Source organism: Furipterus horrens, unplaced genomic scaffold, assembly GCF_987537825.1.
Source record: "Furipterus horrens unplaced genomic scaffold, mFurHor1.1.pri manual_scaffold_3, whole genome shotgun sequence".
Lineage (NCBI taxonomy): Eukaryota > Metazoa > Chordata > Mammalia > Chiroptera > Furipteridae > Furipterus > Furipterus horrens.
In genome coordinates, this window is record NW_028327173.1 from 24,148,048 (window position 1) to 24,436,405 (window position 288,358).

A 288,358-nucleotide genomic window follows, 5' to 3' on the forward strand; every position below is an offset into this window, starting at 1 on the left:
TCAGCCAGAAGTTGAACATTAGCCACACATATGGACATAAGGCTTGAATGGGAGGGAAGATCAGGCAGTATGTCATCCCGCTTCCATTTTGGGGCCCAAAAAATCATTTCAGTACCTTTGGGGAACTTCCCTAACTGAATTGTATCTCTGATATCCACCATTCTTCACTGCTTTGATGAAGAGTCTTCCTACTGAATGCCACTTCCTTTTCTTGCTCTCATCACAGTCTGTCTTTGTGCATAGCCTCAGAAGAACATGACATGTTCATGGAGTGTTATACATAGAAGTGCACACACACCTGTGTGTGTGTGTGCCATGAGCATGGATGTGGGCGTGCGCTAAGAAATTATATTGGATGAAGAAAGACAGTGGTTAATATCTGTGGTTGATGGGAGCAAATGGGCAAATACTTTCATTAGAATCCTGTTACTTGGAAATTGCAAAAATATGTCATATTTTCCTTCAGACAGGGCACTCTGCCTAGAGCAAAGAAGTCACCAGCCATGAGTCCCTGAAGTATTTTGCCCTCACCTGGCCAGTCTCCCTGTGCCTATGCCTAGACAATCCCAGCAAATCTTTGTGACAAAAGATCTCTCCCATGACACAAGTGCAAGCAGACCCTGGTTCCCTGCTTTCCTGATTGTCCATCTCTGCTCCTGCAGTGGGCTGGAACATACGTGTGCATTTGAACGTGTGTGTGAACATACATCACATACCCACAAACTCCAGTTCCACATGGCTTCTCACATACGGCATGCACTGACCTCACTGCATGTCTGTCTGGTTTCGACCTCACTGCATGTCTGTCTGGTTTCGTCCTCTCTCCTGCTCTCTGCTGCACACATGAGCCCCCACACACCTGTGCACATATGCTCACATGTGGACCCCTTGATGACATGGCTTCTCCTTTAAAACATATTTGGCAATGCTGCAGGTTTTATCCTGCCCTCTACGCTCTGCCATTTGGTGCACAAAAGCACATACATGCGCTCACATGCACACACTTGTGTATACACACACACACACACACACACACACATATATATATATATATATATATATATATACTCACCAGAACCCCATTGTAACATGGCTTCTCTTGTTTTTACATGTACAGGGCTCTGCTGCTAGTCCAGAGTTGTCTCCTTCATCCCTAATTCACGCACATGCCCACATGTGTACACATGCACATGGCACAACCCAAAGGATTCTCCTATTATTGCATGCCATGGACTCCATATATGTCCAAATCTGTCCTTCTCCCCCAGCCCCCCAAACTCACACATACAAGACACAGATACACACTTATGCACACACACATTACTGCACCCAGAAGCTCATGACAGCATGGCTTTTCCTATCGTTACATGTGTCGGCTACACTGCATGTCTGGCCTCCTCTCCCACCTCCAGGGCACACACCCTGGCGGAGCTGCTCTGATTCTGGAAACCAGCTGGTTTGGTCCTACAGCTCTCAATTTGTAGGAGGGATAGTACTTATCACATGAGTCCACTGTGCTCTCCTGCTTTGGAAGTCCCTGGGGGAGCTAGAGATTACCCTTCAGCCCAGCTGAGAAGGTCTTTGAGACCTAAATGTAGCTCTTCTCTAACCAGGCTCCTCAAGCAGAAACAGGAGAAGGTGGTGCTTCTGAGTTGCTGTCTAGAATTATCCGTCCTCTTTCTCTACTCAAAGACTACCCTCTGCCTTTGGCTGTGGGAGGCCCTGCTGGCCCCATCACATTCTCTTTAAGGACACTTTGCTCCTAACCCTTCCACGTCTCATTCTTTTTCCAGAATCTTAAAGTCACAGACCTCTAGAGCACCCATCACAGCTAGCTGGAATCCACAGATCATCTGGTCTACTCCTCACTGGTACCTCATCTGCTACCACTTCTCTGTTGAACCCCCAAGTCCCACAAAGTCCCAGCTGCTCTGGACAAGAGACCGGGGCCAAGATGGCTTTGTGTCTCTGTATAGGCTCTTTGGTTATTTCTCCAGGAGGCAGCTTCTCTCTTCCCACCCTTGGGGCCTCTTTCAGCCATGATATCCTGCCCCTAAAAACCTTCACTTTGGGGGAGTATCTTTAGGTTTGGCAAGTCCAGAGGGCTTGGAATTCTTTAGGGTGCCTCTAGTTTTCCCCATCTACCCCAAAGTTAGCCTGTGCAGTAGGACCTGGACCCACCCCTCTTTTGAGGAGGCATGACTTAACTTTCACTTTAATCTAGGCTATTCTTCTTCCAAGATGACTGAAGAGTCTCAAGGCTAACTGGCCAGGAATGGGGAGTTGCTGATGAGTAGATGGCAAAGATCCCAAGCTCCCTAATGCCACCAGGGTTTAAAACACAGCTTGGTAACCAGCAAAGTAAGATCCGATGACTTGAGGGGCCCGTGGGATTTCCATGGAATCCACCGTTCCTCTGGGCTTCAGATATTGGCTGAGCCCCTGGGCATCCTTTTTTGGGAGATTCAGGGGGTCTTCTTTCCTCTAGCCAGAAAGTGGAGCAGAATTTGTGCCTACTAACCCCACTCTTCTAGAGAAGCGGGGAGGCATTGGACATTGTCTGTTAAAACTCCTGCCCCTGTGCATTCTCCTCTCTTCCAGACCCCAAGCTCCTCTTTTCCCCTATGGACCTTCTGCCTCCAACTTTGCCCAAATAGGGGCTGCCACGGGTGGTGTTAAATCCAGGAGTTCTGAACCATGTGAGCAGCCCTGGGGGGTGAAGTCTTCCCTCTGCCCAGGCATATGGGATGGCCATCCTCCGTCTTCAGCTCCCACTGGCTGCCCGGCTATCGCATCCTTAAGATGCCCAGGGTTTGTGTCTCTGGACTCTTAGTCAAGCCCCAGGAGCCCTGGGATCATGGGAAAGAAGTGGCAATAAAAAGGTGGTTTCTATTTTCTTTGACCTCTGCAGGGCCATGGTAGAAACTTCTGACTGTAGAGGAAAGTTGAGGGGCAGGTGAGTTTGGCCTGAGAGAGGCATGTGCTTCCTTTGGCCTTGGCTGTCTTGGCTGGCAGCTTTAGAAACCCACAGGAGAAACAGGAGGAGAGTGAAGCCCAAGGAGCTGGCCTGGGGGCCTGCTGGTTTCCTGGGAGATAAGGGCAGAGGGCTCCTGGCCCAATGGGCAGGTAGCAGCTCTGGTCCCCAAGCCCAGTGTGGGAACAGGGGACATTCCTTCCAGTCGCCTTTGCTTTCTTCCGCCCTGCTCCCCAGGCCTGCAGTCCCCACCCTCCCAGTGCTTAGGGGAACACAGGGGCCAGTGATGTGCTGCAGGTCATGCTGTCCTTGCCCGGAAGTCGGCGATCATTGAACGTGTGCATATTGATGACGGCGTCTGTCTTGACCATCATGGGAGGCTGTGGCTTGTGCTTGACCCGACGCTGGCAGGTAAGGGAGAAACGGATCTCATCGGCCATGGTACTGCAGAAGGAACGCTGAAGTGGGGGTGAGAGGAAAAGGGGCAGATAGGTGAGGCCTGGCCCTGCGACTCCAGCCAACTCCTGCTCTTGCTCTCGAGCCTCTGCTAAGGCCACTAGGTCTCTCTTACCCCTTCACCCCACCCACCCTCTGCCCATGGCAAGGTGAGCCTACAGAGAAGCACATTCCTGTTTGGAGACTAAGGTTGTAGGGAAGGTAGTATCATCTTATCCCCATTTTGCAGATGAGCAAACCAAAGCTCTGAGTGGCATCTACATGAAAGTTTGAGGAATTGACCCGTCTAACTTTTCTCCACTAGATTGTGAGAGCAGGAACCAGCCAGTTTGCTCCCCATGAGCCCAACCCCCAGCACTAGTCCTGGCCCAGAGCCAGGGTTTAAGAAACACTTGGTGAATGTGTGGGTGACCCCTCTCCTGGGAGGGCTTGCAATGAAGGGGAGAGTCACCGTGCTCCTGAGTCTCCACTCAGGAAAGTCCAGCATGTGTTTCTCAGGGTGGGCATCTGGGAGGTAGGTCCCAGCAGGGCAGTCAGGTGGCAGTGGCTTCCTCTGGCCTAAGTCCCTGTGAGCACCTGAGAGGGGCATCAAAAGTGCAGCATTGCCTGCAGGTATCTGATGGCAGAGGCTGTCCTGCAGCTAGTCTGGGAGGCAGCGGGGACTACCAATGCCCCAGTGTACCCAGCGGGGCCAGAGCATCAGCACCCAGGCAGAGTGTGCAAAGGCTTTGTGCAGCAGGGGAGGGACTGAGCTTCAGGTTCGGGCTCTGCCTCTCACCAGCTGTGTGACCTCTCCAAGCTTCTCCTTGTGCACCCACTAAACCCAGAATGTCATCCCTCACCTCCTTTTCTTTATTCTGAAAATATTGGTTGAGCCCCTACTATGTGCCAGGCACTATTCTAGGTGTTAGGCATACAGCAGTGAAAAGGACAGATAAGGTCCCAGCCTTCAGGGAGCTTATGGTCTAGTGATGGAATAGAAACAGATAATAAACATGCAGACAAATAATTTCAGATAGTGATAACGATTATTAAGACTAAAGCAGTGAAATGGGTTAGAGAGGGGCTGGAAGTAGGAACAGGTGGGAAGGCCACTTGAGAGGTGACAGTTGAGCTGAAACTGAATGACCAGAAGATGCCAAAAATACAGCACTCTGGGAGAGAATAATTTTAGGTGGATGGAACAGCATGTGCAAGGGCCCCCAAGGCTGAAATATGTTTGGCGCATTAAGGACTAAAAGGGAGGCCAGTATGTATGGAGCAGAGAGAGGGTCAGGGAGAAAGGGAAGGAGGAAATCAGAGAGATGGGTGAAGACCAGATCCTATAGCCTTTTTGGTGGAATTTAGAGCTCATTCCAATTATAATGGAAATCCCTACAGAGTTTCTTTGTATTTTTTAATGTATCATAGTTTTTTAGCTGTTCCTGATTTTTGGACATTTAGTTTTTTTCCTATTTTGTTTTCCATGCGATAATTCATACTCCGATGAATATCTTTGTAAATAAAACAACATATATCCTTGGCCACTTCTGTTGGGTGCATTGCTGACTCAGGCTTACTGGTTATAAAGGACTCCATTTCATTTCTGATGGATGTCAGAGCTGCCTGCTTTTAACGGTCCCTGGTACACACGACTTAACTACAGTCTCTTTTCGCACTGGCCCTGTATCACTTTGAGCTTTGCGGTGAGAGGCGCTTCCGCCAGCACAGCAGCCCTCAGCTCAGGTGCTCATTGAGATCACCCTGCTCACTTTCTTAAGATGCCAGGCTCTACCATGGGCCAATTAAAACAGAGTCTCTGGGAGTGAGGCCAGGGTATTAGCACTTAAAAAACTCTCTGTGATTCTAATTTGCTCCCAGGACCCAGAACCACTGACCAACCATGCTCAGATGAATCAGACAGGTTCTCCCATCTGAACACTTGGGCTGGACCTCTTCACCCTTTTCTTTTTTAAACTTTTAATTATGGAAATTTCCAAATACATGCAGAAGTAGAGAGAACAGTATAATGAACCCCTATGTAACCATCACCCAGCTTCAGTAATTACCCTGGAGGGTTTTATGCAGGCGAATGGCATCGTTTGAATCAAGTTTTAAACAAGGCACTGGCTGTGGATGGAGAACGGGTGGCAGAGAGGAAGCGTGGAGGCAGGAAGGCCAGACTGGGGGCTGTTGTGTGGCCTGGCTAGAGAGGACGAGGCTTGGCCTAGCATGGAGCCACTGTGATTGGGGGTTGTGCTCAGAGCTGGTGTGAGGTGGGACTGGCCAGGCTTTCTGGGGGATGGGAGGCAGGGTGGGCTATGACGAGGGTGAGGTCAGACACTGCTGTGGACCTGGCACAGATGACATGTGGCACCAGCACAAGACCCGTTCGGCTGTCTCCCTCCCTCTCCCGCGCAGGCGCCAGCATGAGGGGCTCACCTGTTCTCGCTCTGCTGTTTTGCGGAGTTTGTACACAAACTCGCCCACGGCCACCAGCACTGACAGAACCAGCCCGGCGGCCAGGACGATGAAGATGCCCCCTATCTTCTGGATGCCCAGGGCGCTGGCCTCTTTGTTTTCGTCCTCGGGACACCCGCTGCCCCGCCACCACTTCTCCTTCATGATGTGCAGCTTGTCCTCCTCCTGCAGCTGCAGGATGGCAATGGTGATCTTGTCCCGGTACGGGGAGCCTGAGTTGGGAAGAGGCGACGGATGTCAGCGGCATTTGGTCCATCCAATGTGCCTCTGGTGACACCCTGGTCGGCGTTAGCCACTGTCACTGGCCCACTTGGCAAACTCATAAAAAAGGGGGACCCTATTACCTGAAGTCCTCTCTTTATATATGGCATCCGGGTGGGAGGAAGGGTCCTGCCCTGAGGTAGGGAGTCTTGCCTGTGAATCCCTGTTTTCACAGGCCCCTGGATGACACACTGTATCTGGGGGTCTCAACAGGGGTCAGGCCAAGGAGAGCAGGTGTGACCTCTGAACTGCTCCCACTTCTAGGTTTTCCCCAGTTCCCTGCTTAGGCCAGGGCTGACCTCGCAAGGTACATGGTTCCACCCCTTCATCTCTGGGCGGAGGAAATGCCACCTTTCTACGCTCAGTGGGACGAGCCAGGAGTGGGAACAGGAGACTGTGTGTGGGAGTGGATGTGGGGCCTGGTCCAGCTCTACCCCTGATGCCCCTGCCTAGAGCCCCTTACTCACCCATGGGCGTGCCGATGCCATAGCCCTTAGAGTCGATGAGGCCCCCAATCTGGGTGAGGTTGCAGTTCCTCTGGGTGACATACTCGATGGTGGTGGACTCCATGAGCAGCGCGTAGTCCGCCGTCAGCGTCCTCTGGATGCCCTCCTCATTGTTCTTCACCAGCGCCGAGGGCTTGCTGCTCATGAAGGCCCACATCTTCTCAAAGGTGGAGATCTTGGATTTCTGGGCCATGAGGGGAGGGGTGATGCACACACAGTTACCAGGGACCAAGAGCTGCTCACTCTGCCTAACAGGGTTCTGGGCAGCAGACTCCGTCTACAGTGCTCAGCGCCAGGGAGTGCCACCCATCGCTCAGATGTGGACACAGGGTCTGGGAGGGTAGGACCCAAAACACCTTGACAAGGCCAAGATTCAGACTCAGGCCCACCTACTTGGGAACGCTTGGCTCTTTGCCATGGCACAGGTGGTTCTCACACTGACTTTAAAAAATGAATTTTCTCTATTTATTTATTAAATGATATGTGCAGACACTGTTCTAAGTGCTTTGCTGCAGTTATTCATTGACTCTTTACAGCAATCATAGGAGGCAGGTACATTTTAGCCCCATTTTACAGATGGGGAGACTGAGGCGTGACTAAGTAACTTGCCTCAGGTCACTCAGATACCAAGTGGCAAAGCCAGGCTTGAAACCCAGACCTTCTGGCTCCAGGGTCTGTGCTCTTAAACATGGAACTGCACTGCCTCACAGAAACCACTGTGAGGGTAGAGAGGGAGAGGCGGATGTCAGTGAGGGAAAGCTTGGTGGGTTCTGGGCCCCCCACTTCAACCTCAGTGGGCCCCTGTCCTGTGCTATGTCTCGGGAAGATTTTATCTGAGGTGAGCGTTCCTGTTCCACTTCATTACGGTGACAGAGAAGCAGGGTGAGAACTGCAGAATGGGGAGAGGCGAGGGCCTGTCCAGCAGGCGTCTGCAGGCCCCCTATGCCTTCATCCCCAGAGCATCTTGGGCTAGATGCTGCTGCGTGAATAGAACCAGCATCCCTAAGACCAAGCCTGGTGGGTGGGCTGCTATGCTCCTGCTGCCTGACCAGGGAGACTTGAAGAGGGCACTGGGGCTGGGAGAAGGGGTTAACACTGGATGTCCCCTCTTGCCGAGGAGACCAGGCAGACCAGGGCCCACAGCCATCGTGAGATTTCTTAGGAACCGAGTGCCTGCCAGCTGCCTGCTCCCAGTAGGGATGGGCCCTGTTCCCGCTGATCCCAGAGGAGCAGGTGGCTCCACAGGCCCAATTGTACTGGCAGTTGCCAAGTCTGGCTGTGCCTATCTGTGATGTCAGCCTGTCTGACTGGCACCCAGCCCAGCTCCGGTGTGCATGATGGCATGGGTATATGCAAACTGGCTGGCACGGGGTGAGGGATGGACAGGAGATGGGGAAGACACTGTGTCTGCCAGGAGTGAGGATAGTGGGGGTGGGGAGAGGCTGGGAGGAAAGTGTACCTTCTACTCTCCAGGTGCTTCCTAGCTCTGAAACTGGCCCCTGCAGACTCAGGCATACCGGGGGAGGCGAGGCCCCCAAAGCTGCAGGCAGGACCCCACTTGGAATTCCATTTGAGCTCAGATTCTTTCAAGTACCAGTGACAGCTCCTTTGGGCACTGGGTCAGGGAGCACATTCACAGACAAGCATCCCCTCCCCCACACCCACCTGCAAATGTATCTGCCCACAAAGCCAAAGGCCTGGAAGGGCTTGGATGCCTGGACCTTCAGTGGGTCCCCGCAGAGCTGTTCCCAGCTCCTCTCAGGCCTCAGCCTGTCCTATTTTCAGCTCTTTCTGCTCTCCAGCTACTCCACCTCCATAGTTACTCTCTTACCTCTGCCACTCTTGCCTCCAAACCTTCTGTTCTCTCCAGCAAGTCCATCCTCCCAGCTATTCCTCCACCTCAGCTCCTCCTGCAGCCCAAACGCCCCTCCCCCTCCAGCTACTATCCTTAAAAACATTCCCAATATCCAGCTCTTCTGATTCACCAGACATTTCTTATTTTGTAGATAATTTCTAATATTCAGACATCTCCACCACCGCCCCGTCCCCTGCAGCTGCGTTTATCCTCCAGGTCCTTTCTCACGCTGCTACTTTTCCTGCCCAGATTCTCTGTGGCAGGAAGCTTCTCTACGGCTCCAGTGATCCCCATCGCTGGGACTCATGTCCTTGGGTGGTCCCCCACCCCTGCATGTGGGCTGGACATTGAGGCTTGCTTTTAACTCCCACTGGTAGCCATGGGATGTCACTCTGGAGATTAGGTTCACATGAGACTGAACTATCATCCTGCTTGTACTCTTGCCTGCCGCCCTGATGGAAGCTGGCAGCTGCCGTGCTGTGAGTCAACCACAGAGAGGCCCACAAGGCGAGGAACGAAGGGCTGCCTCCAGCTAATGGTCAGCAGAGAACTGATGCTCTCAGGCCAACAGCCAGGGAGGAACTTCATCCCCTCAAGAGCCACGTGGAGTTTGTAATGGGAGCCCTAAGATGACTGCAGCCAGTGAGACCCAATCAAAGGGACCCGAGCGAGTTGCACCAAATCCTGACCCACAGACTAGGAGATCACAAATGTTTTAAGGCACTAAGTTTTGGGTAATTTGTTATGCAGCCATAGATAACTGATACACTCTCTTACGTACTCACCTAAGCTATTTCTGTTCCCAATATAGTTATTTCTCAGATACAGTATTCCCTCACTTATTGCGGGTATTATGTTCCAGACGCCCCCGCAAAGTAGGAACCTTACATTTATTCTACACTCTTAAACCTACGTAACTTTAACAACATACATATACAGCACTGCAAAATCCTGCGATATAGCAAAAAAAATCCACAATAAATAATTAAATATCATAGTTTTAAAAATCCCACGATACAGTGAGGCCGCAATGAGTGAACCGCAATATAGTGAGGGACTACTGTAATCGATTTCTAACTACTCCTGTCCAAGTCTTATCATCCCTGCTTACCAGGTACACATGCTCCACAGATACTCTGCCCTTCTGGTTGGGGTAACTAAATACTAACTTCCCATCAGTGGCTCTGGCACCTCAGTTCTTTTTCCATCCCACTCTTTCCTGCTTTCCAGATTCTCCTTCTTCTACCAGAGCTGGGAACCAGGGGTTGATGAGGCCATCAGGGCTCCCTTTTCACCTCCAGTGCATGCATGCAATCCATCCATCCATCCATCCATCCATCCACCCACTGTCCTCTCATTCATCATGTTCATGCTCTTACCCATTCGCTCACACACTATCTATACATTAATTTATTCAGCTATCTGACCACCCACCTAGGCTTTTACCTATTTATCCATCCATTCATCCATCTAAGCAACCATCTGTCCATCCATCCATCCTCTTACCCCTCTGTCCAATCTCCAACCATCCATCCACCTCTCCACCTCATCCATCTTACCTACTCACGCTCCCATGCACATAGTTAGCCATTGGCAATTCTCGAGCCTGGCAAAAGTAACTTGACAATGACACACTCAGGGAACTCTGCCTCATTCCTTCTGCCTCAGAGTAAGAGCTTGTCCTCATTCTTCAAACTCCTCCCTGCCTCCTCCCCACCAACACTCCATTCCTCCTATCCACAGGCTGGCCTGACATCAAAACATATACTCTTTCCTGTGACACTACACCATAAAAAAGGGACAGAAATTGCCAGTGGGGCTGGAGGGAGTGTTGAGGCTGACAGACTTTGAGGAGAGACTCATGAAAGCCTCCAGTGGTAAAGGGACAGGAAGCTGGCTGTGACGCTGGTTTCAAGAGGTTCTTCTCTGCCAGCTCCAGGGTCCACAAATTCACTACTTCGATTACTTGTAGGTCTGAAATCTACTTGCCTAGAATGGCCACCCACTGTGCTTGTCCCATGTCTTGCCCCCTGCCGCTTCTCAAACACATCTGCTCATGGCCTCTGTCCCCTTTAAGTTCTGTCCTTCTGTGATTCTGTGATTCCAGGCGCATCCCTGAGAAGCTTCCCTCTGGCATGTATGAGACATGGAGGGATACATCTGGGGTCCCTCCCAGAATCTCAGGCCTCTCTCCCACCTCCCTGGGCCTGACTACCGGAGGCGCAAGTTCCCATCACTGGCCTGAGCTACAGTCACCACCCTAGGGAACAGAGTCACACATACCTATGGCTCCTGAGTCATCCTGCCTGTCCCAGTTTCACTGGGAACCTTAATAAGCATTGCCTCAGGGCCAGTCACCCAAATCAATTAATGGAATCATTTGGAGCAGCCAATAAAGGGAGATGTGCCAGGATGAGGAGACTTTTTTTATCAGTAAAATTGGCAAGAAAGTAAGTTTCAGACTCACGACTTTCAATTCCAGCCTCCTCAAAGAAGTAAATTGATTTTCCCCAACTGAAGATACTTAATCTTGAGAATTTAACATTTCTGTACAAGAAAATGTATGTAGGTATATATATATAAATATATATCAATTCCGAAGGGAGCTGAATCCTTGGGCGGGTGTGTAGGAAGATAGCGGCAATGTGATTCCATGCGAGACCGGGGGTATTTTCCATGTTGAAGAGGAGACCTTTCCCAAAGTAATTGGCTTTCTTATCCCTGGGCGTGGAGTCTTTGGCTTTATCAGATCCCCATACTCGAGCAGTTAATCATGTCTCTAGGCTTCTTTCCATGGGGACCAGGAGGCTTTCCTAAGTCCGCTGCTTCTGCCTGCCTGGCCAGGACAGACAGGCTGACCCTCCAGCCCAGCAGCAGCCCCTCCTGTCTGCACATGCCTGTATGGGGCTTCAGGCTGCTCCCTCCAGTGGGAGTCAGGACGTGAGGGCTACAGGGTGGGGTGGAGGCGGTGGTGGGAGGGGTCAGCTCCACCACAGGAACTCTTTTTCAATGCCAGTTCTTTCTGTAACCACAGGCAAGTGACATCACATCTCTGAGCCTCACTTTCCACTTCTGTAAAATGGGGGTTAGCTTCACTCAGAGGTTGGCCTGTGAAGTGCTCAGTGCCTGGCATCATTATTTCTCTTCGAGGCTCTTTAATTCTCTTTAAGGCTCAGTTTCCCCATCTAGAAATTGGGGATCATAATTTCCACAGTACAGAGTTGCTGTAGATTATAAGAACACAATCCTCAGTGCATGCGGACAAGAGTCAGCCAGGATACTGTCATAGTAAAGAGTGCTGAGTGGAATCTTGATAAATGGGAGGGAGCTATGTGTCTTAGCTCCCGACAATTGTTGCTTTGTGGAGGAGCTGGCTCTGTGATGCTCTGTCTTTCACATTTTCAAAAAGCTAGAAATGTGAATTTTTTAAATGCAAAAATCTTCCAATTTTAAAGTGTTGGCAACTAATTAAAAATATATATAAGCAATGTATGGCCCTCAAAATTATATTTGTGGCCCTGGTTGGTGTGGCTCAGTGGATTGAGCACCAGCCTGTGACCTAAAGAGTCGCTCGCTCGATTCCCAGTCAGGGCACATGCCTGGGTTGGAGGCCGGGTCCCCGATTAGGGGCGCATGTGAGGCAACCACACATTGATGTTTCTCTCCCTCTCTTTCTCCCTCCCTTCCCCTCTCTCTATAAATAAATAAATAAAATCTTTAAAAAAATTGTACCTGTGGGCTGAAGAGGTCTGTGTATCACTGGTTTCAACAATCAACAATAAAAACAGCATTTATGACACATGTGTGGGTGTGGTTCTAAGTGGTTTATGTGAATTATCCCATTTAGTCATCTCAATAACTTTAGGAGGTGGGTACTATTATTATACCCATTTCATAGATAAGAAGACTAAGGCACAGAGAGCTGCTCAGTAACTGAGTGGTTTTCAATAACTTCCCAGCATCACTGGCCCTCCCCCTGCACCTGTCACTGCTCCTCTGCTTGCTCTGGGTTTCTTCTGTTCTGAGGACCTCTGCGTACTTAGCTCTGTGCAGAGGCAGATGGCCATCCTATGGCAGAGGCACCAGTGACCTCAACAAAGATCCATTTCTGAAGGACCTGGAAGAATGGAGAGCCTCCACGTGTCCACTGGTTGGTCTCTTTCCAATGTACTCCTTTTTGGGACTATGGGGCAATAGGAGAAAAGGGTCCAGCCTGCTTCCCAGCCTTTTGCACCAGTCAAATGGAGTGACATCAAGAGGCGAGTCTTGGACTTCAGTGTTCCTGTGTGCCTGGCACTGAGTTAACCACTGTATATAAGCAGCTCATTGTATCCTCTTACTAACTGCTGCATGGTGGGAATCAGTATCTGTGTCATTCAGATGAGCAACTTCAGGCTCAGAGAAGTGATGTGACCTGCCCAAGGTCACCCAGCAGAGATAGCTGGGTCCTCAGTCTTGGTCTGTCTGACTTTTAACACTGATGTGACTTGGCTGTACCAGGTGCACCCCACCAAACTGTCTTGTCACTGTGTTTTGGTCTCCCAACCCCACTACTGTTTCAAGGCAGGGCTAAGGCACAATTGGAGAGGCCAGCAGACAGGTCAGGAGAAACAGGACGCTGAGATGGGGCAGTGCACTCAAGCCCGCTAGATAAGGGGAGAGTGCTGAGCACCTGGAGGGAGGTGATGGTGGACTGAATGGCCTCTCCAAGTGCCTTCCAGGCGCGGGTGCTAGGACAGGGCAAGGCTGTGCAAGGGGGAGGGCTTGGCAATGCCAGGGACACGGAGAGCCTCCAACTCTCGGCCCCCAACTCCTGTGTCTTTCCTAAGTGGCTGTCCCTTATACACAGTCCCACCCACCTGTGCTGTGCCTCCCCCACACTCAGCACCAAAGAGGGTTAAATCCTGGGAGAAGCTGTCTTCTGACATCCTCTGCCTTCAAAGCTGCCCGGCCCTCCCCACAAAGAACCCGCTTTCCCAACATTCTCCTTTACATTTTGCCTACATATTTTTACAGCCAAACAGTGCTTTCAAAGGCCTCCTTTTTCATCTCCTAATTAATTTTTATCTGCCAAGACGGAGGGAGGACAACATAGGAGACACTGTTTGTGATGTCTGCTGCTCCCTGACAACTCTTCAAATGAAGTTTCCTTTGGAATGATGGGGCTGCCTCTAGCCATAGGTCTCCTGGGCTGTAGGGTGGGGGAGTGGCGAGCGATGGGGAGCTCCCCCGGGAGAGAAAGCCCAACATCCCACTTCCTGCTGCTGTCTTTGGACAGGAACGGGTTCTCTCCTCTGGCTTCTACTCTCAGCCTGGGGGCTATTTTTTAAAGATTTTATTTATTTTTAGAGAGAGGGGAAGGGAGGGAGAAGGAAAGGAAGAGAAACATCGAGAAACATCAATCAGTTGCCTCTTGAACGCTCCCTGACTGGGCACTGAACCTGAACTTGCAACCCAGGTATATGCCTTGACCAGAAATTGAACTGGCGACCCTTCACTTTGTGAGACAACGCCCAGTCAACTGAGTCACAGGGGTCAAGATCAGCCCAGGGGCTTTTAAAAATGGTTTGCAGCCATTTTTAACCAGAAGCACAGGCTAACCACAGAATTAAAGTTCATCTGCCCTGGCTTCTGGGACATTCAGGGGTGCCACCTGCCTGGTTCCTGTCCTCAACACGGTCTCTGACATTTGCTCCACTTGGCTCCTGTCATCTTGTAGTTCCATGCTTTTTAATTCAACAATGGCGCGTGTGCATGCACACACACACACACACGCATACCTGGTTATCAGATAGATGTCTTGTTTATTATTTGAGCAACTACAATGTACCAGCACTGTTCTAGGCTAGGGATCTGGCTCAACTGACTGTGGCTTCACTCCTGGACTGGCTGGCTCCTTAGAGAGGTGATATGGATACAGTGACAAAGAACATAGGCACTAGAGCCAGATGGCTTGGGTTCAAATCCTAGCTCTGCATTTCACTAGCTTGCTGGTGGAATAGCAAGTTAATGTTACGTCAGGTTACTTTCTGAGCCTACTTTCATTGTGTGTAAAAAAAGAGATGATATAATAATAGTCTATCTTCTACCGTTGTTAAGAGAATGATATGAGTGAATATTGTAGTCCCCCCTGATCCCCAGTTTTACTTCCCATGGGTTCAGTTACCCCCAGTCAACTAGGGTCCAAATATATTAAATGGAAAATTCCAGAAATAAACAATTCATACGTTTTCAATGGTACATTGTCACGAGTAGTGTGATGAAATCTCAGGCTGTCCTGCTCCATACTGTGCAGAACATGAATCATCGCTTTGTCCAGTGTATTCACACTACATATACTCCCCATCGTTAGTCACTTAGTAGCCATCTCAGCTGATCAGATTGACTGCCACAGTGTTGCAGTGCTTAAATTCAAGTCATTCTTATTTTACTTAATAGTGGCCCCAAAGCTTAAGTGTAGTGATGCTGGCAATTCGGATATGCCAGAGAAGCTGTAAGTTGTATGTATGTCTAGGAAAAAACATAGTATATATAAGGGTTCGGTACCATCTATGGCTTCAGACATCCAGGGGGGGTCTTGCAATGTGTGCCCCACAGATAAGAGGGAACTAACTGTACAGGTAAAGTGCTTGGACCCTTGCCTGGCTCCTAGTAAGTGCTCGGTGAATGTTACCATTATTATTGACGTTGCCAATGTCTCCTAGACATCCTACGGGTAGGTGTTCCTGGAGCCAGTCTCGCCATATATACTCACAGGCAGGGGAGGGGACACCGTCTCCAGAAGAAGACCCCAGAGTGGATGGGGGAGAGGGCACTTTGTGTGCAGACTCTCTGGCCTCACACCTTGGCTCCACCACTGATCTGCTGTGTGATTGCGGGCAAATCACCCAGCCCCTCTGGGCCTCCTTTTTTCTAGGTTAAAGACAGTTTTCCTTCCAGCTCTAACTTGAAAGTGAAAATGAGGCTAGGACCTGGCTGGGAGTCGGGGAAGTATGACTATAGAGGGCAGGGAGCGGGGGAGGAGGTAGGTTTGTCCAGGGATCTTCTGGGAGGGTGCTGTGTGCTTCCAGCTCCTCGTCTGGGGCAGAGTTAATGTGTCCACATCCAGGTGCTCCCAGCCTCTGCAGCAGGTCCACTGCTGCTGCCAGTGAAAGGGGGCCTGGGCAAGGAGAGCTTCACTGGAATTGGAATTCCTTCAGGAGGAACTAATTGGTGATCAGGAGAGTAAGGAAGTGGAGTTGGTTCTGCAGGAGAACATGGAATTGCTGTTTCTGGCCAAAGACCCTTGTGAGCATGGGCCCTTGAGCCCCAGCCTCTGAGTTCCTTCCCGGCCCCCCTCACTGCGCCAGTGGCAGAGAAGGTGGGTGAGGGCAGAGCGGGCTGGAGGAGGTGCTGCTTGATGCTGAGGACAGGGGCTCAGTGGGGAGCTGGGACTAGGCTCTGGGAAGCCAATCTGAGCGTCTGAGCATGGAGGGAGGCGAGGACGTCCAATCAGTGGCAATGAGCCTGCACCGACCTTATTTATGCTGCCTTCCTTTGATCGGGAGCCCTGCTTAGAGACGCACTCATGAGTAATGCATGAGAGATGCTCTGGCATAGTCAAAGGGCTGGGCCACAGCCTGAGGATAGGCACGAACAGGCAGGCACACACGGGCCATTATACACACATGCAGACACACACATGTGTGAAGGGCCATTACACACACACAAGCCATCACACACATACATGGGCCATTACACAAACACACAAGCTGTTATGCACACACGGGCCCACCCCCACACTCACACTAATTTAGGCACAGCCATGGGGACATTTAAACAGATAGACATGCATATACTCTTCACACATATATCACATAGACACTCATAGGCACATATCCACACACCCGGATCACAGAGATGCATACTCACATGTGCTCATCAGTACATACATATGTGCAGACACTTGTATTCACATGCACATACACATGCTGCCACACAGGTAGACTCTTTGCATGGGCATGAATGTGCACACACACATACTTGAGTGCACATTGACATGCATTATATACTGCTGTATGCACACAGTCATGTAACACACACTCACATGCTGCTCACGCTCATGAACACACACACACACGGGCCCAGAAATCTCCCAGCATGCCTCCTGCAACCATACTTTTCCCTTTCCTTCCTCTAAACACATGACAGTGACCTCCTAGGAAGGCCATGTTTGCTGCCTCTCAGCAGCAGTAGCAACATCCAAGAGGGGCACCCTTTTCTTCCCTCTTTTCTCTTTACCAAGCAGGTGCTTCCATCCTCAGGGGGAGACATGGGGGAGGTAGGGGTGGGAGAGCGTCTCCGTGCGGCTCCAGTGCCTGGGAGGCAGCCCACCCAACCCTTTTCTGCTCTCCTCACTCAGGCCCCATTGGAGGTTCAATTTATCCACTCAGGGGCTTAGCCTGGAAGGAGGCAAGGGCTGGGGCTGGGGGGCCAGGACCCAGAGGAGAGGGACATACCCCAGGCTTTCAGACTGATCAAGAGCAATTGACTAATAAATAAATAAATGAACAAATGGACCTATAGCCACAGACTCCCCAGATCCTGACCACTTCTGAGAAATGGTTGAGACAGTGGTTCTCAGAGTGTGGGCCTGGACTGGTAGCGTCAGAATCACCTGGGGACGTGTTAGGAATACACATTCTTGGCCCCGCTGTAGGCCCACTGAACTAGAAACTCTGAGAAGGAGGCCCAGTGGTCTGGGTCTGCCCCAGCCTCCCAGGGGATTTGGATGCACACTCACATCTGAGAACCATGGCAGACTGTGGGCCTTGGAGGAAGGCAGACCTGAGTCAGCATTGGGCTTCTTCAGCTGTGAGTCCTTGGAAGAGCTCCTTAACTACTCTGAGCCTCAGTTTCCACATGTGTAAAGTGGGAATAGTCATAGTACCTACTCACAGGATTTATCATGAAGATTAAATGAGGCAAGTATTTAGTACAGTGCCTGGCTCACTGTGAGCTCTTGGTGGTGGTAGCTATTGTTATTACTACTTCAGTTTCCAGAAGAACATTTACAGCTATCAGTTGTCAGGGTCAGCTAGTCTCCTAAACTCTCAGCTACTCTAGGAGAAGGTGTAAAAACACTGGGGAACAGAGCTGACACCTTACAAAGCAGGAGGAGCAGCAAAGTCATGGCCAGATCCCTGTAAGAGCAGTAACCCGAGCACGTGACACTATCTGTACACGGTTATTCCAAGAGTGTAACCTGCTAAGGAATGCTTGTAAACACTTGTTCGAGTTTTAAGCCTCCTCTCTTCCTTGGAGGACGCACTGCCTGCTGCCCTCTAAGTGGTGAAGAGCTGACCCCCAAGCCCAGGCCAGCCTCGTGGAGATGGATGCTGCTGAAACCCAAAGCCAAGGGCAGGGAGCCCACTGGCCCCGGGGTCTGTTTGTGCATCGGGTCTCACTTCTCCTTCCCCCTTCTCCAGCCTCATCTCCCCACCTGTCCTCTGATGCTTTAAGGAAATACAGCACACTCACACTCCTTGCCCCAGGTGTAGAAACTCCTAGGATCTGTACTGGGGTCAACCCAGGTGACCACATCGCCACAACTCCCAAAATTTAACTGGTCCCCAATGTGAAGGGGCTAAGCCTTGAGGATTTCTGGCCCCTTGGCTCCATGTGGTGAGGGAAAGACAGTAAAGGGTCAGCTGTGGTGCTGCGGTGGGAGGGAGAGGGCCTTACCTTGAAGAAGGTCATGGTGGCCCCGTCCTTGACAGCCCCGTACTCGATTTTGGTTTGCTTGGCAAGGTCGTCAGCAGAGTCGATGGGCGATTCCATGCGCTCCACGGTCAGAAAGGCGGCCAGGTTGGCCGTGTAGGAGGAGATGATGATGAGCGTGAAAAACCACCAGATGCCACCGATGATGCGTGTGGACAGGGCTTTGGGCATCAGTTCAGACCCTGGGAGAAGGGAAGAGGCAGGTGGTCTCTGACAGTGTCCAGACCAGGGCTGCTGAAGTACTTTGGGTCATGGATTCCACTGACAATCTAACGAAAGCCGAGGCCCTTACCTTTGACCCGTGGTTCTCAAAGTGTGGGCTCTGGGCCAGTAGCATCTGCATCACCTGGGAACTTGGTAGAGATGCTCATTCTTGGGCCCCATCCTAGGACTTATGAAATCAGTAACTTCAGGGGTGGGGCCCCACAACCTGGGTTTGATAAGCCCTCCAGGTGATTCTGATGCAGGTTAGATTTAAGAACTGCTGCTCTTCTAGAACAATAGGCATGTGCATAGAATTTCCCAGCCTTGTCAGACCCTCCGATGCCTTTCCATGGACCCCTGTATGGTCCCAGGTTCTGAACACTTGGAAGTCAGAACCCCTGGGTTCTTGAGTGAATCCTGACCCTAACTCTTTGTATGGTCTTGTGCCAGACACTTCCCTCTCCAGGACTCTGCAAAGCACAAGGAATTGTCCTTCCTTCTCCCAGCCTCATGCAAATAGCGCTACCCTACGACGGTATAATTTGAGGAGAAATTGTGTTGCAAATTCAATTGGTATACAAATACAAGATTGCTATGCGGTGCTTTGCAGGAGGAGAAAACCAACATTTTTTGAAGCTCTTTGATGAAACAGATCACTCTTCCTCCCGACCTTGGGTGTGGAGCACCATTTAGGCGAAACCTTCTAACTGAAGTAATTAACTAGGTGGCTTTCAAGAGATTTAAATAGCAAGTGACTCCTGAACTTTCCAGAATATTTGGACCTGCAATCTGAAAAGCATCTTCTTTGATATGGATGATTTTTTTGTCCTCAAAGAAATCACTCAAGGGAGAGGTTTTCAAATACACAACTATTTTTCTCCCTCCTAATCAAAATCTCGCGGGGAATACACGAGGGGCCAGGGCTTTGAATAGCAGCAGGAGATTGAAGAAGAGAAGCTATTACTGCCTTGAGGGGCTTCCAGGTCTTTCCCAACTGTCACTGAACAAAGATGAGGGACAAAGAAACAAGGTGAGGCTTCGGGACACTCAATTAATAGGGGACAGAGTGAGGCCCTTCCCTTAAGGGCTGCCTGGCACTTCACACCAAGGCTACTCAGCTTCTTCACCCAGCCAGCCACCCCCAGCCTCACCTGCCTGGCTCTCCCCCAGACTGCTCCAAGCCAGGGCTAGAGCCCCCCCCCCACACCCCCAAAGGGAGAATGACTAATTTTAGTTGTTTGCTTGGTGAGTTTTGCCAGGCTCTGTTGGGCGCCCACCCAGGCCCAAGTCCCTACCCTGGGCTCTGCCATGGATGGGAAATCATCAGGTGGGGGCAGATTGATCTTATCCTTCTTTATTCAAGTGCCCAGCACAGGGCTTGGCACTCAGGATCATATTGTTCATCCTCTCATCCATCCATGCATTCAGCATTTGCTGGTAGATGTCTACTCAGGACCAGAATTTGTGCTGGGCCTTGAGGATACACACAGATGAGTGAGGGACAAGGACATTTTCTTCGTATTCTCTCCCTTCCCATGTGCCCTGGTCACCCACTGTCCCTTACTGAGGACCTAACACAGGCAGAGATTTTGGTTTCCCCATTTCCCGAGATAGGAGGCTCTGGACTGACGGGCGGAAGCAATGGGCACATGTTTTCCCTGGAGGTGTTTCCTGGCCAGGGGCCCTGTTTCCTGTGCTCACCCCCAGCCCATGGTGTCTCCTCACCACACTCCTCGAAGCCAGAGCAGATGCTCTGCTCCCTGAGATATCTGAGCAGTTGCACATATTTCCAAAGGGTGGGCCACCAGCCCAGGGTCAGGTTCAATACACTGGCTCTCCCTCAAGAGGATGGAAGAACATGGTGTCTGTCTGTGTATCCCACCTCATATGCACCCAGGCTAAGTTCCCACTTCAGACACGACCCTTCCTACTCCCAGGCTCCCCACAGCCATACAGTCACCGAGTCTGTCCCTGTGACATCCTGAAATTCTCGTAGTCCATCCCGTCCTTTACCCCCATGGCCACTACCCCAGTTCAGGTCTCATCATCTCATTCCGGCAGTGACCTCTCACCCAGCGTCCCGGCCTCCAGTCCACCCCCCACATCCTCAGCCCAACTTTGTTCAGCCAGATTCTACGGTGGTGAGGCCATCAAGGTGGGGGGTCGGCTCCAGCAAGAAGGAGGCTCTGTGTCCTCCTCAGCTGGAGCAGGAGGGACTGGGGATGAGCCCTGCATAGCATGGGTAGGGGAGGCTTCTCTGCTTTAGCCTTAGAAACTGAGCTGGCCCAGAAATGGTAATGGTGAAGGGTTGGGACCTGGGACAAGGGCACACACCTTGGTATCCGGGTATCTCCACCCTTGTGATGGTTCAGCAAGTCTGAGGCTGTCCTGGAGGGTGGGCTGACTCTGCTGCCTCCATAAAGGCTGAGCTCCCTCCCCAACCCAACCAGGGAGAAGAAGTTCCCTGGGGAAAGGAGGCCCCCCAACCCAGGGAGAGGGCAGATACCTTGCTGCATCAGGGACCCCATTCCGAACCAGAAGCTATTTAGCAGAGTGAAGTTGTTTTCCACCACCTCAGAGCCAGGGTTGCAGGGGTGAGCATCGTACCACTCGTAAGGGCTGAACCTGCAGAGAGAAGAGGGAGCAGTGAGCTGAGCTGCAGGGAGACGGGAGGGGAGGGGAGTTTATGTCTCACCAGCTGGTGGTTTAGCAAACATTGATGTGCCGACCACTTTAGCATCAATTTCCTCATTGTTTGGCTGGGGAGGCAGGGGTGGGAAATCAGGACCAGTTTGTTCTGTTCTTTATTGTTAGTGGCTTTTGCTGGTTATAAAAGTAATTCAGCAGTATCTCTTAAAATTAAAAGAGCACATACCCTTCAACCTAGCAATTCTGTGACTCATTATCCATCTTAGAAAAAACATGAATATTTGAGTGCAAAGAGAAGTGCATGGAGGTGTTTATCAAAGCATTGTTTGTAATAGCGAAAAACTGGAAGCGACGGAAATGTCCTTCAACACAGGAACGATGAAATCAACGAGGCCCCAGCCGAACTTTGAAATATCATATGGCTGACAGACGAGAATGATACTTCTGGATGTACCGACAGGAGGAGATCTTCAACACATGATGTTTGGTTAAAAAAAGGTGATAAAAATAAGAACAATAGGATCACATTTATGTAAATAGATTCCAGAAGACATAGCTCTCTACCTCTTTATGTACCTATAAAGCATCTGGAAGAATCCAATTCTAAAAAATATCAGTGTTTTCCTCTGGGGAGGGGAGTTAGAATGGCAGAAGGAATTTTAGGGAAACCTTTTGCTTTATATGCATGATATGAATGTGCTATATAATGAGAATGGACTTTTTGAGTTATTTGTATTATTTATTCACTATTAGTTATTTCTATTTTCATTATTACAGTTTCAAATCACTTGCATATTACTTAAAAACTTAACTGAAGAAAAGGGAAATACACTCTTCATAAAATAGTCAAACAGCACAGATGAATACAATGAGAAAGTGAAAGTACTCCAGGATCCCACCCCCTGGATAGAGCAATGTGCTATATAATTTTTCAGGTTTTTTTCTCTGACTATACAAATGCATGTATGACAGGGAAAAATTGTTACTTTAAGCCCCCCACTGCCTTCTAAGGAAGAGAAGTCCCAGTCACTGGAAGGGTCTTTGTGTATGGCCAGACTTCCAGGCGAGGCAATGAAGGATGGAGAAAGCTAGAGTGCTCTGGAGAGATAGAGAGACGCTGGAGGAAGTCCCTACGAGGCTGGCCTGGCCGGCGTGGCATGATGCAGAATATTCTGGTGGCAGTAAAAGGCCTCACTCAATGCTGAACCCCTAGTGCTGGGCAGGCATGAGCCAGGCCAGGACAGTTTGCAAGATGGACAAGCTCTGTGCCAAGCCAGAGCTGCCGTGGGGTGGATCTGGGAACCTGCCGCCTTCACAGACCCCATCGCTTGTGCAGCTGTGTCTAGCTCTCTAGCAGCCAGCATGGGGTGGTCCAAAGGACACAGGACACATGGAGAAGGTGACGGAGGGCCATATGCCCATACAGATGTGCTGCACTTGACCCTGACAGTGTTGCAAAAAAATTGAATTTGTCACTACATATAAAAGCCAAGAGGTGTCACATAAAAGCCTGAATCACTCTAAAGGTCACAAACTCGGCAGCTGTTGGAGCTGAGTTGTGGCTTCCCCGGGTGTGTGCCTCCAGTTTGCTTCGGTCCCTATCACTCCCTGCTGCCCACCACGCAGCTCGCTTCACTTTCTCATTCTTCCTGGCTGGAGGGGTCAGACATGCCCCCCACAGCTCATTCAAGCTTGGACAGGTCATGATTTGAAGCCTAGCTCTGCCAAAAAAAAAAAAAAAAAGCTTGGTGACTTTGGGCAATGATGTAACCTCTCTGAGCCTCAGTTTCTACTTCTGTAAAGTAGCGATAATTATTCCCAATGCACAGGAGTGTAGTAAAGATTTGACAGGATGGTGTGAATTGTGTTACATGAGTACTATGTACACAATGTGACAATTGTACTCTGGTGCTGTTTGTGCCTCTGTGGCCAAGACTCTTGTTCTTCTCCTCTGTCCTCACGTGTCCCTTGTCATTCCAGCAGCTCCAGAAGTCCTGTCTCTTCCAAAAAGTCTCCCCAGCCTAACCTTAGAAAGGGGGTTCCTACCTTCCTGGACAGAGGGACATGGTGGAAAGCAGGCTTGGCTGCCAGCAGCTGCTGAAAGGCCAGGAACAGGAGGGGGACGGGACTCACATCACATGGGCAGAACAGATGCTGAAAAAGCTCGAGCTGTTTTCCAGGGGGGTGGGGCGCTGAGAGGCCAACTGGAGCTGCTAAAATTATGGTGAGAGCTGCAGAGACTGGCTCCTGGCTTTCAAAGGCTTGTTAGACTATTAGAGACAAGAGGCCTAATGAAGGCCTCTCTGTGGCAGGCCGGGCTGCTGGCTGGGTTGAGCAGGCAGACAGCCCCAGGCCGGCAGGCAGTGAAGGGCTTCGGAGGCAGGACAATTTCATTTCTGCCGTCCTTCCCTTTGGTCTCTCTCTTTGTGGGAGGAGGGAGAGAAAAGGAGTAGGGTGGGGGAAAGGTTTTCAAAGAAGACCCAGGAGAAGAAAAGGCTGAAACACCAAGTCCTTGGATCTCAAATTGCCTCTCCAGAGAAGTCTCTCTTAGTACCTTGTTAAGATTTAGAGAAAAGAAATAACCAGGGCTGAGGCTGGGCTGGAGCCTGGAGGGAGGGGCCAGAGGGCCCAGCTCCCCCACCCCTTCCCAGCTGGGCCCAGCAGCCAACCACCTGGGGCAGAGGCAGAGGACAGATGTCCAGGTGGCCAGAAATGTGGGTTGACTCAAGTTCAAATGCTGAATTTGTCACTTATTGCTAGGATGCCCTTGGTGAGTATAGAGCCTTTCTGAGCCTCAGAGGTCTCCTCTTCATGGGAGGCTATGAGAATTAAATAATATAATGGCTGTAAAAGACAGAGCAATGTGCTTGGCAAATACTAGGTGCTCAATAAACACTGAGCTCAACATGTCCCTAGTTACCTCCTCCTACCACCCACCACAGGGATGTGCTAGCATCTTTCATTAGAACAGCCAAATGGTCAAGGGTATTACTAGCATGTCTTACAGACAGGTAGGTATGCATGTGTGCCACATTTCTGCATGAGTGCATGTGTGTGAGTCTTTGTGGGGTTGTCCTTTTTTTAAGTGTCAAGGCATCTGCTGGGCCAACCAATGCACCTGGGTCTGCAGTACTGGGTACCTGGACCAGGTGGTGCAGCTCTGGGCAATAACATAACTTCCCCAAGTCTGCTTATAGGGCCTGGGGTACAAGTGCCACTTCTCAGAGCCATATATGCAGACCAGGGTAAGGGCTAGGGGATTCAAGCTTGGGGGCCATGGAATGTTCCCTAAGGCATATAAAGGGATCTGAGCTGCAAAGAAGGAGAGGAGAGCATGCATAACTGTGGTCTGAGTGGGGACTTGGCTCCTTAAACCTCCAACCTCAGGCCAGAGCTCTAGCCATGGCATTGCTCTTACCTGGCGATGACAAAGAGGACACAGCTGACACCCAGATAGGCGAGGAGCACATACATCCAGATGTCTGGGGACAGGGGGTTGAGGAAAGAGAAGACACTGGGGTTGGTGCCATTGGGCTTGCGATAAAGGATGCTGACACCGAGCGTCATGAAGGGCTTGGAGAAATCAATGGCCTTCTCTCGGACATGGGTGATGGTCAAGGGAGCCACAGCCAGGTCTGCCTTCTGCAATGAGAGAGAGAGAGAGAGAGAGAGAGAGAGAGAGAGAGAGAGAGAGAGAGAGAGAGAGAGAGAGAGAGAGAGAGACTTTGAGCAAAGCCTCAGACTAGCAGTGAACAGAACAGTCCTTGGAATGGAGTCAGTGGCCTGAGCACTGGAGCACTTAACCACTCTTCAGTTTCAACATTTACTAACCCTTCTTCTGGGCCAGGCCATGCTCAGGGTGCTGGGGAGACAACAATGAACTTAATTCCTGTTCTCCAAGAGCTCATGACCTTGAGGAGAAGGACAGTGGCATAAACATGCAGAGAAGGGAGCCCTATTAAAGCTGTAACCATGTAGTCTATTCTCAAAATGGTGCTTTATCAAATAAATACAGTTCAGCAAACTATGAACACTTAAAGGTCACTCATGTTTTTTATTTGTAACTTTCAAACATCATGAAGAGGACATGGAATCCACAGCAATCTTTATTTAAATGTTTTCCTCTCCTATCCACTTCTTGACTGCTTCTACCCACCTTATATCCTAAAAGCCCTCCAAACCAGATAGGCACAAATAATACCTTTCTTGGGGGAAGAAGACAAAGAAGAAACTAATCAGGCAATCCAGAGACCTGTTTAATCAATGAGGGATGAGAGCAGAGGAAGAAAGGAGGTGGGGGTGGGTGGGTAGGGAAGGCTAGAATGTTCATGTGTTGGTAAATCAGAGCCCATTATAATTTTATTGAGAGGAATAATAAAAGTTCTATCTCTTGGATATGAGCTTTTCCTAATTGAAAATTTATGATCCTTTACTCCTATCTTTCCAGCCTTACCCTATTGCTCTCTTTACTAAACAAGGCCCCATTTAATTGCTTCCTGATGACCACATCCATGCTTTGCACACACTGTGTCCTGTTGAGAATGCCCTCTCCCTGTGGCATTTTACCACCTTCCATATTCCTTTGCACATGCTACCTCTTCCAAGAAGCCCTCCCTGATAGCCTCCAATTCTTAACTCCTGTGAAGTTTGCTCTGTCCCATGGTTAGATCCTAGCCTGCTCAGTGTGACTAGCAGTATGTGTGGTCATGTGAGTTTTTGCCTTACCCGCTTATTTATCTGTGAGTTTTTAAGCACAGTTGGGACTGTGACCAATTCACTGCTTCATTTCCTAATTTTTAAGCCCCATCTCAGCCTCTGTAATATTTGTTAATTAATAATATTGCCCTTTGAGATGTTACCCCTTGGGTTTCTGTGGATATTTACACGTTAGAATGTGAACCAAGTTATCACTTTTCTTCCTCAGAAGGGGGAGGACAGACAGGGAGTCTGGGTCCTAAAGACTTTTTTGCTAAGATGGAGGAGGCTATCTCTGAGACTCTCCTCCAAAGGCAATGCGTCTAGGCAGCCACCCACTGGTTTGGTACACCTCCATCCATCCATCCATTCATCCATCCATCCATCCATCCTTCTGTTATTTATGAGATCCACCATACACTAGGGAATAGTAAGTTGAGGGAAATGGACATTAATGAAATTGTTTACTAAATGGTAGCTGTTAACACTATCTCTGACTTCAATAATCCTAGAAATCAGAAACTAAGTTGAAATCAGACATTAAGGAGATTGATGTGGGTGGAACTGCATATTCTAAATGGCTTTGCAGAAGTCTCAGACTGGGGGTGTTGGGAAACACAGCCATGATGTTGCGCACCCTAATATTTCTCCTTCTGATAGCATCCCCCACAAAAGATTATTTCATACTGGGACCTTCCTTTTGTAAATTTCTGAATGTGTGAGCTGGAACTTGCTTAGCTCTTCAGGCAGAGGAAGAAAAAACAGGCAGCTGCTTCCACCCCAGGTCTCTGGAGCCCTCTCAGTTCAGGAAAGCAACAAAAGAGACAGAACTATCTGGAAAAGTGTGGAGGGATTAATGTGTATGTGCTCAAGACTTTTTTGTGCACCAGTCTGGGATGCACAGCTAAGTAAGAGACCTAGTTCCTGCTCTTATGAAGCTTCTGGTCAAGTGAGATCCTTTTGGGGGCTGAGGATAGGACTCTGAGTAGGGTGAGAGCTGGGGTTGGTCATCCTGGAAGGCCCCATTCAGTCCTGAAGTTCCAAGATCCTCTATAATGTTGGCGTGACAGGGGTGAGTGAAATGGGCTTATGATTCTAGAACTTGGCCTCCCCTGGCCTTGCCCCTTCAAAACACAATGCTTTGGGAGGCTCTGTTCTGAATCCAAAGTCATCATGATTCAGAATGCATTTGGAACTGGTATCTGAGAACAGACTCCGGGGTGTGGATGGATTCTTGGGAAGAACCTCAATCTTCCTTTGGCCTTTGGTGGCAAATTGGATGAGAGCATTAGTTACTGGGGTGGGGGGGGGGGGATCAAAGTGCTTGTAGTCAAGGCTTGTTCCATCCACTGGAAATGCTTTAGGATTGGTGAGGAAGCTAATCATAGGGCCACAGGCCCTCTTTCTTCCCCCACCCCTCCTCAGAGCCTTCAGAATCTCCCCATCAGCCTTTCTACTTTCTGCTGTAATGAGGTTACAGCGCACGGGCATCTCTGGCATTCTGTGCCTACAGCAGCAAGACAACTGGTCAACCTGACCTTCTTCATGGGGAATTTTGATGTGCACTCTCCCCTGGGCTTCAGGAAGGCTGGAGTTCACCACTTCAATTTTGTTTTAGGCAAGAAACACTACATTTCACATTGGTTATGACTTCCCTGAAAAAGGCGCTATTTTGTCCACGTTCTCTTAAACAGATGTCGAGCCTTTGCTGTTTTAGTTCATTACTCAGAACGAAAGGCCCAATCTTGACAGGTTCCTCCCACTCATACAAGTTTTCTTTGAGGATGATTCATAAAATCATAGGCTGTCAGACCTGGACAAGAGAAATTCAAGAACATCTATTCCACCCCAATTATTTTTTATGGAGGGAAACTAAGGCTTAGAGAAGGTCCAAGGTCTTTGCTCTCAATTTTACAGTAATCACATCCTTGAATAACCCCCAAACTGCTGCCTTGTCCAACATACTCATTGGTCTTACGGGTGATTGTTGACCTCTCCTCCTTCCCCGAGAAACTTTCCAACATTTCTAAACCTCTGAACCAGGCAGGATGGCCTTTCTAGGACACTACTTCATTCCTCTAAGTGCTTTCCTCTTATCAAGAATCTGTGAGGACCCACTTGTCTCCAGCCTCTCACACTCTCCTCTATCCTTGAACGAGGCCACTAGGCCTCACCTGCTCTATCAACCAGCAACCAGAACTGAAGGCAAGAGTGACTTAAACAGCCCCAGCTCCATTCCTTGGCCCTAAGCTTCCAGCCACCTTGGCTGCTGGTTGGGCCCTGGCCTTTATCCCAGACTGAAACCTGGGCAAACTCCCACCAGATTCTAAGGACGAACTTGTGGTCATGGTCTCAAATCTGACAACTTATCGCTGGTTAGCCTTCTCTTAGGACACAGGTCCTCCTCAGGGACTCAGCTCTGTTTCCTGAGCCCCAGCTTGCTATCTGTGTCTGGTGTCCCCGTCGGCAACTGCCTACTTGGATTCCCAAGTATGGTCTCCGCCAGATTCCCCTTCTCTGTGTTCTCTCTCTTGGATGGGATCCTCCAGGGTATCTTCTTGCTAAGACTGTGACCTACTATAGTAAAAAGAGTAAGTACTGCTGTTATTCATGGATGCTCCTTGTACACCAAGCATCATAAAATGTACTACATATATTGCCTTATGTGATCCTTCCAGCAGCCCCATGAGGCAGTAAATGTCATCACCACATTCCAGATGAGGATACTGTGGCTCAATCAGGCTAAGAGGTTTGTTCAAGCTGGTGAGTGGCTGAGTCAATACTTGGACTCAGTTTACCGTGACCTCAAAGCCCAACCTTTTCCTTACAAACCACATATGGTAGGTTGAATGGTGCCCACACTCCCAACAAATATTTTGAAGTTCTAACCCCTGGTATCTGTGAATGCAACCTTATTTGGAAACCGGGTCTTTGTAGAAGTAATCAAGTTAAGATGCAATCATGCTGGATTAGGGTGGGTCCTAAATCCAATGACCGGTGTTCTAATAGAAGAGGAGAGGACACACACAGAGAAGACACCACATGACAACTGAGGCAGAGACTGGAGTGATGCAGCTATAATCCAACGCATTTCAGAGATTTCTGGCCACACCAGACGCTAGGAGAGAGGCATGGAACAGATTATTCCTTAGTTTCCAAAAGGAACCAAATCTGCCGACACTTTGATTTCTGATTTCTGGCCTCCATACAGAGGCCAGAAACAACATTTCTGTTGTTTTAAGCCACCTGGTTTGTGGTCATTTGTTGTGGCAGCCCTAGGAAACTCATACACTTTACACCTGCCACTTAGACACCGGGCAGGATGCATGGAGCTCCTTCTACTGCCCACTGCCAGCCCCTCCCCAGCATCTGTGCCATTCTGATAGGCAGGCTTTATGTCTGGGCCCTTGCTGCCCTGCCCTGAGCCTAGGTTACATTCTCAGACACCTGAAAATGACTCCGGCTTCAGACCGTGACTGCCACTGGGCCTACTTAGCGTATGTTTCAAATTGTTTGGTGGGGCTTGGGAGCCCTATGGCTACAGGAACATGAGAATTCACCCTTGCTTCTTTCAAGATCCCTTTGCTTCTGCTTCTATAGCTACCCAGGAAAACCAGTCTCACTCCAGCAACACATGCAGGACTAGTTCCCAGAGCTCTGTTGGCTTTCTGCCCACATCTCAGGTATATGGTAGCCACGGGATTCAAGGTCCACTCTTTTCCCAAAGTGGTGTTTCTCCAGCTAGAATCTTTCCCCATTCCCAATGCTGCTTAATATATGTCAAGACTTCCCTCTGGCCTTAGGATAAGAAATTCTTATTATGGGATCCTTGAACCATTCATGACTTAGTGCTGTTCAATCCAATTTTCTGCAATGATGGGGACATTCCATATATGCACTGTCCAATAAATACGGTAACTAGTCACATGTGGCTATCAAGAACTTGACAGGTGGCTTGTGTAACTGAGGAAATGAATTTATACTTTAATTAAAGTTAAATAATTTTAATCAATTTAAAAAATTAATTTTAATTAATGTAAATTTAAATGGAAATACCCCCCTGTGGCTGGGGGGTACGTTAGTGTTGGAAGGTGCAGATCCAGCCCAGACTGCCTCTCCAGCCTTAAACTGCATCATGTTCTCACTTGTTCTCTTCCTACTGGCTTCTTTCAGTCCTCCAGTCCGTGCCCTCTTTCACCTCAGGACCTTTGCATGTGCGCTTTTCTCCACCTGGAACTTCTTCCTCAAACTCTTTTTCTAGTTAATGGCTACTTCTCCTTCAGATCTCAGCTCAAACATCAGTTCTACAGGCAAAATCCTCAGATAAAATCAGGTCTCTCTGGTGATTACTCTCATAGCACTAGGTATTTTCACTCCTAGCACTCATCACAGTTGTGATTTTAGAGGCATTAGATGATTCTCCAGGTCTTTCTCCTCTACTGGACCAGAAGCTCATGAGAGTAGGGCCTGAGTCTTTATCTTTTCACTGTCATATGCCCCTTGCGTAGCACAGTGCCTGGCTCATAGCAGGCCTGTGGGAGAGATGTTGGGACTGAATGAATGGGGACATTGCTGGTTTAGGTGGGACATTCCGCTAGCATGTCTGAGCACAGAGCAGATTATAAGAGGGCCAAGCAAGTCAAAGACAGTGTCTGACGATGACCCACCAGCCTCCAACCTTAAGAAAACACAGTGCCCGTTGAAAGGCCGTGGACATTAATCTGACAGCCAATAGCCTCAATAACCCACACAGCTGAGTAGAGGGGAGATGGTTGCTAGGAAATTTATGAGTGTCAGTGGATGGGTCAACTACAAACACCTGTGACTCACACGTCGGCTTCCTGAGCTGACAGCAGCCTCACATCCTCACAGTGAGAAATGATATCCATGCCTCTCTTACCTGGCCAAGTTCCTCTCTCAGAACACTTACCTTACCCTGGCTGAATAGTTGCATGTATTCATATATTCATAGATTATCACTGTGGTCCACCAGGATGACCATGGCCGAGAGGTCAGGTCTCCCACTGCTATCACATTCACACAAGTATATACTCAGACACGTATACTCCCTGCCCTTGGAGTGAATGCTGATGAGCCAGACAGCTCCCGTGTGCTGAGCATTTACTGAGCGCCAGGTACTTTGCTAACCATTTTTGTGCCTTGTCTCATTAAATCTTCCCATGAACCTTAGGCAGAAGATTTTTAAAAAATCATTCCCATTTCACAGATGTGGAAATGGAAGCCAAAGAGGCTGAAGAGCTTTCCCACTGTCAGCTAAGCTGCACTAGACCCAAAATGTGGACCCATCGCTCTTGGCTTCTAAAGTCATTAAAACACATGGAAGTAACTTAAAGGCATGGATGTGAGTAGAAGGCTTTTGAGAGAGGGGACATGAGAAAGAGCAGGCAGTAAAAATGGAGACAGTGATGATCTGAGAGAGAGATAGGGTGATAGATGGAGAAAACACTGTTCTGCCCAGTCATGTTTGTTGCTCCCATAGGTGGAGGTGACTTGGAGGAAGGTAAGTGTGTCAGCAGGACGGCGGGGACGCACCCTCCAGGTGCCCCATCTTCCTCCATAGGCTCCTTGTAAGGCCATGTGGCATGGGACAGAGATGAGCAGTAAGTGTCAGGGAAGGACGTCTTAACTCTTGCTGGTCAGAGGTTTCACCCAGGGCCTCCACATGGGCCTCGGGAGGCAGATCCTCGCAAAGTCAGCATTCATCATTTTTACATCTACGTTCAGATCCCTAATAAGAAAGTAATAATATTGCGGAGCCTTTACCATGCTTTCTATGAGCTAGTGAGAAGACTAATTATCTGACGACACTAATAAATGGTTATGATGATATTAAAATTGGCACCGAGCTAGGATTAATAGGCTCATCAATCGTAGGGACTCTGGTTTAACAAGGTCACCTGTATGCTCTGTCTGTGGCTTCAGTGGAGACTGCACTGCATGGATGAGGTCGCCTCCTTTCTCCAGCTGAGGGTCAACTTAGGAAGGTCTGGCTGCTGCTGGGTTTTCCTGATCCACCCCCTTGCCTCGCACACAGCCCTTCAAAGCTCTCTGACTGCTGGAGATGGTGTGGGGATGAGATTGGCATCTGCCCTGCTCATTCCTGCATGCGGCTTCCCCTCTCCACGGGACCCCCTCCCCCTCCCCAGCCCAGCTCACCTCTGCAAACAGTAGGCTCAGAACTACCGGGAGCCCCACACTCTGGAGTCCCACTCACAAGTGCATGGGGAGCCGATAAATGGAGATGCCTCTGGGGCCTGCATACTCATTTCCATAATAATTACAGTTATTACTAATACAGGTGACAACACCACTCCCTTCCGTTTATATTTAATTCCACAACCTAGGAGCTGCTTCCCTACCAGTTGTCTCCGAGGAGCCACACAACGAGCTGGGAAAGAACGCAGGGCAGGTGTCGTTAGTCTCACTGAGTTAGGAAATGAGCTCAGGGTGATATGGGGACTCCCTGAAGCCCCCACCCTAGCCTCAGAGGAATAACGTAATGATAAAAATAAAAATAATAAGAGCAAGTACTGACATGGTGCTGACTATGTAATGCACACATATGTGAACACAGCCCTCACAGCAGCTTTATGAGGGAGGTCCTATTATTTATTATCACCATCACTCCATACAGATGAGGAAACTGAGGCACAGAGAAGTTAAGATACTTGTTGAGGAGCACACAGCTAATAAGTGGCAGAGTGGGAACCATGCCCAACTGAGTTTATGATCTTTACCTTTAGCCTCTCTTGCCAGCCTTCCCTGGAGCCTGATTTCCTGGGGCCCAGGAAATGGCTGTAATGCTCTGCGTAAGCCTCCTTGCTCTGAGCTTCAGCCTCTTCCCCACACTAACCTCCAAGGTCCCCATGTGACAGCCCCCTCCAAACAGGGGCAGGAAGACTAATGGTAGACCCTGACGCTGCCTGCCCTCACCCAGAGGGAAAGTGAGAATAATCCCGGCAGGCACTTCTCAGGTTGCAAAGACCGGCTGCATGAGCCTTCTTCTGCCCTGGCTCTTTGCAGAGGTCAGAGTACAGGGCTTCAGAAGCAGAGAGTCTCCGAAGATGGGTTACTAGCTGGGGCCTTCACCTCTCTGTCTGCTCCAGGGGTGGTAGCAATAGCACCTACCTCACTGAGCTGTTGTCAGGATAAAGGAGAGAAGGAACATAAGGAATCCAGTACAGATCAGCTTCTTGCCTCCCTGAGAAGGTCTTTGATCAAAAATACTTCTGGGGAGTTGAGCTGGAAAGCAGGTAGCGTATACGCCAGGTGAGCCTGTACAAATGGCGCCTCATTTATTCCCGCAACAACCGTAGGAACTATGGTAGTCGCTAATTACTCAATTTTAGAAGGGAAGAAATCGAGGCTCAGGGATGCTGATGGACTCACCTGGTTGCTCATCTATTAGCCCAGATTGAACCTTGGCCCAGCGATCCACAGCCTGGGCTCCTAACCATGCTGATGCATGGGCTCACCTTGTCTTACAAGCCCCCCCTTTACTGAGAGCTGGCTGTGGGCCGGGCCCTGCACCTGGTACTTCATGCCCAGCACACAACAGTCCTACGAGGAGGGAGGAATTACACCCACTGACAGGAGGAAGCTGCTTGTAGAGATTCAGTGACATGCCCGTTTACGAAGCCAATGAATGAGGAAACGGGACACAAGCCCAGGGCCTCCTGACTCCCCCTACTGTGGTGTCCCTAGCTTGTGGAGTTTCTTCCTCTTCCTCCCAGTGTCCCACAGACCCCAGGACCCTCGCACCGCCTGCGCCATCTCTCAAAATCTCCGTTTGTTGCTTCTGCTCCTTGCTCCCCTGGGTCCTCTCCCATCTCAGACTGAGTATGAAGCTGCCTCTTCGGTACCTCCCAGCTGAGCCTTGCCCATTCCTTCATCCCAGTCCTTGGCTCCCTGGGCCACCTGTCTGCCCATTGAACCCGAAGTTACTTAAGACAGTGATGGATCTATCTTGGTGCCCCAGGGTTTGGTGAAGTATTTTGCATTGGCAGCTTGGCCACATGACTGCGGCATCCTTTAGTAGCTCTTAAAGGAGCAGAAGGCACTATTCCTACACAGCCAGCTCATCAAAGACACCAGTGGGAATGGCTCTGAGTTGGATGGGGCCCAGTGGGCATGTGCTTACATGAAGGGGAGTGTCTGGGAGTTGGGAGCATGAACAGAGGGAGGCCAGAGGGAGCTCTTTGCCCCCTCCCCTCTTCAGGTCACAGCCTTTGACTTCAACTCTCCTGCCCCAAGGGCCCTCATTTGCCAGGATGCCCACCCTGATGTGCACCCAGGACTTGGCTACGCCTTCAGTGGAGGGGGCTCCTTAGCCCCACTTACATGGTCGATGAGCTCCTTGATCATGCCATTCCACTGGCCCTTGTCGTCCTGCGCCCCATACTTGCCATCCTCAACCAGCCGGATCTCATAGGAGAAGCCCAGGATGTGGGCTAGTTCCTTGAGCAGGTCGATGCAGTAGCCCTCGAACCGGTCATTCCCAAACAAGGCCCTGTCAGACTTCCGGAACATGACGAAGGGCTCCTCCTGCAGAGGCAGACAGGAGAGGAGCTGATGAAGGCTGAGTGGGTAGGGCTGGAGAGCTTGGGCTGCAACCTCTTTTCCTGTGTTAAAAAAAATAATACTTTGGGTGGCTTAGATGGACGGCCTACTAAGTCAGGGAGGAAAAGCCATTTCCTGAGAGTTGACTTTCTGTCTCTCAGATAGCTACCTTCTGGTGTCCCTGGCAAGACATGGGGTCTCAGGAGGTATTTATTAGTTGTCCAGTGGCCACAGAGCTAGTAAACAGTGGAACATGGATTTGAACTCAAGACTGGTTCTGACTCCCATGCTCTGTTTGCAGCACACTCAACACAGGCCAGTGGTTCTCCAAGTGTGGTCCCCAGACTGGCAGCATCACCATCAGCTGGGACCTTCTCAGAATTATACATTCTCAGGTCCCACCCAGACCACTGAACCAGAAAGTCTGGGGTGGTGCCCGGAAATCTATGTTGTAAGAAGCGCTTTGGGGCTTTCTGATGTTGGCTCAAGTTTGAGCACACTGCTGCAGAAGGCCCCTCATCGAGTATCTTCCCTGACGTCTCTCCCAACTCCTATTTAAAAGATTAGATCTACACACTCCCTGATACTGCTTGCTTTCCAAGGATTTCAGTCTCCAGCATTAGGATCCACCAGGTGAGCGATTCCTGATAACCACAATAGCTTGCACTTGTATGTTGACGTGCCAGGCTCTAGTAAATGAGCAAATGAGACAGTGGGGGGCCTAGCACAGGGCCCAGCAGAGCAGGAGGGCTCAAGAGACAGTAGCTGATATTGTCTAATTTAACCTTAATTTTAACCGTCCAGGGACAGGTACTCATAATCCCATTTTATAGGCACAGAAAGCGAATTCACGAGGATAAGTGAGTTGTGTGAGCTCACTGGTCCTCTAGAGAGGGGATCTGAACTCCGGTTGGTGTAGCCCCAGAGCGTAAGCTCTTAACCCAACTCCTGGTGTCAGAGGCCCTGAGTGGCAAGGTGTCTCTGCCTGGTGGGCAGGGGTCCTCAGAAGGTAGCATAGGTGGCAGCTGTCCCATGTCAGGCTCCCTCCCTCCCAGGTGATGGGGAGTCAGTGAAGGGCTTTGAACAGGGCGCAGCTCTGAGTTCTCATTTAGAAACAAACCCCTGGCAACTCTACCAAGAAGAACTGGAAGAAGAGGCAGGAAAACCAGTGGAAAGTAGCTCTTGACTTCGTCCAGTCTGAGAGAGACGGAGTGAGGAACTGTGGGGTCTGACATGTCAGAATCCAGGCCCACAGTGTTGTCCCAGAATCCAGGTCTCCATGCAAGTCCATGTTTCTGCTGGTCCCATCCACCCAGCGTCATGTACATCTCCATCCTGAGTCTGTGGAATGAGCTGAACGCTTAGCAAACTCAATCTTCACTGGCTCCCTGCTCCACACCAGGCACCGATTTCGATGCTTTCTCACAGGCTGTTGGATTTAAGCCTCACAAGCTCGCAAGGTAGGTGACATGATCCCCATTTGATAGATAAGGGAACTGAGGCTCAGAGAAGGTCAGTAAGTTGCCCAAGGTTGCACAAGAGTTGAACTACAGTCTGACGGAGTTCAGTTCCAATCCTTCAGCCTCTTTCTGGGCCTTAATCTTCCCTGAAGCCTTCTCAGCTCCCCCACGTGTTAGAAGGCCTCACACCTTCAGCTGATGGGTGAAAACATTCACTGAAAGAATGCCTGGACATTGGAAATCTCATGAACACAAGCTCACAAGAAGGGCACACACCTGATTATGCAGGTATCTCATCATTCTCTCAACTGCTGTGGCTGTTCCTGACGCTGTGGGCCTCTGGGGCAGGGTGAGCAATGAAAGCCTCGGCAAAGGCCCTCATCAGAGGTCCTTGGGTGCAGAAACCCTCAGCAGCCTCTTGCCAGGCTCTCGCTGTTACAGGCGGGCTACATTCTCTGGCCCTGGATCCCCAGCAAAACTGCCATTCCAAATCCCATCCCACCCCATGATGGATTTACTCTAGATTTTCAACAGTCCTTTGGGATGCTTCAGAGAAAGAGCTGGGGAGTGTCTGAATCCCCAAGAGGTTTCTGTTTCTCCAAGGATTCTGAGGAAACCACTTCTCAGTCTAATTGGGTGGATAGCCAGGTCCTTTGGCTGGACTCCTTGCTTAACCTCAATGCTTCCTATCCCCACCTCCAACTGAGTGGGCAGATCAGAAGATCGTCGGCAGCCGTCCGTCTCGAGAGACGATGGTGTAGCTTTTTAAGAGTCTATCTGCACCGCCGAGAATGGCTGTGCAGTCCGACTCGGGAGTGACACGGTATCTGTCTCCTCCCGTGTTAAATCGACATCTTGCGATGACGCTGGAGTGTCCTCTCCAGTGAAGCTGAAGCTACAGAGCCTGGGCAGGGTGATATGGAGGGTCTGCTGTTGCCCATGCAGGAATTGCCGGTGTTGACTACAACGTCAAACCGCCTTAGGGACTCCGGCTCCGGATTTTCTGTCGGGGTTTACTCCCTTAGCCTTTCCCCTGAAGAGGTATGCCGCAAGGCAGCAGAGGTTTTTTGGAGTCAGAGTTTTCCTTCTCTGATGTGCCCTGACTGGAAGATCGAACCAGCGACACTTAGCTCGCAGGCCGACGCTCAATCCACTGAGCCAAACCAGCCAGGGGCAGATCAGAAGATAAGAGGACAGAATCCAGGTGGGGCTGGAGAAGTTGCTGGGGCTACCTGGAGGCAAGGGGACTTTGGCTAGTGCCCATGCTGCCCCTGTGCTAACTGGGCTCCTGGAAGGTGTTGCCTGGGATGCTGGCATGGGCCTGGTGAGCAAGGCCTGTATAGGGATAAGTCCCAACTCATCCTTTTGGTCAGACGCTCTTGTGCAGTGAACCAGCTGTTGCCACTGCACCTGGTGGTCCTAATGCTGGCTCAAGAAAATAATTGGAGAGAAGGTGCCATCTTTCCAAGGGGAATTACCAACCACACGTAGATTGCTGGGCACAATGTATCTCCTTCTGTAAAATGGGGATAGTAATAGAACCTACATTACAGAGTTGTGAGCATTCAATGAATGAGTCAAATTATGGAAAGCACTTAGAACAGTGCCTGGCAAATGTACACTGCCAATATTATAATTATTATTAATGGAATTATCTTATTTCTGTGTACTGGGTGGCCTGTTACCACAGTGACCTTTCTAGCCTAGAGACCATGGCTAATGTCACCAAAGGTTAAAAATCATATCTGGCAGCAGAAAACCATTTTGGGAAAGGCCCCGAGGTAGCTCACTTCCTGAGCCTCTCTCCTGGCCCCTCCCTGGCCCTATCCTCTAAAATTAGCACTTCATTTGTGAAGCCACCACAGCCCCCCAATCGAATCTATACATCTCCATATAAATACGCTGCCTTCGGAGCAGCTGTAAAATGCCATTAATTTCGGGAAGTGCTTTGCGGATGGCATACATATTTAACAGCCAAAGCCCAGAGCATTAAAATGGTGCTCGCCTTAGTAATGTGTCTCTAGACCTGCAACATTTCCTAGGGGGTAATTCTGAACTCCGCCAACTACTTATTCATGGACTATTTCACAATTTATTACTGGAAATGTCCAGACAGCCAATTCACAAGCTCTCTCGGCTGCTAATCGATTGCTCGGTGAAGGTGCCCTCAATTTCAAAACTTCACGCTCTCCTATTGCTCTGGGAGAACAGCTCAAGGAACAGGGGTAATATTTCTCTTCAACAAGTCACAGGAAACAGAGGTCCAGAGAAATAACCTTTTCCGACTTTTCGTTGCCAGGGCTCTTAGTCTAGTTTTTCTCCGATCACTTATACCAAGGTGAGAGCCAGGCCCCGTGCTGAGCTTCTCCCAGCGACAGGACCTGTGGAGTTGGAAGAGCTGGTCTTCGGGGGAAGGATTCAGAAGTTAGCTACCAGTTAGCCATGTTCCCACTTCCCTTTCTGACTTAGGAAATATCCACACACATGTGCACACGATATCCCTGCACACATGCACATAGCGCCACTGGCACAAATACACCAGATTCTCGAATGTTCTGTCTGCCTAGCCTTGCTTGAACAAAGAGGCCCACGACCATGGACCCAACGCCTTGACTTCTGCCAGTTAAAACCAGGAGAGTATTAGGTGTCCCACCCTTCTGGAAGATGGGGCCTGGAGTGGTCCCTGGCCTGGGATGGTTCTCCCAGCCCACATCCCAGCCTTCCTTAACTCTTCCCTGCCCGCTGCTGGATGCCACCTGCCTGGCTGTTGAGTCTATGTGGGTCACGATGTACACATGGCACAAATACACCCATTGGTGTGTATCCAGACACCTGTGCATAGTGGTCCCTCCCCCACCATGCACACACATGCACACGTGTCCATGTGCATGCTGACACCACTGCTCACTTCAATAGCCAAAAGAACATTGAACCTTCAAAAGCAGGGCCCCCAGGAATGTGTTGGGCGTGTTTTCTTGGTGTGTGAGCTGAGGTTTGGGAGGATGAATATTTCATAAGCTCATGGAAGAGCAGAACCGGAACAGTTGCAGGAGCCAGGGAGAGAGGGGGCAGGGGAGGGCAGGCTTCCAGGCTCCCACTGCAGCTGTTTTGGCCTCAGGAATGGGGAAGACTACTTATGGCAGGGAGGGGCCAGAAAGGGTGGGGTCAGGGCTCTTCATGTGTGTCCAGGATAAGGTGTTCTAGCAACTAACCCTGGGCTTCAGGATAGGGAGGACGTGGGTTGGCAGGTAGCCCAAACAGAGAGATGCTGCCCTCTGCCACATCCAGATCCCAGGGGTCTGGGGCTAGCCCTGTGCACCAGGGCCAAAGCAGTTGGGTCTTCCTGTACTCATGCTTTCTACCTGCCTGTCACTCAAAGCGTTGCCCTGACAGCATAATTCCTGAAGGGCAGCCCCCGCCCCCACCTCTCCATGGGTGGTGCTGGCCCTGCTTTCAGGCTGGTTTTCAGCCAGAGCAGCTGGAGCTGGGCTTCTGCCCACAACTGATACAGCTGTCCCAAAGAGCTCAAGCATGGGGGCACCCAGGGCTCGGGGACACGGACCACGCTGAGACTTTCTGATGTACTCTCTGGAAGGTCTGGACCAGCTCGAGGTCTTCAGGCGGCCCCAGGCCAGTCCTTGTATGGGAGTGGGCATCTCTCTCTTAGAAGACTGAGGAAGGATGTCTGCTTCAGGACGTCTGGGTCAGCAGTCATGTGAGGTGAAGGCAATGGGGCTGGGGGTAAGGGAATAATCATGATGTCAGCACCAGGAGCTCAGAAGTTGCCAAGGCAGGGGATGAGGTGGTGGTTGGGATCTGGAGTTTTACGTGTAGGTAGGAGACTAGAGTTATGAGAGCCTTCGAGGCCACAAGCCCTAATGCCTTCAGGAGCCAATCAGGAAACAATTAAATAAGAGGCATCCACATGTGGACAATAAAGAGTGGTGGGGTCTGCAGTGAGCTAGGGAATGCCCACTGGGCCTGAAAGGCATTAAAATGCAAATTCAAATGTTATAATGCACCCTGTGCTAGAGACAACCTCTGTGACCATGGTCAGGGGTCAGTCTTCTGTGAAGTTCAGGGTTTTGCTTGAACTTCAGAGGTTTTCTCTAGAACTGTCATTCCACATACTATATTAAGCCTGAGCTTCCTGGGGACTGGGTTTGTAATCAATAATATGAATTAATAACAATGACAGCTGTCACTTAGCATGCACTCTGTGCCAATTATATTTCTTAATCATTATTCCTCTCCACTCTGTAACATAGGGCTCATGTTTGCCTGGCTGAGGGGCAGTGGGGCAGTGGGGCAGATGGAGCTGTGTTCAGGCTGGTGGCCAAGAGGGGCTCCTTTCCTCCCAAGTCCCCTGAGTATCTGGGAGCCACCTGGGTACTGCAGGTGGGAGGGACCTCTGGTGAGCAACTGAATACAAGCAGGAAGCTTTGCACGAAGCTTCCACTATTGACTGAGAAACTTCGAGAAGAACAGGGGAATATCTTCTGGGTTTTTTCTCTGCTGGTGTAGAAAAATCCTCTGTGACTTTGAGGAAGGGTCTTATGCCCTTGAAATCAGGCTGCTGCCATTTTAATAAAAGTTAACCCTGTGGTCTTTCAAGGTGTATTTTGTACCATTTTGGTACATTATCTTTCTCACCTCATATTGTTAGAACATTGTCTTGTGGCTGAATCATATTTGCTCACTTAATTACCTCTCCCCTCAATCTGTTAAAGCATCCTAGTTTTACCTTTTTAAATCTTGTCTTGTGAAAAGTGCTTTATTTATTGATAGCTCATATTCTATGTAGCGCTGCTTTAAATCTTTTACTACTTTTTATTATTTTATTTTTACCCTTTTATATTTCAGCTTTGTCACACTTTTATCCTTTTGCTTTCTGACATTCTGGTTTTACATTTTTTTTTTTTAACCTGGTCTAGCCGAAGCTGTTAATTATTTATTTTAGTTTTTCATCTTTCTTGATAGCATCCCTTTTCATTATTCTCTTTATTATTTTCCTTTTAACCTTTTTATTTTGTTCTCTTTCAACTCTCCTCTTATCTTTTTCTATTTTTATCCACATCAATATTCCTTTAATTGCTCATCAGTCCTCACTCTGATCCCTTTGTTCTTTTTAATTTTTAAATTTTTTTTTTACAGTTTTTTTCCTGTTCCTAATGAGATCTTTGGACTTGCTGGTTTTAACAGTCTGATTTACATATATATATTTTAGTTAACAAAACGTCAGTCAATAAAGGCAGGCAAGATGTATGGTTGTCACGAGAAGAGACCAGTGGGGGTCTCACCCAAATTGGTGGGGTGTGGGGGTTGGGCAGGTATTTCCCCAGTCCTCTCGCTCTGGCTCGGCAGAATGTCCAGAACCCTCATTAGGTCTCTATCATCTTTAAAGTGAATTCTCTCAATCATAACCCTGGAGACTGGGGCTGAGACCCACAGTCTATAGTTGCTCCCTAGAGGCCGATGGTGGCCCTGTTGTCTGCTGTTCACTGGGGTTCCTGGAAGAATGGGGTTTCCATCCCTTCCTGCTCCATGGTATCCACCACCCATGGTGAATCACACTAGAAGGAGAACACAGGACTGTCCAATAGGGCCTGGCTGAGCTGCCTCTGGTGGGAGCCAGCCTTGTGTGAGTCCCTGGGAAGGACCCCATATGGGGTGCTCAGCCCTGCCCCCAGGTTCCATCCTGTGACTGCCTTACTTTATCCAAGCACTCCAAAGAGAGCTCTCTCTCTCTCTTTTGTTTTTATAGAGAATGATCTTACCACATGGTTTTTGTAAACATTTTGCTTTATTATAAAGGGAAACTAATTAGGGCCAGAATTGTCCTCAAAGGGTTTTTGGTCAGAAATCTACCAGGCTGTGACCAGGCTGCCTCCCCCCAGCATGGCCCAGCGTGGGCCCGCAAGAGCAGTGCTGTGTCTGAGAGGGAGGGTCCTGAGCCCCTGGTCACGCTGGCGGCTTTCCAAGAGGGGCTAGCACACATATGGAGTGGTCATAGCACACACCACTCAAAGGAGGGCAGCAGCCTGACTGTGTCCTGCCCACCCGGAGCTCCAAAGTGCAGAGACCCTAGGAGACCCCAAAAGCCATTCCTTGGATTGAAATGGTCAGCAGGAAGTGGCACTATTCTGTCCTGGGAATGGAGGCAGGAAGGCAGGCTGAGTGACTGTTGCCAAATGCTCTCAAGGTGGGACAATTTGGAACATGGCATGTGTGTGGACTCCCAGCCCCTGATGGACTCTCCAGATGTGCCCAGAGCACCCACCACAGCTGGGGGGATTAGTGGGAAGGGCCTTTCCCCTGGGGACTGAGGTGGAAGAGGCAGACTCTGAGTCCTGGTTCAGAGGTCAGGTCAACCCTCTGTTCTTCCACACCATCATGGCTCCTATTCAGACTTCACGGCTCAGGGGGTGGGTTGGGGAGAGATGCAAACACACAGGCCTCTGCGGAAGGGACTGGCCATGCAGCTCTTGGGCAGGAATGAGGACCGAGTGCTCTGGCTTTGGGAGGAGGCCTCTGGCCTGTGACCCTGAGCGGAGTTGTGTTCTAACGCTCTCTGAGGGAGGTTTTTAAAAACATTTATTATTGATTTTAGAAAGGGAGGAAGGGAGAGACAGAAAGAGAGAAACATCAATCTGTTGTTCCATTTACTGATGCATTCGTTGGCCAATTCTTGAATGTGACCTGACCGGGGACTGAACCTACAACCTTGGCATAGCGAGATGATGTTCTAACCAACTGAGCTACCTGGCTCTGAGGGCTGTTTTGAGCAGCCTCCATGTGCCCATCTTCCTGCAGCTCCACTTCCCCAATTCCAGCATCCCAGCAGCTTCATAAAAGGCACCCCGTTGATGCTGGGGAGGGCAATGGAGGGTTGCTCCCACTGTGACGGCCAGCCCACCCCCATGTCAGTCCCTCCCATGAGGCTGCAGGCTCTTACCAGCACTGTGGTGACAATGAGTGACCTATTTGTCAGAGAGTCGGTGACGTTAGGGCCTCGGCCTTTGGCAACCTCTGTGATGTTGAGCCCCTCGGCAGGACTCCACACCCCAACCTGGATGGACAGATGGACAGAGAACACGGTGCTGAGTCTCCAGGCTTTCCATCCTGTTTCCTCATCAGCAAGCCCATGGTCTGCATCCCCTTCTTCACGACCATCAGTGTCGTGGCTAACATGCTTGGAGCTGAACTTTCTGACAGCTCTGCCGCCTCCCTCCTTCCCGGAGGAGACCCTAAATTCTGTCATCCTCCAACCCCTGGTGGCACACCCTTCACAGCTGAAGGGGGAAAGCAGAGGGAGAGGTGAACATAAAGGGAGCCCAGTGGCAACCATCTTGGGGTGGAGCAAATGCCAGGAGGAAATCAGGGTCAAGGTCAGGTCCTCCCTAGGGACAGTTCTCTGAGCCTGGTGGGCCTCCCACCTCCTGAGGAAGACCTAGGCACCCAGCTGCTCACCCACCGGGTCTCAGCCCCAGTGGCAGCCCCGGGGCCAAATGCCCTCCAAAGCCCAGGACAGAGCCTGGAGCCAGGGAGGTGTTCACTAGGCATCTGTGGAATGAGCAAAGGGACAATGAGATGTGCCACACACAGGAAGGCGGGCTGGGCAGGAGGCTGGTCTTTGTAGCCATTTTGGGGATGGCAGAACAGAGTGCATGACCCTTGCTGGAGGCTTTGCATGCTGCTGGGTTTGTAGGCAGATTCCTTTGTGGTTTTGCTTCTGAAATTGGCAGATACCCTGGGTAAGGTGGCTTAATCTCTCTCCCCACCGTGCCCTTGTTGCTATCAGGCCTGAGGCTGGAGGGAGGCAAGGGAAGATCAAGTTTACAAATCATTCTAAAGCCCTGGGCCTCTTACAGGTCCTTTTGGACCCAACTCTGCCCCACCCTGCCCCAATCTCAGCTCCTCTTTCTCAAGGACGGGTTCGCATGCCCATTGTGTCCTTGGCCCAGTTGGGGGTTCCTCAGGAAACTTAATCAATTAAACAGAGAGGCTGAGTGCAAACATCCCATTAAGAGAGCTGTGCAATGCAGATAGCAGAGAGGCATGTAATTATGCTTGGGTAATTCTGCCTTAATCCCCCCAAAGCCACCGGCTGGAGCCGGCTGGATCAGCAATGACCCAGCTTAGCAAACAGAAGTGATGTGTTTGGGGGTTCAGCACCCTCTCCAGGCAGGATCTTCATCTTTGCAGACCTCCTAGGGCAAGAGAAGAGGAGGCAAGGAGACACCTTGAAAGATGCTCTTCTCTTAGGTGGGCTGAGCTCAGCACGAGGGTCCCTAGCAGCCGGCCTGGGTGCAGGAGGTGCTCAACAAACATCTGTCTAGAGGCCAAATGAACAGCAGGAACCCCTAGCCTAACAAGCGTCTGTTGAGCTCCAACTGCAAGCTCTGCTTGACTCCAGGTGCCATGGGGACGTGAGATAGTTAGAACTGAGGATAGTTAGGACCAGAATCAGGGTGGCTGAGATCAGGAGCCTCTGAAGGGGACCTCTGCAGGCCAACCTTAGTCCAGCTATAGTAGAGTGTTAGCTGTGGTCACTGGACTGGCTGCCAGGAGAAGGATGGGCTCAGTGGGAAAGGGCGCTCTGATGACCACTTACTGATGCCGGCCGCAGGCACAGGAGTGGGAAGTGGTGGCATGTGGGCCACCTAATTGCCATCCTTAGGATTTCAGGCTACCTCAGAGAGGGACAGCTGAGAGAGCAGAGAAAAGACAGCTACTGGGGTGAATACTGTATCACCATAGTACTGCCTGAGGAGGAAGGCAGCTCCCCAGCACTGGGCAGTTTAACTAGAAGCAGGAAGACTGCTTAATGAGAACTTATCTGTTGCAGATAAGGCTGCATCAACTGGCCTTGAAGATTTTAGGAGCAGAGGCCACAGTCCCTGTCCCGAAGGGACTGATGCTGTATTTGGCATCAGAGGGTTGCAGAGTTATGATGAAGTTTCCCTGGCCACTCCTCCCCAGTACAGTGGTGCTATGAATCTGTGGGAAACTCGGGAGTAAACGGAGTCACCTTGGCCATAAGGTGCAACCCAGGCAGAGTCACATCTGTGTCAGAGGGAATGAATCAAGGAGACAGAGGCCATTCCTGCAACCAGGGTGATGGATCGCATGGGTGAAGGCCCCGGGGTGCAGGAGGGAGTATGACTGGACCATAGGGAGTATTGTCGGGGACAGTAGAGACTAGGCCTGGAGAAGAAGGTTGGGGCACTTCTTGGAGAACCTTAAAGACTGGGAGCAGGGCTGAAGCTTACTGACTCAGCGCCAGGGAGCTATGGGCAGTTTCAGAGAAGGGTAGAGCTATGCGCTGGGAAGCTTCACCTGTGTGTACACGTGAATGGATGGAGGGCTCAGAGGTGGAGGCAGACAGCCAGGTGGGAGGGTCAAAGTAATCCAAGGAAGGGCCCTGAACCAGGGTGGGCAGGGAGAAGCAGAATCAAGGACTCCTGAAGGCCCACAGACACAGAGCTGGCCCCTGTACTTCCTGGCCTCCGCTCCCTACATTTCATACCCTCCCAGGGTTGGAGAGGTGTCTGGTGGCTACCAGGGACCAGCCTGCGGTGGGATGAGAGTGTGGCTGAGCCCCTGGCCGCAAGGTCCCAGGGAACACTGAGAATTGGGAGGCTAATGTTAAATCCCCCTTCTCAGTCCAGCAGCCTGATCCGCCCAGAATATACCGACGGCTCCCAGGGTCAGAATCGGCCTTATTACAGACATTCCTATGGTAACCAGATGGCAGGTCCCGGCCCCAGTGGGCCTGCTTTCCGTGTGCAAACTCCCTGCAATCCTAAAGGCCTTAGGAGCCTCGGGCAGTTCAGAAACCACATGTTTCAACCTCTCTCCAAGAGTGAGTCACCTCCAATGTGCCAGACAAGCAATTACTTTGTTCGATTTTTTGCTTAAATGCCTCCAGTGACAGTGAGCTCACTACTCCCCAGGCAGACACCCCTGGTTCTTAGAAAGTTTCTCTTACTGAAGGGTATGTCTGTCCCTCTGCCCTGGGAGAGCCCTGGAGACTTAAGGAACAATCTGTCTGCCCCATGAGCCTTCTATTACTTTTCCCCATTTAAACATCCCCAATGGCCCTTGCTCTAATGGTTTGGGTGCCTGCCATGGCCAGGTCACCTGGTTCTGCACTCCTTGTCTGACCAGGGCTTCGTGCTCTCTGAAGGGCCAAGGCGCAGGCCACATGCCAGGTCATGTCAAGCTGGCTATCCTGGGTCTCGCCCCGCTCCCACTCCTGAGCCCAAGCACCTTCTCCAGGCCATCCTCCTTCAGACTGATGATGTCCAGATCGAAATCGGTCCGTAAGCCACTGGTCTTGTTGAAAACAATCCGTCCAGTTAATCCTTCCCATTGAGCCTGCCGGAGAGGAGAGGGCAGAGCGGCAATTCCTCAGGCTCATAAATCATCATTCGGTACAATTGTACAATGCTTCATTTTAATTACTCCTTGCACTGATACTGTTCCCCCAAGACCATGATTAATTAATAATCACCTCCATCATTGCTCGGGCTGTGGTGCGAGCCAGCGATTTCCATAAATTCTATTATGCTCTTTAGCCAGCTTTACATTTGCACCTTCTCATGTACAACATCGATCTCAGATGCACTCAAACGAGCCCCCGCCTCGGAGCCATGAACAGGGGAAGCCCGTGTCAGATCCCCAGAGAGGGGCAGGGAGGCAGGCGGGTAGAGCAGGGCAGGCGAGACCTGCCAAGAGGCAGAAAAGCCAAGGGGCCAAGTCGGCCCCGGCTGGAAGACAAGACGCTTGGCGTCGTCCCCAAAAAGCCAGGGGAGACAGAGACAGTCGCCTCTGCCACTCCCAGCCCCAGCCCTGTGGCATCAGAATGCTGGGATCAACTGCAATTAGCTGTGTGACCTTGGGCCTTTTACTGCACTCTCTGCCTCAGTTTCTTCATCTATAAGATGGAACCAATAATAGTACCCATCTTACCAAAATGAGATTAGGGTGAAATGAGGTAAGTCCTGTAAAATATTCAGAATGGTGTCTGGCATAATCAGAGCCCTGAATAAAATGGTAGCTTTTCATGAACATCATTAACACAGAGAGAGGCAGACAGAGGTTCAGAGAAGGTTTAGGTCCCAAACTGAGAAAAGCTCCACCTTCTATTGAGATCAGAGGTTGGCAAACTACCTGCCCGATGCATGTTTTTGTGAATGGTTTCTCAGCTCACAGCCATTCCCATGTGTTCACCTGTTGTCTTTGGCAGCTCTTTTGCTACAACTTCAGAGCCGAATAGTTGCCACAGAGACCGTCTGGCCTGCAAAGCCTCAAATATTTACTATCTGGTCCTTTGCAGGAAAAGTTTGCTGACTCTTGTTCTAGGTGATACCTCTCTAGTGGTCCCAGAGTTAGCTCTGCACGGTACTTCACACTGCACGTGCCATGTGACCTCCACGGCAGTCCTGGCAGGTCAGCAGTCCCATTTTACAGACGAGGAAGCAGGCCTGGGGGTCCCCCAAGCTCACAGCATGGAAAAGAGGATGAACCAAGCTGGAGCTGGGACTCTGGGGCCCCACCCTTCATGTTGGAGTGGTTCACTCCTCTCCTTCCCCTCCCTCCTCTTTGGGGTTGGGATGCAGCGGGCACACAGGTAAAAGCCAGGGATGGGTGGCTTTCTGTGTCTGGGGATGGAACAAACCCACCCATCCTGGAGTCCTTGGGAACAAAGAGGGGCTGGGAGTTCAGAGAGAGAGAAAATCTGGGAGCTCATACAGCCATGGCTGGTTGGCCCAAGGGCCCAGGGCAGGTGGGGAGGGGAGAGGTCCGCCTGTCAGAGTCCTTGCTGGGCTACACTGAGCTCATCACGTTGGGTTCAGCGTCCCGTATAGGTTCTGAGAAAGGCTCCAGTCGCTCCCTGGCTGAAGGTCCCCTGGACCCCTGCTTACACTCATACTTTGACATACAAGTTCATGGGACTGCCGATCCAGATCCCTGGGGGCTTATCTGTTGACCCCAAACTAAAACTCTTGGGCACCTCTAGCACTTGAGTGGCTCTAAGGTACTGGGAAGTCTTCCTAAGTGTCTAGATGGGCAAATGCATACACTAGCCCAGCGCCTTGCACAAGGAATCTATCTAACCTCTCTGAACTTTAGGAAGGGGAAGATTACCTACTTCCCTTAGAGTGTGTTCAAACAGGTGCATAAAGTGCTTAGCACAGTGCCTGACATATAGTGGTCCCCCCTTATCTGTGATTTTGCTTTCCATGGTTTCAGTTACCCACGGTTCTTAAATATTAGAAGAGAAATTCAAGAAATAGACAAAATTCATAAGTTTTAAGTTGCATGCTATCCTGGGTAGTGTGATGAAATCCTTTCTTCAGCGTATCCCCTCCAGGCCCATTAGTCACTTAGCAGTGGCCGGGGTCATCAGATCAATGATCATGGCACGGCACTGCCTGTGGTCAAGTACCTCTTGTTTCACTTAATAACGACCCCAAAGTGCAAGAGTGGTGATGCTGGCCATTCGCATATGTCGAAGAGAAATCGCCAAGTGCTTCCTTTCATTGAAATGGTGTAAGTTCTTGACTCAATAAGAAAAAAAAAATTGTACGCCGAGGCTGCTAAAATCTACGGTAAGAACAAATCTTCTACCGTGACGTTGTCTAATTTGTAAATTAAATTTTATCATAGGTAGGTATGTATAGGAAAAAATATACATATATACGATCCAATACTGTGTGTGATTTCAGGTATCCACTGAGGAAGGGTGGTGGTGGAATGTATCCCCCGCAGATAAGGGGGACTACTATAAACAGCCCTCACTAAGTGGTGTGTATTATTATTTCCCCTTGTTGCTTCCTTCCAGGCCTTCCATTGGGTTAGGGCTGGCCCTGGGCTGTGGGGGAGCATGCTTCACATGGGCCAAGGCCTGAGGCCTCTGTAGAAACCCTGTCATGGAGGACTCATTTCTTCAGTTCTCATCCCAACCCTGCCAGGTGGGGGCCACCATTGCCCCATTTTAAAGTCATGAACACTGAGGCTCAAACAGGGACTGAACTGTGCAGGCCCCAAGCAATGGGGGTGCAGATGCCCTGTCTGCAGGTGCAGAGCCGAAGAGCATGGGGTCCCAAGTAAAATGGGGAGATCTATGGAGCCCAGGGAAGGGGAAGACCACTGCTTCTGACTTCAAGGGGAGGCTCAGCTTCTCTCAGGCTGGCTCCCCAGTGCCCCCGCCCCATCTCAGTCTGTGGGCTCCCACACCCTCAGGCTATCTCCTGGCCCCCAAGGGAAATCACAGCAGGTGCCTTCAGTCCTACACTCTTGGAGGAGGGGGTGGGGGGAGCCTTCCTCCTTGTCAGCTACAGAGGAATTAAATGCCAGCAGGTGCGCTGCCTGTCTGTGTGGCCGGTGGGCAGGGGCAGGGCCAGGGCAGGGAGCCACTGCAGCTCCTCCCCGTGACATTTCCCAGCCCTCCCGCCCCTTCCAGCCGAGGCTTAGGACTTGCTAAATGAAAGATGCTTCACACGCTCTGAACTCCGGCCTGGCATTTTCCAGCTCCTCTCGGAAATGCCAAGTCTTTAAAATGATTTACTGTCATGCAGTCAGTCGGGGAGATGGACAACTTGGAAGTGGTCCGTGGAAGACTGTGCTGGGCCCCCGCTGGGCGCCTCGGGCCTGGTGCTGGCCGGCTGTGGGACCGTGGGCCAGCCGTGCGGCTGCTCTAGGTCTCGGTCTCCACACCCCAAGGCAGTGATTTTCAATCAGTGTGCTACAGAGCACCGGTGTGCCATAAGAATTTTTAAAACATGCAATACCTGACTATTTATTCAGGGGCACTGACCTCTTTTCCCTTAAATTGTCAAATTAAAAAATGGCAACAGCCAACACAACAACAGCCATCCAGGGTGAATGAATCAAAGTTATACCCATTTTTTTATTTTCTGCAAGAGCAGCAAAAAATATATTTTTGGTATGCCGCAGACTTTTAGTAATTAGCTTATGTGTGCCATGAGATTAAAAAAAAAAAAGGTTGAAAACTGCTGCTCTAAAGTAAGACAAAGATGTTTCTGAAAGGGCTCTGTAGAGGCACGTGAGTGGCAGGGGCCATTCACCGGGCCGGGGCCGGGCACACCTACGAGGGCCTGTCAGCCCCTGGAGGGAGAAGGGGGCTCCCTTTTCCATGATGTGGACAGTGAGGATTCTGCTCCCATGTGGGCTTCACCACTGGGCCTCGAGCACTCCAAGGAGTGAGAGGTAAACAAACAGAGTGGAGGTTCCTGAAACTATGATCTTTTTAAGCTAAAAACCCACCACGGAACAAGAAGCCATAGTGATGACAGTTGTGGTGGTAGAAACAGTAGTAATCGCAGTTGATCTGTTCAGCACTTGCTCTGTGCCGGGTGGTGTCCTGGTTTCACACACATCATGACTCACTTAGTCCTACAACAACCCTGGTATTCTCTGCACTGTACAGAGGAGGACCTGAGGCACAGAGAAGTTCAGTAGCTTGTCCAAGGTCACACAGCCCCAAAGTGGTTCACCTCTAAAGCCACTCTTGTCTGGCTCCTAAGGGTCCCAGGGTTGTGGCCTGAGTCACGAGACCCTCATGCTGGCCTCTGGCTACTTAGCTGGAGGCCTGCTGAGGAAGGAGGTACAGGTGGTAGGAGTCAGGCCTCAGAGTTCCTGGAGAACAAGCTGATGATCACATGGCCCAGCCAGTCCTTGCTCAGGACAGTGGACAATCGAACTTCCTCCGCAATTTCGAGGGGATGAATGGGAAGGGACCATCATGGTCCTCTTGTTCTGAAATAACTGATACTCGAGTCCCTTCCAGGAGCGAGGGAACCGGGACCAAGGACTTAACGGCTCCCCCACAATGACTGAGATGGTGTTTGCCTGACACTTGGGGATGTCCAGGAACGTGCCTAAAGCCGCACAGCTGGGAAGAGGTGAAGAGAAAGTCGCATGCGTCAAATTTTCAAGCCTGGGTCTCATCCATATTCCTGTTAGTGTCATTCTAAAATGCAGGAGAAGCTGTCATGGGCCTCATTCCAAGCAGCAACAGTGAGTGCGGGACCCCCGGGACAGCTGCCCTGTCTGCTGAGTATACGGCGGCGGTGGCCTTCTGTATCATTTGCCCTCAGAGCGCTGCCTCCCCTTTGGTGTTGGGATAGTTTCAGTAGTGGGCTGACCCGATGGATGTCTGCCTTGGCTGTGAGTGAGGTGAGCGCAGGGGATCATCGGCTTTAGCTCGCTGCTGGGCACCCCATAGGCCCACACAAACATCTGCGGAATAAGTGGACGCCCCAGGTAGCTGGCTTCCTTTCTGGTCCATGGCGACTGCTCCAAGACTGTCTATATGGAGCCCTCCTGGATAGCTTCCCCTAAGTTCGGTTGGTGTTGCCCTGACAGGGTCCGCCTCTCTGACCCAGGACCCCCCCTCCCAAATGCTGTCCTCACGCACCTTCTTCAACCACCATTTACTGGGATCTGAGTGGGCCCAGCCCTGGGCTAGGTGCTTAGTGCATAGTTTTCCACTGTCTTCCCAACTACCCTTGGAGGTGGGCACTCTTACCATCTTCATGATACCCGGGGGAGACTGAGGGTCACGGAATTAGTCAATTCAGCCACAGTCACACAGCCTAGACCTTAGCTTCATCCATCTGTAAAATGGGAGCAATAAACTGCCATCCATAGTTTACAAGGACAGCGGTGCAGCACCAACAACCCCCAGAGAGATGGTCTGGGTGGGGGATGTGGGGAGCACTTACCTCCTTGATGAAGTTCATGAAGCGGCCACCAAAGCGCCAGGCCTTGTGCCGGTGGCACTGCAGGGAGTTCACCGTCATCTGGGGTGCCCTCTGGTAGCACACGGACACGATGTGGACGGCATCGTACAGTAAGGCAGCGTCCGTCTGGAGGGGAGGGCCCGGGGCCTGCCTGAGAACAGCTGCCGAGAGGCCTCTGCCCACCCTGCCTTGTCCCCCACCCTGCCCCACCACAGACACATGGAGTCCTGGTGAGGGAAAGGCCATGAGGCCCTAGAAGTGACCCTGTCCATGCCCCTGGTGAGAGGCCAGGCTTGGGTTGACGCTGCTGCTCTGCAGGCACCTGACCCCACCCCGTGCAGCTCAGACCGTCTGGCAGTCCCTTCCACACCATCCCACTGCCCTGCTGTTGCCCAGGCCCTGCCCACACCATCTCCTTCCTGACTCCCCAGCCGCTGCTCATTGGAGCCTAGAGTTCTCCAAGCCCAGGATGCACTGGTCCCTATCCCAGCGCTCTGTAACCAGCCGTTTACCGGACTATGTCTGACTCCTTTGTATCCCGGGCCCTAGCCTAAGGTCCAGCTGACACACGGCAGGTCATAAGAAGGGAAGTGTGGGAGGGAAGAAAGAAAAAGGAAAGGAGGATAGAAGGAAGGAGAGATGGGAATGAGGAAGGGAGGAAGGAAGGAAGGAAGGACGGACGGACGGACAGAAAGGAGACAAGGGAGGGAGGGAAGGGGAGCCCTGGGTCTGGCCCGCCCTGCTGCCGTACCATCATCACTCCATCCAACAGACCGGACTCTGCTCGGGGAGCTGCCTGCAGCCGCTCCATGGACCACTTCTCCACGATGGCCGACACGTGGGGGTTGTCCACGTTGAGGATCCGGAACCCTGTCAGGTTCACCCCCGAGTAGCGGTAGGGCTCCAGGTCTAGTGCATAGAGATCCTGACAGAGAGGTGCATGGAAATAAAGGTGCATGCACTGTAAGCGCCGGCCCACTGGCCCTCACACCCTGCTGTCCCAGACACCCTCCCTGCATCCCCCTGCAGGCCCTGGGAGCACTGCCCTGGAAGTCGATTGCAACCCCTGGCTGCCTGGTGGTCGACCCCTCGCACTCACTGCCAGGCCTCCGGCAAGTCACTCTGCCTGTTCTGCATCTAACAGATGGGGACCGCGCCTCCTTCCTAAGACCTGGTGAAGCAGTTCATATAAAATGCCAGCCTTGAACATCAAAGTAGCCTGATAATAGTCACAATGGTCATTTCCTCCAATGGGGAGGCCCACTCTGTGGTGCTGGGTCAGGGCGTCTCCAAGTTACCCAGAGTGAGACCGAAGTATTTTATTCTCCAAAGGAGGGTATTTTTAGTCTTTTCCACCGGGGATTCGAAGAATACAACTGCCCCTGTCCTCTTCCCTCCCCTTGTCTCCATCACAAGCCAGGGCCTCCTCACCCCTGCCTCCAGGCACAGCTGACTTGTGGTTAGCCTGTCTGTCTGTGGGCCAGGTCATGTCCGGTCTGGTGCAATGGGCTGGCCAGGAACACAGGCCTTAATGCATGGGGCAGCCGGGCCTCAGCCCCTCCTGCAGCTCTGGGAAGGGAGTCAGACACAGAGGGAGAAGCCAGGTGCTAAGCTGCAAAGAGATGATGGCATGTGGGCTCTGGGACATGGTAACATGAGGAGCAGAGCAGAACTCTGTCCTGTTAAGAAAACTCATCCCAAACTTGGAAATAAGGCAGGAGAACAGCATGGAAACATGGTTTACATGCCCGCCCAGGATTGTGTGATTCTCCTGGAGAACACACTGGGGTTTGACTTCACTCTCAGCTACTGGTTAAAGGCAGGCCCGGACTCCGGGTTCACTTGTCGAGTTTTGTTCATACAAGAGATAATCTGCACGGTTGTGGGTTTATTGCTCTGTAGGACATTAATCCGTTTTGTAGCTAATCTAGCAGTCTTTATGTTTTTCCCCACCAAATACCTAACTACTCAGTCCCTCCAAAGTTCTTTGGGCCAGGACTGCCATCCCACCAATGTCTTTGTTAATGAGATGATACATCTTTGGCACAGGTTTCATTCTATATTCTAGTTTTTTAACTGTTTGAAAAAAATATACTCTGACACTCTAGGTTAGTCCCATCCCACTAGTAGGAAAACTCAGTCTAAAGGTCATTGTCTGAGTTCCTTCTCATCTACTGTCTGTTCTCCACAATCTCCCCCCATCCAGCTGCCTTCCACCCTGAGCCCTCGACTGTCCTCTTTCCTGGGTCCTCAGGCTTAGTCACTCCATCCCATGCTGGGAGAGAGTGGCTGGGGACACTGTCCTTGCCTCTCCATGGCTGTAGACATTGGAGGAACACCCAGCCCCATCAAAGTCCCAGCTTTGATTGAGTTGCTGATGGCTTGTGGAAAGACAATGAGTGGTAAAACCTGGAGCCACAGAGCTGCTCTCCCACTGTGCTGGCTTCCTCTGGTCTCTGAGATCTTCCTAACTGATGCAAATTCATCCTGCTCTTCCAGACCCCTCCCCCACCCCACCCCCAAAACGGCCTCCTTCTGAAATACACTGTGTTGATTTCCTCTTGGCAGGTTTAGGGAGTAGGGGAGGGGCTTAGACAGGCTGAACACAAGCAAGGAAGTTTAGTCCCAGCCTTGTCTAAGCAAATACGGCCCTCATTCTAGGCCAGGGTTTGGGATGCGGAACGGGCTGCATGGGAGCAGGAAGCAGAGTCTTGAGCAGATGGGAGATCTCTACTGAGGTGGCCAGAGTGTGCCTATGTGGCGTTAATCTCAGTGGGAGCGGAGGGAGGTCACTGTGCTCAGTCCTGCATGAAGTGTGTATCATCTCATCTTCACAATCGCCTGCAAAGTGGGTATTTAAAGGTATTCCCTTTACACAGATGGAGGAAACAAGGCTGGAGAGGTGAGGGAGCTGCCTAAGGTCATAAAGCTCATCAAGGCAGAGCAGAGTTTGTATCCAGGTCTGTTTCAATGGTGTGTCAGGGCTGGCTCACACTGGCTTGTGAGAACTAATTGGTAGCACTTCTCCCTGACTCTGCGTTCAGTGACATCACATTGGTAGCTTCATAGTTGCCATCACGGGAGTACTTATACCATGGAAATTGCCAAGCACTACAAATTTGGGTTCCCGCCCTGCCTTTTGCAGAGCTGGTTGTACACATTTACTAATATACCATTGTCTGTCCTATTCAAAAATCCTTGTGCTTCATGTTTCCAATCATTGTCAAACACAAAATATTCATCAGAAGTGTCTTTGGAGCTTTTTTGGAAATGTATGGGCCACAGAAAATCTGGATGGGGCCATACCTCCCCTGAAACTTTCAAGGGAATTGCTTTAAGAATGAGAGAGCTTACCTAAGCCACTTTTGAAGGAGGTAGGTCTGAAAACATGGAGGGATTTTATTTTGCAAAGTAGTGTCTGCAAGTTTGGGGCCAGAGCTGAACTGTCAGGGGCCGTGGAAGAGAAGCTGAGCTCTGCCCCCAGGGGGCGCCCTCCATGCTCTTCTCCTGCCTGGGGCTCAGCCTCCTCTCAATCCTGTGTGTACCTGACCCTCAAGGCCTGGACAATGCTAAAGCATTAGCCCACCTAGGGCCTTTGTGACTTGGTTCTCCCTCCTCTAGGACCAGAGGACAACTGGACTCAGCAGGAAAGGTGGCATCTCTGCCTTTAGTGGGGACTACAGCCCTTTCAGTCTCCAGATGCAGCTTTCGGTCTGTGACACACAGTGGCTGTCGGCAATCACACACAGCCTGGGAGGGGACATGACGGGGTGGCAGTGCTGGGGTCACCTTCTTCCCTGTCACCTCGAGCCTGGCGGGGCTGAGCTGCAAAGTGCTGGAGAGCTTGTGGCACCAAATGCGCCATCCCTGTGACACGAGGACAGTGACAACAGGGAGCTGGTAAAAGAGGCCTCTTTGTCCAGCTCCAGTTTTTTGTTTTTTGTTTTTAATCCAAACCACCCTAGGCTGAGACCCCAAATGCTGTACACAGTGAACTGTGTGCAACCTTACTGCTTGGCAAAAAGTTGCCGTTCTCCATGCCAAATGTTGACACACTGAATTCAGTATCGACGAGGGACCTTTTAGAAACGTTCAGCATAACATAATAGACTAATTCATTAGCACCCCATGGGTCTGACTGGGTAGAAGCTGAAGTTCGGAAAACATCGCCTTAAGGAATGACAGATGAAAATATCTTCCCCATGATATAACTGTTATTGCTGGGAAGTGGCATTAATTGTGATTGCTTATCTATTAATTTATTATAATTCTTTTTTCACCTCCAGGCTTTTACCTACACATGACATGTAGCAGGGGCTCAGCTGGGGCTGATTAACGCAGGGTTATCTGGGAATGGCTCAAAGCTGGTTGGAACAGATAATGGCAGCTGGGGTAATTAAAATGTCTTCTGCGTGGGAGAAGCAAGTTTGGAGAAATTTTTAGGGGCAAAGAGTTGGTGACATGGGTTTCCTAAAGGGAAGGAGATAAATGCCAAATGCCACGGCCTTCCTTCCCAATACAGCCACAGCTGACCCATGGGCAGAGGCAGAATCTCCGGGGAGACCCTTAAGTCAACAGGGCTGGAACGAGGGTCCTGGAGTTGGAGCTGGAAGCAGCCCATGGGCTGGGGGAGAGGACCCAGGGGGCACAGCCAGTGCCCTGGCATGTGGGGGGCTATTGGGAGACCCCTTGGTAGCTGTCCCCCCCCCCCCCCAATATGCTCCACTGAAGAACTGTTTGTATTGCAGGGTCTGTGATCCCTAGAAAGATCTGTTCTCCTTGACTCTGAGAGGCGTGAGGAGGAAGGGCTGTGGGCTGCAACAGCCATGAGCAAGACTGAAAGTCAGAAGCCAAGGCGTCTATCACTGATCTGTTGTGAGATTCTGGGCAGATCACTCAACCTCTCTGGTCCTAGGCTTTCGACCAGTCAACAGGGAACACAAAATCAGCTCTGTGAAGAGAAAAATCAGTGATGTGGAGAGAGGGCTTTGAAACCTGTGAAGTGTGGGTGCTGCTGGGATTTGTGGGGGCTCCGTTGACTTTATTAGTGTCAATCCCTAGGCCTGGACCATCACAGCCAGAGGCGGCCAGGCAGCTTCATGCAGGCTCTCAGCATGAGAGGCTTCAGCTGAGGGCTTTGAGCTGGACAGCTCCCAGCTGATAGCAATCCTTGCTCAGCCCCTTTCTTGCTGAGCGACCTCTCTGAGCCTCAGTTTCTACGTTTCTGTGAAACTGGGAGAGCCATACCTCCCCTGGAGAGCTGGATGTGGATGAGGTGAGGTATGCTGAGTACACAGAAAACGTAAGCAGGAGTTTATTTAATTAATCGATTTAACTCATACAGAGAATTAAATGCCAAGCACTTTCCTAAGTGCTTTACTAATGTCAACATATTTAATGCTCAGCATAACCATCCTATGGGTAGTACTGTTATTGTACGGTTTTATAGATGAGGTGCAGAGAGGTGAGGTAATCTGCCCGAGGAAGTGAAAGAATCTCCATTGTAATTCAGGCACACAGACTGGCCCCAGAGTCTATGGTCTTAACTGTTGCTGTGACAAAAATGTTGATAATTTCACTGATGACTTACTACTTTGTATTGCAGTCCTTTATTCACTCAGGCATTCATGAGCACCTACTATGTACTGGGGATACGGAGGTGAATCAGGCCCTTGGTCCTTATATGCGTGAAGGAAGCTTACAGCTGGTGTGCTTTGTGTTGAACCCAGCTCTGCACGCCCCTTCCCATTCAAGTGCCTCACCATGGGGTAACTCAGGACATGGTCCCTCCACGACCTCAGAGAACAGATGGCTGACAGCAGCCAAAAAGAATGAGAAAAACAGTCTGTATCTGGATGTCCCAGCCCTCTCAAGGCCCCTGTGTCTCAAGGCTCCTGTGTTTATCAGAAACATGTAGAATTTTCACACGCCACTGCTGTTCCCTCTACTGCCGCTACCCCCTCCACAACCCTGTAAGTAGCATCAAGGCCAGAGGCGGGGTGCAGTCTTTCTTACCCAATCTACCACCATCGGGCACGCCTCTGTAAAGTGAGTAATAAAAGGCATGTCCTCTGGGTATCTTTTTTTTTTTCCTTTGGAATATCACAAATACAAGTACAGTTGCCTGGCTTGGAGCTCCTGCATTACACTAGCTCAGGACCTAGGACCTGGAGAGCATTTGAACAGCCTATTAGCTAAGTAAGTAAATGGATGACTGAATTAAGGAAATGAAAACTGAGAAGCAGACACTGCTCCCCCCTCCAAGAACTCCAGCTGTGACCCCAGTTGGTCAATGGCATTACGGTGGAGGGCACTGGGGTGCGGCCTTCTCCAGACTCTTGTCTAGAAGGTTGGGCTACAGGGCTGCAGGCCCAGATCTTCAGGCCCTGCTGTGTCTTGGCTCCCTGAGTGGACACACCTTCTGGCCTTGCAGTGAGGCCTGAGCCAGGTGGAGATGGTTTTAATGGAATGTTTGGAAATAGAATTGGGAACAAGACCTAACTACAGAGAGGGCTTAGCCGCAGGCCCTGTGTAGACAGAGTGGGAGAGGGGCCATACTCAGCATGGGTGAATATGATGTGTGAATTTTGTTCCTGCTGTTTCTAAAGGAAACTCCCAGTGCCCCGTGCTTTCTGCTAGGTGGCCTTGTCTTGGATTCTGTGAGCCCACTGTCCTCTGCCTTTCACCAATAGACCTCGGCTGATTGGCCAAGAAGTGGTCTTCTGTCCCAAGGGTGGTCTTTTACAATCTGGCTGATGACCCAGCCACCATCCTGGGGGCGTTTGAAAATGTGGGGTGATATTTGTGGTGGGAAGAACATTCTGGAATAGTGAACTATCCAGCCCCAAAAGCCTATACAGTGCCCTGTTGAGAAACACTGACTGGTGCTTGACCAGTCAGCAGTCTGACCTGGGGGAGGTGGGCAACACTCTGAGAGAGAGGCGGTGAGAAGTGGCAGAGGTGGGATGGATGGTCGGTTGGGTTGTGAGGAGCCCAGGGCAGCTGTGATGTGCTGAGGTTTCTGGGGATGAAGACTTGGATTAAGGAGCAGAGACGAAGAGTCGGGGGGGGGGGGAAGCAATAGGGAGAGAGGGGGCTAGGAGGGAGGGACTGGCTGAGCCTCATTGCAAAGGGTTGGAACCATCATCCCGTCATGCCCAGAGCTGCTCTGGGTCTAGAACCACCTCCCTGTGTGCTCCTGTGGCCTGTACCCCTAATGACTTGAGGTGACTAGAATGAGTTCTGCTCCTCAAACCCAAAAAAGACCAAATGAAGGATCTGAGGCCCTGAGCCATCACAACGACTTATCTCCATTTTATAGACAAGAAGACAGAGGCCCAGGGAGGTTAAGTAATCTGCCCACAAGAGAGAGCAGGGACTCCCAGCCTTATCTGTGCCTCCAAGGCTTGCTCCCCTCTCATGTGCTACAAAGTAGTGTGCAGGGCGGATGGGCAAGGTCTGCAATGGACCTCAGCCATCTTGGTCCATCTGCCTGCTCCTACAGCGTCCCACTTGACCCTGCCCTGTATTTTCCCATCATGGACTCCAGGGCTTTGTCACAGCCACTGAGAGCAGTGAGAACGCAGAAAGGTAGGCCAGCAGGATACGAGTGTGAGAAGAGAGTGCTGAGTTACTGACATGGCTGGTTGGGACCCCTAATGGCCAGAAGTTGGTCTCAGCCATGTAGGAGGCCAGGGTGGAATGGACAGGGTTGCCGTACCAGGGACAGGGCCTTGGGCTCCTGGAATGTGCCCCACCCCACCTTCCCAGCCTTGTTCCCCTGCCCTCCCTGCAGCTCTGGGACCTAGTGGCTGGGAGAAGCCAGCATGGGTGGGCAGAAATCCAGAAGAGACTAGAGAAAGAAGGTGCCTGGTCTCAGTCACTAGCTTCTGGGATCGCTTTCTCCTTACATGCCCCTTGGCAGGTCCTCAGGTCTGAGCTCTTGACCAGGGGAATGTGCAGGGTGGTTCCTGAGCTCTGCCTTGGGGTGCAGCGGTGGGGGGGGGGCAGAGTGGAGGCAGGGTTCCAAATGGTGGTGTGCTGATAAATGCTTAATAACCAGCTCTCAGAGGAGAGGGAGTAAAAAACCCTAATTTGCAGTTTTTGCCAACGTCTGCAGTATGAACACTCCCACAGTGGCCAATTTTAAGCCATCTATATGATATTACTAAACGTGGAGTTGGGAAGACATGAACGCAGTTGGCTCTCGCAGTCTGCCAAAGCAAGCCAGCTCCAGCACTCCACTGAAGAGCGAACCGGCCTCTTAGCCTTTGCATATGCTGTTCCCTCTACGTGGCACATTCTTCCTCTTTTTCACTTGGTGAACTTCTATCTAGCCTTTAAGGCCCAGTTTAAGCATCTGCTTTCCGATAAAGCCTGCTTCAAAATTTCCACCTTCTGCTAGGCCCCCAGCATCTGGCCTCTCCTTCCACTGTGCCTCCTGGCCAGCTGTCCAGGCCCGTGATGGCACAAGCCTGCAGTATAAGCTGGACACAGATGCAGACTGGACAGGATGGAAGCTCCTTGAAGGCAGGGCTTTGGTGCCAGTCATTTTGAGATGCTTGGCTGAGCACTGGGCTTGGAAAGGACTGTCAGCTGGGTGCTGGGTTCATGAAGGAGCACAGTCTGAGGCCTGTAGGGCTGCAGCAGCAAGGCTGATGCGAGAGCTCATTTCTGCAACAGGGTGGCTGGCAATGCTGTCACTTGCCCCAGATCTGGGCTGGGTGGAAGAGTCTACCCTGAGCCCTAGTGAGGTCAGAAGGTGTTTAGATCCAAGGCAGGGAGTCTGGGTGTTGGTGCTCCTTTGGCACAAGGATCTTTTTATTCTGCTGATCTCAGACCACAACTAATTCTCCTAATGGGTTTAAATGGCCCTAAATGTTCTCAGAGTTTGGACAGGACCCATCTGGAGCCTGCAGGTGGGCTGGCCCGGCTGACAGTGAGTGGGTAGACTCTGACATGGCTGCTATAGGAATCCAAAGGGACTCTTCTTGTTCTTGTGAGAGGCCTGAGACATGCGTGGGCTAGGAGCCAAGGGTCAGCATAATGAGAACGAATACTTCTGTAGCTCTTACATGAACCAGGAACTGTCTTCAGCATTTCCTTTATTCACTCATTGCGTCCTCACAACCATCCTGGGAGGTAGAAGCTATTACTGCCCATTTTGCAGAGGAAGAAACTGAGGCAGGGAGGTTAAATGACTTCTTCAAGATCTCATGGCCAGTAAGCAGAGGGGCTTCTGTTCACACTGGCAGGTACTAGAGTCCTGGCCCTTAGTCACATATAATTTCACTTCTCCAAGTGGGCAGGCCACAAAGACATCTTTGTGCCCTTACTTGGGGCCACACCTCCAGCCTTAGGAAGGCAGATCCAGCCCGGATCTCCTCTAGCTGCAGCATCTTTCCCCACTAGGCTGACCTCGTTCCAAGGGAGCCCCACCCCTGCCCCTGCCAGGACCCAGAGGTACGTTACCAGAGTGGTGAATATGAAGTGGTAGTACTCGGTCATCATGCCCATGGCCATGGCCTGCGAGAGAGCAGAGTGTCAGCAGCCTGCAGTGATGCCCAAGCTGCACCCCCACCCCTGGCCACCCTGGGGTGAGGACTGGGTGGTGGGACAGACTGACAGTGGTTTGGGGAAGCTGGCTACTTGGAGTGGGCTATTCTTTGAGACCCCCTCCAAATAGTGACCATGATAGTGGATTTCACATGGAAGTGAGCAGTACAATCACTCGGGACAGATTAAACTGTGGACTCTTGGGCCACACTCTCCAAAGATTCTGAATTCTGCTGGGCGGGCCAGGGCCAGGCAGGGCCTGGTTGTCCATCTTTGTAGTAAGCACCTCCAGGCCTATCGCACAATCCAAGATACCTTCTCAAGAGCCCTGACTCCACTGAGCTCAGTATCCCAGGTCTGAAGAAAGGTACTCAGGTGCCCCGCCCCCACCCACTCTGCCAGGTCCAGGAGGTGGGTCTGTCTTCTGCTCCAGCGTCCCAGCAAGGGCCCACCACTAAGCAGGCCACGTGGCTGCTGTGGAATTACTGCATACCACCATGAAGTCTACATATGTATATTTGTTATGCATTTTATTAGAAGTCTATAATCACTAACACTAATGACCATAATGCATTTTCTACAGAGTTCTTCAGAATGCTGGGCCCATACAGGGCTCTGAGGGGAAAGTGTCATTGGGTCAAGTGCATTTAGAAAATGCCACACATTTGCTCCCTCTTAGAGGTTTATAACCCGCATCCACAGGGTTAGGCTCAGAGAAGTCCTCGGTAGACAGACACACTTACTTTTGTTTAGTTCAGAGTTTAGCCGAGCCCAGAATGTTTATTTTAAATTATAGACGTTTTCAAGTCAGACAGACCTGGGAGTAAATTCTGTCATGCAGGCTGGGTGACCTAGGGCCCACTACTTTCCCCTTGAGTCTCAGTTTCCTCATCTGTCAGTTGGACACAACAACTAACCCCACTTCCCAGGGTGAGAGTAAATGAGAAGCTATGTGTACCTCTCCCAGAATGACTCCTTAGTAAACTGAAGTCACAATTATCATTATTGTTGTTACACATGCCAGGAAGAGAAGGGATGCCCTGGACACAGTTGGCCGGGAGACTGGGGTGTTAAGGGATTTCTGAGGAGTAGTGTCTCCTTGACAGCGACTTTAAAGATGCCCCACACCCAGTGCTGACCATGCATCCTCCATACTGTGTGAGGTAAGGGCCACTCACTCCACCCGAGAGGAATAGATGACTTCACAGCCACTAGCTCTTGGCAAAAGAAGAATTCAAATTCTCAAAAGAGCTTTTTAATCACCATGTGAAGGAGGCTGGTGTGGGGCTTTCTCAGGCGAAGACAGAGGCTGCCATTCGCTTGGTCACCCCTTGTGGGCCCAACTGAAGGATGGGACTTGAGCACCCCCCCCCCACACCTGAGCCTTGAACCACTCCCAGCCCTTGCTTAGCACCTCTTCCACTGTACTCCATGCCCTGTCCCTGCCACCTGCCTCTCTACGTGTCATGTGTCAGGACCCCCCAGAATACCTCCTCCGTTCACCGGGAATGCTTTCTGGAACCACTTCGTTGCCTTTAGGCTCCAATCAGCATGTTTTGGTTTCTCTGTGTTACCCTCAGAAGGGGTTGCAGGAAATTTGTTTCTTTCTTAGGGGGCTGGCAGGGCTTGGCTCTCATTCCCAGCATGTCACACTGGGCTGTGTCCAGGACCAGGGGCTCAACCAGGACTGGGAGCCAATCCCCTCCCTGACTGTCACTGCAGAGCCAAGCAGATGGTGCGAGGAATCTCTATAAACCTCCTCACCATGGGAGAGTAACACCACGTGCCACGGGCTATGGGGATTAGTCTCTGGAAGAGGCAGTGATGTGTTCTGAGGGCTGTTTCCGAGAACCCCGGACGTCTCTGTGCCTCCTGAACTGTCCTGTCCCATGTGGCTCCAAGCCCCTCCTGCAGCCCCTGCCTCCCACCTGGACAGAGGAAGCACAGAAAGCAGCATTTATTCAGCACCCTTCATGCACCAAGCCTGGCTGTGGCTGCCCCTCCATCACCTTATTCCATTCTCACACCAGACTGTGTAGACTGCTGTGTCGATTTTGCTGCTGGTGAGACAGAGGCTCAAAGAGGCAAAGTGATCGCCCAAGGTCATACAGCCGGCAAGAGGCAGACTGGGTGGCAAACAGATCTGGCTGACATCACACTTGTATTTGGGGAAGTGGGGTAGGGAAAGGGACAGGCAGGTCCCAAGCATCCGTCCCGCAGGCCAGCGCTCACGCACCTGCTTAAGGATCTGGGCAGCCATGGTGTGGCTGCAGTCGAAGATGATGCGGAATTCCCGGCCGCGCTTCATCTCCTTGAGCAGGGGGCGCGAGTCATCAGAGTCAAGGGGAAGCTGGCGGATCTTCAGGCGGATGTTGTATCTCGATGGGGCCATGATGAGCTCCTGCAGTCGGATGAGCCCTGAGAGGTCCCGGGGCACAAAAGACATGTGTACACACATGTATACACAGTAATAGGCATGGCAGACTGTTGTACACATGCATGCCTGTGGCCACAGGTCTACAGACAAGAACTGTGGCCCACTGAGATATGTGCATGTGCATGGTCACAGTCATACATGTCCAGACGCAGATACTAGCACACTTAGGCACAGACATATGCACTCAGTGGTACATGCTTGTATGTACACACAGACGTGTGCACACACAAACATATGTTTGCATGCATGTTGATAGAGATAGAACATTGCTTGGGCAGATAAATATATGTGTGTATATATAGATAGGTGTATGTGCACACTGATACATATACACACATGTAGATTCAAAAGTAGGCATAGATGGAGAGCAAATTCTTACTGACTACACCCACCTGCTCCTCTCCAATCCAGAATGGGTGTAGACTTATGGAGCCTGAACCAGGCGCCACCCCCTCTTCATACCCTGCCCCTGCAACATTGTGAGGCATGGGACATAATCTTTCTAAACCCCCTTAGCAACCTGCTTCCAGGATGCAGGCACAAGTGCTGGCTCCACACTCAACTGTACCGACAGTTGGACTGGGTTAGTCCAGGTGGTATCTGTGCCCAGCACCCACCACCACCCCACCCCACCCCAAGGGCAGATGCCTTGATAAACCTAATTCATGCTTCCACCTCCTCCATGAAGCCTACCTATATTGTTCTGTCTGGACGAGATCCTCTCCCTCAATTTGGTGGCCTTCTCCCTTAGCATTGGCCTCCTCTGGCCTCATCTCACACCCCTAGTCCTGCCCCAAACGCCTTAACATGAGGGGCTGGGGCCCCACAGCCCCTAGCACAGGGCCTGGCACTTAGTGGTACTCAACACAAATTTCCATAACTGAATTGACTTTCTGGGTTTTTTTCTCCCCACACTGAAAAATCCATCCTCCACCTTAGCATTTTGCAAAACCACTTAATCTGGGGACTTCCAGGGAAAACTAAATGTCACTTCCCAGAGACAAATGGCTTGCATAGGTCTAATTAAGTTCATTTCCGTCCTTATTTCAAGGTTCATTCTTGCTGACACCTCTGCTTAGCCTGGAAGCAAGCCTGCTGGCTGCTCTCTCTACCCTGAACCCCACTGCAGGGAGAGGCTAAGCCAGCACAAAGCCAGGGGCCCAAGCAGGTCCTCACTCCCACCACCACCACCTGCTGGACCCCTGCTCATACTCAGGGCTCAGTGTCTGAGGCCTGGCTGTACTGTGCACGCAGCCATGCTCCTCTTCCCCAGTGACAACACTCTGATACTCCCTGGGGACAACCTTCTTCCTCTCTGAGTCCCTATGACCAGGAAGAATCCACCCTCAGCTCCCAAAGCACAGCCTGTGACCCCAGCATGGCCAATCAGCCTAAGGACAGGCTTAGAGATGGATATGTGACACCAGCTGGTCCTCTCAGAGTGGCTTCTAGAAATGTGCTGGAGTAAAAGGTAAGATGTATCCCTTTTCCATTGAACTCCAAGTAAGGAGGAAATAAACCTGGGAGTTACCACATAGAACCTGAGAAAGATTGCAACAGGGCAGAAATCAGAGGCCAAACAGAGAAAGTAAGTCCTGATGATACTCATTGGAGCCTCTGGATCGAACAGTACCTGAAGCTGAGTTTACTCCTGAACTTTCCAGTTAAGGCAGCCAACAAAATCGTCCCCCACTTTTTTGCTTAAATTAGCTTGTGCCGGATTAAAGTTTGCAATCAACTGTTACAGTGTCCTCTGTCTGGACAGAGTCCCCTACCTTCTCAGTGCCTGTCCCCCCAGATAGCCCACTTCAGAAGCCTTCCAACGGAGAGCCCCTGTTTCCAAAGCTATTTCAGGCACACATGCTTAGGTCTGTTCAACCTCTCTTTCCTATTCTTGAGAGCTGGATGTCAGGAAAGCAATCTGGTTGGTGTCCTTCACGTCACTGTGCTGGGGAGGACAGAAATGTAACCCTGGGATCTAAGTCTCCCAGAGAGCTCTCAAACAAGTTTTGCCATGGCTATGGGCATCAGGAAGCCCCAGTCCCCTGGAAGGTCTCAGATCCAGGTTGCTGGGTTGGGAGAGGGCTCTGGAGTCCTGAGTGGCTAGATCAATAGGGGCCTAGTGCCTCCTAATACCAGACTTGATAGGGAAGAGGATGAGGACCTCAGTGGACCTTAGCAGAGGAGAAGGGGTCACAAGCTCCCCCAAACACATACCCAGCCTTATCCCTACCCACCCAGTCTCAGAAATTCTTAGTGTGGCTGACTGATGCTGCTTACTCACACCTGTACCCCACAAAGCCCCAAGTGTACACTTGGCTCCCACATGCTCATTTTTCAGACTTATGCACAGCATCAGTAGGCATGTGGGCTTTGGGGACCCAGGACATGAGGACAGGGACAGCCTGGATCCTGGAGCAGAGGCCACCAGAGTCTTCCTGTCAACCAAGTGCATTGCCCCGTGTAATGTATGGTGACCCACATTCTCCAGCAGCAAATGTCAGATCTCTTTCCCATCAGCATATTCCCAAAGGAGACCAGAGGCTCATCTCGGCCAACCCCAACGGAAGACTAGGCTCTTTTGTTTGCCCAAGATGTGCTTTCCTTCCTGGCTGCTTCCTTAATCAATCTCTCCCAAAATATCTGCAGTGAATCATGTTGTTGGAATCATGCTTTTCACTTACAAAGCACTTCCGCATCCATTACCCGACTTAACCATCTCCCTGTCCTAGAAAGCATGCAGATGAGGGACTTTTGTTCCAATGTTACAGAGAAATAAACTGAGGCCCAGAGAGGTTTTGTGACCCTCTCAAGATATTGCAGCATGCTAGCAATGGGGTCAAAACCTGAAATCCAATCTTTTGGCTCCTAGACCAAGTTATCAGGACGTAAACCCATCCTAAGTCAAGCAGCATCTGTATTGTAAAAAGATAACCGGTGTACCCCCTTCTAACATGCTAAGGGAACCACAATTTTGTCTGGGTGGCAATGCGCCAGTCCCATGAGATGACTTGAGATTGGGAGGAGCCAGTCAGCAGCAATGCCATTCCCATTTGACTGTGCCCTGGGTAGGGTAGCAGGCATGCTCAGTGAGCTGTACTGGGTGGTCTGCTGGAAGGTTCTGAGACAGACTTTCCTCCTTGATAAGACACATGCATCACATTAAGAAAAATCGCGTTGGTTCCTACCATACTTGAATGCTCTCTCCCAGCCAGGTTGTCTTCTTGATACGACTGCCATGCACAGGCCCCCCTCCTTCAGTGATGCCCGCATGGCTCCTCTGCCTGTCCATCCATCCTCAAGACTCAGCTCATTCATGTGTCTCCTCAGGTAAGGCAGTCCAGATTAGCCAAGGCCACAGATGTCCTCTCCCCAAGCATCTCGAGCCCTGACTTTATGTACCTGTCACTCAGTGCTTAGCTCTGATGGCTTGGAATGACCAGCAACCTCTGGGTGGACACCCACTGCCCTACAACATGATTAACTTTTCAGAATAAGATGGTATAAGTACATCCTCATTTCTTTTCCTTTACCAGTGCCCAACATGCTCTTTCCTAATGAAATTTAACTATCATTTATTTCAACTTGATTTTTAATTTGATTTAATTCACTTCAGTTCAACAAACCTTTATAAACATCTGCATTGTACCAGGCCCTGTGCTAAACCCTGGAGGCACAGAAAACTCACGATCTGGAAGCAGACACTGGCTCAAAGACAATCATTCATAGTGGCATGTTACAACCGATAAATCTGCAGGGCTGCAGAAACACGGGAGGTGACCTGGAGCTGGGCAGGAGTGCCCCTCCATGGCTGAGACCTTGTGCTGGGGGCATGGAGAGGGGTGGGGGTTCCTGCCCTCCAGGACCTTCTGTCTGGTGCTTTGGGTATAGCAGGCCCTCAGCAGATGCTGGTAGAATCCTGAACTAAATCAACAACTCTGGAATGTCTTTTCTGCGGGTTTCTCTCCCTATGATTCCCACTCCACATTAGGAGGTAACGAGCTGACATCGAATCACAGGCAGCTGAGAGCTGGAGGGCTCTTTCCACTCTGGACACTGGAGCTCTTGACTTGATGCATGGGCAGAGCGGGGCTAGATAGGTTAAGTGACTTGCCAAGGTCACTTTCTCTTAAGAGGTGGGGCTAAGAAATGTCTTGGAACTTGAGTCCTTGGAAGGAAAAAGGAGAGGAGACAGCTCCATGTTGCCCAGTGAGTAAGTGTCAGAGCTGGCACGCATGTACTCTGGGTTTGAGTTCAAAGCCTGCACTCAGAGCCAGCAGGGCTGGACGTGTTTACTGCACATGGAGACGTGTGAATGTAAGAGCAGGCAGGTGTGGGTGCTGCTGCGCAGGTGTGGGTGCAGGTGCTGGGAGCGGGGCAAGGGTGCTGAATATGGATTTGAGCACACTGCTGGGGTAGAGGTGGGTGGGTAGGGAAGGTGTGAGGCAGGTGCAAGGTGGGCTGGGGCTGCTGAGCTGGGGGGAGTGTGGCTGGTGTGCACAGGTCTGGGGGTGAGTTCAGGGACAAGTGTCCATGTGACTGAGTGACGTTTGAGTGTGAGAGACCACCTTTTTCCCAGGGGCAGCTGACTTGGGTAAGCAGTCAAGAGCCCGATGCTGGGTTTCTGCCCCTCTTGCACCCTACCCCCAGTCTGGTCAGGCCTGGCCACCCACCTGTACTGTCATCATAGACCACGGTGGCCGACCGCCACTTGAGGTACTGAACCAGGTCAAGGATGGCATGGCTGAGAGAGGCGTAGTCAGGGTAGAGGTTCACGTAGAAGGTGTCCTTGTTGTCCAGCGGGTGGTGCTTCCAGCGCAGCTGGATGTGGGGAACCTCCAGGGCATTGCAGATGGATTGGACGGCGTTGGTGCAAGAGCCCTGTGATGGCCCGAAGATTGCCACCACGCCCAGTGCCAGCTGGTCACAGGCTGCAGCAGAGGGAGGGAAGGAAGGTGCAGGGGTCAGTGCTGGGTCTTATCAGGCAGCTGGGGGTTGGGGGCATTGGGGACAATGATTTCGGCGATCCCGTAAACACAGGGGAGAAGCAGCACCTGGAACCCTCTGAGGGTAGATGACTGACAATATCTCTGAATCTCTGTTTCCTCATCTGGAAACCAGGGTCGTCACAGTCCCTGCCTCATGGGGTCATAGGAAGTTGAACGAGATAATGCACATAAGACACTCAGCACAGCACTCATGAAATAGAAATGATGGTTACCTTTGATGTTGTTATCATCGTGATTAGTCCCATCAGCTCAGTACCATGCCCTGCTCTGGACGGGAACTTGAGAGACAAATAGAAATGAAATACCTCCTTGCTGATAACTTTTAAACTTAAACCTCTAGCCCTGATCTGTTTCCTAAAATTCAGTCTGTACATCTTACCTGTGCTGAACACTGCCACTCAGATGTCTACGGTGCATCTCAGACCTAACGAGTCCAAAACGTAACCCCCTCTTCTCCCCACAGCCTCTTGCATCTTGGTAAATGGCAGCTCCACTGTCCCATCCGGTGCTTTATGCCAGAAACCCCAGTACTGTCTTGACTCCGCTCGTTCCTTCATATCCCACATCTCAATCCAACATCAACTCTTGGTTCACCTTTGAAATGTATCAGAATCTGACCACTTCTTACCAATCCTGCCCTGGTGCAGGCCACCAACATCTTTCACTCAGATTCCTGCAGAAGGCTCCCAGCTTCCGCAGGAACCCTCGCTACCATCTATTTTACACTCAGCCGCTGGAGATAGCCTTTCACAACCTAAATGGATTACATCACTCTTTTGTTCCAAGGGCTCCCGTTCCGCTCAGTATAAAAGCCAAAGTCCTCAACAGTGACCAATGAGGCCCTACTTGTTGTAGCTCCTCCCCACCCCTGTCCCCAGCATCACCACCCCCACTACGTTTCTGACTTCCTCTCCCACCCTTCTCTCCTTTTCTCATAGCACTCCAGCCCCACTGGCTTCCATGATGTTCCTCACACATTCGCTGTCCCTTCTGGCTGGACTGTTCTTCCCTCAGATCCACGTGACTCCCTCCCTCCCTTCTTTCAGGTACGTGTCTGTGCGTCTTAATAGAGAGGCATCACTACCCAAGCTATAATAGCAATCCCCACCTGGCCAGGATCCCTCAGCCCCATACCCTACTTTATTTCTTTATTAATTGACCACCAGCAGTCTTGTTCATTTGTTGACTTCTCTTCCCACTTGAACATAAGCTCCAAGGAGGTAAGGGCTCGTATACTGCTGTATCCACAGTGCTTTAAAACAGTACCTGGTCTGAGTAGGTGCTTAACCAACATCTGCTGAGTGAACAAAGGCTGAATCCTTGACTTCAAACAGTTCACATTCTTGGGGGAGGCCCCAGGGCTCAGGCAGATCAGACAGCAGATGCTTCAGGGAAAGTCAAACATCAGTGGGCACAGCACAGCATGAAATGAGCAAACCCAGGGCAGCTTGGGCTCTAAGGGGGACGCAGGCTCATACAGGGATTGTGCCTGAAAGATCCATAAAATGAACCTTTCAAGGGCATCAGGGGGTTAGGGCTTCCCAGGAACCACTGCCCTTTCTTCTGGAAACTGTCTCTACTTTTTCTTTGGGTTCCACTGCTTTTTTCATTCCCAAGCCATGAGAGGTGGGAGAGTGACTAAGACCCTAGGCTATAGCCTCTGATTTAGGGGATGGCCATGTGACCAGTCAGAGCCAATGGCATGCCATGAGACCTCTGGCACTGAGAAGGAGGCACATTCCCTCTGTAACTGGACCTGGAAGGAGGTAAGATCTGGAGGTACAGTAGTCACTTTGTACACACAAAGAAGGCATGGTAGTTGTCTTTGAATAGAGTCAGATGAAGGTGAGCAGAGATGAGAGAGAAAGAAATGTGAGCCCCTGATCAGGTGGAACCCTGGATTTTGGTTAAATGAACCAGTATATTCTCTTAGTTTTCTGTCACTTGCAACCAGAAGATCCCTAGCTGAAGAGCATCAGCAAACTCGCTAGCCTGTGGCCATGAGAATCAACTACGTGCACAGGTATGAACACAGGATGCATGTAGGAGAAGGCAAGACAGAGCATCTAAGCATGGATACCTAGTGGATTCAGATGCATCCTGGCTGCCTCAAGGGACTCTGGGAATGACTTACTGGGCTTAGGTCTACCTTTAAGATTTGCAGGGCCTGGGGCCAGAGTACAAATGGAGGCCCGTTACTGTATGGTTAAATAGTTAGATGTTATATGCTAGGAAACTGTTATATAAAACATGCCCTGCCCTCCCACTTTGACAATATGTCTTCACAACAACCTGGAAAGTCAGATACAACACTTGGAAAGTGAGGATGGAGACTTCTTATATGCAGTGATGTGGGGAGAGGCAGCACCAACCCCTACTCTGTCCCCTTTGCTTTGACCACTGGCTCCACCTTGTGTCATAAGGGGCCTTGCACTCACTGTGTGGACATCCCTGCCCTTACATCTGAGCTTCATCCACAGCTCTGCAAACACCTGCCCCTTGGTCATGCTTAGATAGGGCCCGTGAGTGGGCCCTGGCAGCACGGCTCCCTCTCTGTAGGATGGCCCCAGCAAGAGGCTCATGTAGGGCCTTCCGGCAGGAAATTCAGGGTTCTAGACACTTGGAACAAAGATTAGAGGGGAAGAGTATAGGGTTCTAATGGCCAAGTCCCCTTTGTTCCTCTGACCCCTTGTTCTGGGAGGTGATGTCGACCAGAAGAGGGCGAGGGCAGCATCTCCAAACCACAGGCCCTGGGAAAGGGGCCCTCTTGCCTTGGCTAAGGGCAGTACCAATGGATCCAAGGATACAGGGTGGCTTTGAGCCAATCGAAGTGTGTGGTCTTTGCGTATTTTCCTCTCCACTCATGTCTATTCCCTCCTCCGTCACTGCTTCCTGGGACCATGAGATATTATAGAAAGTGTTTACTTTTCCTGAAATTTGTACTTCCTCCGAGAATGCCAGAGAATGCCATTCACGGCGGAAGTGAAAGATACTGCACTCCGTGGGCAGAAATGCTAGTTACTGTTAGGAGTCTGCTGGAACCACCAGGAACATGGGACAGGGCGGCCATGTATGGGAAGCCACAGGGCCAGGATTCCTTGTGGCCAATGTCAGGTGCAGGAGAGGATGCAGGGGGCGGGGGCACATGGTGCCTTCCTGGTGCTCCAACAGCTGTGGGACTGGAGGCCAGGTCAGAGAAGCACTGTGTTGTCCTTGTTTTCATCACCTTAGCGTCAATGAACCTGAGCAGCACTCTGTGTGACTGTGTGAGTGAGACAAACCTTAGTGAAAATAAAGTCTTCAAAATTAGGAACTCTGGATGTGTTGGTAAATTGTCCAATTTAGGGACAGTTCTTCTTCTTGGTGCCTTTGTCCCAAGGAAGCCAGTCCCTGACCTGTACTCTCACTGCCCGTTCATGCTGCCCTTCTGCTGGGAGAGTGTGTGGGTGTTTGCTCTCACCACTGTGCCTCATTAAGAGGAGGAGCTGCCTGAAGGAAGAGACCATGTGTCAGTCACTCTGTAGCCATAGAGGCTGGATACCAACATGAAGGATGCAGTGACAGTAGTGACAGCTGTCCAGGCCTGGTCACTTCTTGCCCAAGCCAGAGGCCATGGGAACTTGATAAAATCTGCAGGTTTCTCTAATGATCTAGCTCCTGCCTTTGTTTTGAACCTTCTAGCTGTCCTCTGATATCCCTAGTTTCCATCCTATCACCTCCTGTCTCTACTCTTTCTTTTTTCCCTCCAGGACCTTCTGGTTGATGACTTAGTCAAATGACTTGTGTGTCTCATTTCCTCTCACTACCATCTCCAAGAATCTGTGTTTTGGATTTTCCCCTTTGATCTTGGTCTTGAAGCAGGCAGGTGAATGCTGCCCTACCACCCTCACCCAGCTCAGCCTTTTAGATCATGGCTCCTGGCAGGCCCAAGGTCTGGGTATCCCTGTTTGACTGAGGCAGGGGAGAGTGGACCAACTGCAAATTATAATGATGTGGAGGATCGTCAGAGTGATCTTGAAGGGAGTAATTTAGATTTTGACACTGATCATAATGATAATGTAAAAGGGAATTATAATGATTGTTGAGACAGTGAAGACCATCTTGTGGGGCTGTTGATGATCCTGGTGATGCCATTAATGAGGGTGGAATTGATGATAATGTCGATGTTGTGAAATAGTGGTGGGATGAGGATGATGACAGGATTAATGATGATAAATATGTCAATGCTGTGACTGCAGCAATAATGATGGTGATAGAGATGATGATGATAATGTGAATGATGACGAGAGTGGTAATGATGAAGGTGTCAATGCTGTGACTGCAGCAGTGATGATGATGGTAGAGATGATGGTGACAATATGAGTGATGATAAGATTGGGGATGATGAAGACGTTGCTGTCATGGCAGTGATAGCTATGATGATAGGAGGGGTGGTGATGGTGGTGTTGATATGATGATGATGACCACACTGGGTTTCATTCTGCCAAAGATGTAGTGATTTGATCTCACTGTTGGGTGGCAGGAAGCACCAGTCTTGCCTTTCACCTATTCTCCTTGGCCTCTCTTCACATCCCTTTTTCTGTCCCCTCCATGTTCCTTCCACCCTCTAATAATCTTCCAGTCTGGAAGAACACTGTTTTCGCAAAAGGACCAGGACAGGGGTATAGCAGTAGTAGTAGTAGCAGCAGCAGCAGCAGCAGCTTTATCTCCAGATGTTTCCAGGGCAGCAGCCAACCCTTGTTCTGGCAGCCCTGAGCACACACTGCAGTAATTACATTATTTGTGGCTTCAATTTTAAATCCATTTTCTGGTCATTTTACAGTAACTCAATGGTTCGCAGTCATTGCAGGAGTCCACAGCCTGAATACAGTCCCCTCCGCCCCCTTTCCATGGCAATTGTAGTAATAGCAAAAATTATCCCAATCAATTTGTGTCTTAAAAGGAATTGAGCAGCCCAGAGAATAAGTGAAGGCAGAGGAGCCTGGGGAGTGCTGGGTTGATTCCAAGCCCGCTCTGGTCAAGCTTGGAAGAAAACACAGGCACTCTCTTGGTTGCTGGCTGAGGCTCTGCCTGGCAGTCACTTATCTTTTAATTTTCCGCAAAACATTTAAAAATAAAGACAATAAGTGAAAGTCCCTTTTAAGGTGGAAAGGCCTCCTGGGCCTCTGTGGAGGGAAGTACTAATTCAACCAGAGCTGGCAGGGCAGGTGGTACCAGGGTCTGTGTCTTTGCACTCCTGCACCCCACATGGCCCTGAGGTGGCTAAATTCTGCTGGTGCGGTAGTGGTGAAGGGCACCTCTGTCTCGGGAAAAGGAATTACCATTGGGTTAATTGGAATTAGGTCCAAGTTTACCCCCCTGGAAGAGGCCTAATGATGTGCCTGAGAATTTAAAAAAAACTAAAGATCAAAAGAAAAATAAAGATCAGAGAATACGGGGTTTCCCAAGGAATGGAGGGTGCCCATTGGGGAGCATGATCAAATAGCAGACCTGCCTCCAGGGTCAGACAGTGGTGTTTCTAACCACAGCACGGGTCTGTCTTCAGCATATTATTAGAAGGACATTAAAGGGGGGGTGACAGCAGAGAGAGGCTACTTATTATTTTTTTTATTGAGATACAACACAGTAAAGTATATTCATTTGAAGCAAAGACTTTTATAAATTTTTACATAGAACTGTACTCATGTAACTGCTACTTGGATCAAATATAGCACATTTCCAACACCTGAGACTGTTTTTCTCTGCCACTTTCTAGTTAATATCCCTGCATACTACCTCCCCAAGAGGTAGTCACTGTTGATTCACTCAACATTATGCCTGTGAGGTTCATTTGTAATGTTGCATGTAGCAAGAGTTTGTTTTTATTGCTGATTCAAATTCCATTGTGTAACTATACTCCAATCTATCCATTTTCCTGTTGATGGACCTTTAATTTATTTCCAACTTTTGGTTGTTATCAATAAAGTGGCTAGGAACATCCTTGCAGGCATACATTTAACTTTAGTAGATACTTCCACACAGTTCTCCTGAGAAGCTGAACCAGTTTTCAATCCCACCAGCATGGCATAGAAAAAAATTAACCTCAACCCTTACCTTCCACCATACATAGAAAACTGATTTGAGATAGAGCATAGAGCTAAGTATGAAAGACAACACAAGAGAGCTTCTGGAAGAGAACATAGGAGAATATCTTCATGATTTTGGAATAGACAAAACAGAACACAAAAGGCATTAACTATAATGAAAATGTGAATAAACTGGACTTCTTTAAATTAAGAACTTTGCTCCTCAAAAAATACTACTAAGAGAGTGAAAAGCAAACTCATCTGTAATAGATATATGCAATACAAATGTATATTTAACCAAGGGCTCTTATCCAGAATTTATAAAAGACTCCTACAAATCAATAAGACAATGACCAGCAACTCAATTTTTAAAAGTGATTGAAAGGCTCAAAAGGGCACTCCAGGGACGAGAAGATTCAGATGATCCAGTAGCATATGAAAAGATACTCAACATCTCCGGTCATCAGGGAAATACAAAATGACACCACAATGAAATGCCTACTATTATACATAAGCCACCAAAATGGTCCAAGTTAAAACTAATTTCACCAAGAGTTGGTAAAGATGTAGAGTCACAGCAAGTACCACCCACTGCTGAGGGATTGCCAGTCAGTGTGGCAAGTTGGGAAAACCATTTGGCTGAGCATATGCACACCCTATGGCCTCACATTCCCAATCCTATGTATCCACCCAACAAAAAGTGTGCACGCCCTGCGCCAAAAGACATCTACAAGAATGTTCACAGAAGTGCTATTCTATGGACCCAACTGGACCCAAATGTCCGAAAGTTATTTTTGTTTTGAAAAATTGTAGTATATTCATATAATGAAAGATTTGCAACAATGAAGACTACTGTTTTATTCAACAACAGATGAATCTCACAGATATGTCACAGGGGGAAAGAAGCAAGGCTCAGAAAAGTATACCCTGGTATTCTGTTTATGTAAAGTTCAAAAACAGGCGAAACTAGTGCATGGTATCAGCAGTCAGAACAATGGTGCTACAGTATGGCCTTGAAGAGGCAAAGGGCAGAAGAGATGAACAGTAATTCTCTCTCTCTCTCTCTCTCTCTCTCTCTCTCTCTCTCTCTCTCTCTCTCTCTCTCACACACACACACACACACACACACACACACACACACACACACACCAGGACTCAGAATTGTGAAAGAAAAGCCCAGTGTTATAAGATAGAAGCAGGAGACCTGACCTTATCTGGTGGCTCAGAGAAGGCTGCCCTGAGGACCAGAAGTTTGAGAGAAGAATGAATTAACTAGACAAATGGCAGGGCAGAGGTGTGATTTACAAGGGAAAGGGAATTACAAAGAGAGGGCATCATATGTGCAAAAGTCCTGAGGTTAGAGTGTAACAGGGAATGAAAACTTTATACTACTCTGACTAAATATTAAATCCAGCTTATTACTCTAACCTGATTTTTCTTTTGAAACTAGAACTTGCACATTAAAAGGATTTTTTTAGTATACTTTACAGAAATCAGCAATTTCAGTTCCTGTAGGAACCTAGGAAGTAGTCTGACCTCAAGAACCCAGGAATTCAGCTGATAAAAAATCAGATGGCCAACTCAAGGATGTTGACCATAAAGAGCCAAATCAAGGCCTTCGAGAAGATGTCCTGCATGTCTACAGCCCCCTCCCCCTGATTTCTTTGTTCTGCTTTACCTCCCCTTCCTGATAAAACCTCTGTCTGCATGAAGATGCTAAGGTGGGCTTTGGAATGAGAGCCCCCCCATCTTCTTGGGATGCCAGCATTTGAATAAACCTCTTTCCTTTTCACCATCGCCTGTCCCATGAGTTTGGCTTTCATGTGGCAGGTGGTCAAACCTGAGTTCAATTACAAGAGGAAACCCAGCACCCTGTGGATGGCAGGTATGGCTAGAACTTAGAGGCTGAGTGGGCAAGTAGCACAGATGTGGCTGGAAGGTCATGTTGGGGCTAGACTGGACAGGCCCTCATGAGCTCTAATGATGATTTAGGGGAAAAATATGGGGCACCATCCAGGGTTTTAAGCAAACAAGTCAGGTGACCTGATGTAGAGTGGAGAGAGGCTGTGGCTTTGGTCACTTGGACCAATCTGTTTGGACTTCCAGACTTGTGTATTTACATCTCAAGTCTGCTCATCCACCCCCTGGGCAGTTCTGTATCTTGCAGGACTAGAAGTTCCTCCTGGAGGAAGTGCCTCAGAAGGTTCTGAAGCTCTGTCCCAGGCTCACTGTTGACTGCAGGTCTCCACACTGAATTGTAAGTGCACCCCCAGACTGTCATTATAAGAAATTTTAGTGGTTTTTAGAAAAAATGGACAGAAGACTCAGCTTAGCCTTTTAGGGTGGTTCTGCCCACATGGGCCTCTGTGTTTTGACTCCAGGTATTTGTTCTGTGTCCTGACTTTTTTACTGAGCAGTTTTGGTTGATCCAATTATTTTCTAGATATACAAGGTTGGGCAGAGAGTGCCAGCAGGAACTCTCAGCAGGGATGTGGATACCTGGCTGCACAGTGTTGGCTCTCAGGGCGTGCTGGGGAGGGAGTGGGCAGGGCATACGGCAGGCCAGCGCAGGAGAGGGGCGATGGGCAATGGACCATTCTTTGAGACAGTTAGGGTAGTGTGGCTAGAAGGTGGGTCCCTCTAGTCTGGGTGCATGTTGGCTCTAAAACTCAGGGAAATGACTTCAAAAGATTCCGTGTTAGCCATTTTCAATGTCAGGGACCTTCCAAACTTTAGTGCATAAGGCAAGAAGAAGCAGGATGGAAGGAATGAGGGCCGGTGGCAGAAATGTGCTTGTAAATGTGAGGTCCCTGACTTGATGGCTCAGTGTGTGGAGAGCAAGACCATCAATGTAATAAGGGAAAATTCCAGTACAGCACCTCATAGGTGCAAGACATGGATCTCAGCACTTCACAAAGCTGTGCACATTTTGCAGATGAGAAAACTGAGAAACATGTTGTCTAAGGTCACTCAACTGATAGCAGAGCAAAGAGGGTGCAAGTACCAGCAGTCTGGTTGTAAGCCCATGCTCCACTGCCTTTCTGTGCTGAAATATTTGCCCACAGTGGGGCTTTGTCGGTCAGCAGAGCCAGCGCCAGGTAGCACCATGGCAGGACTGCACCTGGGAGTTCAGGAGACCTTGATTAGCAACTGAGAACACTTTAGAAAGACCAAGAGTTCCCTGTGAATGGGCCTCAGTTTTCCCAAGATATATGGATGATGCTGCCCTTAATCTCAACACACAGGGGTACTGGACAATGATGCTCAGCCTCCCATTCCCCATTCTCACACCATTTGTTCATTGATTCACTCAATGATCATTTCATTGAGCACTTACTATACATCAGTCTTTTAGGTGCTAGGGCTACATTGGTTAGAGAGCCTTCATTTCTGTGGTGTTGGAGAGAAAGGGAGAGACAGTAAACACACACAATTATTTAACTATTAATTGTGATAAGAGCCTTGAAGAAGAAAAGCAAGGGGCTTTGATAGCATGCTATAGGGAGGATGGCCTCATCTTCCCTGGGAGTGAAAGTCCTTAGGTCTGAGATTTTAAAATAAAGTTCCATGAAATGCTAGAGTTCTATGGATGTTATTTCCAGAGTTATCTAAGCCTTTGAGTTAAACTTCAATTAAACATGTATATAAATTATATTTTAAAAAATAGTAACAAAAGAGCATATTTGTATACTTAAACGGGCCACATTAGAAACTGCTAGTTTGTTCATATATTGGTAAGTTACCTTGTTTTTATCTTGGAATAAAATTCTCCAGTCCTTTCTGTGCAGTGATTGAAGTATATTGTAAATGTCTCACTGCTGAGGAAGGATGAAGCCCAACATTTTTTTAATTAAAAAAATTCAGATGTGGGAAAAACTGCTTGATTGAATTTACTATGATTTTCTTGCTACTTTGTAACCAAAACAAGATATGAAAACATTGAATGTTGAGGTCAATGTCAGACTTCAAGTGTCATCCATAGCCTCTGGGGTCAAATTGTTGCAGCCATAGAAGCAGCTTTGCTGTTTTTAGTAAGTCTTTTTATGGCAAGTAAATGTTGCATATTTGAACTTATACATATTCTGTTTTATATGCATTTATAATTTTTATATTCTGGATAGAATTTCAATGAAATAAAACACAAGTTTGAAAATGTCTTTGGTTTAGAGATGTCAGAGACCTGGGCTGCCCTCCTTACTGCTGCCTCCCCAACCCCACCTCAGGCCCCTCCACTCACCCCTGATGCCCCTCCCATGACCTCTCATTCCCTCATGGCCCCTGACAGTGATGTGGAAACTTCTGATGGACAACCCACCGCTCCTGGGTGGGGGCTGAGGTGTGTGTGACATAGCCAAAAGCAAACCGGAACTGAGGCAGGTCCTGAATCCAGGCAGGAAAATGATCTAAGCCCCGAGCCCACCCAAAGCTTTGGGCCATTTCCAGCACCTTGGACAGCAAGCACTGCCCTGCTTCTGCTCAGGCTGGGAAGAGAGAGTAGACTGGGCAGCACACTCACCCTTCTTGGTGGCTTCAAAGCTGTCATGGAAGTGAATCCTCTGGATGTCATAGGTCAAGGTTGTGTTGGGCAGCAGAGTCCTGTTCCTGTTGATGATGTTGGCAGAAAATCGAAAGGCATGCTCCTCGGCGTTCATGACCTGGGCATTGGGGCCGTCTGCATACTCAAAGATTCCTCCTGTGAGAGATGGGTAAAGTCGTGTGTGCTGGGGAAGGAGAGGGCACCAACAAAGATGCTTGGCTCGGGAGGTTTTATGGACATGTTCCCCCTTATGTGTTTGATAATATCCTAGATAATTCACATACACAGAAATTGTGCTGGAGCATAAAAAATATGAAAATCCTCCTAGTTCATTTCACTCAGCTAACAAATTCCTGATAACAGAGACTGACAAACAGAGTCAAAAGAAAATCACCACCTTATTAATATTGCTATGAAAATTCTCAATAGAGGGCTGGCAAGAAGAATCTGCCAGAATATGACAAGTATAACGTACCATGACTATGCAGAGCTGTATTCCAGGAATGTAAGGGTGGTTCAACATGAAGAAATCTATGAATATCATTCCATCACATCAATAGTTCAAAGGAAGAAAACCATATGACCAACTCACAAAATGCAGGAAGGCATTTGATAAAATCCAATACTCATTACTGTTATAAAAGCACCCAGAAGAACACTTCCTTAAAGCGTCTTTAGCTTAAATCAGCCTTTAATATCACACTAATGGTGAAACACGAGAGACATTCTCATTAAAAAAGGGGGGGGGGGAGAAGAATTCACACCACATCATTAACCAATAAAATAAGAGAAAAAGCATACGTCTTGGGCAGAAAAAAAAAAAAATTCTTATTTGAAAATGATATACATGCCTTTCTAAAAAAAATAACCTTAAAATAATCCCTAAACATGAAAACTAGTAGCTACTAGTAGAAGATTCAAGTGACTAGTTAGCACAAATTAATAATGTTTCTTTATAAAAGCAATAACCAGTAAGAAAACCCATTGGCAAAATAATTTCCTTTACAATGTTAACAAAATATTAAATAACTAACAACAAACCAAATAATGAGCATGTACTTCTAGTAATAGCAATGACAAAAACACCTTAAGTGAGAGACATAAAAGTTGACTTAAATGAGGAGGCATTGTCATGCTCCTAGGTATTTAAAGGTAGAGGTGTCGGTTTTCTCCAAATTAAGGTTTCACTTTAATTCAATTCCAGTTAGAATCATAGAAGGATATTTCTTTTACTTGACAAAATGAGTCTAAAATGCATCTGGAAAACTAACCAGGAGATAACAGTTAAAAAGAGATGAAAGGTGACTTGCACCTCCTGATTTAAAATATATTATAAAGCCAAGATAATTAAAACCATACCATGATGGCATATGGAAACACAGGTAGATCAATCGGATGAGATAAAAAGTCTCCAGAAAGAGATTCAAGTACAGATAAGTATTTAAGACATGCTAAAGGTAGCTATTTCCAATTAGTGGGTAAAAGATGAATTATTCAGGAATTGTGCTGAGACAATTTTTCAATTAGTTAGAAGAAATTTAAGTTAGATTCTAATCTTAAGCCACATATAAAAATAAGTTCTGGATGGATTAAAGATTAAGTAGTAAGAAAGTAATGGAAGGAAGGAAGAAAACACTATAGAAAGACCAAAAAAAGAAAATATAAGTGAATATTATACAATATTGAGGTGGAGGAGGCCTTCCTAGGCATTTCAATAAAGTCCAAAATGTACAAGAAAGATTGATTACTCCACAGAAAGCATGTAAAACTTGTATTTATCAAAACTACCATAAACAAAATTAAGAGCGGGACTTCTATAGGTAGACACACTTCACCTTCTCACAACTATAAGAAGGATCACAACTAACCTCAAAACAAAAAACAATCAGAACTGCCAGAAAATCGAACTGTATGGAAGTCTGACAACTAAAGATTTAAAGAAGAAATATTTATCCAGATGGGTAGGCAGAGCAGAGACAGGGAACCAGAACAGAGAGGACACAGTGTGGCAGAGGCGAGGCGGTAGCGGCAAGGCAGCAGTGGTGGCTGGCAGAACAGGAGGTCCCACATTCACATGTGGTGGATAAAAGCCAAGAGAGACACCTGGGGAGTGATCCCAGCCCCAGGCCAGACTGCACAACCCAAGGTTCCAGCACCAGGAAAATAAAGCCTCATAGATTCTGGCTGTGAAGACCAGTGGAGGTTAGGGTGGCAAAAGAAACTGCCCATCTCTCAGGAGAGGCCATTTAGAGGGCCCCCACTGTCCTAGAACATATGCAAATCCACCCACTCTGGGAACCCCCTCCAGCGCAACAGTGACAGGGGTGCCAGTCACATATGGAAAGTGGGTAAAGTGACTAGAAGCGAAGTGAGTGTTGAACAAGTGACATTATTTCCTCTCTGACCCCTCACTCACATAACGCACCACACTGATAAATACCTAAGGCTCTGCCCCTTACAACGTAACAAGTGCACCAAGACAGGGAGTCAAAGCAGCTCTACCTAACACACAGAAACAAACACAGGAAAGCTGCCAAATCAATGAGACAAAGAAATATGGCCCAAATGAAAGAACAGATCAAAACTCCAGAAAAAGAACTAAGTGAAACGGAGATAGCCAATCTATCAGATGCAGAGTTCAAAACACTGGTGATAAGAATGCTTATACAACTCACTGAGTATGGCAAATGCATAAGGGAAGAAAGGAAGGCTACACTAAGTGAAATAAAGAAAGATCCACAGGGAGCCAGCAGTAAAGGGAAGGAAGCCAGGGTTCAAATCAATGCACTGAAACATAATGAAGAAATAAAGAGTCAACAAGTACAGAATGAAGAAACAAGAATTTTAAAAAATGAGGAGAGAATAAGAAGACTCTGGGACAGCTCCAAAAGTGCCAACAGCTGAATCATAGGGGTGCCAGAAGGTGAAGAGGAAGAGCAAGAAATTAAAAACTTATTTGAAAAAAATAATGAAAGAAAAATTCCTTAGTTTGGTGAAGGAAATAAAAATACAACTCTAGGAAGCACAGAGAGTCCCAAACAAGTTGGACTCAAAGAAGACCACACCAAGACACATCATAATGAAAACGCCAAAGGTTAAAGATAAAGAGAGAATCTTAAAAGCAGCAAGAGAAAAGCAGAGGATTATCTACAAAGGAGTTCTTATAAGACTATCAGCTGATTTCTCAAAAGAAACTTTGCAGGCAAGAAGGGACTGGCAAGAAGTATTCAATGTGATGAAAAGCAAGGACCTACAACCAAGATTATTCTATGCAGCAAAGTTATCATTTAGAATGGAAGGGCAGATAAAGTGCCTCCCAGATAAGGTAAAGCTAAAGGAGTTCATCCTCACCAAGCCCTTATTATATGAAATGTTAAAGGGACTTAATTAAGAAGAAGAAGAAGAGCAAAACTATGAACATTAAAATGACAATAAACTCAGAACTATCAACAACTGAATATAAAAAACAAAAACAAACTAAGAAAACTAGAACAGAATCATAGATATGAAGATCATATGGAGGGTTATCAGTGGAAAGGGGGAAAGGGAAGAATGAGGTAAATGCTGCAGGGATTAAGAAGCATAATTGGTTGGTACAAAATAGACAGGGGGACGTTAAGAATAGTAAAGGAAATGGAAAAGCCAAAGAACTTATATGCACAACCCATGGACATAAACTAAGGGGGGGAATTACGGGAGGAAAGAGGGGTACTGGGTGGAGGGGGGCAAAGTGAAAATATTGGGGGAACTATAAGAGCATAATTAATAAAATATACTTGAAATTAAAAGGCAAACAAACTGGGAAACGATATTAGTAACATATGGCAGTATAAAGGTTGATGTTGTTATAAAAAGCACTTAAAACTTAACAAAAAAGATAAATACTCCAATAGAAAAATGTGTAAAGGGCAAGCATAGATGTTTCATAAAAGAAAAAATAATAATACAAAGCAGCTATTAATATGTGAAGAAATGTGCATCAAACCTAATAATAAACTCAATTTAAACCATCAGTGAGCTATCATTCTTTGTTTCGTTTTATTTGCTTGTCTCATCAGCTGACAGAAAATATAATACCGAGCTTTGGTGAAGGAGTTTGGAAACTGACACTTAACTGTTGGTGGAAGCAGGAACTGGTGCACCCACCTTCCTGATGGCCATTATAAATATATCAAAAGCCTTAAAAATGCTCATGTCCTTGACTCAATTCCGCAGTGACTCCAATGACGGGCACATTATGCATGGGGAGGGGGAACTAGAGATGTCCAACATCAGAGAAATAGCCAACAAACTGCAATGCAGTGTGACCCCAGGTCAGAAGAGGAAGAAGAGAAGTAAGGTGAGGAAGGAATTATATCATTGCCATAAAAATGGGAGACATTTCAAGACAACACAAGTGAATAGTCCTATGTGGTAGATTTCTTATTTTGTTCTTTGTGCTTTTCCATGTTTTCCAAATGAAACTTTGTTTTTGTTTGTTTGTTTTAAAAATAAATTTTATTTAGGCATTACTTTAAGAAATTCCACACGATTCACTTTAAGTATTACAATGATTTTTAGGAAATTTATCAAGTTGGGTGATCATCACCACAATCCAGTTTCTGAACATTTCCATCACCCCAAAAGCTCCCTTGTGCCCACTTATCCTCAGTCATTGTTTTCACCCCAGCCCCAGGCAACCACTAATTTACGTTCTGCCTCTAGAGATTTGCATATGGGGGGGGCACTTCCTATTAATGGAATAATGCAATCTGTGGTCTTCTGCATCCAGCTCCTTTCACTTAGTGTCATGTTTTTGAGGTTTACCCATGTTGGAGCATGTATCAGCTCTTCATTCCTTTGTGTTGTTAAATAATATTACTTTCTATGGATGTCCCACATTTTATTTATTCATTCACCACTACTTCATGGGTATTTGGGTTGTTTCCATCATTTTGAAAAATTTAAAAAAATAGTGAATGTTTTTAAAAGTGAACAAATAAATCTGCCTCCGCCAGTGGTACTCCAGCAGGCTCAAAATTTGTGACACACAGTGTGCCCAGATGTGAGCCTGTGCCGGTGTCCATCGATGTGCTGAACATGCAAGGAAAATAAGATGAGAAGAATGCATCCCAACACGTGAAAAGGGGTTCTCTTTGAGTGGTTACATTAGGGGTGACTTCCATTTCCTTCTTTGTGTTTTTCTGTATTTTCAAGAAGTTCTGCCGGGAACATGTGTTACATTTCAAATCAAAAAAGCCATCGTGTGATTGTGCGTATGTGTTTAAAGGAAAACAATGATCAAAATACCATATGACCCAGTAATTCCATTTATAGGGATACAAATTTAGCAAAAGTTAGAGATACATAAACACATTTATGTATAAAGATATTCTGGATATAATATTGGAAAAACAGGAACAACTCCATGTCCCAAAGTAGGAGATATTAAAACCCACCCATATGGCAGAACAACTTGCAGGCATCCACAGTCAGGGAATGGATGTCCCTCGATATGCTGTCTGGGATTTGTTTCCAAATAATATAGGAGGGGTGGATGTAAAGGGGGTGCAGGCCTGGCAGGATGGGCCATGGGTCCCTGGGTGGCGGGTCCACAGGGACTCATTATACCATTCCCCCTCAGTGCGTCTGACAGACATCCTCCATAAGAAAATATTTTCTTAAACCACAGTATAAGACAAAAATCACAAATCATGATAGTGCAATTAGAAAAGATATCATTTGCATATGCTTATTGCTGTTCTCTTAAAAACTCAAGTGAATCCAATGAAAACCTAGTAGAAGCTACACAGGGAGCTCATCCTGGGACATGTGTACACACATAGAAAGACGTATAGCTCTCCTCTACATCAGCAACAAACAGGGAGAAATTATAAGGGAAAAAATAAACCCTCTTCACAAAAGCAACAACAAAAAAAATAGAACAGCCTATGATAAATGTGCAATTCCTATATCAAGCAAACTACAAAACTTTACTGGGGGACATAAAAGAGGACTTGACTAAATGGAGAGACATAACTTTCTCCTGGAAGGGAAGGCTCAATATTGTAAAGATGTCCGTTCTCCTCAAATTAATTTATAAATTTAATGGGATTCCAATTAAAATCAAAAAGGACATACCAGAAGGGCATACACCAAAATGTTAACAGAGGTGCTTTCTAGAAAGGGAAAAAATAATGGATTGCTTCTGCTTAGTGCTTTTCCTCCTGAGTCCTCCGCATGGAGTGATAGCTTTGGTAATAAGGAAAAAAGCTTTAAAAAAATGCTCTTTAAGAATACTTAATGACCTAGGAAATGCTCGTCCTCTCTTCGCCCACCCCCATGCAGCAAAATCATATTACAGTGTGATAGCTATTTATCAAACCAAAGGCACATATTGATATTAGTAGAAAAAAGACTAGAAGGATTTGTATCAGCATGTTACCAGTGAGTATTTTTGGTAGAAAGGGTTTATGGATACTCTAAATCTTGCTCTTTATATTTTCTTGATATTTCCAAATGATTGACAATAAATAATGTATTGTTTTTATTATTTTAAAATGTAGAAATGAAAGAAGAGAGCCTGGGGAGAGGTTTGGTCATTACAGATCCCTATCCTAAATGAGGATCAAAGGTCATGGGACAAAGCCATTTCCTAGGGTTTCACCCCTTCTTCCTGGCCTCTCGCACCTAGGCAGGTGGGAAGGAAAGGAAAGAGGGGGGCTAATATCTCACAAGGGTGAAGACACCCTCAGCCACTGGGACCCAAGCCCAGGATGGAGGCTCAGTCTCAGACAACAATTCAGTTCCATAAATACCCGCGATCTCTGCCACATGCCAACCTGTCACTGGGGGCTGGGATACCAAGCGAAGTCAGCACTGGGCACCTGCTTCCAGAGAGGGCTCACCCACAATAACCAGCATGTGAGTGTCACAGTAATGAAGAAGTCCCCACCTCAGGCTCCAGGGGCAGCCATGCCTCAGTCTGAACCCTAGCTATGGCCACTGAAGTTACTCAGTCTCTCAGAGACCCAGTTTCTTCGTCTGTAAGAGGGGGTGCACACTTCAAAGGGCTGATTCTTGCAAGGAAGAAAGGAAACTATTACTAAATGCATGGCACACGGTGAGGAATTCCTACAAGAGGAGAGAAACAATGCTGTCTAGAAAAATAAATTTTGAGTTCCCACATTCCACATCAGGGTTTGACAAACTTTTAATGTAAATACCAGATAGCAAATATTTTGGCTTTGTGGGCCAGATGGTCTACTCAACTCTATCACTGTAGCATGACAACAATGATAGACAATATATAAACAAATGGGTGTGACTGGGTTTCAATAAAACTTTATTTACAAAAACGGTGGCAAGCAGATTTGGCAACCCATACAGATGGGCTGTAGTTTGTCCCCTGCTTTAAGGGAAGCACAGCCTTTATCTCAGGGGTAAAAGCGCCTTAGGGCTTGGATGGAGAAGATATGACTATGATAGTCTTAAATGGCTGTGCAGAAACAAAACAAAACAAAACAGATGAGATGTTGACTTTCTGAATGGGGGGGGATAGGAGAGAAGGGTCTAAGAGGAGAGTAGGTATGAAGAGGGTTCAAAAAAGGGGGGGAAAGGAGGAGAAGATAACCCAGGCCCAAAGGCAGGGGAGGCCGGTAAGAAATCCTGCATGGCAGGAAGGGGCCTTGTTAGCAGCAATGCCTGATGCTTAGCTTTCAGTTGGCCGGCCAGCACTGCACTGTCTCGTCCCTTCCTTACAGGACCCAGTGTTTAGGAAAGTCTGCCACGGAAAACCCACACAAGCTTGTGCTCTTCAGAGAAAGTGGAGGGAGGTGGGCCATGTGCCCAGCCCAGGATGAATCAGGGCAGACAGAAGACAAGAGGTGCAGCAGGTGGAATGAGAGAGGAGACAGAAAATTCAGCAGAGAAGGAAGTCAGAGCAAGAGGTGATGAGGAGAAACGGTAAGCCCTGGAGCATCTCAGAGGCGGGAGAGATGGTCCCCCACCTGCCAAATGCAGAGCGAGGGTGGGAGTCATTCTACTTGAGCACGTAAGGGCAACGTGACTCCAAAAGTCTGAATGTCTTGGGGACCTAAGTAGAAAATATTTAGCTGCACCTAGGGTTCGGAGAGAGTGGATTCAGATGCAGCAGACCTGAGTTTGAGTCTTGGTTCCAGCCCTTCACAGACTGCTCTTTTCTATAAAGAACTGTTCTGAGTTGTAGGAAGCCATCTTTCCCAGAAGGTTACACTTCTCACCTCCGCCCTAGGAGCAATCTGCAGGCCATGACTGACTCCTACTGGGGTTCAGAAGGGGGGTCCCCTTGCCCCAGGGTGGGGGTAATTCTGTGGTGCATGGATGCTCTAGACCCCCTCCCAACACCCGACCTTGCATCAGGCACATCTTTGCCCCCAACCCAGTCTCCCTCCCTATCCTGCTTCGCTCACTCCCCTGCTGGTTTTTCCTCAAGAGTGCTCTTCCCCTCTACCAACCCCATGCATCAGAATCCCTGCCTCAGGCTCTGTAGGTGGAGGTCCTGACCTAAGACTGGGATGATGTTGCTCTGGGGGGAGTATCAACCACACTTACCCATCAGTGCTTTTGGAGGAAGAGAAGAAGAAACTAAACCTCATCAATTGATAAACCACCAAGGGTTCTTCTTTCTACCCTCTCCCTTCTGGGTCCTCTCACCCCCTTTCTCTTTCATGCAAGGGGCTTCAGAAGCTCAGGGTCTGATGAACTGGGCTTCGGATTCAAGCTCTGCTTTGTGGAAGAAAGGCTGCTTTGGGTCTTGGCTTCTGGAGAGAGCAACCCGCCCCTCTTAGAGGCAGCTCCCCCATTCAACTGGCTCCTCTCCATTCCTTCCCTTCACATACATTCCTCATGATCGGTATTTAAAGAGGCTAATAAGTAGGTTGGCACCGTTGATTAATGCATAATCTTAATCATGATTGCGTAGTGTAATTGGCATTAATTTGAAGAGCCAGTTCATTATGAAAATAATTTTCACTGCTTTCTGCTTTAATAAAATGGAGCAGAGGCACCAGGGCTGCTGAGGAAATGGGATGGGGTATGAGTGTGTGTGTGTGTGTGTGTGTGTGTGTGTGTGCACATGCGTGCATGCGTGCGTGTGTGTGTGTGTGTGTGTGTGTGTGTGTATGTGTGATGGATTCCAGAAGATGTTAGCAGGCATGGAGCACAGGTGTCGGTGGAACATTTCTTCACACAGAATCTTGAGTGGAAGCCCAATGGATAAGACAAACAACAAGGACAAAAACAATAATGGATTACGTGTCAGCGATGATGCTGAGTGCTTTCCATCCCCTTTAATACTCACAAGAACCTCTACAGCTGCATTAGACAGAAACTGTTATTACCCCATTTTACTTAAGAGAAAACCGAGGCCCAAGGAAGTTAAGGATGTTGTTAAAACTACTAACTGGCCAATTCTCTTCTGCAACCAAAGCCAGCTTGCTAGAGCCAATAGTTAAATTTTCAGGAATTTTGAAGGTTCATTATTAAACCATTGGCAACTTAAAATCGGCCCAGTAAGAGTATTTATACCACAGAGCCCTGGCTGATGTGGCGCAGTGGACTGAGCGCCAGCCTGTGAACCAAATGGTTGCTGGTTCAATTCCCAGTCAGAGCACATGCCTGGGTTGTAGGCCAGGTCCCCATTTGGGGGCACATGAGAGGTAACCACACATGGATGTTTCTCTCCCTCTCTTTCTCCCTTCCCCTCTCTCTAAAAATAAATAAAATCTTTTTTTTTTTAAAGAGTATTTACACCACAGAAATAAGCAGGTGCTACACATTAGAACTATTTTTTTTCCTTTTCTGAAGAGTGTGTTCACTAGCCCACCATTGCTCAAGCCCATTTCCACCATCTGGGCCCTCAGAGACCTGATGTCACATTCCTGAGAAGGCTCTGGCAGCCCCAGGGCTCTCCAGCACAGCCTGAAGACCACTGCTCAAACCTAACCTCACCTGTAGACGGTGGCACTCGGGGCTGGGAGGTGGGGGAGCCGGGATGGAACTAGCTGTGCCAAATGAAACCAACTTCCTTCTTGCTCCTACTATGATATGTTGTTGTATGCTTTGAAAACATTCTGAATACCCTAAGCATAAATGCCCATATTTTTAGGATTGCTTTTTTAAAATAGATCTCTGAAAATGTGTCCAAATGGTGGCATTTCCTTGTTTCCCAGGTGAGCATGCTATGGCAGCCTGTGTCAAGTTGAATGTGACCTCAAAAACCAGGACGAAGGGTTGTCACTGCTGCTCTGCCACCCCCTCATCATTCAGGGCAAGGGTCCTGGAGACAGCACCCCCATCCTCTGGGAAGATGGGCCCTAGAGGTCTCCTAAGGCGCACAACTTCACACTCTCCTTGAATTTGGCCCTTGCAAAGGCAGTCTGGCCAGCCCAGCTTTGAACTCAGTGCTCCTGGGAGATGCCAGCAGGGCTTGCAGCATGCCACCACTCCGCCACCGTCTGTCTGGCAGCTGAGTCCCAGGAGACACTCCCATTCCCAGCACCAGGCTCAGGAACCGCCTGTCCTCAGGGCCTGGTATGCTCCTTCTTTTCTAGTCTGCTTTGTTCTTCTTCTGAAATTTCTGAGGTGTTGTAGAGATTAATTGAGTTGCTGATCAGTGAGATTATTGCTAACAGCCTCTCCCTGGGGCCACCTCCCTGTCTGTGCTCATCAGGGTTCTTTCTCTCTTCCCCCTGCCTGGGCCCCTGCGGCTCAGCGCAGCCTGTGGGTTGGAAGAACCAGGCTCCACTCTCTTCTGCACCTTGGCCAGCACTTCAGGAGCCCTGGCAGTGCCTCAGATCTTGCTTCTAGCCTCTCTATGTCCTGATCTCAGCAGGAAGAAGAGTAGGGGAACAAGTGGGCTGGATTTCCCTACTTGGTACAGTATATGGTTTCTAGAAGGTGAGCAGTGCCCAGCAGAAAAGTTCATGGGCCTTCTGAGGTCATGGGCAAGGAAGGGGAATAAGAAATATATGAGTCTCCTTTCGTGCATGCATCCATGCGTGTGTGCATTCATTCATTCATTCCCTGAACAAATTTATTACAACTGTGAACAGGGCACTATGCTGGGCACTGGGTGAGCCAGAGAGACATTAGGCATACTCCCAGCCCTGCAGGAGCTCATAGCTTGGAAGAGGCGATGAGAGGAGAGGCACAAGTGAAAACACTATTAGGGTAAAAACTCTCCATGCAATGCAAAGAGCCTACAAAGCCGGGTAGACTCAGACTAGGTGTGATGGATGTCTTCCTGGAGGAGGTAGCATCTGACCTTCGCGGAGCTGAGCTGTGCAGCAGCGTTATGGCAGCCAGTGGGAAGGAGGGGGACGTTGGGTGGGTATCAGGGGGATGAAGACTTGTGCTAGGGCGTGGCCTGGGGGGAGGGAGGGGCCAACAGGAGGGGAGGTGGGGTCTAGGATTAGCTGCATGAAGGCGACTGGAGTCTGGCTGACAAGGGAAGTCCGGTCCAGCGTGTGGACTCTGCAGCGAGACAGCCCGGGTTTGAATTGACCCCACTGCTTTCCAGACGTATGACCTTGGGCGGGTCTCTTCACTGCTCTGGGTCACATCTGAAGGCAGAGGCATTAGTAGCACTTACAACATAGGGCTATTTTGAGGCTTAAATAACTTACATTATCTAAGGCATACTGTAAGCCCTTGATAAGGTAAAACATTATTATTATGAGGTGGCAGGGAAGCTGGCGGGGGGGGGGGGGACCTTTAACTGAGACAGGGGCATCAGGAGAAAGAGCAGATCTGAGACGAGGATGTGCACTCCCGTGGGGCCCCAGGGGACAGGCTCCTGATTGAGTCCCGGGGCCTAGTGGCAGTTGTTTTAATTGATCGGGTGATCTGCGGAGCTTTGTCTATACAACTCAGGGACATGCAAGTCAAATATTGCAGAATCGACCGCGCTGGGAGGGTGGCTGGAGGCCCCCATGCTGCTTTGAGAACCTGGTGACCGATGGGCTGTCATCAGGCGAGGAGCGGGAGGCAGAGAGGCTGGGGAAGGGGCTGGGACAGGGCTGCGCAGGGACCGGTGAGCAGCGAGTGCCCTTGCCGGAGGGGCTGGAGGAGGAAGATGGAGAACCACTGGCGACACCAGCTGGGCTGTCCCACATTTGAGGCGGGCAGAGCCATCGCACAGCCTACCCTCACACATGCGCCTGCCTGCAGAGGAAAGGCCGGCATTAGGGCCCTTCCCAGTCCAGCCCGACTTCTCTCCAGCCTCCGCGCCTCCAGGGAGCATGTCTTCCACCCACACCGCCTTCTTGCCATTCCCTTCACACCTCTGTCCTTCCACATGTGCTCTTCCTCTGCCTGCATCCAGCTCCCTTCTTTCTCCGTTTCATCCTTGCCCAGCTGGCTTTCCTACTTCTCTTCTGAGCCTGGGAGCAGCACTGTCCTTATGCCCTTGTCCCACTGCGGAGGCCACCTGCATGCATTTTCTCAGCACGCCTGGGGTGTTCTCTGGCAGTGACTGAGGCATGCCCAGTGCAGGACAGGCTACAGGGGGTGAACCTCCGCTTCCTTGCCCTTCAGGGGCACAATTTTAAGGTACAACCTGCAGTTTCTCAAAGAGCCCCAGCAGGGCTGAGCCCAGTCACCCACAGTGACACCAGCTGCAGACACAGCTCTAAGGCTTTGCTTCTTTCCCCTGTACATCCCCACATTCCTGAGATCCCCTCCCAGATAAACCACTTACACCTTAACTTTTGTCGGGGGCCTGCTTTGGGAGGTCCCTGACTGAGTCACCTTCCCTGAGCTCTGAATCCATCCTCCTCTGTATTCTCACACATGTGGCCATCTGGACGGTGGGGACACACAGCCACCCTCCCCTCTCTTTCCTGCCCCTGGGACCTAACACACTGTCTTGCACAGGGAGATGTCAAGACATGTTGGTTAAACAAATGCATATGTAAGTACACAGGCCTGTGCATGCACACACATTCACTGCTTGTTTTCAAAAGCTAATTCTAGTTCAGGACTTTGATCCGTAAGTGAAAAAGAAAAAAGCCACACAGATAGCCTTCAGACCATCTGCCATGAAGATGCCCAGCCAGGAGGACACCAGGTCCTGCAGCTTTCACCCCTCCCCCACCCCACGCCAGCAGCGATGGGCTCTGACTAGATGAGGAAGCTGCGCTGAGGTGTCCTCAGTGGGCATCCTGCCAGGCCCCTGCCCCTTGCGTGGATGGATAGAGGGCCGTGAGGCTGACAACGTGGCTGGGTGGCTGTAGAGAGGGGACCTGGTTCTCCATGGCTGCAAATGGACTCTACAGTCATCTCTAATTGGGGCTCATCTCCAAGCTCCAGCACACCTGCTCCACAGTGGTACCAGCATCTGGAAGATAGCTCTGCCTCCAGCAGCCCCTAAGTGCCAGCCTGCCCACCCACAGCCCTGGCCTGAGAATGCCAGGAGGTCCAACCTCAGGCCACTCCAGATATGGCGTGGGCAGAGGCAAGGGGCAGGGGGCGCTGAAGCCGGGAAATTAGTGGAGGAGCAAGAAGCAGCCTCTCCTGCATTGTTACTCCCATTCTCATTTGTTTTAAGTATCAATCGCTATGCAGGTTAAATACTTATTCAGATGCCTTTTAGCTTAAAAGCAAGCTAATTGATCTCTGGAGATCCTGAATGAACAGTGAAGAAACTGCACTAATTATAGAATCAACTTCCACTTCTCTATTTTGTTTTGTTTCTTCTCTGACAATATCGCTGCAGTGACAAAAAGGGGCCTGGGAGAGAAAAACACATGTTGTTTTGATTAAGCTGCAACAATAAACCATGTCCCACAGCCTCTCCCACCATGGCCCCTGACTCTGGGGGGGGTCTCCCAGGGGGCATCCTGGGCACACCTGTCCCAGGTAGCAGCTCTCAAAGGCAGAACCTTAAGATGCTGAACACACAATACAATATACAGATGATGTGTTACATAATTGTACACTTGAAATCTATATAATTTTATTAACCAATGACACCTCAATAAATTCAATAAAATAATAAAAAATAAAAGATGTGAAAAGATCAGTACAGGTCACCATTAGCCAGAATCCTCAACAGTTGTCTGCCCTTAGCCTGCCGACCCTGCAGGACCTCCCTACCCCTTTAAAACAAACAAACAACAACATCAAACATAAATGGTGCCGAAGCTGCTCCAGGTTCACTTCCTGCTCACGTACTTTGACCTCCTCTGGGCTCTCAGCTTGTGACTTTGCATCGGCCTCCTGGAACAGATGGTACAGCCCAGCTTCGCCTTGGCATCCTCTGGTCCCTCCCAAAGCTCCCTGCTCACCAGGGAGGCCCTCTGCTGCAGCCCACGGTGCCTTGGAGCCCGGGTTTCCTCAGCTGGGAACAGTAGACCCCTCTCTCCTGCCTAGAGAAACATGGTTTTACACTTTCTCTCCCCACCCTGCCTGGGTTCTGACTCCATCTACAATGCTGCCTTGGGTAGGACAGACAATGGGCACCTCCCACTCGGCTGGAGGGACAACTGTGTCCCTGCTGTTGCAGTCAGTGGGCAGGCAGGCTAATGTCTTCCATACACTTGGGAGACTAGAATCTCAACAAAGCTGAGCAGGTTTCTTTCCTGCAGGACTTCTCAGGGCATTGACTCTGTTCACGGGCAGCCTACGAGAGGGGGCAGAGCAAGAAGCATTTCCCAAACTTACTTGGTAACCATAGAAACCTTTCTTGGCACAGCATCTCACTGGAAACAGGCTTTGGGAATCACCGTGTTATGTTGATTTGGGCAAAAGTACTTTTTCTGCTGAGGTGTAAACTATTTGAAGTTCAGGGCTGGGGCCTTTGTGTCTCAGTTCACCCCACACACCGGGCCCCCAGCGTCAAGCCTTAGCGACTAGAAAGAGTGAAGAAAGTATGACAGCAAAAGTGGTTGATCTACTTCCCACCAGGGACCTAGCATGACAGACTTGGTTGCTTAGTGGATTGATTCTGAGACACCAGTGACTGGTTGTCTTAACACAGTAAGAGGCACGATTACTCCTCTAGGTTCTCTTTCGTGTGTGTCCGTGTGTCTGTGGGTGTGTTTGTGCTGGTGCACACGCACCTGAGCAGGTGTGGGCACACATCTCAGCTGAATGGGGGCACAGCAGGGAGGGAAGCATGGGGCGCCAATTCATCAGCCCCGTGCTTTGTGCCTCTCTCCCCAAGGCACTGGGTTGACGTAAGAAATTGTGACTTAATTTTGATCATTAGCAAATGAGACTTTGCGTCTTCACAGACTCTCAGCTCTTACAAAGGAATTCCCAGTGACCGTGTCCCCCATAGACACTGCTGATAGAGTTGTTCATTCACTCAGCCCTTCATTCAACAACAAATCCTCAGGAAACACCTCCTGTGCATTAGGCACAGGGCACACAGCACACATAACAGTAGAGGAGACCTCTACCACGGTACCACCTTGCTTATTTCCCTGAAGCTCTGACTGTAGGTTGAAATGAACTCAAACATATATCTGTTACTAGTTTATAGTCTGCTTCTGCCCTCTGCCCCCACCACTGGAATATAAACACTATGCAGAGCTCATTCGTCACTTTCTCTCCAGTGCTAGAACAATGCCTGGCACATGGGAGGCATCAATACATATTTCTCAGATATAAATCAATGGGTATGAAACATACAAGTGTAAACAAGTGTGAAATGGCGAAACAGCAAAACTCCAGAGAGGCAGCATGTGGACAGCAGCTTTGGGTCGGAGCTGCTACCTCAGGGTGGCATAACGGGACACCACCAAAAGCAAGAATGTATTCTGGGGCTTTTAAGTGGTGGTGGTGGTGGGAGTTCTTAACTGGAGCATCCAGATTAGAAAGTTGAACACTTGTTGCCTGAAGCCAGAAAGACTCATCATCCCCTCTTGTCACAGCCACCCAGAAAGCCCGAGAAGGTTTATAACAAGCAGGACAGCAGGTGCATTTGCAGGACTGGAGCAAAATTTGCATGGACAGTCATCAGCCATGGAGAAAAAAAGGAGCTTGAACTTTTAAATTACAGGCTTAAGGACACTGTCTGAGAAACCCTGCACTTGGAACAAATACACAAACAGATGAGCAGGGGGTGCCAAGGGCAGTGCAGGGGTCATAGTAACGAGAATCCCTAACATCTACTGGGTCTGTGTGCCAAGTCTTCTCCATGTATTAGCTCATTTAATCCTTATGCCAACGCCATGAGATGGATTGTATCATTCTTTTCAGAGGAGGAAACAGAAGCTCAGAGAAGTTAATGATTTGTCCAAAATCACAGTTTCTACAGATTCACGAGTCATGCTCTGCTCTCGGTTTTGACTCAGAGGCCTAAGCTTGTAAAGAGCACACTGATGCTGAAATACAGCATGTACCCCGAACCCTTACAAAATCTCCTTCCTAAGCCTCATTGGGGGAAGCATCCTACCTGCTAGTTAACACCAGTGCCCGCAGAGTCCTTAAATCTGTGGGTTATTGATAAATTAGTGTTGTTAGATTTATGTCTAACTATTTAGTAAATAGTGTGTGGTTCTCACTCTAAAGTATGGGTTCGGTCATTTTCAGCTCATTCTTTTATTGCCTTAAGGTTATAATTAACAACAACAACAACAAACTTCAGGTATTTCCAAGTAGAGGGAATTAGGCCATGAGAATATAACAGGTGAAATCTTGTTTCCCAGAAGGACAGATCACGTAAGTGCCCCTTCCAGAATGGCCCTGTCCAAGCCTGGGTGGGCTGCCTGTCATCCTCTCCCAGGATGGGGCTGTTCTGTATCATCCCCAAATGCACATCGCCTTTGATGAAAGGCTGGCAGCCTCCGGGCTATGTAAGGATAAGGGACAGGCTTTTCCCTGAGTAAGGACCTCTGTCCTGTGATCTGCCTTCAAGTCCTCCATGAGAGCTCCAACCCAGCATTTCCGAAACCAGATACAGCAGATCTTCAAACAACATCATTTTGTTCCATGTTTTTTTGTAACGTTGATGAAATGCTGTAGGAACTTAACTCTTTATTTATATCAATTGGAAAATTGGTCTCGTTGTACATCATTTTACTGAAATTCCAAGAACCTATTGGTGATATTAAGTGAGGACTTACTGTACAGTAATTTTCCCCCCAAATCTACAATTTCCTTGGGCTTCCCAACTCAGGGAAGAGCACCAATGCCCTTCCGTGGTCCAGGCTGGGAACCTTAGTATCATCTCTCCTTTGTCACCCTTTGCGTCTCAAATGACTCTGGGGTCTATCTCTCTCCATCATCACCCTCCAGCTCATTCCCTGCACCGTGGGTCTAGCCTCCTCCTATTTTCCCTCCACCTGCCCTCTCTTTTCCCAGTCCATCCCCCACGTGTCTGCCCCAGTGAGTCCCAAAGCGCCAACCCAGTAGTATTAGGGCTCTGCCTCAAACCCTCCCCGGCTTCCTCCTGCCCTGGCTTTCTCTCTGACTTCCAACATCTTCATAAATCTGGCCCCATCTACCTTTCTGCCTTATCTCCCTCTACACCTTGCTATGCAACATGTAGTTCATCACATCAGACAGTTTCTCAGCGACGCCATGAACTGCCATAGCCTTTGCGCATGACATTTTGTTTCTTCTTAATGACGATGAAGTATTAGATCCCTTCTCATGCATCGGGTACTGTGCCAAATTTAACAAGCATCATCTTGTTTAATCTCTACAACATCCCTAAATATTAGCTTCTCACCGTATCACGAATGAAGACACTGAGGTTCAGATAGAGTAGTGACTTCCCTGCTGCTCATAACGAGCCAGCTGTGTCTAGGTGTGTCCCGCCCCACCTTCCCATGCTGCACTGATTCGTTCAGTCTTTGGTTTGGCATTTCCCTGTCACTATTTCCATGTCTGTGCCCCAAGTGGACTTCGGGGCCTTTGAGGGAAGCTTGAGGTGCCCAGCACAGCCCAGAAACTGAGCCAGAGGGACAAAAACCCACGTCTTTGGCCCATGTGACTGAACCTTCAGAACAGCCTTTCACTAATTCATGCATGAATTCCACAAGAATTCATTGGATACCTACCACTTATTAAAGTGAGTAGAAGAAGCTGATCGAGCAGAGAACTAAAAGCGCTGAACGGGCAGAGGACCAGTCGGAGCAGAGCATGAAGGAGCTTGGTGATTTTGGCAAGAAGGCCGGGGACAGGTGTGGTCAGGTGCAGGCCCCGCCTGCCAAGCCATCTCCTCCCAGGCAATAGTTCTTCTCAGTCCCTGACTCAGAAAGACGTGTTGCCTTGAGGAAGGCTGCTCTCTTCTCCAGCGCTGCTGTGCTCTGCTCACAGCTGACACAATGTGACTGCCTTCACGGTGTCCCCAGCAGGCGCTGAAGAGTCTTGTGAGAAAGCGCGGTGCTTAGGGCCTCCCCAGCCCGGCCTGCTGCTCGTGAGCATCCTTATCTTCAGGCTCACGGGGCAGAGCAAAGGACGGAACACCCCTTCTGCTCAGACAGCCAGTTCCTCCCTGGCCATCAACAGGAGCATGAAGGCTTGCTTATGCTAGATGCAGCTTGGCTCCCAGTTTTCAAAAGCAAGGCCTATGTCCCACCCATCCCCCCAACTCAGCCCCCATGGCTGAGCAGGGCTGGAAGGGAATCAAGCAGCTGCAGCATACTAGCACCTAAAGCTTGTCTGTGCTGATTGCATGCCCTGGCGGTGGGAGCTCGGCTTGCCCCGCCTGGCTCCCTTGTCTAACGCCTCAGCTTCCTTAGAAGGACTAAAGCACAGTGGGTCTGGGGCCAGACTGCTTTGGTGCAGTTCACCCCCCAGCTCAGACACTAACCAGCTGTTACTCCTCTGTGTGTCAGTTTTTACAACTGTGAAATGGGAATGTTGCCTCCCAGTGCTGCCGGGCAGTTTAGAGGAGATGATGAACGGAAAAGCATGGGCCCAGTGCCAGCACAGAGTGAACGCACCATGCGGCCCCTGCTTCTCCCTTCCTGCTGCTCTCTTCCTGAGGCTCAGAATAAGGTCTGCTCCTGAGTCTACAGTTCCCAGCCCAGCCCCATCTTTTGCCCATGCCTGATCCCCATCTGCTATGGAGATAGATTTCGGGTCCCCCAGTCCCCTGCGTCTATCTATGCAGGATCTGCCTCTTCTCTCTGCATCAGGTGGGTCCTGGCCTCTCTTATCCACCTGAAGTTACTGGGGCTCAAGTCTCTGCCATGCTTTAGCTCCGTGCTCAGCCCTGTTCTCCTCTAAAGGAGTAGAGCCCAGGCTGGCTCCTGGGGTCTCCAGGCCCCTCTAAGAGGATCCATGGCTGTTCCAATGCCATTCCCCACACCCACGCCTGGGTTTTGCTCCCACCAAGGCCCTCACGCTTCTTGCCTAGTAATGGTTCTGGGAGCAAGCGAATGGGCAAAAAAGAGGCTCCATTTCTCTCTGGGACCAATTTATGAGGTTTTGGAGGCAGCTCTAGCTCTCTTCTCCATTCGTGCCTTGTTTCTGCCTGCCTGCTGCTCCCACCCACTCTATCTGCTGTTAAGATTCTGAAGGAGGCCAGAGAGGTGGGACTCACCATCTGTCAGCCAGTCAGTAGGGAAAGCCAATGTCCAGCCAGATGTGTGTGAGTGTGGGGGGGTGGGGTGCTGTGGAGGACAGCCTCTGGGGGGCTGGGAGGGCCAGAGACAGGGTGAGTCCTGTGGGCAGATACTGAAACAGAACCACCCCCTCTGGTGCCCTGTGCTCTTGGGAAGAGATTACAGTGCCTGGTGGTTAGGAGCACAGCCTGGTGTTACATTGAGCTGGATCTGACGCTCGTCTGCCCTGCCAGCTGATAACATGATGTGGAAGTGGCCCGCCTTCCCCAGCTCCTCTGCCACCTGCAGGCTGCACGAACTCAGACAAGCCTGTCACACTCTGTGCGTATCAAAATCCTTAACTACATATTTGGGCGGTGATCTTACTAGTACCTGAGCAGAGTCAAATACTATTTAAGCGTCAGCATGATGTTCTGTGTGGCCTTGTGACATTGTGTAGCCTCTCTGAACCGATATCTTGATTCACAGGGGTTAGTGAAGGCAGAATGAGGTGCTGCACGTGTAGCTCCTAGCGGGGAGCCTGGTGCACAGAAAACGCTGAGAAACGGCAACTAGTGTTGCTTTTACTACTGTACTTCATTGATTACAAATCACACTTGCACCCCCCATTTTAACATCCCTGAAATGCAGATGGGCCTTGCAATGGATGATAAGAAAGCACAGTGTCACAGTTTAATTGGTGGCATATTTTCTTTCTTAGGGAAGCACATGAAATTATGCATCTTACAGTCCATGGTGATTTAGAATTTATGAAATCAAAGCAGACCAAGGCCGGAGGGACAGTTCCCACCGAGGATCTGGCCCTGCTGTGTCCCGAGGGTGCCCTATCTGTCCTGGCTGCCCTGTGCCCCCTCTGACTTTCCTAACCCTCCCTGGCATCTGCCCCGTCTTTCCTCTAGGAATGAGGTCTCCATGTGCTTCCAGACAAGGATTTTTGGAGCCTTAGGTAGACAGGTCTTGCTCTGCTTTTATGCTGCTCACCAGGGCCCTGTAGAGAGCAAGGCCCATGTGGCCACAGCACCAGGCTGAGGGGCGGCGAGAGGTGGAGGGTCAGGAAGTGGGTGTGCACTGGCACCGGTCCTCACTGTCACTAGGAGGGAGCACAGTGGTGCTGCCGCCCTCCAGTGACCCCAGGACTATGGGAAGACAGGACACAGACCTGAGCTGGCTCAGTACCAGTCCCTATGGGGCACTTTCACAAGTGGGGCCGTGCACCCGGAGCACTGGCTGCTTCATAGTTTGTGAGGAAGGAGGAGGAAGCTGAGAACCCCAGGAATGTGAAGACTTAGGGCAGGGAAGGTTGTGGGTTCTGTGCTATTGCTGGTGACTGCTGACCCCTCAAGCAGTGTCCCCAGACCTTTCAAGCTCTGCTGCTGCCTCAACTGCCTTGATCCCTCCCTTGGGACCCTCCTCCCTGGGGTTTCCCTCTCCCATGACCCAGTCACTAAATGGTTAGTCAAAACCCCCCTGGTTCCACTGGGAGCTTTGATTGGCTACTACCTCTCCCCTCAGACTGGTGGTTACTTATACTGAATATCACCCCTGACTCCCTCAAAGTAATACAGACTTTCAGACTCCTTTGGATGGTCCATGATGTTGGGCCATGAACTTATTTAACCTCAAGGAAAGAAACTTCCTTATCCATATAACCCCTCCAGCCTGGCTCTGGGCTTGGACTTCACATGGACTTTCTCACTGATCCAAGAGGTGAATGAGGAAACTGAGGCTCAGGATGTTTGGCCGCTTGCCCAGGAAGTGGCTAGGCTGCACTCGGAGCTCAGATCTGTCTGCCAGCAGCAGCTCCCTGCTCACACAGTCCCCAGTCCCCACTCTATTCCTCAACCATAAGCAGGGATCCAATCTCTCCTGCAACCCAGGATCCGCCAACAAAGCGATGATCAAAGGCAGGAGCTGGCACTCATCTAGAGCCTGGGGTAAAGGGAGCCCGCGCCGGGCAGGGAGCGGCACCCCAGCCCTCACCCTTGGTCTGCAAAGCCATGAAATATGCAGAATCTCATCTTGTTCTTGGGCAGCCAAGTGCTCTGAGTCACAGGAGGTGACATTGCTCTCCAACAGGTAAGTTGTTCAACAGATGGGCAGTCGAGTGGCAAAGAAATACATTATTAATGTTTCTGGTTAAATTAACTGATTAAAACCACCCCAGGTAAAAATGTACGTATCAGTGCTTTGCCCACAGCAAATGAGGAATTAATGGAATATGGCTGTGTCTTTGTAATGAAACACAGACAGGGGCTGTCTGGAAAGGTTCTCTCTCTTCAGTGGCAGTGGCGGGGGGTGGGGAGTGGGAGGCCTGATCCATCTGTTAAGGGGACCTCCACTGATTGACAGCATGGGAAAGAGAGGCCCAAGGAGGCTTCCTCTGGCCTGAGCGGAAGCCTAAGGTGCGTGGAGTCTGTGCCCCTTGATTTGCTGAAGCCGACAGTGGAGACGGCTCAAGGCAGAAGCAGTGAGCCTCTCATAAAGGGAGGTGGGGCGGGGGTGAGATGGAGAACACTGCATCAGGAACAGGGTCATGGGATGTGGCTCTGGCTCTGCCCCTGCAGACTTTACACAAGCCACATTCCTGGCAGGGCCTCAGTTGTCTCATCTGTAAACTGGGGACGAGAATGAGACAGTCTTCAAGGCTCTCCTCTAGCTCTTGCTTCTCTCACATCATAGGCTTCTGAACGTTGACCTTGTCCTCACCCTCAGCAGATAACCTGGTGGGAGCTGATCCCCATCTGAGATATATCCAGACACCCACCTTGCCCTTGTGTGGCTTTTGGGAAACCCCTGTTCTGACATAAGCCCAAAAGGACACTCACATGTCTATGCAGTTGGTTAATGCATACATGTGCATGCATATAGCTAATTGCACACACATGTGTACATATAGATGCACACTTCTGGCTGACACACACAGGCGCACATCTGCATCCAGAGACCCACACATATAAGCAAGTCTGCACACAGACATGTAATACTCAGAGCTCCCACACATGAGTGCACACACAGATGAAAAGAAAGGTGAAGTCCTGTTGGTCATGTATAGACAGGAGGGTATGGGGCACACGCAGGTTGGGCACATTTCTGAGACAGTGCTAGAGGTGAGGGGCTGGGAGGGTCCTGCTGGGACAGAGGATCAGGGCTACTTTTCTCATCAACAAAATAGGTTTTGAGCCAGGGTTTCAAGAGCTCCCAGAGGCTGTGACCCAATTCAGAAAAGAGTGAGGTTTCACATAAATTAGGCAAGTAACCACATATGTACTAGGGCTTCCCTTGATCCAGGAACCTGGAGTGGATAGAGTCCCACAACCCCGTCCTGGCTGCACCTGCAGTAAAGCAGGTCCAGTGCTGCTGGGTTGCACAAACATCGCCCACCGAGCCACTCTGGGCTTCAGGAGCTCTCCAAGGTGCTGATGTCCGAGGGCTGGAGAGACCGGCTAAGTTGTTTTGCTCCTCCACCACTAGCCTGCCAGTTGCAGGGAGGGTGAGGGGGGCTGGGCTGTGGTTGGGTGCCAGCTCCACTGTCTTATTATATGCACTCCCGGTTGCTGGGTGCCATGCTAGGGAAGCAGGATGGAGGCGCCAACCGGAAGCCTCCTAATGACTCCCATCTTGCAAGGAGGCCCTGCGAGGGGCTCATCGCTGGCATCACAATATCATTAACTGTTTACCCTGGGAAAGTTCACACTTCTGGAGACTGTGCTTGAGCTGTCAAAGACCCTGCATGCAGCACTGGCAGCTCTGTCAACTGTGTTCCCCAGGGCCCAACAAAACAAACATTTAGCAGGTGCCTGGCTCTTGAGCACATGTGCTCATACCTACTCACATGGGGCATGGCATGCCAACACAGAGATACAAACAACCACATAGCCTACTCCCCAGACATAGACAGAGACACAGAGACACACATACCATCTATATACAAACAGATACACACACGCAGACATGCATACACAAAGCCACACTCTCAGTATAATAGGATAATGTCATATGTACTGAACGCTTACTATACGTCAGGCATTATTTTCAAGCTATTAATGTGATCACCTAATCCAAGACTCTTGACAATCCTAAATGATAGGTATTATCATGCTCCCATTTTTCAGATGACAAAATTGATGCTTCAGCTGGCAAATTCCACAGCTCTTACCATTCACTACACTGACACACACCTGCTCACCCAAAGACACCTGAAACACACACACATACACGGAGAAATAGGTACAGAAGCTTACAGAGGCAAACTTGGACTCACACAAGTGCACATTCACGGAAACATACTTGCATATACACATAGCACAACCAGTTCCCTCCCAGCCATGTCCCCTCTGCCTCAGCACCCCCATACACCCAGGGTCCTGGACACACTGCCCCAGGAAGCCAGTTCATGCCCTCTGAGCCTTCTGTCTGCAAGCTGCCCAGCTTGTGGAAGGCTACCTGGCTGGTGTTGATAATAGCACTGGCAGCCAGCAAGAGCGAGTGGACTTTGATGGGGAGCAAGTCCAGATGGTGGCAGTAAGTCCCAGATGTTGTGTGGAAACAAACAAATGTGCTGAAATTGGGAACTTGGCTCCAGTCTGCCTGGCCCTGCAGAGTGGTCTTCCCAAAGGCTGGGGCTCTGATGAGGATGCATCCGGTGTGGCCACTATCACAGGTGCAGCCTGGCACAAAAGCCTGGCAACAGAGGGTGAAGGCTCAGCTTTCAGATCCAGACTCCTCCAGAGCCTTGCACAGCTCAGCAAAAGGCTGTGTGGGTCCTAGCAGCCTAGGGAGTTCAGAGCTGGTGTGGTGGGATCCTGGCTAGGGAAACCTAGCCTTGCCCATGGTCTCAGCCCCTAGCAGCCTGGCCCACTTAGGCACCCCGTGCCTGACCTGTTGCTTCCAGGTCCCTCTGAGCCCCCCAGTGGGAGTCATCACTACTACTTCACCAGATCTCACTGATTTCCAAGGTCACTGCCTGCTGGTTCTCAAGGTTACTAAAGATTGTTGCTTTAGGCCAACTTCTCACTAATTTTCAAGGTCATTGCTCATTGACACCCAAGGTCATTGCATGATGATTTGGCTAGTCATTGGACAGAGATCCTTAAGACCATTTCCTGCTGACCCCTGAGATCACAGTGATTCCTAGGGTCAGCCCCAGGCATTGCTGGGGCCCTACTTTGACTAGGAAGGCTCAGACTTTGTCCTCTGCCCTGGCCTTTTGGGCTCCTGACACAAAGGAAGTACTCTGAGCAGTGCAAACTTCCTGACTGGGCGTTTAGCATCACAGAAAGGGGGGTGGAGTGGAGGGTTGGGGGCTGGGGCGAAGGTTGGGGAGGTGGTATGTGCTTCAGGTGAACTTGGTAATTTACACGTAATGTACACACTTGAGGCTCCTCCTTCCTTCCCTCTTTCTCTCTTCCTTCATCTCCCCTGCTACTCCAGCTCTTTTTAGCAGCAGCTCCCAGGCTTGTTGAGAAGGAATCTACTATCGTCTCTCAGGCCGGAGCCAGGGCCTCCCACCTCTCAGACTCCCTAAGTTCTCGTGGTCATTCTCACGTTTTGCTCTGAAGAAAAGATCTGATTAACCACACTCTGATCAGGCAAGTAACTGAGTCTGCATGGGTTCTCCTGGAAAATTTGCAAGAAAAGAGGTAATAAGCCAAAGAAGTGAACCTCTAAGAAGAATTGTAGAGAAGCTCCATCCTAGGGCTGAACGGACACATCTTCCTTCCCTAGATACTGCCTGAATTACTAAGCAAGGAAAACATATACCGATAAAGTGTCATGTCCTGACATTTGATAATTTAAGTTGAATGTCAGAGAGCAGCTGCTTAATTACACATGAAGACAGGCTCCAAGGGAGGCAAAGACCCCTGTTCCAGAGCACTAACAGCCATGCAGCCCAGGCCGTGCAGACAGCGAGATTTGTCTTTTCAGGTTAAATGAAAGCCCACGTTTCATTTTTGACGCAACCCAATTCTTTTAGTTTTCTCCATCTACCTCCAAAAACTGGGGCCTTAAGTGGAAAAGATGCATTGGAGAGCAAATGCAATTCAACAAATATTATGACACACTGTTCATCACGAGCCATAAATATTTAACGGTTCAACTTTATGGGCTTTTCATTTTGTTTTATTTTCTTTTTTGCCAGACACGATGAATTTGGAGCTAACAGGCCTCCATGCCTTAGAACTGCCAGTGTCCTAGTTTGTAAAATGAACAAAGTGAATGTTGTTGAGGTGTTTGTGACCTCAGTCCATTGGGGCCACACTGCCTAATCTCAGCTCAGCCCAGCTGGCTTTCTGTAAAAAAAAAATAAAAGCGTTAAAAAGGGAGCGAAGGGGGAAAGGGAGGTAAGAATTGAGAGGGTCGGCAAGCCTCTGTCGGTCAATTCATTTCTGTTTAATCCACCTCCGAGCTGCAGAAAGCTCCTTTGTGGTGATGAGACCAAAGGTCGGTAATAGATTTCAACAGGTTCCGAGAGGCTGTTGACTGCTTGGAGCCGAGCGGGAGAGTGGGAGTCTCCCCTAGAGGCAGGGGGAGAGAGATAATTGGAGACCCAGGGCCCCACTTTGCCCTCTGGTTCCCGATTTCACAGATTTAAGAAGAAAAAGAGATTGTCAAGAATTCTGCCTCCGAAATTGTGTGTGAGAAGGGGAAGATGGCAGAGCTGGAGGCGCCAGGCATCTCCTAGACCTGGCACGTGGCCGCTTGTTCTGCTCAAAGAGCGTGGGCTGCAAGTGGGTTACGGAGCCTTGGAGCCAGGCCTGCTGGTTGGGAACTGCCTCTGGACAGCTGGGAAGGCCCTGGAGTCTCCTTGGAGGCTCCTTTAAAGCTGGGTCTTGATGGAGAAGCAGCCACCCACTTGGGGTGGGGAGAGGGAAGAGGTGAGTGGAAGCAAGGGCCAGGGAAGGCAGATACTGAAGTATCTATAAAACCCTTCTGAGTGTGCAATGCATCTGCAATAAGATAAGAAACTCCTGCAGCCGCGGTTTAGCTCGCATCTCCCTCCCTGCCAGGGATGCTGGTCCGAGGGACCTAAGCAGACTCCACAGCATCACTCCAACCTTTTGCTGTGGCTGCCCAGGTGAACAAAGGAGGTTGTTACCTGTGTGACTGCACAGAGGTGGCAGTGGCCTTGGGTGGTGGGAATGATGAATTCAGCCTTTTGAAAACAAAAATCCCCAAACCTACCTCCTCAGCCTCATTCTCTTATACTCTGCTTTGGCCACACCAGACCCCTTACTGTCCCCAATCATGCAGGAGGGAAATGTCGCATGATGGAGGTAAGGTGAGGATATTCTCAAGGAAGGAGAGATGAGGGGCACCTCAGTCAGCTCGGGGGTATGGGTGTCAGCAAACACTTCCTGGAGAAGACAGTACCTGAGCTGAACTCTGCAGAATGGACCCTAAACATACTGAGACCAGCTCACATTTATTCAACACTTACTATGCCAGGCCCATAATCAGTGCTTTATCTATGTTAATTCACTGACTCCTAAAATCTACCCTATGGGAGAGATACAATCAATATTAGTTTCAACTTGCAAATGAGGAAACTGAATGAGAGAGGTACAGAAACTTGTCCATGGTCACCCAGCCTGTAAGGGACAGAGCTGGGCTTCAGAACCAGGCATTATGACAGCTAAGCCTGCACTCTAACTGGTCTGTTAAACTCTGCGAGACTTCAAGCCTTTAACGACAGGGACTATATGATTCATTTCTGTACTCCCGGTACCCACTATGGATTCCACCAGAGACAAGACATCTCTGAATGTTGTTAAATGAATGGGTGGATAAATCAACAGATGAATGAGTGAATTTAGATATGTTTTGAAACCAAACAGACCCTGGAAATAACAAGTACACAAGATTACAATACGTTAGTTTAAAAAATCTATTTGTCCTAGAACAACAGTTCTCAAAACACATTTCATGAGGCATGAGTTCCTGGAAATGTTAGGCACAAGTGGGTGTCCTAACCTGTGCACATAGTTACCTGTGGTCCATGTGAACCATAGTGAATTTGGAGAACTCTTCAGTTAAACACAACTGAACAGGCTTGTTTACTCCAGGATTTCTTAAACTCTTTTGGTTGGTGAGTATCTCCTGGGAGCAGAGCCCCAGTAAACAAAAATTTTGAAGCACCATCTCTTAGTCACCTCTTTTGGAATGTAAGGAATGAAGCGTTAATTATTTACTGCATGTAACAAATCCAAACGTGGCAACTTAAAACAACAATGAATAGGTTCTCACACAGTTTGTATAAGTCAGGGATTCAGAAGCAACTGAGCAAGATGATTCTGGCTCGAGGTCTTGCATGAGTTGTAGTCAGAATGCTGGTCTGCCTAGACGGTGGTGATTGAAAACTTGATGGGCTGGATGATCCACTTCCAAGATGGCGCACTTGTGTAGCCTACAAGTTGGTGTTGGCTGCTGGCAGAAGAACTCACCATGTGGACCCTTTTTAGATGGCTGCTCAAGTGTCCTCAAGACATGGTTTCCCAAGAATGAGCGATCCACAAAAACAAGGTGGAAGAGGCCATGTCTTTTATGATCGAGCATAAGGAGTCAAAGACTATTGGGTCCACCATATTTTATTGGTGACACAGGGCAAGCGATACATAAGTGCATGAATACCAGCAGGCAAGGGTCACGATGGGGCCTTCTTGGAGGCTGCCCATCCAGACGGCCTTCTGGTTTGAGCTTCTGGAACTTGGTGAGAGGTGTGCATCTCCTCTCTTCAGGCCTGCAGGCACACAGGCTTCCACTGTGAATCACCGCAGCCATGCCCACTGGCCACTTGGTTTTTATACTCTGTTCTCATTAGCTGCCTCTCTTAACCTTATGGACTCATAAATCTTAAGCATCAGAGCTGAAAGACATGCAGTCCAAACTCTTTATCTCACAGATGAGGAAATGGAGGTCAATAAAAGCATGGACATTGTAGCGGGTTGCAGAGAAAGTTAGTGACCAATCATGGCTTGCAGCGTTTGTATTCCTTCTGTATCACCGCACCTGACAAGATATGAACGTAAATCCACTGGCCTGAAATTCCAGAGGTGCATCACATTCCTATCCAGAGCCTTGAACTTTCTTCAGACATGACCATAATGGGTCAAGGATATGGTGGACTCCAGGCCAGGATGGTATAAGTGGAGCCCTTGTGGAGATAGGATATAGGATAAATATTATGGGATGGGCCCCTAGTAGCCCCATTCACAATTATCTCATTTTTCTGAGTAACTCTGCCACCACCATCCAAGGGAACAACACCTGTACCTTAAGACCCATGCTCCTCTCCCAAAATTAGCTCAGCCAACTGCAATAGAACCAGCTATCCCCATGAGTAGGTGAGAGGGCTGAGTGGGAGTGACTGCCTGAGATGCCTGCTGACCCTATATCTCTGGCATAGCTTGGACCTGCAAGCATATTCCCAGGGTCACGTCCTTCTGGGCACTGAGCCTGCCTTTCTGGTCACTGTCACAGTGGCTGGTAGAGCCAGATTCAGCAGGGTCTCCCCTTCACTCAGTCTGTTGGGACTCAAAGTATTTATCATACATTTCCATAAGCATGATCTTTCTCTAGAAAGCAAATTTATCAAATTATTATAGTAGACCTGTGATGACACTTATAAGAACAGGATAATCAGGAAAATTCAACAAAGAAGAAAAACTGAATAGAAATAGAAACACCTGCCTTCCCTTACCACTAAAATGAGCTTCATCCCAGTGCCACCGCCGCTAAAGGGAGGCATGAGTGGGGCCTTGCCATTCTGCATGTCTTAGCTTAACCCTCACCCTCGTTAAAAAGCCTTTTCTGAGCACCTTCTTTGAGGTTTTGTCACCCTGTTATCCTATTTGTTTCCTTCATGGTGCCCAGTGCATTTTGTCATTACCCATGTATTTATTTACTTATTGTCTATCTTTGACAAGACTGCGAGTTTCATGAGGATACCGACAATGACTGATTCTCCTCTGTCCTCAGTGCCCAGCACAATACTGGCACTAAAGGACCAACTGTCCTTCCCTTGATAGAAGAGCGTTTTCCTTTGCCATATGCTCGAGAGTTGAGACATCTGGAGGAGAGTCCATCTTCCTGATTTGGCATCAGGACCAGATGAGGGCTTCTCCAACCCACTCCTGCAGGGCGGCGTGCACATCGCTTCTGTCTGGGTCCCAGATGCGGTGTCTCCAGCATCTGGCAAGGAGTCTTGCCTGTCCCCCCTGGCTGGATGGTTGAGCTGACTCGCTGACCCCATGTTTGTCAGCCCCCATTTCTCAGGAGTGGACTGTCCATTGCGTCTTTGTCTTCTCTGGTCCTGGTTGGATCTTCCAGAGGCTCTGTGTCAACCTTCTGCCAGCCCACTCTTCCCTCTCGGTCCTGCCCAGGCCTCTGAGACAGGACCCAACTCTGACCTGGATGCTTGCTGAGGCAGCCTGGATTCATCAGCCTCTCCCCTTCCTGGGGAACATGTTCTATGCTTGGGGCTTCCCTGGGGGCCAACATCCCCCATATCTACTGGCCTCTCAGCGCTCCTCCCTCCTCCTCCAGGACAAAAACAAAGGGGCCCCTTAGCTGTGAATTCTAATGCAGAAGATTTCTTGCCATTTTAACTTGACTCTAATTTGACTGAGATTAGTTTCTACATGACTTAATCTAAATCTTCTTTTACTTTTTATCATGCTACAGAACTTGCAGGTGTAGAAAACCAGCCGTGGGTTTTGGTTAGTGCTCAATCTCTAGGCACTTGGTGAATGTCACTCCTGGCAAGTGACTGCCCTGTCCTTTGGGACCTGGCTGTATCACAGTCCTCTCCACCAGGGCAGGGGTTTAGGAGACACAGGAGCACTTCTTTCTGCCAGGGACCTCTAGAGTCCTGTGTCCTTCCTCTTCAGAGCTCAGGGGTCAGGGGTCAGAGGACACAGAGGCAACATTCCCAGGGTCTTTCTTTCCAGTGATGGTTCGGCAGCCCTGATGACCCTGTTCCAGCCAGTGGCACCTCTGCCATTAAGAAGCTTCTTGGCTAAAATAAGATCTTTAACTTTTTATAAACTGCCACTTTGTGTTCATCTACTCCACCTCTTAAAGAAGCTCTACCTTTCCCTTTCATTCTGAACATTTTTGTAGTGGAGTATGGAGGTAGTTACACTTGATCACCCACACCAGGGCATCTATAGTCAGCTCTTGCCTGACAACACCCTGCGGCCAGGTACCAGGTCTGTTTGTTCACGGTGGCATCTCTATAGCTTACTGTCTGGCTCATAAACCTATGTTGAATGAATATACCAGGATAATGGAGGGAGAAAGAGGTCATGGAGAATCCCAAATTACTGCTAACACTAATAATCAAAACACGCCAAATGACACGTTTTGATTCAGATACAATCACATCCAATGTGTAGAAACACATTTACCATTCATTCCGCAGTCTGTTTCATTCTGTTTCCATATCAGCTCTCCTCTTTTTTTGTGAATAGAGAACAAAGCCTACACTAACAGGGTTTGTCACTGAGCAGGCTGAGCTCTCTGCTTTCTAAACAGTCTGGCAGCTTGCGTGAGCCAAGGTGACAAAGCCCAGCAGCTTCGGGGTCTCGATTTTGTGAACAGTGCCTCTCCGACGACCCATGCCATTCCCTGCCTCTCCCACCAGTGACACTTTGCGAAGGGTGTCAGACCTCAGTCCACACATGTCACAGTGAGTCACTCATAAAGGCATTTTCATCAGCGTGCCCACTGTTCCACATTCATCCACATGCTGCCTGAACAGGTTGCTGATGGGAGGATGTTTTCATGTTGCCAAGGACACAACGTGGACCTAAAGGCACCTAGGTAGTGCCATACAGTTGGCATCTCCTGAAAGAAGTTATCACTAATTGGTAATCAGTTTGACTTTTTTTCACATCTGTCCCCCCTGCCATTATTTTCCTTATTATTATCTGTTTTCCCTTGGTTCATCTGCAAGCCAGTTAATTTACCCACAGATAATCAAGTGGCCAAATCATTATAAAAGGTACAGTAGCTCTAGATGCTTTGACAGGCTTGAGGCAGCAGAAGTCCTTCATGTGTTTTATACACTTTTCTCCATTACTTCCAAGTTCAGGGGCAGCAAGATATAGAAGAAGGGACATAGGGCTGTGAGTCAGAAGTCACAAACTATGTCTTCACAACCTCCTCTGCCCATTAAATCAAGTGAGTTGTGAGTTTATGGAGGGGGCTCCTGCTGCCCCCCAAACCATGCTTCTGTTTCTTCCCAAAGAAAGGTGAACCTTCTATCAAGGCTGCTTGCCCTCCTCTGCCTCCTCCTTACGCCCCGACATGGATGAGCGATGGTCATCGTGAGTATTCAGAGGCCACTGGAACATATTTCCTAGTGGGCAGGGATGTGCCCAAGAGGTCAGGACCCTTGGCTCTCTGTTCCAGTGTCTCTGTGAGTGGGTGGGTAGGTAGAGACAGGTCTGCCTGAGGGATTGGTGAATCACCATATTAGGTGAATGTGAAGTGAGGGAGAAGTATAACTCATTCAACAGATACTTATTGAGCCCCATACCATGTGCCAGGCAAAGACCTGGACTTATGGCGTTCCCCATCCAACGGGAGAAGGAAGAAAAGAGGTAAATACATGCGCGTTGGATGGCATTGAGTGCTATAGAGAAAAATAAAGCTTGGGAGGGGAGTGAGGAGGGGTCAGAGGGGGTGTGCAGGGCTATTTTATATAGGGAGAGATCAGGACAGCGTGCATCAGGAGAAGGGCCCTTTCAGTCAAGATCAAGTTCTTGGTGAACCTGCACTGGTCCAACTGGACACAGCTGACTTTCCTAAGATCTCACGTACAATAACATTTTAAGAATTGCACCTGAGACTCTTTCCTGGCATTTCTAGATTCCATCTTTGGAAAACGCTATGTCACCTCCTGTGTTCTAACCCCTCCCTAGTGTCACCTCAGTCTCACAGTCTCATGGGGGAACCTCATCTGTGGTCTTCTATGTCTTGGGCTGCAATTCAGCCAGGGCAGTTGAGTTGTTCTAGTCTGGATAGGCAAGGCATGTTTTTCTATTTTCTTTCCCCGTCTCAGGCTTTAGTTCCCTCCCATCAAGGCTTGCTCTCCTCTCCAGTCTGAGGATGACTCTCTTTGACAAAGAAGAGCTGAGAAGTTCCTCTTGGCATTATTTATCTCCCCCCTGTGGACAAAATGGCCCCATTCTTTGTCTCTGGGTCTCTGGGATCTGTTTATAGTTTTGTTGTTGTTGTGTTTTTTGGTGAGACTCAAGTTTCCAGGAGAGCACATTTAGGAAGGGCAGACAAGAAAAGTGCATGGCAACAGCGTTTCCTTTTGAAATGTTCAGGAGGCAGTCCGAGGGAGTTGGGGGTGGTGTGTCTTCCGGTGAACCATCAATTGGCGGCTCATTGGTTTAGAATTCATTAACCACATTTCCCTGCCTGCCTCTGCTGGTCTCTGGAAGGGTGCTTGAGTTTTCCGATGCTCTGAGTTGCCAAACTAATAATTCACCTACTTTATTTCCTGATTCGCAGTTAGTTTGTTTTAGTCTAAATAATGCATATTCAGCTTCATTAGCATATATTTGGATCATTTCCGACTTGAAAGTATTCAATCCCATCAATTTACCATTAGCGGGATCATTCAGCAGGGAAGTTCCCATATCTCTCATGCTTGTTCATCATTCTCCTCATCTTTATTGGGTGTGGGGGCAGGGCAGGGGAGAGAAGATGCAGGAGAGGAGAAGAAAGGGAGATGGTTTTCCCCGTTACCCCAGATTCAGAGGGCCCTCTGCGGGAAGGGGATGAGTGTAACCCAGGCTGCTTGTTCTGGGTACTAATGCTTGTGGATGAAGGAGGCCAGAACCGGTGTAACAGTCTATGGTGAGTAGGAAGGGTTTTGTCCTCCCCAACCCATGCCCTGATTCTCTAACTCCAACTGGGAGGCCGACGATTTAACACAATCCTGACACAAACTACCCAGAGTTAGCACAGACCTCACAGGCTAAGGGCTTAGCCCCACAAGACTCTCCCCCTTCAGATGACAGATGCAAGTCCTGGGTCAGCTGTACTTCTGAGACACTGGCTGTCTGGTTCTATAATTCACTAGAACAGCTCAGAGGACTCAGAAAAAGTTTACTTACCTTTCCTGGTTCATTATTAAGGATGCAACTCGAGAACAGCCAAAGGGAAAAGATGCATAGGGCACAGTACGGGGGGAAAGGCACAGAGCTTCCACAGCCTCTCCAGGAGCGCCTTCCTCCTAGCACCTCGATGTGTCCACCAGCCCTTACACCTGGTCGTCGTCGTCGGCAGCCGTCCGTCTCGAGAGACGATGGTGTAGCTTCTTAAGAGTCTATCTGCACCGCCGAGAATGGCTGTGCAGTCCAACTCGGGAGTGACACGGTATCTGTCTCCTCCTGTGTTGAATCGACATCTTGTGATGACGCTGGAGTGTCCTCTCCAGTGAAGCTGAAGCTACAGAGCCTGGGCAGGGTGATATGGAGGGTCTGCTGTTGCCCATGCAGCAGACCCCCCCTCTCTTCGCAGCTGAAGGATCCAAGGGAAAGACGGAGTCAATACAGCTTGGCTTCAGGTGCGCCGCAGGAGTTGCCGGTGTTGACTACAACGTCAAACCGCCTTAGGGACTCCGGCTCCGGATTTTCTGTCGGGGTTTACTCCCTTAGCCTTTCCCCTGAAGAGGTATGCCGCAAGGCAGCGGAGGTTTTTTTTGGAGTCAGAGTTTTCCTTCTCTGATGTACCCTGACTGGAAGATCGAACCAGCGACACTTAGCTCGCAGGCCGACGCTCAATCCACTGAGCCAAACCAGCCAGGGCCTTACACCTGGTGGTCTAGTGGTTTTTATGGTGGTTTCAGGGTATAAGTGTAACTGATTAAATCATTGGCCACTGGTGATTAAACTCAATCTCTAGCCCCTCTGCCTTTCCAGAAGGTTGTGGTGGGGGTGGAATTGAAAGTTCCCAACTTCTAATTCAGTCTTGGTCTTTGTATGCTCCTATCACCCTTATCACTCAGGAAATTCCAAGAGTGTTTTTAGGAGCTTTGTGTCAGGAACTAGAGACAAAGACCACACATCTTATCATACCATACTAACCAGGTATTTGGGCCCTCAGGATTGGATTTTCAGGGGCTCTTGACATTCAAATTGAAATCAATAATGAATTTCATTGGAGAAACATCATCATGCCACCAGCATTCACAAGGCCATGTAAGTATCATGGAACCTACATGTCTGCCACACTTAGGGGTGTCACTCATCAAACAGATACATATATGTGGATGTAATATGACAAGTTCACTTATTAGATACTCTCTTGCTCCTTCTATACATTTTGTTTGGCTGGTGGGCTATGGAGAGGAAGGGATTTAAGAACCAAGAGAGTGCCAACCTACTCTACATATGATAGGGAAATTGAGACCTGGAAGGGAAGGTACCAAATCTGGAGGAGAAGAAAAGGAGGTGCAGGTGCCAGGAAGGGGAGCCAGGACAGTGACTTAAGAAGCGAGAGCAAAGAGAAGTGGTTGCGCTTTGCTAACTCCTGCTCTGTCTTCCCACGTTAAGTGTCTGTGCCTTTGTTTGCAAGTGAGTGTGTGACAGGTGTGTATATCTTAGTGCAATGACAGGCCAGGCTGATGGCCCTGGGAGAGATCTGCTACCTTTGCAGCTTTCATATATCATTACAATTTGTACTAAGTTCTATCAGAGGGAATAGCTTTGGGAAATCCCTGAGACAGGGAAGAGCCCAGCTTGTTCAGGAACTGAAACAGTGGGTTTAGGATCTGGAAGATGGTGAGGTTCAGCAGGTGTTCAGGTGACCAGGAAAAGAGAGGGATGTCATGGGTGTCTGCAAGCAAGAGAGCAGAGGGGCTGATCCGGGTAGGCAGTCAGGCCTCTTAGACATTTGTCTGGACTATGTGCCAAGAAAGGGAGGCTCCCAGGGGCCCAGAGAAGGCCCAGGGAGGGAAAGGGAGGGTCAGTTGTACAGACTGGATACAGGCTATTGGTTAGGAATCCTGGGGAGAAGAGCCTTGCTTCCTCGCCACCCTGGGCACTGGTAAGAGTGGGCTGTGCTGGCCCAGAGGGCAGGAAGAGCCAGAATCTACAGACTGGAAGATGGAGCCAAAGGGGTCCTGGTTTGGGGGTGCCAGAGTTCCTGGGACTCCTGGCCGAGCGTGTGCACAAGCATGTAAGTCAGACGGGAATGGATGTACCGCTCTATCAGTCAGTAGCTACCCCGTTCTGTATACTCCCTAGAAGTGTTATACTGGAAAACATAAGTTAAGCTGAGAGAACTCAGGGGGACTTTGTTTCTCCTCCAACCTGCCACCAAATCAGAAGTATGTCAGGATGGAAGAATCTCAGAAAGCTGGAGGGCAGGTGCTGTGTGTGGGGGACAGGGCAAAAACAGAGGCTGGCCTCTCTAAAGTAGGAAATGGCCGGCACATCCTCTGGGCCCACTGTGCTGGCTCTCACTCAGGGCTATGACAGGAGATGGGACCCATTCTATGCCAGACGGTGGGGGTACAGACCTGATTTCCTTTCTCAGGAAGGGCTTCAGGGTGGTTCCCACTCACTCCAGTCCCCCTGAAGCCCAGAGTTGAATCTGACCACACAGCAGGGGGTTACAATGATGGGACAGTAAGGCCTTGCCTTGTGGCTGCCAGGGAAGGAACCAATAGCGTTGGTCAGGAATTCCCTGGTGCCTGCCCTCCTGTTCACTGGAGAAAAGTGTTTTCAGCCTGGACTGACTCTAAGTTCTTCTCCCTGCTGAAAGGCCGGGAGATGAAACACCCCTCCTGCGTCAATTGTAAACTCAATGATTTTCCCCAGCTCACCCCGGTCCTCTGCAATTATATTTGGGTCACCCCTACAAGCCACCTCTTTCAGGACAGGAACCCTCCACTCCACCCCCTCCTCTGCTGTCCTCTTATCTGAGCCAACTCCCTGACCACAGTAATGGTTGAGGGGTCAGCACTTGACCCCAAGCTTGGCCAACTGAGTCCTTGTCTGGGTGGGGTCTTTCAAACAGGAGATGGGAGAGAAAGGGCATTTCTGTCTCAGCGAAACACTGTAACAAATGAAAGCCTGGGGTTCCCAGAGGCTGCGACCCTGACTTCATGGAGAAGCCACTTGAGAGAATGAAGTTGATTCACAGGGAAAAGCAGGGGACATGCGTCAGAGCAAGATGGGGACACGGACACTCGTCCCTGGTTCCAGCCATCCCCAAGGCAAAGCCAACCCTGCCCTTCCTGCATTTGGCTCTGTGAGCCAATAAATGCCACTACTGATGCGTCAGCTTCTTGATATGAGGTTTCTGTCACTTGTAATCAAAGCCTAATGTCCCTCTCACACACCATGCACAGAAGTGGAACATGAAAAGCTGATGGTGCACCCACAGAGGGAGCCGGTGGGGGAGGCACAGTCCCGGCGGGGTGGGGGTGGGGCGGGGAATAGAACAGAGTGGGAACAGAAAGCAGTCAGAAGAGCAGCCTTTCTCCTGGGGGATGGGTGCACAGGAAGGAACTTTCCTCAAAAAAGCAATCAAGACCCTGCCCTTGGCTTTGTGCATTTGCAAGCAGAGGGAAAAGCCCTTCTGCAAATAGTAGAGAAGGCCATGCTTACACAGGCTGTACCACCCCAGCTCAGCTGAGGCAAGACTAGAAGGAGAAGGGGGGTCTATGCTGGAGGGAAGATTCGGGAAGGGGAACAATTCAGATGGTACAATGCGGTATCTCAGGCAGAGAGTCTCACCAAGTCCTTGAGGAAGAGGAAAGAGGAAGTCAAAATGAGGATTAGAAGTCCCCCAGGGTGAGCTACAGTTGCTGTTTATTATGCTTTTTAAATTAACTGGTAGAAGATTATAAATAGTATTTAATCATTGTCAGTAATCTTCCAATCTCCCTCATAAAGTTTAAAGTCAGGGAACCCCGTAGCCCACCCCACCCCCCAAAGTTACCTTAATAGCTGCAGCCAAGGCTGTGTGCCCAGAATGTTGCTGCTTCTTACAGAACTAGGGAGAGGAGTTTCCCATGAATCAGAGAAAGCAACAAGGAAAGAGCAACAGAGACCAGGAAGGGACTCCCTGAGGAGAACTAGTCTACCACCAGCCTCCACTTAAAGCTGTGCTGGCCCGTCCTGATACAGCCATCCTCACAAATGAGACCAAGTCCACATCCCACTATGCAGTGTCTACCAGCTCTGGGAATGGTGTACGCAGAGATGAATAAAACAGACAAGGCCTCTGTCTTCAGAGACTCATGTGACAGGCAGGGACAGAAGCAACAAGCAAGTAAACAAATCAAGGAGCAAGGCAAGTGCAGACTAAAAGGTATGTAAGGTTCTTTCCTGTTCAGCATCTCTTGGAGCAGAGATGGAGGCCCAGAGACTGTAGGAGACTTGCCCCCAAGCAGCAGCCCCAGGGGACGGAACCCAGCCCCCAAATGCTGTACCCCGGCTGTTTCTCCACCTCCATTCTGTGGCCCCAGGGACACCCTGTGTCTCTATCCAGAAACACCCAGTGGTCTTTTGGGCAACTCCTGAGAAGATACCCCATTGGTCTAAGTCCACACTGCATCTGGTACATGATCAGGCTAATAGTCATATGCTTGCTTTGCCAGGGACACTCCTAGTTTATACCTGATGTCCTGGAGTAATTATTAATAGATTATTAAAATTAATATGATACTAATATTATTAATAAAACACACCTTCACTTGCAAAATAAATAAAATAAGTTATATGCCATCCCCCCGTTCATGGAGTACCCAAGTCTCTGGACCCCTGGAGCATCTTAACGCCAGAATGAATGCTTCGTATCTTTGCATCTTCTCCAGATGTTGGACAACATGAGGAGTCCTGTCCCATTCTGCCCCAGGAAACCTTGGGGCCTACTCCTGGACACTGCCTAGCCTTGGAGAGGCCTGATATTGGGGGAGGCATCCCTTCAGATGGCCCTCCCTGCCTCACCCCGCTTCTACCCCAGGACCTGGCTCTGTCTGCCCATCGACCCCTGCCCCTGCCAAGGCTTTCTCCTGAAGACAGAGCCCACACTCGTGGTGTTAGAAGCTTCTAGAGAGAGCCATCCATTCCCTGGGGACAAGGAAGCATCACTAAATGTTTGCTGAATTGGAGAGAAAATACAACACCCTTAGGTGAACTATATCTCAGAGAGGAGCCCAGGAGTCCCAATTTGACCCAAGCACACATGCCATTTAAATGCCCCTTCCTTCCAAGACAATTTAATGACATTTGCCATGTGCGTTGGGACCCTGGTCTTATAGAGCCCCTGATCTCCTAGGTTTTTCCCCCATGAGTGTCCAGCTTCTTGGCCCTCAGCTTCCTTGGCTAGAATCCCTATCCTGCCCCAGGAATGACAGGAGCAGGCACAGGTCTCCTGGGGTAGAATGATTTCAGCTCAGTGTGGATGGCAAGGATCCCAGCCACCTGGGAGGCAGGCCCTGAGCCAGGCAACAGCCCTGTCTACCTGTGCACATCACCTGGGCACTGCCCAGTATCCTCCCGGCTTCCCAGACAGCACAGCTGGGTGGCAGCAGGCGGCCTCTTCATGCAAATTAAATAAAACAACCTTTTTATCTGCTGGCTGATTTCCTCTTTTGAAGAAATCAACTACAAATTCATTTTTTGGGAGAAGCAATTATCATGATGGATGGAACGTCAGAGAAAGGGAATCAAACAGAAACCAGAGGCCCAGGCTGGGGCTAGCGGGGCAGCTTCATGGAGCAGAAGAGTGGGGACAGGCCCTTTCAGTGCCCATCCAGGCTGTCTGTCTGCCCTTCCTTCCCCCTCCCCAGTTTTGTGGAGTAGGAATGCTGAATAAAGGACCCCTCCCACCACAGCGACAGTCCACTTTGGCTCTGTAAGAAGGGGTCAAAAAAGGCGTAGTAAGAGGCAAAACTTGCATTTGATAAATCATGGGCACTCATTGTGCCAAGCACTTTCTAAGCATTATCTCATTTAATCTTCACAACTGCTGTGCAAAATAAAGACAAATTTCCCCATTTCATAGGTGGAGAAACTGAGATGCAGTAACTGATTTGGTCAGGATCATGCAACGAAAAGGCGAGCATATCTACTCAGCAAAGCTATCATTTAGAATGGAAGGGCAGATAAAGTGCTTCCCAGACAAAGTAAAGCTAAAGGGGTTCATTATCACCAAGCCATTATTATATGAAATGTTAAAGGGACTTATTTAAGAAAAAGAAGATGATCAAAGCTATAAACAATAAAATGGCAAAAAAAAAATACATATCTATCAACAATTGAATCTAAAAAACAAGCTAAGCAAACAGGAAGAAGAGAGACAGAATTATGGATACAGAGAACATTTCAATGGTTGTGAGCTGGGCGGGGCGTGTGGGAAGATGGGTGAAGAGGTGAGTGGATTAATAAGTACAAATAGGTAGTCACAGAATAGCCATGGGGATGTAAAGTACAGCATAGGAAATGGAGTAGCCAAAGAACTTACATGCATGACTCGTGGACATGAACATGGTAGGGGGATTGCCTGAGGGATTGGGGGGTGCTGGGTGGAGGGCAGCAAAGGGGGAATAGTCAGGACAAGTGTAATAGCATAATCAATAATCTATAATTAAAAATAAAATAAAATAAAATAAAAGAGGAGCAGAATTAGGACCGAACATTCATTCCACCGTAGTATCAGCCCTTACAAGGAAGAGTGAGGTATAGCTCAGGGCCCTGGAAATCAATTAGCCCATTCCCCTCCCACCCTACCTGTCTCTGGGTGGGCCAATCATTGGAGGAACCTATACATTTATTCAACCAATGATTACACAGTTTTAGGCACAGTGCAAGAATGGTCCAAGTTCACAGTCAAAGGCTTCAGCTACCCTAGTCTGTGGGTTGTGAAAGTTGGAGAACAGTAAAGTCCCATGAACCTGACACAGGGTGTCAGCGGAAGCCCAGCTCCTCTGTGCTAACTACGGCCATGGCAGCTTTCTGTGCTCAATAGAATACCAAGACGCTACAGTGGAAGGACTCACATGAGTCCCCCAGTGCTGACCCAGCGCCAGAAGCCCCTGGCATTCTGGGAAGGGCCGAGCTGGTGGCAGCGTGTGTCTGCCAGCCTGTCAGTTCTGGGGAAATCCTTCACCGTGATGAGTCTGGGCTTCTACTTCAAAGGCTCCTGCAGTAAAGACCTGATAATTGTTTGAAACACGTTTTCACTGAAGTCTGAATTCTCTCTCTCTCTCTCTAGCTCACTGGCTCTGTGTGTGTGCGTGTCTCTCTCTCCTCAAACCTCCTGTGAATCCCAGCAGAGCTCAAGCTGCTTCCAGTCAGGGAAGCTATTCCCTTGCCTAGAACTGGAGGAAGACTGGAATGTCAGGGACCCCATACCTCCCCACTGTTTCACCTCCCATGGACTCCTGGGGCCTTGTCACCCCAGGAAAGTTGAGGTGACACCCTCGGTGGTGTTAACCCTGGGCAAGTAGGGACCGAACCTGAGAGGGAGGCAGGAACGGAACCCACTGGGCTCCAGGGCCCGAGGCTTTGGGGTTCACTGCAGACTCCACCACCTTTGGGTAATAACATATTACACAGCTATTAAAAACAATAGCTAGAAATTCCAGGAAGCTTGCCATGGGGCTGGCACTGTTCTAAGTGCTGTACATACTATATGTCCATATTCACTAGAATCCTCACTGCAGCCCGTGAAATAAGGAGTATTTTGCTTCTTTTTACAGATAAGGACATAGAGGCACTAAGAGTGGAAGTAACTTGCCCAAGGTCTCTGTCCTCTGCTAAGCAGAGGAGATGGGACTAAACCCTAGGCAGCCAGTCTGTGCTCAGTGTGCAGGAGATGGGGGGGGGGGGGGGGCAGGGCATAAAACACAGGAAAAAGGAGTGGCTGCCACTCTTCCTCCCTCCTCCGTGCCTGGGTCCTGCTCAGAGGTCAGGCAGGGCAGGGAAACTGAGGACCATTGCGAGAAGGAACAGAGGCACTGTAGGTATAGAGATCTGGCCACAAATATTTACGAGCCAGGTGAGCATGGGCAGTAATTAGCCTGTCTCTGACTTCAGTTCCTCACCTATAAAATGGAAATGACAATACCTACCAGCAAGGTTATTTTCAGGAGCTGAGGTAATCAGACCCTCACATGTCCCTGAGAGTGAGTGTCTCCTTCAATTTTGTGCCGGAGGCACCTCATTAGTCTCTCCCTAGTCCTCACCCTGGAGATAACTACATGTGAAGAATCTGGACCTAAAAATCTCTGGCAAGAGCAGACAATACACAAGCAAATGAATAAAAGAAAAATGAATGGCTCGCAGGTGAATAAATGATAGTCAGCTATTGGTCCTTCATTCATGTCTAATCTTGCCAAGCCTTGTGCAGGACCATGGTCCTGGGGCTCTGGGATGAGAAGGCACATGCCCTGCCCTCAAAGAGCTAACAGTTCAGGGGGAGCCCTGCACAGCCAGAGGTGCCATCTCTGATTTGCTGGCCCACAAGGGGATGGTCTGGTTCAGGCATTGGGCCTACCCTGTTTGAGGTCCCTGGCTGCAGGTGAAGGCTTGACTCCCAGACAGAGACCTCAGCTGGGCCTGCAGTTCTGGGGAAAGTAAAACACCTGCTTCTTGGCATCTTCTCCTCAGGCACTAGGCCAGCTCAGGACCGATATCCTACACTGGGCATCTGGTATCAGAGAAAATCTGAGAACTGTGTCTCAGGGGATTGCAATCCCCTCTTCAGCTCCTTCCACTTGGGATACACAGAGCCCCCCAGGCTGGGGGTCCTCAAAGGGCTGCAATCAAGACTTATAAATCCCACCCCCACAGGAAGAGGCCCTTGAACCAGCAAGGAAGGAGACAAGGAGGGGAGCAGGAGAGCAACTTCCCCAGGGCCAGCTCTCCTAGTAAACGGAACAGCTGGAAGGCACAGCTGGAAAGTGAATTCTGAACATCAAGAATATTGTTCCCTGAGGATCAATACTAGAGATGGCAAAGGGGCGTCTTTGCTGGAAGGCCCTTCAGGCTGAAAGAGTCATGGGCCCCCATTGATTTCTGCCCTAGCCCAGGTACAGGAATCTGGGGGAGGGGAAGGAACTAGAGGGCTGCAGGATATCAGAGGAGGCGGACAAGAGGGAGGAGAACCAAAGAGGGAAGAAAGGAAGGGGGAGGAGACGCAGAGGAGAGTGTTCTCTGGGCTGCAGAGACTCTGTTCCCAGGACGGATGCCTCAAGAGCAGAAGCAATGGAGAGATGTCCGGTACTGATTCCTGTGACCTCGCATTTCCGGCAGAAATCTGCCATATAGTGCACCTCATCCTCCACTGCAGCCCCTCTTCCCGAGAACCCCACAGGCTTCCGAGTCAGAGCTGTGGTTCTAAATCAGTCTCCCTACTGTAAAATGGGAGAATAGCGTTGACTCTCAAGGCTATCCTAATTTTCAGTGAGATGATGAACGGGGGTAGAGGTATTCCCCAAGTCCATGGTTTGGGGGATGGGGGAAGTGGATGATGAGCTTGAGATACTTTGCATATCTATGGCAAGTTGGTAGCTAGGTAATAGCTGTGCTATTGCCCTGAGGCAAAAGGTGACTTTCAGGATTTCAAAAAGGGTGGGCAGCCTTAAGAAAGGAGCCTGATGAAGGTGTCATGATGTAGGAACCATGAGCAAGCAGCTCTGCAGTGTGTAGTCAGGACCTGGCCATGCGACCTGGGCTAGTGAGAAAGCAGGCCTGCTGCTGCTTTGATTGCGCCCGCTCCAGCAGACTCTGAGGCTGCCGAGGACTCTCCCTTGCAGGCCTGGACTCTATCTGGACTCTTGGAACTCGGGACTTATGGAGAGGACACTCTCTTTGGATTTATGCCTTTCTTAAACTTCAGCATGATCCAGTGTAACACAGCACATGTGTCCCTGGACTATGATACGGAGGCTGAAGACAATATACCCCGGATACTGATAGAGAGAACTGACAGATAAGGGATGGGGAACTACTGGGCTTGGTTTTGGCTTATAGCCTTTTGGGGAGCAAAGGAAATGCTGGGTCTTGTGGGAGAATAGGGCTCCAAGCTGATGTGTTCCCAGTCCCTGCTACCCCTGCCCCAAGCTTGGGATATTGTAAATAAAGACCTGTTTCTCTCAACATTAATTGTTGGGTCATACAGCAAGGCACCAAGTGAACGGGCCCTGGTTTGTTCGGTTACAGTAATGTCTGCAGAGAGCTCAGCCCATGCCTGGGAGAAGACATGGGAAGCGCCTAGTTCTCAGAGGCTGGTGCCACCTTTTTATTATGGCCATGGCAGTAGCTGAGCTGACCCGATGCTCTCTCCAACCAGAAAGGCCGGTTGCTGAGCAGCGGGACAAGGCAATGGCACGGTGAGGCAACCCAGCTTCGCCAGCCTGTGGGCAGGTATGCCAGGCTCTTACTACCCCCAGCTGCTGGCCATACTGTTCAAGCAAATGGCCCACAGTGGCCAATGATCAGAGGACCACAAGGGCAGATCCCTCTCCCACGTGGGCCTCATCAAAGGCCAGCACCGAGCTAATTTAAAGACCTAAGTGGAGCATATTTCTCCTGATTCGGCAGTTTCAATTGACTTGTATTGTCTCCAAATAAACGCTGGAGTCACTGCGATTAGTTTTCTGGATGTTAGGCCAATTTAAGTGGAGTGGAGAGGGGCTGCAGGGAGCAGACTGGGGCTGGACAGTTAGAGACGAGCCCGAGCCAGCTCAAGGACCAGGCCCGGGACCCCTGCCTGAGGGATGAGCTTTCAGACCCTGAGGATCCTGCCAGGGATTGGAAAAGTCCAGGTGTCCATCACAGACTTCCAGAGCTGGCAGGGACTGTGACATTGTTAAGACTGATCGTGCAACATCACTTAGACTGATCCTTTATGTAACAGATAAGACACTGGGGACCCGAGAGAGACTACAAGTGGCTCAAAGTTGTCCATCAGGTTCGAGTCAGAGCTGGGGCTCTCTGAATTAGGCATTAATATAAAACCAATACTCCTCAGCATGCTGCAGCTTTGTGTCTATAAGCTCATTTAATCAGCACGCTGACTCTATAAAGGGACGGAATTACTAGTCTTCAGAATTGAGGAAATAGATGCTCAGAGAGGTTAGGTGACTTGCCCAAGGTCACAGAGCTAATAAGTGGTAGCTTTGGGTGTTCTACTCTTCTGACCATCCCATGCTGGATGGGGATGTGTCTCTCATTCTCCTGGGTCCCAGTGGACAAAGCTTTGATGTGCCTCAAGGAGTCCCACCTTCTGGGGTACCTTGGTTTCCCCAGGGTGACAAAACCCCTGCCTCCCAGGAAGTCCCTGTCTGGTGGTGGAGGCAGGGTCTCTGCTCAAGGTGAAGAGCCCCAGGAAAGAAAGAGAGAACAGAACTTGAGAGGCAGCCTGAGCAGGTGCAGACAGGACAGACACTGGCCTGTGGTCAGTGGAGAGACAGGTGTCTGAAGTGCCACTGTTAGAGACACAGCCCTATTCCCAGCTCAGACCAGGCCAGAGACAGAAATGGGATCCACACCTAGTGTCTCCCAGGAAAGTCCTGACACTTGGGGTCTGAGGATGACAGACAAGGCTGTACCCCAAGGGATCAGATGGGACACCTGTCCTTTGCCAAGGGACAGAGGTCCTGGGGGCAGTACAGTGCAGGCTGGGGACTGGCCTTGGGGCACTCCAAGTGTGCAGCTCCAGCAGGCAGCAGACTCATAAGCGCCCCCTGGGCCTCCTGCAGGGAAACCGAAGGCCCAGTGCCTGCTGCAGGCTGTGGAAAGGACACCTCAAGTGCCACTTGGCAGCCTGGCTGGAGTGGGAGTTTTGGATGCTTGAGTGTGTGCACATAATCAGGACAGATCAGCCTGATTCCAAGGGTGGCTCTGCTGTCCAAAGGATCCATCTAGGAACAGCCTCACATTTGGCTTATTGATAACAATAATGGTGACAACAATAAGAGCAACAGCCACCCCTCTCTGAACCCCGATTTTGTGCCAGGCCCTGTGCTGGCATAGGCATCGTATTACAGGTGAGCAATCAGGGCTCAGGGTGCTCGACGATTCACCCAATGGCATGCTGCTTGTCCACAAGGATTCAAAACCCTACTTTGTCCAACACAAAAACCAGGGCACTTCCCTCCTGCTATTGCCCATGCCCCAGCAGGCTGCCAGGCGCCCCTGAAGACATTGACAATTTGATTTTTTATCTTTCCTCCAGAAAGGTTGGCTCAGAAAAGGTAGGAAAGGACAGAAGAGAAGGAGAAAGGACACCTGTAAGATGAAAGAAGAGAAGACGAGGCACTCAGGACTGGGTTGGGGTTTCTAGACTGAAGGGGGAGGCGCTGGAGGAGGAGAAGACCAGAGGCTATGGGGGAGGGGAGAAGGGTGGAGGAGAAAAAGGAGCGACAGTTACAGGAGGGACGGACCATCTGCTCTCCCAACCCATCCCCAGGCCTGGCGTTTCCACATCTCATCATGGGGCCCCATTCACCCTCATCCACCTTTTGGCTTTTTCCCTCTTCCCTCAACTTCAGACAACTGGACAGTTCTATCAGTAAATGGCTACGGCATCTGCTCCTCCTCTTCCCCCTTCCCCACCACTACCTAAGTTCAGGCCCTCGTCATCTTCATCATCACTGTCATCTCCCACCTGGACCATTGTCACCGCCCCTCACTAGCCTCAGCTTCCTGTTCTGCCAGGGTCTTCTTCCTAAGACCCTGGTCATATCCCCCTGTGCTCAAAGACCTTCAAAGACTGGCTGCCACTACAGAACCAAGTCCAAATTCTTCACTGTGGCATTCAAAGCCCTCGGCAACCTCGTCCCTACCTCCCCTCCCTCCCTTTCTCCATCTGCCAGGTTCTCTGTTACCACACGCTCTTCCCTTCCTGGATTCACATTTCAGCTCAAATGTCATCGTATCATATCATGTCATGCCTTCGAAAGAGCTCACCTTATCCGGTCTCCTTCACCCCCTTACCCTTCTTTATGTTTCCTTCAAGTGCCATCAATGTACTGGACTTCCCATCCTCCTGTCCCCTGGAAAGCGGGGATGGTTTTATTCAGAGCCCTGTCATCAGGGCTCAGATCATGGCCAGCAGAATCACAGGCCCTTGATACTTGTTGAGTATGTGAACAACTGCCCTGCTACCCCACAGTCTATACTCTGCTACAGTGACCAACAACGCGCCACAGTTGTCCTCATGGGGCCCATGCACTCTGTCACTTGCCTTTGCACATTAGCCAAAATGGGAAACTTGACTCATCTCCCATACCTCCTCTTCCAGGCAGCCATCCTCCTTACACCTACCTCGGTCAACCTCAGGATGGTGTGTTTGTAAAGGGCTAGTATTTCATCACTTGGCTGCAAGCTCTTTTAAAAAGAATGAAAGGTCTATGGTCTTACTGCCCCATTCCACCAACACACTACCTGGTACCAAACAGGGTACATACTAGCTACTCAGTAAATATTTCTTGAGCATACATAACAGAGAGAATGAAAACTTAATTCAGCAAACATTTTTCTGAAACTTACCTACTCCCAGCCAAACTCTGGGTTGTACCAAACACAATGCTGGATGAGTTCCACTGTGTGCCAGGTCCTATATTAGGAGAGGCCTTATTCTGCACCAGACTCCAAGCTGAGAAAGCACCTACTGAGGCCAGTCTGAGTTAACTGAAACCCTATTGTGTATAGGTCTCTTTTGGATGAGCTCCAATGATGGGGAAGGGGGCAGCTATGCGCCTGATTTCATGCTGAGAATGTACCTACTATGTGCTAGGTACTGAACAAAACACTGGGACAAGATAGTAAAAGTCAGCGCCTGCCTTCAAGTGCCTCATCATCAGCCTGGGACAGGCAGCAAATGGGAGAGGAAGGGTAAGAAGGAAAGCACAAGGGAGATTAATAACAACTATTTATTCTGGCAAATTATGAGCGCATGGAGGGCCATCTGTGCACAATGTTCCTGCCTGCTCGTCACCAGCAAGGCCCAGCATAGGAGCCCAACTTGACTCTGGGGAGAAGCTGGGCTCTCCATCAACTTGTCACTGCTCTGGGGAAGGGCCACCCAGCCTCCTTGTCTCCAGCCCTGCAGCCCACTGCCTACAGGTGGACTAGCAGGAGCTATTCTAACCACACAGCCAAGGCTGACCATGTGTGAGGTTGGGCATTCCTCCTTCCTGCTAGAGCTGAGATGGACCCTGCTTGAGCTGGAAGATCTCAGGGACCAGGATACAAGAGGCAGCTCCTAGAGCCTGCCTGAGGAGGATGGGTCAAGGTCACTGCTAGGCAGCTCAGATTGAAGGAAAGCATCATGACGTCTGCGGGGAGACAGAAATGGGCCCAAGAAATGGACCCAAGGATTTCCCTGAGGGATGAGGGTAAGACCCAGGGAAGGGCTCAGCAAACAACATGGAGCATGCCCCAGACCCCATTTTATAGGCAAGAAACAGGCTCAGAGTGCTTGAGCAACTTCCCCAAAGTCACAAAGCTGGTAAACATCAGTCAGTGTTCGAATCCAGGCCACCTGCCTCTGGAGCATCTTTGTGTGCCAAGGATACTGGAATTGTTCTAAATGTGTGTAAGCTCTTGCTTCACACACAGGCACACACAATGTCATTTTCTTTTTCAGAACAATGCTATGAAATAATTTTCATTACCCCAGGCCTAGTGGGTACTTGAAACTCTGAAAGGAGAACTGGCTTGCCAAAGATAGCACAGCTGAGACTCAATCAAGTTGGCATTCCAACCCAAATTTTTAAATATACTCATTCTTGCTTACAAAACACATGTCTATTAAATAATATAGAGGAAAAAATTAACAATACTTAGAATTGCACTATTTGGAAAAGTCATTCTCTGCATTTTGGTACAGGTCCTTCCAGTCTTTTCTCCATTTATAAAATAATATTCTTCCAATAAAATAAAACATTTTTTCATCAAAAATGTGGGCTGCTCCATAATTTCCTTGACAAATCCTAACAGCTGGGCAGTTAGGCTGTGGCCAGTACTTAAACCCACCTTCCCACACTCGATAGATCCGATGTGCAGAAGACAAAGCTGGCATGTGCTTGGCAACCGTTTCTGGGCTTGGCTGAGTCAGTGCTTGGCTGTGTGGCCAGCGGGCAGCACAGAACACAGGCAAGAAGTGACAGAGACAGTGGCCCAGTCGTTACGCTTGATGCCAATGTCCAACGTTCTCCGGTAAAGGCGAGAAGCCATGAGTTTGTCTTTTATACTTAGAGACCTTCTTAAAAAAACGTTATAATTAAATTTATTGGGGTGACATTGGTGAATAAAATTATGTAGATTTTAACTGCACACTCCTATAATATATCATTTGTATATTGCATTGTGTGTTTACCACCCAAAGGCTAACCTCTTTCTGTCACCATATATTTGACCCCCTTTACCCTTCACTACTCCCCAACACCCCCTTTCCCTCTGGTAACCACCATACTGTTGTCTGTGTCTGTGAGTTTTTGTTTGTTTGTCTTTTCATTTGTTGCTTTCAGTGTTATATCCCACATATGAGTGAAATCATATCATTCTTCACTTCTCCTGTCTGACTTATTTCTCTTAGCATGACTGTCTTGATGAAAACCTCAGGTTTCCCCTGCTGGAGAACAGAACTGTGGCTTTTGGGGGGGGTCCTAATTTGTGGGAGCTGATCTCATGAATGAGATCAGCTGTCACCTACCAATTATACATTTACTCCCCCAGGAGGTTGGGGACATGTGATGCTATAGTGAAGGGGCAGGTACGGTCTGTGAGGCATGGCTATATGCTGGGGTCAAAGGTTTTTTAAATGTTAGCCAAGGCAGGGCAAAACACATGTATATGGATCCAAAGGATATATTCCCCAGAGCACCCAAGAAAGGAGGCATGGAGCGTGCAACCCAGAGGTGGTGGCTTTGGGGAGCAAGCTGGCTGGGCCAGGCTGCTCTAGATCACCCAGCACTCCATCTGCCCAAGCTCACAGCGGAGAGGCAGGACACAGGAGTCCTCTGAGGGTCAGGCTGGGGCAGCTGAGTCCAGGCTCTGCGGCACCTCTGAGGGGCTAACAAAGCCCTGTCTTCACAGTGAGGAAGAGTCGACCAAGATCAAGGACATGTACAAGAAAGGGACAGCAGATACCCAGGGGTCCTTGGTCTGAGAGCAAGGACACACGGAGGAAGAACAGCAGATATCCTAGGGTCTTCATTTCTCCTTCCTTCTCCTTTGTCTACTTCCCATTGCACACCTGGGGGTGGCCATGTGACTGCTGGGGGCAAAGTGGTCAGAGCCCAAGGCCCCCTCTCCATGCGTCGTGGCTTCTGTCCTACTTACATCGGCACCACCAGTGCCAGGCTCTCACAGATTAATGAGGCCACGGCTGAGGCCCAGCACCCTGGGACTGGCCTTGTTTCTAGGTGACCAGGTACTTGAGCCTAAATTGACTTTGACTACCCTTTGTGCTCCACACCTCCCCTTGGGCAGGGCAGGAGGAGAGGAAATGGAGGAGGCAGAGAAGGAGTAGGAAAAAGAGGAAAGAAAAGGGGGAGGGAGAAGGAGGGGACAAGGAAGTAGAGGAAGGAGAGAAGGGAGTAGAAACTGGGAGGCCGAGGGAGGGAGATGAAGAGGGCAGGGAGGGGCAGGGGGCAGGGAGGGGCAGGGGGCAGAGATGCAGAAGGGCAGCCTCCTGGGGCAGGAAGCGTGCGGTGGCTCCATGCTTCTCCCATTCCGCCAAACAGCACCTCTAGGTCCTTGGTAATCTCTCTCTCACTCTCCCTCTCTCTCAGTGAAGGGAAATGAAAGTCCTCCCAATTAGCCACACCAGCCCACAAACTGTCAGAGAGAGAAGGCCTTGCTTTATAGATGTGAAAGCAGGTTCAGGGGACTTTCCCCAAGTCATGGGATGAAGAGTGGTAGAGGACTGGCCCAGGTCTCCTAACTCCCCATCCAGTACTCTTTCTGCTGTACAATATGCACCACACAGTGACAAAAGCCTATACATCCCTCAAAACCCTACTCGAAGCCCTTCCCCTGGGAAGTCTCAGGAATCCCATGACCTCCAACAGTGCTTCCTACAGGCAATTGACATCTGGTGGTTCATCTGTGCCCAGTTCTCAGCACAGAGCAGGCAATGCATGAGTGAATGAATGGGGTTAGGCTTTTGGGTCAAAGGAATCTGATTGAATCCCCACTCCATCTCTTATTAACTCTGTGACTACTGGTGAGTTTCTGAGCCTCTCTTAACCTCAGTTTTCTCTAAAATGGAACCCTTCCAGGATTGGAAAATAAATTCCGTAATGCAATCCCTCATTCATTCACTTATACATTTATTGAGCACCTACTGCATGCCAAGCAGGCTCTGTGATAGGCACTGTGGGTAACCAGTAGGAATAAACAGATGAGGTCTGTGCCCTCATAGAGCTCGTGGCTTGATGGGACAAAAAATAAAAACGTGTATGAATGAATGACTATTCAATTGCATAAGTGCTAGAAGCAAACAAGAGAAAATGCAATGACTTAGAAACGTGAATGGGGGGAGCCTAACTTGGATGTGGTGGTAGGGAAGGCTTCCGTATGGAAGGAACATGTAAAGTTAAAATCTGAAGGCAGAGAAGGAGCCTTGGCGTGTGACTGGGGAAAGCTCTCCAGGTAGAGGGAGCAGTGTGAGCAATACTGTGAAAGGTAGGTGATAGGGAGTATCGGTGTTACCACTGAAGGGTAACACTGTGACCTCTGAAGGGGCTCTGTAGGCTGACCCAGGACTGCATGGAGGAAGAGGAGGAGGAAGAGGAGGAAGCACCTGCATGGCCCCTACCTTTCCTTCCTTCTGCTCAGCCACTTGTTCAGCACACACATGTTGATCTCCTGGTCTCTACAGACTGTGTACCTTTCTGCTGGCACTGAGCAAACCCTGACACAGGCCTGGCCTCATAGCCCTTAACCAGGAGGAGGTACATAAGTCAGTGAAACAAGTAATCCCTAAAAAATATCTAAGAGGTGCTTAGAGTGATCAGAGTGGGTGACAGAAGGACCTGGCCTAGCACAAGTCGAGCAGAAGGACACCACAGGAGGTTTCCCTGAGGAGGCAATGTTGAGCTGAGGTTGGCAGGATGGAGAAAAGTTAGTAACAGCCAAGCAAAGGGCTTGGGTCTTATCCTAAAAGCAATGATGAGCTGTTGACAGCTTTAAGCAGTGGAGCTCCATGATCAAATCTGTAGATCCTATGTGTGGAGCTGATGGAAGGGTGGGGACTAGAGAAAATGCAAGGAGAACGGCTTAGGAGACCATGACAAAGGCCCAGGGCAGATGGGTGGTAGAGAGAATGGAGAGAAGAAAACTGATCAGGCACACTGAGAAGGTGAAATCTACAAGACAGAGTGAAGGATCCAGTGGGGAAAGGGGAGACAGACAGAAAGAAGTCAGCAGTGACCCTGTGGGTCTTCAGCTGATGGAACTGAACACCGGAAGATGCTATTCACCATTCACTAGGGTTTGGGTTCCTTTGAGGTGCCCAAGTGGAGACACAGAGGAAGGACTGGGGGACACGGGTCTCGGAGCTCAGAGATGCTTGCATGGGCTCAATAACAATCAAAGTGTGGCCCTGGAAGAGTTCCCCTGAGGCTAAGTACCAAGAGCTTCAAAAAGGTAAACTGCAGGAGGGAAAATAACCAGAGGCAAGACGAATAGGTCCCCCTCCCAAGACTATGCTAAGAACTCCTGGGAGCCATAGCTGGGCCTCTGTCTCTCTAGGGTGCTGTCACTGCAGCCAGATGACCTTGGCCTCCCTCTAACTTGGTGCTGGGTGCTATGCTCAGCCTGGTTCAGGAAATCCACTGTCCCGGGAAAGACAGAGACCTCCCAGGAGTATGAGGTCTGATGCTGCCATGTAGGCATGAGAAGGATGAAGAGCATACCTTCAACTGGGTTATTAGAAGAGAATGCCTGGAAGAGGGGCTGTGGCAGGGACTGAGGGGGCTTCTCCAGGCTGAGGTGAAGGGAGGGCACTCCTGCTGGGAAGATCTCGTTCAGCTGATCCCAGATCTGGGGTCTTGCCACCGTGACAAGCTGAGTAGTCTGGGATGCTGGGCAGTGTCTGCTTCTGCCTGCATCTCCCAGGGGCCAGAACTTGTCCAAGAACTTGCTCAAGAAGGGTTCACAGATGTCCTTCTGTGGCAGAAGCCACAGCAAAGGTAGAGGCCTGAGTGCTCATCAGAGGGCCAGTGAGAGGGAAGCCTGGGTCCCGCCTTGAAGGCAGACATAAAGCCGGTGGTCTTCCTGGAGTGAACAATGGGAGCCACCAGAGGGTTCTGAGGGGGCAGCACTGAGCCATGTGTGTGCGTTTCCAGGATGTCTGGGGGTGGGGTGAGGGGCTGAGGCTGGAAGCAGGAAAAAACAGGTGGGAGGACACGTCTATGTTCCCAGCCTTAACGTGCTTAGTGTAAGGAGGCTGGGGAGTGTACACACACCCACATACAAGTACATACACACAGATCCCCAAGGCATAACCAGACTAGTGTAAGAAGACTGGGGGGAGACTGTACATGCATACACGGATACACACAGGCCCATACATGTGCACACAGAGGCACATGTGTGTACACCTGCACACACACACATACATATACCCAATAAAACCTGGCACAGACACATAGGCACACAGAAGTTCAGGCCACACAAAGGCACTTCTCTTCAACACCCAAGGGTAGAATGGACACGTGTCCGTGGACGTGCACAAAGGGACACACACACATCCACACACACATGGCCCCATAGGAGAAGGGACACCCAGGGGAAAACTACTTGGACCAAGGCCTATTTTTTTCAAGAATAGGCAGGAAGGCCAAGCTGTCTCTGCATTGGGTGGTAGTGTTTTAGGCAGCTAAAGGTGGGGGTGGGGTAGTGGGGTGTGTGTGCCCAGATGGGCTTGGAGTGCACCGATTTGCTGAGGCTGGGTGACCACATCAGCTCACCAGCCAACTGCCTCCCCTTCTAAAACAGCAGCTGTAGACAACTGACCGCCCACCGGCTAATGGCAGGGCCTAGCACAGGCTGTCGTCACCCCTGCCAGCAGTGTGGGAAGGGGCAGGCATAGGAGGTGGGAGCTGGGCCTGACCCCACATTGCATATCCACAAAGCACCTTGAGAAGCACACATGTGCACACATGTACACATAGGCAAGCACATGAACTGGTGGACAGAGGCAGAGAGGTCAAGGAACCGAGGAATGAGCATACACATGCAAGGCACCAGTATACAGAAACATGATCCTGAGTCATTCAAGTCCCTCATGTCACCACAGAGGCATAGACACGTGGCACACACACTCGCACGTAGATGCACCTCCAGAGCACATACATGACCTGCTCACACACACACGCTGCCTCGATCTATGGAAAAGAAAGGCGCATGCACACATATCCACGCACAAGCATATCCAGAGAAACAGACATGGAAGGCAATCACACATGCTACACAGAGTACACACGCGCATGCTCAAACATACCCAGATATACACAGAGCGTGCACACACACACACCCAAACACAGCCAGATACACACAGAGTACCCAAAACCACATACGCTTAAGTATGCATATATCCTTATATGCACAACAGCAGAAGGCTCATAAATACCCTGTCATATGCTATATAGACAGAAATGCATCAAATGCACCAAGACGTTTAGGACAAAAGACACACACGTGCAGTCATGCCTTGCAATGCACATACAGGCACTCACACATGCATCCACAGAGTGTTCTCTGACCTTCTGCATGCGGATACCCTTATTGCCTCCCCTCCCCTCCCTGCTGGGCAACAGTGCCAGGGTCTAGTGTTCTGGCTGATCACCCACAAGGGGGAGACATGGCCAAGTCCAAGGTCCCCATGATGAAGATCCAGCGTTTAGACTGGATTCTCAGAACTGTTAGGTGACAATGCCGAGAACCAGAGTCTGGGACATCACCTCCTCTCCTACGCCACCAGACTGCCTTGGCAGCCAGTGGGGCAGGAGTCCTGAGCCCTGGCATCTCGCTCACCCATCTCAGCACTCAGCCTGGGGAGCCGGATCCCTTTCCAACAGCAACCTCCTCTCTTTCCAGGTAAGCCTGCATCAGGGCTGCAGAGAGGGAAGAGGCCTTTGGAAGAGAGGCCTGGGGCGGGGGCAGGCGGGTGTGATTGGTGGGTCCAGCAGCTGCCTTGGCTGGAGACTGGGCCGAGGTGCTGCGTAAGCACAAGCGCAGAAGGGAAAGTTACTTAGGAAGAATGAATGAGTCAGTGTAGCATCTCACCAACAGCTATTTAAATGACTCAACGCCTCAATTGTGAAACCACCACAATTTACTGGGAAGGCACACACCGGAGAGAGCAAGAAAGGCCAGCGTGCAGGCAGACAGCTTCCACCTCCAAGAAAAGGGCTGCCCAGGGCCAAGTCCACTGCCACACCACTCCTGCGACCAGGGTACTCCAAAGCCCATCCTGGCAAGGTCTTAGAAGGTTCCTAAAAGCCTGGCCCTGAGCGCAGCCTCTGTAGGCAGGTGAGAGGGAGCACAGAGCAAAAGCTCCGGCAAACACTTCTGTCTCTCTCTCAGAGGTACGCGGAGATAGAGCAGACAAGGCTGGCCATGAGCTGACAACTGATGACAACAGGCGATGAGCCATGAGGGCTCACTGTTCTAGCCTTTCTGTGTAGTTTGAAATTTTCTGAAATAAAAACATTTTAAGCTTTGGATCCCCTCTCTTAGAGTTAACACTCATTCCCCATTCATTCACTTAATCATGCATTCATTCAACCCATCACTATCCAGCAGACTCATCTGTATCACTCTGGGGGAGGTCCAGCACCCATGGGGGTGTAGACAGGTCCAACCGCCATCCCCCCACCCCCATGGACAGAGGGTGCTGACTTGGTCATTGCTAGGGAACAGCCAGGCACATGTCACTACCACTGGAGCTTTGGGGCAGGTCAGTGGTCACCCCAGAGCTGGGGCCAGACCCACAGAGATGACCTGCTGTGAGCTCTCACATCCTGGGACAGCAGTTCCGATCACCTGCTCTGTTCCTCTGGTTTCTGCAGACATTTGCTGCAGAGTGTACCTGTATGCAGAAGCGAGCCCTGTGCAATGTGCCTGTGCACTCACACATACCCCCATTCCTGCCCCCAAGCACCCACCACCCTTCCCTCAACAGACCTGCCTGGGCTGGCGGTTAAGGGGCATGCAGAGGCAAGCAGGAAAGGGGTCTCGGCCTGAATTCCAAAGTCTGAAATAGCCCACCACAAATTATCTTTGTTCTGACAGGCTGATTAGCATAATTATCCCATCAGAGAGGAAAAGAAACAGGAGAGGACGAGAGGACAGTGGCAGACAGAGAGACAGTTGGGGGCAGAGACAAAGGCAGCAACAGGCACCGAGAGAGCTGGCACCTTCGAGAAAGCAGCCACTGGAAAGCGTGAGCAGGGACGCTGGCCCCAGGCAGAGCCCGAGTGCGCCCTTCCCTCCTCCCCTCCCACGGCAGGCCAGGCTCGGTGGGAGGGCTGGACAACACAATCGCCAAGGTCCTGCCAGCTCTGACGCTGATGCCTCGAGATGGCAGAGCTGGGATGTGCTGGACGAAACCATTTTGCCAAAGGATGCAAAGACCCTTGCGTCAAGGTTGTCCTGCTGTCATTCAAGTCACATCTCCTCAGTTCCCAACAGCTCTTATGAAAAGCCCAGAATATGCCCTTCCCCTGTGACCAGGAGAACCCACTGTTCTTGCCCTTAGGGAGTGCCCAGCCTGAGGGAGGACAGAGAAACCAGTCAGGTGGTTTCAACATTGTGACAACCGGTCTGAGAGCCCAAGATATGTCCTGGGATGCCAGTGAAGGACACGGATCCAGGTTGTTGGGGGAAGACATGGAAAAGTTTCTAAAGAATGAAGACCCAAGGAAGAACTGAGTGAGGGGTGGGGGCTGGCCAGATAATAGCGAGAGCTTTGCCCTTGGCCCTGACAATCCCAGCATCATGATGGACGGCTGTTGCTCCCTAATCACCTAGCACCTGCCTCTGAACAAGTTTACCTGTCTTAGCTTCACAACTAGATAGAAAGTTCCTTGCAAGCAGGCACCCTCCTATTTCTTGTATATCTCCCACAGTCCTAGACACATAGCAGGCTTCCTAAACCCTCACTGAATGGAAGATCTGTCCATGCTCAGAAAAGGGCCAAAGGTGGAGCATCCTAGGCGCCTGGCTCTGTTACTTCCTCTCTCTCTTTCTGCTCCAAAGGTCTCCCACCACGCTGGTACATGCCCCAAAGGTCAGACTCAGCCCCAACTCCACTTTGCTGGGAAAAAAAATGTAAATGATGCTTCTAGGGGAAGGGGCAGAGAAGGAGAGAGAGAGCCAAGCAAAAAGACCTGAGGAGTCCTGAGCAGAGCCCTGTGCACCTACAATGGAGGCTGATTAACCCAGGGAGCAGGGGGGCTAGAGAGGAACTTAGTGCAGAGAAATGGGGTGGGGGAGAAAAGGAGAGCATATGAGTAAATTAGAGAAAGAGAGAGAAAGGAAAAGAATGAATAAGACAATCAAAGAGTGAGAGAACACACACCCAGAGGGACAGAGAGGCTAAGGGACAGAGAGACAGGAGTAAATGGGTCGGGGGTGAGAGGGCTGGAGAGGCAATGAGAGGGACCAAGCCAGAAGGAGAAAAACTAATACATTTGGATAAAAAAGGAGGAAGAAAAAAAGTTAGAGAGATGGATAAACAGCTCAAAATTGTCAGAGGTGGGTGGAGGGGAGGAGGGGCAATAACAAGGACAGAAAGGACGAGGGAGACAGACCAGCATCAGGGAGGAGAAAGAAGCAGAAAGGGGGAAGAGAGGAGAGACTCAATCCAGGCCAGGCAAAGCCTGGGGTCAGGGCCCTGGGCAGGAGGTGGGTGCTCCATCTGTCTGTCCTCAGGAGTTCATCCAGTCTTCCACTCCATCAGGCCACCAGGTCTCCCTCATGCCTGCTGCCCACTTGACTCCTTAAGTATGTCTGGGGGAGGCGGGCAATGGAGAAAACAGCTCCAGGAATAAACAATCCTGCTCATCCTCCCGAGACCAGGACACTCAGGACGCCAGGCTGAACATGAAAGTCACACCCGTCACGCTTCCAGATGGTCTCCTGTATGCCCACAAAGAGGTCTGGGAGTTACATGAATAAGTGCAATGGTGAAGAATGCCTTCAGCATGGCAGGCACTGGACTATGCTCTTTCTCCACTTCACCTCCTTAGGTCTTCACAGCAACTCTGACCAGAGTGCTGTTATTCACTCCCTTCGAACATCTTAGGCTCAGAGAGGTTTAGGAACTTGCCCGAAGTTACATAGCTGGAAAGTGATGGAGTCGGGATTTGAACCTCTGCTTTTAATTTATATTTCTTGACTTCTGGCCAAGATGGAGGCCTAGACAGACATGTTGCCTCTCCCTCCACAACTAAGAAGGAATGCATCTACCTCAAAACTAGAGACAACTAGAAGTTCCAGAAAACTGACCTGCATGAAAGTCCCAAAAACAAAGATATAAAGAAGAAATACTCATCCAGACAGCTAGGAGCGGTGGAGCCAGGGCAGAGAGGACACATTATGGTGGTGGCAGCAGCGGTGGCAGCGGCAGGCTGGTGGAAAATGCAGTCACACGTTTTAAAAAGTTAGGAGGGACACCTGGGGAGTGCTCCCAGCACCAGCCCAGACCTCACAGCTCACGATTCCAGCACTGAGGAAAATAAAGCCTCATTGCTTTTGACTGTGCAAACCAGTGGAGGTTGGGGTGGAGGAAGAAACTGCCGGTCTCTCAGCAGAGTCTACTTGTTTAAAGGGCCCTCATGGTCCTAGAACGTCCGCAGACCCACCCACTCTGGGAACAACAGCCAGGGCAACAGCTAGAGAGGCCCCAGGCCCATATGGAAGTGGGAGAAGTGCCTGGAAAAGGGATAAGTGCTGAGCAGGCGGCATTGTTCCCTCTCAGATCCCTCTCCCACACATAGTGTCACAACCTAGTGAAACTGGTTGCCCTCTATTGATGAACACCTAAGGCTCCGCCCCTTACAACATAACAGGAGCGACAGCTCTACCTAAGACACAGGCAAACAAACACAGGAACCTGTTAAGATGAGGAGACAGAGAAGTATGGCCCAAAAGAGGGAACAGATCAAAGTTCCAGTGGGAGAACTAAGCGATGAAGAGATAGCCAACCTAACAGACACAGAGTTCAAAATACTTGTGATAAAGATGCCCACAGACTTGACAGCTATGCTTAAAGTATGGCAAATGCATAGGGGAAGACGTAAAGGCTATGCTAAATGAAATGAAGGAAAATCCACACAAAACCAATGGTGAAGGGAAAGAAACCAGGGTTCAGATCAATTATTTGGAACATAAAGAAGAAATAAACAGCCAATCAGTACAGAATGAGGAAACAAGAATTGAAAAAAGTGAGGAGAGGCTTAGGAACCTCTGGGACAACTTTAAACATGCCAACATCCGAATCATAGGGGTGCCAGAAGAAGAACAAGAAATTGAAAACTTATATAAGAAAATAATGAAGGAAGACTCCCCAAGTTTGGCAAAGGAAATAGACATACAAGTCCAGGAAGCACAGAGAGTCCCAAACAAGCTACATCCAAGGAGGACCAAGACACATCATAATTAAAATGCCAAAGGTGAAAGATAAAGAGAGAATCTTAAAAGCAGCAAGAGAAAAGCAGGGAATTACCTACAAAGGGATGCCTATAAGACTATCAGTTGATTTCTCTGAAGAAACTTTGCAGGCAAGAAGGGACTGGCAAGAAGTATTCAAGGTGATGAAAAGCAAGGACCTACAACCAAGATTACTTTATCTAGCAAAGCTATCATTTGGAATGGAAGGGCAGATAAAGTGCTTCCCAGACAAGGTAAAGCTAAAGGAGCTCATTATCATCAAGCCCTTATTATATGAACTGTCGAAGGGACTTACTTAAGGAAAAGAAGATCAAAACTATGAACATTAAAATGACAACAAACTCACAACTATCAACAACTGAATTTTAAAAATAAAAATAAAATCCAACTAAGCAAACTAGACTAGGGACAGAATCATAGGCATGGGGATCATTTGGAGGGTTATCAGCTGGGAGGGGGAAGGGGGAGAAATGGAGAAATGGTGCAGGGATTAAAAAGTATAATCGGTTGGTACAAAATAGACAGGAGGAAGTTAAGAATAATATAGGAAAGTGTGAAGCCAATGAACTTATATGCACGACCCATGGACGTGAACTAAGGGGGGTGGGATTGCTGGAGGGAAGGGGGTTACTGGGCAGAGGGGAGCAGAGGGGGAAAAAATTGGGACGACTGTAATTTAAATGTTTTGTGATCAATAAAGAGGAGTGAGAGGGTGCTGGCCTCTGTGGGAACTTCCCCCACCCTTACCACCAAGGCCCAGAGTCCTTTAGGAAACAACCCCCCAGTCTTCTTCATGCCCTCCAGGTGGGCACTACCTGAAAGCAACTGTGCATTGCATGGCCATAGTTGGCAAGGTCCTCCCAAAGCATAAAATATGTCAAACTGGTCCCAGGTTGCCTCTGTCTGCCCCAGTCAGCCTCGGGAACAAGGAATCAGCTGGTGAGAATGAGAAGGCGGTGTTTAGAGCCAGAGTCTTCTCCTCCTAGAGAGTAGCCTACCACCCTTTTCTCTGTAGCACACTGGCCCCAGTGGCCCCACGGACAAATCCAGCCAAGGAAGGAGGTTCTGAGAAGCCATGGGCCTGTCCTGGGTGAGCAGAGAGCCACCTGTGAGTCTGGGGGCGCCAGGCTGCTCACACACCTGAGTGAGACCTGAAGCAGTTGGAGCGGGTGTATTGGGCTGCTATACCTCTGCCTCCTGTGGAAGTCCTTCCCCAGGTGTGTCCCCCTTTGACTTGCCCAGAGATTTGCTGGCTAAGGGTTCAGAATTTGTCAGAGCTCAGGGGACCTCCCAGTGGAGGGTGCCCTTGAGCTTTGACCTGGCAGCCTCAGCTAACACACTGGTGAGGACGCTGAGGATAGGAATCCAGACCACAGGCTCCATGTGACCAGGGGTGGCCCCCACAAGTTACCTGTCTCCCTCTCCTTACACACAGCTCATCCACAGACAAGTTTGGGCCCCTTACAATCCAAAGCCCACATCTCAGCTCTGCGGATACAACCAGTGTGGGTGAGGGCTCTCCACGTGCCAGGCTCTGGCCTAGATGCTTTCTCATATTCATTTCTTCGTCTTCACAGCGACCTTTCAAGGGAACGCTTCTGTATTCATTTGATAGATAAGGAACCGAGGCTCAGTGAGGTGACTTGGCCAAGCCCACACCTAGTGAGCAGCAGAGCCAGGATCCAGCTCCATTCATGTCCTTTCCACCACCCGCCAAAGCCGCCCCTTGGGATACAACCTGTGCAGCCACAAACAGAAGCATCAAACTCAAGCCTCAAATGCCACTTTGAATTGTGGAGCCCCGAAGGAATCTGACAAAAGTCCTATGCCAGAGCCCCCAAGGAAGGCCTCATAGCTGCCAGGCGCCCCCATCACAGTCCAAGACCATTAGCTGACTCAGTTTCCCAAGGAAGGTTCTGAAATGCTGCTCATTCTCCCAATTATGAAGCAGATGCCTGTTGATCCCGCTAAGGTTTGTCACACAGCAGAGCTGCATGAGTGACAGCTGAACCCTAGGGCCCACCCAGTGGAGCGGAAAGCACACAGCAGACGAGAAAAAGAGCTCAGTTCCCATCCCAGAGCTGCTCTCACTCAGAGTGTGACCTTGGGCAAGTCACTTAACCATCCCAGACGTCTGTTCCTCATCTGTCAAATGAAAGAGTTGAATTATGTGGTCCCCAAGGTCCCCTGAAGGCTGAACCTTCTGGGAGCTTGTGATTCCTGATTCAATTAAAGTTTACTGGGCTGCCTATCAGCAAATTTAATGACTCTTCAAAGTTGACCAAGGCAGGCAAAAAGATTATAAATGTAATTTCACTGAAGTGGGAAAAGATGAGAAAAAGCCAGCAAAGAGCATCTTAACACAGAGGCAGTGATTACCAGCATACGGTGAGTCACTGCCTTTGTGTGGCGGATAGGGAGGAATAACACTGGCTTCTCTGAAGCTCGTGTGGTCTTCCCAGAGCCTGGGAGAGGACCGGCTGTAGCCAGAGGTCAGACGGGACCCTTGGGGTTAATTCAAAATGGAGGGAGAGAGGGAAAGAGGTCCCAGGAGAATGTGAATGAAGCCCGCCTAAGAGAGGAATTTATGACAACTGCAGTCAATTCTTCTCCATTTGACCCCAGGGCCTCCAGGCCCCCTTGGATGTGGCTCTGAGAGACTGCAGAGCTGATATTGAACCCCAACAGGAATCTGGGTCCCAGGGAGGTTAAAGGTCCTCTGTGGAACCTCAGTTCCCCAAGAAACATTGCAAAGAGGGTAATTTAAGCAAAAAATACTGTTTGTTTCCCAATTTATAAGCAATTACGCATGATTTACAGCCCAGCCTGCCTCTTGCACAAGCAGCTCTGTAATTTACAAGACCATAAAGTCAGGGGCTCCCATGCTCCCGCCACCATAAATCTGGCCTGAATGGTGACTTGGGGCAGAAATGATTAATCTGCTCTTCCGGGATGAGCCTTCATACTGCTGTATTAGCCAGGGAAGCGTCGTGCCAAACAGCACTTCTCAGCCCCACCCAAAACGTAAGTTTTGCTTTGGAAGAGAAATATGGCCCAAGTCCCAAGAGATCCTGGGCCACAGGGAATGTTGACCAGTGAGAGGCCCAGCCAAGGGTACACATCCAACCAGCTGTGCAATGCTGCACCCTATCTTTTGTCCTCAGGGCTCACCTGTGACATGATAAGAAACATTATATTTGGTCTCTGCCCCCGGTTCCTGATGATATTTGATCTTTGATTCTGTTTCCTGACACAGAATTCATAGAATCCTTGTAATTTACTCAGTTATAGTGGTGATTAGAGCATCATATGCAGAACTCGTAAATCCTTTGGGATTTCCTGGGTGATTGGAGTGTCTTTTGTTCTAACAAGGTGACTCTGGAGGAGAAGCTTGGAGATTTCAGCCCCATCCTCTAACCTCCTGAAAGAGGAGACAGGATAGAGAGTGAGTTAATAATCGATTGTGTCTATGTAATGAAGCCTCCATAAAATTCCTAAAGTATAGGGTTCACAGAATTTCTTGGTTGAGGAGCACATCCATGTGCCAGGAAAGTGGTGCACCCCAACACCGTAGGAACAGAAGCTCCTGTACTTGGGGTCCTTCCAGACTTTGTCCCAGGTACCTTTTCATCTGGATGTTCACCTATATCTTTTGTTTTACAATAAACCAGTAAACACAAGTATTTCTTTGAGTTGTGTGAATTGTTACAGCAAAATTACCAAAGCTGAGGAGGGGTTGTGGGAACTCCCAATTTATAGCTAAATCAAATAGAAGTGTGGGTAATCTAGGGACCCACTACTTGAGATTGGCATATGAAGTGAGGGCAATCTTTTGGACTAAGCTCTTAATCTGTGGGATCAAATGCTAACTCCAGGTAGACTGTCAGAATTGAGTTAAATTGTAGGACACATAATCAGTAATCTCAAAAAACAGGAGAACTGCTTGGTGCGTGGAAATCCCCCCCACATCTGGTGCCAGAAGTGAAGTATTGAGAGAAGAGAACAGAGTAAAACCAGTGTGTTTTCTTTTCATCACCCCAACCCCCTCCCCACAAGCCCAGTTTGCATCAGCTGAGGCAGCTTGTGGCAGATTTGTGATGTCTCAAGCAGGAGATTGGACCACACAGGCTACCAGACAAGTGTCAGACACACATGCCATGGTTTGGCCTTGATTGAGCCTAAAGACTTTGCCAAACCAGCGTGGGCCTTGGAATATTCAGCAGAACAGGCTGGACCACAGCCGCTTTGCCAGGACCAAGGTCGGGGCTGGGATGTCAGCACCAAGGACAGCTCCTAGCAAGGCTCTCCAGGGCTAAGGCTGAGGATGACCACAGCCTTTTGACCTACCACAGTTCAGGTTATCCCTACACGGGAGGGCAGATCAGAGAAATCCCTAGCTTGAAAGGCCAGTACTTGGAAGGCAGATCCCAATCTTCGTGAACAAGGTTCATCCTTACCCACGCAAGTGCCTTCTCTCCCTTCTTCATGAACCTGGGTGTCTCTGGCCATCCATGGTCACTCTGGACACCAGTGATCCCTCATAGATTCAGTGGCAGCTTGTTTTACAGGATCCTCCTCATCAGAACCTTCTCATTCATTCATTCAACAAATATGTTCTAAGACCCATGGTTTGCCAGAAGATGTGTCTCCCCCCCCCCCACCTCCCCGGGGATACAAATATATATAGTCATTATCTGTACAGGTGAGGACAAATATATTTATGATAATTATCCTTAATATTTGATTAATTATTTCTAAGTATCAAGTATGTGTGGAGCCCCTCTATAGACAGTATCTCATTTAATCTTCTAAGGAATTCTATGAAGTGAGTGTCATTATCATCTGTTGGCATGGCTAGCAAGAGGAGGAGCTAGGATTTGAGCCCAGGTATCCTGACTCTAGGGCCTATCCTCCTAACCACTACATTATGTTGCCACTATGGAAATATAGTTTAATCAATTTTGTGATAGAATGGAAGAGACAGGAGAGTGCATAGAAGAGCCTTTGTGGCCCTTAATTCTCTTCCCCGGCCCCTGGTCCTCCCTCCTCCACTGAGAGCTGAGAGGCCATGGACTAAGGCCTGAATCCTTCCTACTGGGCACAACAAAGCCCTGACAAGTGCTTCTGACTATTGCTTTCCTCTGGTCTGCCCTGACTTGTGCTCCCACCTCCATGCCCAGCAGGAACTGGCATCCCCCTGCCCAAGGGTTATTCCACAATACAGAGTGCAGGCCCCTTGAGTGTGTATTTGGAAATGAGAGAATAGAGACTCCTGGGTCATCTCTGGCAAGATGGAAAAACCAACACCAGGACACAGAGTCATAGCCTGTGGTCTGGGAAGGTGGGAAGTGACAGAACAGGGGGTAAAGAAAAAGCAAGATGAAAAACCAAGAAAGAAATCCAGGCTGACAAACATAGAGTGGCAGGGGCAAGGGTAGAAGTCCTTAGGCAGTGTCCATAGAAGGTATATGATGAACGGTGAAGAACAGAAGAATAAAAAAGATACATTTTGGTGCCTGATGGGCCTGGGTTAGAAGTGCAACTTTGCCACTTACAGGACGGTCACTTGACTCTCAAAGGCTATTTCCTCATCTGAAAAAATGGGGCTAATAACAGCAAACGCATCCTTGTGAGAATTGAAATACTGAATTTATTATCTATAGTAAGCACTCAATAAATGAAAGTAATAATGTTGATAATAATGGCTTATTTTTGTCCAGTGAGCCTGTTCTGAAGGACCTGTCCCACTGAGAGGCTGAGCTGGCAGGATGCAGGTGTTCCGTGATGGTAGCAGACCCCCCACTGCCTCAGCAACCACATCTATGTCTGTCTCTTGCAGGTAGGAACCTCCCTAGAAACTTCCATCATGGGCATGACAGCACTATTATTCACTCACTTTCCCATAGTTTCACCTGCTCTATATCTTTCTCTCTCTGCCTGTCTCTCTCTGTTTTGTCTGCTAATGTTCATGCTCTCTCTCTAGCTTTATTTTTCTCTCTCTGACTCTGCCACCTCACCCCCCATCATTATCACTGTCCTGTAGGGCAGGATAACTGGTGGCCACTGAGACTGACACATGTTCCCATAAGGCAAGTCAGCAGCTCTTTGTTAAGGAGGTTGATTGGGTATTCTTTCCCCAGAGCGCTTCCAAGAGCAGAGAACATTTTTAAACTGTTTCCAGTCCAGTTTTTGGCAGCTCAGAAGATATTTTCATCTGCCTTTTCAAACACCTCTGACTTACAGATCCTCCCCCTTGTTATATATATGCAGACATCAGTCCACCAGCGCTGGGACAGTCATAGTAGCTGCAGCTTCCTCTCAGCCTGGAACCTGTCACCTTCCTATCCCCCAGCCATAGCTTCATATGGGGCCAGCCAAGCCCTCATGGGCCCCTTGCCAAGACATCCAGGTCAGCACCTTGGTAGCAACATGGCCTCCACTTCCCAACAGTGGGTGTCTCAGGAACAGGCATGCCTGTCAGGACAGCCCCAACACCCCTACCCAAGATGCACTCTCGACTGCTGTTTGACAGTCGACAATCTGAGCAAACAATGACTCATCCTATAGACAAAACCAAGGCAGAGCCTTTCCAGCCCTCTCTCAAGGGAGGCAGGCTAATTAAGTGGCTTCATCAGAGTGCCCTCTGCAAAGCAGCCCCACTCTCCACTCCTCCTGCTCCCCAAGAAGGGGCCTGATCAATGGAATTGACTACAAATGCCACCCTCTCTTCTCCCAAATTACTCTGGCTCCCAAGACAAATCAACTTTTCCTGAAGACCAGGCAAGCATCCTGCTGCTCAGCTCCTCAATCAGCCTTGGAGGTTCCCTTGCCAACAGCCTCCTTGTGGGGCTGAGCAGGTCCCTGCCAATAGCAGGATCTGGTCAGGACAGCCAGGAAGAAGGGGGGAGGGGAACAGACCCTAACAACTTTGGAGGTTATCCCTGTCCCTGGAAATTAGCACAGGGGGCCGGGTCTGGTCATCCTCACTCCACTGTGTCTCCTGTGAGTCTAGTGGTGGGGGTTAACAAGAATGAGACCCATGTTCGAATCTGTCGCCTGGGAAATGAGTGGGTTTTTGTTTTGCTGGAGTTTTTAATGAAACAGAGTTTACAGTTTTAATCCCGAGAAATTAATTTCCTCACACAATCGCTGATAGATTCATTCATTCATTCAATACTTGTTGGCTCCAACCATGTGCCAGGCATGTGGCTAGGCCTTGGAGGTACAGACATGAAAACATAATGAGGGAAGTAGTACTGAGGCAGAGCTACGAGCAAGGTGCCCTGGAAGCCTATGGTGGAGAAGAATTCTCTATTTTTAGAGGGTATCAAAAAGGGCTTCATATCTGAGGGGACACTGGCAGAGGGATTTGGAGCATAAGCAGGAATTCATCAAGGGAGACACGGAGTTCAGAGTTCAATGAGGTCAAGTGTGCTGGCTTTAGGCTGCAACAAAGTCTTTTAAAACTCATCCTGGGCCTAGCAAACCCAGAAATCACAGCAATCTCCAGGGAATGCTGTGAAAATGTAGATGGATAGAACTCTATTGCATGAGCTAACAACAACTCAGCTAATGGAAATAAAAATCATAGCAAAAGTAACAGTATGATGTATTGTTAAGAAATCCCATCTTGGCAGGGGAGAAATACATAACGCAAGTCTCTTCACCAACAGAAATGTGAAATATGAGCTCAACAGACTGGGCAAGGATGCCTGATGTCAGGTGTGATACCTGAAAACCGAGCACCTGCTACTACCTCCTGGGGACCGTGTTCGCAGGCACCAAGATTTAATGAAAAGGTGGAAGGGTTGGGGTGACTGAGAAAAATCTTATCAACTAACTGTACAGTTTCTGAGACTTGGGACAAGAGCACTGCGATTAGAGCATTGTAGGGTTTCTCTGCTCCTGAAATCCCTAAGCCGCCCAGGAGGCTGTTCCACAGTGTTCATGGGTGGCCAGGGGGTCGCCTAACCACGCCAGGCCTGGCTGCTCTCAGGAAAACTTTTCAGCGTCTGAGTCTGGTGTTCGAGGCCCCCATACTCTGACCAACTTACATTTCCAGCCTTTTCAAATTTCACTACAATATGCTCTAATCCAGCTGCGTCATTCAATTTACCATTCACCTTACATGCACGCTATACTATTTTCATCACCGTTGTAAGCCCAATTCTTGGCACATAAATTGTACTCCATGTCTTGTAGAATGAATAAAAGGGTAGATAGATAGATGGATGGTTGGATAGGTCCTACCACTGGGCCATTGTTCTGCCTGGAATTCCCTACCCAAATCCAACGTATTCTTGACAACTTAGCTCATAAGACTTCTTCAGAACCTCCCTGTCCCCCAGCTCTCTCCATCACACAGTGATTACTTGCTCCTCTTAATTCCTGATAATGAGAAATGAATCATGCCTAGAGTCCACAGACTCCCCTATAATGCCTGTTTTATTCTTCTTCATTTTGCAATTTCTTTTTCTTTTTCTTTTTAAAGATTTTATTTATTTATTTTTAGAGAGAGGGGAAGGGAGGGAGAATGAGGGAGAGAAACATTGATGTGAGAGAGAAACATCAATCGATTGCCTCCTGTATGCATGCCGTCCAGGACCAAACCTGCAACCCAGGCATGTGCCTTGTCAGGGAATTGAACTGGCACCCTTTTGCTTTGTGGGATGACACCCAACCAACTGAGCCGTGCCAGTCAGGGCTGCAACTGCTTTTTCATGTCTGTTCTCCAAGTAGTCTATAATTATCACAAGAAGAAAGACCCTGTATTTTGTTCCAAGGCAGTCCTGGACCAGTAGGAGCTCATTAGGTGATGATGTGGTCATAACAAGCCCTTATTGGGGAGTCATGCTGAGCCGTGAGAAGCCACTAGCCAAGCAAAGCATAATTTGCCTAATTCCAGGGCTGCTGCTGCATGACCTTGACTGACAACTTCTCTCTGGACCTTCAGGACACTCTTATTCTGGCTTTTCTGCAGCCTTTCTTTTAGAGAACTTCCTATTCCTCGTGGTTCTGGTGGGGCTGTCAATCATGCTGCTATGTCTTCCAGCCATAGGGCTGGGCAAGTGTCCATGCTAGTCCATCAGCATAGTTATTCTCATTGCCACAGAGATCAACTCTAGGATGAGCATATGACTGAGTCCAGGCCAATCTAGGGGGTTTATGCTAGAGCCAGCAGGGGAAACATCTTTCCACACAAGCAGAAGAAAGCCTGTACTGTAGAAGAGAATGAGGCCACATCTAGGCTTCACAGAAGCGAAGTCCAGGGTTGGCATGGCCTGATCCCCTATATCTATCCACGCCTGAAGCCAGTCTACCCCACAGACTGTCCAGTTTTGAGGGCCCACCAATTCCCCTTTTACTTAAGATATTTTGAGTTGGGCTTCTAAAATCAAGAGAGTACAAGATCTAACTTCTTTCTCTGTACTAAGAGGGGAGTGGGATATGAGAAAAACTGCCCTGCTTTTAGAGGGGCCTGGTGAAAAGTTTATGCTTGGGCATCAGAAGTCTTTTAGTAGTTTCTCGAGGCTTCTAAGCCATTCATGCTGTCTTGCCCTATTCTCAGGCAGGCTCTTGAGTGGTCTCTCACAGCTCTTAGCAGCTCTGACCGTCTATCCTTGAAGATGTCCAGGTGAGTAGCAGAGTGAAGAAGACCATTGCCTGGAACACCCTCTCCAGCAGAGCCAGCAGTACCCATGTGGTCCTAGCTGACACGCTCCTTTTCTTCTGCTCTTCTTGCAGCCACATTATGCAAATCGGCCCAGTAGTCACAGAGCCCTGGAGACACTCATTTGGAGGGAGTGGGAGAACTGTCTCCAGCTTACCTCTCTGCGAAGTATGTCTGCAGCAGAACCACTCCCCAGGGCCAGGCACCATCTGTTGTTAGAAATCCCCTTTGCTAATTATTCAACTTCTCTGAATGAAAATGAATCATGGAGCCAGGCTGGAGGGGGTTAGACGAGGAGCTGGCAATTTACTTAGAGGCAGTAATCATCCCAGCCTAGCCACACGCAGAGGTTCCTGACCCATCTTTAGCATGGGCTCCACCACATGCTCAGCATCCCAATGAGGCCATTATTTCTGAAGGGGGACTTGCAGGGCCTGGGAGCCCTGGGGATTGCCTGTCAGAACCTCTCTGGGGCTGGAGCTACCGTGGAGCCCCGAGGAGCCCACTCTGTTCAGATCCAAAGAGCCAGCTCGGCTGAAAATGGACAAATCCTGTTGAAATAGCCCAGCCCTTCCGGACTTCAGCATCTTGGGAAGAAAGTGCCAGGCCCATTCAACCTTAGCCAGCTCCTGGATGAGGAAATACAATGATAGACAATAATCTTGTCCCCTAGTTACACTGCAGAGAGGATGGAAGAGGTAGGAGCAGACTCTTGAGAAATGAGCGATGGACCCTACCATAGTAAGAGCTCCCACCATCTCCAGGGGTTCCTCTGCCACTGTTATGTGACCTTTCCCTTAGACGGGCTGGGCCAGGTTATGTTTGGGGAGCTGGGGTGGGTGGACGGTCCTGAGAAAGGAAACCTCCATATCTTGAGCATTTACTGTACTCCCAAGCATGTTGCTCCGCCCTTGGTAGTTTCCTCGTGGTATCTGTCCAACAGCCATGCGAGACAGACATTATTACTCCCATTTAAGAGAGTAGGAAACTGAGGCTCAAAGAAGAAAAGGGACTTGCCTGAGGTCCTTTAGTTTGCTGGTAGCAGAGGAGGGACCTAGTTCCATGGGATTCTTTTCTATCTGCCACACTAAGCTCCTCATGCCTCAAAGGATGGCAAACAGATGTCAGAGAGGCAGCCAGAGTCCTCCACAACCTGTCCCTTCCCCTCCTCCCTGGAGCCATCTTTCCACTCCTCCCAGCTCCAGCAGTGCTGGTCTTCTGGGAACATGTCTTGCTATATCCGCACTCCAGGCCTTTGTCAGAGCTGTTCTTCCCAAGACCATTCTTCGCCTGGCTAGCTTCTATTCTTTCTTCAGGTGTCAGCTGAGACATCAATTTCTTTTGGGGTCAACCCCTCCCCCATAAGACAGAATGAGGTATATGAAATGTTTTAGATGATGTAGCAAACAATTATGACACAGCTCACCTAATTCCCGCACAGTTGTAGTGGACAGTTCCCTGCCCATGTCCCACTTCAAGTACAAGCCAGACTCTCCTTATTTTCTTTTTTTTTTAATTTAAATATTTTATTGTTTATGCTATTACATTTGTCCCAATTATCCCTTTGCCCCCTCCACTCAGCCCACCCCCCACTTCCATAGTCAGTCCCCACACCATTGTCCACGTCCATTGGTCTTTCATATACGAGTTCTTTAACTAATCCCTTCACCTTCTTTCAACCAATCCCCTCCTCCGCCCTCCCTTCTTACAGCTGTCAGTCTGTTCCATGTTTCTATACCTCTGGTTCTGTTTTGCTCAGTAGTTTATTCTGTTCATTAGCTTCCACTTATAAGTGATATCATATGGTATTTGTCTTTCACTGACTGGCCATCCATGCTATCACAAAAAGTAAGAATTCCTTCTGTCCATTGTGTAAATGTACTACAGCTCTTTTATCCACTCATCTACTGATGGGCACTTGGGCTGTTTCCAAATGTTGGCTGTTGTAAAAAGCACTGCTTTGAACACAGGGGTGTATATATTCTTTTGAACTGGTGTTTTGGGATTCTTCAGATATATTCACAGCAGTGGAATCGCTGGGTCAAAAGACACTTCCATTTTTAATTTTTACAGGAAATTCCACACTGTTTTCCACAGTGGCTGCACCAGTCTGCATTCCCACCAACAGGTCAATAGGGTATTTCTTGAACTTTGAGAGTGCTCCTGAGCTCCTGGAGAGCAACCAGGAAGTGTGAGGGGAGATAAGCAATGGGTGTTGGGAGTCGCAGCTATGTGCCCTGCTTCCCCTTCCTCCAGGGGGATCATTCTGAGATATGGTCTGCCTGGTTCTTCAGAAGGCCTTAGTGGAATGAGCCCCAACTGCCCACAGCAATAACCAGCTCTTATTTCATTGGCTTCTATCCCTTCCCTGTTTCACTTTCTCCACTCTTTCACTCCTGTATCCTGGAAGCACTTCCCAAATAATCTACCTGCATTCAAGTTCCTATCTGAGGCTCTGCTCTTGGGTCAAGTGCTTCAGAAAACCATCTTTTTACTTTAATAGTTATGTATATGTTTGAACACACACTAAAATATAAATAGCACACATAATAGCACAAAGGTGGAAACAATCCAAATGTCCGTCATGGATGAATAGATAAACAATGTGGGATAGACACTCAGTGGGATGTTATTCAGCCTCAAAAAGGAATGAACTTCAGATACAGGCTACAAAATGAATGAACCTTGAGGACATTATATTAAGTGCAATAAGCCAGACACAAAAGGAACAATATTGTATTATTCTATCTATGTGAGCCATCCAGAATAGGTAAATTTATAGAGACAGAAAGTAGAATAGAGGTTACCAGGGACTGGAAGGGGTGGGTAATGGGGAGTTATTGTTTAATGGGTACAGAGTTTCTGATTGGGATGATAAAAAAATGGATTATGGGCGATGGCTGCACAACACTGTGAATGTAGTTAATGCCACTGGGTCATACATTAAAAATCATTAAAATGGTAAAATTTTTGATATACATATATTACTGCAATAAAAATAACTTAAAACTTAAAAAAATACATAAATAGCCCTTTCAGACCCATGATTTCATAGATAATATTGCTTAGGATAAAGCTAAGATCAGTGAAGATATTTAAAGTTTATTTTTAAAAAATGAGAAGTAAATAATAGTACAGATGGTATGCTGATATGGCAAAAAATTGTGAGGGTGGAATTTAAATGATCAAAGTATGGAAAACTCTGCCCAAAATGAAATAAAATTCCCAGTGCCTCATGCTCCCAAAGCCCTGCCCCCTTCTCTTTTTTATAAAATTCATTACACCTGTAAAAACATATTTCCTTGTTTGAGTCCCCACTAGCCTGTAAGTTACATGAAAGCAGTGATCCACCCCTCTGTTCCTTTCGGTATCCCAGCATGTAGCTTGTGGGAAGTGCTCAATAAATATTCAGCTAAATGGGATTGGATTCAAAGTTATCAGGAGGGTCTCCTAGAAGACAAGAGACTCTAAAAGTGAAAAATATTTGCTCAGGTAGCAAAGGCAGAGAGTGTCTGAAGCAGGGACCCAAACTAGGGAGACCTGTGGTATGTTCATAGACAATGAGCTGTCATGCTGGACTAGCAGAGGACAGGAGGGTGGGGTGTGGGAGGGTGTGTATGCTGGGTGGTTGAAGAGGAAGATGGAAGGTGAAATGAGCCCTTGAATGCCCACCTAGGGCATTCAGATGAATCATTGTAGGCCAATGGGAGGGCTTCCTGCCTCTCCCTTTTCCCCAGAGACTCAAGTCTCAGCTACTTTTTAATACAGAAGGTCCTACCTGGGGATGGTCTTCAGGGCATCTGTGACCCTTCATATTGTATGCAAAGAATTATATAAATGTGCATTTTTTTCTGGGGAAAGGATCTGTAACTTTCATCAGATTCTAAAAGGAATTTACAATCCCTGAAGGAGTGAGAATTTCCTGTCTCTGGGGGGAAATCCAGTTGGGTAGGGTCCCACTCAGATTGTCCCCTATCCCCATGGGCCTTGGACCTTGACAGGGGAAGGTGGAGGGGCCCACCCAGCAAGCTCGGCCTCTATCCAGACCTCATAACTATCTGGATTGAGGATTAAGGCTCGGGAAGTATAAATCACCTGCATCTCAATCCCCTGTTGGTTGAGGAGATGAGGAGATGTTGATCCCACCCTCATCCTCATGATTCATGGATCCCCCAGCTCCTGTCTTGGGGCTCTGAGCCACTACCTGGGTCTGAGCCCCAGCAGCTTTTCACCCCATTCACTCCATACCAGCCCAGTCCCAAAGCATCAGAACACTCAAGTGGCCTCTTCTAGGAGTCCCACTTCAGGGGCAGAGGGCCGATCCACCCTCTTCCCAGTTACTCACACTTCTGAACTACCTATCTTCTGCCAGAAGGGCCCCTGGCCAAAGGACACATGAGTCACTCCTCTCTCTGTCCTGACTCAGCCCAGCATCTCCAGAATGGGCTCCCTAGGACAATGGGGACCATAAGAGTCTCTCTCTCCAAAGGCCAGTTGTCAGTCTCCTCCTTTCTCCCGAGGAAGCCAGCCTCGTCGTCGTCGTCGGCAGCCATCCGTCTCGAGAGACGATGGTGTAGCTTCTTAAGAGTCTATCTGCACCGCTGAGAATGGTTGTGCAGTCCAACTCGGGAGTGACACGGTATCTGTCTCCTCCCGTGTTGAATCGACATCTTGCGATGACGCTGGAGTGTCCTCTCCAGTGAAGCTGAAGCTACAGAGCCTGGGCAGGGTGATATGGAGGGTCTGCTGTTGCCCATGCAGCAGACCCCCCCTCTCTTCGCAGCTGAAGGGTCCAAGGGAAAGACGGAGTCAATACAGCTTGGCTTCAGGTGCGCCGCAGGAGTTGCCGGTGTTGACTACAACGTCAAACCGCCTTAGGGACTCCGGCTCCGGATTTTCTGTCGGGGTTTACTCCCTTAGCCTTTCCCCTGAAGAGGTATGCCGCAAGGCAGCGGAGGTTTTTTGGAGTCAGAGTTTTCCTTCTCTGATGTGCCCTGACTGGAAGATTGAACCAGCGACACTTAGCTCGCAGGCCGACGCTCAATCCACTGAGCCAAACCAGCCAGGGCGGAAGCCAGCCTACACATCCCTTTAGTGTCTGATCCAGGAAGATGTGGATTAAAATCCCACTTGAGCCATTTGGCTAGATCTGTGCAAATTACTTCCTCCAGAAGCCTCCATTCTCTTAGCTTTGAAATGGGATTAACTCATTGAATCCTTTTAAAGTAACAAAAAAAATCATATTACTTCCCCCAAGACAGGTTCCATTGTTTTAAAGGTTTGATACCCTTCTTATCTTCCTTTTGTATCTTTCACATTACCTTTCTATCTTCCTCTTGGAGATGTATGATTCATTGTTATACTAAAGGTTCTGAGGTCTTCACACAAAATAAACCTGTTTTATTCTGTTTCACTCTGGGCGAGACTATGAAACCCAGCCTCTGTACACAGCTGGCTGAGAAGCTCTGAGTTGGTGTCTGTAAAGACAGCTCAGTCCCTGGCAGACAGTAGATGCTCAATTAGCAGGCTCTGTGTTCTCCAAACACTTCCTCCTTGAAGAGCCAGATATGTAGAAAATGTAGAAAATTAAGGTAATAGAGTCATCTTCCAGCCTCCTCATGTCAACCCTTGAGATTCCTTTTAGGGAAGGGGCTGGAGAGACCAAGGGTCCAAGGCACAGCTTCCTGGAACCAGCTGGCTGATTCTGGGGAGGCTGCCCTGCCCTGCTGAAGGGGTGGGTAAATCCTGCCAGATTTGAACGCTTGCTAATTCTCCTGAGGATTTCTCTTCTGACAGCCAAGACCCACCCACCCATTAGCAGGGACACAGTGGCCAACTAAGTGAGAAGAGAAAATCAGTGGAAAGCAAACAAGCCAATAAACAGAGTCTACCTACTGCCAGAGCCCCCAGAGCCCCCAGAGCCAAATCTGGGGGCGGGACTTGCAGGGGTGGGATCTCTGCTATGTGGCCACAGAGACCCAATGGGGCTGCCTTTCAATGCTCCCAGGCCACTTTCTGCACATGCCATCCTCCTCCCACCATTGTGTCCACTGATTAAGGCAGTGTTTCCTACTACAGCATAAACGAATGCATTATGTCTTTGTTATGCTAATGTCATAGCAAGATGCAATTTAAATAGCACTTCCAGAAAAATTAAGTATGTTCATTGACACAGTGAAATGTTTTCACCCTCAATGTAACCTTCACAGATTCTGTACAAAATCCATCAGTCAGTGAGCTATTCATTTGTGAATGCTTAGCAATTATTATGCTAATGCATCACAATGCATTACAGCAAATTCTCTGTAAGTGGCAGGAAGTGCAGCTGCCTGGTACACACCACACCCGGATTACCGGAGCACCTATCAATATACAGCGTCATCACTGCAACTTGAATCTGCCTACATCTTGAGCTCTGTCTTGGAGCAGTGGACCTCCCAAGCTCAGGGACTGAACTAGAAAGCACATATTAACACATCTTTGGAGGTCTCCTAGCAGGGAGGTGTATCAGTTAGTTGCTACTGCATAACAAACCACTACAAAACTCAGGGACTTTAAGCAATAAACATTTGCTTTTGCTCATGATTCTACTGACGTGGGTTAGGATAGGCAGACCCAGGCTGGGTTCATTCACATGTCTGTGATCTGTAGGAGCTAGCTGTTCTCCGATGGCCTCATTTAATGACTGGAAATTAGCTTACTATCAACTGGGACAATGGGGCTGCCTTGGCCACCTGTCTCTCCTCATCCAGTAGGCATACCAGTCTTGTTCATACAGCAGTAACAAGATTCCAAGAGACAGGGGTGAGGGGTGAGAGAGAAAGCATGCAAGAAGTCTTAAAGTCTAGGCTTAGAATTGACACAATGTCCCTTTTGTCACATTTTATTGGCCAAAATAGACTTCACCTTTTGATGGGAGATGCTGCAGTCATCCCCCATTGCATAGATCGTGGATACAGGGAGGAATAAAAACATGTAGCCATTTGCCAGCAACCTGCTACTGACGGTGTCTGCACTATACATATTTGAACACCAAGAGAGGCTGGCTTTGACCATGCTGATGCCACCTCATGATGTTGGGGAAATATAGCCTACTAGTGGGTCAGGGACAGATGAATTGCTATTGGTTATGGTGACTTCTGCATACTAAATTTTGCTTCTAAGTGTGGTATCTAGCCCCAGACTAATGGGCCAGTCACGGAGACAGAAGAGGACTCCAGAGACACCAGCCCTTTCTATAACATGACCTCTGACTATGCAGTTGAGCTGCACAGAATCATTCACACTCCCTTGTTGGGACAAATGGCATGAGCTAGTGAACCAACAGTCCAGTTAGGTCTCACCTATGGCTGGGGGTTGGTGTCCAGTTCTGTTCCATGCACCTCAAAGGGCTGGTTTTGGCCATCCAGCACAACCAACTGTGCAGTCCTATCTAGAAGGCCTGGCGCTTGGACTTCTGGCGCAGGAATGCTCTAGGTCTGGAATAAGCTGGTTATGTGCCTGCACTAACCACACCCTCTCCAAGGGGAGCTGCCCCGTTCACAACCTTGCTGCCTCCGATCTCATGGTTTAGATCACATCCTCCTCGGAGCCAGCTGATTGGACAAGTGGCAGTCACCTGACCCGAAGGCAAGCAATCTGTGACCTGGGGCATAAAAAGGAGTTGACCCAACCAGATTTATTCTCTTGGGAATCTGAATTAAGAAACATAAAACACATTTGTTGGTCAGTGGCAGGAGCTGCCGATGAAAGATGATGAGGTATCATCAAGCCACGGAGGGCATTTTGGGCCACAGAAAGCCCTAGTGGTGGAGCACAGCAGCTGTGGACAGCAGAGGATGGAGATGGCGCGGGGTGAGAAGGGAGGACTCATATTTCATGGGGCTGAAACCACTTTACTCCTGAAATGGGAGGGGTTGGGGAAGGAGGGAGGGAGGGAGGGAGAAGGAGAGGGAGAGGCTGCACTTCGGAGCCCCATGGATTCTGAAGGCTTTCCAGTTATAGTTCCAATCGCCATGAATTTTGACAATAAGCTCTCTTAAGTGGGCTTTTATGCTTTGCAATTCAGCAAACCCAACTGCGGCACTCCACCAGCTCATGTGCTTCAGATTGTCCGGGTCTCCTTGTGTCCTTCTCAGTTTTCTAGTAAAGCTCTGTTTGAATGAGTCTGACTTCACTGTAGCAGAACCAGCAGGACCAAACCATGGACTCACAACCTGTTCTCCACACTGTAGCCAGAGGGATGTTTTGAAAATTCAAATCTGAGCAGGCCATAGCTCTGCTTAAAACTCTGGGACGCTTCCATTGCTCTTAAGATAAACCCCAAATCCTCCTGAGGCCTACAGGGCTCAGTGTGGGCTGACCCCTGCCCACCCTGGGGAACACCTTCCACCACAACGCCCCTCCCCTGCTAGTGGTTCCATGCTGGCATCCAGCTTCCCATGGCATGAACATGCAGTGCTTCTCTTTGCACAGGGCCTTTGCTACTGCTGCTTCCTCTGCCTGCAGCACCCTTCCTCCTCCTGGGGTGCCATTTGCCCCTCTGGCTACTGGGATCAGTTTGTGTGGTTTGGATAATGGGCTTGCCAGGACACCCCTGAGGGCACCTGAACCCTTCCCATGCGGACTCAAGGACTCACCTACATCAGCAGGTGTTAATACAGGTCCCAAGAATGTTCCAGGCCTCACCCACCCAGAGTCTTAGGAAAGTGGGGCTTCCCTCAATGGCACAGGCTCTTTTCTCTTCCACCCCCCCCCATCCCCGGAGAAGAAAGTGAAGACCATAGCAATGAATAAGAAGAATAAGTATATGGCCCACAATAACAGAAAATTTCTTCCTGGGAACCCTGATTGAATATGTTACTCAGCAGATACACACTCACAAAATCCCAGCCTGAAAACATCTGAAGGACTATCTTCCTCTTTTATTTCCAACTGAAGAAACTTAGACTCCCCAAATCCATCCATTCTTCCTCCCAATTCCTGTCCTATTGGCTTGGCCATAAGAACAATGAGCTAATGGCTATATCCCAAGAAAATGATGACCACAGCTACAATTTACTGAATGCTGACCATCCACCAGACACCATGCTAAATGTGACGTGGGTCATTTTACTTCATTCTTACAATATTACATTAATCAGATGAAGAAACTGGGATCCACAGAGAGTTTAAGTGTCCCTCCCGCACTAACTGGTGATAGTTTTTAAATGCAGGCAGTCTTGGTCCAGAACTAATGCCTGCCCACTATCCTGAACTGCCTTGGTCAACTCAGGCTAATCTGGGGCTTCTTCATGGAAGCCAGTATCTGGAGAGTGTGAGGGAGCCAGGTGGTGCTCACCTGCTGTCACCACAGAGCTCTGAGCTGGGTCCTTGGGAGGGGAAGTGGGTCCCATGTCCCCACAGTTTATTTCCTAGTGATCAGGGAGGTGGCATGGTAAGGCAGCCAGCCAGGGTCAGGGGTGACAAAAGGGAAGGTAAAAGGAACCACCATTGGAGAGCTCCATTTAAATGATCCTATCAGATTCCTCCTAGCCACCATGAGGTGGGGATTATTGGTCCCACTTCACAGTTGAGAAAACTGAGTCTTGGAGAGAAGTTGTCTGATAGCCAGCATGGGTGCAGCCAGGCCTGTGTGATCAGACTGCTTGTCATCTGTTTCATTTTTCCTCCAGAAGTCAGCCTGCTCATTCCTCTGGGAGGGATCAAAGTGAGGAATGAGTCACGCCACGTCTTCATTACTCTGTTTACTCTTTCTAGGAGGCTGTGCAGGTTGCCTATGACATTCATGCAGTAAATGTTTTTGTGCACCTACTATGTGCCAGACACGGTTCTAGGCACAAAGCCTATGACATTGAACACAATCCCTCCTAGAGTCAAAAGTCTCCTTGAGGGGGTCAGATTTTAAACCAATAAATATAAAATGTCATGTCAAGTAACAAAGGACACCAAGCCCAACTGCGAGGGAGCCGTGTATCTGCATGTCTCTGGGGTGTGTCTGCAAAGACAGGGGAAGCTGCAGACAAGGAGCCTAGAGGAGGTGCTGAGAGGGGGCAGAAGTCCTCCCTGGGGGCCTTGACCTCCTCCCAAGTCCTCCCCACTCCCCTGGCTCCTCCACCCCATTCTTGCTGTCACCACCTCAGCTAGCTCAGGCAGCACAGATAAGGACACCCCAGAAGGCACATTTCCCACACACTCTCAGGGCAACACCCCAGTCTGTGCAGCCGAACTGGCCGGGGCAGGTACAGTGGGCAGGCGGGTGCTGGTGGAGGCAAATCCCTAAGACAGGAGGTGCCCTGCGGCTGTGGTCCTCCAGGGCTGGGGTCTCACATGCAGCTACTGCTCCTACAGCTTCCAGGAGAGGTTGTCTGGCGTGGCCCACCACCCAGACAGGACGAGTGGGGAGGACACGGAGCCCTTGGGAAAGGCCACAGCTGGCCCCTGACGGCCTTGGGGCCTTACTACTCAAAGTGTGGCACTTGGACTACATGATACCAGCACTGCCTGGGATTTTGTTAGAAATGCAGAGTCTCAAACCCCGCCCCAGGCTTACAGAATCAGTTCTATGAAAAATCCATTTGTTCACGTTGGAGAAGCATTGCCTTTGGTCACTAATCTAAAGGACACTTCCAGTGGGACTGCAGGGAGGGAACAGGGAGGGGGCAGGGACGGGGCAGGGAGAGAGTAGTGTCCGCTCCCGGGCCCACTGGCCAAGCCTTTTGAGGGCAGGTCCAGGGTGGAAGGGGCAGCCCAGGGACCTGAGCGTCTGTCTATAAGCAGCCAGGAAGATGAGCGGAGGAGGGGAAAGAGGTGGAGAGAGCTCTGAGGCTGAAGAGGGAGGGAGAAAGGGAGGCGAGCAGGAAGTGGGGGAGGTGGGGAAGGAGGGGAAGAGGCTGCCAACAAGTAGGGCAAGGAGCCCACTGCAGCTCTCAGCAGGCCGCTGACAGCTCCCCAGAGCCTCATCATCTCCACGGACAATTAAAACAGTTAAAACCCGGCTGTCTCCCAGTGAGCCTGGCAGCCTGGGCCCACCTGCTGCTGGGTGGCTCTTGCTCCAGCCCTCTCCTTGTGGCACACATGACGCTCTCTTGCACAGTCTCACAATGACGTGTTCCCTTCAATGCTTACATACATGGGGGTGCACCTTGCATGTGCGCACATGAGCAAGGGGCAGATTCTCTGATCCTCCTCGCCCCTCCCGCCAACACACACACGCACTGAGGGCTGCCTGTGCGCCTGGTGTGGCTCCCTCTCTTGGCATGGTGGTCAGTGCACCTGACCGCACTAAGCGGCCCTCTCAGGCAGCCAGAGATCCTGCCCCCAGATCCCTAAATGGCTGCTTCCTGTTTGCCCAAACTCCAGGACTTAGGCCTCTGTGAATCACAAAGATTGAGTCCATGTGGATAATGAGGTGCTTTGAGGATGTTATTTTAAATGAGCCTGGGTCTGGCAAGAAAGGGTGGTGTGGGGGTGGAAGAGTTAGGGGGAGTTACCAACACCTTGGGCTCAGCAGCCAGTGGAGGAGGAGAAGAAGGCAGTGAATTGCTGCTGGGGGCTGCCCTGGGGTGGGCACCAAACGGCCTTCCTTCCACAGTGCGCTCTCTGGCCTGGCTGAAGGGGCAGTGTCTCCATGCCAGACTCATTGGGCCATGTGGGCAGCAGAACCATTGGGCCGTGTGGGCAGTGAGGGCACGGGGCACAGGCCGGGAGGGTCACAGTGGACACTGAGACTGGCTGAGAATTAATTAGGGCATTCCAGGCCTCAGGGACATCTCGGGCAGAGCCTGGTTGGTGCATGTAGAACAGGTAGGTGAGGAAGCAGTAGGACCAGGCTGGACAGGAGGCTGGGACATGGCTTGAAAAGCCGGGCAGGGACTAGCATGGAGGTCACAGGCCCCATGAAGCCAGGGCAGGAGCAGAACAAACATGCTGGACACTGATGCTCGGTGCACCTCCAAACAGGGTCACCCCCATGGAGCATGTTCAGAGTGCTGGAGTTAAGGACAGCTTCTGGCTCTGGAGACCATGAGATAGACCAGAGGGGACAGCAAGAAGGCTGGGTTCACCAAGGAGGGGATGGGGGAAGGGAGCAAACAGGGGCCAGGGTGACGACAGGCAGGGCCTTTCACTGGGGCAGAGGTGAGGCGAGGGTTGAGGGTGTGGTACGGGGTGCTGCTCTTGCCCTGCATTGTCCCCTCTTCAGGCTCCAAGGCAGGTCCTGCCTGTCTCTAATAAAGCTTTCTGAAGGGCTGCAAACCTTGTGTTGCCCTGTAGCTGGGGCTCATGGAGCACCCTCTATTGGCCACAGGCCCCTCCTGTGTGCCCGCCTCCCAGGGACTGCCATCATGCTGGGACAAGGGTCTTGGAGCAGTCGTCATGGAGATTGCCTGGCTATATGGGTGGAGGCAGCAAGAGTAGACATGGTGAATTTCACACCATGGTGTGCATGGTGAATGCCATGCACAGAAAGGTGTGCGCACATACATGGCACATGTGCTTCTGATCCTCTTTGGTGTCCTTTATCTCTGCTGGGCAAAAGGTGGGGTGTTGCTCATTCCCAAGATGGCCAAGATAAGTCTCAGGTGTGGCAGTGGGATGACCCTTTACCCACTGAGGCATCTCTCAGTAGAGGAAAGGCCTTGAGATCTTGGCTTTCCTCTCACATAAGAGCAACCACCAAATAGCAGATGATGGCTTTTCAGAGGCTTCGCCCTTAGACTTCAAAGGCACTCCTGCTTCCTGCCCTCTAGGCTCTTGCTGGCCTCTGCCACCCCTAGGTCTCCTGGCACAAATCTAAAATTGTGTGTGGGCTCCCTCTGCTCCCATTGAACATGGCACACTTGGGGCCCTTCTCTGTCTGGTTTTCCCCAAAGTAGGACCCTCCGTGAAGTGTGTGGGCAGCCCCCTTGCAGTTTATTTCCCCCCACCTCGTCACTGTGGTGTCTTTGTAAAGCTGGGGGCAGGGTGTTGGAGAAAGGTTCTGGCTCCGGGAGACAGCGTGGAGGTCTTCCTGGCACACAGCTCACACCCCAGCTATTCCTCATCCATCCCAGGAAGAAGGGACTCATCTTTTAGCCTAGAAGAGCCCTCACCCTTCCCTCAGAGACCCAGACTCAGTTTCCTCCTCTCTGAGTTTCCAAGAAGAATCCTAAGGAGCCACTGCCCCGAAACACAAGGTCATCAGAGAAAGTGTGTATTTCTTAGTTCTAAAGCTCCACTTGAGCCCGGAGTGCTATGATTTTTCAACATCCATTCAACAGTCTGTCCACGCATCCATCCACCCACTCACCCAACAGCCGATCCCTCCCTCCCTCTCTTTACCCCTCCCTCCCTCATTCAACCATCCATCCATCCACCCATCCAACCAACCATATACCCATCTACCTACCTATCCATCACTCAATCCATCCATCCACCCATCCAACCATCCATACACCCATCTACCTACCTATCCATCACTCAATCCATCCATCCATCCCTTAGTCCATCCATAAATTCATCCATCCATCCATTTATCCATCTATCCATCCATCCATCTATCCATCCAATAATTCAGGTCATGTCTCCTGAGCTGTGGCTGTGCCTGACCCTGGGCTCTGGAGAAAAAGAAGATGAATTGACACAGTCCCTGCCCTCAAGAAGTTCCCACCCTGGTCAGGGACCAGATGAGGAGACAGATAAATGACAAGACAATGTGATGTGTGCAATTACCGAACTATGAAAAACGAACTGTGGCAATACATCAGCCAAAGCCTGGAGGAGCTGGGGAAGGCTTGGCAGAGGAGGTGACATTTTAGCTGAGTCTTGAAGAATGGTGGAAGTCTTCCAGCCAGAGATGTGGGGGACAGTTCATTCCCACATTCCTCAGAGATGGCTTGTGACAGTTTTAGATCTATAATTAATAACTTTGGGGTTCAAACTGAATCCTCCTCAGCCCTAGAGCTGGAACCCAAAGCAGTCACTTTAGACTTCGAACTAGGAATTGGCCCCTCATGGGAAATAGTCACCTGCCCCTCTCAAGGACACACTCTTCCCCTAGGAATTCCATTTATTTAGGTGGCTATGCAGTAACTGGCTAGCTGGGCACTCCCTTCCCCTCTCACAGAAATTCCAACCCAGGTCGCACTGTCAAGAGCAGAGCACAAAGTAATAGACATGCCATGTCGAAAGTCAAGCCAGTGGGTTTAGGAGGCAGAGTTTAAAGGTCACAGCTCCAAGCCCCCTAGGTGGTCAGTGCTGTGGTTCAACTTCATGTCTGCCTAGTCGAGTTTCTCCTAAAAGCAGACCCTGAAACAGGATTTGAGTTCAGGCCGTTTATTAGGAGGTGATGCCAGAAACACTGTGAAGAAAAGGGAAGGGAGGCAGGGAAGGGAAGGAAGCCAAAATGGGGGTGCTCTTGAGTAGATCACGGCCAAGGGCAACTCAGGCTCAGTGCCGTGGAAATGTTCTGGGAGACAGTACAGACTATGCCCCAGGATTATTCCACCAGAAGAGCGAAGAAGCCTCACTTGATCCTCTAATTCCCATCTACTACTGGCTGAAGGCTGCTCCCAAGGCACTCTGAACTGGGGGAGGGGGTCTCAGGTGCTTGCTGCAAACCCTGCCAGCGGGAACGGAACAGTAAGTGCCAGTCCAGGCACAACACCAATAGCGTCTGCTGCAATGCCCATGGCAGGATGCCCTCTGACCGTGACAGGGAGGGACGGGCTGTCTTCTAGGATGAGAAAAGCCTTAAGTTTCAGACTCTCCAAAGAAAGCTAAATAATTGGGATGGTTCAACTATGAACAGCGATCAGTGACAACTCACGCAGATAAATGACATCGAGCTGTCAAATGCTTGCCCTAATAGAACTCAGGCAGGATACAAAGGCACCAAGACAGAGGTTCCGAAGAGCTTTCACGCAAAGGAAAAAGCCATGCCTGGTCCCCATCCTCCCGGAGGCCCCAGCCTCCCAGTCCCTGGGACATCACCCTGGAGCCCAAGGCAGGGTGGTGGTGGGACAATGCCGTCTGTGGTTGGCAGAGCTGCCACCCCACCTGCGGGGCAGCAGGAGGCAGTCAGGCTGGTTTGGTGAAGAGAAGCACCTGAAACCTCTGCGGAGCACCCAAGCCCACTCAGAGACCCTGATGGCAGGGCAAGAGGAAGCCGTAGCCATCGGCCAGATGGGCAGAGATCAGAGTCTGTTCCGTGGGAGGACTTACGCTTGCCCGGACCACACGTTAAGGGTGGAATTACTTTCCTCCTGAGTGTTGCAAAGTGAAACTCCGCAAAGTGCCGAGTCACAGAAAACACCAAGATTCTTCACACACAGAATAATGAGGCAATAAAATTCAACCGTAAAGTTAAATAATTTACCATAAATATCTAAAGCTCTCAAATTATTCTCTACATTAACTGCCTATGTCTAAACTGATCTTTGCATTCACTGTGTCACAGATGGCAAAAGCAGACAAGAGAGTCCTTGACAACTAACTGCAATTAGCCCTTCCCAGCTGCGGTGATTTAAAGGCCTTTTCAGTTAAGCTGAATGAGACACCCGCGCTTGCTTTATAAATAAAGCCTTTACCAGGGCTGACAATGAAGTATTTGAAACGTACAGGCCCGAGCTGGCGGAGAGGGGGTGGCGGGAATGTACTGCCACTACATCCTCAAACCGAAGCCCTACACAGCCCTCAGTCATCTCCCACGTGATACTCACACAGGCTCCTCCTCCTTCCCACGAGGCCAGTTCCCCATCCCTCCAATGTGCTCCCTCCCCTCCCCACACAGACACAGCCCCCAGATCCCTTCATACTTCTGCACACTTTGTCCATATGCCTGCAGCTAAGCACACGCACACGCCTTCCTTCACACATATGCATACAAGCATCTCCACCCTTGCACTCAAAGGCACCTGCATGGTCTGTCCCTTCTCCGTATTTATGCACCCGTGCACACACACACACACACACACACAGAGACACAAACTCATACACACACACACACACACACACACACACAGCTGAGAATGCCATGCATCTCCAAGAAAGGCGCCCTGGGCTAAAGGCCATATGAGACCAACTGTCTTGGCGGGAGACCCAAGGGCCAGCGTCTGTGGCCCAGGAGCCCTTGCCCATTGCTCTGGCTGGCAGAGAAGGAGGAGCGCTTCCTGTGCTGGGGAGGAGATGCCCTTCAACAAGATTCCAGCACCTTGGATATGGGAGGTGGGAGGCTGAGGCAGCGCATGAAGGAGGTCAAGGTTACCCTCTGATTGCTGCAGAGCGCTCCTCCCAGGGGCCCGGCTGGTTAATTGCTTGGAGTCTGGTGTGGTGGAGGGAGCTGTCAGCAAAATGGCCCATATGAATCACAAGCTCATCTCTGGGATCCTCGTAGGGGAGCCAGGCCCCCACTGCTTCTTGGCCTCGCCTACCACACAGTGGACATGGGCCAGGTCCCCACCTGGCCCAGGAAAGCATGGCTGCCCCTCATGCTCACCCACTTGGGGCCCAAAGGTTCTCTTCCTGCATATCTTGCTGGGACCAGAGCTTGTCCCAAACACGACCTCATCCTGAAGTGGTCCTAACTCACAGCCTCTCCCACCTGGCACCTACAATGCAGTGACAAGGACACCCCTCTTCTACGAGCAGTTACTTCACCCCAGACCCCATTCTAAGCTAAGCCTCTTCCTGACATCGTTCCCCTCCGAGTCTCACTGACATTCTGTGAGGCAGATATTTTTCTTTCTCGTCCTCAGTTTTCAGAACAGGGAAATGACACTCAGGAAGAGCTAAGCAACTTGTCTTAAGATCTTAGACCAAGTAAGAGGAAGGTAGGGATTCGAAACCCAGCAGCCCAGCTTCAGGGTGCATGCCTTTAACCATTGCACCCTAACAAGGCTCTCCCTGCTTACCCTCCAGGTCCTTGTCCTGACTCTAGCTGTCCAGAACCCACAGCTGCCAGGCTGTGCCCTGAGCCCCTGCCCAGCCCTCCCAGCTGCCTCCCTCAGACTTGGGGCCTTGTTCCTGAACCATGAGCCAGCACTGACAGTCATGATGTCCCATCTGCTTGGGCACAACCTGTCCTCACTCCATCCTGCTGTGCCCACTGGGCCAGGCTTCCCCTGCACAGCCATGTCCCCCATCGCAAGATCCTGCTTGGCTTCTCAGCTTGGAAGGGCCAGTACCTTGCACCAGCAGTGTCCCCACATCTCTGGAGGGCAGCAATGTTCCCCACATCTCGGGGGTGAGGGAAAGCAATGTCCCCACTTCCTGAGAACTGGGAGAACTCCAGGACTTGCTGGCTCTAGACAGCTTATGAGGCTGTTCGGAGGACTGGCTCAAAGTTCCAGAGGAGCATTTGGATCCCTGAAGTTCTCCACAAGACAACTTCCCATTAATTGCTGTTTTTGGTATTTGAGTTCCAGGGAGCTGCCTGGGCTGGGGCCCAACTTAAGAAGAAAGAAAACAAAACTCCTCCTTTAATGGTAAATGAAGGCATTTACGGGACCTGGAGATTCATTACAGGAACGGAAGAGTACACGCAGACGCACTGGTTTGAGGTCTACAGCAGAGGGACAGCTACCAACCGCCCCGCCCAGGGCCCTGGCAGCTGAGGGGAGCCAGGATTTGGGGTGGGGGGAGGGGCAGCCCCCAGGGATCACTGGGATCGAGGAGAAGGGGAGTTGCTTAGCTGCAGACTCAGGTCAAGGTCACACCGGGCTGTGAGCCTCCTGGTAAGGGGCAACGATTTTGCCTCCACAGTTCACACAGTGTGGAGACTGGGTCCTGGGCCCTGACCCACCTGCCTATCGCCCTGCTCCCCAGCTGCCTCTTCCCTGGTGTGTGTGGGGAGCAGAAGGGTGGGAGGCTGTAGATTACCCTGAGTTGCTGGAGAAGTACATGGGCTCCAGGGTCAGCACCACCACTTCCTTGCTGTGTGACCTTAGGAGAGTAAGTTCACTTCTCTGAGCCTGTCTTCTCATCTGCAAACTAGGAATAACAGCTCTCACCGCACCCAGGTGCCAGGATTCAGTGAGCTCATGCATGTGAAGCGCCTAGCACAGTGCTGGTACCTCGTAGGTACTCTTCCTTCCCTCTCTTGGGCTCTCTTTTGCAGGAGCCCTAGACCATCATAGGTCAGGGTCTGAAGGGGCCTCACAAAGCATCTTCTTTTTTTATGTTATCCTCACCCGAGGATATGCTTATTGATTTTAGAGAGATGGGAAGGGAGTGAGAGAGAGAATAACATCGATTGGTTGCCTCTCATACACGCCCCGACCAGGGACCAAACCCGCAACCCAGGCATGTGCCCTGACCAGGAATTGAACCTATGACCTTTTGGTTTATGGGATGACACCCAACCAACTTGAGCCACACCAGCCAGGGCACAAGCCATCTTCTTTAACTCCTGCATTTGACAGGCCTCAAGATAGGCAGTGAGCAGCCCCAGTTACCTGGTAGCAGAGGTCAGTCCTGACCTTCCCTGGCTCACCTCCACAGGAGGCTGCTTTATGATCTTCCTGTCAATAGCCCTCATTTTCCTGGTGAAAACACCAGGCTGGGAAGGAGAAGCATTGTGCCCATCCCTGGCCACACCACCAGCAAGGGGAGGAGCGGGGATTCCAAGCCAGGTCCCTCAGACTCCAAAACCAGCTCTTCCTGGGAACCTGCCTTTCCCCACTGAACTCTGGTCCCTGAGGGCTAAAGCCTCAGGACCATTGCCTCTCCCAGGGACAGCCAAGGGTGCAGCCAAGGCCCAGGAAGCAAAAGGTGACCAAAACAGCAAAGGTTGTCAGCCAGGTGGCAGGGAGACCCCGAGACCAGAGTGTAAGCTGCACACAGAGGTGCCTGTATCCTCGTGTGGTCCTGGAGGCCGTGCCTGATGGCAAAGGCTTAGCCTAGACCTGCATGCTGGGGAGAAATGTAAATGCATGTAAAGTGCTCAGAACCGGTTCTGAGCTGTTGTCATTGCTCCCAGTTGCAGAGAGTGCGTGGATTGTCAGGGAGGGCAGACAGGGCGAGGATGGGGCCTGGCCATCTGGGCAGGCTGAGGCCCAGAGGAGAAGGAAGGCCTGGTGTGGAGGGCTCCCAGAAGAAAGCCTGACTCTTGCTACCCCGTGGAGTTGGCACGTTCCTGCTGCCGACTTTCCCTTGTGTTCATTTACTGATCGCCTACAATGAGCAGACCCCAGGGCATTGAGATGAACAAGATGCCACCTTCTGCCCTTCCTGCAGTTTGAGGAAGTAAGAGAGACTGATTCCACTGAAGAAAGAGCACCCAGGTGAGAGAGGTCATAAGGCAGGGGCCTTATGGGGCAGGAAGAGGCTGGAGTAGGGCCTGTGGGTAAGACTATAGAGGGTCTTGAAAGCCTGCCTTGGGAGGTTAAACCTTAACCTGAGGGCAATAGGGAGCCATGGAAGGATTGGAAGCTGTCGAGGATCATGATCAAAGATTCATGTTGAAAAGGTCAAATTCTGGTGGCTGGATAGTAGAAGAATGACTGCGTGGACCTTCTAGAACATACTGAGTCTAGGTGGAAGACAGAGTGAGCAATGACTGAGGCAGTGGTGATGGGAAGGCCAGGAGGGGACACATGTCCAAACCCATCAGGTTTGAAGAGCGAGTGAGCATGTGCTCCCGACTCGGTGGGTGGTGGTACTTTTAAGCACCATCATGAGCAATAATGAAAACAACTCACATTCATGGAGCACTGACTGTGTCTCAGAACCTGTTCTGAGCACTTTACATGCATTAATTCTGTGGATCCTCACAACATTGTGAGGTGGGTTCCCTCTCTTTATCCCCATTTTATAGATTAAAATGCTGAGGCACAAAGAGGCTAAGTAGCTTCTTAAGGCCATAGCTAGTAAGTGGCGAGCCAGGATTAGACCTCCTTCTGATCCCAGGGCCCGAGCTCATGCCACTTGACTATAGTCCTGGGCTCAGGTGGGAAGGTCAGTGCTGGACATGGCAGGTCTGAGGGGTCCTGGGACATCTGGGTGGGTGAACAGGGAGAAACTGTGGGCATAAGGCTCAGGAGAAATGGATGGTCTGAAGGCATCAGGAGATAAAGCCCTGGGTGGGGTCATAAAGGGGACATTCAATGGATCAGCGACAGAGGAAGAGCCAGGAAGGTTGACCAAGTGTGACAAATCTAGGGTGTCACCTGCGCATGTGCCATGGGAGAGTGTCCAGGCCTGGTGTGAGGAGCACCCCAGCTGTGGTCCGGAGGCCAGATTTGGTGAGTCCTGAGCTGCCTCTTGCTGGATGTGCATCTCTGAACCAATATCTTAACTCTCTGAGCATGTGATCCCATCTTCCATTGGGTAGAGGCATTAGGAAGAGTCCATTCATCAGGCATTTTGGAGGATAAAATGCAACACAGTGTTCAAAAGCCTTTTGTTAGCAGGAATGCTGATGGATATTAATAAGTACCCTCACAGTAATGGCAATGGATGTGAATCTAAGTAAGGTATGTGTGGTGACACGTGCGAGACAGAGAGGGGGTGTGGTGGAGGCTGTGACAACCGCCCAGATCCCCTTTAGGAAGAAAGATTGTTCTCCCACTGCCAGGATGGCCCTCCGCCAGCAGCCTGCTTTGAAGACTGAGTCAGCGGAAGAAAACAGCCTCGCTCACTGTCATGCCTCCTTCCAGGGGTGGCCCGTAGAGAATCACTAATCAGTACTCTCACCCCAGTTCCACTGGGAAGGGCCACCAGGCCCTGGTGCTTCTTGGGGGATTTGTAGAGGCCCCTGTTGCCACAGCATTGCAGCAACATTTCCCTCTGCCGAATCCTGCCTTCCCGCCTCCCTTCCGCAGGTGGGTCCCCAGCACGCTCCCTTATAAACACCTGGCTGGGAGATCACCAAGCCCAGGCTTGCACACCATCAGTGACAGAGAGACTCTACCTCCCTGAGCACCCAGCCCTTCGGTGGACGGTGCTGGCTGTTATCTGGGTTCTGTCATCAGGGAGCCACATTGACCTATCTGTGGGTCCCACACGTCATCCCACTGTGTGGTCAACACCAATCAGGGTTATGTCGCTTCTCATTTCTTAGCTCGGTGGCCTGGACAAGTTAGTTCGCCTCTCTGAGCTTTGGTCTTGCCACCCATCAGATGGACACAGAAACCCCTACAGCACACAGGTGGGGTGTTACCAGCAGAAATGCTTCTGAAGAGCTCTGCGCATGGCCTGGTATGTAGCACGAGCTCTGTCCTCAAACCATGTGACCAGGACATGTTCTCATTCCCAATTTCCCCCACAATTACACAAATGTCCAGGTTTCAAGTTATTTTAGGCAGAGCCACCTTAAGCGTGTTCATCTCTCTGTTCCTCAGCTTTTTAATCTATCAGTTGGCATCAATATCATAGGGTTGTTGTGAAGATGAGTGATCTGATCCATGGAACATTTGTAGACTAGTGTCACGTATGTATGAGGTTCTCAATAAATGTCACTTCAGAACCCTTAGCAGTTGGTACCAAGAACTAAAGGCAATACAACTGGCTATCATCTGTCCCGTGCGCAGCAGTACGGTCCTATCACCTCCCACTTTAGGTCCTTTCCTTCTAATAACGCTGCCCAGAATTTTGGAGAATGATTCTTTTTCAGCCACCACACCACACTGGGCATCATTCTAAGATCTCTGACAGCAAAACAAAACACAACAAAACCAAAAAGCACCCCCACCGCTCTTGCACACACGCTTTCATAGCACGTCTTTGCCTTTGACTCGGGCTGGATTCTGAACCCGTGTGCATGCACCACCTTTATCTCTGTTACAGCTGGCCTTGTTCAATTTGGTTCAGCCTGGTGAAAGCCCTTCACAAACAGAAGAGCAGAGAGAAGTTACAAATGAGATGGACAGACACTGCCAGCAACCTTTGCAGAGCAGTGGGAATGGAGAAAGAGCCGCCACGGACCGGAGCTGTGCAGAAGCTCGCAGAGGAAGGGGGCGGTGGTGTGAAAACTACAGAGCCATCAACATCCTTTAACTGTTGCTGCTGTCATCCAATGTAATTGCAATTTCCCACATTTCACGTTACACATGAAATTAATAAGCACACGTATACCTGCCACACTATCAGGAATAACAGTGATCATTATTGTTCATGGTGGTCACGTTCGATCCACCAGATGTGTCAAAAGGGCAGTTCTTGGGCACCTCTTTTTTGCATCTTGTGACCCACCTCCCTCTGACCTCCCTTAGGACTTCAAATGACCTCCCCTGGGGTTTCAGATGATTGGCTAAGACTCACAGCCCATCCACAGGTTGGCCAAGGCCCAGGACAAAGGCCTCACATGAAAAGTTGATGGTCCCATCAGATTTCTTCTCATGAGAATCTGAACTAGGCAATGCTGAGTATGAAGCAATTGGCAGTGGGAGGTTAGAGAGGATGGAGAGGTCATGACAGAGCACATGCAAATAATAGGCATGGGGCGGAGGGGCAGGAACAATGTGTGTACATAAACTCTGAGGCAGAGAATAAGGCAAGGAGGGACCAGGCAGTCAGGAAAGCAGGGCAAAAGCCAGGGAACCTGAGCCCTGGGTATGGAGCACTCCTGCAGTTAGACACCCTAGACCCTAACAACCCTTCTGCTTCTGCTCTGCCTGAGCCCTGGTGCTTTCACTTTAACTGGGTCTAGCAACGCCCCCTCTATGCCTGTGAGCGAAGGACAGAGCCATGTAGTGCTCCAGCAGAAACCCCTTTACGTGTAGACGGAACCATTAACGAGCAAGCACCCTTGGAATGCAATCATTGGGCCAGCTACTAATTTATCGAATTGCCTTTCTTAATATTCTTATTTCTCCATCTTGTTCAGGAGGAGGGCTTGAGAAGATTACCCAGGCATGTCCAGGCATTATTCAGGCACATGCATTTCCCTGGTCTGAAGTTTACTGTCCCTGTCCAAGAAAAAGAGTTTAGTCTGACAGGACTTGATCTCGCACCTAACATAGCATAAGACACATGATAGGTCTTCAGGAAAGCTTGTTTTTTTAATGGTGAACCTGTGCTGGGTCTAGGTGCTCACAAGCAAGCTCCGTGATCTGCAGTTTCTGGAAACCACTCTCCCTTTTGGAATCTGTCCATCCCCAGTCTCCCAGGATCCTCGCACCCTCCCGAAGTCACCAGCAGTGGTTCAAGGGTCTCAGCCCCTGCCCACCCACCCTGGGCAGCTTCTCTCCCTGATGTTTGGGCTGTTTCTTTTAGGCTGACGTTTCTTCCCCTCAATCATAAAAGCAAAACAGGAGTAAAGTGTCACCTCTATGTCCCTTGTCACCCATCAATGTGAAATCCTATTCTCTTTCTCAACAAAACTGACAAGACTTTTGACTCTCCTCTGGTCTGCCTTTTGCTTCCTTCTCTTCCCACACCACAGCCCATTTAGGGGTTCCCAACACTATTGTTACACGATTATTAATATTATGAGTCCCTTGGAGGAAAGGGAACTTTTATTTTTTGCACACAGCTAGACGTCCATCACTATGTTAACATATCACATGGATAAATTCTTTTGAGGCTTATAAGCTTGTTTCTAGAAAAGAGAAACTGACAGTTGACCAGTGGCCACACAGCCAGAAAGCGGCCAAGCCATAACTAGAACTCAGGTCTGTGTTGTGCCTCAGTCCTGCCACCACCGCTGACTCTGTATGTGCCCTTGGGCAGGCGCCAGTTTCCTTGTCTGAAAACACAGGGTAACCAATACTTCCTACTTGTTTAGCACCATCTCTGGCACATAGTAAGCACTCAATAAATAACAGCCATTATTATGACTTACGGTGATTTTCTCTAAGTATATTCTAGATACCGCCTTAGAAATTCCATTCCTTCTGATGCGCCTTCTTGATTAACTCCCAGCTTTCCATTCTTGGATATGACCATTATAAACCCAGTCTCTCCAGAGAGCTCCCTATGAAGCCACTCCACACCCCTCCTCTTTCCTTGGGTTGATTTGCAACGTCACTGTCAAAAACAGGAGCCTAGAATTTCCTTAATTCTATGGACTTCCTGTTTCAGACCATGTAGCCCAGCTCATGTGTCCTGAGCTTCAACCTATCACATACTAAAATTCGGGCTGCATGCTCCCCAGACATGACAAACAGAGCTGGTTCTTGTCATGCCTCTTCACTGCCTTCTTGTTGGTCAGAATTAAGTCCCGAGCAGGTCCTCTGGTCACATTTTCTTTGTTCTGGGAGCTGGAACTGTCACCAGGCAGGTGAAGAACTTAGGGAGGCTCTGTGCCAGACTAAGGATCTCATAGCTGATGTCTGGAGGTCCAGCTTGCCCATCCTCACAATCTCTACCTCTGTGTCAACCTTCGGTCAGCACCTCCTGCCTCTGGTTGGTAGGTCAGGACCAGGAAAGCAGTTCCACTCTCCCCATGGCAGGCCAAGGTCAAAGAGAGAGTCTTCATGGATCAGAATCCAAAGGGACTGAGCCCTCCATCTCCAGGATCTTGTGGAAAAGGCTTCTGAAAATGGAGTGAGAAGAAGCAGGACTAGCTGAAGTCCTGGCTCTCTACTTGCCGTGGTATATAGGCAAGTCGCTCTGGGCCTTGGTTTCTTCACCCATAAGATGAAGTCAATGACACGACTGCCCCCCAGGTTGCGGGGTGAAATGGGATGAGGCACAGGGGGCACCCAGCTCGTGGGTAACAACTCATTCTTCCACAGCAGTCCTTTTAGTCACTCAGGGACCACTCGGTGGGATGAACAATGGACAGGCCTCCCTGCCATCTGGTTTGCTCAGGCTGACTTTCCAGGATCTGGGACTTTCAGTGTTAAGCCCAGAGAAATCTCAGCAAACTGGGACAAGTGGATCTCCCTACTGTGAGGGTCTGCTGAGAGGGACCTGGCCGTACTCTGCCCTGAGATGAGCAGGGGGTGGGAGAAGAGGGGAAGGCCAGGAAGACGTCAAGAAAAGTTGGTTCTTCACACAGAGGTGCGTGTCTGTGGGCTCCAAGGCTGGGCTGTCCTCTCAGCCTCCCACCAGGCACCCTGCTGGTGTCCTGGGCATCTCTGTTGCCTGTAGCTCCCATTGTTAGAACTTGGTCTGGGGTGGGGAGCAGGAATTAGCTTCCAGAGGCTGCCCAACTGTGCCCTGGCTCCTGGTTTTCAGATGGTGCCTCCCTCTAAGACAGTGGTTCTCAACAGGGGGCCACTTTTCCCACCCAGGGGACATTTGGCAGTGTTTTGTGTTGTCACAAAATGGGGGAGACTGCTATTGTCAACTTTTAGGTGGAGGCCAGGGATGTTGCTAAACATCCTATAATGCACAGGACAGTTCCCATAACAAAGAAATATCTGGCCGCAAATGTCAGCAGTGCCAAGGATGAGAAATCCTGCTCTGGGGGAGCCAGAAGAGGCCAACTGGGGACCTGGGAACCAGTGGTTCAAGGAGCCCATCCCGGTGTTTCTCAGTAACCGAGCTCAGCATCCACGGCCCCTCTGCCCCCACCAGGTGGGAAACTGGATGTCTCCTCCCCAACCAAGTAAAAAATGAGAAGTTGCAAACACCAGGGGCAGGCCTGGGAAAGTCACTTGGCATAAGGCTGGCAAGGAGCAAGCTTTATGGCTTGTTCTGTTCAGAGTTTTAATTAAGCGTCTCAAATAAGGATTTAATTGGGCTGTAACAAGCCAGGCTATTGTATGCAAGAGAAACACCTGGGGATTATTAGAAAACATTTTTTAAGGCAGTAAAGCTGCAGCAAACACTTGCAGTTGTTAAATCAGAAAAATTATAATTCCAGAGCTCAACGCCACACATGGCGAGGGGGAGCCAGCCCCCCCCCCCCTTGGCAGCACTGGCCAGGAGGGGCAGGCTGCAACCACACCAGGGGTGGGAGAGGAGCCCCTGGTGGAGGGACTCAGCCCAAAGCCCACACCAGCTCCTGCCTCTCGGGCTGCTCCTGGGGAAAAAGAGAGTGGCCAGACCAAGCCTCGGAGGGGCCAGGGTGACCAGGACAAGCCTGAGTGAGCAGTGCCATGTGCTCAGACCCAGCCGCATCCTAAACAGACCCTAACCTGGGTGGTGTGAAGGGTGGCCCAGCCCAGCCTGAGTCCTGAAGGGCAAGTGACCAAATTTAGTTTAGGGAGATCCAGGAGTGGCCAATCCCGGCCTGGAAGGTGCTAGGCCCACTTTATTGACAGTCTCTCCCCCAACAGAACTGACGCTCTGTTATCCCAGAGACCAGGATCTGATCTGTTCCCTGCTGTAACTTCAGAGCATAGAATGCCTGGCACACAGCGGGCATGGCTGAATGAATGAATGGGAGGGGACAATAGCGTTCAGGCCCATCTTTTAGGAACCAAAGCTGGCCATGCCACTCCCCCAACCCAGATTTCTGATTAGAGGACCCAAGGGCACCAGTAAAACAGGTGGCCATGAAACAGACCCAGATCTGGAGATGGAAGGCTCTGACCAGAATGTTGCCTCCTGCTGGGAAAGTGGTCTGAAACCCCACCCTACTGGGGCCCTTTCCATCAGGTTCAAACGGAAACCCTTCCTGACCAGCACCCCATTGCCCTCTGCTGGGGCCTGACCACAGGGCCTTGTCGCTTCACATCGCCTCCCTGGTAGGACTGTGGCCTCCCCAAGAACTAGTCCCATGTCTAGTTTACTGTGTCTCCAGCAGCAGACGAGGGCCTACACACAGAAGATGCTTAACAAGTGTCTACGGAGGACTTATGAACAAACAGATGACTGATGTGCAAGTACCAGCAGCATCTTCATCTTGGCTGTCATTACTGCAGGGGTCCCCAATCCCCAGGCTGTGGTCGTGGATGGTTAGGAACTGGGCACAGCAGGAAGTGACAGGTGAGCATGGGAAGCATTGCTCACATTACTGCCTGAGCTCTGCGTCCTGTCTCCGCCCCCCCTCCACCCCTGCCTCCATGGAAAAATTGTCTTCCACTGGTCCCTCGTGCCAAAAAAGGTTGGGGACCATTGTTTTGCTGGACTCCCTACCGTGCGCCAAGCACTGAACTCAGCACTTTGCTTGTCCATCGTACCCAGCCCTCCCGATGGCTTTGTGATGTGGGTTATCGACTCTATTTTATAGAAAAAGAGATTGAAGTTCAAAGAAGCCCCTTTATCCCACTCTGTTGCTCCTCCCAAAGCTCCCTTATCATCCCAGTGTTGAAGGGAGCCCCTCCCCCAGTCTGTGACTGGCAGCACGGATTTCAGTTCAAGGCAGTGAGGGGAGCAAGGCAAGTGTCCAGGCGCCCAGAACCACTGAAGGGCCCCTCCCAGCAGCTAAAGCCCAAGGGGCTTTCTGAGGCTCTCGGGTTTGTAGCTCTGATCACACCCCTCTAACCCTGCCCTGCCCTACTCTGGAGGACTGAAGGACTTCGGAAGGAGGGGGTGGGTTAGAGGGAGATGAGGGCTCACAGGTACCAGACCGGGGAGGGCAGCTCAGGTGAACTGCTGGAACTGGGGATACAGAGTAAAAGGCTCAGGTGCCCAGGACTGGGGCCTGAGCGCATAATGTGGGGAGGGAGGCGAGTTTGTCCCATGTGGAGGGACAAGCCCCGGGATCAGGGAGGGGGGCTCAGAGCACAGAGTTAGGGGCTAAGGTGCACCGTCTGGGGAAGGAGCACCAAGGTCGGAGAGGCAGCTGCAGGGGCGGCCGGAGGAGCATTTCGTCTCTCCCGGCCCAGGACTGGATGGGGCTTTCTCAAAAGGAAGGGAACCGTACATCAAGAGCCAGGTGACTACTAGGACAGGTAGAGAGCACAGCACTCAGCACCCAACTTTCAGGGTTGCTTTCTGAAACGATCCTTCTGGAAAGCAGCCTGAGGCCCTAAGTCTAAGCCTCTCTCCCTGCTCACCACCCAAAGAGTACTGAGGCAGCTGTAATGGGGCCTTAGGGAACTGTTGCTCACTCCACCCCACCCAGCCCAGATTCTCAGCTCCCTCCACCAGGAGCATGGGCCATCCCCGGCCAGGCAGGGTCCTCTGGCTGGGCCTCGGGTGGCACGTTCAGCCCAATGCTCCCATCAGGAAACATCTGTAGGGCAGGGGCCAGTCGCAGTCCCTCACATGGGGGGATAGGGGGGACACATCCCAGCTTCACAGCGCTGTTTCAGACCCTTGATCAAACAGCCTTCCCGCTGAGCCTGAGGCCTTGGGGAACCCGACCACGGTTCACATGACCCCTCCTCCCGCCTCTTGCTCCTCACCCCTGCTTATTTGGTCCCCTAGGAACTTAATATGATCACACACACTATTTTGCTGTCATTGTTGTGCTGTGGTCAGTGTCCTCATCAAAAGGTAGGCTTTCTGCAGGCAAGAGTTTTTGCATTTGGCTCATTGCTGGTCCCTGGTGCTTAGAATGGAGCCTGGGACACAGTAAGTGCTCAAGAAATGTTTGTTGAATGGATGAATGAATGACCTTCAGAAATCCATCATCTCATTTGATTATTCAGCCCTCCTATGGTTAAGACTGGCAAGACAGATGTTACTTTTATTACCGCTATCAGATATGAATGAATAATAATTACAGTAATAACAGCCAGCTCTTACTGAGCACCTGTTATGTGCCAGGTCCTGTGATAAATGTTTCACACACATAACTTTAATCAATTTAATCTTCACAACAACCTTAGGAGCTAAGTGCTATTAACCCAATTTGGAGTTCAGAGAAGTAGGGTAACTTGCCCAAGGTCACACGGCTTCATGTCGGGCACCATGCTGAGTGCTTTACATGGTTTCTATCATTTCATGCTTACAACTATCTTACCAGGCAATCACTCTACATTATAGAAAAGGAAACTGAGGCCCAGAGAGATGAAGTGACTTGTCAAAGGTCACCTAGGGAGCTGGGTGCAGAGCCAAGATTCAAGCCCATCTGTCTGAATCCAAAGTCAGCCTCTCCTTCCCCTCTGTCCACTGGGGCAGGAAGCTTCACATCAGAAGTGGACATTCAGAGGGACTTGAAGTCAGAGTGGGAGAGAAGGTGTGCCTTGCAAACAGTGGTCCAGGTCCCAATTCTGTCGTGGGTCAAAATACTTGCGGGACCTTCCATCCCTGAAATTCACATGCAATAGCCATCCCCTGGTGTGTACCACAGCTCTGCGCTGGGCGTCCTTCACTTAATCCTCAGTCAGGGAAGCTGGCAGCGGTACGTGACTGTGCAGGTTAGGGGGTAAAATACCTAAGGTTGCAATAGTTCCTACTTCAATGCCTGTCAATAACTACCCCAAAATATTCCTGGGTTACCACCAGCCAGTAATTTTCATTTATAACTTAAAGAATCAAAATGCCTTCAGATGCTGCAAATCTATGTCTCACATCTCCCCCACCCCCACCCCACCCACAGCACTTGAAAAGATGAGCTTCCATGGGCCCATGGCTCCACTTGATTGTCACCAATGAGTGGCCATGATAGACAAGTGGTCCTCCATCTGCCTATTGTCAGAAAGAATTGTCTGAGATCAATTGTTCTAAAGCAAAAATCAATGGCATTCGGCAGTTGTCCTCTCAAATGTAACAAGTTTATCTTCAGTAAGTCTATATGGCAGGGAGTTTAACTAAGCTGCGGGGGGACATTCCACACCTGATGCTCCTGGCAGGAGGCCAGGGGCTCCAACCCCGTGTGTCCTGCAGAGCTTTATGGAATTTCTGCTGCTCATGGTGGGGCCTGGCGTGGCTGATAAGGAACTTACCCAGACCAGAAGCATCACTCCAGGTAGAGAACCATCCGTTTGTAGGAAGAGACACAGAACTGGTTCTGAATTAAAAACCTGGGACCTTTCTCCATGTTGAAGTAGGAAGACAAGAGTCTTCACAGGTTCCCCAATTCCCTCCACAGACAGCTGTCTTTGGTGGGATTTCCCCAGAGGCAAAATCGGAGACAGAGCTGGGTGCGAGTAGTTTACCTGGGAGGTCATCTTGGTTTATTTGGTGGGGGGTGGGGGAGAGGGAAGCAAGACAGGGAAAGGAAAGCTACTAATAATGGGCGCATTATCCAGCAATTACCACTGTGGACAACTGGAATGCAATGCAGCCATAGCCCCCCGCCACTGGGACCTCCAGAGATGGCACAGAACCTGCCCCAGAGTCATCCCAGCTGAGGGGGGAGGAAGCTGCGGGAGGGACAGATGGGAGGAGGCAGCCATCCCTCCCTTTCCAGCCCTCAGTCACAGCTGCTGGTGTTCTCAATGAGCAGTCCAGGCTTGCAGAGGGCCCAAAGGGGAAGGGGCCAGCCTAAGATGTGCACAAGAGCACCACTGGGGAGGGGAAGAAATTTTTACTTCTGTGTATCTAATTCGAGTCTCACCCCTTTTAATTACTTATTTTCATGTATGAGGTGTAAGGTACATAGCCGATTGACCTGGGTGTACTTATATACAACTTATAAAGAATAAATTATATTTAAGAGGTTGCATGCTAAACTTTGTTACCAACGAGTGAGTATTATCAATCAAAGAAGCCTGGTGATCAATACTCTAAATTATTATTTTATTTATGTATTGATTTCTATTGATTGAGTTCTGAGAGTGAAAAGAAGGGAGAGAGAGAAAGAGACAGACATTGATTTGTTGTTCCACTTATGTATACATTCACTGGTTGATTCCTGTATGTGCCCTGACCAGGGATCAAACCCACAACCTCGACGTATCGGGATGATGTTCTAACCAACTGAGCTACTCAGACAGAGCTCACTGCTCTAAATTAAATGGGAGCTGCTCCCAACAGCTGTCCCCCAACCAAGCAACCACTTGGATGTCAGGTATTGTAAGAGATGGTTGCCTGAACCATCTACTGTCCAACATGAATCATAACTCTGATGGACAGAAATGACATTTTTGGAGAAGAAACAGAGAGCAGGCTGGCCACCTATTTCTCCAGCTATTCTAGGATTTACCCTTGGATCAAGCTGTGCACTTGGACTGCGTGCCCAGGCTTCTGGCTTCATTTTTGTCATTATGTGTTTTGTCATTAGGCCTTCAGCTGACACGGAGAACAGACAATATCAGACACAGTCTTAGGAAATCTGCTACTGCCATTTGTTAAAAGGACACTGCATTCCTCAGCATCTTCTATATAGGCCCTAGATGGAAAAAAATTTTTTAATGAAGGGTTAATAAAAGTTTAATTTTTTTCCACAGACACTAGGGTGATTTTTCCACACAGAAAAGGTAAAATGTATGTAACTAGTAGCATTTCTCTTTTCTCTTTGGCCACCAGGGAACACAGAGTCAAATGCTTGGTCCAATTATAGCAACTGTAATGGCCATCATGACTTAAACATAACACTTCTTTTTCCTCTTAGGAAACATTTGATTTCTAATTTGTATTTTCTTGGTCCTGAATTCTTTGAACAATAAGTTATCTTATTAAATGTAACTCTCGTAAACAAGTTCAAGTTGCTTTTGTGGATTGAGATGGAGTGGTTATTGGTGCATTAATTAAAAGTTAAGCTTAGCTGATGGCCCCAATAGCATTTTTGGACTCAAATATGAAACATCACTGATCCCTGCTGGGTCAGTGCCTTGCTATTTCAGACACTGAGTCAGCCTTGGGCAAGAGACAGAGAAAGGTCCTTTGCACGACCTCCACGATTTCAGCCTTAAAAGGTGAAGGTGCTTGACCTTCAGGAGCTGGAGTGGGGTGGTTGCCTGGGGTCTGCTTAAGAGGTTCCCAGCTCCCTGCCCCTCACCTAAATGGAATTGCCTTTCCCTTTATTTTCATTTGGACCCTTGAATCCACTCCTGGCCTTTCTGAGCAATTGACTAGAAACTCATACTCTCTCTACACTCCTCTTAACCTCTCCTTTGAACTTATTCTGAAACTTGTCCTTTGGGGTCCCAAGATAGACCCCCTCAGTGGGTACTAGGGTGCCAAGCTCTTCAGCTTCTCTGCTCTCTCCATACTGGCAAATTCTGAGTCCAGTCCATCAGCTGCCACCCTTTGGAGCTGACGAAGCCACCTCTAGTCTCTCTTTCCCTCCTCACGTGACTCCTCCCCAGCTCCCACACTCTTCTACAAAGTGCGCCCCAGGCGGGCAGAGGGGAGAGGATGGAGGGAGCTGGGAATGGTGCCTGCCATCCATCAGGACCTCCAAAGCCAACTTGAGGAAAGGCTGAAGTGGGGAGATGAAATACTTGAGGCAGCATTTGACCAACCTCTGCTTTTAGCACCACCCCCCAGACAGACAGACAGACACGCATACACACACACACCAGAAACCATCAGGGCAGCGTGGACTCACGCAGGCCAGAGGAAGCTGTCTTCTAAAACCTCCACACATCAGAGGGTGGAGGAAAATGCAGCAGGGCAGAAAGTCACCCGCTCCTGGCTCTAATCCCTGCTCCACAGCCCAGCCTCCGAGGGGGCTGGGACCAGCCAGGCACCTACTCTGAGCCTCCATTTCCTTATCTACAAAGCAGAGATAAGAATGCCAGCCTATCTCATAGGGGGGTATCAAATGGAAAACTGTGCACAAAGGGCTTTGAAAAGGACAAAGAATCACACAAAGCAGAAGAGAATTGTTACTGCAATTGTTCCCTCTGAGAACTAAGTGACCCCAGAAGAAGGGGAGAAATTGAGCTTCAGGATTTGGAATGGGTTGGGGGGAGGGGGCCTGAGCTCTGGCCAAGAGGCTTGCAGCGCCCCTTTCAGGTGGAATCACTACTCTCTGTCTTCAATCATACCCTTCAATCAACAGGTTTGAATCTTCAGAGAAGGGGTCCCCAGAAGTCACTGAGAGGTCATCTCGTCCCTCCCCATGCCCCATACCTGGTGTCCCTTTGTTGTCACTGAACTGTGTGTCTGTACATGTGTGCGCGCATGTGCCTGTGCATGTATGTGTACACATGTGTGTCTATGTGTCTTCTAAACCCTTCCAAAGGAGATTTCATACATGTGATTTAGATGTGGTGACCGCAAAGGGGACAACCATGGTCTGTGGTGGCTGAAGTCCGTGTTCACAAAACTCCTACTGTGTGTCCCTGGAGTTTCCTCATCTCCCTGCCCCTGAGAGCACTGGATTCTCACTTGCAGGTCCGGGCTCACTGTATCTCTGGGCCCCACTGCAGCCGAGGCAGGAGGGATTTAATCACCAGCAAGCACTTCAGAGAATGGACCCTGCATCATGAAAGCCTCTTGGCCATCTGGACCCCTAACCTTGACCCCTAGGTGTGGCACAGGGGTCCTGCCTTGTTTCCTGGCCTTGAGTACCTGTCTCTGACACCTACCTAGTAGCCTCTCCCCACTAAGGACAGTTTCTCCAATGACAGGACCCCCAATCCTGGCCTACTTTTGCCTGCTGCCTTGGATCTCTGAACTTTAGCTGCTGTGAGGATTCCCCCTCCGGGCTCTGTCACTTTCTGGCCACTTCATGGCCCCATGCTGTACCTCCCTCATGGCCCTGCTTGCTTGAGTCCCCACCTGACACCAAATGCCAGCCCGTCTGGATATCACGCTCTGCCCTGAAAGGCCCTCCCCAACCTGTGACTGCATCTTTGCCTACTGGGCAGCCAGAGTCCCACCCTACCCAACCAATCTTCTCTCCCACATCCACCGAAAGCCACACAAGGACTCTGTGAAGGGGCCAAGGAGGTGGAGGCCCCTTACCCAGCCCAGACTTTAGGGGAGTGCAGCCATGTCTAAGAGCAGACGCGGCATCAAGAAAGCCAGATAACAAGGAAGCACTGGGTGTCTCTTGCTGCAGGTCATGGAGAAGATGTGACCACCAATTGACCCCTGAGCTACACCTGGGCAACTAGAGGCTCCCCACTTCTTCTGCTGTCCTTGGCTTGTGTGTTCTGCTTGCCTGCCTCAGAAGGACGCAGCCTCAAAACAGAAATATGGTGTAAGGCCATCTGGATAGCGTATGTGACTATACCCAGTTAGGACCTCCATATAAACTGTTATGATTCTGGTGGACGAGTGCAAAGATGTCTTGTGGCCCTCCAAAACAAGCCTCATAAGTTCCCCCGCTTATTAAATTTATCATCTATCAATTTGGAGGGGCCTGCCTCTTTCTATGGCCTCAGATGATACCTGGGAAGCTCCAGAGGAGGTTTCAAACTAACAGTGTCTAACAACAGATGGTACTGAAGCTGGCAGGAGGGATCACAGGGGCTGGCCCACCAGGGCACGTATCATGGAGGAAGCAGAACCTGATCTGGGACTTACAGGGTGGGACGTAGGTGAGCAAACAGGTCTTGCTTGGCAGCAAATGGCTATCAGAGCAATAGCAAGAGTGGGGAAACTGTAGATCACTGCATCATTCATTCACTCAGTCATTCAGTCAGCAGATATCTACTGGGCACCTATATGAGGTTTTAGACACTGGGCATATTGTGGTAAATAAAGCAGACAAAAACCCCTGTCCCCAAGAATGTCACACTCAAGGGGGTTTATGGCTGCTAATGAGGATGAAAAGGTAGGCGGAGGCCTTGAATGCCAGGCGGAGGAGGTTGGACTTTACCTTGTAGGCACTGGGGAGTGCTTGATGGTTCCAGAGAGAGAGAGTAAGGTGACATGCAGACACATAAGGGAGATTGTGAGAATCACTGACATGAAAGGTAACACAGGCCAAGGTAAGAACAAAGACGTGGCAGATGAGTCAGTGAGGAGTGAGGTGGGGACTCAGGAGACCCGAGACAGAGGGAGCCTCCTCAAGTGGAAGGCCCTCTGCCTCACTGGGGTCTGTGGCCCTCTCTCCCGCCTCTAAACACACCACTGTCATAGCCAAGTTTGAATCCCAGCTGTGTTCACTGGGCAAACTCCAGCTGTGTTCACTGGGATGGGGCTTCTCTCCTGCCCTCCAGGCCTTAGCCTTCTCACGCTCACGGCGACCTTAATAATGCAGTGAGGAGGAACTCAAAGACCTGGCAAAGACTAAATATAGCCTGCCAGGCCTCGTGCAGAAATGTTCCCCTGAATTTACTTAAGAGCAGAGGTTGGCCTGTTCCTCTGGGGACCACACTTTGTTTCAAGATCAGGCCAGCCAGGCTGAGTCCAACGGGCCCTCAGAGGCTTCTTTAAACACAGAGAAAACATTAAATGATTTTCTGCAAAAGCCTCAGTGTGAGAGGAGGAGTGGCTCATGGGAGGTTTGAGTCAAAGACCTTCTTGGTCAATGCCCTGCAGGACTCAGGTGGACTTATTCATTAAAAACCTAAATCCCTCTGGAGAAAGAGCGGTCTCCATGCAAACCAGGCACACATGGCTGCGACGTCGGAAGCCTGTTTCCTGGCACCGGTGAGATGAACTGACACAGCTATGGAATGAATTCGGGAAGGGCTGTGGCTTGGCTGGGCTGAGGACCTCAGAAAATGGGGACGGCTGCTGTCCCCACTTCACAGGAGAGAAGACAGACCAGGGAGGGGCTCAGAAACTGCACAAGTGTGTGGTGCAGCTAGGATTGGAACTCAGGCTGCTTCTTATGACCAAGACACTCTGCCACAGCCCCGACCACTGGCACTGTAGCCCCACAAGCCCCTCTCTTCACTGAGATGCCCCCAGGCAGGACAGAAGCCCATGCTTCGGCTCAGCACTATGCTCACTCCGCGCCCCGTCTGCCAGCTACACCAAGTTTTGCCTTTCAGAGCATCCTGTCCAGCCACATGGCCTCCTCTTTGCTGAGTCTCACACATGGAGGCTGCACTCAAGGTCAGCTCAACTCAGCCAGCAAACACAGGAGGCCCCACTGTGAGCAGGGCTCTGAGGTGCTATGCGCAGGCACCGCGAGAGCGCTCTGTTTGTGGCAAACCTCACGATGAGGTAGGTAGTATCACCGTGCCCGTTTTGCAGATGTGGAAACTGAGACAGAGAATGAATTGGCAACTTATCCAAGGTCATGCAACCAGTAACTGACAGAGCCGAAAGTCACACCAGATAGCCTGGTGCAAGCCTCTGTGCTTCTAACCACAGAGCTCAGGTGCCAGGGAGAAGGGGAAGAATCAGTTCTACAAGGGGACCTTGGAAAACCTTCTAGAGGAGGCGGGATCTGACCTGGATGGGCGTTGGGAAGGGCATTCCAGGCAGAGCAGACCGAACGAACCAAGGCGAGGGGGCCTGTGTGTATGGGGGCCTTTGGGAGCCCCAGCGCCTAGCTGGGGAGCTCCAGATGTAAGACACAAGACCGGCTCCGGCCCTGTGTGCCTACTGTGCACCAGGCCCTGGGCTGAGCACTTTCAAGGATTTTTCTAGACACTTTCAAGGTTCAATGATATTTCTCTCGTCCACCGTTGGTGAATGGCAGTCAAGGAGGTGCAGGTAGGGGGTGGAGCTCATTGGGAGCTACGGAAGGTTTCTGAGGGAGAGATGGGGACACAGCCCTAAACCAGCCTTCCCTGGGTGGCAAACCAAGCAGGCAGCAGCAGCAAGGTGGGGGTGGACCTCAGGCAGGGAGGACCCTGGGGCCCTGGAGCCACCCGGCCATACTGAGGGCTCAATTGTTCCTCAGAGCCCCACAGGTAGGAACAACAGCCATAAAGGTTAATGTGCCCACAGCAAGCTGGCCCAAGAGAAATGCCCTGTATCTTACCCCCACTTCTCATTCCATCCTCTGACCACAATGCACATGTCCTCCTAGTGGGGCCTGGGCCAGGGGGGCTCTGCCTGCCACTGAGAAAGGGACTTCCAGATTCTTCTGGGGATGACCGAGGACAGAGCAGTGAAGGGAGCAGGTTTGGGGTCCGAGGGCTCTGGGTGCCACTCCTGGCCTACCCTTGCAGAGCTGGGTTCCCCTAGATAGGTGTCTTCATCTGCCTAGGTCTCGGCCCCCTCACTTGCAAGATGGGAGTGAGAAGCCCCACTCCACTGGGTCTGTGCGAGGACAGCAATCACCAGGACAGTGCCAGAGCATGAGGCGGAGGCTGACTGAAGAAACGTGGCTCAGAACACGGGCGTTCGCTGTGAAACTTCTCATAATTAAGTGTCTTCTTCCCCCGACACTGCAAACCCAGGTCAACGCCAGACAAAATGGCCCACCTTGATGCATTCCTCTGGTTATCCACATGTGGAAACAGAGACACGGGGAATTAGGCAGGTCAAGGTAAGAGCCTGGGGATGGCACAAGGCCAAGGTCACCTGTCCCTGGGGAGCTCTGTGCTCTTGTCACCCACACCCCTAGACAAGGGAAGGCCTGGTTTGCCCAGTGGGGTCTGGGTTCTACCTCCTCCAGTACAGCTTGGTCAGAAAACTCTGGCCTGCTGACTTCTGAGAACATCAGGGAGCTAAATGCTAGCCCATACCTTGACCCTGTGTGAGGCGAGAATGAAGTCATTATCACAGAATTGGGACAATGAAGTAATTCCAGCCCATCTCCCTGATCGTTGCCTTGGTAAAAAGGAAGAGGTAGCTGGGATACATCTGAGATCCTGGGCTCTGAATCCAGATTGTCTGAGTCCAAATCCAATATCCTTTGTTTACTAGCTGTGGCCTTGGGCAAGCTCCTTACCCATCTGGGCCTCAGTTTTCTCAACTGTAAAATGGGGATGTAGTGATTATAATAAAATCGACCTCAAATTGTTGTCACGAATGCCTGGCATGTGGTGAGCATTCAAGAAACGTTAAGTTTTTAAATTAATGTATTTTTAACAAAACTTATTTTTAGAGACATTTCAGATTTGCAGAAAAAGTGAGCACAAAGGTATAGAGAGTTCCCATACACCCTTTTACCCCCAGTCTCCCCATTATCAACATCTCCCACCGGAGAGGTGCATTTCTTACAATCCATGAACCTACATGGCCACGTCATCATCACCCGGTGTCAGTGGTCTACCTTAGGGTTCGCTCTTGCTCTTGTACATTCTATGGGTTTTAACAAATGTATATTGACATGTATCCGTCATTGTGATCTCGTACAAAGTAGTTTCTCCGCCCTAACAAACCCCTGTGCTCCACCTATTCATCCCTCCCTCAACCCTGCTCTTTTATTTTTATTGATTAAGAAAAAAGATTTCCTTGTACTTCATTTCAGATTGCCTGAGTAGAAATGCGCTGAGGATAATTTTAGGATGTAGGACTTCAGATTTTTATCTTCTGATGAACTCAAAGATAAGAGAAACTGAGGCCTGGGCAAGCTCCATGACTCCTATCAAAAGGCAGATGGAGGCCGGGCCTGAGGCTGGGTCCTCACCCTCCCCGCCCCAGATTCTCTGTGGAGCCTGACTCTGTCCGGCAGCCTCTCCAGGCACAAGCCAGGGAAGGGGGTGGGGGGAGCTCACAGGGCTAAGTCTGCATACAAATTTACTTGGAAGAAAAGGCCTTGTTTTCAGTTTCACTTTTTCATTTAAAAAATAATCCATGGAATGGGGGCTGAAATGGCAGCATGTGTCTATGGCTGGAGGGGTATGTATGCGTGTGTGCGTGTGTGTGTGTGTGTGTGTGGTCCATCTGTGCAGAGCCCATGTTACCAGAGTTCAGAGAAGTGTCAGATTCTCAGAGAAGGAGATTTTAATTAGGTTAGAGTTGTCTCCAAAAAGTACTGAAATTAAATATGAATCCATAATGCATGGCATCATAGCTAATGGTATGCAAATCAGGCTGGGCCAGGCTGAGGCAGGAACTTGGGCCACTCGCAGTAATTGGGAAAAATGTCCCCTGGCCTGCAGCCACAGTCCCGAAGATGCTGATGGGAGGGGACGGGGGTGGGGTGGGGAAGTGGAGCTTTGAGGGGGGCAGCTAATGTCCTGATAATGAAGAAAAGGCGGCGGCAAGTACTAACACTGTCCAGCAGGGCCACCCCCAGTGACATGGTGGTCGTGTGTTTGCTGAGAGAGCACCTCCACCTGGAAAGGAAGAAGCTGCCTGAGAGGCCTGGTCTGCTGGATTCCAGCTTCTTTGGGGGGTGGCTGGGTTTCCCCTGGTTGGGCCTTTGCAAAGGCGGCAGGGCTAGTCCAGGGGAGAGGGCTGCTCTGCAGACCCACAGATGCTAATGTGAGTCTTACCTCTCTCACCAGCCAACTGTATGACCTGGACAAATCACCCAAGCTGGACCTCTTTTTGCTCAGGTACAAATTAGGAAAGACTAATTCTACCTGTTCCAGTTCCCAGAGCTGCCTGAGGGTCAGAGGAATTGTAAACAAGTTTAGAGCTGAGCAAATGGATGCTTATTCTTTTTATTTTAATGTTTATTCTTGAGAAGAATAAATAAGAGGTAACGTCTACTGAGTGCTTTCTATGCACCAGGCAATTTATCCGACTCTATCCTTTCTACAGACCAAGGGAAACTAAGATGCTGAAAGCCTGATGGATAAGAAGTGGTGAATCCAGGATTCAAACCCAGTAAGTCTGACTCAAGAACCTACTCAATCAACAGCTACGCTAAGAGAGCTCTTAAAGATGCAGGGAAAGGGCATAATTCATACTCTCACAGGACAACAGACATAACCTGTACAACCCAGATTAGCTACAATGTATGTAGGAAGCACCCAGAAGCCCTGACTGACAGTCCCTGTACTTTCTGGGCCTCAGTATTCCCACTGCACCACATTTATTCTTCTGGTCCAGGCAGTTCCCAGATGCTTTCCAACTCCAAAGCACTTTGTTTGCACCAAGCAGTCCAGCACTACAGAAAAATGCCTGGGTCTGAAGTCAGGCCAGCCATGTTTAAACCTCTGTTCTGAGATCCCAGTGACCTGCTTGACCCCAGTTTCTCATCTGTACAATGGAAAGACTAATAGTTTTTGCTTCATAACACTGTTGTGAGGATTAAATTGTTGAGACAATCGGCCCTGACCAGGTAGCCCAATTGGTTAGAACGTTATCCCAGTACACCAAGGTTACAGGTTCTACCCCTGGTCAAGGCACATATAAGAATCAACCAATGAATGCATAAATAAGTGGAAGAACAAATCTCTCTCTCTCTCTCTCCCCAAAATTAATTAAAAACTTGTTGAGATGATAACCAATTGGTTAGAGTGTTATCCCAATACACCAAGGTTACAGGTTCTACCCCTGGTCAAGGCACATATAAGAATCAACCAATGAATGCATAGATAAGTGGAAGAACAAATCGATGTCTCTCTCTCCCTTTCTCCCCAAAATTAATTAAAAATTTGTTGAGATGATAATATTAGCTTAAAAAGGTTGAGTTGTACCTATCAGACACTGTTCTAAGCATGTTACACGTTAGCTCACTTAATCCTCTCCAGCTAAAATAAGCCAACAATTAATTATATGCTACTCATATGTGCCAAGCACATGGTACTTATCCATAGTAACTCAGCCTGTTCTACAACCCCTTTTCATCCCCATTTTATATATGGAGAAACTGAAGCACAGAGAAGTTCAGAATTTGCCCAATCAAGAGCCAGGATTTGAACCCAGGCAGTGAGGCCCCAGTGTCTAGATGCATAACCCGCTCCGCTGCTTCATTCAACACCTGCATGCTTAGCACAGCACCTGCTTTTTCTAAGCATGCAGTTCAGGATGTTGTTGTGCCTAAGAGGGGGAAAAGTTAACTTCAAACGTAGCATTAAATAAGATTACACTTGGAAATCTCCTAGCACACAGCAGGGGCCCCAAAAAGGTCACATGAATGAATGAATAGATAGATAGAGGAGTGAAGTTAAGGAAAGACCATGGGAGGGTTCTGGCTCCTGATTCTTACAAGCAGGGAGTCCGGTTCTGTAACTGGCTACCATTCCCCCAGCAGAACTGCTAATGACAGTCTCATGGAACGAGGAGGATGCCCAAGAGCTGTGGTGACTGTGGGTTCAGTGTGTCCTGAAAAGCAAAACTGTCCTTTGAGGCTTTGGCACCCCCATGGCCTGGGCCAGAAGAAGCTCTGGCAGCAGTCCCAGAAGTCTCTGAGTCCTGTCCAAGCAGGTCCTGTCTTGGTCAGCAGCCCCTGGGAGTGGTACACACAGAGGAAAAATGGAACAGGAAACGGCACCAAGGATTTTGAGACGTAAAAAGGGTAAAGCTCTTCCTTTGTGTGGGAATGAGTGCCAGGGGGCCAATACCTATTGAGTTTTCATCAACGTAATTTATTGATCAATACAGCTGACATGGCCAGTTCAGCGATTTTGTAAAAAAATAACCATGTGTTGGACGTGAGGAGCACTTTACTGGATTGTGGCGAGCAGGGCCAGGTGAATCACCAGTGTTTTATGGCCTTCTGGGAACAAGGCCCTGGCAGTTACATCTCTGTGGCTTTATCTTCATGACACCAAACACTGGGATGGAGAGAAAAAAGATGGGCTAGTCTCCCAGATGTTCAGTTTACCTGGCAGCAAATATCAAGATGTTTCTGTGCAAGGTCATTGCACTGAACCTGAAACCCTCGAGGCAAGGATACAGGTGAAGGGGTAGAAGATGCCGAGGAAATGGAGCTGTACACTTACTAAGCACCTACTATTTACCAAGCCCCAAACTAAGGGCTTTGATTTACACCATCTTTCTCCATATTTTCAGATAAGAAAAATCAGGCTGGCCCTGTGTCCCTGAGGTCATGGAGCATCTGAAAGGTGAAGGAGTGATTCACATGCAAATCCAATGCAGGACTTTCAGGGTCCAACTTTTACTAGTGTGCCTTTGAATACGTGACTTGGCCTCACTGAACCTCAGTCTCTTGATACGTAATTAACCCCAGTCCTATTCTTGTCTGCAAAGCTCACTGTTGAGAACATTGGAGGACACGGGGTGAATGCACTTGGCATTTCAAAGAAAATTCCATGACTCAACAGTGGTCTCTCTTCCCAGAGTCCCCCCAAATCCCCAGCCTGGGCCCAGACATGAATATAATTTGAATAATTCACAATGGATTGATCCACTGGCCTGGTGTTCCATTCTTGAAACATCTAGGTTCCCGAACGAGTGTGTACTCTTCCTCCACATCTGTGGGCCATGCATAGGTACAAACTCGGACAAAAGCTCCCATCAGAACCTTGGCTACTTAGCTCCCCACCTGCCCCCCAAATAATTCGGCGCCTTTAGGCCTCCATGGGTTCACTTATCTCAATGCTGGGTATTTGCTTAGAAACATGAATCTCCCTGGAATAGCAGCCCCTCCCCTGCAGAGAGCTGTGCTCCTCGGGGCTGCAATGCCAGCTCCTCCCCTGGGGCATTAGGCACACGCTTGGGACAGGCTTGGGTGCGGCCCCTTGCTGAGAGGGGGCATCACTCACCATGAGCAGCTCCACAGAGGGATGTGGAGAAGGGAGAATGAGACTGAGTCCCAAAGCCTAGAAAAGGCTAAGGAGCCAATGGTCCATAGTACAAGACTGGCGCATGCCTCGAACCAGAACCTGTACCAGCTTGGGATAGTGCGGAGACGACGCCAGACCAGGGCTTTGGAAAACCACCTCTGCAGCTTCGTCTGATGCCACACCCCACCCGCCTGCACACATGGTCCTTCTCTCTGTTCTTTGACTATCCTATGCTCTTGCCCACCTCAAGGCCTCACACCTGCTGTTGCCTCTGCCTGGAATTCTCCCCTCTGCATTCTTCACAGGGCAGGTTCCTCCCATTCTTCAGGCCTCAGCCTAAATGCCTCCTCCTCCAAGAGGCCCTCCCTGCACCCAAACTAAAGAGTGGTCCCGCAATTATTTTCACACACAGCTTGCTGTAATTAATAACTGTTTATTTACTTGTCTCCTTACCTCTGTATTGTCTGTCACCCTAAGTGGGGTAGACAAAATCCCATGAAGAAGGAAACCTTGTTTCTATGGTCATTACCCTATACCCAATACCCATAGTAGATGCTGGCACATAGTAAGTGCTCAACCAGCATTTACTGAAAGAAGGAAAAAAGAGGGAACGGGGAGGAGGGGAGAAATAAGTCAGGCAAGATGAACTGCCCACCAGCTGCTGAGAGCCAGCAGGGATGGGTGCACTCCATTCAGAGTTCCTTTTCTACCAGATTCTCCGACAGCTCCTCACATGGATTCCATTTGGGCAACCTGGTCCCTCCAGGAAAACTCCATTAGGGAACTCACTGAACCCCACTCTGTGCCAGGTGGGCACAGCCTTAAGTATTTTACACACGGCGCCCGTCCACCAATAGAAGATAAACCACCCCCAGTGGCCTCCTTGCTGGGAAGCTGAAAACAGGCAGGGAGGCCAGAAACTTGGGTGAGGATCAGAGCAAAGCAATTCGGAGTGGCTACCTAGGACATTTGAACCTGACTAAGAGGATGTTTGGACCCCACCAGGCACTTGCGAGCTTGGTCAACCCAGCACCAGAACCCATTCAGTCTCTCTCTGTGTTTGTTATCTCTCCCCGCCCCCCACCTCCCGCCCCTCAGTCTTAATCACTGGCTGGCTATTTCTGATTCACTCTTTATCACCCAACAAAAATCCATCCACATCAGTTCATTCTGGGATTGAAACAATGAGGTCAAAATAGAGTCTAAACATCCTGTTCCCGTCTTGGTCTCAAGGGATCCTGAAGCTCAGGAAACTCCCACCCAGAGTCCATCAGGACTCAAGGTTCAGAAATCTGGAAAAATTACACTAAACAATAGTTTAGGTTTTCTCTAAGTATGCAGAGCGGTCCTAGAGCGGATGGCTCAGGGCCAGGGTGCTGAGGCCTGACCTCCAGATTGGAATCCAGGCTCTGCCACCTACTGGTTGTGTGACCTCAGGGCAAGTCCTTCATCTCAGCCATAATTTCCTTCATCTGCAAAGTGGGGGTAACTGTACCATCTCTTAGGGTTGTTGTGAGGATTAATAAATGAATATACAGATGTGCTTAGAACACTCTCTGGCTTTGTGAGTGCCCAATAAATGACTGGCTATAGTTTTCTTCCTAGCTTTGGTCTGTCTGTTCTCCTTTGGCCTGTTTGTTTTGAGTGCACTGTCTCTTGGTTGGGACAATGAGGAAAGGTAGGGCTGTCCACCCTGAGTTGGAGACAGAGGAGAAGCTCTGTCTCTCTGGTATCCATATGCTAATGTAGAGGCCCCAAGGGAAAGAGAGCACAGGGGGCTGTGAGATCCTGGGAGGCCCAGTCTGGACTGTTCTCTTTCCAAACCCTGGAGGGGTGGGGGTCCGTCCCAGCAAGGGTACCCCTGCCTTATCTTGGACAGCATTAGAAAGTCACTTTGAGCTGGCACAAGAAGCCCTGAGCCTGAGGGAGGTCAAGTGTGTCATGATCCTTTCCCCTCTTTTGGTTCTAAGCAACTAGGAGATAGAGAAACCAGACCTGAGGACTCACAGGTAGGACCAATGACCATGACCTAGTGGGGCTAAGAAGAATGAAGGCCACTCAGACTTTGACAGAGCTGAGCTCCCAGTGTGACCTCTAGGGCCACTGTAATTTTCAGGAAGTGGAGACCTTTCTGTTCCCACAGTGGACGGTTCTGAATTCAGCCCCAGGAAGCGGCCCTGAATTGTGTGCCCAACTGTCACCAAGGATATTCTGTCCCTGGGAAGGGACCCGCTTTCAGGCCCAGGAAAAACAGATGTCTGAAATCTCAAACTGGAAGCATGTTTGGGTCTCAGGGCCCCTCAGTCTGGATTTGGGACTAACCCGTACACCCAAAGCACATCCAGCAGCAGGAGGCAAAGCCAACCCAGACACCAAGAAAGCAGGAGCCCCCCTTTGCTCCAGAACAGAATCTGCTTGCAGAGAAAGCTAGAGGTTCTTCAAAGAAAACATCTCCTGAATTCATCTGAAGCTTCCCATTGCCACCTGGCTCCCAGGGGCCCTGAGAGGACATTTGAGGATCTGGGGGAGTCCCAATTCACAAGCACTATTCTAGGCAGGAGCTTCCTTCTTGGCTAAATCTTCCTTCTGCAGCCACCTCCTGACAATGTCCATGGGGGACTCTTGACACCAGAAAGCCCACACTCTCCCTGTAGGTGCTCACCACCCATAGACTAGCCAGGGTGAGGGTGCCCAGCACCTCACACCTGCCTGAGTGGGAGCACAACCTCTCCCCCTCCTCGCCAACCCCACCAAGCAGAAGTGGCAGCTTTGCGTAGCTTCCTGCTTTGTATCTCCCCTTGAAGCCTGGAGGGGGCTGGGAAAGGACATGTGTCTGTGGGGCCTATTATCCAGTCCCAATTAATTGCTGGGACTGTGTCGTCGGAGTGATGGGCCTGCGGCCACTGTGAGGACTGCAGAGAACGAACAAGGACAGAGGTTGTTAAAATGCTCCCGCAGAGCTCTGTTGCCTGCACTATGTCCTGGCGCCTCAAAGACATGCTAATGTGAGGGGACTCACAGCAGATTTTCTGCCCAGTGCATGTTAACTTAACTCTGGGTAATGCCGCCCCGGAGATACGCACATCACCAGCTTGGAGCCAGCCAGGCGCCAAAGAAGGAAGGACGGACGAACCAGAAGCATCCTAAGCACGCCATTGTCCACTTTGGGGGGTTGGGAGAGGGGTGTCCCCCACCTGGCTCCACCCAACCTGTGACTCTGAAATTCAGTTTGATCTGTGGGGCCCTTACTAAGTGCCTGCTTTGTGCCTGGCTTGGGGCAGCTGCTGGGAATACTCAGGGGAACCGAGTTGATGCCAGGCACTTGGCGTTCAAATCTTGGGGACACCATCACTTACTAAAGGTGTGCCTTCACTTCACCAGGGCTCATGGGGAAAGTGGGAATGACTGCACCCCACTTAGGGTTGGTATGAGGGTTAAATGAAATGGAAAAGGCCTTAAAGGACAATAGCTGTTATTATCATGGTAAATAGAAATGGAGTAAGGTCCTTGCCTTTGAGAAGCTCCTAGTCCATGTGGTGATCAAGGACTCATTACCTGTGGGAGCCAGCAGAAAGCCTACAGTACGCAGGACTAGTGAGAGAAAAACATTTGAAATGAGTGGCTCTCTCAGTCTGTTTACTCCTGATAATAAAAACACAGGCACACAAAATATTTTATTTTTTCCTCTTAACTCTACTGCAAGAGGAACAGTATAAGCAAAATGGCCCTGACACAGGGGACATGCTATAGGGTGAGGTGGGGCCTGTGGCATGTGGGAATGTGGGAAAGAAGCTGGAACTCCAAACTCTTATATAAAAATCCCCATTTTTAAAATCCTCACCCAAGAACATGCTTATCGATTTTAGAGAGAGGAGAAGGGAGGGAGAGAGAGAGGAGAGAAACATCAATGTGGGAGAGAAACAGTGATCAATTGCCTCCTGCATGTGCCCCAACTGAGGACCAAACCTGCAACATAGGCATGTGCCCTGATCAGGAATCAAACCCGCGACCTTTCAGTTTATGGGACAACGCTCCAACCAACTGAGCCACTCTGACCAGCACTAAAACTTTCCAATTTTTGAACGTTGGATAGCTCACCTTAAAAAACTAATTCAACTTTAAGTGAATGTAGGGAGCAGAGCCTAGAAAGAGTTCAAAAAGAGTTCTTGAATTCTAGGCTAAGAAATTTGTCTTCAAGAGAGTAAATAGGTTTGCTGTTGTTGTTTTAATAACAACAACAAAAAAAAGTCTGAGGCAAATGCAAGAGGTCCATATGCGTCCGTGTTGTGAGCCCTGTGGCCGTGAGGAAGATCAGTGGGGAAGGAAATTATTTTTGTACCAATGAGACGTGCTCTGAAAAGGAAGTGAGAGAAGGGCTCCAGGGAGGCTTGGGAGGTCATGACCAATTGCCTGGCGCCTCAGAGGAGGCTTCCTGGAGGAGATGAGACTTGCGATAGGACATGATGCATGAGAAAGAAGAAATTCAGCAGGAGGCCAAAGAGGAGAGGGCATTCCGGGTGGGAAGCACAGAATGAAAAAGCATGGGAGTCAGAAACAGCTCTACTTGCCTTGAGTTGATCATGGTTCTTTCTGTATGGAAGTGTTTTATGTGGAGTCCTGGCCTGACAGGCTGAAGAAGGGGTCTACCAGTGGCTGAGGACTGGGAGGAGCAAACCCGATGTGAAGCCCTGAAAGACAGGGGTGTTGCCAACTCCCCATTACCACCCCAGGAGAGCAGGCACTGGGGGTTGTCCCTGTACTCCTTGCAGCTGCCAGGAAAGGGCACCCCCCCCACCCCCCCCACCCCCCCAGGGAGGCCAAAGAATCCCGGTGCCCTGGCTGGATGAATGAGGGACAGGCAAGGGGCGTGAGAATGGGGCGGGACCAGGTTAAGAAAAGCCTGTGCTAGAGAAACAGGAGCAAAGATCCTTGGGGAAGGAGAGAGCCAGGAAGAGCCCTATTCCAAGCTGGTTTCTGGACCCAGTCCACTCACTTCATTTCCTGCCTGACCTGTATAAACAGATCCAACAAATACTCCTGAATACCTACTGTGTGCCAGGTACTGTGACAGGGCTTGGCATCCGGTATTTAAAATAACAACAGCAGCCCTGGCTGGTGAGGCTCAGTGGATTGAGCACCAGCCTGTGAACCAAAGGGTTGCCAGTTCGATTCCCAGTCAGGGCACATGCCTGGGTTGCAGGCCAGGTCACCGGTTAGGGGTGAGTGAGAGGCAACCAATTTCTCACACAACAATGTTTCTCTCCTTCTCTGTCTCCCTCCCTTCCCTTCTCTCTAAAAATAAATAAATAAAATCTTAGAAAAAAAAAGAAACCAACAGCAATCACAATGATAATGATGACCATGATGATGCTGATGATGGTACAAGCTAACATCAATGGACTGCTTTGTCTGTGTGCCTTATCCTAGGTTCTCCATTTCCTCATCTGCAACATGGGGACAAAGTCCCTACCTCTTGGGTTTGCTGGATCAAGTGACAGAATGTCTGGAAGATACTTACCACAGTGTTTGGCACATTGTACGCTTTCAAGGGATCTCTATTGTTAGTTTTATTAATACAGTCATATTGTGTTAGCACAGGGTGCTGGAAATTGAAACCATAATGGAAGCAGAGCCCAAAAGATCAGTGTGGGGCTGCCACTTCCACTCCTGCTACACTGTCCTAGATATCCGTGACCCCTGCACCTGTCCTGCAGGCTGAGATCTCCTTCCTCCCACCACATTTGCCAAGGAGAAGGAGGGCAGGTCCACCATCAATGGGTGAAGGGGTTTCAGACCAGCCATGGGGATGCTGCTTGGGGACTTCTAAGGGAAAAGCTGAGACCAGACAGAGCCCCTTCCTTGGGCCTCCCTGCCAGGTAGTGAGTGGGATCTAAGACTTGCAGAAGGCCTGGCTGCATGGCCAGACATCCAGGACCCACCTGCCTGCTGAGGGAGGCTGTGAGAGAAGCAGCGACCACCCAGGAAATGCTCACCACCTTGGGTGCCAGAAGACAGAACATACCTAGTGTTTTCTGGTCAAACCAGAGAAGCAGCTGAGCTTGCAGACAGCCAAGTGTGGCATTCATTAATGGAGGTCTCAGAGAACAGATGCATGTTTCCAGGACTGGACCGAGCATGTGTCCCGTGCTTAGGCCTAGTAAAATGAGATGGCCAGGCTTCTGCAGAGAACCCTGGACCAGGAGTCAGGACACGTGGTCTCTGACCAATTCTCCACTCTGTCTATACTTCTCCCTGTCCCTTCTCACCTGAAACACTTAAAGAGAGCTTCCTGATGCCCCTCCCCAGCTTCCACTTATACTCCCCATAGTCAATCACACAACTACCAGGATGGCTTTGCATAGATACAAATCTGGTTATGTTTCTTCCCCACTTCATGTAGTCCTCAATGGCTCCCTAGTGCCCTTGGGATAAAGGCCAGCCTCCTTACCTCGGCTTATACAGCGTTCCATGAGGCCCACTACTCAGGCTTTATTTTTCCACATCCCTTTCTGTTCACTCCATTCACACTGGACTTCCTTGAGTTTTTTAAACACTTGTTTAGAACATGAAATTTTTGAGATTTGACCGTGTTTGACCTACAAAGCTGGTAGTTTATGGTGGTTCAACTTAACACAACTGTCTGCCCATTGGGCATTTATGTGTGTTATTCTCTCTACCTAGAACACATCCCTCTCTCCTCCACATGGCTTTCACCTAACTGTTCCTCAGGTCTCAGCCCAATGTCACGTCCTCAGGGAAGACTTTCTGATGTTCCCTGGCAGCCTGTACTTCCTTCTGTAAACTCACTTTGAACTTGTAATGATTCTTTGATGCCTGTCTTTCCTGACAGATAGCAAGCTTCACAAGGGCAAAAATCATGCCCATCTTGCTCACCCATGTAGTCCCAGCCCCTGGCACAGGGCTGGCATATACTATGTGATCAGTAAAGGCTCACTGGGTAGACAACTGCCTGTAGGAATGAGTGGATACTGCTCCACCCTGACCAGTTGTATCACCTTGGCCCATCCACCTCCTTTAAACATCAGTTTCTACATCTGCAAAAAAAAAAAAAAAAAAAAAGGTAATCATACATCAGACAAATGTGAAAATTAAATACAAACGGGCATGTTGACATCAGGGTCCCCTCTGGAGTGGGCTGCAGCCCCCACTCTCCTTCCTGACCTGTGGGCACCACCAAGGGAGGAAGTGCTGAAGGACACATGCAGGGAAGAACCTGGTAAGGGTATTCCTTGCAGCCACTATGCTGAGCTCAGCCTTCATGGGGTTGGTATAATGTGGAGCATGCACAGCACTGGCCTTCCAGGTAATGCAGGAAGCCTGGATTTTTTTTTAAATTATTTGTTTGTTTGTTTATTTTATTATTTTTAGAGAGAGGGGAAAGGAGAGAGAGAGGGAGAAAAACATCACTGTGTGGTTGCCTCTCACTCGTGCCCCCAACTGGGGACCTGACATGCAACCTAGTCATGTGTCCTGACTGGGAATTGAACCAGCAACACTTGGCTCACAGTCTGACACTCAATCCACTGAGCCACAACAGCCAGGGTTAGAAAGCCCGGATTTTTATAGTACCTCTAGCTGCACAGTTTGGGATACCTAGAATACCATAGTGAAAGCAAACAAGGGCCCCCAGTAACATCCCTGGCTAATCTGTTCTTGCATGTCTGCTATAACAGGAAGCTCACTACTCCCCAAAGTATCTTATTTTATCTTCAAGTAGCACTGAATATAAGATAACTGGTGTTGAACCAAATTCTGCCTTCTTGGGCCATCACCCACTGGCCCCAATTCTCTTTACTGAAACCTCTAAAACCAGGTTTGCCCCCTCTTCTGCTCTTGCTGCCACGTCTCCAAGCCCTGGCCTTCGAGCATCCTCTCTGGCACTTTGTCTCCATACCTGTACAACAGGGACCACACATGCTGCATCTTACTTCCCTCTGGGTGGGGCTGAGACTGATAAGGAGAAAGCATTAGCATTTTTGCTCAAAGAGTGAGACTGCAGGAGCCCTAGACCTTCCTTACTATGTATGGGCTGGAGATCCAGGTCTGAGATCAAAGTATCTCACAGAAAAAGCCACCTTCTGCCGGTGAGTCAGTCTCAGAGCCTGTCTGCCCCCTCCCTCTGCCCCCAGCCTCTGGGAGAGACTGATGCCCATGCTGACGACTCACTCCAATGTATTAGGTACATAAAGAAATTGATTATTCCATAAATCATTGTCTCCATGGAAAAAAGTCCCAATTTTTTAAAAAGGAAATATTATAAATCTGTCTAAGCCCATGTTAACAAAAGTGTAGCCATTTCAGTTTAATTGTCTGAGAGTTTCTTTGCTACAGTCCCAGAAAGACAAGTCCCTGAAGCTACTGGCTTCCAATCTAGATGTTCCCTCCCAAACTCCACAAAGAAGCAGTGTCAGGTCGTGGACAAGATGGATTTACAGTGCAGCAGGAAGAATCTGGATTAGCCAGAAAGAAGAACTGTCTCACGCAGGAGACAGATTCGTATCCTTCAGAGACTCAAAAATTGGATACAAACCCCTGCCCCTACCTTTCCCCTTCCTTCTTTCACATGTACCCACCCCATCTAGAAATGTTAAGATCCAGTTCTGCAGGGAGACAGAGAACTGGCCAAAGCGAACGTGGGGTGGGGCTTGAGGATGGCATGTGACAGATCAGGAGAGAAAGAATTCTCAGGAAAACATCAGTGATAAAATGATTGGGAAGGAGCAAGGGCAAGAAGGACGGCGGGAGTGAAGGGCGAAAGGCAAAGACTGTGGTGTACTGGGTGATATTTAGCTTGTCTCCTCTCTCTGAGCCTCGGTACTCCTCCCCAGCACACAGGAGAATGAGGAAGATCCAAGTGCAGGGCTCTGAGCTGAACTGTAGGCACCTAAGTGTTCAAGGACCTGTAGCTATCACTGCAGTTCTCCTACTTGGACCCATATGAGGCCATTCAGAGACCAGTAGGTCCAGGAATACTGCTCCACCCCCCAGGTCCCCACAATCCCCTGCTCTGTGTACTCTGCAGTGCACAGAACAGACGCTCCAAAAATGTTCAGTGAATCAATGAGTCAGCCCAGAGTCCATGTGAAAAGGACAGGAAACAAACAATTATAAACAGTATAAAAATAGCCACATTTCCAAAGCAGATCTCTCTGATTCTGTGACTCCAAGCAGAAGCCCCCAAAACCCTGGACCTGTCTAACGGAGCTCAGTCCTCTCTCACTGAGTTGTCTCATGTCAGGGGCCCTGGAGTACACTACTTTGTAGCCCTACTTCCTTCCTGCCCATTCCAGATCTTTCTAGCTGCCATATGACTTTAAGGTGCCATCTTGCCTCCTAAGCCCCTGGGGCCCATTCACCTAAACCTCACTCCTTATTCAGAGGCAAAAGCCAATTCTTCCAACTCTTATCATTCTAGGATTCTTAGCCTCCTATGCCCTTCGGCTCTAGTTCAGGTGTTCCAGGCAACTCTCCGTACCCCTGTGATGAACAAGAGCTCCCCTTTTCTCTGAGGCATGCTGGGGTCACTTTCCTGTCTGAGAGAGACCTTTGTCAATGCCCATTCCAATCACAAGGCTTCTCAGACACATCCAGGTGGTGGAGCACCTGGTACTGCTGGGTTCTTTGGGGAATGCCACAAAGCTGTGACACATTTAATTATCATTACCTGAACAAAGAATAATTTTACTTACCAGCAGAAAACACAGCTATATTACAGGTATGCAGGGCTCCACAACTTAAAAAGTAACAGCACACACAGTACTTTAAAGAAATCACATTTAGCAGGATAAAAAACACGTAACACAAGCCTACTTACCAAATGCAATGTAAACTGACAAGCTGAGCTAAGACGCTTGATATCAGGTGTGATATTTGACAATGGAATGTTCACTCGTTTTATCATCTGTTACTACTCTCTAGCAGAGAAGCCGTACAAGGCATAAAAGCTTTAAGAACAATTTATGTGGGATGGAGAGGAGAGGAGAAAAGTCTATCCATTCATTCCATTTTCTTTTTCTGTGAGTTACTCAATTCAAACGACCACAAATAATAGTTCTTACCAGCCTACCATGTGCCTGCTAAACACCTCAGTCCAGTTTATGAACACCAGAGTCCTAGAGGAATAGCATTTGGAAAAAGAATGCCTGTTTAGCAAGACTTTACAATAAGCACATCACCCTTACTAGAAAAGTCAGTGTGCAGATGGCGCCCACTGCTACCCAGCGGCCTGGATGCTCTCCGTGGTGCTGAACTCAGAGGTTAAGGGTGAACCTTAATGTCGCTGCCTCTGCCAAACCACACAGGGTGTATCATCATCTATGAGTTTTTATAAACACATGTGACTCTGGTTTGTATTTACCCCTCAACATGGGGGAAAAAAGGGTTTTGTAAGTCTGTTTCGACACAGTGGAAAAATCTAGTCTCCTTATCTTTCTTAAGACTGCAAATTTAAAGCTGTGTGTGTGTGTGTGTGTGTGTGTGTGTGTGTAATAAGAAAGTGGATGGGATTTTATAATAGACTGCAGGGAGTCAGAGACTTAAGTTTTCATCTGATTTCCTCCACGGCTCACCAAGATGTGTGGCTCCAGTCATTCCCCCCTTTTCAGTCCTCCATATCCCAATCTATGATAGGAAAGAGTGGGCCAGGTAATGTACTCTTGTAGATCCAATATTTGGAGTGCCTCCACTGATGCTCTTCCATGGGTTCAGAGACTGTCAGACAGAATGACCTTGCCAGGCCTCCTTTAGCACAGAAAGATTTTCTGGATCTGGAGAAAGACACAAGGCTCAGTGCCTCTTGCAAGAAGCCAGGGATTCAATCTCTGCTTAACTCTGCTCCAGCCCTCAGTCCCCATGGACCAGCCATAATTCAGCTAAATCTGTGAGTTCACCTATATTTTATTTACTGATTCGATGTTATGAGACAAGTAAAATAGACGGCTGTCACCTCTACTAAACTGGGCAGGAAAAATGGCCATGTAGGCAACAGGCTCTCTGCTCATAACATGTCATCTGCTTCCTGGGGGACGGAAGCAAGAAAGGGGAGCGCCTGGCCTCAGGGGAGAGCCAGTCCTGCCACATTCAGGAGGCTTCACTACAAACCTGTCCCACCCTCACTCTCAGCTACACTACACAGATCAGCCCAGTCACTCAGGAATTGGGATCATCACTTAAGTCCCCAGTTTCCCCACTGATCCAAAAGAAAGTCACTGTATTGCCTCACCAGGCTTGGGATAAAGAATGGCTGTTGAGACTCAATTCTGGAAGCTTGTGCCAGAAAAGAAAACCTCCAATTGGTTGTCTCTTACAAGTACAAAAATACATGCATGTGCACACATTCACACTCCCCAGAACCCAGGGTCGATGATGGATATGTTCCCAGGGCTAAATGGCCTAGGCTGACTATCTCTACAGTCTGATTCTCCAGGTTAACTGCTAACCTCACTTTCCAGAAAGCTGTCATGTAGACCTATTGTCTACACATCCTATCAGGACCCAGGGATATGATGAAGACAGGTACAAAGGAGGCCTGTCCCATGACTGGTGGCAGCTCAATGATATAGCTACAGTTCTGCCAGGCAGCTATCCCGAGTGACCAGCCTATTAAGGAAGAAACAGCAGACTTTCCCTTCCTTGGTTCAGCTCCAAGAGGGAGCAGCAGAGATGCTGAAGAGCAAGTGGGAAGGAGGGAGGGGCAAGGCCAGAAAAAGCAGGCAGATCATAGTCTTTCTTCTGTCTCTTCTTGAAGTAGACAGCTTGTGTCTATCTCAAAAGGAGAATAAGAGATAAACTAGACAACAGATATAAAGACCAATCCTAGGCCTGAGAAAGAAGGGCCTACTGCCCTAAATACTCCAGCTATTCCCAATAGTCTACGTGGAAAAGGTCTTTGCACAGAAGATGCTGAATTGATATATCAGAAGAACACCATGGACTCCATTAGGACGCGAGCTTCATCCAAGACTCTAACAATCTCTTCCATGAAATCCTGTTGACAACATGGAAAATGTGTTGAGCTGAATGACAGGGTAGTTAGATTGTTTTATATACAAATGGCTATATTCATCAATGCATTCCATTATTCAACAATTAGTCATTCATCACCTACTATGGACCACTCAGTGCTAGACGCATTGGACAAGTGGTGAATAAGCCATCTGTGCCCCACACTTGTACAGTGCTCATCTCTAAGGTAAGTAAGAATTACAGTATTGTAAGTGCTATGACAAGGGAAGTTTTCAGGGTACTGTGCGGACTCACAGAAGGAGGTGGGAATCAAGAAAGACTTCTTAGAGGGAAAGACATATTTGATGAGACTGGAGGGATAACTAGAAGTTTGCCAGGAGGAATAGCAAGGGCAGAGGCACAGAGCATGAGGAAAGGTGCAGTGCCTTCTGGAGACTTGGATGTTCAGTGCAGCTGAGCCGAGAGCATGTGTGAGGCACCAAAGAACAGTGTGTGAGTCTGGAGATGCCCACCATGGTGGGCTGTAAAGGGTCTGAGAACAGGAGGAAGCCAGTGGGATTCTGAAGATGGATGAAGTGTAAAGTAGTGTATCCAAGACCATTGAACAGACTCTGACATTGGTCATTTCCTGCCTAATTTATGGATGGTAGACATAGCTGAAGTGAAGGGAGGCGTGCACATCCCAGGCTCAGGTGGCACAAAGCTTCTTTTTGGGAGTCACAGAAGCTTCACTGTACAGAGCAGTGGTTTCCAGTCCCAACCATACTATAGGACAATAACCATTAAACCTCTTTACAACAGACCTTCAGAGGGAAGCTAGAGAGGAAGAAGAGGGTGAAATTCATGCCTACCTCCCAAGGATGGAGAGATGGGAACAAGCATTGGTGCTCCAGAAACAAGGAGAATAACTGCCTGAAGGTTCAATAATGGGATTTACTAGGGATAAATGACAGGGCCTGCCTTTACACTCAAAAGATCAACTGCCAAAGAGAGGATGAGAGAAGTTATAGATCAGCAATGACGCCTGTGGAAAAGACCTCGTGATTTCATGAGACCACCAGCTCAGTGTAAATCAACAGAGTGAAACTGCTGCTGAAAAGGCTAAATAAAATAATCTGTGGTTGTGTAACTAGGCATCAAAGCAGAGATCTGAGGAGGTGATGAGCTTTCTGGTTTCAATACATAAGCAGCATTAGCTTTCAATACCATGCTGGAAGAATTGGGCATCTTTAATCCAAAGAAAGTGCCTTTACATTTCTGTAGAACTGCATTGTGGGACAAGGAGTGAATCCAAACCAGAATCAGTGGGCAGGGCAATCATAATTGTAAGAGTAATGGGTAATATTTATTGAGTGGTCTTAACACTGTTAAAATACAAATTCTCAGGCCTACCCATAGACCCATTGACTCAGAAGCTGTGAGGGTGGGGCCCAGCAATCTGTATTTTACTGAATAGTCCAAGTGATTCTTATGCATGCTGATATTTGAGAACCAGAGGCCTGGAATGACCCCTGGGCTTCTTTTTAGCCTGGATTCTGTGATTTTTCACCATAGAGGGGAAGTGTGATGCCTGGAGCCTGGGGATGTCCGTGGCTGCCTGCTCCAGCTTTTCCACCCAATTGGGCAGGGTTTTCAGAATAGCATATTTCAGTTCTGCAAAGCAGATGCAGGAAGGCTTTGCAGAAGTCTCCTGTGTTCCCATCTTTAAAGAGCTTATCCCTGCCGTTGTTTTGAGAACTCTATAAACCCCTTTCCATCGGCAGCCTGTCTGCATCAGCCCCCTTAATAGCGCAAAAACTCATTGTCTCCTTTGGATTGGAAGCCTCTTCATACACACTAGAATCTTAGCTCCTTCTCACTCTTCTTTTCCCCTCTGCCTTCCTTAACCACCATTCAGCATGGAACCAAAGGATTTGGAGTCAAAGCTGCCACTGCCCCCCAGATCTTACTCCATCTCATTTTCTCCAATCTGAATGATCACTATGGGGACTCTCTCCTCCCTGGCTTTTGCCGCAGTCTCATTACCTGGTGTCTCCCAGCAGAAGCAGCAGTGTCTACTCCCTGGGGCTCAGCCTCCAGCTGCAGCCCCTCTCTGGGCTGCACCTGCTGCCCTCCCAGGAAGCATGATTGAACTCCCAGTCCAAGAACTGATCAGGACTCCCTGGACCAATCCCTCAAGAGCATCCCATAACCAGAATCTTCCAGTCTCTGGATACATGCAAAATGCATTTCAATGAAGACACAGCAAATGCAGGGACTAACCAGCATCCTGTGGCTGCAGGTATGTGAGAAATAACAGGCCAGGAGGAGTCTGGGAGATGACATGCAGGAACCTCCTAGGAAGGGCACCTCTTGCTCCCTAGCATGATGGGTAACTGTCACAAGCTACTAATTCTACTGCAGGCATATGGATATGTGGGTAGTGGGAAAATGCCATGTATTGAGCTGCGTGGAGTATTGAACACAAGGAAGGATTGGCTCAAGACAGAGAGTACATAAGAAGGATACAGCCTCAGAGCCCAGTCTGATGGTGGAGACATGGCCTCCACCCCTGGTGAATTCTCCTCTCCTAACATTTATTAAGCAACAGGCACTGTGCAAAGAGCTGTATATATCTTAACTCCTTCAATCTTCACACTAACCCAATAAAAATAATAGTATACAATTAAACCCTATGAAATTTTTGTAGGTCAAAAACAGGTGAATATGGATTAACCTGATCTTAATAATTCTTTCAATTAAATGAAGACATGAAGGCTCAGGTGAAGTGACTTGCCCAAGGTCACACAGCAAGTACACATTAGACTCAAACTCAGGTCCATTACATTTCACCAAACCTAAAGCATGCCATTACACTTTGAAGTGCCAAAAAAGAAAAACAATCCTGAAACTAAACTTGAACATGACATATGAGACATCTCAAAGATGTGAAAGGGTGTGTGTGTATGTGTCTATCTTAGAATCAATAAAATATATTAATTGATTCCCAAAAAAATTCATTCTGTCTCTTGGTAGTGATGGGGGAGAGGTGGCCTTAGGCACCCTGGGGCAACTCTATGGCATGACATATATGCACTAGAGAAAGCCCCAGATACCCCAGACACTCACAAGAAAAACTAGAGTCAAAGTTGATAAGCATCAGTAAACAAGGAATAAAGGTCAAAGGAAGCAAAGAGAGGTACACGGGAAGGTGATCCTTAAGGAGACGGGTGTGCCAGGCTGGAGCAGGAGGAAGTGTGGACCCTGGAGGTAATTCCAAAGGAAAGACAGAAGGCTAATGTGGGGCAGAGTGCTCTGGGAACGGCTGCTACAAGATGTGGCTAATGGGAAACCAAAGCAAACTCAGAATGGCCTGTCCTCAAAGCTAGTCCTCTTGCCCTCAATCCAGTCTCCTGTCTCCCAATCACAACGCGATTAAGATTTTTGTCTCTGGAGCACAAGAGAATCAGAAGAAAACATTGACTGCACGAGCAAACACAGGTGCTGGTATAGGACAGTGAGGCACTACGGGAGCAGATTTAAGGAGGTGCTCACTCTCACGGTCAGTTGTGCAAGTGCAAAGTCACCCCTTGAGAGCCTCCTCAAATGCGGTTCCCTAGCTCCCTCGCTCACCTCACCCTAGTTCTCGCCCTGCGCATGTCAGACTCCTCAAAGAGCAAAAGAGGAAGAGCGGACCTTTGGACAGCATTGAAGCTTCTCTGAAAAGACATCACACCTATTTGACCCTACAAGGCAAACAGTATCATCCCCATTTTACAGATGGGGAAATTGAAGGCCTAGGAAATAACATGATCCCCCTGATTGTGTCTGCCCCAAATATGTCACCTCTGTAGGGACTCTGAGCAGTGCAGTTTTCCCCACTTCTAGAACAGTTCAGTCCCTGGCAGCCACCATTATCCCAGTCTCCCCTGAGAAGAGGAACACGGTGGAAAAAGGAGGGTCAGGTCTTCCCCATGGAGAAGGGTGGATTGGACAGCTCTTGTACCCAGGTCCCCACTCCCGACCCATATTGTCTCCAGGACAGCAATGCGTAGCCCAGGGCCCAGCATCAGTGGGCCTTACCCTCACATTCTCACCAAACTCGATTCCTAGCAAGACAGGCTCTATTTAGAAGGTTGGAATGTGACTTTTGCTTAAAAATAAAATGACCATAAAACCTACAAGCTTGGAAAAGATGTTGGAGGGAAGAGGGCACTGGGTTGGGGAGGGGAAGAGAGGTAACAGAGGAAGGGAGAACAAAGAGCTACTTCACCGGCAACCTTCTCTGGTCAGGTCACTAGCTGATGAGATGGAGGTGAGGGGAATGCACAGACACGGAGCCTTGGGGTTTCCTCAAGGCTCTGATGATGTCTTTAAGCCTAGTGGCTCTCAGGGGACATGTAAGCTGGAGTCCCCAGAGCAGAGGCATTCCCGTGGGTGGACTGGCCACACCAAAGGGAGAGTCCAAGCGTTCTCAGGCTTCGATGGAAGGGTTGGGCAGAGTGAAGAAAGCCAGACAAGGTGGAGTGTAGTCAGAATAAGAGTGTGTGTTGGCAGAAGGGGTGAGAAAGACCATTATACCATTCCTCTCAAGGAAGCATAGTTGCCACATGGCTCATCAGCAAGGACAGTCTAACTGGCACTGGTAAGGTTAAATGTCGCATAACCCACACCACTATTCCCTACAGTGCGTGAAACAGCCCAGTTGTCCAGCCAGGCCACGCTCAACACCCAAAACCATGGGGGGTAGGGCATTGCACTCAGTGGCTGTAAAAATCATTGTTTTCTATCTCCTAACTACACAGACAGCTAACAGCACAGGATCTGGAGTCAGGCTGACAGGAGGGGTGTTCTTATTTATCCTGCCTCTGCCATTCGCTGGCTGTGTGATCTTGGGTGGTGAAGACTGAAAAAGATGATGAGGAAAATGCAACAGCTACATTTATTGAGCACTTACTATTCACCCACATTGCTAGTCATTATTTAGAAAGCACAACGCCTAGCAGTGAATGAGTGCTCGAATAAATTGGGGTTAGTGTATTGTTGCTGTGTTCTTGTTTTATCAGTTTGATTGTGCTCCAGACCCAGGTGGGGTCCCAGGCAGGAGCCACCACCTCGGCACAGGCACACTGCCCCCTGGTGCTGCTGCCGGGGATCAGCACCTGGGAGACGAGCTATTCCAGCCAAGAAGCTCACACAAGGCCCCCCATCTGCATCAACCAGGCTGCGGGCCCATCTGCCCACCAAAGCTCCAGCCCCATCATTCCAGCCTCTGGCAGGCAAGCTGGGGCATGCTGGGAGCTGTCTCCAGAGGAAAAGCCCTGATCCTGGAGCTTCAGTCCTTCCTCTCTGTTGCCAGGCGGGGCCTGGGGAGCTCCAGGCTCCTCTTTGCTGCTGCCCAGCCAAGTGGAGCATCGGCTTTCTCTTTTCCCTCTGCAGGGTCTTAAGCAAGCAAAGTGGGGCTCAGGCTAAAACCGTGGGAGGCAGAGGCGAGGGCAGCTGTTTGTTACAAGATGGAAGAAGCTTGTCCTCAGTTGTCCAGCACAGCCACGTCTCCCCCTAAAAGAGCATCCCAAGCAGCCCTGAAGCCTCTTCTGCACACAGCCTTGCCTCTTCCCCAAGAGGAGAGGTTATTCTAGTGCCCAGAGAGGCATCTGTGCCTTTTCCCCCATGGACAGGACTCTGTTTCCTGGGGCAGGGACAGAGAGTGCTCGTGGGAACACAGTGATGCAGGGAGGCTCACAGGCCCCACAAAGGATCCCAAAAGCAGCTAAGCAGCTTTCTTTCCTGAAGGGGGTAAGGGATGAAAAGTGGCCCCTGCAAAGTCCTTTGAACTAGCAAATAGCACTGCAGGGCTGAACTCCTGAAATCAGCTGTGGTGCCCTGAGGCAGGGGGATGCAAGTGACTTTGGAAGGGCCTAGTGGGGACTTGGTGCCTGGCTCACCCTGCATAAACCACCTTGAAAAACCCCAGATTGTCTCGATTTCAAAAGACTATTTAGCGCAGCGCAAGGCAGGCATCAAGAAGAAATTAAATTCTACCTCGAGAAGGGGGGAAGCCCGGGCTGACAGGAGCAGCTGGCTAGAAAGTGGAGGCAGAGATTCCTCAAGTCAATGCTTTTGAAGGCCCCTCGGGCCACTCCCAGGTCTTGTCTGAAGCTATTTGCTTCCAGGGGGGAAAACCCTATTGATCTTCATTCAGCTCCTGTCTTCTCCTACAAGGCGGTGATGTTTCAGCGCATCACCAGTCACTGCGAGAAATTTCTCATTGTTTTCCATGCAGCAGCTCCGAAACTCAGGAGACAAATGTTCAGGACCATTTGGGTGAATTCATGGGAGGAGATGCAGACCCAGAGGGGCTGGTCTGAGAACTCTGGGGGAGGGACCTCACTGTCCTGGGATAGACTGCAATTGTCTGCTGGGCTCCCAGCCTAGGCTCAGGACCTCAGAGCTCTGATCAACTCTGTGGATGGTCAGAGTCTGGAGCTGAGCCAGCCTTTCCCTCCCCACTCACACCCCCACTCCCCACCCCACCCCCCACACACGAGCACATACACACCTGCTTTATGTCTCTACAGTCATTTGGCTCTGAACCTCACCCCTGACTGGCTAGAGATCACCACCATCTATTCGAGCTCCCCAGCTGCTGCCACCACTGTCTGGTTCCCTCTTCAAATTCCAGGCTGGCCCTTGATCCTACAGTATGTATGTAACATAAAGGAGCCTCATGAAACACAATGAATCTAACCATGAATCTACACAACAAATCTTAATGGTGCTGACAGTCCCCACCAGCCTGCATTGAAGGGAACTTTGAAGCCACATAATAGCCCAAACTAAACAGTTTACAGATAGGGTAACAGGCTCAAGGTTGGGGCAGGGAATTGGGAGTGAGATTTGAACATGGTAGCCCAGTAAATTGGTAGAAGATAGAGCAGAAAACTCAGGCCTCCTGGCTCCCAGCCTAGGGTCCCTCCACTTCAGTTCCTGAGTCATGTAACCAGGAAATTCAGGTCCCCACATGAAGTCATGGAAGTCCATTTAGCTGAGAAGACCCATGCATTAAACTGCATCCCATGAGTTAAGACCAGGATCCCTCTGAACAATAACAGCTATGATAATAATAATAAAATACTGAACAATATGCCTTGAAAACCTTTCATGAGCAACACCGGATAATCACACGCAGAATACATCTTCCACATATTCATATAAAATAATCAATGATCATTTTTCCTCTGCAGACTACAATCCAATTACTCTCTCTCCCTCGCTCTCCTTTGTTACTTGCAAACCATCCAAGCAATCAATGCCTTGACCTCTCCCTCTGATAGACACAATTACAAAAAGACAGAGCAATGCAATTCATCTATTCAAGACGGATTGTTTGAACACTCTGTCACACTGCTGAGCTATCCATCTCCTTGTCTAGGAGGAAATTTCAGCCCCTAAAAGAGGCACAAAGAGAGGGGGCGGGACGCTGCTCCCAGCCCAGAAAGCCCTTTGCGCACCTGCAGGAAAACCTCTCTCCCTGGCTGGTGCTCAGCAACGCCTGTCTGCTAGAGAATTCAGCTCCAAGTGCAGTCGACTCAGGCACCGGTCCTGGGAACCACAAGCACACAGCACACTCCCGAGCTCAATTTCTGGGGCCTCGATTCCTGCAGCCCTGATATCACTGGGGTGAAGAGAGATGAGAAAAGGGAGATGGCATCGGGCCCAGCCAAGGTGGTATGTTTGGGTTTCAGCAAGAGAATCTTTCTTTCTCTCTCTGGGCCACGTCCACTGTAGTTCCCTGACTCCAGCGGAGGCTTGCACCTGGGCTCAGAAGGACGGAAGTTCAACTCCCCAGGAAGCTCCAGAGAAGCCCAGAGGTCTCAGAGCCTTCCCAACCTCCGTCCAAGCTGGCGCAGCTACGGAGGTCATGGTCACGTTTGGCATCCTCACAGAACCCCAGTCCCCAGGCTGAAAATCAAATGGGGCCAGGCTCTCAGATATAAATGGCCTGGGCCGACACGCTAATTAATCCTGAGGCTTAATACGAATAAGATTAGAAGAGAAGAGGGCTTTGCCATCCTTAATTGCATTATTACACGCTGAACCTAAGAAAGGGCGGGCAGGCTTGAGGCTTCCCCTCAGGGCAGTGAGGAGTCCCCCAGTGGAAGCCAATTTCACAGTATTCAGAGCAAGTGAGGGTACACCATCCTGCCTCCTTCGGCTCATTCTTCTGGGGTTGGCCTCCCCTGCTCCTGCCTTCCTGGCCTCCAAAGACCTCCATCCCTGAAGCTGGGCTGGGAGCATGCCAGTCCCAGCCCTGCAGAGGATCGCAGAAGAGGATCCTGCAATGCGTGCGCTGAGCACATAGCACCTTTTGCCCCCCCTTTCTCCTAAAGGCACCCTACCATGCAGGCCCCCCCAAAAAAACGGAGGGAAGGAAGGAGGGAATAAAGGAAGTGCTGGCCCACTAATAAGGGGCCGCCTGCTTCTGGAATGGTGGCCAAACTGGGCGCTGGGGCAGAGATAAAAGATATTTTTGGCTTGCCAAGAACACCGTAGGCTGCACAGGGTTAAGCCTGATCGTGAAGGCTGTCCCCAGAGTCCAGTAACTGGGCTCCTCTGCCTCCCCGTGTGCACCTGCCAGGATCCTGGGTATGAAACGAAAGACGCCAGCCTCGGCAGAGCTAAGTAAAGACTGTGCGTCTACTCCTATACGGACGTGGAGTTCAAGAGGATCTGGGATCCTGGAGAGAGCTACGGAGGAGACGGATCCCCAGGATTTGATCGCCTCCTATAAAAACCTCAAATACAAAACCAAACCCGACATTGGTTCCCTGCACCCCTCACGCCGCACCTGGAGAAGAGTCAAAGGGGAGGAAGGTGGCCATAGCTGAGCAGAGCTCTGCCCGCCTTGTGCCTGACGTTGGTGGTGGTGCCCCGCGAACCCAGGCGGCCCAGGTCTCCGGCCTGGCGGCGGGTGCAGGGCCTGCGTGGCGGAGGCTCCCGCGTGGCCAGGCCCTGGTGGCCGCACTCCCGGGACACACAGGGCTTCCCCCATCACTCCCCGCCCCCGCAAAGCCCAGAGCGCTGCCTACAGGGTGTCTGGGCGGCCACAACAAAGTTAAAGCCCCGAGTAACAGACTCCTGCGAGAAAAGACGCAGAGAAGCTAGAGCCCCAGAAAGCTGCGCGTAGCCCCGCCAGCCGCCGCCAGCTGCGGAGGGATTTCGGCTAACTTTAAAAACCACTCGCGTCCCTCTCGCCGCCTTCCCTTGCTGCTTTGGGCAGGTTCTACCTCTCCCTTCCCCCGCTACCTGCGCCGCCCCTAGGCGGGAGAGAGGCCTCCCAAACGAGGGACACCTGGAGCGACCTTCGGGGCTGCCCCCGATCTGCCCCACTCCACGGGGTAAATACGGGCCACCGAGGCCAAGGGCGACCACCGGAAGAGAAGACCGGCTGCCCAGTTACGCGAAGTCCTACCCTGAGTTCCCATCGCGGCCTCTAGAGCCATGCCCCAGGTGGGGGCCAAGGGCCCAAAGGGAGCAAGGAGGGAAGAGAAGTTGGCGCCTTCCCCAGGGTTCCCGCTCCGCGGAGAAGCCGGGTCCCAGGACTCGGTTCTGCGGCCAGTCATGTTGGCAGTCACGGGGAAATGCGCCCGATACTCGGGTTGGGGCTGGAACGCTTCGCTCCGCTCCGCTAGGTCTGGCCTCCCAGAAGCGCGCCAAGGGCCCCTTGCTCTCGCCCTCCGCGGGCCGGCTGCCTCCTCCCCAATAAGTAAGGCCTGTGACCCCGGTTTTGGAACTTTTGTCCTCATCAGAAAGAGCTCTTGCTGGTCGCCCAGCACCGGCAGTCCGAAAAGGGTGGGGAAATCTCTCGGGATCGCGTTTAAAAGCCCCCATTCCCGCCCCTGCCCGGGCGCACGGAGACCCCCGGCTGTCGGGAGCTCTTACCGATCCGGATGACGTGGGGCATCCCGCGTGAGTCCGGGATCCAAAAGGCGCAGACGAGGAGCCCGGCCCAGTATTCCCAAACCAGACTCCGGAGGCGCCGCCAGGGAGCGGTCATCGTTGGGCGCCGCCGAGCGTGCCCGGGGCGCGGCCGTGGCGGGCTCCCTGGGGCGGCAGCTCTAGGCGCGGGCGCGCAGCAGCCCCCGAGGCGCCGCCTGGCCCAGCTGCCCGGCTCCCGAGCGCCGCTGTGAGTCGGGGGCGCCCCGCGGCGCCGCGCACATCTTAGTGGGGGGCAGCCCCGCCGGCGCCCGCCCCGCCCGGCTGCCGCCCACGGGCCGCCCGCTAGTGAGGCTCCTGGGCGCCGCCCGGACTCTGCTCAGACTCGGCTCCTGCTCGCGTCGGCTCGGCTCCCGCGCGGGCTCCCACCTGCCCGGCTGCCGGGCGCTAGCGGGCGGGCTGCACGCCTCTCCGGCCGCTGCTCCTCCTGCCGCCGCCGATGCTATCGCCCGGGCTCGCACAAAGCCCCGGAGTGGAGTTGCACGCGCGCACACACTCCCTCCCAGCCCCCTCCTCCGCGCCCTGCCTCCCGCCTCCCGCGCCGCCCGCCGCCCGCGCTCCCTCCGCGTACTCCCCCGCTCACACACACTTCACACTCACACCCGCCGAGGCTACACCCGCGCGCTCACACCTGCGCAGGGGGCGGGGAAGGGGACCTTGGATGCGGTTTCGGGGGATGTCCGGAGACCGAAGGCTCTCCTCGGTTCCCAGACGCCCCCATAGGCTCTGCCGCCCCCAGTCCCTTCAACTGCGAGGGCACGGAGCCTGGGAACCGGGCATGGAGTAGGCGAGCTGGCACCGGGAGCCGGGAGACGGCAGCAGCCTAGCGGCCCGACCAGCTGGAGGAGACGCGCCCGCCTGGAGCTGGGGGACCCGGAGCCCGCCGTCCGCGGAGTCTTGCCTTCCAGCTCGCGCGCCGCTGGGGCTGACTGGACGGCGGCGGCCGGCCGGATACTGACCCAGGACCCGGTTTCCCTCCCTCCCTAACCCCGTCCCTCATGGAATCCGAGTTGGGGCTGGGGCTCGAGGAGACAGAATTCAAAGATAATTGCCCAAGCTGGGCTAGGGGAGCTGCAGGAGCTGGTAGGGACGTGAGGACCCAGGCCAGAGCCTTTGCTGCGGAAGGCAGGACTTGCCCGCGCGCTGCAACGACAGGGGCTTCGGAGGAGGGCGGCTAACTCCTTGTATTCAGAGGGGCAGCTGAGATGTACCCCGGTACTTCCTATCCTTCTTCTCCAGCAATGCAGGAGGGACTGGCCCTCCTTCCCCATTCCTCTTGAGAAAGAATAAAGGGAAACTGTAATTTTCTGTGGGATGGAGCAGGACCCGTGTGGGAGCAAGCTAGAAAAGGTTAAAAACAAAAAAAACAACAAAAAAAGCCCTTGTTTATTAGCAATAATAATTTTTTTTTTCAAGTGGCGCAGGGTGTCAAGGGAAGAGAAGAGCTGTGGAGCGAGTCCGGAGCAGGAGGCTGCGAATTACGCAGTTAGGCGAGTTTAATGACCTTTTTGACAGAGACAAAGCGGCACTGATACAGTAGATAAATAAACGGATCTGTCAGCGGTAGCGGCTAGGCTGTGTGTGAATTTATTTTTCTCATTTAAATAATTTGATCTATTCCATCATTCCCAATCTCTCCCATTTGCCAGCTGTCTGGTATGAGCATTGCCCCCAACATCTCAAAAGCAAATCTTTAATTTTCTTACAAATAGACTATGAGTGAAGCTCTATCTGGCCTGTTAATTTTCCCGTCTTTTCTTCCCCTCCTGGGCATAGGGGACCATAGCATCGTGTGGGGGTGTGAATATTGCAGCGTGGCCAGTCCTGCCAGTTAGGAGGGGACTCCCTCCCACCTGAAGTGGAGGCAACTGTGGCTGTGGGCTAAGGAGGAGAGATTCCAGGGACTCTCCTCCTGAGAAGAGAAAGAGGTGTGCTAGTCTGGGGCCCATCCTCAAAGATCCACCAGCAAACGGAGGTCACCCATGGTCTGTCTTTGCCAGACTGAGATCATCCTCACCCTTGAGCAGGAGCAGCTGATTTCCCAAGCAGCCACTGGAAAATAGTGCCCAAGAGGCAAGAGGGTTGGACATGCAGACCAGAGCCAGGGAAGTGGCAGCTGCCACCTCTTGATAGAGTAACTGCCCCCAGTGGGCACCAGCGAGTGGGAAGCACAGGAGAGGAGCAGAAGGCCTCGCCCTGCAGGATAAAGCTGGAGGAGGCTCCTCATTCTAGAATGGACATTTTCTCTCCATCACCTATCAGCTTCCACAGTTGGTTTAGTTGCTCCAAGGAACCCAGAAGTCCTGGCTGTTCTCTAAGGAAGGAAATCCCAGTGCCCTGATGGGGGTGGGGGTTGTGGGGGTAGAAAGGGGACTGACAGGACCTGAACTCAAGGCAAAGGATGCAGGGCTAAAAGGGCACCCCTGGCAGTGCCCAAGGGTGGTTATAGGTTGGGGGAGAAGGGGACCCTGGATGCTAGTTCTGTTTTGGTTGTCCTGCAGGCTGCCTCTTGCCATGAGAGGGGCAGGGTGCAGGGAACAATAGCCTGGCTGACAAACTGAAAGAGCAGAAGGATAGATGTGTGACTCCTGGGCAGGGACAGATCTGCGCTCCAGACCTGGAAAAGGCCAGTGGGAAGGAGAGAGTAAGGGTGGGGAGCAGGAGAAGGGATAGTCTCCAAGAAAGTCACTAGGAGAGTGGTACTAGAGAAGTGAATAGATAAAGGCAGAGGGGAATCTCTAGGGCATGAGAGTGTGGCCCTATCCCCTGGGGCCCCCTCACCACCCCCAGGGCAGCAGCCCAGGCTGGGTCTTGCTCTTGCGCATTTCCACATTTCCGAGTGGGCGGGAGTTTGCTAGCGCTGCGGAGGGTGGCTTTCTCCTGCTGCCACGTTTGTTGACTGCAGTGGGAAACAGCCTCCAGCTGCAGGGCCTGTGGGTTCAGCCACTGGACCTGACAGCCAGCTGGAGCCCTGGGGTCAGAGGAAAGCTAGCTGCCCCCTAGCCCAGGACCACTCTTTCTTCTGGACCTAGATGTAAGCCATTCTGTAACACGGAGGTCCCCCCAAACTGACAGCAGCCTGCTCCTTCCTGGTGCGGGGGAGGGTGGGAAGCATTACCACAAAAACAGCAGCAATGATAATAATGACCGCGAGTATTTATTACATGTTTTCTATGTTCTGGACGACAAGCTCATTCAATGTGCCTTACATCCATCACTTCATCCAACCCCCTCCACAGCTGGCTATGATAGGATCTGTGTGATTTTTGCATTTTACAGATGAAGACTGAGCCTCAGAGAGGTTAAGCGGTCCAAAGTCACACAGCTAATATGGGACTTCCCTCCCTTCTTCCTTCCTTTCTCCCTTCCTCCATCATTACAAGGCACTGCAGTGAGGAGCTAGTATTCACAGGCAGGCCCATCTGCCTCCTTAGTTTGCATGGGCTGAACAGGGAAGAGACTCTCGCAGAAGATCCTCATCACCTGTCACCTCCACTAGAGGCCCACTGGGGCTTCTGGCTGCTTGTAGAAAGGCTAAAGTAGAATAGGATCTGGGCTCTTTACTAGAGCACACTGATGAGCTACGTAGTCCCCAGAAATCTTTGACCCTCTCTTCCTGCCTCCTGCACCTGTCCAGGCTGCCCTGCCCTCAGCAGGCAGGAACTGGCACAATCTCAAGCTGCATCTCCGGGGATAAGGAGCCACCAATCATGGCTTTTCAAATTGTTGGTAAACAAGTCTACCCACCAGCCAGGCCTGGGCTCCTTGCTCCCCCAAGAGGCAGCCAACGCTGGATTTATGAGGTCTCCAAACCTCATTCAGACTAATGCAGCTTTTCATTCCAAAATAAAAGGGGCCGCTGTCTGAAAGGACAAGTGCTCCCGCATTTCATTAACGTCCCTGAAAATGGCTGAGCTGGCCCAAGTTGCTGCCAGCTAGATTCATCTCTCCCATCGCCCACAGGTGGGGGGGGGGTAGGGGTAAGGGTAGGAAGAAGCCTTAGGCTGCAGGCCACTCTGGGCCACTCCCCAAACCCCTCCCTGGCTTCTGCAGGGGTGGGAGGGGTCCCGCGCAGTGGCCAAGCAGGCTCATTTGGACGAGTCCCCTGTGTGCATGTTTTGTTTAGACTCATCCACTCCAGCTCTCAATCCCCCCACAATCACGGTGAGTGATGAGGCCCTGGGCTCGAGTTACTGAGATTCATGATCTCCGCTTCCCCCGGCAACCACAGAGCACATGCCTGCAGTTAGCTGAGTGCAGATTCCTAGGACTTGAGTGCCCTCTGCTGAAGCCTGCCTACCTTCACCTCCCTTCAGGCTGCCCGGTGGGCAGACTGCTGGTGGTGGCTGGATGCTAAAGCCAGGGGTCTCCAGCCATTCCCCTAAGGGTCCCACTACCAGCCTGCCCGTCGCAGCTGTGCAGACCTGTTCCAGGGTGCCTTAGTGTGATTCGGGGGAAGGTTGCCTTGCCCCAATCTCATCCTGGATGGGGACCAGTACTAGAAGGAGCCAGCTGCCAGCTTCTTCCTGATTTTTGCTAACTGCCTGAGCAGGGAGTGAAAAGAGAGGCCTTCCTCATACTCTTAACAGCATTCCCTCCCCATCATCACCTGTGCCAACCACAAGAGTCCCTTCACAGGACACTGTGACCTGCCTCTGGGCCCAGGGCCAGGGACCCTTTCCTCAGCCTGGAGCCTTTGTCCCACATCCCTGTTCCAAGAAGGAAGAAGCATGGCAGCAGCCATCTGCCACCTGAGCAAGCAATAAGCCCAGTGAAGGTTGCGTCACCTTAGATTTTTGTCAACAGTCAAGCAAGTTCATTCCCACTGAAGTCAATTCCCGTGTTTATTGTTAGCTTAACCCACTGCTGTGAGTTATTTCTCAGCAGTGAGGGAGACAGGTAGACAAGCCACCAGAGATATGTTATTTTACTGACATCTGCGTTTCAGTAGTTCGAGCACAGTTCTGTTGGAGGAGTAAATGATACATGGCGATCCTGTTTGTATTTATACATAATGGAACAGTCCCCACGGTCTGGAAGCTGATGGGGTCCTGCTGCCGTAGGGGGAGGTGAGGACTGCCTATGAGAAAACATCATCACCCCTGCTCCCTGGCAGCAAGCCCCTTTTCCCATAGGAGGGCTGGGGACCAGAGTCACTTGTTCATTCATTCAAGTCATTCAGTCATTCCCTCACTAATTTATTCATGCAATCACTCAGACATTCATCCAGTCACATCCATTCATTCAGTTGTCCATAGGATCATTCAGTCAGTCATTCACTCATTCATTGATTCATTTACTCAGCCCCTTATCTGTTTTTCTACTCATCTATTCATTCAGTTGTTTCCTAATTCACTTATCCAATTACTTAATAATTCATTCAGATATTCACTCATTCATCTACTTGTTCAACGTTTTGCATAATCACTTGCTTACATTCCCTTATTTGCTCATTCATTCATTCACTCACGTTCATCCACTTATTTATCTATTTATTCATTCACTTAGTCATCTACTCTTCCATTCAATCACTCAGTCATTCACTCATTCATTCATATTTTCAGGCCTTTACCCAGTCACCCACTCACTGCTACTTACCAGTCACTCTACCATTCATCCTCTGCCTCCCCACCAGACTAAGCGGACCTGCCTGCCTCTCCTGCCCTCAGCCACTTTTTAGGCCAAGCCTCAGACACTATCCAACCTCACAGTGCAGCCCACGGTGCCCCAGCAATATACTAAGCTCTTCAGTTAGCCAGCCAGGTTTCTTGGCTCCTTTGGCGCCCCCAGCTCTCATACTCTCCACTTGATCACAAAATTCAGCCACCTTCAGGATTTAGCTAGCATCCTGACCCTGGAGATGGTCTGGGCCTTTGAATTGCTAGCAAAAACCAAACCCCACTAAGACCCAGAGTCCAGGTCTGATGACAGATGTAATTTAGAGCTGCCACGTGATGCCACCACCTTGAGCCAGGAGCCACACCGACTTGCATTCACACGATCTCTTTGTCCTTGAAACAACTCAGAGATGAAAAAGAAATGGGCTCAGAAGGGTCAAATAACTTGCCCACAAATAATTTTCTGTGGTGGCGGCTGGGGGGGGTGGATTGGTGCTGGCAGAAGCAAGCACGTACCTTTGCTCAGTGAGACAGGAAGAGAATGACGAATGAACAAATGAATGGTGAGTGAGAAAGTGGATGAATGAATAAATGAGAGAATGAGCAAGTGAACAAACAAGTAAATGAATGAATGAATGACCTGTGCCCAGGAAATAAGTGGAAAAAAACTGAGCTTCTGGCCCAAGTTTCTGGATTCTGAGTCCAGGTCTCTCTCAGCTGCTTAAAAACTGCTCCCCTCTGCCACGCCCTGACCTCGCAGAGCCTGGAGGCAGGGGTTGGAGGGGGATGTCAGGCAAAACTAGGACTGAGGTTGGCCAACTGTAGATTTTTCTGTAGAAGTGCCTCCCTTGGAGACTGCAATGAGCAAGTATTGTCTGCACCTGTCCTCCCGCAGGAAGGAGGCTGCCACCATCCTGAAAGAGAGAGAGAGAGAGAGAGCCATGAAAATTCTATCACTGAGTGATAAGAACATAAACAAGTGAACTTCTCCAAGTTTGCTAGACTTTCCTGCCTGAGGCCAGCTTAATTAAAGTGGATGTAGAATGTTAAAGTGGGAAAACAATTAGGACAAGTGATAGAAAAGAGAGAGGAAGGACAACATTGTTTTGTTTTGTGTTTTGCTCCCTCTTAATTATGCCACAGACTGTCTCTCCGTGGATCCTATCCCAAGTCTGCCCTCCGCCAAGATTCCAGCAGGTGGTACGCTGTGTGAGCGGTACAGGCACACCTGTGCCTCTCTGGCACGCAGGTATGGCACTTCTCTACCTGCAAGACAGGCAAGGCGGCAGGCAGCCAGGCTGGGAGTGGAGAGGAACACGTGCCCTCGACACTCAGGAGGAGGACCAGGGGGAGATGAGGACAGCAGGCTGCTGGGAACAAAGGCAGTCTCCCTGCCCAGGCTCCAAAGGGGAGTGAACACTGGGAGCCCGACTCCCTAGGATGTCAGACCTGGTCTCTGATTGGGATAGTCCCAGCCCCCACCTCCCAGTACAACGGATCCTTGATGGTACAGCCCCTGTCCCACCATGCTCTGGAGGTGCCCAGAATGGGGCTGGGAGTGGCCAAAATGCTAGCTGCAGCAGGTGCTAGAAATCAACTCTCCCCCCACACCCAAACACTCAACATGCAAATGTGCCTTTGCTGTTCTCATCCAGGTGCCTCGTCCATGGGCAGCAAGGACACAGAGGTCAGAGGTAAAGGCAGCCTGGGCAGTGGAGAGCTCCAGGCTCCTCTGTGGGAAGGAAAAAGGGCAAATTTACTGAATGGAGCCGGGCAGGCTTGCATGAGCAGACACCTGTCCCTGGTGCTATATGCCTATCCACACATAAACACTCAAGTACAGGAACATGCCTACACTACTGTGCACACATGCGCACATGTACACAGAACTACTAGCATCCACCTATGACTTGTGAAAATGGGAACTCTAGAGCCAGGCAGGCTGGTTTCACATCTGCCTGTCTCTCACCAGCTGAGTAGCCCTGGGCAATTTACCTAATTTTCTTTGCCTCTGTTTCCTGTCTGTAAAATGGGGATAGTAACAGTATCTGCCTGGCAGGGTTGTTGTGAGGATTAAATAAATTAATACATGTGAGGTACCTGGCACATGGTCAAGGCATATTGTACTTCATGATTAACTCTCTTTGCTGCATGAATATATCTAACTCCTGAACAGACCCTGGGGCAAAACTCTCCCCTGTAAGCCTCTGCTAGGAAGGGCAATGTGTACACACACACACACACACACACACACACACACACACACAATGCAGGCCTTTCAGAGCCCACTGGGATGTGTGTGAATTGGGGGAGGGTGCTCAGGAAGAATGAAGCATGTCAAGCCATTTCTCTGATCCCTTCCCCCACTCAACACTACGGGAAATGTGCCCACCAAAGTTGTAGGGTTGCTGAGTGTGTGTGTTGGGGGGCGGGGGGGAGTTCTGTGTTCATGTAGTCGGCAGGCTGGCTGCCAGGAGGAAGGGAGGCAAAGGCTTCTACCCCAGACATGCTGCCAAGTTCAGACAATTCTCCAGGCTCCCTCTTCCCCATCGAGCCCCACTCCTACCCTCCTGAGTTTCCTCTTGGTCTCACCTTGGTGATAAGCCTGACCCCTTTCTGTATCTCAGTCTAGGATCCTTACAGTGCCAGGCACTCTTCCCAGCCTCTGACCTGGGAAACAATTCGGGAGCTCTCATCTAGAAAGAGAACACTCTCTCCCCACCCGGAGGCAGAGTTGGGAGCCATCAGAAACCTCACGGTTGGGTGGGGTTCAAAGACTCCAAAGCCTAGTTGCCTAGCTGTGAATGCTGCCATGCCCCCCAGAGGACAGACACATGCAGCTGCAGAAGACAATAGGGAGAGGAGGCTTGGGCGGGAGCCCTGGACCACGGAGGGAGGAGGCCCGGCTGCAGGAGCCAGACACAGCTCTATGTTATCTCTGAGGTGCCAGAAGAGCTGCGTGATGGGGAACCACATTCTGCCAATCAGTTAATCCCAGCCTGCCCCCAACACCTGTATGGGTTGGGTTGAGTAAACGGGCAGACTGGGACAGGTGCCAGTGACCACAGCCTCATTGCTCTGCTTTGGCTTCGTTTCGTTCTGTGGACTCAGCCAGCCGAGTCCCTTTGCTCTCAAGCATGCACATACATTCTTTCCAAGCACCAGGATGCTCAGAGACACTCAGAAGCCCAGAGAAGCTCTGAGTGGCTTGAGGACAGATGACAACCAGGGCATGAGGATACAGAACAAGGTTCTGATGGCTGTTCTGTGGGATACAAGGGAATCTGACATGACCTTTCGGCTTTCCAAGGGCAGACGTTCCCTAGGCATTGGGTCGGGGCACGTGGGCCTCTGATGGTGGCCTTATTGTCCCAAGGAAGAGTGGATGTGACAGAGTAGCTAGGTTGGGGCCCCAGATGGCTTTGTATGCTACTCCTCTCCTATGTGCCCCTGAGGGAGCCCGTGGGTGGAATGTACCACAGGGAGTCAGGAACCAGCTGGACGCCTATTCTCTTGCTGGTTCTTGCTCCTGTGGCCAGAGGTCAGGACAGACGGGCAGGGGTTTGGACAAAAATTCCACAGCTCGTGGTAGGGAGGGAGGGCCATGCCTGCGTTTGCGCACATACCATTGAGTAAAAAATAGAAATAATTTTTTATATAATTCAAGGGAAAACACTTTTACACAAATCACACTTCAAGCTAGTTCCAAATTCATGAGGTGACCAGGAAGGGCTGAGGCGACAATGGGGAGGGTCACAGGGTCACAGGTAGAATCCATGGGAAAAATGGTCAAGACCAAGGGACACAGGTAGTGACAGGGGAGATATAAATAAAAACCATGGGATCACAGAAAAGGACAAAGAAATATTTGGAGAGTTTGAGGGGACTGATGAGGACTTGAGAACCCACATAGGGTACAAAGGGACAAATTAGGAGCTCTTGGAACCCAGATAAGGTTTGGAAGAAGACAATTAAGAGCTGTGGTGACTCAGGGAAGAGCAGAGGGACAAAGTTGGGGGCTTGGGAATACAAGAAGAGAAATCGTCCCTATAAACAGCTCCCAGCCTTGAAGAGGAGAAGAGACACAGATGAAGCCTGACATCAGGAGGAAGAGGAGGAGACTAAGCCCAAGAGTAGCTTCTCAGCAACCAAGGCTAAGTTTGGCATCTGCTCCCGGGAGGACCTTTACAAGGCCAGATCCCTGGGGCCCCACCTAGGAATCCCCAACCAACCCAGAGGAAGCAGGGGTGGTACGGGCACCATGGCGTGCTAGATGGCCACCTAGTCTTTGCCCTCCTCTGTACCTGCCCTTGAACTCTCAGAACTCTGGGAGAGCCAGGCCTAGAAGCAGAGCATTCCATGCATGAGGTCAAGTGCTTGAATGGCAGGCAGGCTGAAGCTGGTGCTGTGGGAGCCCTGAGGAGGGAGAGCCCTCGGGAAATTCAATGGCATCCTTGACCAAGATGAGAGAGCAGCTTAAGCCTAGAGAAGCAGCCTTCTGTCTAGAAGAGCACTACGCAAGCCTCATGCCCGTGGGATTGATTGGACCTCCCTGTTCCTTCCCACTGATGTTGCCCACCATCCCTGCGGAGTCAGGCCCAGAGCTTCCTGCCACAGCACGACCCTGCCTCCAAGGCTCAGCTGGCTTACAGAATCACAGGGGGGAGTTTTTGAAAATGGCTTTATTGAGGAATTATTTATATATCATAAACTCCACCCATTTTATATAAACAGTTCAATGATGTTTAGTAAATTTACAGAGTTGTGCAACCTTCACCACATTCCAGTTTTAGAACATTTTCATCATCCCCAAAATATCCCTTGTGATCATTTATCTGAGGGACTTCGACTCAGTAATTCCGGGACAGGTATGGAAATACATATTTGAAAAATTTTCCTTGGGGATTCTGGGACAGTGGTGTTTGGGGACATACTGGTTCCAAACCACTATCGGAGGGACCTTTCCCAAATGCAACATGCGTAGAGAGGGTGCTGCTCTTCTCCTCAAAACCCTGCAGAGGCTCCTGGACAAGTGCATCAGGGCAAGTGGTGATAAGAAGTAAATAGGAATGACATACATTCACTGGTGCTTGCTACATGCCAGGCACTGTTCCAGGCACTTTACATGTGTTAACACTTAATCCACACAGCTGCCCTCTTTGGTAGGTACTACATTCTCTCCACTCTGCTGATGAGGAAACAGACACCGCTAGGAAGTGGTGAGATCAGGCTTCGAATCCAGCAGCCCTGCCTCTTGACCATATGTCATTCATACTTCATGGGTCATGCATTTTCTCCCTGTTCCTGTCCCTTTGTTGCTCTTGCACTTGGCACACATCTCAGTTGAGGAGTGGCTCTTTTAACACTGCAATTCATGCTGTGGCCCACTCCATAACCCCAACTTGACTGTGATCTTCTCTAGGTAAGGGTCGTCGGCAGCCGTCTGTCTCGAGAGACGATGGTGTAGCTTCTTAAGAGTCTATCTGCACCGCCGAGAATGGTTGTGCAGTCCGACTCGGGAGTGACACGGTATCTGTCTCCTCCCGTGTTGAATCGACATCTTACGATGATGCTGGAGTGTCCTCTCCAGTGAATCTGAAGCTACAGAGCCTGGGCAGGGTGATATGGAGGGTCTGCTGTTGCCCATGCAGCAGACCCCCCCTCTCTTCGCAGCTGAAGGGTCCAAGGGAAAGACGGAGTCAATACAGCTTGGCTTCAGGTGCGCCGCAGGAGTTGCCGGTGTTGACTACAACGTCAAACCGCCTTAGGGACTCCGGCTCCGGATTTTCTGTCGGGGTTTACTCCCTTAGCCTTTCCCCTGAAGAGGTATGCCGCAAGGCAGCGGAGGTCTTTTGGAGTCAGAGTTTTCCTTCTCCTTAGGTAAGGGTAGCATCTGCTTTATCACCATACCCCTCCAGTGCCTGTGTGTATCATAGGCTTGTTGAACAGCATGGCCCAGCCAGGAGTGGGGGGATGTCCTGCCATCTCATTATAAGTCCCAGTCCCAGAAGGGTCACAGCTGCCACATTTAAAACTGCAGAAGACATCATGTCTCAATCTACAGAGGTGACGTTGGTGTATTCTCCTCTATAGCCTGAGAACTACCAAATGCTCTTTCCCCCAAACCTCCTCAGCAAATGCTTGTATGAATGAGTGAGTGAGTGAGAGAGTGAGGGAAGCCCATCCTCTGGGTTCCCTGACCAAGTCTCTGTCTGGATCACGTCCTCTTTCCACTTACAGATGCCTGGATCCTTCCTAACTCCACTTATGCAGGAGGTTAATTCAAGTGCTTTCCAGCTTAGCAAGCAATAAACAATTCAGTGTTGCAGTGAGTTGTTCTGCATGTCATATTTATGGATCAGAAGCGGGGGAGGGGCCAGGGGCACTATTTAGTTCAGTGTTATAGGGAATGTTACATGACCTTCCTTAATTACTTTCCTCCCTTTAATTATATGTAGAGGGGACGGGTGCTCCAGGGAGGGGAGCTTAAAGTCACCTCAGATAAGGAAGGTGTTGGTGGCATCCTGCCATCTGATAGGACAGCAGTCATCGGTGGGGTCAGATGGAGGAGGAGAAGGAGGCCGCCCTCTGTAGAAGGGGTCCTGCTGGGGGAGACTTCAAACAGCATTGTTCACTCCCTGCTGTCTCCATGGTCCCTCTCTCCAGGGGCCTTGTTTTCCCATCTGATTCTTTCCCTCCCAGTTTCCCCCTTTCCACCCTCTGGCAGCTGTTTTAGCCCCTTGCCTGCTGCCACACCCCCTCCTTCCTCATTCCACTTGAAGGTCATGGGATGAGCTGCTGTATCTCACATGCTCCTTTGCAGTGGTGCAGTATGGGGACCCTGAACACTGCTTCCCTCAGCCTGGCAGGCCAGAAACTTGAAGGGGAGGCCACCCCCAGCACAAGTCTATCGTGATGCCCCCATCCTCTCTGGAACACCCTTACATCTCCTGCTTGGAGACATCCAAACCAAGGGATAGTGTGTGCAGGCACAGGACTAGGTGCTTCCCATCAACGTCAGTGAGCCTGTTGGTGACCCTGAGAGGCACTCACTAGATCCTTGGTGCGGGACTGGCCCGTTCTGCACAGCTAGGCAGCAGCACCAGCGAGCACTCCATCCCCTCGAATCTTCCCCTGACACCACTGCAGCCGAGCTGCAAGAGAGTGTCTGCAAACCGAGAGCATGAGCCGCGGCTTCCCAGAACGGACGGACGGGAGCCACAGGGGCAGCCAGCACAGCTGCTTTGGCTGCCTCAGGCATCTGACAGCGGGGAGGGCTCCTCCAGGAACCGATCATGGGGCCCGGCAGGGCCCACCATCCCTCACACAGACCAGCTCCCCGTGCCAAGTCTCTTCCTCTCTCCCCACTGCGTGCGGGGAGACGAGCTCCAAACCCAGCCCATCTGCTGCATTTTCCCGAGACTCCGAGGCGATCCAATTCCGCACACCAGATGGGAAATAGCATGTACATTTCGAATGGTGATTAGTGTTTTTGTTTTCCCCCCCAAACGGTCGCGTTAATGGAGCTCCTTCCTGAAAGTAAATTGGAGAGACTTCAGTTTGATGGTGTCTTGCCGACCTCCATTTCCCTCCCCCACAAACACGAGCGCGGCTTTTCCAGGGCCTGTGCACAGGGGCCTCGCCCCGCCTCTGCCGTTTTCACTGACCAGGGCTTCCCACTTGGCAGAGCAAAACAGGGGCCAAGCCGGCAGGGTTGCAAAAGGACTCCGTGGGGTCTGGAGATGTCCAGGGCACATAACTCCAGGTGAGGGGCCCCTCAGTGATGGAGAAGCAGGCCTAGCCAGTCCTCCTTGAAAACATTATTACATCCCCATAAACTCTGACCAAACAAGGGAATCAGGGTTTGACAGATGAATCTGGACTTTTCTTAGGGCTTAGACTTGAGATGAAGTTCATGTTGATGTCAAATTCTTGCAGGCTAGAACGTGGGAATTTCTATACATTTGAACCAACACATGATCTTACATCACAAGATCAAGAGATGCTGAATTAATTATTAATTAAGGACAAGGTAGGTAAAGAAAAGTATTTGTGTTTCTGCAGTTACATGCAGCACTTATTTTCCCGCATATTTGCAAATTCACACACATACAAATTCTCCCCCAAAACCAAGGAAGTGAAATTAAGAAAATATATGTTTTGTATAATACTTATACATATTTATACAAGATCTATAAAAACATATTTCTATAACATATATATATATATTATATAAAAGACACTTTGCGGTACTTTTGCATGTTGTCTTGCTCAGTTTTCATCATAATGCTGTGAAATCCATCCATAGTGTGGCTCAGGGAGGTCTGGTAACATGGCCAAGGGCCGCAGGTAGCAAACATAGGGGGAAGGTTTGGGTTTAGAAGTAGCTGGCTCTCCAGGCCACAGGCCCTCAGCATAAGGTTTGAAATGGGAAGTGATATGTCAGGTTATGTTTTTGAAGAGAACTCCATTTTCCTTGACTTGTGTGTACTGGGGTCAGAAAGACTGGATACTGGGAGACCAGCTCGGGGCTGGTGAGTGGAACAGGTGTGTGGTGGTAAGGGCTTGGTCTAGGACTGCAGCTGTGAAAACACAGAAGGTCATGTACACAGAAAGGAGCCTCAGGCCCCTGTGACATGTGAGAGACGAAGGAGGCTGGAAGGACAGTGGTGTCCATCTCAGGCATAGCTAGGGCTGGAAGAGGGTGATAAGGGACAGTTTTTGTCATTGGCCTTGAAATGTGCACAGGTCATCTATTGGAAATGAGGCTTTAGAGCCTGGAAGAGGTCAGAAGTTGGAGGTATAGATCTGGGACTTTTATCCTCATGGGGAAAGGAAGGAAGCCACAAACAAGAATGAGATCCCCTATGAGGGTATCGACTCAGGAGAGAAAAAGCCAAGATCCGGGCCTGAGAGGCCCCAGGCATGGAGAGAAGTCAGGAGGAGGATGGGCTGAGAATGTACCACATGTGCAAGCATGTGGGCTCATGCTTGTATTAAACACTCATATGCATGCACACATGCTTACATGTGTTGTACACACATCAGCATGTTCACATACGCATATACACGTGCATGTACATATACAAATACATGCATGTGCACATGCACACCTCTATAAATGCTCTCTGTCTCATGCAGCCACATTTGACCAGGTGAGGGCCTGAGGCAGAATCTCTCACCAGCAGTGATGAGAAGAGACCGGCAGGTAAAGTGAGGGAAAGAGGCTCTTGGCTCCTCTGCTCCTGGGACCTGAGCAGCAAACGGGAGTATGTGGCAGCTTCAGCCAAATGGTGGTTGCAGCAAGCTCATCTTTCTCCAGGCTCCTGTGCTCTTGCCTCCTTGGCCTCCCCCAGTGGTGGGACAAAGGGCCCAGCAAACTAACTTCATCACACGACTCTGTCTCCCAGAGCCCTTCTCACTTGGCATGCACATGTCTCCAGGTCCCCGTAGCTGGGGCATTTCAGTGTGGAGGTGACAGACTGACAAGCTGGGCACCCCTCCAATCTCACCATGCAGGTGGCTGCAGCTGTGCTCATGCATGGGATGATGGGAGGGGAGGGTTGCTATGTGGAACGGGAATTCGGCTCTCTCAGTCTTACCAGGTTACGTTAGACCTGGTGGCTTCACCCAGCATGTATCCAGGCTTCTGAGACAAAGAAATGTCAGCCTCTTCTCAGAAAGCCCACTCCTGCTTTCTTCGTGGTCTCTGATTGGGTATAAACAAAGTACATGTCCTTTGGTCTAGGCCCTGGGAAAACTGACCTGGGAGACAAGGGAGTCAACAAAGCAAAGAAGGTCAGATGCAGGAAGGGAGCGGGGATTGGGGCAACAGAACTCCAGTGCTTTTTTTTGTGGGTAAGAGCCTGGTGCTGAAGAGTCAGATGCCTCTCACTGTTTTTTTTTTGTTTGTTTGTTTGTTTGTTTGTTTTGTTTTTTTTCCTTTTGCTGCCAAGGCAACTGAGTCAGGGAAGCCAAGGTGAAAGTTTTCGGAAATTCATCTCCTTGAGTCCTTTAAGGCATTGGCAAGTCTGGCAGAGTTGCCTCTTTTTCACAAGGAAATGAATGTTTCTCGAGTTATTGGTTTGCCTAGTGAGCATATCTAGAATGCTTTCTGGTATCTGAGTCTGAATTGCTAGTGTAGAATCTAACATGGACCAAGAGGCTTAAAAATCCCAGTCAGTGTGTGTGTATGCATGTGCGTGTGTAAGCTGCTAGCCTCATAATAAGCTTGTGTAGGAAGCAGGAGAGGAGTGACCTTCCTTTTGGCAGATGAGGAAACGGAGGCTCCAAGAAAGTTGTAAAGTTAATAAGTAGCAGAGTGACAGTATGAGCTTGTGATTTGGCTGGAATCTGACAGATCTGTTTGAATCCCAGCTTTGCCTTTTCGCTGTAGGATGCCAAACAAGTTACTTGACCTCAGTTTCCTAATCTGTAGAATGGGATAATATTACCTACTTGAACATTTGTTGTGAGAATTTGAGGAGATAAAGCTCACACTGCATATGGCTTTGTGCCAGGGGTATAGTGACATGTAGCAGATCTTAGCTCTTAGAGGGGATTTGAACCCAGGTCCCTTGACTTTGGGTCAATGCGCTTCCTCTGTAGCTCTCTAGCATTCTGTGATGTGACAACTCCCAAGCAGATCCCTGAGAATCATAAGCTGGGTTTGGAGGTGACTTTCTTGTCACCTTTACTCAGACACTGAGTCAGAACCCAGCCTAATGCAACTGCATGTGCGGACATGTGTGCATGTGTGTGTGCGCCGCACCTGGCAGCCTGAGCTACTATCATCTGAGTTCTGCGTGTTCATTTCACTAATGGGAAGTCACAGAGTGGCTGGGAAGGGAGCAGCAAGGCCATGCTGAGTGTCACAGCCAGAGTCTGCGGTGCCTTGCCATTAGAGTTAATGCCAGGCTCATGAATACCAGATGAATGCACTGCACAGACCAGCTACTTAGGCTAAAGTGGGCCTGCTTTTCATTGGGAGAGCAATTCCCCATGCCAGGGAGGCTGGGAAAAGGCTTCTTTCCTCTCAACCCATCTCCTCCCACCCCCTCCACTCCAGGGTTCTTTTAGGGTCACTGATAGCCATCTGGGCCTTCTGGGAGACTGTTTAAACTGAGAATGCACAGGCACTTCACGTGGCTGTCTTTCTGGTACCACATGCCTGCCCTCACTCCCCTCCTCCTCCCTACCAGCACCTATCTATTGACTGGAAGGAGCTGGCGGTTGCCTGCAAACCCAGTCCTGGCTTCTTTGCAGCCTGGCTGTTTCTGGCACCTCTGCAGGAGCTGCATCTCTGGGAGGTGCTGAATCGGGGCTTCCAGCCAGGCTGGGTGACCTGAGCAGGTAGAGGGACCCTAGGCTGGGAGCAAGAATAGGGACAGCCTGCAGCTAGGTTCTGGAAGTTGCCATGAGGCCCCTATTGAGAACCTAGCCCTATTCTGAAAATGAAGAAAGTTTTTTGGAACAGTAGGTGTTGGGGGTGGGGTGGGAAGAGAATCTGCATGGCCCACAAACCTGTCAGTAGGACATCAGTCAGCGGGGGCCTAGCCATCCTTACCAGAGAACTTGTCTCTAAACACCAGGAAGAGCCTCCATACAGGGCTTGCTGTCACACCCTGTCTGCATCACCTCTTGGACTTAAAGGATTTTCCCCTGGTCATTAAAATGCAAATAACCCCAAGAATGGAATCTAGTTAAGTCTCAGGTGCTCCTGAAAGAATTAGATCACTTCCTGAAAGCAAGATGGTTTGGGGCTGTAAGGCAGATAAGAGCGCAAGGCTGCTATCTAATAGAAAGAAGGACAGGGGCAGAGGAATAGGGAGGGCATGTCTGGGCCCTGCGGTCCCTCCCTGTTCCTACTGGCAATGCCCAAAGCTGGGAGGAATCTTCGGTTTTGATTCAGAGATGTGACGCTTCTCAACATGCACAAAACATTGAGCTTTCGATATAGGGCTCCTCCCCCTGTTAACTTCCTTTGAACTCACAACTGTAATGGGCTGGCTCTATAGAAAGTCTTTACTTTCCCTCTCAACTTCTCCATCCACCCATTTACCTAACCATCCATTTATTGCTTTGTATTTTCCATAAATCAATATTGACTACCTGCTATGTGGCAGAACACAGGAAGGAGCTGTAAATACAAAGCTGAACAAACCAGTTCATGAGGCCTCTGGCCTCACAGAGGCTTCCAGATGTGATGGAAGGAGATTGCTACGCAATGGCCAAGAGGTTTGGGGAAACACCTGTAGCAGTGATTCCCAATTTTCCAAGGGAAAAGAGAAAGCGAAGACGAGGATTCTTTGCCTTTGCCCAATATGTCACTTTCTGGTCTATTCTCAACATCAAACCACACGTGTCCACACCCTAGGTGGATTAAGCCAACTAGAGTTTAATACCACTGAAAGTCATCAAGTTCATTCTACCACCATGCATTTCGGGAAAGTGCTGCCCGGAGAGGGAAACAAACTTAGCTAAGGTCACACAGCATATCCATTACAAAGGCAGGCTGGCAGCTTGAGTCATGTGGTTGTTTTGCTGTCTCCTTATCCCCCACCCTCCTACCAAAGTCCATCATGAACACCAATGAACACCACGCTCTTCATCACTGGCCTGCTGCCAAGGCCTTTTTAGGATCCCCCTCAGCCCCAGCCCAGTCCTGGGTAGATGAACAACCATAATCACAATAAACAGCTATTTATGGAACACCTGTAATGTGTCAGATCTGAGCTGTGTGCTTCATGCACGTTTTTTTAAGTAAAACTTCCTTAAATGTGTCTGCGAGGTTGGTCCTATTATACCCTCATTTCATAGATGCAGTCTACAGAGAGTACATGATATAGAGCTGTTTCCTACTAATAGTTATTATTCATGTCAATTATGATATTGGCTCATGTTTATTAAGCACTTGCAACATACTAGGCATAGGGGTGGGTTGCTGCTTTGCATGAATCATCTTGCAATTCTATCAGGTTGATACTGATATCATTTCCAGACAAGGAGAAAACTGCAAGCTGGAGAACTAAGGTTACTAGCCCAGGAACACACAGCTTGCAAATGGTAAGGAATTGTGATTGATTTGATTCCCAAGCCCTTGGTTTGATGTTCTTATTCCAGATTTCATAGTCCACCCTCCAAAATAATACATAAAACTTGGGGTATCTGAGCAATATTCTAGAGGAAGCATGAAGAACCTGCATCAGTTTTTCAGAGCAATCCATGACCCCAAAGGGGGTGAGGTCTCTAGCAGTCAGCTGCTCTGGACCAGGCTGCTCAAAGTTGGAGAACTCAGGCCTGTCTCTGGGGTGCTGACACCAAACACCCCACAGACTTTCATCCACCCAGCTCAGATATCCATGTCATGAAGACAGCTGTCCCTCTGCATTCTTGACAGCAGCAAAGGGCCTATGATTTTCTGAACTTTTGCAAGTCCTAACCTAGACACTTAGCCCCCGAGACTGCCAGGGTCAGGGAGGTTTAATCAGCAGCAACCTATGCCAGGGCTAATAGGTCTGAAAACTCAAGAAGCCAGACTTCTGCATTGAAACATTCATAACTTCTCCATCCCAATGACTCAATAGGTCAGCCAATTCCGTTTACTTCTGAGTGTGCATGTCGCAGGAGCCAGCCCCCAGCCAACGCCGCCCCCTCGGTAATAGCTCATGATTGCTTGAATGGGCAACTGGCGGTGGGAGTGAGACTGTACAAGATAACTGATTGTTCATAATTGTCAACCAAATTGCATCCATGCTATTGAGCTTTAAAAATGGACCAGAAGAAGCATCTAGTATTGATCCTGTTAGGTTATAAACAAGAAACGACTGCTCCTCAGAACCAGAGACCCAGTTGGCATTGATTTTTATTCTTTTTCTCCTTTGAATAACCTAGAGTGGAATTTGAGGGCTGATTTTTAACCTAAGATTTCTCGAGGGCTCACTTTTCTGGAGGCGGTGGGAGAGCAGCTGTCACAGATGGCCACTCTGTGATGTGTCCGCATGGCTGAGAAGCTGGCTTCCTTCCTGGAAGGTGGCAAAGGGTTGTCCACTGCCTCTGACCTTCACTGTGATCCCTCTGCCCTCCTGTCCCAAGCCCTCACGTCCATGTGTAAAATCCTCCGCAAACCCCAAGATGAAGGGACTGAGGTGCAAGGAAGTGGCCTGCCACACAGCTGGTGCTCAGGAAATGTCTGCCTGCCTAAACAAAACTGAAAGCAGTCAATACCTCTCCCAGCATTGCCACATTTCCAGATGTTTGATGACTCAGAGGCTCAGACGTTGCCACATCTGGAAAAATGGCAATAATGATATTTGATCATCATTCAAATTCCAAGACATGATTTACTTTATTCTTTCAAGAGTTCTGGGAAGTAAGTGCTAGTGTTTCCCCATTTTACAGAGGAGGAAATTGAGGCACAGAGAGGTGAATTACACATCCAAGGCTACCATGAGCTGGAAGAGCCAGGACCCAAACTTGCAGGGACCTGAGGCTGCACAGAGATGGCTGACCACACCGTCTCCCAAGCAGAAAGGCGGATGAGCTCCTTGAAGCAGGAAGAATGTAGTCTGCAGTTCAAGCAACACTTGCCGAGCAGCCTGCTGACTGTGTGCCAGGCACTGTGCTGGGCGCTCTCCCCTGCTAGGCCACGTGGTTCTCACGTGCACCCTGTGAAGTAGCTGTTAGTAGCTCCATTTTACTCCCAGGAAAGGGGAAGCTCAGAAAGGAGACATGACTCACCCACGGTCACACTGCCGCTAAGTGAAAGAGTTGTGACCTGACTCCAGGTCAATACTACCTGTGCTTTCCTTATTAGCCAGGAGCAGCTGCAGCAGTTTACAGAATCAAAAAAAAGAAAGAAAGAAAAAAAAAGAAAGAAAATATATCAACAACTCATCTAATATGTAAGACTTTCTATTTACAGTGTATACTCAGTCCTTTCGGGATGGGAACTGTTGCTCCCATTTTATAGCCAAGAAAACTGACAACGTGCCAGAATGTTAAAATTGCTCTTCTTACTTTTTTTGCTAAGGCACTCCTTGGGCCCATCAGGTTTCGGGAAAGGTGTTCTGCCAACAGGCAGGCTAGTGAGCTGGACGTGAAATGAGAACTGGCAGGCGTTAGTGATACCCTGGGCTCCAGTACAGGCAGCAAAATGCCCGGTTGACAGGTCTCCACTCGGCATCAGATGGAGGATGTCCTCCAAGACCTCCGGGAACAGCCTGAAGTTCATTTCAGAAGTCCGGGCTGGCCTAGGCTAACGGCCGCACAGCTTGGCAGGGCAACGGTGAGGAGTGGGGGCAGAGCCCTCTCAGCAGGCCCCCAACCCCACTTAATGAAATAGCCAGCTGGGAGGTGAAGGGCCAGCCTGCCCTCCAGATCCATCTTCCCAGTTCCAGAGCCACTCTGCCCTCCCCCTGCTGGGGGGCCCAGACAGCAGCTGTCTCTTTAATAACTGTCTTGGCCATTATGCTCCACAGCCTGTACATGGAGAAAAAGGCCTGGAGCTCATCAGCAGGGCTGGGGGCTGCCTGGGCTGCCTACAGGACTGAGCAGTGACTTAAAGTTCTCCAGAAATAGTCCTCCTGCCAGGTGGTCCTGCCAGGGGAAAAAGTACTTCCTTAAGTCTGACCCAAAGCTCTTCTGCTTTTCTTTCATTTCCTTAATACGGCTTTTGTTTGTTTTGGTTTGGTTTCGATCCATTTTCTTTTAAAACCACTTTCTTGATCTTTATATACATGGGCAAATGAGGATGCTTATTTCTACTTGTTTCTGATAACCCAAACCAGAAAACAATCTAAATGCACTAATTACAGCGTATCAGTTAAAAAAAAACACCAAACGTCTAAAGGACCCCTTCTTAAACTTACACTGCATCAGGATCACAGGAGACCTCGTTAAAACACAGATTCCTGGATTCTACCCACAGACTAGCTGGTGCGGTGTGTCTGGGGCAGGGCTTGAGAATTTGCATTTCCAGCAAGTTCCCACAGGATCCTGGAACCAATGTCTGAGAACCACTCCCAGTCTAAACTGCAGGCTGCTGTGCAGACCTTAAAAATAGGTTGTAGAAGAATACAGGCTGACTTGAGAAAATACACATATGTTACAAGTGAAAAAGGTGGGCTACAAAACATTCTGGGTGATGCAATCAGCGCGAATATAAGTATAAGTGCGAAGAGGGCAAGACGTCATGAGGATGTGACTCCAGACAGAAGCTGGCTGCCCTGGTGGCCTGGGCAGGCTCCACGTCAGACAGGCGTGGGTTTGGGTCCAACTCTGCTACTTCTCAGCTAGTGTGAATGACTTTGAACAAACGATGTAGCTGATCTAAGCTCTACTTTTCTCTTCTGTGAAATAGGAATAATAGTAAGACCTCGCAGGGCTGTTCTTGGCACAAAATAGGATCAGGTGTGGGAAGATCAAGGGAAATGGCTGGTATATATTGCAATCAGAGCTCAAAAAAATGTAGATATACTATACATGTACTATTGATAGTGCATATCTGTGGAGAGCAATTTGCAGGTCAATTTTTTAATTTGTCTTTTTCTGTGTTTTACAAGTTTCCAAATTGGGCAGGTGTTATTTTCATAATTAAGAGAAAACCAATAAATATTACATGTATACTAATTAACTCCCAAATCCCCAAGTTCTTTTGTTCAAATTTTTTCAGACATAGGCAACATTTAAAAACAACCCCAAACCTTTGAAATTGGAAAAATTCTTTTTTTTTTTTTTTTTTTTTTTACATTTGTGATCTTTGAGAAACCTAAAATACCCTAACCTCCATGTCCTCAGCCCTACGGTCTATGGTCCTTTGCTGCTAATCTCCCAGGACCCCTCTGAGAGGTGCAAGGGTGACTGCATTCTACAGAGGAACCCTCAGAAGCTGGTGCCAGGGTCTTCTTTTCCTCAATTCAAGCTCCAAAGCTGAGGTCATTAGTCAAAGGGAGGGAGACTCCAGGACAGAGAGCCCCAGGACACCCCCTCTGTCTACCTTCTTCAGACATCAGCCAGCAGCCCGAACACTAGTGGTCACCTATCTGCTTGGCAGGTGGGAGGAGAGATAGAAACTGAGGTCCCCAGACTGTGGTGGCGGGGCCGGGAGCCTGGCTGTGCCCTGCCGACAAGCTGCCCCTGACTCCTGCTTCACCTCTCACCAACCGTGGTCCTCCTTGGATGCAAACCATTCTGTCTCTAAGTCACAGCTCTGCTATGGAACTCTCTGTCTGGGTCCCCCATCCCATCTCCACAATATTAATAATAAACTAATAATAACTATAATGTGTTCACTCGCCATGTGCCCACACTCTGCTAAGTGTATCCCAGGCATTAATTCATTGAATCTTCATGATAATCCTACAAAGTAAAATTTATCTTGGGGGTGTGAACTCAGATCTAGTTGACTCCAGAACTCAGGGTTGACTCAAGGTTCAGGACCATCTTCCACCATTGCTTCGCCCCTGTGTCACCATATACCTGCTCACCTTGGCAATGAACACGTCTCCTGTTCTCCCCAGCCCCTGGCTTCATTGTGTCAACCCTTCTCACCAGCCCAACACTGATGTCTCCAGGAGTCCCCCTGTGATCTGGCCCCTGCCTTCCTCTCCAGCCCTATCTCCAATCATGCTTTCCTTAGTGGTCTCTGTTCTAGCTGCACTGCTCTCTATTCCTCGAATTCACGCTGTTCCTTTTACCACAGAGCCTTTGCACATGCTCTTTACTCTGCTTGGCATGCTCAGTTTCCCTTTTGTGCAGTTAACCCCAAGCCACCCTTCAGATCTCAGCTCCTATGCCATTTCCTCAAGGAAGGCTTTCCTGGCCTCCCAGCTTAGCTCAAATGCCTCTGCTGGGGATTTCTTAGCATCATACCCCTGTCCTTCATAGCACTTGCAGTTTTAGCATACATACATTCACACATTCTTTGTTTATTGTCTTCCCAAGTGTCCTGAGAGCCCAAGAGGGCGGACACCACATTTACTGCCCTTACTGTAATGCTCCCCACACCTAGTGCCATGCCCTATACACAGAGTTATTCGGTTATGCTTTTGTGAGTGAATGAAGAAATAAATGAATGGATGGATGGATGGATGGATGCACTCCCTTCCTCTGAGCGTCATCCAGGCCTGACCCCACCTGAGTACCCAAGGTGTCCTCCTTGCTCTATTAAAGGCCCACCTTATTTAATGGCCCCAGGCCAAGGTGACATGTTCATGCTCGGTTGTGTGCAGGCAGGAAAAGATGACATTTTCCAAAGCCTGCCTGACCCTGCTGAGTTCAAATTTTCTCTGCAAAGGAGAAATCATGGCTCCAAGCCCCAGGGTGTCCCCAGGACCCACACAGACCCACAGTAGCAATTCTTGTGAGCCCAGGGTTCCATGGGGCTGTGGATTTATAGGTATGTGATCTCAGGAACCCCTCCCCGAGGGAGCTCTCAGCTGGGGAGGTAGGCACAGAGTTCCAGACCACAGTGGGGAGCAGGGAAATCTCATGGCTCCCAAAATTCCCAACACCACGCATGGTCTCTTCACACTTTTCTAAATGCTTTCGTTGACCATGTGGCAAACATCTTTGTGTTTGAAGAAACTGCAGGGTGTTGTGGGAAATAGAACAGTTGCTTGGCAGTGCACCAGGGAAATTCTGCTCCTTTCTTTAGTTTCATGTTGTGTGCATTTTTTTTTTTTTCCTGATGAAAACTGCATGTAGTTTCTAGACAAAAACAGGTCCAAATGGGCTGGAGTGAGAACTTATCAGTCGCATCTTTGCAGAGAAATTTGACACCTACTCCTAGATGAGGAGGCCCAGGGACCCCAGAGGACTGGAAGATGAGAGTCTTGGGGACCATCTTGGGCAGTGTTTCAGCAATTACATCATTACGTGGGGGAGACACCCTACTGTGCTCCTTCTAAGATAATGCTGCCCAATAGAAAGGCAGTGCAAGCCACAAGGTGAGCCCCATCATACATTTAGATATTCTAAAATTTTTAAAGAAAATTTGATTTTGCCACCCTATTTTACTGAACCCAATATATCTGAAATATTATCATTTCAACATGTAATCAATATCAAAATTATTATTTTTTTAACCCTCATCCAAGGATATGTTTATTGTTTTTTAGAGACAGGGAAAGAGAAAAATCAGTGTGAGAAAGAAATATTGATCATTTGTCTCCCGCAGAGAACAAACCCACAACCTAAGTATGTGCCCTGACCAGGGATCGAATCCACAACCTTTTCGTGTATGGGATGATGTTCCAACAAACTGAACCATCCAGCAAGGGCAATATCAGAATTATTAATGAGATATTTCACATTCTGTTTTTCATACTACGTCTTTGGGATCTGGTGTGTTTGATTTATAGTTATAACGCATGTCAACTTGGAGCTGCCCAATTTCAAGTGCTCAGTGGCCACATGTGGCAAGTAACTACCAGATCAGACAGCGTGGTCTCAGGAATCTTTTTTAATAATGAACTCCACCTCTGGTAGTGGACAGAGGTATGTTGCTAGCTCCTCCTCTGACTGTTTTATTGGCTCCTCTAACTCCAACTGACTTCCAAATGTCATGGTGGCCAGGACTCAGCCCTTTATTCCCTGCCTTCTTCCTCACATCCTAGGTGATTGCATCCTGTCCCTTTAAATCATACCTGTGTACGTATGAAGCCCACATATATGCCTCCAGGCCTGAATTCCAGACCAGGACAGCCGTTAAGGGCAAACAGGCTTCTCAAGACAAGCGCACCTAATGCAGAACTTCTGCTTTTCCCCTGATCAGTCCCCAACTCCAGCTTTCGCCAGGTCAGAATCTGGTACTACCCCCACCCAAGGTCACACAGAGGTCATCCTCGAGTCATTATCTCATTCCCATCTCTAGTGGACATGTGGCCTCTCTTTCTTCAATATATCTTAAGTCATTGGCTTTGCACAGTTTCACCCTGACCACCTTGGGGCCAACCCACCTTCCCCTCCTACACGGCGGCGGTGGGCCTTCTGCAATCCTTCCCTGTACAGAATAATGACAATTCTAAAATACAGAGCCAAAGGCATTTCTGCTCTACTTAGACCCCTTCGTACCCTCAGAACACATTCCAGACTCCTTACTCCGGGAAGATGACACAGCGGTTCCCTTGCCTTTCTCACTCTGTACCCTCCAGACTTTGCCTCTCCCTTCCCTCCAGCCGCACTGGGGCTCTCTGTTCCCAGACACAGGGCTTGCGCGTCCTCCTCTCCCCTTCCACCGCTGGCTCCTTCTCATCCTTGACATCTCCATGCAAAGACTGCTTCCTTTGGGGCTCCTCTCTGACTATCTTTGCTAAGCTAGTCCCTCACCTCTTCCTCACTCTTGGTCACATCACCTCAATTTGTACCCTTCAAACCATGAATGACTGCCTGAAGTTTTCTTGCTTATTTACTTGTGTTTCTCTATTTCTGCCCACTCTAACATAAGCTTCCGAGAGCAAGGGCTCTCTCTGTCTTTTCAATGCTGGCTGCTAATTGTTGAATGTAGGATGCTGAGTTTGAATTCTATCTGCACCCTTTAATTACTGTTCAACCATGAGCAAGTCACTTAACCCCTCAGAGCTCCTCAGTTTCCATATTTATAAAATGGAGGTAATGATAGCAATAATAGCTGTATTTGTCAGCCTTTGCTGCAGAAATATCAACCCCAGTATCTCATGGCTTACACTAACAAATATCGTTTTTTACTTTCATTACATGAGGCCTGCAGCTCACCTACCTGCACTTGGCCAGACTTGACTGGGCTCCACTTATCTTTTTGTTCCAGGTCCTAGGCTGATGAAATAGCCACTATCTAGATGATGCTGTTCTCATGATGGAGGCAGGAGGAAGAGAGCGAGCAGAGGATGCTCATAAAAGCTCTTTGGGGAACTAGAACATTGTCCTACCTGCCTATACATTCCACTGGTCAAAGGAAGTCACACGGCCAAACTTAAAGTCAATGGGGAGAGGTTGTGTAACTCTTGCAAGGAAGGGGAATGAACAGCTGGGAATCGTGATCCAGTCTACCATAGTAGCTAACATTTATATATTGCTCATTCTCTGCCAGGCTCTGTTCCACGCATTGGAATAGATGCTATGATTGTTATTCTGCAGATGAGGAAACAGAGGCACACAGATTAAATAACATGGCCAAGGCCACAGCCAGTAAACACCTCATCAGCATCACCCTGGCTCTACATCATTGCCTGATCTTTGATTCATTGCAATTGTTGGCCTTGGTGATTACATGCTGAGCCCCAGGGGACAGTCTCTCTGATCAGCCCCTGCTGTTACCCAGTAGTGATTCTATGTAGGAAGCTCTCTCTTTCATACAAAGAAGGATTTTTCCAGAATCCACCTACCCTGGCCTGGATCACGTGATGTCAAACATTCACCAGGAGCTAGGACAGAGAGGAGACATTCCCTTGGAGTCCAAAGGTGGCCTTCACCGACTGTGCTGCCAGGCAGCGCCAGTCACTCCTGGTCTGGCCCCAAAGGTGATGTTTTCCGTTGACCTGAAGACCTCACCTTCCAGGGCCTGGTTGCTGTGGCTCAGTGGATTGAACATCAGCCTGTGAACCAAGTGTCACTGGTTCGATTCCCAGTCAGGGCACATGACTAGGTTGCACGTCAGGTCCCCAGTTGGGGGCGCGTGAGAGGCAACCGCACAGTGATGTTTCTCTTCCTCTCTTTCTCCTTTTCCCTCTCTCTATAAATAAATAAATAAATAAACAAACAAATAAATAAACAAACAAACAAAACAAAACAAAAGAATACCTCACCTTCCTTTAGGGAGACAAGAACTATTACTCAGCAAGTGCCTTATGTACAAATCCCAAATTCTCTAAACAACCCAAAAGACAGATACCCACTCACCCTATTTTACTGATGAGGAAACCTAGTCTCAGAGAAGTGGAACAACTTGCTCAAGGTCACAAACCAAGAAATGACAAAGCCAGAAATCAAACCCAGATGGACAGCCCAGGTTCCAAAGCTGGTGCTCTTTCTGTGGACGGCGGAGCTTTAATCATCGATGAGGAATAACACAATTGCCCTTTACCAGTGAGGTGCTCCACGGAGACATGTTCCATGTAATTTCACATTTGTCAGCTCACCTCCAATGTTAACGCACACGCTCTGCCCTTGGGCACAGATGCAGGGATGAGTTCTTTTATTCACTTGGTCTCTCACACATTCAGGCACTTGCTCACTCACCCATTCACTGATTCACGTGTTCACTAACTCATCCACCCATTCATTCATTGATTTATTTATCCATTTATCCATTCATACTACAAGGCCCGCCCAGATATTATTCACCCTCTGGATTGTGGTTTGGGAATTTAAGCTTCCAGGAAGGGGGACCCAGGCCAAGTCCAAATTGTGGTATTCCAGATATGCATTAGTTTCTAAAGGTAGTGGGGAAGGAGGCCTGGCAGCAGGTTGTATGATGGGAAGGCAACTTCAGAAGGGCTGGCACCATGAGGGAGGTGGGAGAGAGTGGTCCAGCCCCAAGCCCTGGTGCTGTCAGGAAGGAGGCATGGCAGGGCCTGGGGCAGGGAACTCTTCCTCCTGGATCCAGGGAATTTGGAGGCTCAAATTTCTGAGTACCCTCAGACCTTGGCACAGTGCCTGAGCTGGGGACATCTTCCCAGAGGGCACTCAGGAAGCAAAAGGGGTTGGGTGACCCACAGCTGTTTCAACCACCAGCCATAGAGTGATGGGGAACTATGGTTACCCACTGGCTCTAGTCGGTGGCATAGGGGCTCCTCTTCACTGTCTGCTTGGCCTCTCTTAACCAGCATCTAAAATCAACAGCTAGAATGGGACCAGGAAGGGGCAAGGACTGAAAAGGCCATATCTGCATCAACCTCAAAGTTCCAGATAAAACATCCAAAAAACAATGTTGACACATCAACCAGATGTGTGTCTGCACAAAGCCCACCATCTGTGGGTCTGCAAACATTTGTGTGGCCCACCGAACCTTTCCCTTCCTGCCTAGATGTTGGGTTTCGCCGAGACCTAGCCAGCAAAAGAGTGAGGGGGGTAGAGAAACAGAAGGGAGAGGGGAGGGAGGGAGGAGATGTTTGCCAAATGATTAAAAAATTAAAGGGGTTTTTATGCAGAGAAAATATTTAGCTTGGCAGTCATTGTCTTCTCAACCAAACGTTGGCTTCCAAGAGAAAGCACGAGCTGGCAGCAAACATTTGCTAAATGGAAACAATTGTCGCCTTCCCAGCAGCCATAGAAAATGCTTGTGTTTGGGCTGATGGTGCTTGGGCCAAAAACAGCATCTTCAGAAGCTGCCCCCAATTTCTGAGAGGCTGCGGGAAGGGGGAGACTTGCCAAAAGCCCATTGTGCCCGCCGCACCTGCTAGTCTCACGGGTGATGCTGTGCAGAACGGCTGCGTCCTTCTCCAGGGTGGGCAGCGGGGGGGCGGCGGGGGGAGGGAAGGGCAGGTGAGCGGCGGGCAGGGAAGGAAGGAGGAAAGGGTGAGGAGAGAGGCAGACAGTCTCAGCAGCTGCGTGGAAAGTGCTTGAATACAGAGAGGATGGTGGCAGCGCTCAGTGAAATCCTACACACAACAATGACATCCTCAGGGCTGTGGTGACCTCCAGCTACTTGTCCCCAAACCTGATCATCACAATAGAGGACAGTTACAGCTTTAGGTGCTTTGTCTTTCAGGGTCCTCATCTACACACAACTTGCACCAATCCTTATTTTCACAAGAGAAGGAGAGGGTGAACTCCCTTTGCCCAAATCACAGAGCTCAGGAAACATCGGAAATGGGAGGCCAAGGGCTTATTGAATAAGAGAAGAAGACCCGCGCACTCAGGTCTGTGGGATGGGACCTAGATGGGGACACCAGTGCTCTCCAACTGTGTTCTGTGAAGCCTGGGGTTCCATGTACCTGGGGATCTCCAACCTCCCTCCTTACTTCAGTGGGCGTTTGGTTAGAGGATCCCATGACTTTAAAAAAGAATGTTTGAAAACCACTGGACTGAACCAAACCTTCTGAAAGAGAGGGCAGGGAGGCCCCAGGAGCCCTCTGAGAAAAGGGATGCTGTCTGCCCCAAAGCCAGAGACCTCGGTCCCCTCTCTGACAAGCCACTGCAGGGGAGGTGGAGTCAGAGGAGCACCCTGAATACAACTGTGCCCGCCCCCACCTTCCCTGGATGCCTCTCCTGTCAATTGCCACTAGTCCCCTGCAGTAGATGGGCCACTGTCCCGAGAAAACCCTTCTGAAGTTGTGCCTGCAGTTACAGGACACGTTGCTTCCGCTCCTCCTCTGTGGTCATACAAGCTGTTGTGTGTCAGACAGCAAGGTGACACCCTCCTCTTCTTTGCGTGTTCATTCATTTCTTCACTCATTCAACCTTGCCTAGGGGCCAGGCCATCGCAGTGTATGACAACGCCATCCTTTCAGGGACTCAGGACAAAATCCTCGTGCTGTTGTTGGCCCCTCGCTTAAACCCCACATTACAGCCATGCTGTCAACTCTACCTTCAAAGGGCATCCAAAACCTGACCACTTCTCACCACCTCAGCTGCCACCATCCCAGTCCAGGTCACCACTGACCTTAGCCTCCCTACCTGTCCCCCTTGCCTCAGCCCTTACATCACCTCCTTCTCCTCCCCTCAGCTCTCCTTTGCCCAGGCACAGCCACCTCAGGACATTTGCACTGACTGTTACCTCCACCTGGAAAGCTCTTCCCTAACCCCTCCTTTTCCCCACAGCTCACTCACCTCCTTCAGATGTCACTCATATATCACCTTCTCAATCAGTCCTTCCATGAACTCTATTTAACACTCAGCCCCGACATCCTCTCTCTCCTCACATAATATGCATCACTACCTATACACCACATTAGGTCTCTTTCATGTTTATCTTGCTATTGTCTGTCACGCTGCCCACCCTCCTTCCCCCAAGAAGACAAGTACCACAAAGGCAAGGACATTTGCTCCTTCTGTTCCCTGTTATGTGCTCAGGTCTAGGACAGTGCCTGGCACCCAGCAGGCCCTCAGTCACTGACTGAATGAATTAACAGCAGAGCTGTTGATGTGTCTGGGGCAGGAACGGGGGATGGCAGGGATTCTGTGAGTTCTAAGGCTGTAGATCTTCGACAGTAAGTTCCCCCACCCTGCTCTGGGCAGAATGGTGCAGCGAGGGAGTTCAGGAAGTCGCTAAGAACAGGAGGAGAGCAAGGACCAAAAGCAGACACAGAAACAGCCATCCTCCACCCACGCCTTACTGAATGTCCAACAGCTGTCCCTGTGCTGGGGTCTGGGGACACAGTGATGAACCCAACACGGGCCCCTCATCCCAGGGCTCCACTCCTTCCATGGCCCTGCTTCTTAAGTGCCCCCTCCAGGCTGAGCACAGTCAGGTGCCCCCAGGAAGTGATGGGGTGATGGTTGGAGGGAGGTGTCAGCAGGAAAGGGGCAGGGTGGGACCTGGGGGCGTCCTGAGGCCACTGCGAGGGCTGGAGGATGGTCTTAAAAGGCATCTCCAAGGGGGTTCCACATTTTTGTCTCTCAGAGCCCAGAATCATATCAGTCCGAAGGTTTTGTTCATGACATACCCTATTCCATCATGACCCATGTTTATTAATCTTTAAATTTATTATTGGCTTAGTAACATAGCAAACAACCACGAATCCACTACTCAACATGCAAAGAGAACTTGTGCTTTTCCCGAAGCCTATCCTCCCCCTTTAGATCATTAATATGGGTTTGTTTCTCATTTTCTTTCTTTTCCCCTTCTTTCTTTCCTTAGTTCCAACCCACAAGACATGCCTAAACAATGATCATCTAGTTTGCCTTCTTTCTGATGATTATAAATAAGGCATCAAATGGTATGCAGTCTTCTGAGACATGAGTTGTTGTTGTTTTTTCTCTCTGTGTTACAGTACCGGGATTTATCTAAGTGATTGTGTTGCCGCAGTCCGTTCATTTTTCATTGCCCTATATCATTCTACGGTGCGAGTTTTACCGCAGTTTATGTAGCCATTCTTCCAGTGCTGGACGTTTGGGTTGTTTCCAGGTTTCAGAGGCTTTATGTTTACTTTTATGAACCCTGAGCCTCGGAGCCTCCGGGTACATGTCTCCTGGGGCCCAGGTGCACATACCTCGGAGTCGGATTGCTGGGCCAGAGGTATTTGAATTGTTCAGTTTTACAAGACACTGTCAAATTGTTTTCCAGGGTAGTGATGTCAACACGCACGCCTCGCAGGGCCCGAAGTTGCGTCACCCCACATCCTCTTCCACAGGTGATTGTCAGGCTTCTTGATTTTTACCGACTGAATGGGCATAGGTGTTAGCACTTCGCACGCAGGCTTTCCCAGATTCTTCACACTTCCCTCCACAACCTTAGTGCAGGATGCCTTGAAAATCCCCCCACCCCCGACACACTCATCTGGGCCTGTGAGGCTTTTCTTTCTCTCCTCCTCCCCTCCTCTCCTGGACCCACACATTGTCCCTCTCCCCTGGTCACCATCACCACTTCCTCAATCCACATAAATATTGATATCTTCATGAAAATGGGTCAAAGCCTGTGCCAGTGACAGAGAGCTCCTGCCTTATCCACAGGCCATCTAGAATGCATCACTTGTGGGAAAGATGCATTTAATTCTGTGCTTTGGTTTTTGCCCCATCTTTTCCCCACCATCTGCCAGGGCTTCCTCAACCACTGCCCAGGCCTGACTCACAGAGCCCCTCACGCCAGCCTGATCGGACCTGACCCCGGCCTGACCAGGCCTGGCCGAGGCAGGGGATGGAGGGGAGTCAGGCCAGGGGCCTGCTCTGTGTGTCTACCATGTCTGCCCTGCACACCAGCCAACTCCTCTGGATGCTCCCACCACTGCCCCAGAGCTGCACCCCTCCCTTCCCTCTGCTTGCTCGCTGGGGCCCGAACACTCTGCAGTATACAGCTAGAAGTAGACGCCAGTTCACCTCACCCCTCTCTGGATGCTGCTCTCATGAGAACACTGCCTTCATTTTGCTGCCACTGCCCAAGGTGAGCCTCTGGTCCCACTTTGTCATCCGACTCCCCTCAACCCCACAGTCCTCTCCTCCTCCCAGTCGCTTCCCCAGCACACACATGGTCTTGCTCAGCTGGTCAGAGTGCAAAGGCCTCAATCACTGTCTGCAGAGGTAGCTGGCACCAGCCACGGGCACGGGCACTTCTGCTGGGTTGGCACCAAAGGCTCATTAGTCAGATTGCTACCGACATTTCCAAGTTCATTTCCTACTTCCACCTTTGGCTCCTCTCCCTGTCCCCACCTCCCTGTAAAGTCAAGGATTCTTCCTCCAAGTTCTCTTGATCAAGAGGACATAAGAGCACTTGAACTTGGGACTCCAGAAGTTCACTATTCAGGTTCAGATCTCTGCTCTTTGTGTAGACATTTAAATTCTAACCTCATTGTTCTCCTGAACTCTCCCACGGATGCGAAGAATTGGCACCTTGCCGGTTCCCAGTAAATATTTATTGAATGAATGAATGAGCTGTTTTCCTTTCCTTTCCTGGGTACACGATCCCTAAGGAGTTTCTCCTAAACTGCTCCATATGTTAGGCCCACTCCTGGCGCCTTCCTCTCTGATCAACCAGCAGCAAATCCTCCAGCTGTCTCCCTCCGTGCCTCAGGTTTTCTCAGTGTTCCATTTTGGGGAGTTCTGCCCCAGGTTGGCCTGAGCTGCCCCATCAGAGAGGCAGGATGCCTCAGTGGCTGTGTGTGGGCTTTGCCGTTGGGAGCTGGACCTCACAAGTAAGGACCAGCACGTGTGACTTGAGAGACGCATTTGCGTTCCACTTCCCTGACATGCCTTCCTCCAGCTCCGTCACTCTGCCTCTAAATCGAGAGTAATTGCTCAATCTAATTTAATAGATGTGCTGAATGACTGCGTCGCGCGAACACTGCTCTCATTCCCCAGGGGCAGGCATGATGGGCATGTTTGGAGCCTCCTGCACAGTCAGAGCTGCCTCAAGGGAGTCTCAGCCCACTCTGGCCAGAGACAGGTATGGACCAGTCCCAGGTAGGCTGCCCCTGTCCCGGATCTGCAAGTCCCTAGCATGAGTCCCCTTGTCCCTGACAAGCCCCACTAGTTGCAATGTTTTTCTAAATCCTCCTCCTCTCTGAGAACTAATCTTGGCCCCACCATCCCCAGGACCTTCCCCACCCCCGCCCCTACTCCCCAGACCACAGCAATTCTTCAGACCAGTGATTCCTATTATCACCCTAATCAACCTCTCAGCTGCCCAGTGTCCACAAGGCCTCCAGGCTGGTGGCTGGACTTGCGTCCCACCCATCCACTATGGAGACAGGGAAAGGGGACACCTTGGATTCCTGCCCATTGGTGCAGACAGGTTGTCACGGCTGCTTCTCCCTGATTTCCTGCTGAACTTGGTTCTGCCTGGCACCTCTCTTCTGGAACTGTTACCGAGCAAACCAGGGCCCATTCACGTGGTACCTTGGTATATAACGCAACAATTAGTGTTGAGAGAAGCAGGTCTTTATTTACAATACCCAACCTTGGCAGGGGAGGGCTGGGAGCACTCCTGCTCAGAGCCCTGTTCTCCCACCAGGCTCAGCACTTCCTTTGCTCCCCAAAAGGCTATAAGTCAAAACCAAGCCCAGTAGTTCCCCATCCCTTATCTGTCAGCTCTCTCCCTTCAGGATCTGGGGTATGTTGTCTTCATCCTCCATATAATAGTTCAGGAAAGCATGTGCCATGTTACACTGGATCATGGTGAAGTCCACAAAAGGTGCAAGTCCTAAGAGAGTGTCCTCTCCATATGTACTGAGTTCCAAGAGTCCAGATAGAGTCCGGGTCTGCAAGGCAGAGTCCTCAGCGGCTTCGGAGTCTGCTGGAGCGGGCGCAATCAAAGCAGCGGCAGGCCTGCTTTTCTACTAGCCCAGGCCGCATGGCCAGGTCCTGACTGCAAATTGCAGAGCTGCTTGTTGCTTCCCACGTGGCTGCTACAACCTCCTACCTCATGGCACCTTCCTCATGCTCTCTAATGTGCTCCTTCTCTCAAGTCTGCCTGCCCTTCCTTTTAAACCCTGAAAGTAACATATACCTTTTATGTGTGGTGGTGGTGGTGGGGATTAGCACAGCTATTATCTAGCTATCAGCTTGCCGTAGATATGCAAAGTACCTTCAAAGCTGTATTATCTCCTTCCTCCATCCCCCCAATCCATGGGCTGTGGGGAAGATCTGTACCCCATTTCAGAACTGCTGGCTTCTCCCTCCTGGCATTAATCACAGCCCTTTTCTTTGGTTTCCTCTAAGCACCACCAACGCAAGGCATTTGCGTGCCCTGACTTGACTGGAGTTTGGGAAGGGGGAATGGAGAGGAATCATGTGTTGGCAAGCACAGTGTACAAACTGAAGGCCTGACAGACTGGCCATTCCTCCTAGGAGCCCAGTATCCCACGGTATTTCCAGTTCCTTTCCCCCCAGCCTTACCTCCTCTCCTTTCTTGTCCTAGCCTTTCTCTCTCTTAGCTGCTCCTGAAACTCCAGATCCTTCCACTTGGTTTTGTAGAGCAATTCACCTCTTTTCTCTTCCTGACTTATGCTGGCCATGTCAAGAGATGAGAAGGACTGCAGTGGGTCTTACCTGTTACTCTCAAGAGGGTCTCAAGGCAGTTTCCCAAACAATGCCAGTGTTTTCCTGAAGAGGAACTCTGCATCTGGGTTTTTTAATAAGTTGTCATCTTTTAAAAATCTCCCCAATCTTACATTTTTATTGTGCTTCATCATCCATTTTCAGCATCTGACAAACTCCTTCAAACATCCAGAGATGCAGAGATGGCCCGGACATCTCCAAATGGGGCAGGAGGATGTGGTGACATCGTTACAGCAAAGGGAGATGTGTGGGCAGGGGCCTGCGCATGAGCTAGGGGACCCCAGAGGAGGAAACAGCCTGTGTTGCTTGGCTTGATCAGGGTAGGTTCCATGGGGGAGACTGCCTGAGGTGGGTCTCGTGGGTTGGAAGAAATGTGTTGAGGAAACAAGCCAAGAAGGGCATTCCAAGGAGAGAACAGAGCCTGGGCAAAGGTGTGGCAGCAGAGAAGGGCAGGGTGTGCTTGCGGAATGCCAAGTTGTTCAGCGTAACTACCCTGCAGTGTTGAGGAGGTTGGGGTGGAAAGAGAGGCCAGTAATGAGGTTAGAGAGGACGGTAAGTGGCATGGGGTCATAGAGGGACCTCCAAGGTCCAGCAAAGGAACTGGAAGTCCATTTTCTCATTTGTCTCCCAATTTCCTGGGTGGGTGGGAGCCAAGGTGTCAGATGACAAAACCCATTTTACAGATGACAAAACTGAAGCATAGACATATTATAGTGACTCTCTGTTCCTCTGTCTGGGCAGCTGAAACAGCTTTCACTCGCTTTGGTTAAGGTTTATTTTATTTCATTAATTAATGAACTTACTTTGGCTACATCTTTTGGACCTTGGCTGGGTCACATGTTCCCAGGGAGCAGGGCCCTCAGACCCTGCCTTGTTCACCCAGTAGGGGAGACGGATGTCCAGATCCTTCCTGACTGGAAAAAGAAAGACTCCAGGCCCCAGGGGGCTTTGGCAAGCCTCAGTGGCCAGTGGGGCACTTGTCTGATCTCCAAAGAAAGGCAGAGGAAAATGGATTACGGAGCCAAACCCCCTCTGCATTACAGCCGCTGCGGGAGAAGGCTTAACAATGTCAAGGACTCTAAGATCCCAAACTCCCTCGACTTGTCCTCAGCCTCCAGAATCCTTTCAAAGCTGTGCAGAAATGGAGGAGGCGACGGATTATGCCCCCAGATGTTCCAGGAATTGAATAAGGGATTAGCTACTTAACAGCGATTGACTTTAATGATCCGGGCTCACAAATCACTGAGCTTCCTGACGCTCTGCAGCACATGCTGTGTCTTTGCACGTATCATGTGTACACATGTGTACCCACTGTGTGGAGGGTGAGTGTGCACAGACCTCAGCAGATATGGTGTACACTCATTTCGTGTCTGTGTGCATACAGGCCGACGTGTAAGTATCTGCGTGTACACACTCACCTGTGTGCCAGGTACCTGTTTATTTGTGTTTATTTCTACCAAGACCATCCTGATGCACATGTCTGTGTTCTGCTGTGTAGCTCCATGTATTTGTGTGTGTGTGTGTTGTTCATATGCTTGTCCATGCAGGTATATGTGCCTCAGAATGTGTGAGTTCTCCATGCCTCATTCATGTGTATGTATGTATATGTGTGTAAGGTATGCTTGGTGCACATGCTCATCTGTGTGTAGATTTCTCTGTATGTACATATGCGTGGTCTGTGTACATATGAACACTGATTCCATCTTTTGATTCACTGAATGTATGGAGCTCTTTCCTTCCTCAAGACCTCTGTGTGTGTGCTCCCATGCCTGAGACACATTCTCCTGCTATTTACTTTCTCATTCACCTTAAAGAACATATTTCTTGCTATTTTTTCTCACAACAACCTATTATTTTCCCTCAGTGCACTTATTTCCATGTTATTCTATATTTATTTGCATGTTAACTTGTCCATTTTTTGTCTCCACAAGGGTAGAAAGTATCTCTTTGTAACACCGCTGTCCCCTGTGTCTAGTGTAGTGTCTGGTATGTAGTTGGTTTTCAACAAGAATTAAGTAACTGGATGAATCTATGCTCTTGTGTGTGTGTGTGTGTGTACACTTCCCATGTACCTTTGAGTAAGAAAGTGTGACTGTCTGGATGCCTATGCTTGTGTGCACAAGTCTGTGTGTAGGTGTGTATGGTAGGTACCCGTTCATGTATGTATGTGTGACTGTATGTATTTAAATGGCGCGAGTTTTATTTCTTCTGCTCACCCCTGCCCCACCAGGGATCTCTGATGTCCCAGATGGACTCCAAGGAAGGGGGGCCCCGAATGGCCTGGAAATGGAACACTGTCCAGAAGGCAAGCAGAACAAACCCCCAAAGAGCCGCCCTGTACCCCTGGCAGTAGAAACACTCCTCAAGACAACTCTAGGTCTCTGCAGACGCCTGCTGTGACCCCCGGGAGAGGGCTGGGTGTATAAGCAATGAGCTGATGATACTGTTATCTCTGACAAATACTCATTCAGCATATTTACCAAGAGCCCCTCTGGACCCTGCCCTGAGCTGGGTGCTGGGCTGGCCCCGGTGACATGCTCCCAGGAGCCATAGCAGGACAGGTAATGCTCAGTCTCCCACAGCTGGTTACGCGCCCTCCCCACTTCCCACTAGACTCTGAGTTCCAAGGGCAGAGACCAGGTCTGTCCTGTCTGCCACTGTGCACTCAGTGCCCGGAGGTGCTTGGTGGCTCTCAGTTAAGTAAGGGGATGAATGAGGGCATGGACAGTCCCTCCCCGATACGTACAGAGAACGAGCAACTTTCATTTGTCTACAACCATCAAGCTTGCAAAGAATGACACCATCCCCTCTGCTGGGTGCTCCGTCCCCAATGACAGGCCCATCATGAGTCTCTATCATCACTTATCAAAGTAGGAAGAATGTAAAAACAAAACTGGGGGCGGGGCAGCTGATAGAACCACACAGTGCAGGAGTCGAATTATATAAAAGCCAACACGGTCAAAAGGCAGCACAGAGCCTGAAGTCAGCTAATGAGACGAACTTGAGGAAAACAGGCAACAGGGTTAAAGAAACTGCTAACAGTCCAGACTGAGCACCTGTGGAATCCTTTCAGCTAAAATCGCAAAGAAGCCCCCACCCAGACTAAGGAAGGTGGAATCGCATCTGGAGACAGTCCTGGTCAACCTGCCACTTGGAGCTGCAGTTTCCTTCCCTGCAAAATGCAGACGGGAAGACCCACATGCTAACTATCAAGACGAAATGATCAGAGACTGTTTTTCCTTAAAGACAGACTCTGCCACAAAATAGTTTCTGATGTGTTTTCTTGCGGTTGGGATTTAGCAGACTTAAGTTACTATATTAGCTCACATGTTGACTTATCAAGTACTTATTATGTACCAGATGCCAGGCTGGGGACTTTACATTTGACCTCCCTTAACCGACAGGACAGATCTATTATTATTCCCATTTAATAGGTGAGGAAACTGAGTCTTAGAGAGGCGAAGTAGCGTTAGTTCAAGGCCATCCAAGCTAGTGAACGATAGAAGCTGGTTTGGAGGAACTGCACCAGGGCTTGACTTTCTAACCTGTGTGCTTTACAGTGAATTTACTTAGTAAAGCCACTTTCCTCTGAGCCTCATAATAAAACAAAGGGGTTAGATTAGACCATGGGTTTTTAGAATTTTTAACACCTGAATCCTTTTTATTCAAACCAAACCCCAATGTGTGAAATAAATAAATGGGGAGCTGCCCTGAATGATGTGGCAGAGCCCAGAGCCTCTCACCAACCCATTTGCTACCCACCCCCAACCCAACCCCTGAGGCACCTCCAGGACCTCATGGGAACAGACATTTAAAAATGCTGGAGCCCTGGCCGGTGTGACTCAGCTGGTTGGAGTACCATCCAGTAACAGAAAGGTTGCAGGTTCGATCCCCAGTCTGGGCACATATGGGAGGGAACCAGTCAATGCTTCCCTCTTGCATTGATGTTTTTCTCTCTCTCCCCCTCTCTTTTTTCTTTCTCTTTAAAAAAGCAATGAAAAAAATGCCATTGGGTTAGGATAAAACAAAATTTTAATGTTGGAATAGACCATCTTTATAGGCTGGGCCCTGCTAATTAGACATGCTGTGCTAGAGGGTGCAGAGGTTAGGGGGCTGGTTCTAGAAGCAGGAAGAAAGGAGGTAGAACCATCATCACCCTCCACTCCCATTTATCAAAGTGGGAATAAACTAAAAACACTAAGATAATGAGAAAAAACTAGCCTGGAGAGTACTGCAAAAGTCCCCGGGTAGATGGAAGCTCCAAGCAGGGGGCGTGGCCTGTGTGAGGTTAGGGTAGGAAGCTCATTTTTAATCCCCTGAATAGGGCGCTCACCAGCCTTTCTCTGGGGTGACTGGGAACTAGGTCCCCACCTGATTAGAGAGCCTTTGTTTGAAGTCCTGATACGGGCAGGTTCTCGCTGCAAATTATGCATTAAGTTGCCAGTGAAGATTCAAAATTGTAAAATAATTGTGGTGGTAGAATTATTTACAAATCCACGGAGGCCCAGGGCTTGTGGAAGGAGGTCAGATTTCCATTGAGCACATGGTGACGTAATTCAGACTGAATAGATAAGCTTGTTCCACTCCTGACAGAAGCAATTCCCCAGAGAATGCTGGGTAACACCAGGCCAATTACCCACCCGGCCTAGGCAAGGGAAGGCACATCACCACTGAGGGTGACGCGCAGTGACAAGGAGGCAGATCACATCAGAAGGGAAGGGTCTCCGTGATACCTGAGCAAGCACAGGTGGCCAAGAGCTATGGCATCCTTGTTCTTGAACCAGGAGGCTATGCAGGCAATGAATGGGGTGCCCAGGAGGGGACTGAGTTGGGCCTAGATCTGAAACCAGCCAGCCAGTGAGCTGGCCAGAATATTAACCAAACCATATTGGGTCCTGGAGGAGGCAAAGGCATCCTCCAAGTGACAAAGTGGGCTCGGCCCCTTCAGGTGGGCTGCATCCATTTGGACTGGATCAGGTGCCTGGTGTCAGGTGGGTCATGATGGTTTTGTCAATATCTCTACCTCCCCACCTCAAATCTTTGCTTAAATGCTTCTCTTTGTTTTGCCAGTTTAAGTTGCTTTATATGGCACTTTACCAAGAAGCAGGTGTGTGTTTGTTTTTTTATATTTTCCACAACAGTTTTTTTCACTCTTGTCAAATAAAGCTGGTTGTGATAATAGCTAACATTTGTTGAATGTTGTGCTAAGAATTTTATAAACATTATTTCATTTTAACCCTCTCAAACAGTAATTCTCAACTTCAGCATGATTCAGAATCACCGGAGGGCTTCCTAAGTCACAGACTGCTGCACGCCAACCCCCATGTTTCTGACTCAGGAGGGCCAGGCTGCGGCCTGAGAACGTCATTCCCCAGTTACCAGATAATTCTGATGCTGTTGGTCTGAGAACTAGTCTTCAAAAACACTGGTCTAAAGAAAACTGTGAACAGTAAAGCTTAAGAGGCAGTTTTGTGCTTTTCTGCCACCAGATTACCTGAGTTCAGACCCTGAATTCCTTCACGTCCTGGCTGTGTGGCTTTGGCCAAGTTGCTTAACAACTCTGGTGCCTCAGTTTCTTCATGTGTAGAATGGGCATAACAATGTCAAGTCCCTTGTGGCGGAGGTGCCACACACACCCTAGGCTCGGTTGGAAGTTGCTCTGTCCAGCAGAGGCTTCGTGACCGCGGCGGAACAAACTTTTACCCAGGACACTTTATTATATCTGGGGAAAGGAAGGTGACTGCCTCTCTAGTGGAGACCAGCCTTATGTTGAGACTTAGAGGCAAGCACGGTCAGAAAGCTGGCAGCTCGTCATGCTCAGGCTGGGGCTACAGTTCCTTAAACCACGAAGAGTGGTTGCCCACAGTCCCTCACAGGGCTATTACCAAGAGCAAATCAATTAGCACACATAAAGCTCTTAGAAGAGTGCCTGGCACATGGTAAACATCTGATAAACATGAGCTGGCACTGGAATTGTTCATTTAGGTAGTAAATGGAAGCTTCATCTAGCTTCTGTGGCCCTAACCATGATGCTCTCTGGTGAAGCTGGGGTTGGTGACCTCTGACAGGAGACCTTAGAGGCCACATGGGACTGAGTGAGGAGTTCCAGATATGGGTTGTAACACAGCTGCTGGCTGTATGCCGCTGGTAAAATCAGGTCTCCCCTCTGAGCCTGATCCTCTCACCTGGGAAAATTAGGGCCTGCTTTGGGGGAATTTATGCTCTAGGTGGGTAAATTTTTTCACACCAATGATTGAGCCTGATCATAGAGGATTCTGACTGCTGAGGAATCAGGGCTTGGACTCAAACGTCAGTGCTGCTCAAACTTTTCCACTGAAGTACCCTGGTAGAAGGAAGCCTTGCTCAGAGCCAGGAAGCTTCTCTGAAATCTTGTGTTTTAATCTTAAGCATGCACACATACTTTATATTTTACTCCCTAATATTGCCATGTTTGTTTGCACATGAAGATAATATTTTTTTTTCTGACTCTTCTAATAAAACAGGCATTGGGGAGCTGTGGATCATGCTTGCCTGCGGCTTCGGCTCCTCCTTGGTACGTGTCTGAAAACATCCGTGGAGGGCTCAGCCATAGGAGATGGATCGAACTCCCAGACTTGGAGAACTGGCCAGGCCGTGTCTTCCCCAGAATAATTTCCTAAGCCTCAGCCTCTTAAGGACAGTGCCAGACCACGATCCAGGGTGCTCTGTGCCTCCCACCCAGGGGAGATGCCATCAGCCCTGCGTTGACTGTGGTTCCTGTTCATGAAGAGATTTTACATCGAGTGCTTTTCATTCAGCATTGTAAGCTTTAATATGTTTTACAGGAAGCCCTTTTATGTGCCAATAAAAAACGAGTGATTATAGCAGACGATGAAAAAAGCAGCGAGTGCCTTGGAGCTGCTGTATGTTTAGAAAGTGCGGATACATTTCCCCCGAGAATGACACGATTGGGTCCTTTCTCGTTCATTAGAGAATCAGGCAGAGAGGGGCTCTTGTCACAGGAAGAGCTTTACACAATCACTGTGCACGTGCGTGTGTGTGTGTGTGTGTGTGTGTGTGAAAACAAGAGGGAGAACACAGAACAAAACCCTCTCTGGCTCTACTAGTTAAATCCCTTCCTTTCTTCTCGGTAGAAAAAGAGATGGACATAAGCCAAGGGCAGTGTCCATGGCCACCAAGGGCAGTGAACTCGGCATTTTAATGACTAAGTCCTCCGCAGACTCCAAAATCTTCACTATTTCTAGAGTCAACAAAAGCCAGAGTTGGAGAGACCTTGAAAGGTCAACCCCTTCCCTGTGAGCACAGTGTGAATCTCTCAAGTTCTTAAGGAGGAAGGTGGAATCCTTGTACTTTCCCTAGGAAGCCACTATGGGGGGTGAATCCCCGCCCACTGTCCAGAGAACAGTAGACCAGGGAGAATCGGGGGTACCTTGGGAACCAGGGTCATAGTGCACATGGAGCTGCCACATTCAGGCTCAAGTGCTGAGCCCGGCCAGGCAGCCAGAAGGCATGGCCACAGCCAGGAGCCACGCAGGGTTGGAGAGACCCCGTGCTGTTCTGGGAAGTGTACATTCCTCCTCCCAGTGCCCAGTTAGCCTGGCGGGGTGCCAAGTGAAAGGCCATGATGGGCACTAGATTTCATAAGGTATAGGCTAAAGTTTTAGTCCTAACTTTGAACTTGCAGCACCAGCGTAGGTTGAAGCCTAGAACAGGCAGCAAACAGAGCGACGTAGAGCGTAGGCCAGATGTAGCTTTCCTGGGCTCAAATCTTGGCTTGGCCGCTCACCACCATATGACCTTAGGCCAGCAGTTCCCATTTGGGGGTGAGTTTGCCCCTCAGGAGACTTCAGCAATATCTGGAGACATTTCTGGCTGTCACAGCTGAGGGAGTGTGGGTGCTACTGGCATCTAGTGGGCAGAGGCCAGGGATGTCGCTAAACATCCTACAATGCTCAGGATGGCCCCCACAACAGAGGAGTATCAGCCCAAAATGTCAATAGTGATGAGGCTGAGAAACCCTGCAGGCAAATTGCTGAACGTTTCTGTGCCTCAGTTTTCTAATCTCTGCAATGTGGATTGCGCTAACAATACTGTCCTCATAGCGCTCTTGTGAGGATTAAATGAACTAATGTATGTAAAGTGCTTAGAACAGCATCTAGCACAGAAATAGCACCACAAATGTAAGCTATTAGTGTTGTGACTGTCACCCAGGACAGTAGAAGGAGCCACGGCTAAGGGGGGACGGCGGGAGCCCAGCAGAGTCTGTGCAAGAACAGAGGTCCAAGGGTAAAAATGAGGGGAGGAGTCAAAGGCAAGGTGGAATTCAGTGTCCCTGAGTTGAGCTTTCAGGGCTGGGGAGGCAAGATGAAGAGGAAATGAGATGAGGAAGAATAGTTCTGAGCAGCTGCCTCAAACCCCCTCTGGAATTTGGGGGTTCACACAATGTAGGGCAGACTGCCAGGGAGCAGGAGAATAGGAGGGCCCCCTGCCCCACAGTGGTTTGTGCTCACCCTCTTTCTTCCCTGCCTGCCCCATGCCCACCCCTATTTGCCCCATGAGAGCTGCTGTGGGCACAGGATGGTCATTGGCATCTAGCACTGAGCAGAAAAGGGGGACTGGAAGCAGCTCAAGCTTATTCCAGGGGGCACAAGAGTTGGTGCTGGATCCTGTAATGATTTGAATTGTGCCCCCCCCCCCCATATATATCTGCCTGGAACCTTCGAATATGACTTTATTTGTAATAAGGGTCTTTGCAGACATAACGAAGGTAAAAATATCAACAGGAAATCATCATCCTAGATCAGGGTGGGTCAGCAACAGTGTCTTTGTAAGAGATGGGAACAAAGACAGAGATGCAGGGAGGGGGAGGTCATGTGTCAACAAGGCGGAGATTGGAGGGATGTAGCTACAGGCCAAGGACCACTAACAATGGCTGGCAGTGACCAGAGGCTATGAGAGAGGCATGGAACAGATTCTCCCTCAGAGCTTCCAGAAGGAACCTACCCTGCTGACACTTTGATTTGGGAGTTCTGACCTCCAGAAGTGTGAGAGAATAGATTTCTGCTGTTGGAAGCTAGCAGGTTTGTGGTAATTGGTTACAGCAGCCCGAGGAAACAAATATTCCCAAGTCAGAAAACCTCAGGGCCAGCCGGCACCCTCAGACCAGGCAGCTGGGCAGAGAAAGCTCAGAGGTTGGACCTGGCTGAGGGTCACCTTTCAGGGCCTGGGACAGAACTTTCAGCATCTTGTCCTCAGATAACTGCCCCATAACAGGAAACTTTTCTTCCACAAATCCCAGAACTCTCCACACTTGGCAAGATCCAAGTCTCTGGACCAGTTAACAAGGCCACGGGACGGTCAGGTTAGGGCAGAGTAAACAACCAACTGTGTGGGAAGAAAAGAGAGGGGGGAAAATGAAGTACAACCAAAGCTTTATTAATTGTCCAAGCTATTTAGCAGTAGGAGTTGAAAAGAAAGTATTTAGCCATTGAAGGAAGAAATGGAAAACTCTGGTCTTTCATTACTCTCGCTGGCCTCCATGTCAGACGCCCATTGTCAGGGTGGGCACAGAGCCTGCCAGTTTGCAGCAGAAATGCTAAGCGCCAGCCGAGTGGGAACACACAGGCCTTGGGAGAGCGCGGTTCAATATTGAAAGTGTTTTCTCCGCAGCCAGAGGTGCCCATTTCCAGTCCTTTTCAATTTGTACACTTTTATCCGATGACTCCTCGAGGGTAATTACAGTTCTTTTCACAAATGAAGTATGGAAGACACAAGAGAGAGGGCGAAGCCGTCAATAGTCCGGCAGGAATGCGCAGTCTGTCTCCTGGAGACACAGAAAGCATCGATCCTCCTTCCTGTGGGACTCCGAGCGTGAATGGAAGGCGCCCCAGGAGGGAGGCTGGGGTGAAATCGCCTTTCACCTCCTAGGGGTGCTGCTGTTGGAGGAGAGGAGGTGCTGAGCCCCAGGGAGGCAGCTGATACAAGAGACTCGTCCGTCCCTCCCCCTGTCCCAGTCCCCAAGCAAGTGTTTGAGGGCCCAAGGGCTTGTATTTTTTTGTGTGTGTGTGTATTTCCTTCCTCAGATGCATGCAGCCTCATGCAGGGTGAGGAGCTCCCGGGCCCAGGAGCCTGCATTTCCAGCAGTGACTTCCAGCTGCCAAAAGGTACACAGTAGGCAGGTGCAGGAGACAGAGGAGGTACTGCCAAGGAGGTAGGATCAAACAGACATCCTCAGGCTGGAGCAAGAGACTGAGATTAACAAGATGAAGTGTCCTAAGTATAAATGTGCAGTTTTCCCCCAGGGCGCCAAGTGCAACTGCTGGCTTATAGCGGCCGCTCCCGCACAGCTCTAGGGCAGTGAGTGAAGAGCGTGTTCAGCATCCGAGCATCCGTCAGCTCTCTGCCGCGGGGACCCACAACAGCACACACTTTTCGGGTGCATTCTTCAGGCCAGGCATCATCCTCAGTGCTTTGCAGCAATGTCCCATTTGATCCCGACAATGGCCCTATGAGGTACATACTATAATTATCCCTAGTTTGCAGACAAGGAAGCTAATGCAGAGAGCAATTCAGCAACTTTTCCAAGGACCACACCTAGAGAGCAAAAGCAAGATTTGCATTAGAGACAAATACAGACAAACTGGCTGCAAAGCCCATTGCTCAGGCTGCTCCAACCTGCCCAAAAAGACTGTTTAAACTTGGGCTGCTTCAGCAGACACCTAACACCGATCCAAGGATTCAGTCCTGTTCGGGCCACAGCACATCGGGATGGAATTCTCAGGCCTAGGCACCATGCTTCTGGAAAGACATTGACAGCTGAGGACATGAAGGGTAAAGCATATGTAACCCCCCCCAACTGTCCCTGAAGACCTTCAGTTCCACTATCCTGACCCTTGATCTTGTTGAGAGCTCTACTTTCTGAACTCTCTAAACTGTCTCTGTCCATCAGCTCCTCCCAGTCCGCTTCCCTGCCCACCAGCAATGCCACTGCCATCATATTGATCCCAATCTTGCCAACACGCTCAACCTCCTTGTTCTATTTTCCCATCCCATCCAGCAAAGTGTCAAGCCTGGTGTAATCCAATGATTCTTTTTTTTTTTTTTTTCTCTTAGGCACTTGGGTTTCTTAGGGGAGCAAGGTGGAAAATATTACCTTGCAGTCTGAGGACATGACCAGTCACAGTCTCACAGGCTGGACTTTCAGTCCTGCCACCCAGGGCCACCTAGACATCAGCTTTGTCTACAGCCCTCCCCCCACCCTGGCATTTTCAGTCTTTGTCCCTCCTTGACAAGCCCCCTCACCCAGGGCCACAGACCATACCCCAGCCTATGACCTGACCTCCCCTGGAGAGAAAAATGCCAATTTGCAGGCATAGGAGGTATTTTGTCAACTTATTGTGCCTACTTTTTTTTTCTCTTCCAACAGCTTTATGAGGTGTAATTTATATACCATAAAATCCATCCATCTGAAGTACAGTTGAATGATTTTTAGTGTATTGACAGAGGTGTGCAACCATCACCACATTCTAATCTTAAAACATTTATATCATCACCTCAGAAAGAAATCCTGTGCCCGCTCACAGTCGTTTCCCATTCCCAGCCCCAGTCCTAGGCAACCATTAATCTACTTTCTGTCTCTATAGATTTGTCTTTTCTGGATATTTCATACAAATGGAGTCATGCAATACGTGACCTCTTGTGTCTGAGTTTTTCACATAGCATAATGTTTGGAGGTTCAGCCATGCTGTAGTTGGTTCCTTTTATGGCGGAATAACACCCCGTTGTATGGCTGTAACACATTTTGTTTATCGATTCACCAGTGGATGGACATTTGAGTTGCTTCCACCTGTTGGCTGTTACGAATAATGCTGCTACAAACGTTTGCTTGCACATCTTTGTATGAAAATGTATTTTCATTTCTCTTGGATAGATACCTAGGACATTGGTCCAATCTTGCAAGCTAATCTGGATCCTTCTCTCCTTCCTCTCCAATATCAAAGGCTAAAGTGTCTCTCCTCTAATTATAGGAAAATTCTTCGGCTATGCTCTGCACTGTCTCCTTCTCGATTGCCTTGAGGGTCTTGTCTAGCAGTCCTCTCTTCTCTCTCATCACCAGCATTCTCCTCCATACAATGGGTATAACAACAAAACCCTCCTCATCATGATTTCGTGAGAATAAAATCAGTTAGTACATGTTAAGGTGGACAGACTCTAGGGTGGCACCCTCAATTCCCCATCTACTGCTGTTTGGATCTTTGTGTAATTTCCTCCCACAGTATGGGCAGGACGTGTGACTTGCTTCTAACCAATTCAATATGGCAAAGATGGTGAAATGTCACTCCAATGATTATGTCACATTATATAAGACCCTTTCTTAGAAGATGCAGATGCAGACTCTCCTTGATGGCATAATGAAGTAGCAGCCACATGGGAAAAGCCACATTTGGAGGTTCTAGGCATCCTCTGGGGACTGCAGGTGGCCTGTAGCAACAGCAGGTGGCCTGTAGGACCTCTAGGGAAGCCTCTAGCCAATAGTCAACAAGAAGGCCAGGCCCTCAGCACCACAACAAGGAGGTGAATACTGCCAGCAATATGGGTAAGCTTAGACATAATTCTTCCCCGGCTGAGCTCCAGATGAGAATTCAGCCCATCTGACACCTTGATTGTGAACTGTAAGACCCTAAGCAGAGGACCCCCAAAAAAGCCATGTCAGGACTCCTGACCCACAGAAACTGTATGATAATAAATACACATTGCTTTAACCTGCTAAATTTGTGGTAATTCGCTACACAGCAATAAAAATAAACAAGCTTAGAAGAGAGCCTGACACAGCCGGCAGCCTATGATGTTAGCTGGTGCTCAGATGAGCAATTTTCCCTTAAATTATAACCAGAAAAATCCATCACACACACAAAAAAAAAATCACAGAAACAAGTAAGATTTTTCATTCCTAACAAATTTCTCCCAAGAATTTTCTGTATTCCTTTCTTTTCTTCTATTCACTCCCACTTTTTTTGCAATTTAATTTCTCGACTTCTTTTGCTCCACTGAAGCTATTCTCTTCACGGTCACCAAGAATCTCCTCGTTACTAAATCTGTGGGATGATTTGGGTCTGTCCTGGACTTGATGTTGGTGACTAAAGTGGCTTAGCGCTTTCTCTGAAGAACCTAACTGGATCTAAATCTCTTTCAGGATGACCCAAGAGTGACTGGATCCTGACAGGCTGACTCCCTGGCAACATTTATTCATTTATTCACTCATCCACTGCCCCACCTGCACACTTCAGTACTAAAACACTCAGTAATCTAGGCACAGTTCCTACTCTCGATGGACATTACATTCTAGACACAGGAGCACCGATGAAAATAAGTCAATGAATAGGCAAGTAGTAATATTTCTGAGACAGTAAAGATTATAATGACAATAAAGTAGGGTAAAAGGGTAGAGAATGCTACATAAAAGGGCTACATGAGACTAGGTGGCTGGGGAAGAATTCTCTAAGGAGGTGACATTTCAGCCTATGTCTGAACGAACATACAGAGCCAGCCATGGGAAGATCTGGGGGGAGATCATTCTAGGCCAGGGGACTAGCCAATGAATGCAAGGGCTCTAAAGCAAGACAAATCTTGGTGTGTCCAAGGAACAGAAACAAGGTCAGTGTGGTGAGAGCAGAGTTGAGAGAGCAGGCAAGTGGTGGGAGGTGAAGCCAGGAACATCATCAGGGCCAGACCACATGGGGGCCTGTCGATTATGGTGGGGAAACAGCATTTTATCCCAAGTGCAACAGTGAATCAGTAGAGATTTAAAGCAGGTGAGTCATTGATGTGATTTTTGTTTCATGAAGATCACTCTGTTTGCTACATGAAGAATAGATATAGGGAGGCAAGGGACAAAGTAAAAACTAGTTGGATGGCTATTATTGGGGGGGGGCGGGGAATCATGGCGTTTTGACTAGAATGATGGAGGTTAGGTTTCCTAGTAAGGAGGCTGAAATTCTGTGAGCGACATGCACCTAATTTATTGGGGAGTGCACTCAGGACCAATACCTGTGGAGAAATTTAAAAAAGCAGGATCGGGCAGAGGGAGAAATCAAATGGCCGAGAAGCAGGGAAATGGGACAATATCTGGAGGGAGATATCTGGTCAACGAAGGATTTTTAAAAGATGGGTTATTCCAGAACATGCACATATGCAGCTGAGGATCATCCAGTAGAGGGGGAGGGGGGTTGGAGTAGTAAAGTCCTTCAGAAAGTGAGTTGGGATGGAGTCTGGGCCATAAAGGGAGACTTGGACATGATAGGCACAGTAGCCCTTCATCTGTGTAATAGAAGGGAAGATTCTGAGCATAGATTTATTACCCGATATCAGCAGGCTGGTAGACTTGGTGGGGGGAAGGTGAAGGAGTTTCATGTTGTCAATAAGGTATGAGACCAGGCAAGGAGAATAAAGGGCCTATAGAGGATTTGATGAGCCCCTTAAGATAAAAACCTCAAATTCCAACTTCTACGTCTCCACTGGGAAAGGCTGGGCTCAGGACCTGGTGTTGTAGGAGCAGATCTACATGGGCACTGGAAGGTGCATGGTGAACAGACTCAGAACAAAGGAGGCTGGCTGCCTGAAGAGACAAGAGGCCACCTCTGTCTTCTGCATCCATCCCTCTTCCCTGGAGATGGTCTTGCCAGACAACTCAGTTTTATGGCTTGAGCCCTCTGTGTCTGTCCTTAGAAACACCGTTTTTCTGAGCATGAAGGCCAAGGTTTTCTCTCTTCTAGACAGCCCTGGGATGGGCACTGCCCCTCTTTGCTCTGGGGACTCTCACTTTCTTCTGCTCTGTGACCAATTTTTTTCTGACCAACGCATTCTTATTTTAGATTTGCTAGACATACAAAATAAGCTACAGTCCAGTACTCCTGGTCCCCAAACTATTTTTCATTTTTAGATGACCCAGCATATCTCTGCTCTAGTCCATTGATTCAAATGGACTCTCAGAGGCTTATCTATTTCCCTCGTCTTTGAGTCCCCCAGTGCTGCTCTCATACAGAATTAGCCTCTCTCTCCACTTTCCAGCATCATTCTCCACTTGCCCAGTGTCCTGCTCTTTTCCTTCTCCTCCTCCTCCTCCTCCTCCTCCTCCTCCTCCTCCTCCTCCTCCTCCTCCTCCTCCTCCTCCTCCTCCTCCTCCTCCTCCTCCTCCTTCTTCTTCTTCTTCTTCTTCTTCTTCTTCTTCTTCTTCTTCTTCTTCTTCTTCTTCTTCTTCTTCTTCTTCTCCTTCTTCTTTTCCTTCTCCTTCTCCTCCTCCTCCTCCTCCTCCTCCTCCTTCTTCTTCTTTTTCTTCTTCTTCTTCTTCTTCTTCTTCTTCTTCTTCTTCTTCTTCTTCTGCTTCTGCTTCTGCTTCTGCTTCTGCCTCCCTTTCAGAACATGCCTTCTCATCTCTGCCAAGGTCTTCTCTGCTGTCAGGCATTGGGTTGGAATAGCTGGGGTCCCACCTTCATGTCTCTTTTCTTCTGAACCTGACACACTCTTCCCTGGGCTCCTTTGGCTTCCATGGTGTTCATGATGATACGATGAATTTTGAATTATCATCACCCATGTAGAGCCCTCTCCAGAGTTATAGACTGGTAGATTCATGATTGCCATGTAATGCCTTTTATATACACGTCAAGGGTCACCTTCATAGGGAAAACCTTCCGGACCTATACAGATTTCAATCTTAGCATCTTGTAATATAATTTTTTAAATTGATTATTTTAGACATTTGGAGCTCACTGCTAAAGCAAGCAAAACATTCTGATAGTTTCCATACATCCATTGTCCCCACACATACACAGCCTCTCCCATGTCAACCTTCCCCACACAGGTGATGCATTTGGTACAATCAGTAAACCTATATGGACACATTAGTATCACCCAAAGCCCACAGTTTGCATCAGGGTTCATTCTTGGTGTTGTACAGTCTATGGGTTTGGACAAATGTATTATGACATGTATCAACCATTATTGTATCATATATAGTAGTTTCACTGGCTAAAAGTCCCCTGTTCCCCGCCTATTTATTCCTCCCTTGTTCCTAACCCCTGGCAACCACTGATCTTTCTACTGTTTCCATTGTTTTGTCTTGTCTGCAATGCCAAATAGCTGGAATCATGTAGCCTTTTCAGATTGACTTCTTTCACTTAGTAATATGCATTTAACGTTCCTCCATTCCTTTTCGTAGCTTGATAGCTCATTCGGTTTTAGCACTGAACAATTTCCCATTGTGTGGCTATACCACAGTTTGTTTATTCATTTGCCAACTGAAAAAAGTTGTTAAGTGTAAAACTTTTGACATTTGTCAGTTTACATATTCAGTTTTCTCTACTAGATAGTAAGCCCTTCAAGAATGGGGTAACCAAGTTTTCATAAACTTAGCACCTAATAACATACCTGGTACATAGTTGATGCTCAATATGTTGAAGCTTGAGAATGAATGAACAAACTAACAAGTCAATGAACGGTATCCCACTGCCATCTAGAATTCCATATGCTCAAAGCTAAATGTAATTTCTCCTTCTAATTCCCTCTATAAACCCTCCCCCAAGGGATCAAAATACTCTTTCTGTCTCCTAGAATCCCCCCAGGGACAAAATTTTGAAGACACCCTAGTTTGTTCTTTCTCCTTCACTTGCCATGTCTAACAACTCCCTGGTTCATTGATTTTACCCTTCAATGTCTGACAAATTATCCCCTGTGTGCCATGCCCTTTACCATGGTTGAAGTTCATATCCTACTCATTTCTCACCTGGGCTATTCCAATAACCCCTCCACCAGGGCAATCTTTACACTGGCCACCTAAGTGGTCTTCCTAAGATATCCTCTCTCCTACTTAAAATTCAGCAATAAGCCCGCATGCCTTTGAGATTACAATGGAGCGCCTTACGAAGACATTTCAAGGCTACTTATGATCTAGCCCCTGAGATGGCATGTGCAAAGCTCTCGGCACAGTGCCCAGAACAGAAAAAGCACAATAAGTGTTCACATTATTGCCATTATTATGATAGAGCCTAGAAATGAAAAGAATTTGGGAGGACATGAGAATGGCCATCAAGTATCTGATGGCTGGGCATATGAAATATACATCAGACCCTTTCTGTCTTGTCCCAAGAGACAGAATTAGACTGATTGGGTGGAGACTGCTAAGAGACAAGTTTTATTTTAATTGAAAGGGGACCTGTCTAACATCCAAAAGCATCCAACAATCAGAAGGACGTGAACACCCCTGTACTGGAGGAGTGTGACTGGATGCTGAGGTGTGTTTGAATCTTGGTGGAGTAATTTAGTGGGTGCCCAAAGCCCAGTCAGTTTGCAAGGGGTTCAGACATCAGGGGCAGGGACAGGAGTGTGAACCACATGACCTTATAGGCACTTCTAACCCTGGGTTCTGTGAGATGGTGGAGAGAGCCCTGCCCAGTTCAGCTTTATGAGCACACATGCCCTGCCCTCACCAAGCCCTGCTTCTCACATCCTTTCCCATTGCCTCACTCCTTCTCTCCAGCCTAGGCTGCTGAAACAGCCCACACTGATGGCTCTCTGAGCCAGTCCCTTCCCCTCAGGCCAATCCATCTCCCATCGCCCTTCCAAAGTAATCTTCTTAAGGCAACTGCATGACCTCTGGGGTCAGATAGACTCAGGTATGAATCCTGGCTCTGTGACTTACCATCTGTCTGACTTTGGGCAAATCTCTTGTTTTCTTTGGAGCCCAGTGTTCTAACCTGTAAAGTGAGGATCATCATGCTGACCATGAAGAAATGTCATTAGGATAGAATAATAGTAGTGACATCTCTAGCAAAGTACTGAACCCACTATGGCTTCAGGACAGCATGATTCTGGTGCATATTCCCACCCACCCTGCCCTGCTCTGGCCCAGTCACTGCCCCTAGCCCACCACATATATCAGGTCGCCGAACATCTGTCAGGGTCATTCCCACAGGCTGGGTCACTGCTCACCCACCTCAGCATCTTTGAAATCCCTTCTCATCCTTTCAGGGGCAACCAAACCCCATTTCTCCAGTGAGCTTTGCACCCGCAGAATTCAATCCATCAGAATGAACTGTCGCCCCACATTCACTCCTGCAGCACTTTGCTCATGTCTCCATCGGAGCACCTGCATGTTTCCCATCTGGTTCCCTTTGGGTCATCAGCTCCTTGAGGACAAGCACCTTGTCTGGTTTATTGCTACATTCTTCATCAACCTAGGGCATGGGAGGTATCATGCAATGGGACAGTAAAGAGATTTTGAAATAGCTTGAACCTAAGAACTGTCAGTAAATGTTAGTGAAATAAGTGGCTGGATGGGAAGGAAAAGCACTTAACCAAACCCCAGCTCTCACCCCTGCAGCCTTCGGTCTGCTTCGACTGAAGCCCTGGGGCGGGTGGTCTCTGGGAAGGGACAGCTGTACAGATGGGTTTATTACTCACCCTTTATACTGGGTTTACCACTCTGCAGGGAAACTTCATATCCAGAATCCCCCTAAGAAGCCCCTTTCTCTAAATCTTCAACCCCAAAAGCTCTTCTCATTGAAAATTTCCAGAGACAAGAGAGAGAGCCTTCCAGCTTATCTATCCTTCTCTTGTCCTTCTCTGGTCAGGCACCCACTGCCCTGTAGGTCGAAAGCCCCAGCTGGCTGCCTCAACTTCTCTCCGGAGCAATCCCACTTCCCGGGCCCTATGTGTCAGAGCAGGAGGCAGCCTGAGAGGCTCTTTAGACCAAGGACTGTATCTGGGATCCCTGTCACTAGCTGAGAAGCTCATTGGTTGAAATGCAAACCACCAAGGGGGCTATCAAAGGGGAAGGCAAGGAGGGTGGCCAGACCCATTCTAGCCAAGCCCAGCCTGACACAGCTCAGCCAAGATCTGGATCCTGGGCCAGAGCTTATGTCCATCCAAGAGAATGGTGCCCAGAGCTCAGATTCATGCCAGGCCTATACACACATGCCTATATATTCTCGCATACATACATACATATATGCACACACACATAGCCTTCAGTAGTAGTAGAAAGTATAGGAACTTGACTTAGGGCCTAGAGGTCCAGATCCAAACTGAGGCCCTGACCACTCACATTCTGCAGCCCCCGCCCTCCAGCCCAGACCCCAAGCATCCCTCAGCAACCCTAATTCTTGTGCCTGGTGCTGATTCTTTAGCGCTGGGAAGGGACTGACTATGTATCCCCCCTTCCTCCCAGCACTGTGTTCCTCCTTCTGCCCCAGCTCTGACCCAGGCTGCCCAGAGCAACAGTCTTCAGAGTCCAGCCACTTCAGCTGTGTGACCTTAGGCCAGGCAATTCATCTCTCTGAACCTCAGTCTCCTCATAGGGATGACAGGACCTACCTCCTGGGCATGTGTGAGGTTAACACAAGGTAACATGTACAAGGCTGGCTCCTGGCCTCGCATCCTCTCTCATTCTCTCAGCATCAGCACAACTCCAGGACCTGGAGCTATAGCCTTAAGCAGGGCAGATCCTGGTCCTCCCCAGCAAACGTACAGCTCCATTTCCTTACATTTAATAGAGAGGTAATCATGACCCACAGATTAAATGAGATGATTAAATGAGATAATTCTCATTTAATCTGTGGGTCATGATTACCTCTCTATTAAATGTAAGGCAATGGGCATACACTAGGAGCTTAGTAACTATTGGTCTCCTTTCTTCTCTCCCAGACAGCTCTTCAAGGACAAAGATTGCAAAGTGTCCTTTGTGAGATATCCTAGAATGCAGTAGGTGCTCAATAAATGTTGCATTTATTCTCTAAGTGGGCATTCAAGGAACCAAACACTCAAAGGCATCTCCTTCTTCTTCCCCGACTCTCTCTCTCTCTCTCTCTCTCTCTCTATATATATATATATATATATATATACATATATATGAATATATACAAATATACACATATAAATACATAGCCAGATTATTATCCAAGAGGTGGTTTTTTAATTTTAGTTGAATATGTTAAGTTTCTGCTGGGACACCCAGAAGTTCACTATTACTATTCAAATATTAAGTACTGTTCAGTAATTCCACACTAAACAAGATGCAATTATGCTGGATATGAAGTTGCTGGAGGAGTGACAGTGGTTTAAGGAGCTTGGTCCTAGCACAGAAGAAAGAAAAAAGATTAACTTCTTTCCCAAGTCAAGCAACAGATATGAGTACCTACCATTTAACATAAGATATAATTTTTACCTTCAAAATAAACATATGATATAGTAAGGTAGATAAAAACCTGCTGAAAATATAATTATGTAATGGTATTAGTACAAGTGACCCTGGCTGGTTTGGCTCAGTGGATTGAGCGTCGGCCTGCGAGCTAAGTGTCGCTGGTTCGATCTTCCAGTCAGGGCACATCAGAGAAGGAAAACTCTGATTCCAAAAAACCTCCGCTGCCTTGCGGCATACCTCTTCAGGGGAAAGGCTAAGGGAGTAAACCCCAACAGAAAATCCGGAGCTGGAGTCCCTAAGGCGGTTTGACGTTGTAGTCAACACCGGCAACTCCTGCGGCGCACCTGAAGCCAAGCTGTATTGACTCCGTCTTTCCCTTGGACCCTTCAGCTGCGAAGAGAGGGGGGGTCTGCTGCATGGGCAACAGCAGACCCTCCATATCACCCTGCCCAGGCTCTGTAGCTTCAGCTTCACTGGAGAGGACACTCCAGCGTCATCGCAAGATGTCGATTCAACACGGGAGGAGACAGATACCGTGTCACTCCCGAGTCGGACTGCACAGCCATTCTCGGCGGTGCAGATAGACTCTTAAGAAGCTACACCATCGTCTCTCGAGACGGACGGCTGCCCACACATATATAAATATACATGTGACATAAACATATTTACATATTACATAAACACACATTTATATATAAATTTATATATACATAAAATTAATGTTTTACTCCTCCTCCCTCCTCTCTTCTCTCATCTCTCTTCTCTCTCTTTCACACACACACACACACACACACAAGTGATGAGTTTGGCCCATCTCTGGGTTGAAAGGTTTTAACCCACAGTCCTGCCTCCCATTGTGGGTGAATCCCAGCCCTCCTGGGGCCCCATAATCTGAACTGATGGAGAGAAAAATGGACCATGGACCCATGCTATTGTTATTCATAATTGGCCATGGCACATAGGAATGTGAAGCTCTTCTTGCCCCGACTCCCACTTCTATTTTAATGAAATGAAGCCACTCCACAGTCCCTACCCCCAAAACCTTCCTAAGGTAAGAGTGAAATTGATTTTCCCTTTTAACTGGAAAGTAAGATAAACACATGGCACCCTTAGGGGCGGAGGGGAAGCACTTAAAATAGCTCATCTCTGGGAACAGGCTGCTGCATGCAGAGTTAGTCAGAGGCGAGGGCTGCATGCAGATCGCAGAGGTGGCAGGCAGCTGGGGCCCTGCCCATTCCGGGGAGTAGGTGAGAAGCATCACCTTAGTTCCTGTCCTCTCCACCCCCAGTCCAGCTACATAGCACCTGCAGGCTGCCCTCTGCTACCACGGACTCTGGTCTGGAAAGATGGCGCTCAGGTCAGCCACAGTGATGCCCATGGTCCTGCAGTGGTGGATAAGCTGATTACACCTCAAGGAGGCCCAACGGGCTCTTCTGTTAGAAACACCTGCCCTGGGTGGACCATGCCTGGTTCCCCAGCAACTTCCACCATTGAGGGAGGTCTGATTTTGAGTCCTTCATTCCCCCTTCCCAGCCCAATAGCTTCCTGCGGGGATTAGAGAACCAAGATCATCCCATCTTCTTTCTTTTCTTTGATCTGATCCCTAAAACCCTAGCCATTCCTCTGAGAGCCTGTCCCACCCAGAGAAGCTTCTGCCCACCTTTGTCTGTCTGGGCTGCAGGTCTCCAGAGAGGATGCAGACGAGGAGGAGGAGATCGCCGGGGCAGCACGGGGACTGACAACCAACTGAACTCCTCCCTGTGCCAGACAGACCATGTATTCAGTTTGTTTCGCTTATCTCATTTCATTCCCGCCATAGCTCTGTGACTTAGGGCCTATTATTATCCCCAGTTTCCAGGTGGGGAAACAGCAGCTTGGGGATTTCAGCAACTTGCCCAGGATCACAAAAGCAGTGAGTTGCTCTTAATGACTAACCATAATCTTTCAAGGAATAATCGTCTTCATTTTTCTGATGTGTGGGTTTGGCTTATCACAGCCTCTGCAGAAAATGGAGATGTCTGCCGCGCCTTACTGGGTCCCTCGCAAAGAAACCTTGAGAGAGGATGGCAATGACTTTCTATGGAGCAAGTTGGGGCCACCAACCCTCTGGAACAGCCCCACTTGAGGCTATGCCAGGAATCTAAGCTTATTGGGGCCCACCCTGGGGGGACTCGGTTCCTAACAAGATAAATCTGAGACCCCAACACTGGCAGCTTTGATGTCATGACTCAGGCACCAGGGATCCATCTGAGCCCAGACCCACAGACACCCACATTCAAAGTCGCCCTGGATCAGATGCCTCTTTTGCATTCACAGGTCCTATCTGTATATGCCATCGAATATTATGCAGCCACTTAACACAAAGCTGTTGCTCTATATTTACTGACATGAAAAGATGCCCACAACATATTGTCGAGAGAAAGAAAGCATTTTACACACAGCCTGTGGAGTCTGCTCTTGTTCATTTAAAGCCATGTACATATGTGTTTACAGTCAGACAGCGGTGTTTGAGAACGTTCACCAGAACGGTCCCAGGGGTTGTTTCTGGGAGTAGAATTTTGGGTGATTTTTTTTTTTTACTTTCGTCTTGGTTTGCTTCTGTGATTGATTTTTACCATCCTGAACACATATCATATTTTATCAGACATAATTTAAACATGCTTTTCAAAAACTCGCTCTGCTATTTAGTCAGTTTTATGAGGAAGGACAGGGAATGAAAAAGGGTCTGCACTTTCTCTCCCTCTCTTCCTGCTCCTTCTCCCTCCCAGCCCTTTCTCTGTGTTGCCTCCAAATGCTCCTGCAGTGTCCTCTGTTGGGGTGGCTTTTGGAGTGAAGTGACCAGAGTTGGAATGCTAGCTCTGACCCCTGTATAAAATGAGCATGAGAATTTCCACCCAATGAAGCTGTCCGAGCAATGAGTAAGACCAGCTGTGTGGACCACGCCTCACTACTAACCGGTGCTGCGGGAATGTTTGTTGTCGGTGGCAAAATCTTGCCACACGGACAAGAAGACCAGGTGGACAGAAGCCCTGGCAGCACGGCCCCTCATGGTGTGAGGGGAAAATGCCTGTAAGCAACTAAGATCGCTGACCCCAAGCCACGCCGTGTTCTCACTCATAGGCTGGATGACGTGTATTTAACATACGTTTTTAACTGGTGTGTTTACCTTTCTCTCCATAGACTGTATCCAGTCTGCAGCCTGTTTGTGTGGCTGTCCAGCTAAAAATGGGCTCTGCGTGTTTAAAGGGTTGAAGCAAGACAGCAATAACACCCAACGAAGAATATGTGGCAGAGACCATACATGACCCAGAAAGTCTAAAATATTTATTATGTGGCCCTTTGCAGAAGAAGTTTCCATGGTGGATTAGGACTAGGGGTCAGGAGCATCTCTGTCACCCCCTGGCTGCTGAAGAAGTGACGACTAATGACACAAGTCAGAGGACAGGGCTGTCTCCCTGTACCGTAGGATGGGGCCCACCATTCCCGATGCTGAGTCATTGAGAGAGTGTCTTCAAGAACCTCTGCCATGGGTAAGACATTCGGGATGGAGTTTGGGGATGCAGGGAAAAGCTTCAGTTATGCAGAAAATGTATTCTGTGAGTGTTATACTGTTATTACCCCTGTCTTCAGAGGAGCACAACAGGCCTTAGAGAAGATAACCAGTTAGCCCAAGGTCACACCGCTGGTGAGGGGAGAGCAGGGATTTGAGCCCAAGCCACCTGACCTGAGGTCCTGTGTCCTGACCTTTGCCAGCTGCGTTGTCCTTGGGCAGGGCAGGGTTGGTTAAATGTGGGTCCTCAGGTAAAGTTATCTGGAATATCAATGGCTCACCTGAGTCTAATGGACATGTGGGGGCCACTGGTGCCACCTACCAGTTGCTTAGACCTGACGGTGGCCCAGCCTCTGCAGAGATCGAAGGCTTGTGGAAGCAGTGGGAAGGGGACACCCACGTCTGGTCACTGGCCACTGGCCAGGTGGGTCAGGCACTGCACAGGTTCTTCACACATCTCATCATCTCCTTCCTTCCTCACACCAACCCAAAATATCTGGACAATGATTCCCTTTTGCAGAAGGGAAAATGGAGGCTCAAGGAGCTTGTACAAGGTCATACAGTTTGTAAGTGGCAGGTTCTGGACTTGAAAACTGCTGTCTCTAACTCTGGAGACCACACATTTCAGTGTAGCTTATTCCATGGGGTGGGGGAACACTTCCTCCTCATCCCCACTGGGATACTCCCTTCTGCACGCCCCTCTAGGAAAAGCATCAACGAGTAAGCTGCTAGCCCAGCTCCCACCAACTCTGTCTCAGAGAATCTGAGCCAGTCAGGTGTAGCGGGATTGGGTCTGCTGAGACAGACTAATGAAGCAATTTAAAAACAATTGTTTGGAACACACAGACATCTGGGTAATAATAGACTACAAGACAACTGACCAGTGAATTTTTTCAGGGCCACTAACACAGCGAGATCTACCTGAGCACATGCAGATGGCACGAGACTCACTGGAGAGTCCCATAGGCATCCCTGTGAGGGTTTGACTCACTTCACAGGATGGGCCTGTCCCCTCTTTTGGTGTGGCCTGGCCTGGTGCTGCCTGCGTGTGCCTGGGGAATGCTCCTACTCAGACACACGCAGAACACAGGTACATGTTCAACTTGACACTCTTATGCATGTACACAGCTACACACACATTGGCATACATGTGATAAGGCCCCCATGCACACATACATTAACTATATACTCTCATGCACATGCCCAAACATTTTGCTTATATATGCATGAGCATATGCAAACATAAATGTATTTGTACATGGTAGAACATAATACTGGCCCCAATTCTTCACCTCTCCCTGTATTCCCATCCTTTTTTATATGGCTTGGCAGTAATTCCCACTGGGGGGAACAGAATATATTTCCCTGCCCCTTGACTTTACATTTGACTATGTAACTTGCTTTGTCCAATAGAATAAAGCAGATGTGATCAAATGCCAGTTCTAAGGTGAGGTCCTAAGATATCTCACACATTTCCACTTGCCCTCTTGCCTTTATGCCCACATCATAAGAAGACCATGCCTGGGCTGGCCCACTGGTCCCAGCAGGAAGATGTGAGATGTGTAGCAGAGTCTCTCCAGAAGGACCCAGCCTAGATCAGCCGGGCCTAAGCAAGCCACAGATGCGTGGGCAGCGATCAGTGGGGTGGTCTGTTATGCAGCAAGAGCTAACCAAAAGACACAACCAGGGAGACCCATGCATAGAGACACATTGACATACACCTAAACAGCCCCCGGCACACACATGCATGTACCCGCACACACAGGCACTCTTCCGCACAAGGATGTTTCAAACACAAACCCCAGCTTACCTGCGGAAGGGCTCATAGGGGACACCGGGTGAGAGTTCAGCCCTCTCCTAGCCACCTTAATCCCCAGGAGGCTCTTTCTTACTGTCAGCGGAGAGTCTGTGAGTGTAAGGTATTTGACACAAAAGCCTTTTATAGACTTCAAGCAGAGCAGCCTCTGACCCCACTGTGACAGGGTTTTTCCAGAGCCTTCTCTGAGTAGCTCTGAGAAAAGTCCCAGTGTTGACTCAGATCACAGCTTCCTTGGGAAGGAGAAACAGGTTGTCACCTTGTGACTTGGGAGCAAGAACAAAGGGAACTGCAGAAGTGGTGTGGGTGGGGAGGGGCAGGGTTGCTCCACCCATGGGGGCATCCCAAGGGCATGGGCTCTAGATCTTCTCACTCTGTGTCCTGGACGGTTCACCAGGTAAGCAGATGTCCAAGCCTTAGTAAGATTCATCCCACAGGATGGTAATAGATGTCTGCCCCTGGGCTGGGCTGGGTCTGGGGTGGGAGCCACAAGCTCTAGGCAGATGTCACCCACTCCTCCATCATCAGCAGCTAGATGTGAACATGGACCCAGTAGGGTAGTATGGCTTAATGAGGGGTTAGGGGGACTCAGAATCTTAAACCAAAGAACCTAGATTCTAACCCTACCTCCACCATTCCTAGCTGGGCAAGAAACAGCCTCTCGGCACCTTACTTTACACATCTACAGCAGGGAGACAGTAATATGTAAGGATGAGATGAGATCATCGGTATGAAAGCCCGTAACGCAGAGCCTGGCAGAGAAACCTCAATAAATGGTAATAGCTATTACTACCTTTCTAAGCCCTTAGCTCTGAAGGGCTGGAGCTATCCCTGGTTTTATTCAATTTTGAATAATTGTAGCCCCAGGGCCTGACATATAGCAGGCATTCAATAAAAGTGTTGAATAAATGAACTAATGAATGATGATACGGAAGACAAAATGAGAGTATGAATGAAGGTCTCCAAGGTCTTTAGGGATGTGGATCAGGGTTAGATTGCAAGGCAGATGGGAGCTGCTGGACAGCAGGTGGCGTTCACAGGGAACAACCATGGCCTATAGCCCCTTCCAGGAACCTAGCCCTATATAGCCACCTAAGCATGTTCACTCCGGTTAAGTTAAATCCTCGCTACTGCCCCCATTTTAGAGGTGAGGAAACTGAGGCTTGCAGAGGATGAGCCAGCTTTTTTGACTCTAAATCTCAGGAGCCCTCCACTGCTCCCATGGCTTCTCTCAGAGTGAGAGGGGTGTGGGGAAGCCACTACACCAACTCCTCTCATGGAAGGTAGATCCTTAGAGGGAAAATGACCATCTCACACGGTGAGGAGGATCCTGTGTTCACTGAACCCAAGCCCAGAGCATCCTCTCAGGCCCTCTGACCATCCTGTCACAGAGGTGTGATCTAATCTGTGTCCCTGCAAGATGGTGACACACACAGCTCAGAACGGATTCCAGCCCTCAGGTCTCAGGCACAGGAAAAAAATCAGCCTGTGTACATATGGGTGGAAAGGGAAAAATTGCAGCCACCCCATCAACAAACGTTTTTAAAGCACCTACTGCATGCCAGTCTTCTATGCTAATAGATAGGATCATGAAGATAGAAAAGACACAGACCCTACTCTCCAAGAGACAGCAGTCCAGGAGAGAGAGAGATGTATGAACAGAGGTCATAGTGCACAGCAGGTCTTAGTAGGATAGAAGATGCTAAGGGAATAGAAAATTGGGGGCTTCTGACTGGAGAAGGCAGGCAGGCTGGGCAAAAGGGATGCCCACAGGAGCCCCCAGAAGACATCATGTGGTAATTATTTTGAACCAATATTATTGATCTGTTTTGATAGGAGGCTCAGCCTTTCCTCTAGGTCTTCTGCCCCCTCATTTACATCCCACCTCTCAAAACAAAAGCCCCAAAGATAACAGACCCTCCCATGGTCCTTACTCTTTGAGCATCTCCCTCCCCGCCAACATCCATACCCTCAGCTGCTTATCAAAGGACAGCTCCTCTGCCCGAGTTCTGCTACACAAAACCTCCTCCATGTCTGTAAGTCTCCCATGGTAACCAGGGCCTCTTAGGACCAGGTACCCCAGGCAGCAGTGTGGCCAGTCCTCTCTTTAATTTGTTGCTACAGGGAAGTTGTCCTGAAGGAGAGGGCACCTGGGTTGGGTCTTAGAGGAAGACTAGGTTCAAGCAGGGGGAAGGGCAGAAAGGAGGATCCGGGCAGACCCACAGGTGCAAAGGTGTAGGGGTATAAAAAAGCTTTACCTGGCTAAGAACAACATGGCCACCATGGAAAGAGAGGATAAGGAGCAGCCAAATACTGAGGAGGCAACTAGACCTGGAGAGGACAAGGGACCGCGTCCTGGTGTGGCCATGAGCACAACCCCCACCCCTCCGTGTTGTTCCCCACTTGTTCATTTAACACCTATTTCCTTTTGAAGATGACATCATAGGGGCTTGATCATGCATAGCTTGTGGACCATAGTGGGGACTTTAGACTTAATTCTGGGTAATCTGGGGGAGCCACAAGAGGGTGGGAGGGTAGACCGAATGCACTGGAAGAGATCATGTAGGAAATGGGAACAGACAGAGAAGAAGAATGGCTTGAAGCATGAACCTATAGCTCCTTGATGTTCAGGGCTGAGAGGTGATAAGGAACCTACAAAGGAGGGCTGAGGAAGAGCCAGCAAAGGAAACCAAGTGAAGAAAAGGCTTCGAAGAGGAGGGAGAAGGCCTGACCCAATTGGGCTTGACAGCGTGGAGGTAGAGGAGACCAAGATCTTGTTCAGAGCAGTTCTGGCAGAGTGGGCTCCAGAGACAGGGAGGCAAAAGCCTGCATTCAACAAGCACTGAGCACCCCTCTGGGAGTTGGCTGCAGAGGGGAGCAGAGAAATGGGTCTGGAGCTGTCAGGGAAGGTGAGGTCAAGAAAGGGTTTGTTTGTTTTTTTAAGATCATCTACATAATTAGAGACTTTGTTTAGGATGGAGGTGCTCCTGTCATGATGGGAAAAGGCGATGACGCAGAGGGCAACAGCAGGGTCGTGCCCAGGCACAAGTTCAAGGAGATGAAGTCTAGGGCACAAGTGCAGGGGTTGGCCACACACAGGAGTGGGGTGTTTCCTCCACAGCTACAGGAGAGGGAACATGCTTATGGGCAGGGAGCTCCAGAGCCATGGTGATGGGAGCTTGTGAAGTTTACTTCTGATTGCTCCTGTTTTCTCACAGAAATAAAAGGCAAAGTCGTCAGCTGACCGCGGGGAGCAGCGGGGAGGAGTCAGAGGTGATTTCTCCCGAGGTTATTGCATCCTGGGCAGCCCCATGCATTGGATCGCACTGCATCCTCCCTGACTTACTAGGGGTAAGAAGGACACAGCTGCCTCTGCCATGAGCCATCAACCCCAGAGGATTCTGAGAGTGCTCCACTGGCACCCAGACTCTCCACAGCACCTGCCAGCACCCTTCCTGACAAGGTTTTCCAGAAACAGGTGAGGGGGCTCAGAGTGCCCAGCCCCATACAGCCTGCCTCCAGCCTGTCTGGCAGCTCTAGTGGGCAGGGGATGGGGCAGGAGCTCAGAGGCTAGGAAATTGGGGGAGGGGGAGGCATCTCCTGCAGTTATCTTCTGCAGGCAATGCCTGCAGCCTGCGCTGCTCACAGCCAGCAACAAGTCTCACATCCAGAGACTCTTTGGTGCTGCTGCTAAACTGTGTGATTACACTTGTCAGACCCCTCAGAGGAAGGCAGACAGGCTTCCTGCGACTTCAGGCGCCCGCACGATGGGAAAGGAGAAGCAGCTGTCAGATTGGGCCTCTTTCTCTCTCCCTTCCTCCGGCTCCTGCTCTCAGCATCCCCTCAACAATGGCCATGAAATGGGACAATGCGGGAACAAGCCTCCCAGTGCAGCAGCTCATGTTTTGGGGTCAGGCTTTGTGTCAGTCGCCAGACACACCTTAGCCCATTTAATCCTCAAAACAGCCCATAGTTCATACTATCATCACCCACATTTTACAAATGATGGCACCGAAGCTCAGAGAAGTTGAGCAACTTGCCCAAGGGCACCCAGCCAGGAAATGACAGAGACAGGACTCCAAGCCCAGTATATCTATTCACGAAGCATGCCACAGCACCTCTCAGTGCTTCTCCTAGCAGGGTCATCCAGGGGCAGGTCACTGAGGACCCGGAGTGCCTGGTCCTATCTAGATCTCTCTCCGGCCAATTTGGCCAGGGTCAGACTGCCCAGGTTCAAATTCTGACTCAACCTCTTAGTACCTTATTGACCTTGGACATGGTATATGAACTTCCTTAAGCCTCTATTTCCCTATATGTAAAATGGGGCTGTGACAGTACCTCCTTCCCAGAGTTGCCACAATAGCTCTTGCCATGCCAAGCCTGATCCTCCTTTTCTCAATGTGTCCCCAGAATATGGCATCAAAACCCCATGCAAAGCAGGGCCAAAACAGGTCATCTCCTCCTTCGTTCTGGACATCAGACCTCTACTGATACAGCCTTATATCCACATCATTTCCTTGGTTCACATAAAACTTATAATTCCCTCTGCCTCCCACATCTTTTAAATATCAATATCAGCATGTTGATATCACTATGGCTTTGCCATAAAAAAAAGTGACTTGCCCTGAACTCAAAAAGTGAGGTGCAAAACCCCTCTCCAGAAACCTATGTAGTAGTGCACACCTGCGCCCGTTATCCAGGAGCCACCAGATGGGTGTTCTATGCAGATGAGGTTGACTATAAATGCAAATTGGGAGTGGGCTGGAGATTGACTGGGAGGAAGCAAAACAGTGGGTGAAGGAGTAAGGCCTAGAGCAGAGAAGAAAATGAAGTGTAGGAGGAGAGAAGACAGAGCGGGGAAGGAGCCGGAAGCCAGGGCTGAGCTCATGACTGCAAGAGATGAGGTTTGGAGAAACCCCATGGCTGGTTAAGTAAAGCTCTAAAACAGTGAGGGCCAGAAAGGGTGACCTCTTAGAACCCGGGCGGGGTATGTAGAGTCAGAGGGGGGCAGAGCTTTGACAGAGACCAGAGGGACCCAACGAGCGTAGTTCAGTTAACCCACAAACAACCTCATGCCCCTTCTGCACATAAAACAATAAGGACACTTGGCTCTCTGCCTGTTGAAAAATCCCCAAGAAACCACTTGCCAGGGCCTCTCGCAAACCTCCAATGACAGAGGGTTTGTGACCTCATGAGACTGTAGTTAGTGCATGGCCGCACCAGGATCACATGCAGATAAACTTGACCCCACAGCCCACGGTGCACAGGACTTGGAAACCTCCTCATGGGCCTCCCTGTCTCTTGGGACAAGGCCTTCTGCCAGATGCTCTGAATACTACATCATGGCTTCGCTCATGCCAATCCACCCCCCCACCCCCCCCCCGCCAGAGAAGGGCTTAGAGGGCCAGGTGGTGCAAGTTGGAGTGGGGTGTCTGTGGTCTGCCCACACCCAAGGTCTCAGCTTGGGGCAGGCAGAGCTTGTTACTCTGGGGCTACTTGTGGTTGAAGAAGGTCTGGGCCGGGCTGGAATGAGACAGACATATAAAGCTAAGAAGAGAGAAAGAGGGAAATGGGAAGGGGGAAGTGGGGGCGAGAGAGAGAGAGAGAGAGAGAGAGAGAGAGAGAGAGAGAGAGAGAGAGAATTAGCCGAGGCTTCCCTGAGCAGGCTGTCCTACAGAGCCCAAGAGTATGTCAGTTCTTTCCTCTACCTGTGACAGGAAAAAAAGTAGTGATCCCTGATCACAAGGATCCTGATTCCCTCAGCAGGAGGTAGGAAATAAGTGAGGCTATAGCTCCGCCGGCCTGGGGACCAGGGAGATGGAGCTCAGCTGATGGCACACTCACCGTCCTCTGTCCTCTGCCTGTGGTAGACATTACTAATCAATCATAATAGTTTATTCCTAACAGCGCATACCCTAAGGGCCTTGGCCCCCTGTAGATACAGCCTCCAGCAGCACAAAAGTCGTGGAAGGCTTGGAAGGCAAGGGCATATCTCTATTTGAGCCTTAAAACCCCTTTTACAACTCATTGGATAAGAGGCCAATAAGCCATTTGCTACAATGTCCTTTCTCCTGGCACTGGTCACAAGTGGTCAGTGTTTGAGTCCTGAGCCCACGTAGGACAGGACAAGGCAGGGACCACATCTGTGCATCCTTTCCTTGCCAGTTCTGGGCCCAGCACACCTGTAGTTGCAACCAGTGCTAGGGAAACTGAATGATCCAGGCCAGATGTTAGCTCTATTCAGTGTCCAGCCCTCTTCTGTTCCTGTAATAATCTAATCAAAGACTCAGGACTATTTTTAACTGATTGAGAGGAAATCCTGTAATCAGAGTTTCTTTTTAGCAGCTGTGCTGCCATCAAGGTGCTACTACAAACACTTGCAATTTTTCCAGAACATGAGCAAGCATTGTTTGGACTTCTGCTTGGCCTGAAGGGGCTCCCATTTTATTGGTGTGAGCCCCTCCATGGTTGGCCAGTAGGATGAATTAGAGCAGCAAGAGAGACCATCATCCACCAAGGATGTCCTCAGAGCCGAAGCCCACACAGATAGCCAGTTCGTCTCAGTGTCACTTAGGGGAGAGCAGATGCCCATGGCAATGCAGTTGGCTGACTTTAAATAAGGAGGCACCTACAGATCCATGTGCAGACCTGAAGCTGCGATTTGGCCTTGGAAACTGCCTGATGAAGAGTATAGGGGAGGCTGAAAAGAGGAATCCTTGAAGGGGACCGTGGCCAGCTATGCTCCCAGTGACTGGCCTGAGTGAGCAAAGGTTGGCAATAATCACCCCAAACATGCTTCCTCTCTCTGACCACCGTTTGGCGCTCTATCCCACATTCCCTTCTATCGCAGAGCATTTTAGAGTAGGAGTGGCATACTCAACCACCTTCCATCTCTGCCTGTGCCAGACATCACTAGTCGATCATGACACTCTTTCTTCCTAAGGCTGGATGTAGATTGGAACTACTACCTGGAGCTCTAGCCAGCCACAACCATTGAAGATGAGATGATGAGATAAAACTTAGTGGCTAGTCTGCTGTATAAGCTCCTTTCATGATTAAGTTGGGTCAGAATGGGAATTATATTGACCTTCCCACTGCTGTCCATGAAGGATCATCTTAACATTTGTTTTAATTTTGATGTACTAATGTAGGGTATTCAAGAGGATATTTATGGTTCTGAGCAGTAAGTTTGGCCCCAGAAGGCTGGGAGCATCTGATCCATCTCATCGAGTGCCGATTGAGGGGGTTCAAAGTTTTGCCTGCCCAGCACCCCATCCATCTTCTGGGAGCAGCTGCCCCCTCTTTGGTGTAACAACTCCTCCTCTCTCTCCAACAATGCGCTTTTCTGAGAGCTGCCGATCATAGTACCTACCCCATGGTTACACTGAGTCATTCAGATGTAGCCTAATCATGGACAAGAGAGCTGCACTCGGCCCAACAGAGGCCTTCCTTGAGAATTTTAAACCAAGAATTAAGGGAAGAGGGGTTGGTCCCCTCTTTGGTGGGGTAAAAGGAATGGAAAATACCAGAGGTCATTTCTTGACATTGGAGTAAGTTGGTTTGAGGAAACAACGCCAACACATAAAGATGAGCAAGATGGAGCAAGAAAGATGGGGGGGATGGGGGGAGTGGTGAGAGAGAGACAGAGACAGAGACAGAGAGAACCTGGTGGTTCTGGTTCTCCTCTAGGTCAAGCTATACCCCTTCAACAATCACATGAGTCTTCTAACAAAGTCTCTTTTCTGGTTACATTTTGAAGTTGGATTTCTATCACTTGCCACCTAGAACCTGGTCAGATACCAGTGTGTAGCAAAGACCCACAAAAGGAAGGTAAGACCACTGAGTGGGACTTCTAGTAGTAATATGAAAAGCTCCCTTGGATAAGGGGTCTTCGCATCTATTGGGATGCAGGTAGTCACGGTAATGGAGAGAGCCTAACCTGGTAGGGAACCATGGGTGAGGAAAGAGTTTAGATAATTCCACTGTTTATGAAGTTCATTCCCATGGGCTTGTCCTGGGATGTTATGTTGCCGATAGTCATGTTTCTCATGCATCTTGAGGTCAATAGTGCGCTAAGATTCTGTGAGTCAGGCTGATTTCTGTGTCCTCTGTGTACTTTGCTCCAGGGTTTCCAAGGAGAGGGGCAGTATCCTGGGTACAATGAAGAATGAATGCATTCATGGGAAGAGTGGCTAAATCTCTGCACTGCAGAGAACAGCAGCATCCCAGATTCTCCCCTACAGGACATGCACTTCAGAAAATAGCTAGGACAGGAGGGGGTCTTCTTCTTCAAACACCCACATACTTACCCATGCTTCCAAAACAGGCCTGTTGGCACCTACTGTGTGATAGGTCACATGCTGGGCATCTCAGATGTAGATAAAACACATGGTCCTGGCCTTGAGGAAGGCTCAGGCTAGTGGGCATAGAGACATTAAATATAATATAGTGCAGTATTTTTCAACAGAGGTGTGTGTAAAAAATTCTAGAAGGCCATATAAGGCATGATAAGTCAGCCTGAGAGACTGAGCTGAGTAAAAGCTTATTCAGAGGACAGGATCCCAGGATTTTCCTTAAATTCCCAGAGTGTTCCTAGCTAATATGGTAGGTAGTTCACACTCACTTTTAGACATGTCTTCCTGTACAGCAGACTGGAGAGCTAAATGTTACATTTCTCTGACATCCTCTGCTAACTAGGTTTTTGCATGTGACCTAGGTTTTGCCACAGAGACAGACGGGATGAGACATGGAAGGTGGGAAAGAGCCAGGTGAGGTGGTAGCTATGGAATCTTGTACAGAAGCTTTGGCTAAGGATCCACTATGAAGATCCTAGTCATAGGTCCTGATCAGTAGGAGGTGGTGACCATTGGGCTTCCCTGGAACAGTTCTATTTTATGGCAGGACATTTCTCCTGGCTTTATTTCCTGACCCTCCCAGGTATTGTTTACTGCCTGATCCCTATAGTAAATCACTTTCTAAATCAGCTAGAGTATATTCTGTCTGCAACTAAGATTCTTGAGCATAGTACTACGTTCTGCTTTGGACTTTCTTTCACTCTAGGATGGTGCAGTCATTTGATGCATCAACTCTGGCTTTGAAAAGACTTTGATTCAAGTGCCACACCTGTCATTTTCAACCGATGAGACCTTGGGGCTGAGATTGGTTTCTCCACATATAAAATGATGGTAATGATACTATGTACCTGATAGTGTTGTTATAAAGCTCAGGTGAGAAAATATATGTAAAGGCACACAATACTAGACATATAGCAAGTGCCAGATAGACTATTGTTATTATTATTCTTGTACTTGAATACCTTTGCCAGCCAACCCAGTCTTTGCCCTGGTTGTAAAAAGTCAATTTTAGAGCAGACAAAAGAGCATTCATGGCACATAAAAAGGAAACCTTGACAACCTGCAAGGTGAATTGAACAAGATGAAATGAAATAGGAGTAAATGGTCAGTCCTAATCTCAGGTAAAGAAAATCTGAACAAAGACCTGGAGGCTGAGACACAGGGCTTGGATGCAGTATTCATGAGACATATCTGTGGGATTAGAAAACAGATCAATGTGCGTCACTAGTGTGGATATCACCAAGAAGCTAATATAGTCTTTGGCAGTATTAACAGAGGCGGAGAGAGGGAGGTAGATGCCCATTCTACGTTGATTAGCCCACATCTACAAAGTTGAATTTAATTTTGGGACTCTTACTATGAGAGGGATACAGAGACTAGCTTAAATTCAGAGAAGCCACCTGGGGTAATAGCACATTTACTGATCTTTTGCTATGTGCCAGAAACCACTCCTACCCCATTCTTAACTTTTCCCTCAGCAGGATAGACTTGGACTTATAGAAGTTGGAGAGGATTTTGCAGAGTCAGTCCTAATAACAGCCATAACAAGCATGGCAAATGTGTGGCATTCATACCACACTTGTCCCTCCCGTCCCATGGCAGACATCACTACTCAATCACAGAACTTGCTGAGTGCAAATGTGGCTTTTGAAATACCCTCTTTACCCAACATTTCACTCAATCAAAGATGAATCCTATAGACTGGTCCTTCACCATAGGGATAGGATGGATGGGTGGTAACAATGCTGTGAAGTATGACCAACTTAAAGAGGAACTGGCTCTCTTCTAAAATGGGCTGGAACACATGAAAGACTAGCTGGCGGGGCCTACCAGGGGCAGACACAAATCAGCCACTCATCCTCAAAACTGCAGGTACAGACACTTGGTATTATTAATGCACTTGGAATGGATCAAGCTTTGTGACAGAGACAATGCTGTATGTTTATCAAATCCCATGTCATTTTCTTCTTCCTGGCACACAGAAAGACTACATTTCCCAGCTTCCCTTGCAGTTAAGTTGAGGTCATGTGACTGGGTCTGGCCAATGGGTTATGAGCAGAATTGATACATATTTCTACTAGGCTCGGCCATAAAACCCTCTGATTGAGTAGTTATCAATGCCCTTTCTTTCCCCTCATCAGTGACCTTGAGGCCACATATTGGGATGTCAGCATCACAAGATGAAAGGAGCCTGGATCCCTGAGTCAGGAGTAGGAGGAAATCTCCATGGATTGTTGCCCAACCCACATCAGACTGTGATATGAGTAAAAACTAACCTTAGATGTCAGAGTGTATTTGTTAATGCAGCAGAGCCAAGCCTAGCCTGACTACAGAAGGTTAACATTTAGTGTCTCTCCAAGTGTGATCTGGTGACACCAGCATTAGAACTACCCATGAAGCTTATTAAAACTATACACTCTTGGCTCTACCACAGAAGACCTGGAACTGTAAATCCTGGGAAGGGCCCAGGAGTCTACAACTTTAGCAAGTATTCTAGTGATTCTTATTCTCCATGAAGTTTCAGCACTACTCACTGCTCAGCCACCCTCACAGGAGCCAATTTACCACTTTATGGTGAGAAATAAGACTGTCAAGGAGAATGGAACCCTGTGGTCAGCTGGCCAGGATTACCTTTTCTCGTGGACATATGTAAATGAAAGAAACTGAATTCCCTTCTGAAGACCATGGGAGGCTCTGGAACCAGAGACCCAGGGATATGAGAAAGGGAATCTTAAGAGTCTCAGCATGAGCCACATGGCCTAAGACTCCCTCAACCATGACTGCACACTCATCTGGAGTTGTCCTGCAGAGATTGAATAGAGCATCTTCTTCCTCAGACTGTCCTGGAAGCAGCAACAGCATCCTGATCCTGCAGACACTTTCTTTAGACTGTAACGACTTCCAAGCCACTCCTGAGGCAAGAGCCAACATAATAAATTAGGTGATGCCCTTGAGGTCATCCCAGAAAGATTCACACAGTGTCTCTGTACCCCTTAACACCCATCTCTAGCCTGGTGTTGCATGGGGGAGAAATGCACACACCTGCTGTATATGTTAATCTTGAACTGCTCCCCCTACCTTCCGGGTGTGAGAGCACCTCCTCCCACTGTCTGCAGACTGCATGGGCTCCAAGGCACAAGATGGATTTGAGTCCCAGCTCTGCTACTTACTGAGTGGGTAAACGGGCAAACCATTCCACTGCTCCAAACTGCAGTTTCTTTGCCTGCCAAGTGGAGATTAAATAATACCCATCTTCCACAGCTGTTTGATGGTTACGTGACATATATATTTTAGATAGTCCCAAGCCCTACCCTACATACAGGGTGCCCAATAAAATGTTGTCAAATGACCTGGATGAGGTGCTCCATGTGTGATGTTTGTGAATGATCACGCATGTTTGTGGGAAGAGGAGTGGGGGGGGGTGCTGTGGGGTGCAGAGCATGGAGATTAAGACCCTACATTTTGATTACTGAGGAGCCCAGATGTGAATTGTAGTCACACTGTGGAATGCTGTGCGGCACTGAAAATGAATGAGCTGCAGCTTAAAGGGATTTTAGAAAATAAGGTTGAGTAAATAAGGTTGAGTTGCAAAATAAACACCCTTTTCTCTTACCAATAATAAAAATACCCAGAATTTATGTTTTTAAAGAAAACTATGGAACGATAAACACAAGATTCAGACAGAGTTATCCTGGGTAGGGAACAAGAAATTACAATTAGGGAGGAGCATAGTAGAGTTTCAGTGGTTTGGGAGTGTTCTAGTTCTTAGGTTGGGGTAGAAACATTAATGGTCATTTTATTACCTTTATAACATATATATCCACACACACACATACACATGTATGCTATCATACGAATCAGATGAAGTAGAAAGAGAGAAGAGGAGTAAGTGAAACGCCTTGTTCTTACAAGCAATTTCACATGAGAGTAACAACAAATCCCCATTTTGTGTGTCCTTATCATCACATTAGTAACAGCAAATATTCACATGACTCCTTGGACCAGGCCCTGTTCCAAACACTCTACTTGTATTAACATATTTAACCTCTATGAAAACCCTATGAGGTAAGGTATTATTATTATCTGCATTGTGCAGATGGGGAAACTGAGTTAGAGAGGTCCCCTTGCCCAAGGACAGACACATACTAAGTGGCAGAGCCAGGATTCACACCCAGTCCATCCAGCTGCCACTGGGATACACAGCCTTTTCTGAACCTGTTGTTTGCCTCAGTAAGCCTGTCCGGCTCACCCACTTGTCCTTTTAGGAGCAGGTGATTATTCCCATCTTCTAGAAGAGGAAACATGCTTCCTCTGGCAGACAGGGAGCACTTTCATAGACTATTTCCATTGCAGACCCAGCTGATGGATCATGGCACAAATTCAAGTCCCCCTAGAGACAGGTGTCATTAATCAATCAGAGTTGCCCACAACTTGACACCTATTTGCCACCCCTCAGCTATAAATGACCTCTGCTTCTATAGGTTCTCAGAGGCCCTCCCAGCCTTTCTGTCTGAAAGAGCTCTGCCTCTGTTCCTCCATGTCCCCCTTGGTTGTGGACAGTGTCTCACTGCCACCTTGGAACTGCTGGCCCTGACTGATGGGTCCTCCCTCTGTCCAGTGCTCCTCTTCAAGTACAAACCAAAACTGGCCTTCAGGAAGCCTCCAATGGCCCATGCCTTGGCTTCCCCACCTGTGAATTGGATAAAAGGCTGCAATATCTGTCCTGAGCCTGAAAGAAAAACAGCTGTTTCCTGTGCTTTCTGCTTCTCTTGGAGGAAGGGGCCAGTTAAAGACCAGGCCCACTTGGGGCCCCGTTTCTGGAGAATCGAGACCTTGGGACCCTGCCTGCCTTGCCCTGTGAGCCCTACATTATACTCATAGCAGCTCACGGCAACAGCACATTACAATAGATATTAATTGCTACATTAAATTCTATGATATTGCTTAAGAGAATGTTCATTTAATTTCCCTGCAACTGTGGTCAACCTGATCTTTAATCGAAACTGACAGGCACAATTTAAATCAGGTAGCAAACTCCCCTCTCTTTAAAGGAGCCAAGAATGGCATGAATATTAAATGGGTCAAGACGGTTGGCAACACTAATACAGTTTAAATCAGAACAAGCCTCAGCTACAGCTTTTAATTATTCATGCTCTCCTAGTAAGTCAGGCCCTGACAGCGGTGTCACTGGGAGTTCAGGAAACTTCCTCAATATGACATGAAAGATGAGGGGGAGGGCAGGGGTGGGCACAGGGTGGCGCAGAGTCCCGGGTCAGGGCCGAGCTGTGTGAGGGTAATCTGGTCTGGAGACCATGCATGCAGTTGTCCTTGCAACCTTCCGCATCACTTAAATGCTACCTGCTGAATCTGGGAGGGATGAGATCAGAACTAAAAAGAGGCATGAGCAGAGAGAGGGGCCCAGCCAGAGAGAGAGAGATGAGCCATACGGAGCATAGACCCAGCTCAGCAATGGAGACAGATGTACAGAGAGAGACATGCAGAGACAGAGAGAGACAGATGCTGAGCTAGAAGCAGAGACACGTGGAGGCAGAGCCAGAAGTTACAGCAGAGGCACAGGGAGACAGAGCAGGGACAGGCAGGGAGGGGGGCAGCTCACACCTGGGCATCTGAGCCCAGGGAGAGACAAATACCATATGATCTCGCTTAGAAGAGGAATCTAATAAATAAAATTATCTAACGAGCAAAATAAAACCAGAGGCATAGACTCATGGAATAGATTGACAGCTGTAAGAGGGGAGGGAGGCGCTGGGGACTGATTGATAGGAGAAGGGATTAGTCAAAGAACAAATGTGAAGGACTCATGGTCATGGACAACAGTGTGGGAACTGACTGTGGAAGTGGGGGCGGGCTGGGTAGAGGGCGTTAAGGGAGAAAATTGGGACAATTGTAACAGCATAAACAATAAAATATATATTTTTTAAACCTGGGCATCTGTCTGTGAGTACCAGGGTGAGGCCCAAAGCACCAGAAGAAGCGGAAACAACAGAACCTGTCCCAGAGACAGTTGTCTGGGGACCCAGGGAAAGCTTGCCTTGCAGGCACCAGCTCCTGGAACAGCACAGGCTCCACTCAGCATTTCTCGGGCTGAGCCAGGTCCGTAAATCACTGGGGATGGAAAGAACCTGTGTGCAGCCTTGGAAACAGCATCTGGCAGGGGACATGGCGGGAGAGATGGCAAACGGCTTGGGGAAAAGGAAAGACAGACAGGATAGTTCAGAGATGAGTCAGACAGATGGAAGAGACAGAGGCACAAAAATGTGGGGAAAATGCACACGCAGGGATGGACAGAGATAGACACACGGGGAGGGAGTCACAGGCAGCAGAGTCAGAAAGAATTTCCTTTCCGCCCTGACCTTTGCAATGGTGTTTACTGGAAACGTGCTGTTCTTAAGAATAACCTGCCTTGCCCTGGCTGGCCTGGCTCTGTGGATTGAGTGCCAGCCTGCGGACCGGGAGGTTTCGGGTTCGATTCCCGATCCGGGCACATGCCTGGGTTGTGGGCTGGGTCCCCGGTTGGAGATGTGCAAAGGGCAACCAATTGATGTTTCTCTCCCTCTCTTTCTCACGCCTTCACCCTCTCTCTAAAAATAAATAAATAAAAATTTTTTTTAAAAAAAAGAAAAACCTGCCTTCCTGAGGGTGAGGTGCTGATAGTCTGCGTGACACTTTCCCCTCTATATGCCACCATGCCCTTGGCCCCTCCTCAGATTCCCCAACTCTAGAGGGGCATTCTAGAACATTCATTCCCTGCAAACACTGCCCAGTACACAGATAGGCCACATGGTTAGCCCAATGGTCAGTCATGAGGCATTAATTCAATTCTCTCTCCCTAGCCATATTTTCTGCCTGTATCACCGCTTGAGTTGATGCACGTGATATGGTACAAGGAGCATTAGAGGAAAAGCCACTTCTGACCTCCAGTCCTTGGGCATGGGAGCCTCAGTTTCCCCATCTGCCCGAGCATATGTGACAACCCTAAACGATGCTGGAGAACGTCGGCTGAGATGATGTGAGTGG

At 49.5% G+C, this 288,358-nt stretch overlaps 1 protein-coding gene and 1 long non-coding RNA gene across 2 annotated transcripts; one reads left to right on the forward strand and one right to left on the reverse strand.

The window, feature by feature from the left end:
- Positions 1–1,070: 1,070 nt before the first annotated feature.
- GRIK3 (glutamate ionotropic receptor kainate type subunit 3) lies at positions 1,071–212,224 on the reverse strand. Its single transcript, XM_090271560.1, has 16 exons — positions 212,110–212,224; positions 79,215–79,391; positions 68,298–68,555; positions 63,424–63,605; positions 61,104–61,157; positions 52,384–52,557; positions 51,615–51,758; positions 46,132–46,239; positions 42,815–42,928; positions 34,181–34,384; positions 24,543–24,766; positions 20,982–21,100; positions 18,236–18,453; positions 6,619–6,841; positions 5,852–6,102; positions 1,071–3,432 (listed from the first exon to the last, which is right to left on the reverse strand). The coding sequence occupies exons 1-16, from the start codon at positions 212,222–212,224 to the stop codon at positions 3,238–3,240; spliced, it is 2,760 nt and encodes a 919-aa protein (XP_090127686.1). The 3' UTR covers positions 1,071–3,237.
- Positions 57,749–76,493, forward strand: LOC150014615 (uncharacterized). The gene is made up of 3 exons (XR_016509936.1): positions 57,749–57,830; positions 69,572–69,679; positions 76,177–76,493. It is a non-coding gene; the product is annotated as an uncharacterized LOC150014615 (long non-coding RNA).
- Positions 212,225–288,358: the final 76,134 nt, after the last annotated feature.

Coding starts and splice junctions, on each gene's coding strand:
- GRIK3 (XM_090271560.1), bottom strand. CDS start 212,224: ATGACCGCTCCCTGGCGGCGCCTCCGGAGTCTGGTTTGGGAATACTGG. Junction 34,385..42,814: donor TCATTGTCACCACAGTGCTG/GTAAGAGCCTGC, acceptor CTGCCTCTGCAG/GAGGAGCCCTTCGTCATGTT. Junction 18,454..20,981: donor GGGGTCCCTGATGCAGCAAG/GTATCTGCCCTC, acceptor CCCTTCTCCCAG/GGTCTGAACTGATGCCCAAA.